The sequence below is a fragment of the Schistocerca americana genome, chromosome 8 (genome assembly GCF_021461395.2).
Source record: "Schistocerca americana isolate TAMUIC-IGC-003095 chromosome 8, iqSchAmer2.1, whole genome shotgun sequence".
Taxonomy (NCBI): domain Eukaryota; kingdom Metazoa; phylum Arthropoda; class Insecta; order Orthoptera; family Acrididae; genus Schistocerca; species Schistocerca americana.
The window spans coordinates 362,310,890-362,599,247 of NC_060126.1; positions in this window are offsets into that span (position 1 = coordinate 362,310,890).

The following is a 288,358-nucleotide window of genomic DNA, read 5'->3' on the forward strand; positions in this document are numbered from 1 at the left end:
CCTAACTAACCTAAGGACTTCACACACATCCATGCCCGGGGCAGGATTCGAACCTGCGACCGTAGCAGTCGCGCGGTTCCGGACTGCAGGGCCTATAACCACTCGTCCACCACGGCCGGCCAAATATTCAATGAACGCAACATTCCCAAGACTGGCGATCTTTTACAGAAGCTCAAAATTTAGCGCGGACTTCAATGCGAAGTGCTTATAACCGCTCCCCCGACGGAACGTTGTCTCGACTCCTGGCAGGAAAACCAAGGAGATTCTGGTCGTACGTAAAGTATGCTAGCGCCAAGGCAGAATCAATGTCTTCTCTGTGCGATAGCAATGGAAATACTGTTGATGACAGTGCTGCTAAAGCTGAGTTACTACACACAGCCTTCCGAAATTTCTTCACCCAAGACGACCTAGTACATATTACAGAATGCGAATTACGAACACCTGCCAACATGAGTAACTTCGAAGTAGAAATCCTCGGACTAGTGGAGCAACTTACATCGCTTAATAAAAGCAAGTCTTCCGGTCCAGACTATATGCCAGTTACGTTCCTTTCAGAGTATGCTGATGCAATAGCATCATACTTAGCAATCACGTGCAACCGCTCGATCCGTACTCAAAGACTGTAGATTGTGTTTGAATTACCTGGAGCCGGCCGCTGTGGCCGAACGGTTCTAGGGGCTTCAATCCGGAACCGCGCTACCGCTATGGTCGCAGGTTCGAATCCTGCCTCGGGCATGGATGTGTGTGATGTCCTTACGTTAGTTAGGTTTAAGTAGTTCTAAGTCTACGGGACTGCTGACCTCAGATGTTAAGTCCCATAGTGCTCAGATCCATTTGAATTACCTGGAAGGGAACGGCCTGTTGACACACAATCGACACGGATTTAGAATACATCGTTCTTGTGAAACACTACCAGCTCTCTACTTACATGTAGTGCTGAGTGCTATCGATAAGGGATTTCAAATTGGTTCCGTATGTCTAGATTTCTAGAAGGCTTTTAACACAGTACCTCACAAGCAGCTTGCAATCAAATTGCGTGGTTATGGTTATCGTCTCAGTTATCTACTGCATTTGTGATTTCTTGCCAAGGAGGAACAGTTCGTAGTAATCCAAGAAAGTGTTATAGACCCTCTGCTGCTCCTTTTCTATGTAAACGATTTAGAAGACAATCTTAGCAGCTGTCTTAGGTTGTTTGCAGATGATACTTTCGTCATTAGAAGATGAAAACAAACTGCAAAACGACTTAGAAAATGTATCTATATGGTGCGACAATTGGAAACTGACGCTAAGTAATGAAATGTGTGAGGCCATCTACATGAGTGCCGAAAGGAATTCGTTGAACCACGGTGCCGCGCGGTTAGAGCAGCCACTTCACGAACTACGCGACCCCTCCCGCCAGAGGTTCGAGTCTTCCCCCTGGAATGTGTGTGTGTGTTGTTCTTAGTGTAAGTTAGTTTAAGTAGTGTGTAAGTCAAGGGACCGATGACCTCAGCAGTTTGGTCCCTTACGAATTCACATATATTTGAGCATTTTAAACTTCGGTTACACGATGAATAAATCAGATCTAAACGCCGTAAATTCAACTAAATACCTAGCAATTACAGTTGCGAACGACTTAAATTGAAAAGAATACACAGAAAATGTTGTGGGGAAGGCGAACTAAAGACTGTGTTTTATTGGCGGAATACTTGAAGGTGCAATAGATCTGCTAGTTTGCCTACACGACGCTTGTCCGTCCTCTTTAGTGGTACTGTTGAGGAGTGTGGGATCCTTACCAGACAGGATTAAGAGAGTACATAAAGAAAGTGGAAAAAATGTAGCTTGTTTCATATTTTAGAGAAATAAGAGTGAGGCTGTCACGGACAAGATACATGATTTGGGGTGTACGTCATTAAAACAAAGGTGTTTCTCGTTGCGGCGTAAGCTCACGATATTTCAGTACCAATTTTATCCTCCAAATACGGAAATATCTTTTTGACGCCGACCTACGTAGGGATAAAAGATCAGCATAATAAACTAAGGGAAATCATTGCTCGCACGGAAAGATATAGGTGTTCCTTTCTTCCGCGTGATGTTTGGGAGTGAAATAATAGAGAATTATTGTAAAGGTGGTTCGATGAACCCACTGTCAGGCACTTAAGTGTGATTTGCAGAGTATCCATATAGATGCAGATTTAAACAGGCTGAAAACCACACCACAAACTTTTTTACTTTCTTTTGTTGCAAGTCATCAGCCTTCTGATTGGTTTGATGCGGCCCGCCACGAGTTCGTCTCCTGTGCCAACATTTTCATCTCAGAGAAGAATTTGCAACCTTCGACCTCAATTATGTGCTTAATGTATTCCAGTCTCTGTCTTCCTCTATAGTTTTTACCCTCTACAGCTGCCTCTACTACAGAGGAGATTATTCCCTGATCTCTTTTCAGATGTCCTGTATCCTGTCCCCTCTTTTTTTCAATGTTTTCCATGTATTCCCTTTTTCAACGATTCTGCGGAGAACATCATCATTCCATTCTTTATAAGTCCACCCAATTTTCAACTCTCTTTTGTAGCACCCACATTTCAAATGGTTGGTTCCTCTTCTGTTCAGGTTCTTCCACAGGTCACGTTTCAGTACCATATCATGCTGCGCTCCAGAAGGAGCACCCTTACAAGTTTCTTCCTCAAACAAAGGACTAATCTCGATACTAGTAGACTTCTCTTGGCTAGGAAAGCCCTTTTTACTAGTGCTAGTATACTTTCTATATTCTCCTTGCTCCGTCCATCATGTGTTCTTTTGTAGCCTGGGTATCAGACTCCTTAACATTGTCTACTTCGTTATCCCCAAATCTGATGTTAAGTTTCTTGCTGTTCTTATTTCTGCAACTTCTCACTACATCCCTATTTTGTACTCATTAGACTGCTCATTCCATTTAACAGCTCCTGCAGTTCTTCTTCACTTTTATCCATGACATAAATGTAACCAGCGAATCATATCGTTGATATCATTTCACCTTGAATTTTAATCTGCTTAATTTGTGTCTTTTCAATATGATCTCCTCCACTTACACAGTTTTGGTCCATATGTTGACAAGGACTTGCATTCCATTGTGGTACAGCGCACGGCCCTGCTTCCGAAGACCATTGACGTAAGGGTGTTTCCACCGCCTCCTCATCTCCAAAGTGATTCCTGTGATGAGTTTCTTTTGGCGATTCAAACGGATGGATGTATGATTTGACCAGGTCAGGGTTGGATGATGCGTGAGGCATAAATTCCATCCAGTTTTCACCATCTCTTCAGTGGTGTGACAGCTGTCTGGTCATGCATTGTTTTCCAAACAGGTACATCCATCATAGCTTTTGTTGGGCAGACTCGCTAAAGATGTGCTTTAAGCTGTTTGAGGGTTCTGCCTTACTGACAGAATTTATTGTGTATCTTTGCTCCAAAAAGTCGACCATAATCACATCCTCTGAATTCTAGGTTACTGTACCCATACTTTCCCCTCGTATCACAGAGTTATGAACTTTTTCGTCTTCGGTGAGTTTCAAAGTTTGTTATGCTTAATCTCGTTCTCATATGTGTTAAGTTGGTCTCTGAAAAATGTTAAGATAGCTTTTGACGTCGAAACATGTAAATCTCAGTGCAGGGCAACAGAACTATAAGTAAAAGCATAACTTTGAACGGAAATACGTGCAGCTAACGCTACACGATGCAAAATCCAGACTAGCCGGTACAACAAAAAATTCGTCTGTGAGAAAGTAATCCAGTTTCAATGAAATTTACATATACCACTTGACAGCAAAGAAGATGACTCAGATTAAAACTGTTGCCCCTGAATATTGTTAATCTTTATCTTTAGTCTTGCAAACAATCACTGTACTAGAACTGTTACTGCAATTGCCACACCCAGTGAACGTAAAAATGAACACAATTTGTAAGTAGGCTGTTTAGGTTTTTTTATTGGTAACGCCACGTAGCGCTCTGTATGAGAATCACTGGCTGTGCTATGTGCAGTCTGTGGCTGGTATGCATTGTTGTTTGCTATTGTAGTGTTGGGCAGCTGGATGTTAACAATACTTAGAGTTGCGCAGTTGGAGGTGAGATGGTGGAGTTTTGAGAGCGGATGATCTGGACACAGAGAGTAAATTTGTAAGACTGGATGTCATGAACTGATATATATATATATATATATATATTAAGATTTTTGAACACTATTAAGGTAATTACATTGTTTGTTCTATATCAAAATCTTTCATTTGCTAACTATGCCTATCAGATCAGTAGTTAGTGGCTTCAGTAGTTAGAATCTTTTATTTAGCTAGCAGTATTGGCACTCGCTGTATAGCAGTAGTTCAAGTAACTAAGATTTTTTTTGAGGTAAGAATTCATGAAAGGTATAGGTTATTGTTAGTCAGCGCCATTCTTTTGTAGGGATTACTGAAAGTCAGATTGCGTTGCGCTAAAAATATTGTGTGTCACTATAGTGAATATCTGAGTACGTTCAGTTTTGCTCAGCTGATTGAAAATCAAATAACGCAGGGGTTTATCAGCACAATCATTCATTAATTTTTGTAAGGGGACGTTACATACGGCGACCCTGATAGGATACGTTACTGGAATCTTCTGATTTTTTTTTTTTTTTGTAGTTTGTGTAATTAATGTAGCTATTGTTTATTGTTAGCGCTTAATTGTAGAGAGAATCTTCTTTGTAGTTGTAGTTTTTCATTGTTGTACAGTAAAACAGTTGTGGCATGCATGTAGATTTGCACCAAGTACTTTGCAGCTGCGCTTGCAACTAACTAGATAATATTTTCAGTGCTATATTAATGTGTTTTTCTGTGTTATCATGTGAAACATTGTGACAATTATTTGTGAAAAACGTAATACTAGGCTCCAAAGTAAACTGAGGATTGACAGTGAAGACGATAACAGTGTATCAGCAGCACCGTGTAATGAATTAACTAATGTTCAACATAGTAAATTGGTAATTGTGCATAAGGAAATGGAGCGGGTGACAAATAATGGCGTAGACAGTGAAACAATTCGTGAACAGGGAAGCATTATCGATCGATCGGTCGGCAACAGCTCGCCTCAGGAATCCGAAATGACAGGACACAATTTCGCAAATACTGTAGATTCAGGTTTTGCGTCCTCACCGTTTCTCAAATAAGTCAAGACACATTTTCTGCTCGTCAAAATGTGAATGTTGCCAGTGCAAATACACTGCCGAAAAGCGTAGAGGAACAGATTCCAAACACTAATACATTATTATTGCAATTAATGCAACAAATGAAACAAAATCAGAGACAAAGACAGCAACAGTTAGACACAATGGAACAACACCAGAGACAAACACAGCAACAGTTAGACGCAATGGAACAAAATCAAAAATAGTCACAGCAACAGCTTCAAAAGTTAGACACCATGCTTGAACAAACACGTGAAGGTTTAACTGCTGAGTTACTTAAAATCGAATCTAAATGTCAAAAAGTCTGTAATGACGTAAAAACACAAATTTGTGAGCATTTTCAACCTATTTTTTCGCGTCATGAAAATGCATTACAGAATCACGAAGCAGCCATAAAGGAACTGCAAACTATTGTTTATGAAAATCACGACACCTTGCAAGCTAAAATTGACTCAGTTGCATCTACCGATTCGGTTACGCAACTTGCAAAAACTCAGGAAAACTTAAAGAACACAGTAGATACGATTTCAACACAAATGGACACTCTGAAACTTGGTTCATAAAAACACACTGAGGAAATAAGTTCTCTGTCGGAGAAAGTAGCTGAACTTTCTGATCAGTTCACCAACTTATCCACAAAGGTAGATGATGAAATGAATGACATAAGACTGAGACAGAAGAGTATGAACTAATTAGAATATTCAAACAAAATCAAAATCAAATCAATACACAGTACAAAAGAGAAATCTGGGAAGTACAAGATCAGTTGACACAGGTAATACAAGAACTACATATTTTAGAGGAGACTCACGCTCCAACATGGGAAGAGGGACTTAGAAATACGGAACAACCACAAAATAATAACGCAGGGCATTTCGGAAATTATGAATGAAACTGGCAAGGAGCACTGAATTTTGAGATTGAACCGCCGAAACAACGTAACAATAACTGATATGCGTCTCGCCGACATTATGATTTTGACTATAAGTTGTTCATTACTACACGTAAATTCAAAACATTTAAGAATTCTGGCAACGACATTCATCCACAAGCATGGCTCCATCAATTCTCTCATTATTTTCCTCCCAACTGATCATTGGAGCAAAGGTTAGAATTTATGTGTGGCTGCTTAGAGAATGAACCAGCTGTAAGAATGTGATCGGTCATTCACGATTGTCACAGTGAAGGAGAATTTTATCATGCCTTCCTCTCAACAGATTGGTCTCAAGCTACACAAGACCGAGTAAAACATAGTATCATAATGATGAAACACTTCAAACAATCTGAATTTTCTAGTCTTGTCAAATATTTTGTAGACATGTTACATAAGAATCAGTATCTTTCAAACCCATACAGCCCCTCAGAACTCATCCGCATTTGATTAATCAAATCGCCAGAATATTTACGACATATTATTTTGGCAGGACGTTGCAAAGACGACATTGAAGCTTTTCAGGGACTCTTACAAGAACTGTAAATTGACACTGACAATCACGGGACGCGAAAACAGGAACACAACAATTACAGGTCACATCCGTCACAATTCTGTGATGAAAGAAATAATTACTGGACACGACAAGGCTATTCATTCAACGCTAATTGTAAACAAAACAGACAACACCCATATGACAACTACTGGCAGAGTAATAGTTACAGAGAAAGATCGCAATTCCATAGTAATGAATATGACAGAGACAATCATAGAAACAGACAATATGGCAACCAGAACTAATATTATCATGGGAGACAGAATAACTTCAGACCCAACGGTCCACCGTGCAGTGATAATTCAGGGAGAACTTCTCCACCACTTAACCGACAAGAAAGACAGCTGCATGATTATATCACGACGCTACTAATGTGTGACACACTTTACATTGTTGCTTTTGTGCTGTATCTGTTTTATATCTGCACAGTTTTTGTGAATTCTTCTGGAAAGTAAAACATGTTTTAGTAGTAACTTTTGTGGTATAGCTACAATGAGACAGCCTTTTTCGTAGCATAACAATACGTTACAGTGTAGTACTTTCTTGATCACAGTACTGTACGTAAGAACTACGATATCCATACCCATAGCATTTCACTTTTGTTTATTACGAGGTAAGTACATTGACTTCCACAGAACTTTGCTTAGGGACGACGATAATTAAGACACTAGGCACATTTTTTGCCCTTAAGTAATGACAGAGATTATGCTAAAACAAGATGCACAATTTAGCGTGGCAGTACACGTATTTGAGTGATTAATTTTGTACTTAAAACACTTATTTTTAAAGACTTTTGAATTACAAGGACACAAAGGTATTCCGTAATACATTATTACGAGGTAAGTACATTGACTTCCACAGAACTTTGCTTAGGGACGACGATAATTAAGACACTAGGCACATTTTTTGCCCTTAAGTAATGACAGAGATTATGCTAAAACAAGATGCACAATTTAGCGTGGCAGTACACGTATTTGAGTGATTAATTTTGTACTTAAAACACTTATTTTTAAAGACTTTTGAATTACAAGGACACAAAGGTATTCCGTGATACATTCACTCCATTGCTGTAATCTGTAACACCTGAGGGTATAATTACATTAATCCTAAAGGGGGTACATGCCTACTTTGTGTACCATGTGTTTGGCAAGCACAGGGAGCCCTAGCTAATATGGTATTTGCTTATACAACTTTACACATCGGTACCATATTTCTCTAACACATAAATTACACAGCTATCTGATCATTTAACTGAGAGAGACAAACAATTTTTTCACTACGTCAGTGACACATGTTTACATAATTACACAGTTGGATAATTTTACACTTATGAAATTGTATTTTGTCTGTACTTTGTGAACTGTTCATACTTTTTTCAGAACCATTGTGATACTATGAGAGCTTTGAATTATGTATTTGGTATGGGATCATGATTTTTAATGTACATTTGAGGTAGATGACACTATTGAAATAAGCAGAGATTTTTTTTTTGTTTTGACATTATTGCAGAAAGCTACGATGTTTTTGAGATTTGACTGAGGTGTTATGATGTTATTATTACGACGACGATGTGTATTATGCTGTTGAGGTATGTTTATGAGGAATCTGATTATGCTATGTATTTATTATGATGAAATATTGAAGAAGTGTCGACGAATATGTTTATGTGTAATAAGGTAAGGAATAACGAGTAGTGGTTAGGGACTCTGATTTATGAAGAGGATGTTGGAAACCATGAACTGTACTTTAAGAGTTATGAAATGTGTCTACATACGTGAATGTTAGTTACCACAATGCTGACAAAACTTTTTGTACACAGTTATATATGAGATTTTGTTTCTACACACTTCTAATGTAAATTTCTAGCCTTTGAATTTTTTTATTTTATATGAGACTGTCACTATAGTGGAAACTGCTGCCATAAATATTTCAGTAAAGAAGGTATATGACCTTGACGTAATGTGCTGTGGAGGCCCATCTGAGAGACAGTCACCTGGAAAAAAAGCCATTAGTGTGTGCCTTTCAGAGGTGCAGGTGGAGAAAAAAAGGCGGCCATTATCCTCGCTATTGACATTTCTTTGTAGAAAGCATCACAAGTACGACACTTTCTGATATTTACTGAAATGACTAATGAAACGATGAGATACATTTTACATCTATTGTCTTTCTAGTTGAGAGATTGCTCATTTTGTTTAATATCTAGTTTCTAGGTGCACTGCAGCATTGGTTAAAATAAAATTTAATAGATGTACTAATATAGTTGTTTTATGCCTACAGATCCAGTAAATAATAATTTTATGATCTACTTCCAAGAAAACGAGGGAAGATAAATAGACATTTCCCTTCACAGGAATTGGATAAGTAACTTTTTTACGATTTGATAACTTGTTTGTTAGAGTAAGTTCTCGTGATGCATCACTCTAGTGTTAAGATGTGACATAGGTATTAAACATGGCCAATTTTACTGTAATATTGTTTCTGCTTGAGCTTCGTCATGTTTAGGTATAATTTATAGCATTTGCTGCTGTTGTTTGCCAGGTATAGTTCTACTGAATTTTACTTCGTATTAAGGCAGTTTTACTACTGATTCGTTTTTCTTTTTGCTGCACATTGGCTTTATATTAGTGATAATGCTGCATTTGCTTTGCTAATTTATATTTATTGCTGCTTGCTTTGCCAATTTGCATTTTTTGTCATTGCTGCTTGTGTTAATTGTTTTGTGCTGCTGCATTGCCTCGTCCCTTAGTATATATATCTGAGCTCAGTAGATTTAAGTTATTTTAAGAGGGGGTGGGCTATATAAGAGAATGGGTTGTGATGAATTGGAAGTAATGCATTGACAAGGTATAAAAAAACAGTAAAATAAGATGAAACATCTATGAAATGAAGTTTTGGGTTGGACTGCAGTACCAAATGTCACACTGAAAACAAACCCTGACCTGTCCTTTGTGTTATTTCACTATGTGTCTGAGTACCTTGTGTATTTGTGTTCTTCCTCTCTTCATGTGTTTATCTGATAAGACTTATGTTGTAGAATTTTTCTAATACTTAGCTACATTCACCATGATGGGGAATACTGTTATCCTCAAACATAGTTTGGATCTATAATATGTTATTTACTGTGTAAAGATGTTTAGACATTATTTATTCTGTTTTGTTTTAATGCTCACGTGCAAAGTTGATGTTTCGAAAGTTATTCAGACCTTTTATGTATTTACTTAAGTCATAATTCTTGTAACGCTGATGTATATGTTTATTTCTATTCTTTTGTAAAGCCCCTATTACTACAAATGTTATCTGTATTGTTATGTTCTTTAATGATGTATTTTGTGCCTTTGTAATTGTATTCTTATGTTGTAAATTTATAATTGTATAGACACCAGTTCTTCAAATTAAGTTACATTTCACTGCACACGTTTCTGTTGGTCATAGTATATGCACAATAGATGAGAAGTTGGGGCTGTTAGTGTTTGCATGTGTGTTGATTATTCAGCAAGGGAATGGTTAACAGCATTGCTGGTTCTAAGGACAATTCCAAAAACTTTGTGAGTGCACAAGTGGTGGTTTATGGACTTGCTATATTATCCGCAAGACGCTTCGATAGTGATTGTGCACCTGCACAGTCGCAACAGATGGCTGCTGGCCGTCTCTACAAGGACTGCAGTGGGTCTGCACCTTTGATGGCCGCCAATACCATTATCTCTACAAGGACTGCAGTGGGTCTGCACCTCTGGTGGCCCACCAATGCCATACTCTCTACCAGGAATACAGTGGGTCTGCTCTGGGATGACCTACCTACTAATATGCTTCAAAACTTCGACTGACTCTGCTGTGGGTTTGCTCTGTTGTGGCTCATTATCTGTCTGCATGTGAAGAGTCAGCACTGTCTTTCCGTTGGAAGGATGACACTACTTCTTCATGACTGCATGGAAATCCACTACTTCCGTGTGCATTTTCTTTTACTGCTCAGACTTTGAAAAAAAAAAAACTGCAATTTTACTGGGATGAATGATCAGGACTGTCTTTATGGACTGTGAGAAAATTTTAGCTATTGACCAACATTGTATCAGTAACTGTGTGCATTTGATACCTTTGTTATTGTAATTATGAAAAATTTTATCAAATCATTATTAGCCACTGCACAACACAATTTGTAAAATTTGTTGTGGGGAGCATGGGGGCTATGTAAGTAGGCTGTTTAGGTTTTTATATTGGTAACGCCACGTAGCGCTCTGTATGAAAATCACTGGCTGTACTTTGTGCAGTCTGTTGCTGGTTTGCAATGTTGTTGGCTATTGTAGTGTTGGCCAGTAGGCTGTTAACAGCCCGTAGCGTTGCGCAGTTGGAGGTGAGCCGCCAGCAGTGGTGGATGTGGGGAGTGAGATGGCGGAGTTTTGAGGGCGGATGATCTGGACAGAGACAGTAAATTTGTAAGACTGCATGCCATGAACTGATATATATATTATGACTTTTGAACACTATTAAGGTAAATACATTGTTTGTTCTCTATTAAAATCTTTCATTTGCTAACTATGCCTATCAGTAGTTAGTGCCTTCAGTACTTAGAATCTTTTATTTAGCTGGCAGTATTGGCGCTCGCTGTATTGCAGTAGTTCGAGTAACGAAGATTTTTTAAGGTAAGAATTCATGAAAGGTATAGGTTATTGTTAGTCAGGGCCATTCTTTTGTAGGGATTTCTGAAAGTCAGATTGCGTTGCGCTTAAAATATTGTGTGTCAGTTTAGTGAATGTCTGAGTACGTTCAGTTTGCTGAGCTGTTTGAAAATCAAATAACGTAGGGGTTTATCACCACAATCATTCATTATTTTTTCTAAGGGGACGATACATAAATTATCTTCTTTATAAAACTGCTTGAAAATTCACAGGATCCCAATTTACTGAAATATTTTACTTGTATTAAGCCCCGAACTGATACTGACACCTTCTCAGAAACACTCTGACAATCACTGTGCCTTACAATGGACACGAACTTTGATGGTAATTAAATTTATTGGCATAACTGTGTGCACAGAACGTTTGTCTTCCATGCAACCTGTAACTCTCAGGAATAATGATGCAATTGTCAGTTTCATTTGCCATACTTGCGACGTGCAATGCAAAACCGTATCTAGCCAATTTTCATAAAATGCTCCTCAGTGCACAACTCTCGATATGCAATGCGAGTGTGCAAGGAGAGCTATGAAAGTAAAGATTGAAAGTGGGGAACTAAACTTAACGACTCCAAGTATATCAATGCCTCATTAAGCCATGGCAACAATACACTTTTTCATAAAGTTCTCACACTTGGACAAGTTGGCGAAACTTGTGTACAGTTGCCTTGCTCGACACTTGTTTCAATTACCACACAAGTTCATGTGCTTTACTATAAAATTTCTACAGCAAACTTTAAGTAGACACACTTTTGTAACAATAAGAAACTGCAGTTACAAAAATATAAAATAAGTGTATTACCTTAAAAATTGGCTCTTATCAATCTTCTGTTAACATAATCTCATCAATTTCTTTCCTCAAAACACATTACAAAATGGTACCTTTTTAAACAATTCTGTCTCCGCTACGTGACAGGCCAGCTTCCATTCCTTTCAAACTAGGCACACTGCCAGATTGTCCAACAAACACTACTACTTTTACTCTCTGACTTACTTTGTCCAACATCTCCGGTCTCAGAGACAGACTTACAAAGAATATGATTATATCGATATTACAGAGGTTGTGTTTATTATCAAATTCGCAACTTCATTCACATCTATGCAGAAAAATTCCTGAAAATCATCATGGCAGATAGGACAGCCTCCTTTCAAGGCCCTTTGATTCTGATTAAAAAAATGAATCCATGTTTCGTTTCCAGTCACTTTTTTCCCCATTTCTCCTCTCTCTCCAAGTTATGAGGCAATTGTTTTTCTCCTCTCTTTATTCTGGTCTATAACATACTTCGTAACTAAGTCGCGCAAACCATCTCTTGAATAATCGTCATCACGCTGCCTTACCTGAGGGAGGTAATGCGAGACAAATCATCTACACCGCGAACGATGTCATGGACTCGCTAAAATGAGGTGTGGATTCATTGCAGTAACCCACCTGCCGCTCCACTTTTCGTCAGACAAAGATGTTTGCCCTTCAGCTTCGATACAGCGACGAGCCCATAGTCTGACTGTGTCAGTATCCACTGTTGCATCACCCAACACATTTTGCAGTCTTTCATGAATACGGATAGGTGTTTCAACTTCTGCATTCAGGAATGTTACCACAGGATGCTGCCTGATATTAACATCAGTGTCTGCCATTTTGCAACTGACTGCAGTACTGTCATCTGTAGACACAGAAAGTTGCTACTGCAGCGGATTGGAGAAGGAGCTTTGTGGAATAGCGCCGAGTTCAAATTTTTCGTATAATAAACTTTATTTAAGGAGAAAAGAAATCGGAGACATCACCCGCCAGGATAGCTAATAGCGGTAACGCGCTGCTTCCTGGACTCGGGTAGGCGCGCCGGCCACGGATCGAATCCGCCCAGTGGATTAACGACGTGGGCCGGTATGCTGGCCAGCCTGGATATTGTTTTAGGCGGTTTTTCACATCGCGCTAGGTGAATACCGGGCTAGTCCCCGCGTTCCACCTCAGTTCCATGGCTCGCAGACATCTGAACACATTCTCATTATTCCATGGATTGCACTAGATGCAGACAGTTGGGATACACTACTTCCTTTCTGGGGAGTACGGGGTAGCGGCAGGAGGGGCATCCAGCCACCCCTTAACGTTATCATGCCCAATCCGATTAACCATGGCCGACCCTGCATACCTGCGGAACAAGGCTCAAGCGATAGTAGTAGTAGTAGAAAGAGAAATAGGAGACATCAATTTTTGACTGGACCGCGGGTTTATATGTCATGCAATATTGTACAAGGCCTGACCAAATAATTAGAAATAATGCATGAGAGTAAACAATGAATATTCTGTAGTATTCCTAGTTTATATTGATAAGTAGCCGTCGTGATATAGCGGGTAAAGCACTAGACTCTTGCCCTAGAGATTTTCGGTTCAATCCCACTTAGATACAAGGACTTTACCTTGTTCCAATCGCTCTAGAAAAGCCCCAGTCACTCAGCCTGCCATTAGATCAGTAGCAGGGATATTCGCTGGGGGGGATAAAAGGTGGCGGGGGCGTTTGGCTTGCGATTCTCCCCCTCCTAGCGCCACGGCGGGTAAAGGCCTAGCTGTCACTGCAGGCAGACCCGAAGTCTGATCACGGCCTTGCGCAATAAACTTTTTTGTGTTGACAAGAATCGGAACTAGAATTACATGTTACAGATCTTCCCAAACGCTTAATGGCAGCAACTTTTGCGTTACAAATGATATATGTTTTTTGAGATAAAACATAAAAAACTCGAATTACTTTTCCTATTTTCAAACGCCTATCTCGTATCGCATCATATTCTAGAGTAACACTACATTAAGCAGATAATGTTCGTTTAAAAGAAGCTTATAATAATGTGAGACATACGCTGCAGTGCCTCTTGCAGACAGCTCTTTAAACAGCTGGTAATTCTCACAACGTCCTCGTTTACTCCCTTATGAAGTTTACTGTTAACAGTCAATCATAGCTTGGAAAAACAGAATCATTCAAAAGCATAATACCAGAAGGGCAAATGATGTAGGCTACACAGTCCATTACTGAACCTTAGGGTGGCACAGAAAGGAGTGTGCTAGTTAGATAGAAAAGTCTTTGACCACGTACACAGTGATATAAAGAATTTAATGGATAACAAAACTAATTTCGAACGGAGACAGATCATATCTGCGTTACAACTCCTTTTACTCCATAAATTAATTTCTGTATGTGTAGTAGTGAGAAAACATACTATAATTGTAAAACTGACACGTTACATGTCGTAGCGCGAGGTCACAATTGTGATCCTATGGAAATGCAACTAACTAACAAACTAGAATGAAGATTGCTAAGAGTGTCATTGGCTAGTACAATCCTATATTTTGGTCCACCTCCCGCAATTACTCACATCCTATAAATAAAATTTATTCATTTGTTCCGGTTACAGTGTTTAACTATTCATGCTGTTTATATCGGGAGCTAAGGGCTTGATGGCGCAAGCCTAACGGAACATCAGTAGTTAAATTACCACTAAAAACAAATTTTAGGTGAAACGTCATGAAATGATGAAGATTAGTAAGTGTTTGTCATATCTGGCTCAAGATCGTCTGCTGCTATATGAGAGCTTCGGTAAGAGTCATATTACAGTGACTGTTATCTCTGCAGCAAAATCGGTATATCTTAATCTCAGTCATAGTAGGCAGTGCGCTGCAGTGCTTCACGGTCTAATGGAGCAAGGAGAAAAGCCTACTGATGTTGGTTGCAAGAGCTCCCCGCGTTGAAGTGCTTGATAGCACGCAGGAAAACTGCTTGTTCAAAAACTCAAATAGGGCAGGACAAGCAAGAATAATTTAAAAAGTATAAGAGATACGTATTGGGAGGCAACGTGACAGCAAAGAAAGCGGTCGATGAAGAGTATTAGTAAAGTTGATGAGACATGAAAAGAAAATAGTAGACGCAGAAAGTTAATGACAGCAAAAGATGGAAAAGAATGCTGCAGACGACGAGTGTTAATGGGAGAGCGGATGATGGGCAGCAAGTGTTTTGAGAAGATTATTGATGGAAGGGAGGTTATGGGGGACAAAATGTTAGCGAGAGAGATGATTGCAGGAGAAGGGCTACATGGGAGGTGGTGGGAAATGAGGAAAGAGGTGGAAAAGTGTGAGGAAGAGAATATAGAGGAATAGTGAAAGTGAAATGGAGGAGGTTGGGCTGAAGCGCCTGCAGAACGGGGATGCAGATTATTGGCACGAGTATTTGGTTTGTAACTAGAATAATGAATGATACAAGCGATAGGAAAATTTTTAATACGAAAACTAACGCTAAAGGACAAGGTAATAACGTTAAAACTTGCACAAAAGAAACGATGTTCTAAATAATTATGAATAGAAAACAGGGCATTAACAGTCATCGACAGAATATTATAGATTGTAAGTAGCCTGTTTATATGTTTTTACATTGGCAGCGCTATAGACTGCATTAATATCACTGACAGTGCTGTGCGCCCTCTGTAAGAGACTCTGTGGCTGGAAGATCTCGCAGTTAGAAGCTAGTAGTTACCAGTGATGGAGGTGAGAAGGGTTAGCGTGAGCGGACGGTTTGGATGTGTGCCCGTCATGGAGATTTAGTGTTGGTTGGAAATGGATTGTAAAATGATGATTGATGTATTTGCTAATGGAAATGGAATTATTAACGATTACATAATTATTGGAACTGGATGTCACATGATTCAGGTAAAATCTGCAAGAAAATCTTTTCTTTGCCAACCTCATGCCTATTAGTAGTTAGAGCCTATAGTAGTTAGAATCGTTTTATTTAGCTGTCTGTAGTTGCTGCTAGCAGTATTTGCTGCAGTTCGTGTCGTGAAGATTTTCTGTGAGGTAAGTGACTTACCAAATGTATGGTTTATTGTTATGATTTCTTCTAATTCAGGGCCATTCTTTTGTGTTAATTATTTGCAGTCACATTGTGTTACGTTTGTATATTGTTGGTCATAAATGAATAGGATAAGTTTGAGTTGTATTTGTCAGGGAAATATCTATAGATCAGTGTTGAAATGATAAAATAACAAAGAGACCGGTCATAACATATAAATACACTCAGCAAAGCATCGTCACGTTGAACTAAAATATGGTGTAAAATAGGCCACATCGTACGCACATTCATTCTGCAACTGACGTTACTGTACAGAACATACTGAAGTTACAACATGTTTTAGTTCTACGTGACGATGCTCTGCTGAGTGTGTTTATACGTTTTGACGACGCTATTATGGCTTTAGCACATTAAGACATGGTGTACAACAGATCTGAAGATGGTCATTACTGACTGAAACCGGTCTCGCGGTTCTAGGCGCGCAGTCCGGAACCGTGCGACTGCTACGGTCGCAGGTTCGAATCCTGCCTCGGGCATGGATGTGTGTGATGTCCTTAGGTTAGTTAGGTTTAAGTAGTTCTAAGTTCTAGGGGACTGATGACCACAGCAGTTGAGTCCCATAGTGCTCAGAGCCATTTTTTTGACTCTACATTGTGATCAAAGACTGGCATAAAAACAATTTGATTAATTTTATGCCATTAAAGCATTACACTGTAAAATCACATTAATCTGGCCAGCCGCCAAAAGCCTGAAAACCACCTTTTGTAGCGGGATCATGCCGAGCCATGCAGGATGAGAGTCAATGAGGTTTTGGATGGTGCCGACAAGGAACGTGGAACCATTCCGACCCCTGCTGCACTAGGTTTCCGGTTGAGGACACACGGCGCGAAGAACCCGATCGAGGTGGTTCCAGAGATTATCGTCGAGGTTAGATCCGGGGAGTTTGGTGGCCGCGGGAGATCGGTAGAGTCATCGTAGTGCTCTTCAAACCACGAACGTACACTGCGAGCTGTACGTCCTGTAGGTAGATGCCATCCTGGCGAGGAAACACAAGCCGCATTTAGGGATGTATACAGTCCTCAAGGATAGATGCATACCTGTGTTGATCCGTTGTGGCTTCGAGAATGACGAGATCAGCCAGGTAATGTCACGTAAACATTTCCCTGACCATAGGCCTGCCTCCTCCGGCCTGGACCCCTATGAATATTGTTGCAGCATGTTTTATTTCTGTCCGATGGAGCATAACACGTGATTCATGTGACTAGGTTTCATGTCGCCACTCCGAGGACGTCCAACTGCGATACTGCCGTGCAAATTCCAGCCTTCGTCGCCGATGAACAACAGTTAGCGTGGGTATGGAGCGAGGCGCCTGCTCTGGAGCCCCATACCCAGTAAGGTTCGCTGAACATTCATTGAGGAGACACTGATGGTAGCCCCTTCACTCGTCTGGGGGTCAGTTACTCAGTAGTTGCTCGTCAATTCGCCCTATACATCTCCGCAGCCATCGTTCACCCCTCTCACCTATCGCCATTGCTGCACCACCGTTGCCTCGGCTCCGGTTTTGAATAGCGCCATTTTGCTATGCGCGGTATAATTTAAACACGGCGGTACGTGAACAAACTTAGCCGTTTCGGAAATGCTTCCACCCTTGGGCAGATAGCCAACAATCGTGTCCTTTTGAATGTCAAATCAATCACTCTGTTTCCGCATTACGACAACTACTACACTGTTCCCCGTGCCCCCCCCCCCCCCCCCCGACACGCTTTATATACCCACCACTGCTAGTGCTGCCACCAGCCATCTGTGAGTGGTTATTGCACGTCGACGTCGAACATAGGCGGTGGTCACATTAATGAGGCTAGACCGTGTATTTTTAATAATCTACGATTCTTCCATCCCCTGCACTGCGGAATCTAAATGGTTCAAATGGATCTGAGCACTCAAATGGTTCAAATGGTTCTGAGCGCTATGGGACTCACCTTCTCAGGTCATTAGTCCCCTAGAACTTAGAGCTACTTAAACCCAACTAACCTAAGGACATCACACACATCCACGCCCGAGGCAGGATTCGAACCAGCGACCGCAGCGGTCTCGCGGTTCCAGACTGCAGCGCCTAGAACCGCACGCCCACTTCGGCCGGCTCTGAGCACTATTGGACATAACATCTAAGGACATCAGTCGTCTAGAACTTACAGCTACTTAAATCTAACTAACCTAAGGACATTACGTACATCCATGCTCGAGGGAGGATTCGAACCTGCGACCGTAACCATCGCGCGGTTCCGGATAAAAGCGCCTAGAACGGTTCGGCCACAGCGGCCGGCTCGCGGGATCTATTAACCCTAGAGAATAAACACGAAGAGTTCTTTTTTGTAGGAAATTTAATGTAGTTTCATTTTGTGCCAAAAAAAAAAAATCCATTGGAAGACTCGTGTTATTCAAGAGAAACATAAGGTGATCTTCAAAAGGCTCTCCCACCCCCACGCTCACAGCTCACCACCTAGGATTTTTAGTATATTGCTCGTTCCAGTCCCTCACTCCACTGTACAAAGAAAGGCGACTAGGTGAGTTTTTCCCCTATTCGACCTTATTTGGTCTCCGTTTCTAATGCAGTGACTTCGTCAAGTACACTGCAAGACCACAGCTTCTGTCCAGACTAGTTCTCACCACAAAGGAAGAAAGATAAATAAAATTATTACAATAATTCTAGTCGCATATTACGAGTAAACTGATACCTAACTCCGACCAGTCGAATAATTAATTAACAATTCGTCAAAAAACTTGATCATTGAGGCGCCTTGTCACGGTCCGCGCGGCTCCCCCCGTCGGAGGTTCGAGTCCTCCCTAGGGCATGGGTGTGTGTATTGTCCTTAGTGGAAGTTAGTTTAAGTTAAATTAAGTAGTGCGTAAACTTAGGGACCGATGACCTCAACAGTTTGGCCTCGTAAGACCTTACGACAAATTTTCAAATTTGATCATTGAATTAATACCACTAAATTAAGTTTCATAAGTCCTCAGGCACTAACCGTTGTGATTTCAACATTGAGGACCATCGGTTAGAGGGGGCAGGATAAGTTTACTAAACCCCGTTTAACTGATACAGAAAACGCCCAAGATGGTGAAAAAATTTAGCTTGCTGTTCTGGCCGTTATTTGAAATCGTCGTTGGACCCACCCGGTGGCGGAGGCACGGTTCTCCAGCCTTCTGAAAATTCTCGCCAGTTCAGGGCACCCAACGTGAGGTGCGGAACTCTACTACTTCAGGCGACCATACCAGCAGGAACGGTTCCACCTCTCACTCCTTTTAGGTTGGCTACGGGGACCTTTCCGCGTACCGCGGAGGTGCACTGTAGCTCATTGACCGAGTATGTAAACTACCTGGAGAGCAGATCTCCAGCCCCATTCCATTGCTGTTTCTAGGGTAGTCAACATCGCGAAGTTCAGTGTGCGGCAGTTATCGCAATTTAATGGCTAATGCTTCCCATTGCCCTGGGAATTGCATTGGTTTAAGCATCCGGGAAGAGCTCGTGATGTTTCTGAAGCACTCCGCAATTACGATGGTAACCACTGCGTTAGTGCTACGTCTGTACCGCAAAATACTAGCGCTGCAGGGCGGCATGTAGCTTAGTAAGCTGTTTTGCCGACCCCTGTTGCTGTTAGCGCGACCCATGTTTAGTTTCTCTGGTTATAGTGATACCCGCTATTTCATTTCTGCGAAGGTTCTAAAACACTAAATCGAATCAATATGAAACTGTAACGCTCTGTGTAGCTGTTTATTATAACACTTCATAGCAAATATCACTATCTGAAGATGTGAAATTTCTTCTTTCGCTGCAGCAGCGCGGGGTAGCCGCCCGGTCTTGGTTGCCTTACCACCGTCCGCGCGGTTACCCCCCCCCCTCCCCCACCCGTCGGAGGTTCGAGTCCTCGTTAGATTAAGTAGTGAGTAAGTTTACGGACCGATGACTTTAACAGTTTGGTCCCATAGGATCTTACCACAAATTGCCAAAATTTCGCTGCATCATGTGTGACTGGTTCGAAGTTACCGAGACGTTGCAACTGATGCAGGTGACTATTCCATTTTAAATCAGCTCTCAATCTTCACTGATACCTTAAGTTCGGAAACACATTAACTCAACTAATCAGTACATCAAATTAAGTCAAACAACAGATGTAACCATACACGCAGAAGGTATGAGGGGAAGAACCGTCACAGAATATCTAAGTCAAGTTGTTATCTCTTGTTTATTCCATTAAATACAATTTTAATTTTAATTTAAAATACATCCACAACCTATTATGTTTCTTGTGAGACCTTCTCCCGGCTAATTGAATGTTCAAATAACTTACGGGTTTGCTACCGGGTGACGTCGTCGACCACCGCCGATATTTCGACAGGAGCACACCCTGCCATTCTCAAGGCACAACTGCAAGGAGGAAGCAATGTGCAAGGGAATTTAACACCTCGGTTCACAGAGGAGAAACAAGGAAGATACCACACATAGGACAAGTAACCGCAGAGTCAACACACAACCAAAGATAACCAACATCAGAAATATCGAGAGTGACTATTAATCAACAGGTGAGGTAGCACTAATTCTGTCCCTCTGTTTTTGATGAGAGACAGAGCCGGATTCCAAGCAGCATTTAAACAAAATCCACCATCTCTGTTTATAAGGTTGCTTGATAGTTTGATTTCAACAGCTTCCTTAATAACACTCTCCCAATAGCTGGACGTGCAAGCCAGAATCTCCGTGTTGTTGTATTCCATAGGATGAGCACTCTCAAGGCAAGGTACAGTAATAGCGGATTTGCTCGGCTGTTGTAAGCGTGTGTGACGCTTATGTTCAATACTCCGGCCTTCCAGAGTCCTGATTGTTTCACCAATATGACATGCCCCAACTGCAAGGAATACGATAGACACCAGCCTTACGCAAATCAAGATCATCTTTTACGGACGCCACCACAGAAGGTGGTCGAAGACGTCACCTGTAAGGTATTTGAACATTCAGTTCGCCGGGAAAAGTTAAGCTCTCACATTGTTTACCTCTACGGGGAGGAAATGTATCGTTGCTTGCGGAAGTTGGAGAAACTTCGCAGCAGTATAGTAACGTTCGAATGTGCATTATCGTTTTTATTGATGTGTCGAAATCATAGTGTGGTTCCAACGTTTGCTAAGGTTGTGGATCATATTAATTCTCCTGCCGCCAGTAGCATCAAGCAACGTGCTGGTTTAGCTCTTGTTCGTGAAAGGATCCACATTACTCGCCGTCAATTATATTTTATTTCTAAGGAATTACTTAAACTTCATTTAATGACGGCGTCTAATGTTTCTGAATTTTTTTGGGATTGGGTGGACGGTGCCCCTTGGTCGCAGTCTGACTGGGAATTTCAATCTGTAACTGCTCGTCATTCGGCGAAGTTTGAACGTTTCCTTGGCTCAGTGTCTAATTCTAATTTTAATTTTCGACGTTCTGTGATCTATCTCACGGAGAGAACGTTTGACGACGCAGGTTTGTCTGTGCTGGGGAAAGGTTTGAATTTCGCACCGACGCCTAAGAGTTTGCCAATCGTTGATTATATTAGTTATATTGAACAGGCTGTTTATAAACTACCTTCCGAGGCTGCGGAAGAGGTTAGGAGCGAAGCTTGTCGTGTGTTGACTGGGGCCCGTCCACCCAAGTGTAACATTACAGCAGCTCAGGCGGCTGCTTTACGTTCACTCAGAATGGATACTGATATTGTTATTTTACCTGCGGACAAGGGAAATGCCACGACCTTGTTGAACAAGCACGATTACATTTAAAAGATGCAGTGTCTACTTTCTGATTCGGTGTATCGCAAAATCGGTGCTGACCCTACTAAGAGTGTTGAGAGAAAGACTAATAACCTCCTGAAGAAAATTTCTTAGTCACAGGAGACTACCAAGAGTCTTAATTCTTAATGTGCTGTACCACCTAGATTATATGGCCTCCCTAAGGTCCATAAAGAGGCTGTCCCGTTGAGGCCTATTGTTTCTAATATTGGTGCTCCGACATATCGTGTAGCTAAACATCTTGCTAGTTTGTTGAGTCCACTAGTAGGTAGGTGTGAACATCACATTAAGAACTCTGCAGGATTCTTAGGTCGATTGCAGGGATTGCGTTTGAATGACTGATATTTTAGTCAGTTTTGATGTGGTTTCTCTTTTAACTCGCGTTCCTCTCTCTGATTCGTTGCAGCTAATTGAGGTTAAGTTCGGCGTCGAGTTGGCAACGGCCTTGCCGCAGCGGATACATCGGCTCCCGTGAGATCACCGAAGTTAAGCGCTGTTGGGCGTGGCCGGCACTTGGATGGGTGACCGTCCAGCCGCCTTGCGCTGTTGCCATTTTTAGGGGTGCACTGAGCCTCTGATGCCAACTGAGGAGCTACTCGACCGACTAGTAGCGGCTTCGGTCAAGAATACCATCATAACGACGGGGAGAGCGGTGTGCTGACCACACGCCCCTCCTATCCTCATCCTCTTCTGAGGATGACACGGCGGTCGGATGGTCCCGGTAGGCCACTCGTGGCCTGAAGACGGAGTCGGTGTCGAGTTAAGACATTTGTTTCGACGTGTGCTGACTTCCACTTACTTTTTATTCAATGGTCAGTACTACGAACAGACGGATGGAGTTGCAATGGGAAGCACGTTGTCACCTATTGTGGCCAATTTGTTTATGGAGGACTTTGAGGAACCTGCATTGGAGTCAGCCACCATGAAACCTGCGTGTTTTTTCAGATATATTAGACGATACTTTTGTTGTTGGGTCTCATGGTAGTAAGAATTTAAACCGGTTTTTGGAACACCTGAATTCAATAAACTCGAATACTTAGTTCACTATGGATGTGGGAAAGAATGGATTCATTCCCTTCCTTGATGTGTTGGTCAGAAGGAAGACTGATGGTACGTTGGGACATTCTGTTTATAGGAAGCCTAGTCACAGTGACTTGTATCTGCGAACTGATAGTTGTCACCATCCAGCTCAGCGTGAAGGAGTACTTCGCACCTTGGTTCACAGGGCCCACGTTATCTCAGACCCTGAAAGTTTGGCAGCTGAGCTATCACATCTCGAAGTCACCTTGCGTCAGAATGGCTATACTGAGAGGCAGATCAAACGTGCTTTGCGCTATCAGCCTTCTATGCAGCGGGTGAGTGACGATAGCAACGAAGTGGCACGTAAGTCTACGGCCTTTTTGCCTTACACGGGAAGCATTCCCTACAGGATTGGCCGTATTTTGCGGAAATATGATGTGACATGTCTTTTTCGACCACCTTCTAAGATTAAGGCCCTGTTGGCGTCCGTAAAAGATTATCTTAGTTTGCGTAAGGCTGGTGTCTATCGTATTCCTTGCAGTTGTGGCATGTCGTATATTGGTGAAACAATCAGGGCTCTGGAAGACTGGAGTATTGAACATAAGCGTCACACACGCTTACAACAGCCGAGCAAATCCGCTATTACAGAACCTTGCCTTGACACTACTCATCCTATGGAATACAACAACACGGAGATTCTGGCTTGCACGTCCAGCTATTGGGATAGTGTTATTAAGGAAGCTGTTGAAATCAAACTATCGAGCAATCTTATAAACAGAGATGGTGGATTTTGTTTAAATGCTGCTTGGTATCCGGCTCTGTCTCTCATCAAAAAACAGAGGGACAGAATTAGTGCTACCTCACCTGTTGATGAATAGTCACTCTCGATATTTCTGATGTTGGTTATCTTTGGTTGTGTGTTGACTCTGCGGTTACTTGTCCTGTGTGTGGTATCTTCCTTGTTTCTCCCCTGTGAACCGAGGTGTTAAATTCCCTTGCACATTGCTTCCTCCTTGCAGCTGTGCCTTGAGAATGGCAGGGCGCGCTCCTGTCGAAATATCGGCGGTGGTCGACGACGTCACCCGGCAGCAAACCCGTAAGTTATTTGAATATTATGTTTCTTATTTGTTATCATTAGCTAAGTCAGCAACAAGTTTGAACAAAATTGCGTATACACAATTGTACTTGTTATATATATATATATATATATATATATATATATATATATATATATATATATAATTTATCTTTTTGTAAAATTTTCAACAAAAAAGTAGCAGTAATAAAACTGAATTTGTATAAGACGACATGTAGAATCACAGAATGTACAACCCGCTATATAAGGATCTTTCCTTGGGAAATAAATAAATATTTCATTTCTGTCATTTCTGTGCCCTCTCTCTCTGAGGACTGGTCTTCACTCTGAAGACTGGTCTGTGAGTGATCTTGTGTTATTGGACTTGTCATACAGGAAGAATGCTGTAACAATTTACGAATACTTATGACAGGCCAACCTCTGAGTTTATGTGTTCATTTCTGAATAGTACTCGGACTTTCATTGTCTGTGGCTTCCCTTTTGTCCGTTTTGTAAACCAATTTCTTAATAGGCTACGAAACACCTGCAGAAGAGACAAAGTCCGACGCCTGTGACAGAAGATCCCCAGGTGAGTGATTTTCTAGGGAACATTGTCAGTCGTAGCTCCATTGCTAATCTGCTACAGTTGCTTCCACCAAAATACCAAATGCTACACGTCGAGTGGGTGGAGGGCAAGTACTCAGCAGCTAGGGAAACGTTTGCGGTCGCAACCCTGCCAGGAGGTCTTCCTGCGGGCACGCGGAACAATCGCCCTTCTCCACCCACCGGGCTACGGGGTGTCAGGGCGAGTGTGTTGCGTGGGATTTCCGGCCGGCGCCCCTGTCACTATTTGTGTCGGACACGGCGACCCCGCCGCCCCGACGCGGCCCGTCTGACCGGCCGGCCGTCTTACGGGAAGCGGGGCCATCTCGGGTCACACCTCCACTCTGGGGGAGAGCCGCGCCACGCTGATCCCATCTGCTCGCCCGGCCTCCACTGCTCCCCGACACGCCCCCACTTTTAGCGCCCCTGGCCGGGAGGCTCGAGGCTCCTGGAACTGCGTGGAAAAGCTGCTACTCCCGACACACTGCCCAAATTACCTACCGTATCTCTTTCGGAATAACTTTCGCGGTATTACAAATAGGTTGCTTGCCTATGGCACGAGAATTCCAGTAGTAAACCATATCCCATGCTTCGTGTTGCGATTTCATTGGCTCCGTTTGCTACAAAATACGATGGAACAGGAAATGGCTACAAGACACAGTCAATGTCCCATTTATCTTCATCGCCACTCCAAATACGAAGGTTGCTCGGAAAGTAATGCACCGCGTTTTTTCCTCGGCTGAAAACAGTGCTAAGAATGCGAAACGTACCTATTATTTGCAGCGTCCTGAAATAGCGCGCAAAGTTTCCGCCACTTCCGACAGATAGCGTAGGTGCAGAACAGTTTCGAAATGTCGTGTGTAGGTGATGTACGTTACAAGCAACGTGCCGTCATTGATTTTCTCACTGCAGAGAGAAATCTGCGGGGAATATTGACAAACGCTTGTGCAACGTCTAGGGACTGTCTGCTGTCGACAGAATTTCAGTTAGTTCCGGGGCACGGAGGGCGAGGTCATCAGAAGGCAGTTCGGCGTAGAGAACCTGTATAGGGAGAAAGTGGCCATAGGTGAAGTTGCCCGTGATTGGTTGATTATCATTGGCAGAAAAATGGCGCCAAACGTCTCTCGCGCTTCCTACGTTCTCTGTGCTTTTCAGTTGAAGTTCAGAGGACTTTCGGAAACGATTAAAAGGTATTTGAATTATTGAGAGACATGTTATGCGTTGTGCATGCATGTTCGGTTTAGTTGTGCATCGTTTTTAGTACGTAATTAGCGTTTGCGATCTTAAATACGAGTTGAAATAATGAAGCGTTTTGTAATGAAGTCGGTAGGCCTACATGTTTGAAGTAAAGTACTCTTATCTATGCGAAGGAAGTCGTTTTTGCTTTTTACTACAAATAAAAAAACTTGCAATATACATGGTTAAATTTGAAAACAGACCTGTAAATTGGCTGTGGGAAAATTATTATAAAGCATTATTCTTATAAACATAGAATTAAAATGGGATTGTGTATCTAATGTGTAAGAATTTTGCTAAGCTGCAGACGTCATAATTACGTCCTGCAGTGTCATAAGGTTATTTTTTTAACAGTACTGTATTGAAAATTTCCATGCCACTGTTAGTAATTCCAGGTAATCTGATTGTAGTCTTATAACTATTTCATTAATGCTGTTAGGGCAGGAAGTTTCCCAGATTTCTGTCTTAATTTTGTCGTGGTTGCTGAAACATTATCCGTAGTAAATAATTGTAGGTACTCTTGAAGACAGTTTTTAATAGGCCTACTTACTGTGGGGTAGAAGGGATACAGTAGTTTTCTTGTTATATTTGGTCGTTTTTACAGTAGCCTACATTTAACATTACCTGATTTTTGTAATCTTTTTCGTTTGATATCTACGAGAGGTAGTCATAAGCAGTTGTTTACTTGTGACATGCAAAAAGTTTGAAGACGTTACACGAAGTACTAATACGTCTCACACTTATTGCATGTCAAAAGTAAACAACTGCTTACGACTTTCATTCATCTGACGTAATACAGGTACCTTAAATCGTTAGCGTTATGCGCTTCCGATACTAAACAAATGCTATACACTATTTTTTTTTATTTACCTTACTTTCATTGCAATATGTCTAGTAAACGAACTTTAAAGGAGATAAATGCAAGTAACGAATAATTTTTACATCCACTGTATCAAATTTTCCGATGCTGTACGTAGTAGGCTACTATGAGTATATTATAGCTGTAAAGAAAGGCATTTAACGAATTATTTCGCTATATTTGATTCGGTGAGTGTGCACTCCACTACTTCACTACTGGCCATTGAAAAGTCCCGCCTGCAGTGTGACAGAAAAATGGCCGCCGTATCGTCCGGTTGGCCACTCTCTCCCTATACAGGCTCTCTAGTTCGGCGGAGCTCCACGATTTGGAGCGGTCGTGGAGGCCATTCACGACTGTCCAATTGACATGTTGCTGCGAGACGATGTTGTCATTTGCGAGGACAGACGCATTCGTGGAAGACATTTTGAGGACGATGAGCAGGTGATTCACACAGTGAAGCATGTCTCCGCCACCACGACAAACAAGCTAGAGACATAATTTGCAGGACATACGCTTCCTTCAAGCGGAGAGCACGCGCATGCGCGTAACGCAGCTGTCGCTTGGAATCATCTACAAAGCCATTCCTGTCCGTGCCTCGATATGCGCGAACCGACATCGTTCGACGAGTCGGGTTACAGTCGATAGTGACCGACAAAGAAGCGCAGAAAGCGCGAAATTACGACACCTAAACAACAGTCCACCAACAAGAAAGCGACTTTCACTCTAGACGGCTCGTATCAGAAGCATTGTAAGAAAAGTGAGTACGCTATGGAAGGAATGAAAAGAAAAGAAAAAGAAATTCGGTACCCATTAACTATTTTCTCATTGGAAAAGCAATAGAGTGCTATTGTAACTGATCGGGTTATTACGACTGGCTCGGACAACATTAGAGAATTTCACTGCATAGTTTGCGGTGTTACTACTTTACGATGAATAATGTATTGTGCGACAGCGCTCACTTTTAGAAATGCGATAAACTACTCATTGTAGATTTGGACACCATCGTCTTTTCATTAGACGGTAGGAAGAATACCATTCATATCTAACTTGACAGACTGTTTTTTTTTTTTTTTTCTTTTTACATATGAGGGCCCCTCCCACAAAAACACACCCTAATGCGCGAGGGTCTCAACACTCGCTACCTCTTGATACATGGCTAATCAAGTAGTGGATAGGGCAGCGTATCGGGCAGGATTGGACTACCTGGTAAATTTATACAGGGTGTCCGGAAAGTCTTTCCCTGATTACATAAATTGATAACTCAGGCTAGAAGTAAGATACAAATATGAAACTGGTGTCTAATTGTCTACAAACTATCAAAGTTTTTTCACACTTCAGTAAACTTCCACATGAGCACCCTTGGTAGCACATAGCACATCTAGGCGATATTCAGTTTCCGTCCACACATTAGCCAACATTACTGGAGGGTCGATTCAACGACTGTGGTTATCAGTTGCCGCAGGGTTTCATGATCTGGTACAAGTGTTCGGTAGACCTCGTCCTTGACATAACCCCATAAAAAGAAGTCTAATGGGGTTATGTTAGGAGAGTGTGGAGGCCAAACCGGTGGCCGATCACGACCAATCCATCGCCCAGGAAAGGTCTTATCGAGACAGGCACGGACGTCCAAACCCCAGTGAGGTGGTGCACCGTCTTGCTGAAACAAGACATCTGGGTGATACTGAAGCAGCTGAGGAACAGCATACAGTTGCAACATGTCCAGATACACGGCAGATGTGATGGTAGCCTCAGCGAAGAAGAATGGCCCGATAATTCGATCGTGCAATAGCGCGCACCAAACATTCACCTTTGGACTGCCTCTGGTGCACTCCATGACGTCGCTAGGGGATTGTGAACCCCAAATACGCACATTATGGCGATTCACTACTCCACTGACAAAAAAATTCACTTCGTCGGAAAAGGCAATTCGTCTGAGATAACCATCATCGTCCTCAATACGTGATAGTATTTCGACCGCAAAATCATAGCGACGTATACTGTCATTGGGCAACAAGGCCTGAACGATTTGCACTTTGTATGCACGAAACAATAAACGTTTGTGTAAAATATCATAGAGAGAGCTTTTTGGCATCTGTAAGTCACGTGGGGTCCTGCGCACCGATTTCTTCGGACTTCGCAGAAGAGACTGCCTTACAGCTTCCACCCTGTCTGCTGAGGTTCTTGGTCGGCCAGACCTCGGAAGGTCAGCAACCGATCCTGTGTTCTTGAACCTCTCATAAAAGGCTTTAATGCTCTTGACATCAGGTGGATTTCTTCCAAATGTTTTCTGGAAGTGTCTCTGCACCGTCGTTGGTGATCGTGTCTCATGGTACCACAGGACACACAGTGCCTTCTCCTGATTGGTTAACATGACTTTTTGGGCACTGCACCTCATCCACTACTTACGTACTGCAACCTAAAACAGAAAAAAAAACTTTGATAGTTGTAAACAATTCGACACAAGTTTCATATTTGTATCTTACTTCTAGCTTTATGTAATCAGGGAAAGACTTTTCGGACACCCTGTACATACCTTGCTTGAGGTCAGTACATCGGACTGTTTCAACGGGTGGCCGCTAGGGGCGCTGCACGAGTGGTCCGCGGCTGGGGCTGCGGCGATAACCATCGGCGGCATTGTGTGACAGGCAGGTAGGAAGGAGGCGGGCGAGCAGAGGAGGTGTCACGCGGGTCGCCCATTGTCGCAGGCGCCAACAATAACCGGACGCACAAAGCTGGCGCCCGCCCTCGCCCTCGCGGGCGAAAAAAAAATAAAAATAACAGTAGCGCCGGAAAAGGGTAAGGTCTCCAGCGGCACCTGGGCCGCAGGCCACGGGGTACAAGGTGCGACACGTAAGCTTCCTGTCGCTTCTAGGAGCGCATCCGGACACTGCGCGGACGAGACGTTGACAGCTGCGACCACGCATTCGAAAAGGAACAAGTGCACAGTAGAATCCAAATTATGACGGTACTCGGTATGCTCCACGTGAAAAAAAGGTTAACTACTACAAGAACCGTTGCAAAAGCATGATTTATCGAGTGTTGAAGCCAACGAGGAATAGTACGAGATTTGGTACTTTGCAACGCCCAGTTCTTGTTACGTTCGTTGTATCGAAGCACGCTGAGCAAAAGGTTGATGACTTTCTCTTCCATCTCAGCGGTATCTACAACAGCATATTGTTTCCAGTGGAAGCCTAGAAAGACTTTTATGACAGTTAACTCAGAAGAGAAGCTTCAAAAAGCCAAAATCGCTAGTAAAGCATTTACTCCGATAACCGGTTTCGGTTACCAACTTCGAATCTGTAATAGGCAGCGCCAGCCGGTGTGGTCGAGCAGTTCTAGTCGCTTCAGTCTGGAAACGCGCGACCGCTACGGTCGCAGGTTCGAATCCTACCCTGGGCATGGATGTGTGTGATGTCCTTAGGTTAGTTGGGTTTAACTAGTTCAAAGTCTAGTGGACTGATGACCTCATATGTTAAGTCCCATAGTGCTTATAGATATTTGAACCATTTTGGACTTGGCAAATTAGTGCACCACATGTTCTAATAATGGAATGGAGTCTTTTAAAAATTCCCTGAAACTTTTTATAAAAATTTGTTGTTTTCAAATCACTGTGGTTTCTAACTTGGATTATGCTTTGTATATAAAGTTTTTTTTAAAGCTCTTTTTGTCAGTTAACATATCAACAGTTACTTGTTATTGAATATTAATGCTTTTGCTTTACACAAAAAGATTTCAAATTGTACTACCAAAGTACTACCAGGTGGGCTTATGAATAGTTCTTGTGTTTATTCTGCATCTCAGTCTGTAGTCAGCTGTTGTTTGAGCATGAGCACTTGTATTCGAAGTACTATCCTATCTTGACTTCGACATTCCGGTAGCCAGTGATTTTCACATGCATGTTCTTGATGTGACGCGATGCACAGCATATATGGAGAAGATTATGTGAATTTGTAGAGCGTAAGGTAAGTTATTTTTCCAAGAACGCGGACAATTAATTTTGTGCAGCTCTCTTGTAATACATTCGTGCAGTCCTCTCCAGAGGTGGCAAGGAATAACTTAACTGGAATAAATAACCGTTTGCTGAGTAGCCACAGTTAGCGATATAACTGGTTATCAGTATCAGGCAGTTATATCAGTAACAGACAATACCGCGCTTTATCTGTTGGCAAATGTGCCTACTATTTCCCCGTAGGTCTCACTCTGTCTTAGGAAGAATAACGAATCGACTGATTGTGTGATGTTCGTACTATCATGGAAATAGTTTTTGAGTAACTGCCAATACTGCGCGCCATATGTTCATCGATAAACGTATTTCTAATTCGGTCTCGCTCTATCTGGTCACGGATAAATCACAGTGACCTTGCGATGAGTACTTCCACGGAAATGATTGGTGGAATAACCATGGAGGTAAAAAAAGAAGGGCGATTAATTACACCACAAACTTGAAGCCAAATCCACCGTCTTAACCAGTCCAAAACATTGGGTTCACCGCATTCATACTTCCATGGTTCATCGCTGTGTACTTCCCCGTGACGTCAGTCTGACGTGCCCGTGCCCAGTTTGATTGTTGTTTTATCAAAACTACCAGCCTGCTTTGTTTACGGTTGTACTAATCTATCCGATCGTAATCTAAAGTTTACAAAGGAATCGCATTTCATTCGTAAGTGGATCAATTCAAGCAATATTTTCTTTTGTATACACGAATTATTGTTGCACTGTTTACTTTTATTGTAACGGTTTTATTTCTGTCATTTGACTTGAGATTTGCTTTGCTTTACTCAGCGTCCGTTCTTTCTCTCCTTTCCTGTGTTCTTCATTGCCTTCCAAGTCGCAAACGCTCCGACATCTGCGTCACACTGTATAAACGGCTTCGTCCCCGAACAACACACTGCTACATAACCGCGCCTATTGTTGGGGCAGCATCTGATGTCCTAAATTCCTCTCACCAATAATTATTATTCATTGTTCACATTTCCTCCCCCTTTAAAAATGATTTAGGTTAGAATAAACATAGACAGCGGTTATATGTGCGTGAGTTTCGTGTATATGTCTGTATGAATCTGTATGTGTGCTGTGTTTCCTTTATGAAGAAGGCTTTGGCTGAAAATTTATGTGAATACTCTTTTCGTTGTGCCAGCCACGTGATAGGCGTGTCGACAGCCACCTATCCGTTACACAGTATAGTTATTCCCTCGTGAAGTTTGTTGTAAGTAATCCCATGCACTTCAAAAGGAACGGTGACGTATATACCGGTAATTACAATAAAAGGAGAAAAAAATGACACTGATTACGCCACACTGAAGTTGTTTGTACCACAAACAGGAATTCACAGTGCTGCAACTAGAAGTTTTGATCAATTACCCATAGATAAAAAATGTCTGACACACATCAAAGTAAAATTCGAAACCAAACTGAAAACGTTTCTCTTTGATAACTCTTCCTATTCTGCAGAAGATTGTCTATTACTGTAATTTGTAATGGCGATGGATAGAAATTACTGACTAACATGTGTCTGTCTTTAATTAAAAATATTAAAACTGATAAATTGTCAGCATGGACGCTTATTTACAAAAAACTTGATGTCAATATATTATGACCCGTTCCATCTTGTTCCGGCGTAACGACAAGCGCCGGCACACCGGTCAAGAACGTTAGAGCAGAGAGGGCTGTGAGACGACGTGACGTCAGCCAATAGAACTCTGACCGATCCCTCTCTAGGACGACAACTAGAGAGCCTGTATAGGGAGAGAGTGGCCAACCGGACGATACGGCGGCCATTTTTATGCCAAACTGCGGGCGGGACTTTTGAATGGCCAGTAGTGGAGCAGTGGAGTACACACTCACCGAATCAAAAACACAAGACAACATGGCGAAATCATTCGTTAAATGCCTTTCTTTACAGATATAATATATTCATAGTAGCCTACTACGTACAGCACCGGAAAATTTGATACAGCGGCTGTAAAAATTATTCGTTACTTGCATTTATCTCCTTTAAAGTTCGTTTAGTAGACATATTGCAATGAAAGTAACGTAAATAAAAAAATATAATGTATAACATTTGTTTTGTATCGGAAGTGCATAACGCTAAAGATTTAACGTACCTGTATTACGTCAGATGAATGAAAGTCGTAAGCAGTTGTTTACTTGTGACATGCAAAAAGTGTGAGGCAAATTAGTACTTCTTGTCACATCTTCAAACTTTTTGCATGTCACAAGTATACAACTGCTTACGACTTTCTTTCATATATACTGAATACCTCTCGTTGATAACAAACGAAAAAGATTACAAAAATCAGGTAATGTTAAATGTAGGCAACTGTAATAACGAGCAAATATAACAAGAAAACTACCATATCCCCTGTACCCCACAGTAAGTAGGCCTATTAAAAACTGTCTTCAGGAGTACCTACAATTATTTACTACGAATAATGTTTCAGCAATAATGTGTTATAATAATTTTCACACAGCCAATTTACAGGTCTGTTTTCAAATTTAACTATGTACATTGCAAGTTGTTTTATATGTAGTAAAAAGCAAAAACGACTTACTTCGCATAATTAAGAGTACTTCGTTGGTTTCCACAAGGCTCCTGTTTGATTTATGTCAGCCCTGTTGACTTCGACTGCCAACTGCTTTCGTCTTTCTTCATTGCGTGGAAATGCTAACATGCGAAATCCACCTTCGCCTCTATTGGAACAACCAAATGTACCACAACCAGGCATCGTTCACGAACGTCGGCAGAACGAATTACAGATGTCAAAAACAATACTTTACAATTACTAACGTGTGTACTTCAAACATGTAGGGCTACCGACTTCATCACAAAACGCTTCATTATTTCAAGTCGTATTTAAGATCTCAAACGCTAATTACGCACTAAAAACGATATACAACCAAATCGAACATGCAAGCACAACGCATAACAAGTCTCTCAATAATTCAAATACCTTTTAATCGTTTTCAAAAGTCCTCTGAACTTCAATTCAGATCAAAAGCACGGTGAACATAGGAAACGCGAGAGACGTTTGGCAGAAAAATGGCGCCAAAGCTAATCAACAAATCACGGGCAACTTAACCTATGGCCACTCTCTCCCTATACAGGCTCTCTAACGACAACGAAACGGTCGCGCCATCTACACGACGATGACAAGCGCCGCGCCGCGTTGCCGCGGCCGAGTTAAAGTCTAGCCGTTCCATGAATGCTAGAGCGGCGACTTAGCAAATGTATTGTTTCACTTGTATTACGAACTGTATATGCTGAAGAAGCTTCTTATTTGTCTGTCGCCTTTTTCTTGTGACACTTCTGTATTTCAAAGTTATTGTCATTTATCTCACTGTAATAAAAATTCATCAATACGATTTGCTTGAATTGTTGTCTAGCGACCCGAGAAAGCAGGTTTCATAGGCACCCTATGTTACACGAGTGGGCAGGACACAACACATATTATTACGAATGATACATGGAACAAGACAGACACAACGAAAAGAGCGTTCACAATAATTTTCAGCCAAAGCCTTCTTCAGAAAGGAGACACAGCACACATACACATTCATAGAATTATATACACAAAACTCACGCACACATGACCGCTGTGTCCGGTTGTTCTATCCAAAATCTAGGTAACTAAGTACTGGAATATCAAAAAACATGTTATAAACTTTGAAAATCACAAAATGAAATTCAAAAATAAAATCAAGCAGATGATCAAAGTAGACGCGCCTTCTAATTGGGCTATGTTTGGTTATCCATGAGAAACTGATAGAGTGGCTGGTGAGAAGTATTCCGAATAAAGAAACAAATAGGCTGCTGTTGGAAAGGTAGGCCTACATCTTACAATGTTAGGCTAACATTATTAAAAAGTTACTCACATAAATGTTAAAGCATAATATCCATTTTAAGGGGTCTTCAGCGTTTGTGACTGTTCCGTTAAACACATTATAGCATTCCACAGTGCAGAAAGATGTTTAAAACATTATATCGCTTTTTTGCCCTGTAAGTTACAATTATTGACCACACACTGAATGGCGCATCATAGCCAATATATCGAACTGAGAAGATGGGTAAACTATAGTGAGACTAATGCACTGACAATGAAACAAAACAAGAGCTCTGTTGTGCGTGGAGTTCTATTTCTTTGGCATGTCAATAATCGTTCACTTTGCTGACATGCACAAGATACTATAGCATGCTTTGCTTCTTTTCCCACTGCACTTGTTTATAGGACAACAAAGAACACGCACGTAAGTTTTTTGCAAACAAGAACACTAAAAATGCTATTCATAAGAGTTGAAAGCAGAAAACGTAGCGAAAAAGAAGCAGTACCGATACCAGCAACCAAACAAACATTGGTCTCGGATTTCCAGTTCATACAAGTAAAGTAAAAGCGGAAGTAAATGGTTTACAAAAGCATGCATTTCGCATAACTGCCTTCCGTTTCCGGTTATGAACGTTAACGTGTTACAAAGCCGGCCGCTGTGGCCGAGCGGTTCTAGGCGCTTCTGTCTGGGACCTCGAGGCTGCTAAGGTCGCAGGTTCGAATCCTGCCTCGGGCATGGATGTGTGTCATGTCCTTAGGTTTGTTAGGTGTAAGTAGTTGTAAGCCGAGGGGACTGATGACCTCAGATGTTAAGTCCCATAGTGCTTAGAGCCATTTGAACGTGCTACTAGAGCAAATACGCATTCAAGAAAGTAGAAAGCTTGGATCATGCACTCCTGCCGACAGCTGTTCTTCACTGACGAACGTTGGAGTTTGCACGCCAGTACCACCACTGGTCATCCACTGAATGGCGACAGGTGTCTTTCTCAGATGACAGACGGCCATTGCCGTGTACGGCTTGAAACTTCTGAAAGCAGTCTTCCTGCAACAGTCGTTCAGGCCGATGGGTGGAGAGTTATGGTATGGGTAATCTCTTCGTGGTATTCCCTGGGGAATCTCGTCATTCTGGAAAGCACAGTGGATCCACACAACTATGGATCAATCCTTGGGGACCATGTCCACCCCTACATGAAGTTCGGTTTCCCTCGGCATGGCGGCTTCTGTCAAGATGTCACACCGTATGTCAGTTTGCTTCTCTTCGGCACGACGACATCTATCAGCAGGACAGTGCATCGTGACACACATCCCGCTATATACATGCATAGTTTGAAGAGCACCAGGATGCATTTACCGTACTCGCCTGGTCAACAAGCTCTTCAGATTTAAACCCAATCGAAAATACGTGGGACTAACTCGATCAGTCTTTACGCGCTATGGACCCTCAGTCGAGAAACATAGCACACCTGGTCATGACATTGGAGTCAGCATCGCTCTACATCACTTTTTATCCCTTCCAGAACCTCAGTGATTCTCTTCCTTCAAGCGTCTTTGTGATCGACGCTGCAAAAGGAGGTTATTTGGGCTTTTGACTGGTGGTGACATTAATGTAACTGGGGAGAACAGAACGGCGGTTATCTACCACATAAATAGATTTAAATACAAGGAAGTAATCATATCACATCTACAAGACTTGCATCTTCAAACCCAAAGTGATTTCTTGGTGACAACGGATTTAGGATGATTACTCCAGGCGCCAAATCTGACGGATGAAAACAAGAAAGAAATAAGGGTTAAGATTTAGTTGCGAGAAGTAAATGAGCTCTCCTACCACTCTTCTTCCTACGATACGATTTCCTTCGGCATGCGTCCGTAAACAAACGCTGTTGTCACAGCGCCATTTTTGCCAAGTCATTTCGTCCTAGTAGCTTCATAAAGAAACCCCCACTACCGAACAGACGTCTGTTGCTAACAAGGTTTGTGTGGAAACAGTGCGCTTGGTTCACACAGCAGTCACCTACTCAGGTCCTTGTATTCATCATCTCAGTTCTTGCTGCTACTGCGCTACGGTATTGAACGATCTCAAAGGTCCATATGAGGGTGCTGAATCTAACGAGCTGTCCGATCGAAGGTTTGCAGTTTCAGCCTACTGAGACCCGAAGTGAGATGCGACAGTGGAAAACAGAAGCATAAAAGATGGAGGGAGTATGTAATTCTGGCAATCCCGCCGGTACTTCTGCTGATCCCAAATATCGGTCGGTGCGATGTGCTGTGTACATGAAAAAGCAATTACGCTGGTGAATATTAATACGGGAGGGATTGTCGTTTGCCTATATACGACTGCCGTTCCTGTTAACAAACATATGCCCCATTGTTGGTCATCGGCTGCATTGGTATCATATGACAACTGAAAGTAGGCCTTATTTTCGTGTCATTGCCAAGTCACATCAATGTGACCACCTGTCAAAAGCCTGAACAACCATTTCTTGCAGTGCGAATCACTGTGAGAAGTGCAGGAAGAGACTTAATGAGGATCTGGAAAACATCGACATGTATGTGGAGTCATGTGGACTCCAGTGCTGTGCCTAGCGGTGCTAGGTTGCTCGGTTGAGGATCCACGGCGCAAGAACACCGATCGAGGTGGTCCCACAGATTCTTGACTGGGTTCTAAATCCGGGGACTCCGGTGGCCAAGGGAGCACGGTTAAGTCTTCAAATGGATCAAATGGCTCTGAGCACTATGGGACTTAACTTCTGAGGTCATCAGTCCCCTAGAACTTAGAACTACTTAAACCTAACTAACCTAAGGACAACACATACACCGAAGACCGAGACAGGATTCGAACCTGCGACCCTAGCGCCTAGAATCGCTCGACCACCCCGGTCGGTGTTAAGTGTTCCTGGTGCTCTTCAAACCACGCACGAACACAGCGAGATGTCTGACACGTTGCATTGTCCTACTGATAGATGTCATGGTGCCAAAGAAATACAAACTGTGTGTAGGTTTAGAGATGGGCCCCAAGGATAGATGCATACTTTTGCTCCATTGTGTCTTCCAGATGGCGAGATTACTAAAGGAATACCACGAAAACGTTCCCCAGACCATAACATCTCTGGCTTGCACCGTTGCAGGAACTGTTGCACGGTGTTTGCTTTCGAAAGTTTCTCGCCGTACTCGCCAACAGCCAACCGTCATCTGAATGTGACTTTCGCCAATAAGTGGGTCTCCATTTGCGGTATCGGCGTGCAAATTAACATAACAGTGAGAGCATCGGACACCCGATACTAAACTTAGCGAAATTATGAATGAGCCTGTAACAATATTCATGTATAAACAGTGACCAGCGCGTTAAATGCAGATGAAATAACTTGATGATCACAGCTAACTTTGAGGTTCCTCCCCCAGATGTAACAATTACACCTTTTGGATGCCCGTACTGTTGCTAGTATTTAGAGTTCTGTGGCTGAGTATGTACGTTCGCATTCTGATAGGTTCGACTGCCGAAACTAATAACACAAACATTCTGACTTCCGTCTTCAATACTCATTTGAAACAGGCAAGCTCCGAGACTAGAAAATGATGCGTCAGTGGACAGACTAAAGTTATTGTTCACGTCAGGGTGGTGCAGTACGTTTCAGTTACCCAAGACATCTTTCATGACACCAGAACCTCTCTTACACGCATCGGTCCACGCCCATAGCACATTTTTCTTCAACAGGTTCAAAAGAACAGTACTATTTAAATGCTGATTTGATATAGTCTAAATGTTAAAAAACACGAACAAAAAACACCTTACGTTGTCTTTTAATGCTGGGTAGGTTCAAATGGCTCTGAGCACTATGGGACTCAACTGCTGTGGTCATAAGTCCCCTAGAACTTAGAACTACTTAAACCTAACTAACCTAAGGACATCACACACATCCATGCCCGAGGCAGGATTCGAACCTGCGACCGTAGCGTGCTGGGTAGGGAAACTGTTCTATAGCACTGATTTTGTCTGAGTCAGCTATGATACCTTCAGAAGATACTATTTGTCCAAGAAACTTTATTTCATTCATCACAAAATTTGATTTCCTTAAGTTTGCAGTTACTCCTGCTTCAAAGAATTTTTCAGGTGTCTTTCTTTGTTGTCTACGTTTTCTTCCCAGACGTGACTGGCTATCACTATATCGTTAACATATAATATAACCCTTTCAAGTAGTTCCGGCCCAAGTGCTGCGTTTACTGCAGTAATGAATATGCCTGAAATTACATTGAGACCAAACGATAGCACAAAGAAACTGCAACTCCTTTCATGGAAGATAAAGGCTGTATCTATCCTAAATTTAAATGGAAGATTCGCATACCAGCAGGAAATTGGTAAATCAATGCTCGTAAGATATCTCATCCCATGAAATTTCTGCACTTGCTCATCCAAGTTTTCTGGTTGTGTTCTCACAGGTACAATGATTTTGTTAATTGTACTTGCATCCAGAACCAAGTGAACCCTTGCAAAACTGGTATCAAGGAACTGCATTAGAATAATAAAGTGGATTCAGTGATACTCCTGTCTAGCATTTTTTTTTTTTTTAATTTCTGCAGTCGTGGCTGGCCTCTTGGTCCAAGGAATAGCTTGTGTTTTGCAACATTAAATTTCTAGGGCTGGACTACCGTATTATAGTAGTGTGTTTTAATAATGCCAGTTTTACTTATAAATGCATAGACATAGCTTAGCAACAAATCTCTCAGTTCTGCTTGTATCAATAATGGTTCCTTCAGCAAACTTACCTTTCACTAAACATTCTATATCTTCAACTTGACCACAGCGAATAGGTCAGTCTCTGTTACACTGTGTTTTTGTCCTAAGTAACTTTATACTCTCAAATCATATGCTTCAACTTGATTTTTATCAAATCCACTGTGATTTTCAGGCCATGAATGCTCAAGATTCGTGTCCCCCTATATATATCGAGAATAGCATCGTTCTCATGTAAAAAAAAAAAAAAAAAAAAAAAAAAAAAAAAAAAAAACATGTGACCAAACTGTAATTTAGTCGTGATTATGAAGAGGCATTTTATCACTCCATTTTCTAACTTCACATCCACTTCCGCCTGCACGTGATATTTCGTGTCTTCACTCCAATACCGCATTAATCTTACAGTTTTGTACAGGGTACGTTGCTAATTGACTAATCTTACGTATTTTTTAAACAAATTCGAGGATAAGACACTCGCTATAGCATCCGTGTCCAAAATGACTGAATTCAGTATTCCACACACTACTGCGCGCACCTTCAAAGCTTTTCTTAAGATTATGGTTTTTTGCAAGATCTGTGGTTAATTTTCTCAGACGTCCATATCATCACTGTAGCATAACAAACTTACTTTATGTTTCTGGTTTCCCCATTCTATCCATCGGCTTAATATTTGTGGTCACACATAAGGCTGCGTGGGGTGGTTACTACGCCAGTTCATCTTAAAAATTAGCATGTCACACAAAGTTCTATACAGTTGTTGGTTATTTATATGTTGGTTTGTATTTGTCATGATCAGAGTACAGTCCGAATCTGTTTCTGTGAGATCTTATAATATTAACACCTGGCAGACGTCAGTCGGAGTGTCCCGTATAAAACAGCAGTAATGTAATCGATTGTATCACTGGAAGGAAGACCTGTGGAGTGGTCGAGTTCTGTGTAGAGATTCGCAGGTTGACTCTCAACGAAACAAATAGAAGGCAATATGCAAACACTGGTAGAAAGGCCCATTATTGTATTATGGCACGACTGCAGTACAGTCACTGGAAGTAGTTATTCCCACAGAATAACTGGGAGCAATATTAAGTGGAACTACCACATACAGCTAATCGATGTTAAATCAGACGACACACTAAGATTCACTGGGAGAATTCTCAGCACTTCAGTATTGCTGGTCAGTTTGTCAGTTTGGGATCCATACCAGAGAGAACCGATAGAGGAGATAGGCAAAATCCAAAGAAGAGCAGCTTGGTTCGTTACAGATTCATTTAGAAAGGGCGAAAGCATCACAGAGATGCTCAGCCAACTCCTGTGGGAGACGTTGCAAGTGAAGGGTTCTGCATCACTGTGTGGTTTATTGTTGAAGATCAGAGAGCGTACGTCAACCAATATATTGCTTCTCCTACATACCGGGTGTTATAATTAAACTTTCCCTATTTAGCACGTTGTAACACCATCGTACGAGTACCAAAATTGGTAACATTAATGTGCAGAGTGTAGGGGGCTTGATTTCCATACGTCACAGCACCACCGTCCAATTTCAACAATGGCCACCAGGTGATCGTGATTCGTAGTCTCATACACGTGACTAGTCGCAGTGCACTTGTTGACGTGACAACATGAGCTAGGACAAAAGGAGCAGGGCATTCGTTAGTGGTGAAGCTCTATTATGAAAACAACAGTAATGTTGCAGTTCCACTTCAGGAATATCGCTGGCTGAAATTATTACGGAAGGGTCCTCTTTCTCCATCTGCTATGCGGAACATGATTCAGAAGTTCGAATCAACTTGAGAACTGGGCGTAGCTCCGGGAAGACGCCGACGACCGGTTGCACCACAGGTGGTTGATGAAGTAGCTGTTGCTATGGCGGACAACGCTGGGCGCAATTCCCGATCGTCAGGTAGTGCGCGTGCTTTGTCACAACAGTTAAACATCCCGTAGTCCACTCTGCAGAAGGTGCTTCGAACGATTCTCAAATGGTATCCGTACAATATCCATATCGCACAGCAGCTTGCACCACAGAATGCACAACGATTTGTTGATTTCCCTGTCCACTTTCTCGCGAGGATCGAAGTTGACGAGAGCTGGCACTGGACCATCCTATGGACAGACGAAGCTCCTTTTTCTCTGACGGGAGAGGTGGACGCAGAGAATTACCGAGTGGGGGGATCTACACCTCCACTCACTGTGCATGACGTTCCTGTTATAGTGAATGTGTCACCGTATGGTGTGGCTTCACGTCTATGTTCCTCATAGGCCCATTCTTTTTTGAACAGGTTGGCGCTAAAGGACCAAAAACGTGTAGTGTGACTGGCCAGCGTTATTGCGATATGCTTCGCCAGCACGCCATACACGACGTGCAGGAGAGAGACGCACTGAGCTCAACAGTTTCCATAACTCGTTAAGTTCCCTGCTTCTCCGAAACACATTTGGAAACGATCGGATTGTGAGCCGATCGTTTCCAAATGTTTGGCCGGCACGATCACCTGAGCTCACTCCCTGTGATTTCTGGTTGTGGGGATATCTGAAGGACAGGGCTTACCAGGGGAACATTCACACTTGTGGTGATCTGAAGAGCAGCATATCAAGAGAGGCAGCCAGCATACCTACTGACATGCTTCGTTCTGCTGTGCAGAATGCAATCCTGAGCTTCAGGCTCTTCTGGACACTGATAGATGCCATATTAAGCCCATTATGTAGCAGTAATTGTATCAGTATGTAATGGTATAATGTACCGTAGCAGCACATTAAGAGTTGTTTCAATTGAAATGATTCTGCATTATTTCTCTTCCCCACGTCCTTGACATTAATGCTACAAAGGTTGCTCCTCGTACGTTAATTAGTTTTCGTGTTATAGCGTGTTAAATACGGAAAGTTTAATTATAACCACCCGGTATATCTCGCGAAAAGATCGTGAAAGTAAAATTAGAGTCATTCGAGCTCACACAGAGGATTACCAGCCATCGTTCTTCCCACGAATCATTCGCTATAAGAAAAGGCAAAGGGAATAATGACAGTGATTCATAAAGTACTCTTAGTCACAAGCCGTTATGAGGCTTTCCAAGTATAGATGTAGATGTAGATACAGATAGTGATGCAGTTTGTAGCAACACAGTGTAAGCTAAGCCTCATTAAACTGGCTATTATCTCCGTGTCCCACCGTTACTTTGACGTAAATGCGAAACACAGGCGAATGTCTATTTTATATTTTGCCTTCTCTGTGAGATCATTCGGTAGCCTACGTCCGACGAAAAGGTAGAGCACTTCACTTCCCATCCATCTTCACATTGCCCCCTTCCCCTGGATGAGGCACCAATTTACAGTGCGCATATATATACATCAAAAAAGTTTTGCATCACCTGGAACCTGTACAGAAAATTGGAATAGCGATCAACATAAACATAATTTCCGCCCTTTTTATTTCTCATGAAAACCACACATTGCGTATTGTACCACCAAACAGCGAGACCTACAGAGGTGGTTGGTCCAGATTGCTGTATACACCGGTACCTCTAATACCCAGTAGTACGCCCTCTTGCATTCATGAATGCCTGTATTCACAAGCTCATCAAGGCACAGTTGGTCCATATTGTCCCACCCCTCAACGATGATTCGGTGTAAATCCCTCAGAGAGGTTGGTGGGTCACATCGTCCATAAACAGCCCATCACAATCTATCCCAGGCATGTTCGATAGGCTTCATGTCTGGAGAACATGCTGGTCACTCTACTCGAGCGATGTCGTTATCCTGAAGGAAGTCTTTCACAAGATGTGCAAGATGGGGGCGCAAATTGTCATCCACGAAGACGAATGCCACGCCAATATGCTGCCGATATGGTTGCACTAAGAGCCGTTACGTCGCCTTCCATGACCACCAGCGGCGTGCTTCGGGCCCACTTAATGCCACCCAAAAACAGCAGGGAACCTAGACCTTGCTGCTCTCGCTGGGCAGTGTGTCCTAGAAGTTCAGCCTGACCGGGTTGCATCCAAAAACGTCTCCGACGATATTCTGGTTGAAGGCATATGCGACACTCATAGGTGAGGAGAACGTGATGCCAATCCTGAGCGGTCCATTCGGCATGTTGTTGGGCCCATCTTTACCGCGCTGCATGGTGTCGTGGGTGCAAAGATGGACCTCGCCATGGACGTCGGAAGTGGAGTTGCTTATCATGCAGCCTATTGCGCACAGTTTGAGTCGTAACACGACGTCCTGTGGGTGCACGAAATGCGTTATTCAATTCTGAGGCGATGCTGTCAGTGTTTCTTCGAGACATAATCCGTAGGTAGCGGTCTTCCACTGCAGTAGTGGCCTTTGGGTGGCATTAGCGAGGCATGTCATCGACAGTTCCTGTCTCTCTGTGTCTCCTCCATGTCCGAACAACATCGGTTTGGTTTACTTCGAGACGGATGGACACTTCCCTGTTGAGAGCCCTTCCTGGCACAAAGTAACAATGAGGACGCGATCGAACCGCGGTATTGACCGTCTAGGCATCATTGAACTACAGACAACACCAGCCGAGTTTCTTCTTTCTGGTGGGATGACTGAAACTGATCGGCTGTCGGACCCCCTCCGCCTAATAGGCGTTGCTCATGCATGGTTGTTAAAATCTTTGGGTGTGTTTAGTGACATCTCTGAACAGTCAAAGAGACTGCGACTGTGATACAATATCCACAGTCTACGTCTATCTTCAGGAGTTCTGGGAACTGGGTTGATACAAATCTTTTTTTTAATTTGTGATTACCGTTAAGGCTTATTAAATAAAGCAAATGTTATTAACATGCTACATATTTATTCTTCATGTCTTCATATTTGCTTCTTAACATAGTTTCCATGGCGACGAACACATTTCTTCCATAGAGAGGTCAGTTTGTTAATATTATCACTGTAGGATGTCTGACTTTGTTGACGGAGTTGCTGTCTCACCTCTGCTTGTACAGCTTCATGACTATCAAAGCAAAGGCCCCGGAGGTGCTCTTTAAGTTTTGGAAAGAGACGAAACAGGATGGGACCAAGTTGGGACTGTATAGACGATTATGGATGACAGTGAAACCAAGGCACTGGATTGTCACAGATATCACAGTGCTCGTGTGTTGTCTGCCACCGTCATGCTTAAAGAGAACGTGCTCCACGTACGGACAGACTTTTCGAATTCGAAACTCAATCACATCAAGCTGTTTCTTACACACCGACATAATTATGTTACACAGCGCCACGCTACGCACTATAGTTCAGAGCCTTCTATAGTCCGATCCACGAACGATGGCAGTTCGCACTTGTCGAGGCACAGATGGCGATTGCATTGTTGACGATTTCAAACGCAGTTGCGGTAAGCGCATGTGCGTGCTTTCTGCTTGAAGAAAGCGTATATCCTACAAATTATGTCTCTCGCATGCTTCTACAGAATTTATCATTTACCATTACCATCAGCGATGACAATTCGCAACAAATGGATAGAAATTCACTAAACAATTCGCGACGATCACATTTAATGCTCGCATTATCAACAGCAGAGCGCTCAGAATAGTACTGAATGCTCATTGGCTTTCGGAGAACGCGTGACATAGGTGTGCAGAACAAGGGAACTATAGTGGCAGGCGGCTTCAAGTATGTAGAAATGAAGAATAAAGATGCAGAATGTTAATGAGGTGTCTTTTATTTAAAAAGCCGGACGAGTTTCCAGGTAAAAAATTCTGGGGCACTAGTTTTCGGCACGCCCTTTTATTCGGCTGTGAAAATACACCTGGACGCCTATAACGTTTCTAGAGTGCTGGGAAGTGATAAATGATAAATATTTTCTTAAATATCTCTTGTTATCAAATTATGAATGAAACCATAATACAAACAATGTATAGATAAACTACTAAGGAAACGGAAAGTGAAGGTACTACAATATGCTACGTATTGAAACTTATTTTACTTCGCACAGTTTAATATTGAGTGACACCGACGTAATGGATGCTGATTCCAAAAACGAAAAAGATCAACCATGGGCTTATCAAACGGCTTATTACGGCTTTCGTTCTAAATTAGTTACAGAAACAACGTCAACTCAGAATTAATCCACCATGTGTTCGGTTCATAATGCCACTTAATTCGGTTTATCCATGTTTTGGTCGTATGTAAAATCAGTAAGTTGGTCAAAATCATCTAATCATTCTCTCAGCGACCACACCGGCACCGAAACGGAAGATAACAGAGAGAAGGCCGAAATATAGAATTCGGCCTTCCGAAGTTGTTTCACCGCGGAAGATCGTAACACTGTCCCTCCTTTGAATCGTCGTGCGAACGTCGAAATGGCAGATATTGGGATAACCGATCGCGGAACTGAAAAGCAGCTGCAATCGCTTAGTAGTGGAAACGCTTCAGGACCAGATGAGAAGACGAGATACCTATAAGATTCTATAAAAGTTATGTGACTGAACTTGCTCCCATTCTGGCAGTAATTTACCGTAAAGCGCTTGAGCAATGAAAGGTACCTAACGACTGGAAAAAAGAGCAGGTCATTCTGGAAACATCCCCCAGGCTGTGGCTAAGCCATGTCTCCGCAATATCCTTTCTTTCAGGAGTGCTAGTTCTGCAAGGTTCGCAGGAGAGCTTCTGTAAAGTTTGGAAGGTAGGAGACGAGGTACTGGCAGAAGTAAAGCTGTGGATACCGGGCGTGAGTCGTGCTTCGGTAGCTCAGTTGGTAGAGCACTTGCCCGCGAAAGGCAAAGGTCCCGAGTTCGAGTCTCGGTCGGGCACCCAGTTTTAATCTGCCAGGAAGTTTCAGGTCATTAACGTTTAGAAGAAAGGCCGTACGACAGATCCACACAATTATAGACCTATATCATTCACGTCAATCTGTTGTAGAATTATGGAACATGTTTTATGCTCAAGAATAATGACTTTCTATAAAAATGGTATGGTATGGGCATGTTAAGAGGATGCATGGGCAGAGACTCCCCAAAATTATGGAAGAACTAAAGATGGATCGGAAAAGACCTAGAGGGCGCCCAAGAACACGGTGGAAAATGGGAGTGAGAATATCTGTTGAAAGGAGAGGTGTGACCTGGCAGCAAGTGGAGGAAGAAAAGTGGTGGGAGGATCGAGCCAAATGGAGAGGACTCGTCAGCACCCAGACCCGGCAGTAGCTGGAGAGGGATTCGGATATAGAGATAAAAATCAACATGGATTCCGCAGAGATCCTGCGAAATTCAGTTCGCTCTGTTCCTCCATGAGATCCTCAGCGCAGTGGACAAAGGCGCTCAGATTGTTGCCTTGTTCCTTGATTTCATTAAGGCATTTAACATCGTCCCGCATTGCTGTTTAATGAAAAAAATACGAGCTTACGGAGTATCGGAGCAGACCTGCGATTGGATTCAAGACTTTCTTGCAGATAGAGCTCAACACGTCGCTCTTAACGGAGCTAAATCGACAGATGTAAAGATAATATCCGAAGTACCACAGGCATGTGTGATAGGACCGTTGCTGTTTACAATATATATAAATGATCTAGTAGAAAGCGTCGGATGCTCTTTAAGGGTATGATGCAGTTGTCTATACCAAAGTAGCAACGGCAGATGGTTATAAGAATTTGCAAAACGACCTGCAGAGAACTGATGAATGGTGCAGACTCTGGCAGTTGACACTGAACATAAATAAATGTAACATATTGCTCATACTTAGGAAAAGAAATACTCCTCTTGTGAGGTAACGAGCATTGCTCTCTCATTTAAATATATCGCCGAAAGAGTCAGCCTACAGGAATTGTGAAACGAACCCTGTCGTTCAGGACCGCGTGTCAGAAAGGGTGCAGATTCACCACGAGGTGGGGAAACTCACAGGCGTCTATTGTCTATTGAGGCCTAAGTGTCGTAGTGTGCGAATGACACAGACGAGAACCTACGTCATAGGAAAACCCAGTAGAAGCTGTTTGTGGCCAAGGAGACGTCGCAGTGTTAAATATGGCGGACGTAAGGTCGGCCATAAATGGAACCATTTATGAAAACTCTTTAATTCTGTAGTAATACAAGGAATGAAGCCACAGTAGTTTTAATCTTCCAAGCTCCGTAAATTTTTATGGTGATCCAAATAAAACTTGAATATTGTTCATATCATTAATCGTTTAGGATTTACTGATACAGTGAAATTCAAAAGTTTTGTAACAAAGACCTGAATGCTAAAATCTGAACGCTTTGGTCGATCTTAACGATCGACATTTCATATAGAAACGCATCATTAAAATGACAAAATGGTTCAAATGGCTCTGAGCACTATGGGACTTATCATCTGAGGTCATCAGTCCCCTAGAAATTATAACTACTTAAACCTAACTCACCTAAGGACATCACACACACCCATGCCCGACGCCGGATTCGAACCCGCGACCGTAGCAGTCGCTCGGTTCCGGACTGAAGCGCCTAGAACCGCTCGGCCACCGCGTCCGGCATTAAAATGACAAATGTTTTAAATATCAACTCTGTTACTTTGTTTTTTTAAAAGATGTAGTAAATTTAAATTATCAATATTTTCAGTTAATCATCAGATCATCATTTCCTACACACAAAACACATTGAACGATGGCAGTATGACACCTTACTGAATCATTAGGTAATAGAATATTTGTTGTAAAGTTTAGTGCATAATAGTTTCTTTTGCTCTTTATTTATTTATCAGGAAGCACATTGGTGCAAGGCTACTGGCCGTGACGTTCAAAGTTAAGAAGGGAATTGTATTGGTTTTATGGAAAAGAATTTAACGTTTATTATGTAATGGATATTATTATTACTTTATTTAGAAAGTGAAAGCGTCAAACTTTGATTACTTATATATGTTAAAATGTAAAATAATGTCGATTAAAGAATAAGCTCTAGCCAATCAGGTGGACTTCTTCAGGAAAGGGAACTGCCCTAGTCTGCTGAGCAAGAACATTCGGCGCGCGGTAAACGCGGTCGGGGACGGACAGATGACTGTGCTGGTGGAGGCGAGAAAGTGGACAGTTGTAATATTAGTATCTGCACTCCTGGAAATGGAAAAAAGAAGACACTGACACCGGTGTGTCAGACCCACCATACTTGCTCCGGACACTGCGAGAGGGCTGTACAAGCAATGATCACACGCACGGCACAGCGGACACACCAGGAACCGCGGTGTTGGCCGTCGAATGGCGCTAGCTGCGCAGCATTTGTGCACCGCCGCCGTCAGTGTCAGCCAGTTTGCCGTGGCATACGGAGCTCCATCGCAGTCTTTAACACTGGTAGCATGCCGCGACAGCGTGGACGTGAACCGTATGTGCAGTTGACGGACTTTGAGCGAGGGCGTATAGTGGGCATGCGGGAGGCCGGGTGGACGTACCACCGAATTGCCCAACACGTGGGGCGTGAGGTCTACACAGTACATCGATGTTGTCCCCAGTGGTCGGCGGAAGGTGCACGTGCCCGTCGACCTGGGACCGGACCGCAGCGACGCACGGATGCACGCCAAGACCGTAGGATCCTACGCAGTGCCGTAGGGGACCGCACCGCCACTTCCCAGCAAATTAGGGACACTGTTGCTCCTGGGGTATCGGCGAGGACCATTCGCAACCGTCTCCATGAAGCTGGGCTACGGTCCCGCACACCGTTAGGCCGTCTTCCGCTCACGCCCCAACATCGTGCAGCCCGCCTCCAGTTATGTCGCGACAGCCGTGAATGGAGCGACGAATGGAGACGTGTCGTCTTCAGCGATGAGAGTCGCTTCTGCCTTGGTGCCAATGATGGTCGTATGCGTGTTTGGCGCCGTGCAGGTGAGCGCCACAATCAGGACTGCATACGACCGAGGCACACAGGGCCAACACCCGGCATCATGGTGTGGGGAGCGATCTCCTACACTGGCCGTACACCACTGGTGATCGTCGAGGGGACACTGAATAGTGCACGGTACATCCAAACCGTCATCGAACCCATCGTTCTACCATTCCTAGACCGGCAAGTGAACTTGCTGTTCCAACAGGACAATGCACGTCCGCATGTATCCCGTGCCACCCAACGTGCTCTAGAAGGTGTAAGTCAACTACCCTGGCCAGCAAGATCTCCGGATCTGTCCCCCATTGAGCATGTTTGGGACTAGATGAAGCGTCGTCTCACGTGGTCTGCACGTCCAGCACGAACGCTGGTCCAACTGAGGCGCCAGGTGGAAATGGCATGGCAAGCCGTTCCACAGGACTACATCCAGCATCTCTACGATCGTCTCCATGGGAGAATAGCAGCCTGCATTGCTGCGAAAGGTGGATATACACTGTACTAGTGCCGACATTGTGCATGCTCTGTTGCCTGTGTCTATGTGCCTGTGGTTCTGTCAGTGTGATCATGTGATGTATCTGACCCCAGGAATGTGTCAATAAAGTTTCCCCTTCCTGGGACAATGAATTCACGGTGTTCTTATTTCAATTTCCAGGAGTGTATTTCGATAGCTTAATTAAACTTACATTCGATAATCTAACCATGCAGGTTCAAAAACCCATCTGTGTTAAAATTTCTTAGATCGTCGCTGAGTAGCGACCACCTGATATTTCAAAGAGTACCTTACGCGCCACAGCGCAAAATACGAATTGTTCATATATTGTATCGATAGAGATATTTTGTGTTTCTTATTTTTTACAGCTGAAGAATTGTAATCCTCTTCTGTTATCACAGCCGTGATATTTTTTAAAGACGGCGGACGCGTATATTGCGTGGGCCGCAATCACTAATTAGTTATTATAAAATATTACTATTGTTCAGTGCTATGTAAGAATTTATGTGTGCATCTAAGATGAAATATCGAAGATGTTAAGGTACTTTATTTAAAGAAACAGCCAGAAAGATAGAAAATTGAAACTGTACGGAGCCTATTGTTAGCAATACTGACTAAGGTAATTAAATAAGTTATTGTGCTCTCAAATGCAGTAGTGCCTGCTTATTACTTAAAGTATTTCTGTGCTATCCATCTCCTATTAATAGGAACATAAACAACAGTGTTTTTATAGTTTCCATACAGCTACCAGAGACCGACTGCATGTCGGCAAACGTCGTAGTTAAGACAGGAGGCGCATTGCTATTTACCTCGCTTGTGATTTAAATCCAACTTCTTTTAATGTGAGGTGTAGTATAGCGAAGAAACTTTCCAGCTCTGTCCGGTCCCTTGGGTTGCTCTGTTCGTAGTTGCTATGTCTCATATCTGGTTGTGATCGAACATGACCACGACATAAATAAATTAAGTGGCAATGCGAACTCTGTTCTTGATCTTGAGAACGCCACGCCTTCTGCAAGCGATTTCAGGTGACATATAAAATATGACACACAGTACTTAAGTTTTTTGAAAAGTCTTTGCTCTTCCTGCCAAGAAGTGGTGCAAAACTCACAACAGATTTCTGAATCTTCACAACAGATTAATAATCTAACCAAAATATAATTAAGAAAAAACACCACACAGTTCTGGCCTAGACACCACAGGTGACAGTTCGGATTGAGACGCGAAAGCAGACATTTGGTCGCCGGCCGCTGTGGTCGAGCGGTTCTAGGCGCTTCAGTCGGAACCGCGCTGCTGCTACGCTCGCAGGTTCGAATCCTGCCTCGTGCATGGATGTGTGTGATGCCCTTAGGTTAGTTAGGTTTAAGTCCTCTGGTTTGGAGCCGAGTAGAAGGCTTAAACCAGAGGCTCAGACGATTCTGCGGAGATCTGGGGTGCAAATTTCTCGACCTCCGCTATCGGGCGGAGAAATGTTGGGTCCCCCTGAATAGGTCAGGCGTGCACTACACGCATGAAGCGGCTACAAGGGTAGCGGAGTACGTGTGGAGTGCACATGTGGGTTTTTTAGGTTAGAGAACTCCCTCCCTAGGCTCGACAAGACGCCTCCTGAGACGCGGCAAGGTAGGAGTAGGCAAAATGCAACAGGGAATAGCAATATTAATGTGCTAATAGTAAACTGCAGGAGCGTCTATAGAAAGGTCCCAGAACTGCTCTCATTAATAAACGGTCACACTGCCCATATAGTACTAGGGACAGAAAGTTGGCTGAAACCAGACGTAAATAGTAATGAAATCCTAAACTAAGATTGGAATGTATACCGCAGAGACAGGCTGCACAGTGAAGGGGGATGCGTGTTTATGGCGATAAGAAGTGCAATAGTATCGAAGGAAATTGACGGAGATCCGAAATGTGAAATAATTTGGGTGAAGGTCACGGTTAAAGCAGGCTCAGACATGGTAACTGGATGTCTCCGTAGGGCCCCTGGCTCAGCAGCTGCTGTGGCTGAGCACCTGAAGGATAATTTGGAAAATATTTCGAGTAGATTTCCCCACCATGTTATAGTTCTGGGTGGAGATTTTAATTTGCCGGATATAGACTGGGAGACTCAAACGTTCATAACGGGTTGCAGGGACAAAGAACCCAGTGAAATTTTTTTAAGTGCTTTATCTGAAAACTATCTTGAGCAGTTAAACAGAGAACCGACTCGTGGCGATAACATATTAGACCTCCTGGTGACAAACAGACCCGAACTATTTGAAACAGTTAACGCAGAACAGGGAACATAAAGCGGTTACTGCATCGATGATTTCAGCGGTAAATAGAGATATTAAAAAAGGTAGGAAGATTTTTTCTGTTTAGCAAAAGTGACAAAAAGCAGATTACAGAGTACCTGATGGCTCAACACAAAAGTTTTGTCTCAAGTACAGATAGTGTTGAGGATCAGTGGAAAAGGTTCAAAACCATCGTACAATATGCGTTAGATGAGTATGTGCCAAGCAAGATCGTAAGAGATGGAAAAGAGCCACCGTGGTACAACAACCGAGTTAGAAAATTGCTGCGGAAGCAAAGGGAACTTCACAGCAAACATAAACATAGCCAAAGCCTTGCAGACAAACAAAAATTACGCGAAGTGAAATGTAGTGTGAGGAGGGCTATGCGAGAGGCGTTCAATGAATTCGAAAGTAAAGTTCTATGTACAGACTTGGCAGAAAATCCTAAGAAATTTTGGTCTTATGTCAAAGCAGTAGGTGGATCAAAACAAAATGTCCAGACACTCTGTGACCAAAATGTTACTGAAACAGCGGATGACAGACTAAAGGGCAAAGTACTAAATGTCTTTTTCCAAAGCTGTTTCAAAGAGGAAGACTGCACTGTAGTTCCTTCTCTAGATTGTCGCACAGATGACAAAACGGTAGATATCGAAATAGACGACAGAGGGATAGAGAAAATCGCTCAAAAGAGGAAAGGCCGCTGGACCTGAGGGGATACCAGTTCGATTTTACACAGAGTACGCGAAGGAACTTGCCCCCCTTATTGCAGCAGTGTACCGTAGGTCTCTAGAAGAGCGTACCGTTCCAAAGGATTGGAAAAGGGCACAGGTCATACCCGTTTTCAAGAAGGGACGTCCAACAGATGTGCAGAACTATAGACCTATATCTCTAACGTCGATCAGTTCTAGAATTTTGGAACACGTATTATGTTCGAGTATAATGACTTTTCTGGAGACTAGAAATCTACCCTGTAGGAATCAGCATGGGTTTCGAAAAAGACGGTCGTGTGAAATCCAGCTCTCGCTATTCGTCCACGAGGCTCAGAGAGCCATAGACACAGGTTCTCAGGTAGATGCCGTGTTTCTTGACTTCCGCAACGCGTTCGATACAGTTCCCAACAGTCGTTTAATGAACAAAGGAAGAGCATATGGACTAACAGACCAATTGTGAGATTGGATTGAAGAGTTCATAGATAACAGAACGCAGCATGTCATTCTCAATGGAGAGAAGTCTTCCGAAGTAAGAGTGATTTCAGGTGTGCCGCAGGGGAGTATCGTAGGACCGTTGCTATTCACAATATACATAAATGACCTTGTAGATGACATCGGAAGTTCACTGAGGCTTTTTGCGGATGATGCTGTGGTATATCGAGAGGTTTTAACAATGGAAAATTGTACTGAAATGCAGGAGGATCTGCAGCGAATTGACGCATGGTGCAGGGAATGAGCCGGCCGGAGTGGCCGAGCGGTTAAAGGCGCTACAGTCTGGAACCGTACGACCGCTACGGTCGCAGGTTCGAATCCTGCCTCGGGCATGGATGTGTGTGATGTCCTTAGGTTAGTTAGGTTTAAGTATTTCTAAGTTCTAGGGGACTTATGACCACAGCAGTTGAGTCCCATAGTGCTCAGAGCCATTTGAACCTTTTTTTTTTTTTTTTTGCAGGGAATGGCAATTGAATCTCAATGTAGACAAGTGTAATGTGCTGCGACTACATAGAAAGATAGATCCCTTATCACTTAGCTCCAAAATTGCATGCCAGCAACTGGAAGCAGTTAATTCCATAAATTATCTGGGAGTACGCATTAGGAGTGATTTAAAATAGAATGATCATATAAAGTTAATCGTCGGTAAAGCAGATGCCAGACTGAGATTCATTGGAAGAATCCTAAGGAAATGCAAACCGAAAACAAAGGAAGTAGGTTACAGTACACTTGTTCGCCCACTGCTTGAATACTGCTCAGCAGTGTGGGATCCGTACCACATAGGGTTGATAGAAGAGATAGAGAAGATCCAACGGAGAGCACCGCGCTTCATTACAGGATCATTTAGTAATCGCGAAAGCGCTACGGAGATGATAGATAAACTCCAGTGGAAGACTCTGCAGGAGAGACGCTCAGTAGCTCGGTACGGGCTTTTGTTGAAGTTTCGAGAAGATACCTTCACCGAAGAGTCAAGCAGTATATTGCTCCCTCCTACGTATACCCCGCGAAGAGACCATGAGGATAAAACCAGAGAGATTAGAGCCCACACAGAAGCATACCGACAATCCTTCTTTCCAATAACAATACAAGACTGGAATAGAAGGGAGAACCGATAGAGGTACTCAAGGTACCCTCCGACACACACCGTCAGGTGGCTTGCGGAGTATGGATGTAGATGTAGATGTAGATGTAGTTCTAAGTCTAGGGGACTGATGACCTCAGATGTTAAGTCCCATAGTGCTTAGAGACATTTGACCCCAGACATTTGGCCTTTAGACAGCTAGAAAGTGAAACGACTTAGAAAATTTCGCTTTGTGCGGTATCACAGGACTTGGTCTCTGAGCGGTGAGCAGCCACGCGCCTGGCGTGAACTCTAACTTTTCGCGTAGGTAACTTGTATTGCGCGACGAGATTGTGAATGATCGAACTATGTCAAATGGATATGCGCTCGAGTGTAATAGTAATTCTAAATACGACCACTTTCACTATTATTTTGCTTTCGGAATAAACATTATTCTAACCAAATCACAACTGTGTGGCCTACATCATTTAATGGGTGGTTAATTTAGTTCCCGATAGTACTATTACCGTTATTATATGTTATGTTAACTTTGTATTTCGCAAACTTGCCATCAGCCAGACAATTTAACCAAAGGGTCACAAGTGTCTAATTTAGGGCGTGTAATTCGACAGGTGCGGTTCAACCCCTAGACGAGTTTGACGTTTCGACTAAGAGGAACCGCATGTGAGCCCGAAGATCTTTCGGGTGTCAAGTCGCATACTGTACTGCTACACTATTGACGAGAAACAGCTTGAGCCGTAAGATATATAGGCGTAACCATGCAGAGCGACCTTAATTGGAATGACCATACAAAACATATAGTGGAAACAGCAGACACCAGACTCAGATTCATCGGAAGAATCTTAACGAAATGTAACTTATCCACGAAGGAAGTGGCTTATAAGGTTCTTGTTCGCCCGATTCTTGAGTATTGTTTATCTGCGATCCCTATCAGATAGGACTGATAGCGGAAGTAGATAAGATCCAACGAAGAGCAGCGCGTTTCGTCACGGGATCGCTTAACTGGTGAAAGAGCGTTACGGAGATGCTGAACAAACTCCACTGGCAGACGTTACAAGAGAGACGTTTTGCATCACGGAGAGATTTGCTTTTGAAATTTCGGGACAGCACTTACAGGAGGAGTCAGACAGCATATTACTTCCCTCCACATACATCTCGCGTAATGATCACGTGGAGAAAATTCGAGAAATTAGAGCCAATACATAGGCTTACCGACAATCATTCTTCCCACGCACTATTCGCGAGTGTAACAGGGTTGGAAGGATCAGGTAGTGGTACCGAAAGTACCCTCTGCCATACACCATTAGGTGGCTTGCGGTGTATGATGTAGATGTTTATAAAATAATTATCAAATGAACTCACTAACAACTGGCTTGGAAATTAGATTCTTAGGTAATGCAGTATATGTGAATTACAAATTGAAGTTCCTCCAACTGTGATTGTATGAATACTTACTTAGGTGTAGCGTACCGGTACGCGTAAAACCGTCTGCGACTGCATTTTCATTGGTTACTGCAGCCCGTCTAACATTAATTCCATCACGAATTCGTCATTTTAGTCTTGTTACTTCCTCATTTATTTTTGGTCATTAAGGAGCCCTAGGCGTGTGTTTGCACTTTGTCATGTAAGCTGGGTGCACTCCCGGCTTGGTAAGAGGAAGCTATTGTGTGGTTTTGTAGCCACGGCGGTTTGTTACTTGAAATTCTGAACAGGACCCGACTGTTGGCGGCTCGCCGATGCTTTCGAGAAAAATGTAACGGCTTACTCATCCTAATGAACAGATGCAGCGAACAACTGATTGTGGGCAGCTACCTTATACGGCAGTTTCTGATACATTCTAGAAATAGTCAAACACAAGTATCTTGCAGCGATGTGTCATTGTTATTTAGAATAGTTAACTGACGTCTAGGTACATGAGGAGCAGAGGAATTATAACCGTCTACTTTTCTTCTGTACTACTGATGGAATTAACCTCAATCTGTTAATCTTGACTTTTGGCATAAAATTCAAAACATCCTTATGTATAGAGTGATCACCAAGTCCAATTACCGCCTATCGCGTGTCTACATACCGTATTTCACGAAGTATAAGACGCACCTTTTTCTTCGAAAAATTGCCTCCTAAATTCAGGTGCGTCTTAACTCGAAATTCATATAAAAATGTCCAATATTTTATTTAAAACTCCCCCCAGTCTTAAAAATGGCCGTATATTTCATGCCGTGGGAAACCTGTCTCCATCTGGCAACAATGGATTTAACTGCCAGCCGCAGTGCACCGATGCGACGAACGTGAGTTGCGGGGAGCCAGTGTACTTGAACTGAAAATGATATGTGTTACCGATAACAGTACAATCTTTCTCTTAGTAGCTAGTTTCGTACTGGAAAAAATAAATAAATGATGTTCATATACTGTGAGCTATAAATTGAAAGTGATAGCATATGCAGAACATGGAAACAGAACAGCTGAGCGGCATTTCAGCCCTCCACTAAGAGAAAAAAACCATAGCGCTTGGCTGGCTAGCAAAGAACTGAAAAAAAATGAGGAAAACTAAATGTGCAAATAGAGGACTGAATGCAAAATGGCCAAAACTAGAAACAGACTTATTGAAATGGATTGAAGGACACCTCCAAAATAGCACAAATGATTCAAATACACGCTCTTAAGCTATCGCTGCAGTGGAACTTAACAGAGTGTAAGGGTGAAATTGGTTGGTGCTACAGGTTTATGAAGAGTAATGCGTTTAGCGCGCGGACCAATACCAAAATACCAAAGAAAATGCTAGAATAGTATGAAGAGAAAATATTATGTTTTCATCGCTATATTATTCAACGTCGAAAGGGAACCAGTGTGGAAGTAAGCCAAATAGCGAATATGGTCGAAATCGCTCTGACATTTGGTGTGCCGAGTCTCAGAACTGTTGCCATGAAAGGTGCTAAAATTGTAAGTATAAAAACAAATGGATTTGAGAAAATACACTACACTGTGCTAAACTTAATCTAATGATCACTTTCATGAGTAAAACAAAACCATTACGAAATACCGCCAGGTGTAGCTGTTCACATGCGTGTCAAGGGTTCGGTTAGACGAGGCTGGTATGAAAGTATGTATTGAGTGTGGGAGAGGAGGACAGACGCTTTACTGAAGAAGAGTTCTTGTGGTGGATCAATTTAGCAGTCATTTGAAAAATTCTGTGAAATGAAACTGAGACAGGGAAATACGGATCTTGCTGTTATTCCGGGAGGACTTAACTTCACAATTGGAATCTCTTGATGACTCGATAAATAAACCATTTAAAGTGTATATGAGAGAGGAATGGAACAAATAGATGATGGATGAAACCTAACTTGAATTCACGGCTTGTAGTCAAACAGTATGCCAATAGACAAAACAATCGTGATCTGGAACGAGGGAAGGCATTATTGTTAGATCTTTCAAGAGGTGCGGCATAAGTAACGCTCTCGACGGCAGTGAAGACCATCTTATATATGAAAAGGACAATGACGACGACGAAGAGGAAGAAGAACAAGAAGAAGAAAAAAATTCAGATTACCTTTTGCAGGGGTTTTAAAGATCAGTTCGGTTTTATAAACTAAAAATTTTTTTAATCTGGCTTTGTAATTTAATAATAGAAATGGTAAAAACGTTATTTAAAAAAACGCTTAAAAATTGAGGTGCGTCTTATAGCTCGTAAAATACAGTGCTCATAGATGGTCGCATTGTATAAATGTGGGATCATGCCAGAAGAAAACTTTGAGTTAATGTAGCTATTCTTCGTTATTAATTCCAGAGTGTTTGCGTGCATACCATAGTTTTCATAACATAGTATGATTCTCCTTCATGTACGATGTGAAATTGTCCTCAACACTGCTAGCGTGATGGTAGTAATTGTACGTCGACCAGCTTCCTTAAGCTCGTGAACTATCTCGTAACTTGTAGCAGCAACCTTCTGCAGAATGAAACCACATCATACATTGTCGCAAGATGAGAGATCAGGACTTCGGGGTGTTCACTCCAGAGGTGCAGGCAAGTAGACAAAACCACGTCCAGTCCACTGATCAAGAAATACCTGATCGGGATACACTCTGACGGCAATAGCATAATGGACTGGTGCTCACTCTTGCTGGAACCAAACACGATCGTGCAGTCCCCGATCTTCCAGTGTGGAATAAGCAAATCACTTATCGTGGTGAGATATGCCATGTGATTCATAGCACCCTCAAAGAAATATTAACGTTCTAAGTGGGTTGCAGGCCAGACCGTGACAAGTTCTTCGTACATATGTGGGTTTTCATTGTTCCGGAAATACATGTTTCTTGCTTTTGCACGCCGATATATTGCACACTCGCTCGACTTGAACACTTTCCACCTCGGAGGAAGAGTTGTAAGGACATCGAGCAAGTCTCATGTCGTTTTCGTATGCCACTGTAACTCACATCGAATACAAACGGAATTTAAATCCCTTTAATTTCTAGTCGTTCTTCAGCTGTTTTTTATGGCTAGTACGGAAGTCCCAATTACTGTCTCCTATTTTCTGGCGAACGTTCGACAGGCGCTGCAGCCTCCACACACGTTTCCACTCATTTGCTGGTCGTCCTGATTGGGACTTCCATGCAACAAGTTGCAAAGACTTTTTCTCTTATTTCAAAACTGTTGGTTTTGATGTAAAGGTTCCTGAAGCCTTACAGTGAAATCATGCCAAATACTCTCATTTGTTTTCCTGTATGGAGTCTTTCGTGAGCCTACATGCTGATTACAATCCGTTTCTCCATGCTGTAAATGGACTTGAACCTGCAACAGTAAGAAAGAATTCATTGACATCTATGTTATAGGTACAGGATAATGGGTCTTCGTGACCAGTCCAAGACACAACGTCAATATATTAGAGTTTCTTGAAATTTTGTACAGCTTTTGCTAGGTTAATTGTTATGTTTCAAGTCGCCAACGAGTTTACTGCGGGCTACTAAAATGTAATCACTGATAATTTCACGAACAAGAAATTAGAATTTCGCACAGCCTTAGCTAATACAGTTGTTATACTTTGAAGCGACAAATAAATTTGCAGCAAGTTCCTAGAACTTAGTGATTGATACTCCACCACCTACAAGTATACAATCAAGCTGTGTTCTCTTCCTTACGATATCGCAATAAAACTAACGGTGACTTTTTTTAACCACGTAATATATCAATTATTTAATCATTTCGCCTGCGAGAATTGTTCAAGAATGATTTGTTCTGTTAAATATGTTAGGGAAACCAATGTGTGCATTGATTGTAAAGATTGATGTGTGTTACTTTCTGAAAGCATATGTGACTCACTTCTTTTATGGTTTGCTTTTACTGTTTTCTCTTGTCAAAGTCATATGCAAGTAAGCTGCTCCTACCATGTGACTTCTGAGGATCGTCGCAATAACTCGTTCCACTGATTCTCCTGTATCCAAACTGGCAACTCCTCTTTCTCGAATATCATAAAATTTTCTGTTAAGATTATATATGACGGTAACGGAATGATAATTTCTGTAATCTGGTGGTTTCAAGAAATTAAATCTATGTAGTACGTAGTTGTTGTTAATGATTAGTTGGGCTGGCACAGACACCAGTTCCATTGGTAAAAATCGCTCACTCAGCTTTTATTTGAACAAATGAGCTAGCCAATAATGATTACGAATCGCATTTAACTCCACAGTTTAACCACACTCACATGTTTCTTCTTCCAGAACGCAGTTACTTGTATCAAAGGTGTCCATACTTGAGGGCAAGCGGGGGCGCGCCTCCCCGTCTCCCTAGCTCTCAGTAATCATATATTCAAGGCAATGATTTAAAAGGCTCAGGTTTTTTAACAGGGTCAGAATTGGAACTTTTTCCTGGCTGCTTACAAATCTGTTTCCAAAATATTAAAAATACTTCCCTGACCCCGTCGGGTTTGCCAACTCTCCGCCCTGAAAACTATCGTATGGACGCTCTTGTGTATAAGTGCGCTTTCTAAATGACGTACTCGCTTTTTTAAACGTAGCGTACCGGGTACAGCGAATACTCCACACTTTAGTAGTTCTTGTTATTCGAATAACAACATTATAGACTCAATTTAAACCATGTCACACACAAATAATTATTATGGTCTTTACTATCACATTTTGCGCCTCTCATGCGAATAAAACAAATAATCAGTCGGACAAACACTATCACATGTTTGTCCACATACCTACAGTCCATCAAATGTCTCCACATTACTTTATCCCAGATTCCTCATTGATAGTTATTCTTAATGTACTTGCAATGTTTTGTAGCACTCACGCATTGCGCTAGGAACCAATTTATTCTGGAGAAGTGGTGGATATAGTTTTGGTACAATGACAGAGATATTTAGGAAGCTTTCGACTTGGTTTCAACGAAATTCGTTTATTTTCCTTGTCACTTTGAAAGTGAACTGTGTAGAATTTTATCGTTTTCGTTTGTGTTTTGGCAGCAGTATCCACTGGAGCAAAATTTGGAATAGCAGTTGGCTGCAAAAAAATTTCTGTTTCAAACCGCATAATTTTTGAGCTAACTCGAGTTTTCGAAAAATGCACATCATTAGTGAGCCAGGTAACTGCATTCTAAGGGAAACAGGTCGGCTTTAGCAGTCAATCAGCTTTTCAAAACCCTGAGTTGCGACGCAGTCACGACGTGTCAATATCACAGGAAATGTTCTGTACGTCGATTCCTGTGCAGAAATCTCCTAACACATATCAATAGTTTCATTATTATGTACGACTTATTACGGTGTGGCACTAAACGTAACACTCACCGTATATGTGGTATCGATAGTTCCGATGCCACAGCGTAGGTTCACGCTCTTGGGTTGGCGCTACGAGAGCGGACGAACTACGCCGACCACAGCGCCCTCTAGCCGACGCTGTGGAGCTCAACGAGCGCCGCTCTGCTTTCTGCCCCAGTTGATCAAGAGCAAAAGACCAAGCAACTTAGCTTCTACTTCGTAGGGGGCTAGCCATTACAGACTTTGCCATTGTTACTTCGATGATAGTTTGTCCAACTTCTAGTAACTGTTAGCTTTGATACATGAACAGCTTCGCACCTAGGTGCTCATCAAGCCTAAGTTAAGTAGATGTAAATGTGCTTTTACCTTACATGCAGTACCGAAGTGCTTTACCTCACCTGCTCCTACTCGCTTCCTTCATTCGGCCTATTTTGCATATCACAGGAGCAGTCCCACGCGCTGCCTTCCAGGCGGGATACAAAAATATGATCAAAAGTTTCCGGACAAATAACACACTACACACACTGTGTGGCTGGATTGAAGAGTTTTTAGCAAACAGAACACAGCATGTTGTTATCAATGGAGAGACGTCTACAGACGTTAAAGTAACCTCTGGCGTGCCACAGGGGAGTGTTATGGGACCATTGCTTTTCACAATATATATAAATGACCTAGTAGATAGTGTCGGAAGTTCCATGCGGCTTTTCGCGGACGATGCTGTAGTATACAGAAAAGTTGCAGCATTAGAAAATTGTAGCGAAATGCAGGAAGATCTGCAGCGGATAGGCACTTGGTGCAGGGAGTGGCAACTGACCCTTAACATAGGCAAATGTAATGTATTGCGAATACATAGAAAGAAGGATCCTTTATTGTATGATTATATGATAGCGGAACAAACGCTGCTAGCAGTTACTTCTGTAAAATATCTGGGAGTATGCGCGCGGAACGATTTGAAGTGGAATGATCATATAAAATTAATTGTTGGTAAGACGGGTACCAGGTTGAGATTCATTGGGAGAGTCCTTAGAAAATGTAGTCCATCAACGAAGGAGGTGGCTTACAAAACACTCGTTCGACCTATACTTGAGTATTGCTCATCAGTGTGGATCCGTACCAGATCGGGTTGACGGAGGAAATAGAGAAGATCCAAAGAAGAGCGGCGCGTTTCGTCACAGGGTTATTTGGTAACCGTGGTAGAGTTACGGAGATGTTTAATAAACTCAAGTGGCAGACTCTGCAAGAGAGGCGCTCTGCATCGCGGTGTAGCTTGCTGTCCAGGTTTAGAGAGGGTGCGTTTCTGGACGAGGTATCGAATATATTGCTTCCCCCTACTTATACTTCCCGAGGAGATCACGAATGTAAAATTAGAGAGATTCGAGCGCGCACGGAGGCTTTCAGATAGTCGTTCTTCCCGCGAACCATACGCGACTGGAACAGCAAAGGGAGGTAATGACAGTGGCACGTAAAGTGCCCTCCGCCACACACCGTTGGGTGGCTTGCGAAGTATAAATGTAGATGTAGAATCAGTGTTCTACGTGGACCGCTGGCATTACTCTGGAACTCACGAGTGAGTCCTTCCGCTAATTCATGCGACCTTATACAACCACCCTCCGCAATGCTCGAGGGTCCCTGTCCTTGAGTTACGCGGTTTACCTGGTCTTGATTCAGCTGCGGTTGTTTCTTCGTGTCTTCAATTAACGGTCACGTGGCCGACATCTGACTTTGGCAGCTTTACGGGAGTAGAAATGTCCGTGATGGATTTGTTACTGAGGAGACATGCAATGACGAATGCTCTTTCGAAGTGAATCAGCTCATTCTCCTGTAACTGCTTCTTTACTGACAACAGAATTCTTGCTTCCTCTATACCGAGCGAGGTGGCGCAGTGCTTATCACACTGTACTCGCGTTCAGGAGGATGACGGTTCAGCTCAGCGTCCGGCCGTCCCGATTTAAGTTTACCGTAATTTCGCTAGATCACTTCAGGCAAATGCTGGGATGGTTCCTCTGAAAGGGCACGGCCTTATCTCCTTCCCCATGCTTCCCTAATCCGACCTTCTGCTCTGTCTCTATTGGACTCGTTGTTGGGCCGTTAATCTCCTCCTCCTCTCCTCCTTTATAATGCCGGGCTGCCTCTCGTGTTATATGGTGGCGAATTCTACAATACGTGGGGGTGTCTGGGTACTTCTGATCACTTAGTGTACATGCGGGTTGTGTATTGTACGGCAGTTATGTGATGCAGTACTAAAGGAATGCCGGCCGATGTGGCCAAGCGGTTAAAGGCGCTACAGTCTGGAACCGCGCGACCGCTACGGTCGCAGGTTCGAATCCTGCCTCGAGCATGGATGTGTGTGATGTCCTTAGGTTAGTTATGTTTAAGTATTTCTAAGTTCTAGGGGACTGATGACCTGAGAAGTTAAGTCCCATAGTGCTCAGAGCCATTTGAACCATTTGAACTAAAGGAAACAAGCGAATTTATTTATGTGACATAGGCAGAATAAAAAATATAATGGACACAAAGAAGAAAAAATTAAAATTCGGAACCAGCTTGTGATGGAACTTAAACAGACAGAGACGGCCGGCCGCAGTGGCCTAGCGGCTCTAGGCGCTTCAGTCTGGAACCGCGTGACCGCTACGGTCGCAGGTTCGAATCCTGCGTCGGGCATGGCAGTGTGTGACGTCCTTAGGTTAGTTTGGTTTAAGTAGCTCTAAGCTCTAGGGGACTGATGATCTCAGCTGTTAAGTACCATAGTGCTCAGAGCTAGTTGAAACAGAGACGAGGAGTAGTTGGAATAACAAGGAAGCACTAAGCGCTAAAATTGAGCTGTCAGGCGTTTTGGCATAGACATCATCCATCCCGCGGAACACTACTGACGTACAGTTTTAAGAACCAAAAAATAATCGAGGAACATACTTCAACCCTCTCTGTATCTTTCCTGTGCGGCCCACGAAGATAAGATTAGACTAACTACGGTGCATACAGGGAATTTTTATAATCGTTCTTCCCCGGGGGAAAAAACCGTAACGTGTGTTCATATCGAAAGCGCCCTGTTCCAATCATAACATTATGACCATCGACCCACTGTCGATATAAAACCGTCCAACCGATAGCAACATCACCTGACGAGGAATGACTACCAGCCAGACACACGCACAGTGCATGTAGTATCAGTAACGGTGCTGTCAGTGTGTATGATGTGTTGGTAAATGTGCCAACACCTTGTAGATAGAGGAGGCCGAAATCTAACGCAGACGGGCGTGAATTCTGGAACAGGATAAGTAGTGAATTCTCACAAGAAAAGTATGCAGCTCCTCGAATACTTATCTTTTATTTATCCTTGTTGTTTACAGCATTCTGGATGAGACATTTCATACGATAACTATCAAACTATGTAAGGCTAATGACGCCTTGCTAGGTCGTAGCCATGGACTTAGCTGAAGGCTATTCTAACTGTCTCTCGGCAAATGAGAGAAAGGCTTCATCAGTGTAGTCGCTAGCAAAGTCGTCGTACAACTGGGGCGAGTGCTATATCGTATGTCGAGACCTGCCTTGTGATGGCGCTCGGTCTGCGATCTCACAGTGGCGACACGCGGGTCCGACATGTACTAAATGGACCGCGGCCGATTTAAGCTACCACCTAGCAAGCGTGGTGTCTGGCGGTGACACCACATTCCTCCCCCGCAAATCGGCGAACGGTCGTGTTATAATGCTTCCGCCCGCCGTGGGGAGGGCCCCATGTTGACGTATGCGATGAGGTGGGGAGCCTAACAACAGGCGAGGCTGTGCCACCCGCACCCGGCCATTCGGTCCGAGGGGATCTAGGAAACGCCTGAAAACCTAGTCCAGGGTGCACGTCAACATGCGGTGTATGCGCCCGTAAAGAGACAGGAGGGGCCGAAGGGTCGACCTCCATTGCGTCGGGGTACCCGACGCGCGAAGACGTCATGCGGTCCGGAGTGGGCGAGAGTTCCATGGCGGAGGACAGCTGGTCACGGGAAGCGATCGGCGGCGCGTGACCCAGGGAGGCGCCTGGCGGCTGCAGCGAAGCGTCGAATGCGGGCGGCGCCGGCGGGAGAACAGGCGGCGGCGGCGGCTGCTGCGGCGGCGCGTCGCCATGGGGCAAAATGGAAGGCAGCGTCGGTAACACCTGGGGCTGAGGCGAGCCAGTAGATGGGTCCCCAGGGCGCTGACCGGACGGCACCGCCGCTGAAAGCAGACGGGGAGCGGCAGAACCCGTGCGACGACAGAGGCGCAGCTGATTGAGATGCCGACGCACGTCACCAGAGGCCCCCAAAACCAAATACATCGCGCGGCCGAGGCAGCAAAGAATGCGCCCTGCGAGCCAATGCCGTGAACCTCGATAGTTACGATAAAATACAACGTTGCCTGGAGCAAAAGCAGAAGTCTCCCGCTGTACAGGAACCTGATGCGGCGGGTGCAGCAAAGACATCAAGGTTCGATGAGGACGACCGTGGAGCAACTCAGCCGGCGAGCGACCATCTCGGGGCTGAGAGCGATACGATGACAAAAAGAGCAACAACACGTCCTCCCGAGAATGCGATTCTTTCAACTCCAACATCTGTGACTTGAAAGTCCGGACCAATCGTTCCGCGGCACCGTTTGACTGAGGTGAAAACGGCGCGGATGTCAGATGTTGAATACCATTGGCCTGGCAGAATGACTGAAATTCTGCGGACATGAATTGTGGGCCATTGTCGGAAACAATAGTCTGCGGAAGACCTTCAATGCAAAAGATAGCAGACAACGCTTGGATGGTGGCAGAGGACGTCGTGGAAGACATCCGGACAACAATAGGAAAATTACTGAAGGCATCTACCAGAACCAACCGTCGAGCATTCCAGAATGGACCAGCAAAATCGATGTGCAAGCGTTGCCAAGGGGAAGTGGCTTTTGGCCATGCAAAGACTTTCCGCGGCGGTGCGGATTGTTGTTCGGCACACGCCATGCAAGAAGAACACGTATTCGTAATCGCAGCATCGATTCCGAACCAAGTACAGTGCTGACGAGCAAGTTGTTTCGTTCGCACTATACCCCAATGTCCTTGGTGAAGAAGCCGTAAGACAGAGGACTGTAACGAACGGGGGACCACGACTCTGGACTGATCATTATCAGAACGCAACAACAAAACACCACGTCGAACAAAAAGTCTCTCCTTGTGAGCAAAAAATCGGCGAACCAACGGATCCTCGATCCGAGACTTTGACAAAGGCCATTGCGTAGCAACAAAACGCAAAACGGTAGCAAGGACAGGGTCAGCAGCTGTGGCTGTAGCTACACGACGAAAATCAATCGGAAACGATTCGACCACTTCATCGGTTTCCGAATCAATGAACATGCAAGCAAGTTCGGAAGAATCGAATGCTTTATCCTCAGCAACAGGCAAACGGGACAACGAATCGGCGTTTCCGTGCTTAGCAGTGGACCGATACACGATATCGTAGCCGTACTGCGAGAGGAAAATAGACCAGCGAATGAATTTCTGCGCTGTACGCGGAGGTACAGGCTTGTTCAGATGAAAAGGCGATGTCAAAGGTTTGTGGTCTGTGATGATGGTAAAGTGACGACCATACAAGAAATCGTGAAATTTAGTAACACCAAACACGAGAGCCAAAGCTTCTTTCTCTATCTGTGAATAATTTCTTTGCGCAGATGAGAGCAATTTGGACGCAAAGGCAATAGGGCGATCATGCGAGCCAACTTTGTGCGCAAGCACAGCACCGATCCCGAAATCCGATGCATCTACCATCAACAAAAGGGGTTTCTGGGGATCGAATGGCGTAAGGCAAGTATTAGAAAGCAACACCGATTTCAACTGGCGAAAAGCGCGCTCGCATTCCGTCGTCCAGACGAACGGAACACCCTTACGGCGTAAGCTATGAAGCGGAGCTGAAATGGAAGAGGCATTGCGCAGAAAGCGATGATAATAGTTAATTTTACCCAACACACTCTGTAGCTGCTTCACATTTTGTGGGGAAGGCAAATCTTGTATGGCACGGAGGCGCTCTGGACTCGGATGTATGCCTTGGGCATAGATGACATGTCCCAGGTATGGTACGTCACGAGCAAAAAACACACATTTGTCCTTCCGCAAGCGAAGACCATTTTGTCGCAATACCTGAAATTATGTTCGTAAGTGTGCTAAATGCTCGTCGGCCGTCTTTCCGGAGATCACAATATCGTCCAGATAGTTCGCAGCAGTAGGGACCGACGCACAGACAGTTTGTAAATATTGCTGAAACAATGCAGGGGCGGATGCACACCCGAATGGCAGTCTTTTGAAGCGGTACAAACCAAGATGCATGTTAACCACCAAGACGCGCTGGGATTCGGCGTCCACTGGGATTTGCAAGTACGCATCTGCTAGGTCCAACTTGGAAAAGTATTTACCCGGGCACAGTTTATCAAAAAGATCTTCCGGGCGGGGTAAGGGAATAGTTGCAGTCACTAGTTGTGGATTCACTGTTGCCTTGAAGTCCACACAAAGTCTCAGTTTTCCGGAAGGTTTTGGCAAAATTACTAAGGGTGAGGCCCAGAGAGAAGCTTGCACACGTTCAATTACACCCTGTGATTCTAGATCGTTTAATGTTCTTGCGACCTCATCACGCAATGCGTGGGGAACATTGCGCGCTCGGAAAAATTTCGGTTGCGCGTTTACTTTCAGTTCCAAGTGTGCTTCATAGTTGTTAGCGCAACCTAAGCCCGGTGCAAAAATGTCTGCAAATTCTTCACATAGAGTAGAAACACTGTCTGAAGGCACAGTCTGATTCACTGATAGGACCTGATTTACTATAGACATGTTAAACAATTGAAATAAATCTAAACCAAACAAGTTCACTGCAGTAGACGAACGAAGAACGTAAAATGACACAAGTTTTGTTTGTCCCTTATATGTTGCGAGAAGAGTGCACTGTCCTAACACAGGGATATTCTGTCCTGAATATGTAGTGAGCTTAACAGTTGCGGCACACAACGGAGGTTTGCCCAGTTGTTTGTACGTGTCGTGATTGAGCAATGAAACTGCAGCTCTGGTATCGAGCTGGAATGGTATGACCTTGCCATTAAAGTCCAAATCTACAAAAAGTTTATTGTCCTGGTGACGACAAGAGCGACTGTCTCGTGCAATTTGAACTGATACGGGTACAGCATCACTTGCTAATTGACGCGATTTCCGGCGACGTCGACGCACACGTTTTGCGGGACGAACACAGTCACTGTTAGAGACAGTGGCACTGGACGAAGTGGAATTAACTACATGAATGTCCATGGGCGAAGGTCCACGAGCCTGAGTGTTCTTGGTTCGATTCCGGCGCGAAACAAAAGGCCTGGAATGATTATGATTGTCTGATCGGAGCTTTTTCTCGCAAACACTTTGAACATGCCCTTTCTTATTACAGAAAAAGCAAATAGCTTGGCATGACGGGCAATGTGCACGCGAATGTCTAGTTGCACACCGCGGGCATGATTTCACTGCATTTGTGTGCTGGCGCGGCACACCTGGTTTAGAGCGTGGCGGCAGCTGCTCGGACGTGTGAGAGGGCAGTTTACCGGGCCGCGCAGCGTGGCCGGAGGGGCCGGTTAATGTTACACACGGCTGGCGAAGGTGCAAACGATTCCTGAGCAAAGTCAAGCGTGTCTTGTCTATCTAATATGTCTATCACTTGTTGAAGGGAGGGATTAACCAGTTTCAAAATCTGTTCCCATATGCGAACATCAGAAACGTTCTGTGCAATTGCATCACGCACCATAGTATCAGAATAAGGAAGGCCACAGTCACATTCAAAAGCACAGTCCCTTGTAAGGCCTTGCAAAGATGCAACCCACTCCCTATTAGTCTGACCGGCCGTACGTTTTGTACGAAAGAACGTATACCTTTTCGCAACGACATTGACTGTTTCTTTGAAATAGGCATCTAAAGCAGACAAAATTTCTTCGTAGGACAGAGTTGCTACGTCGCGTCGGGGAAACAATTTCACTATCACACGGTACGTTTGCACCCCTACACACGCCAATAAATGAGGCTGCCGCTCGTTACCTTGAATTCTGTAGGCGGCGAGATGAAATCCAAACTGGCGGGACCACTCGGTCCACGATTCCACGTCAGGGACGTAGGGCCTAAAAGGCGGTGCAACTGCGAGTTGTGGCTGCGGTAGCGGCGAAGCGGCGGCTGCCGCATCGGTTTGAATGGCACGTTGACCCTGGACGAGCTGTCCAAGGGCATCCAATAACGCCTGCGTCTGCTGATTCTGCAAGCGATAAAATTCGGACAGTACATCTGGCGAAGCCATGACACAAATAAATCAGAGCAAGTTACTATCAAAATGACTGCAACGTGGGCGCGTCATCCCATCCTCGTCGCCAATGATGTGTTGGTAAATGTGCCAACACCTTGTAGATAGAGGAGGCCGAAATCTAACGCAGACGGGCGTGAATTCTGGAACAGGATAAGTAGTGAATTCTCATAAGAAAAGTATGCAGCTCCTCGAATACTTATCTTTTATTTATCCTTGTTGTTTACAGCATTCTGGATGAGACATTTCATACGATAACTATCAAACTATGTAAGGCTAATAGCGCCTTGCTAGGTCGTAGCCATGGACTTAGGTGAAGGCTATTCTGACTGTCTCTCGGCAAATGAGAGAAAGGCTTCGTCAGTGTGGTCGCTAGCAAAGTCGTCGTACAACTGGGGCGAGTGCTATATCGTATCTCGAGACCTGCCTTGTGGTGGCGCTCGGTCTGCGATCACACAGTGGCGACACGCGGGTCCCACATGTACTAAATGGACCGCGGCCGATTTAAGCTACCACCTAGCAAGCGTGGTGTCTGGCGGTGACACCGCAGTGTAGAATGGGGAAGGCGCGCTATCTGTCTGAATCCGACCAAGGACAGATGGAGATGGCCCGCAGGTGCGAGCATTACGGAAACTGCACGACTTGTCGGGTGTACGAGGAGTGCCGCGGTCAGTGAATTCAACACGTGGCGAAACCGAGGTGAAAGCCGTCCAGACGTCGTGGGTTTGGACAGCCACCCCTCATAACAGATATCGGACGACGTGGGCTGTGCAGAAATATAAAACAGGACAGGCGGCGAACTGTGGCGGAACCGACATCACACTTTCATGCTGGGCGGAGTACAAGCGTTTCTGAATACACAGTGCACCGAACACTCCTAACTCCTCCTCCGCAGCCGACGACCGATTCATGTGCCAATATTAACACCACGACATCGGCAGTTGCGACGGAAATGGGCACGTCACCTTCCCACTGGACGTTGGCGCAATGGCAGGTCGGTGCATGGTCTGATGAATCAATACGTCATCTACCATGTCGATGGGAATGCGCGATTCCGTCGTCTTCCAGGGAAAGGCTCCTTGACCCTTGAACTGCGGAAAGGAAACAGGGTAGCGATGGTTCACGTTCACGTGGGCATCACTGGTCTAACGGAACTCGTTCAAGGCACCATGACGGCCAAGAAGCATCGTACGTACGCTGGTGGCGTACCACATACACTTCTTCTTGACTATCATGTTTCCCGATGGCAATGGCACGTCACACAGCCAAGAGAGTGATGGCGTCGTTCGAGGGACGCAGTGGCGAGTTCTAATTGATGTGCCGGCCACCAACTCGCCAGACCTGAACCCGATCGAGCACATTTAGGATGTGATTGAACGTGGCGTCAGAGCTGATCGACCCGTCCTCGGAATTTACGGGAATTAGGTGTCTTGTGTGTGCAAATGTGGTGCCAGCCCTTCCAGCGACCTGCCATGGCCTCATTGTTTCAGTTTCACGACGCGTCGCCGCTGTTATCCGTGCCAAAGATGGACATACCGGCTATTACGTAGGTGATCACAATGTTCTGGCTGATCAGTGTAGTTGACCGTCGTTTGTAGAGCACAGCTGTTGATGTAGGACAACTTCTAATGCGAGCGGAAAAATTACTGTGTCTAAATATACATAATAGAGTTACGTGAGAGCAATGTGGCATTTCTTGCAAGGATCCCAGTTTAAATTCTCTGACAAAGGGGTCCGCGCATACTCATCTTTACCGATTCCATTCAAATTTATGCTACATGCAGGGTTTGGTCAGAAGAGCAAGTGACAGAAGTGGGAACTTGAGATGGGCAAGCGCTGAGAGAAAATAGCACTTTTGGTGCTGGTCGGGCGATAACTCAGTCATTTAAGTTAGCGGTGTTTCCAGTCAGTTGGAGCAGCGGAATAGGAACAGAACGGTAGTTCGAGGATCATGGGCCGAGTCCCCAGGTGAAAAACTTTTTATTTTAATTTTTTACGTTACTTACACACCAAATAAACCAAAATAATGCACAGTATACCGTGTTTATTAATATTTTCAAAAAAGAAGAGGCAAAGTTAAATTTGGGGCTGCAGGAAGAAATTGCAAGGCACTCACGAGAACTTCGTATGCGAAATTGAACACTACTGGCCATTAAAATTGCTACACAAAGAAGAAATGCAGATGATAAACGGGTATTCATTGGACAAATATATTATACTAGAACTGACATGTGATGTCATTTTCACGCAATTTGAGTGCATAGATCCTGAGAAATCAGCACCCAGAATAACCACCTGTGGCCGTAATAACGGGTTTGATACGCCTCGGCATTGACTCGAACAGAGCTTGGATGGCGTGTACAGGTACAGCTGCCCATGCAGCTTCAACACGATAGCACAGTTCATCAAGAGTAGTGACTGGCGTATTGTGACGAGCCAGTTGCTCGGCCACCATCATTGACCAGACGTTTTCAATTGGTGAGAGATCTGGAGAATGTGCTGGCCAGGGCAGCAGTCGAACATTTTCTGTATCCAGAAAGGGCCATACAGGACCTGCAGAATGCGGTCGTGCATTATCCTGCTGAAATTTAGGGTTTCGCCGCGATCGAATGAAGGGTAGAGCCACGGATAGTAACACATCTTAAATGTAACGTTCACCATTCAAAGTGTCGTCAATGCGAACAAGAGGTGACCGAGACGTGTAAAGAATGGCACCCCATACCATCACGCCGGGTGATACGCCAGTATGACGATGACGAATACACGCTTCCAATGTGCGTTCACCGCGATGTCGCCAAACACGGATGCGACCATCATGATGCTGTAAACAGAACCTGGATTCATCCGAAAAAATGACGTTTTGCCATTCGTGCACCCAGGTTCGTCGTTGAGTACACCATCCCAGGCGCTCCTGTCTGTGATGCAGCGTCAAGGGTAACCGCAGCCATGGTCTCCGAGCTGATAGTCCATGCTGCTGCAAACGTCGTCGAACTGTTCGTGGAGATTGTTGTTGTCTTGCAAACGTCCGCATTTGTTGACTCAGGGATCGGGACGTGGCTGCACGATCCGTTACAGCCATGCGGATAAGATGCCTGTCATCTCGACTGTTAGTGATACGAGGCAGTTGGGATCCAGCACGACGTTCCGTATTACCCTCCTGAACCCACCGATTGCATATTCTGCTAACAGTCATTGGATCTCCACCAACCCGAGCAGCAATGTCGCGGTACGATAAACCACAATCGCAATAGGCTACAATCCGACCTTTATCAAAGTCGGAAATGTGATGGTACGCATTTGTCCTCCTTACACGAGGCATCACAACAACGTTTCACCAGGCAACGCCGGCCAACTGCTGTTTGTGTATGAGAAATCGGTTAGAAACGGTCCTCATGTCAGCACGTTGTAGGTGTTGCCACCGGCGCCAACCTCTGTGTTAAGCTCTGAAAAGCTAATCATTTGCATATCACAGCATCTTCTTCCTGTCGGCTAAATTTCGCGTCTGTAGCACGTCATCTTCGGTGTGTAGCAATTTTAATGGCCAATAGTGTATATCTTTAGTATTTCCCAGTTGGTGACTTACACATGCTAAAGCAATATTCCTCGTAAAAACAGTGGAAGCCAAAATTTTCTAAGCATCTTGCTCACGTTATAAACGCCACACTTTTACAATTACTTTATTGTTTTAAACGTTCTGTAGAAAAAGAAGCTCGGTTTACATTCATAAAAAAGGTAAAAATTTAAGAACTCGTTTTCAAGAGCACCTAAATGCTGTCAGGCTCAGCCACTTCGAAAAACCAGTTAGTGCACAACATATTTTGGAATCGTATCATCAACAGTCTAGAAAATAATTTGGTAGTAATGCACTATGAAGCCAATGGTAAGGCTCTAAATCGGCTGGAACAACTGGACGTATACCACAATAAAATAAAAAAACCGGAATCTATCTTAAATGAACAGATTTCGAAAGCTACATTTATTTTAGTAATTTGAAAGACATATTCTAAAGTTACTCCAGGCTTATGTCAATTGTTGAATAATAAGATCTATGGCACTACAAATAAATTTATCTTTAATCAAACCATGTTGAACGACACCTCTCAAGTGTGTACAAACACGTGTTTACAAATATGCTTCTTGAGTGAAGGAATATGCATGAATATGATGGAGAACCCAATGTGTCATGGTGTTATAAAGTTGAAAAACGCTTTTCTTTGATTGTGTGGTAAGTTAATACTGTTCATTTTTCCTTTGTTTCGCACATATTTTCCGCACGCCACTTACGAAATTCATAACTAAACATGAAACCATTTCATGATAGGAAAATGCATTTCACCTCATTCAAAAGCAAAAATAAAGCATATATTACGCCTAATTATACCTGATGATGGACCCAATGAGTCCTAAATGCACCATGGATTTAATGAAACACGAAAATTTGTGACAGTGTGTTCAATACAGTCAAGTTTTCAGCAGTAAAATATGGATAACATTAAAAAAATAAAAAATAAATGTTCGTTCGCATCTCATAGTTTGGCAGCAAACCACACGTAATTCATCATTCCGCCACATATTGACGAAAAGAACACTTGATGGGCATTGGAATTCATTTTGATACAGTCTTGTCGCATTGTGATTTCTTTTTCTCTCTTGACGAGGTAAGAGCTCGTTTGGAACTTTTTGATCAAATTTTTTGTCTGGAGATGAAAACAGGCATCATAGGGTGGCGTTAGCGCAGTTAATTTGGGGGCAATCGCTGCAATACAGCACAATGACAACCCTTCGTCATCTTGAAAAGTCTTGTCTTATAACTGTGGATTTATTTGTCCCCCCAACGAGTCAGTTAGCAGAAGAAATTTGTTCTCCTGCACGTAGGATTTTATCACATCAGATACAGTATATTGAGCATTATCTCGGTTTATTTATGATGTAAGGAAAGCAAAAATAGAAAATTAACAAAAACAATTTCTTTAAAGGGATTTGATTCCACTACGTTCGGACTGCCTTTCTCCAGTCTTTTCGCCGTGCGAACCACTGCCTGGGAACCACGCTGACGTCATATCCCTCATGCCACGCGTGACTCGCGCAGAATATGCTGTTTTTACTAAACGCTTGGCCATGTGGGCTTCCCACTTCTGTTATTTTCATTTCTGTCCATGTCCTACATACACCACAAATTTGGATGAAGTCGATAATGACGAATAGACGCAGCCCTCTTGTGATTCATGGCAGACGGGAAAAAGGGGAGGGCGGGGGGGGGGGGGGGCAGTGGGGATAGTTTCCGTTAGTAAGAATTCATTTGGTTTATGAATACGAAACAGGGCTTGTAACAGCAGCGCCTGGAATGTTATGACATAAAATAGCTCGAAATCACTAAAATCATCTGAAAATATCGACAAGACGACTTAAAAATTATATGAAACATGTGTAAAGCGAGTTATAAAGTGAACTATAGTATTGAAAACTGTATTTGAAGTAGGAACTAAAGTTATAAAGAGGAAAAGTTATTTAAAAACTCTGTTTCTCTTTAAGAAGTCTCAGTATTTGAAGAAATACAAAAATTGTTGTGTAACCAACTTAAAGCTATTGTAGTGTATAACTGTCAATATACAGAGGTTCTCGAAAATAATGGAAAATTTATTGACTGGCAGAAAGTGCTTGCTGTTACATAATCTTTCAATATTTGCTGAAACAGCTGGAGCGTGCCATTTTCCTTTAATTTTGAAAACGAATATAAAATATCGACACGCCAATATCGAAATTTCACAAATAGACGTTACAGTCTGCGCAGAATGCCGTGGCCGGAGATAATGAAGTTTTAAATAATAACGGTGTGGCAAAATACTCTCCTCTTTTCGTGTTATCATTTGCCAGAATCTCACTTCGATATCTGAAACTGCTTATGAAATATGAGGAATGTTGTGCCTGTTTCAAGACGCGTATAGCGCGTGTGGCGCGACGCAGCGCAGCGCGCGTTTTTGTAACATCACAGGTTCAAATGAGAGCGCGCAAATTGCGACGCGACGCGACTGGGACGCGACACGCGCCTGCGCCAGGTCGCGCGGCGTTGTGGTTGAGGCACAGTTTCTCGCGCCGCGCGTCGCGCGTGCCTCGCTAGCACCGTGGGAAATGTGAGGCGTGGAGCGGAAAAGTAGCCCGGCCATATGCTCACATCGGAACGGCGCGTATCAGCAGTGGTAGTACTGCCAATACGATAAATTTTGCCTTACTGTGTACTGAATTTTATTGCCTTTGGGTAGTGTTTCGTTTTTTACCATTTAAACGCTCCAGCTTTCTTCGTTAGCACGTTATACTTTTCTGTTATTTATATCTGCATAGTTTTGTTTTGTTTTTCTTCTGTCATGAAAAATGTATACTTCAGTAACTGATGAGCCATTGGCTGCTGGAATTGCACCATATGCCTCCGCGATGTTTTCAGATCGCAAGAAGGGACAGAGGGGTTGAATAAGGAAGCAAGGAATATTATAAAATCATGTGATTAAGAATCAAGGCAGGGAAGTAAGGCAAGGTTATATTCTCGCTGCCTAGTAAGGTAGCGTACCTGTAAGATCTGTTACAAAAATTTAGAAAGGGATAATCTCCACAGGTGTGATCCCTTTGTGCTTGTGGTAAATAGCGTCCAAGATCTGAAGTATAGAAATTTCACTGTGATTACTCTGATATGGATGTAATAATGTAATACGACACACTGTACTACATGCATGTGAACAACATATTTCCACTGCAAGCTAGAAACAGTCGAAAAGCAGTCACAAATAACAATGTTTTAATTGATTCGTCTTGATGAGAAAAAGCATTTCAATTGTTGCATGGACATTATCAGCATTAATAAACTAATTATACAACAACAGGCTACACAAATGAAGAAAATAATCGGTATTACTACGAAAGTAGGAATATCCTAAAAGAGTGTTATGATTAGATATATTTAATTTGTTGAAATGTGCTGCTGACAAAGGCAGATCTACTTTCATGGCAATGTCTTTCGAACTCCATCTCACAAGGCACAGATGGCTAGCTTGTGCATTCCTGTCGCGCGCATTATACTTCGCTGCTGACAATACACTGACCATTGTGTTGTGCGACAGACCAATTGTTTATTTTTCTCAATAACAACTATTTTATTCGCGATCACGCGTCACTTTGGCAAGCCCTAGGTGAGTAAACAGTATCTGGCATGTGCCCATCATTCCGCCTGAAGGAACGCTCGTCATTATTTTAATACTGCTCAGATCAAGAGAAGGAATAAGATCCTTTGGTAAGTTTCCATTCCCGTCGCTCAGTGTTAAAAATACGATGGGTTACGGGGATTCCACCAAAATTCCAACAGAGTTGCCAATCTGTTTTTGTGTGAGTTGTTAACCTTTTCTCATTCGAAGAAGCATCACCATTTATGAGTAAAGGCCACATTTCTCTTGGTGACTGGTTTAATTGTACTTCCTTTGTCACAATGTAATTTGCCAAACTCATCTCACAGCAGGTACTGAGACAGAATTCCGAAACGTAGGGCCTCATTAAACAAGTAATTGGCAATTACAGAGCTCAACCTCATAGTATCGGTTTGCAGTAACATAAAAGAAGAAATTTCATGTTTATTTTCATACTAGGAAGCTCTTGTTTCGCTAGCTGTCGATAACTCTTAAAAAATTACAGTCACTGGAGTGAAATAAATAAAGAAGTATAAGTAGTGATATATCGCCATAGATAAGAAATTTCCGTGTGTTTAATAATTGGCAAAACACTCTCCTCCTTGTGTCATATCATTCGCCAAACTTTCGTTTCGATGTCTCGAGCGGTTTAGGAGATATGAGAGATGTTGCGAGTATTTCATTCTCGCGGGCGTGAGATCGTAAGCGAGCGCGCGCTACATGGGATCCATTTTCTCGAGATCGGAGGCAGATAGAGATCTCCTCCCAAGTCTAAACAAAAATTCAGCATGTTAGCTAAATTTCATACGCAGCAACATATGGTGTAATACGTACCAAACGCAAAATTATAGCGACCCCTAATTTTCGTTGCAAACTTTTTGAGTTTTGCGTAGTGTCTTACTAAAATGTGTACATCACAATAAGAATGGTCTTTAGCGAGGTGATGGGCACGAAGCTGACATATAACGCTACAAGTAAGGCAAAAATCATATATTTTCAGAGAATAGTTTCTGTAAAATCGTTTGAGAAAGATAATAGGTTGCGCGCGCTTCGGTTCAGTCAGCGCAGAGCGTCGCCAGTCGGCACGTGCGAAGTATGGTGTACGCGTCGCAATATGCGCTGGACCCGCGTGATCCGTGCGGCACATGCGTGTCGCGCTGTAGTGTCGTGTCACGTTACACGTGCTATACGCTTCTCAATTTGCGCCTAGCCTCACTCTGGCTTTACCGTTGTGCGCTGCGCGATCGCAAATGAATGTGCTGCGTCAGATCAGTTTTCTCGAGATTGGTGACAGATACCTCTACCCAAGTCTAAAGAAAAATTCGGTATGTTAGCTAAATTTCATATGCAGCAATATATTAAGTAATATGCACGAAAAGCAAACTCATAGTGACCCCTATTTTTCATTGCAAACTTCTCCGAATTTCGCGCAGTGTCTTACTTCCAAGTAAATATCACAGTAAGTGGCTCCGAGCACTATGGGACCTAACTTCTGAGGTCATGAGTCCCCTAGAATTTAGAACTACTGAAACCTAACTAACCTAAGGACATCACACACATCCATGCCTGAGGCAGGATTCGAACCTGTGACCGTAGCGGTCGCGCGGTTCCAGACTGTAGCGCCTAGAACCGCTCGTCCACCCCGGCCGGCTATCACAATAAGTATGACCATTAATGAAATGATGGGCAAATCATCATGAACCTGACATATGAAACTATAAGTAAAGCAAAAACGATTTTTTTTTTACTGAATAGTTCCTGTAAAATCGTTCCAGAAAGACCGAAGAGCGTGCTCTTCGATTTTCTCTTCCCTGACCGGCAGAAACGCAGCAGTCACTTGTCGGCGTTCAAGGTCTACATTGTCTACTTTTACTTTTACATCAACATCTGTGTGCATAGGCGGCAAGCCACGTATGATACGTAGTTTTCATTTCCTGTTCCACTCGCAAATAGAGCGATGGAGAAACAAAAATCTATGTCTCCGTATTAGTCCAAATTTCTATTGTCTTATCTTCGTGGTCGTTAAGCGAAATGTACGTTGGCGGCAGTAGAACCGATCTGCAGTCAGCCACAAATGCCGAGTCTCTAAACTTCCTGAATAGTGGCTCTGAGCACTATGGGACTCAACTGTTGAGGTCATTAGTCCCCTAGAACTTAGAACTAGTTAAACCTAACTAACCTAAGGACATCACAAACATCCATGCCCGAGGCAGGATTCGAACCTGCGACCGTAGCGGTCTTGCGGTTCCAGACTGCAGCGCCTTTAACCGCACGGCCACTTCGGCCGGCCCCTGAATAGTGTTTCCCTCGAGGGATTTCCATTTAAGTTCACGAAGCTTCACTGTAATGCGTGTTGATCGAAGCTACCGGTAACAAATCTACCAGCATGCCTCTTAATTTCTTGGATGTTCTTCTTTAATCCTACCTGGTAGGGATCACAGATATTCGAGCACTGTAGAAATCAACAGGAGAATAAGACGTCCACGTCGTCAATATTTCTAAATCAAATGTGTAGGAAATATTTTTTCTCCATATTGACATAAAAACCTGTTGGTGACCCTGCTCTGAGTATTTCCGTTATATTCTCGTGTGGATTTTACTAATGTTTTACGATCCTAGCATTGCAACTCTGAATTTATTCGATGTCCGCTGTCATGCCTATTAGATAAGAACTCCAAACACTAGAGCATTTTGTTAGAAACGGTCACTTTACAATCTACTGTGCAGTTTCCTTTACACATGCGTCAGACTTCCGCAGAAAGTACCCAACATACAAGTATCTAATTCTTCCATCCTTCTTTTCCACTACTGATTTTACGTGTTTGCTTCATTCCATATCATTTCCTAGTATTGGCCCTAAGTGATGCGACCGGCTGCAGAAGTTTACCTCTAATCTTGTAGACTAGTCGTTTACTTTGCACTCTTTCTCTCGTTTACTTTGGACTCTTTCCCTCTGATACACTCTTAATATTTCTCTAACTAAATTTAGAGACAACTGCCGTTCATTGCATCAACTGAAAGCGCTCTCTGAATCGCTCTGTATTTCTTACAAATGGTTCGGATTTGTCCACGAAATTGGATTGTGCAAACAAATACTATTCACAATTGACTGCAGTTTTTTTGTGGAAAAATGTGCACGACAGAAGACACACCAAGGAAATTTCGTTCGTGTATTTACTGAATAAAAATTGACGGCTGTGCATGCCAGCGGCATGGGGCTTGTTAGTTTTCCACAATGGAAGTGGGGTAAGTGTGTGCTGCTACGAAACTTCTGTGTACCGCACAAGGTTCTGGCGTGGTAACATTGCGAGCTGGAATATGGTGGCGGCAGTTCTCCGTCTGCCAAACGACTAAAAAGTCGTAACCACCACACTCGAGAGGTGCCACGTGTATCAGTAGCACAAGGAAATCTGATATTCGTTAAATAGTGACCCCTGTATGCATCACCTAATGAGTTGACTAACGTGAGATAAAATTAATTTCATTCCTTCAAAGCCACAACAAAAGAAATGACATCGTAGAGATTGAGAATGGGTGTCGCTGAAAAATTAATGACAAGGACCTATGGTATCACAAAGAGATTAAGTAATTAATATGAAGATCAAGAAAGAACCAACATATAAACTGAAAATTTCATTGTATAACATTTCACAAGCTACGACATATTTGCGAGAACAAATAGTGATCCAGGTACTGTCAAATGTTTTTTTATTCCTGTCTTATTTTTGACGATGCCATTACGGCTTTATCACATTAGGACATGGTGTAGAACAGGTACGTTTTACCTTATTTTATCTGTAAATTCCCAGTTTGTATGAGAGTATATCGTCATATGAAATACTGTATTGTCTGGAAAGACAGACTGCCCACTAGCTATATATTTTTTATATTGTAGATCTGAAGATGGTCATTACTGACTGAAACCGGTCATCGTCGAAAGACTTTATATTGTGATCAAAGACTGGAATAAAAAGCATTTGTATAACATTTCATTAACACGAACTCAGGTTGGTTGGCGATAGACTTGGGGAAAATAACTGGAATTTACTCGTAGATGAGACTGGCTGCAGTGAGTGGAAGAATACCAATCTAGGCAAGCACACTCTGGTGTATCGTTCCACCGACTCGTCTCTCGTGTCAAAATACAATTAAGCACGCAATGGGCGCTGGGAGTGACTACTGCGAGTAGAAGACTGCCACAAAAAAGATAGCCGTGAAAACGACTGATAAGCTTCGGAATTTGCCGAAGCTGCCCAACGCGACCGATATAGCCGGCGAAAGACGAGACTCCGTCGTCTGCGTGCGGGCGCTGCCGAAGCTGCAAGGTTCGGTGGCGCGTAGTGCTGCGGGAGATGGCACCACGTCCGCCGGTGATTGTCTCACGTCCGCGAAAATATTAAAAGTTTCGTCCAGGTGTCTCCGGACTAGTTTACAACTAACTGCTCTCTCCGCAGGAACTGAAGAGGCCCAGCGTCTGTACTCTGAGATGGTCGAAAAGCAAGTCCCTGCCGCTACTGTTGCTCAAAACCTTCCGAAAAACAGCCGTTCCCACCGATGTTCTTGGATAAGCCTATCATGGTCTAGCAATGGTTACTTCCAGTGTCCAAAAATCTGTCTCTATAGTCGAGTTTAATTCTAATACTGCTACTCAGGTCATGCAAGTACTGTGAGATCAATCAGAGGTTTACACTAACACTAATAGTCCATCAAATTAATATCAATCAGGGAAAACTTGTATGAGAATCACTGAAACAAAATAAAATGGAAAGTGCCTGCCCGGAAGACACCGCCATCTTTCAACATACGAGGGTGAGTCAAATGAAAACCTTAAATTAATAATAACAAATAGAAATTTCGCGCCGTCATCCTGTAAATTGGTAAGCGTGCTACAAACAGCGTGCAGAATGACCGGTAGGTGGCAGCATAGTGCAGATGCACACATTCCGTAACAATATCTGTATAAAGATGGCCGCCCCACTTGCGACTTGCACCTGGGAAGAACAGCGTTCTGTTATTCGGTTTTTGCGTAGTGAAGGTGTGAAACCTATTGAAATTCATCGACGAATGAAGGTTCAGTACGGTGATGCATGTTTGCCACAGCAGCAAGTCTACGAATGGAGTAGGAAGTTCGCAAATGGTGTGACTTCAGTGGAAGATGCTCCTCGTCCAGGCCAGGCATAACGAGTTGTGACTCCACAGAACATTGCAGCAGTTGAAACCATAGTGAAGGAAAACCGCCGGGTGACACTGAATGACATTGCAGCATGTTTACAGGTTAGTCATGTGTCAGCACACCGCATTGTGCATGATGTGCTCCAGTTTCACAAAGTGTCTGCAAGATGGGTGCCACGGCAGCTGACTCCTGAAATAATTCTGAAGAACTTCTTCAGCGCTTTGAACGAGAAGGTGGTGGCTTTCTTGCAAGAATCGTTACGGGGGACGAAAACTGGGTTCACTTCCACCAACAGGAAACGAAGAGAGCGAGCAAGGAACGGCGCCATTCTTCATCACCAAAACCAAAGATGTTTCTAACAGAACCATCAACAGGGAAGGTTATGCTGACTCTCTTTTGGGACGAAAAAGGCGTCATTTTGGAGCATTACATGCCTAGAGGGACCACTGTCACCAGTGAATCATACACAGATCTCCTAAAAAGTCATCTGCGGCCTGCAATCAAACCAAAGCGAGGTGGATTCCTGTCAGCAGTTGTCCTTTTGCAACATGACAATGCAAGGCCCCACACTGCCCGTACAACAGTTACAACAGTCACAGACTTGCATTTTGAGTGTCTTACTCATGCACCATACCTACCAGACCTTGCTCCAAGTGATTTCCATATGTTAGGACCACTCATAGACGCAATGGGAGGAAAGAAGTTCCGTTCTGATGAAGAGGTACGCCACGTGGTACATGAGTAGTTGCGCGGACTACCAAAACCATTTTTTTCTAAAGCAATTTATGCACTTTGTAAGGTTTGGAGGACTTGCATTGAGCGTGGGGGAGACTATGTTGAAAAGTGATACAGCTTTGTACCACTTCTGCACAATAAATAAAATTTAAAAAAATATTTAAGGTTCTAATTTGACTCACCCTCGTACAAAATATCACTTTAGTGGCTCAACGGCGACTTTCGCCTCATGGTAAAAATTTGTCTTCTCTTACGAATAAATAAAAAAAAGATACTTCTTAATACAGCTTACGACGGAGCTACAACCATTTATTTCAATTGTAAAACAAATTGTGAGCCTATTCTTCAATTTCAGCATTCTGCAAGTTTGTAAAATACACAAAACATCAGACATTACACCACTGTTGTTAAGCCACTAGCACTTTGTGTTTCAAAATGCCTGATACAGAATGAGAAGCAAGAAATGGAAGAAGCAGAGGAGAAACATTGGTACAGAAGAAAAATGAATGTCTGTTAATCAGGTGGAGAAGATAACAGACACTATAACCAAGAGAAGAATGAAGTTTCATTGGCTCTCTTCACATTTAGCGAATGCAGATTGACAAACCATTTCTTCACTGCGTCACGAAACTGAAAGTGACGACAAACTAGGTGGAATAAATAAGAAAAGACGTGGAGGAAATTGGGATCAATCAGAAAGAGGACTGGTATAAAGAAGTACTTGGAATAAAGGTTGACAAATTCAGTGGGTTCCAGGGAAAGCAAAGAACAATGGTTCAAATGGCTCTGAGCACTATGCCACACCGGCCAGCAAAGAACAATGACCAAGATCATATGGAGAAATTGTAAGTAGGCTGTTTATGTTATTATGTTGGTAACGCCATGTAGCGCTCTACATGAAAATCACTGACTGAGCTGTGTGCGGTCTGTGGCTGGTTTGCATTGTTGGAACCTGCTATTGTAGTGTTGGGCAGTTGGCTGTTAACAACGCGTAGCATTGCACAGTTGGAGGTTAGCCGCCAGCAGTGGTGGATGTGGGGAGAGAGATGGCGGAGTTTTGAGAGCGGATGATCTGGACGTGTGTCCATCAGAGACAGTAAATTTGTGAGACTGGATGTCATGAACTGATATATATGACTTTTGAACACTATTAAGGTAAATACATTGTTTGTTCTCTATCAAAATCTTTCATTTGCTAAGTATGCCTATCAGTAGTTAGTGCCTTCAGTAGTTAGAATCTTTTATTTAGCTGGCAGTAGTGGCGCTCGCTGTATTGCAGTATTTCGAGTTACGAAGATTTTTGTGAGGTACGTGATTAGTGAAAGGTATAGGTTAATGTTAGTCAGGGCCATTCTTTTGTAGGGATTATTGAAAGTCAGACTGCGTTGCGCTAAAAATATTGTGTGTCAGTTTAAGCACAGTCATTTAATAATTTTTCTAATGGGACGTTTCATAAAAGGAAAGGAGCGTGCCTTGTCACGGTCTTTGCGGCTTCCCCCGTCCGAGGTTCGAGTCCTCCCTCGGGCATGGATGTGTGTGTTGTCCATAGGGTAAGTTAGTTCAAGTTAGATTAAGTAGAGTGTAGGCTTAGGGACCGATGACTTAAGGAGTTTGGTCCAATAAGACCTTACCACAAATTTCCAATTTTTAAAAAGATTCCATCCGAAGGCCGTACAGCACAGAATCGCTATGCCAATCAAGCAGTACCAGTCTGGACACTGGGGCATTCATCCAAGCGACGCACCAGGTTGAATATACTCGTTTCGTAAAGCACTGTTTCCAGTTGCGTAATGAAGCCCACAAGTCGAGTGCTCAAGTGTTTCCCACTCCCGTCTCCCAGTTGACGCTGATCTCGCAGATCGACCGGCGTCTTGTGTCGAATCACTACCAACATGGAATTTGGCACAACATTCCATAACGGTGGTTTTCGACAGACATGCTGCCCCGTCATGTTTCCGCTTTTACCACATGGACTTCGGAAAGACGCGAAAGCCACACTGATCCTTTGCCTGCTATGTCGGTTCTTATACATCCGCATCTGAATCGCGTAAAGTTGCATAGACGCTGCGGCAATGCCTTCAAATGGATACTTTTCAATTGTCCCTTGTATATCGATGAAAAAGAAAAGACACAAAAAATGAAATGTAAAATTATAGTAAATAAATCACAGATTCGACGAACTTTGTAAGGAAACTGAGAGGAAAACAAAATCTACACTACTGGCCATTAAAATTGCTACACCACGAAGATGACGTGTTACAGGAGCGAAATTTAACCGACAGGAAGAAGATGCTGTGATATGCAAATGATTAGCTTTTCAGAGCATTCACACAAGGTTGGCGCCGGTGGCGACACCTACAACGTGCTGACATGAGGAAAGTTTCCAACCGATTTCTCATACACAAACAGCAGTTGACCGGCGTTGCCTGGTGAAACGTTATTGTGATGCCTCGTGTAAGGAGGAGAAATGCGTACCATCACGTTTCCGACTTTGATAAAGGTCGGATTATAGCCTGTCGCGATTGCGGTTTATCATATCGCGACATTGTTACTCGCATTGGTCGAGATCCAGTGACTGTTAGCAGAATATGGAATCGGTGGGTTCAGGAGGGTAATATCGAACGCCATGCTGGACCCCAACGGTCTCGTATCACTAGCAGTCGAGATGACAGGCATGTTATCCGCATGGCTGTAACGGGTCGTGCAGCCACGTCTCGATCCCTGAGTCAACAGACGGGGATCTTTGTAACACAACAACCATCTGCACGATCAGTTCGACAATGTTTGCTGCAACATGGACTATCAGCTCGGAGACCATGGGTGCGGTTACGCTTGACGCTGCATCACAGACAGGAGCGCCTGCGATGGTGTACCCAACGACGACCCTGGGTGCACGAATGGCAAAACGTCATTTTTTCAGATGGATCTAGGTTCTGTTTACAGCATCATGATGGTCGCATCCGTATTTGGCGATGTCGCGGTGAAGGCATATTGGAAGGGTGTATACGCCATACTGGCGTATCACCCGGCCTGTTGGTATGGGGTGCCATTGGTTACACGTCTCGGTCATCTCTTGTTCGCATTGACGGCAATTTGAACAGTGGACGGTACATTTCAGATGTTTTACGATCCGTGGCTCTACGCTTCATTCGATCTTTGCGAAACCCTACATTTCAGCAGGATAATGCACGACCGCATGTTGCAGGTCCTGTATGGCCCTTTCTGGATACAGAAAATGTTCGACTGTTGCCCTGGCCAGTACATTCTCCAGATCACTCACCAATTGAAAACGTCTGGTCAATGGTGCCCGAGCAACTGGCTCGTCACAATACGGCAGTCACTACTCTTGATCAACTGTGGTATCGTGTTGAAGCTGTATCTGTACACGCCATCCAAGCTCTGTTCGACTCAAAGCCGAGGGGTACCAAACCCGTTATTACGGCCAGAGGTGGTTGTTCTGGGTACTGATTTCTCAGGATCAATGCATCCAAATTGCATGAAAATATAATTACATGTCAGTTCTGGTGTAGTATATTTGTCCAATGAATACCCGTTTATCATCTGCATTTCTTCTTTGTGTAGCAATTTTAATGGCCAGTAGTGTATATCTTACTGTTCTTGACAGTTGCTGTATCTTTTTTTCAGAATAACGCTCCTCATAAATTAATAATAATGCGTAAACTATTAATTGGAAATAAAAGAGAAAGGTGTGTAATTGGGAACTGAGAACATGTACCATCCCAGGAATGGTATTTCTACTGTAAATGGCCAAATTTCGGTGCTACGAAAGCATGATTTCCTATAAATTACACAATGGGTTTTAATCCTAACTTTCGTAGTCAAATGAAGAGTGGGAAACGGACAAATTCAGAACGAAACTGGCCAGCGTTATGTCTAGATTTTCAATAAAGTTTAGTAGCTTGAAAGAAAGCCTGACAATTATGAAATATTTAGTGTTTTGAGGGAACTTTATAGTACGGAATCTAATCCGAATTTTCATAGCCAAATGACAAAGAGGATATCTAATAGACCTGCAAGAGGTCTAGATTTGTAACAAAAGATTTAATTGCTTGAAAGAAATCAAGAAATTAAGAAAAACTTAATAAGTTATTTGATGGAAAAATAGAACATTTATGGAGAGAACACACAAATGTAAATAAAGTCTCAAAAAGTTCTTCTCTTCAAAGCCCAATTATTGGCTCATAATAAGGTACGTTTGTGTGATATTTCTCTGTCAAAAACGCTTCATCGCATCAAGTACACAATATAGGACGTTTCGAGAACGAAAGACGCTAAAAAAGCAAACGAGGTGTATGAAAAAGGTTTGTCCCTTGCAGGTGTACAGGAATATGAATTAGTGTGATATTTGATTTTTAAAATTGATTGCTTCGAATGAACAACTATCTTCAGGAATTTTCTAAAACAGATTCCTGAAAGAAAGGTTAAATATTTTGTGAGATATTTTGTCCAAAAGTAAGAAAAAAAATGAGAGATGCACTGGATGAGCCTTTGGATGATACTGAAACCATCTGCAGCAAATGAGACGCCGATTGAGAGGGTGCATTCTCTTTCCTGATGTTTGAAAGGTTCTCTATTGAAAACTTTTTGAGATAAAAAAATTGTTGGAGTTTTTTTACACCTTCGGGCATAGATGACATGCATATGTCAAGGCCTATCACAGAACAAATATCCTCTAGTACTCTTTAGAACTGAAAGATTCTAAGTGAAACATCGAACTTCAAATTCTCAGTCTCTGCCTCGTTTGCTGTATCTGATCTAGAGCATCATTGAAAGACACGTCAAGTCCTTGGCAAGGGATTTCATATCGATTCCGTATTTCTGGATTTCCAGAAGACTTTTGACACTGTACCATACAGGCGGCTCGTATTGAAATTGCGTGCTTATGGAATATCATCTCAGTTATGTGATTGGATTTGTGATTTCCTGTAAAAAAGATGACAGTTCGCAGTAAATGACGGAAAGTGTAGTGTAAAACAAAAGTGATTTCTGGCGTTCCCCCAGGTAGGTAGGCCCTTTGCTGTTCCTTATCTATATAAACGATTTGGGAGACTATCTGAGCAGCCGTCTGTCATTTATCGACTAATAAAGTCATCAGAAGATCAAAACAAACTGCAAAACGATTTAGAAAAAAATATCTGAATGGTGCGAAAAGTGGCAGTTGATCCTGAATAACGAAAAGTGTGATGTCATCCACATTAGTGCTAAAAGGAACTCGTTAAACTTCGGTTACACGATAAATCAGTCTAATCTAAGAGCCGTAAATTCAACTAAATACCTAGGTATTACAATTACGAATAACTTAAATTGGAAGGAACATATAGAAAATGTTGTGGGGAAGGCTAACCAAAGACTGCGTTTCATTTGCAGGACACTTAGAAAATGTAACAGACCTACTAAGGAGACTGCCTACACTACGTTTGTCCGTCCTCTTTTAGAATACAGCTGCGTGGTGTGGGATCCTTAGCAGATAGGACTGACGGAGTACATCGAAAACGTTCAAAGAAAGACTGCACATTTTGTATTATCGCGAAATATGGGAGAGAGTGTCACAGAAATGGTACAAGATTTCGACTGGAAATCGTTAAACGAAAGGCGTTTTTCGTTGCTACGGATTCCTCACGAAATTCCTATCACCAACTTTCTCCTCCAAATGCGAAAATATTTTGTTGACACCAACGTACATAGGGAGGAACCATCACCACGATAAAATAAGGGAAATCAGAGCTTGTACGGAAAGATATAGGTGTTCATTCTTTCCGCGCTCTATACGAGATTGGAATAATAGAGAATTGTGAAGCTGGTTCGATAAGCCCTCTGCCAGGCGCTTAAATGTGATCTTCAGAGTATCCATGTAGATGTAGATGTAGATATGTTTCTGTAGCCTATTTCATTTCTTACTTTTACACAAATCATTTCAGAAAACATTCGATTGTTTTCTTTCTGATTTTTTACTCTGCATGTCTTTTTTGTCTTTGCTTTGAGCTAAAGAAACTCGTTGATTATGGCACTGTTATCATGTTCAGCCGTTGTGTCGTATTCTGTCACCAATGTGGTTCGTCTTCAGACAGAACAGCGCACATTTACGGTGGCAGGACGAGGAAAAGGCTTCTTTTCGCCGGTACATGGTAGTAGCACGAGGTCTAGGGCTACTGACGAACCTCTCCCACTTAATTCTTAAAGGTCTTCCTTTTGATACGTTTACCTCTCTCGTCGTACTTTGTGCGAGTCGTCCGGGGTTCAACAGTCGTTTACGTAACTTAACTGCAACACCCGTGAACTCACCGCACAAATGAGCAAACAACCGATTCTATGCTCAGATAGAATCCAGCACAATCATACGACTGTTAAATTGATAATTATTCACGCTGCTAAGTGCTAAGGCAGCTGAGGTTTCATTATCCACAAAATAAAAAATAATTCAGCTCATATAATTCAAAAGGACCAGCTAACTTTCATGATTAAAAGAAAAAAATATGTTTCTCTACATGGCACCTGTAATACATTGGAAACAACGTCGCACTGAAACTTCTATTTAGTGAGTCAGAATCCTCTAATGATATTTATTTCTAAATCGAGATGGTCGCCTCATCAGAACGTTTCGGGAACAAATGGTGGAGTGAGAAAATTTTATCTTAAAGATACTAATTTATTTACACTCAACCAATACTGTTCTCGTCGAAGATTGACTGATTTACAATTACTTTCATCAAAAAAATGTAAAAAGCAATATGCATACGATGTTAAGGTTCTTTTGACTCACCAGAGTGATAATACTCAGATTTATAAATGCTGTACCTGTGCAGAAGGCACCAAAATGTTCTCGGGAAGACTGTAAATTGACTTGCAATTCACTTTCCAACATTTGTGCCACTCACAAAAAGGGCATATACTGGATAGCATCGACTTTTGATCCCAGTGTTACAGAGAACTAACGATAAAAGTGATCACAGATTTCGAAACAGACTCGTAAGTCGTGGGCGTAGAGTGCGTAAACAACATGAACGGTGAATTCTACTAGTATCGGACATAGCCCTTAAACTCAGAAATTTCTGAGACTGTACGTTTGGAGAACAGGATCTGAGCATGGACTGTGGGGATAAAAAAAAAAAAAAATGTTCAAATGTCTCTGAGCACTATGGGACTTAACATCTGAGGTCATCAGTCCCCTAACTTAGAACTACTTAAACCTAATTAACCTAAGGACATCACACACATCCATGCCCGAGGCAGGATTCGAACCTGCGACCGTAGCAGCAGCGCGGTTCCAGACTGAAGCGCCTAGAACCGCTAGGCCACACTGGCCGGCGACTGTGGGAAAACCGGAAAAGAAGAGAATAGTAACATTTGCGATGTTGTGCAACAGAAGAAAGTAGAAAACTGGGTGGACTGAGAAGGTAGGGAGAAAGGAAATTCTCGTCGCAATCGGAGAGAAAAAGAATATATGGAAAACACTTGACAAGTAGAAGGATGATACGACATCTGTTAAGACATCAAGTAATATCTTCCATGGTAGTGGACTTCTTCTGGATTCATGGATGCCGACGTGAATGTTGCCCTGACCATAACGGAGCCGTCGCCAGCATGAATCCGTCCGGCAGTACAGGGGTCAAGGAGCTTTTCCCTTGGCAGACGACAGATTCGCGCCCTCCCATCGGCATAGTGAAGAAGGTATCGGAATTCATCAGACCATGCAACGCTCTGCCACTGCGACAACGTCCAGTGCATTTTATTTCCACTCTTGATCCTTTCACTTATTTCTTTGATTGTTTCTTCGATGTATGGACTGAATAGTAGGGGCGGGAGAGTATACGCAACTGGCAACCAAAGATCGCATTTCGTGTTCTGAGAACCTCTGTGCTTAGCATATCGACTACTGAAGACATCCGATATTGCAGTGCTTGTGTTATTCGGATTACGATGCAAAGTTCCTTTGGACATGCATGCAAGTCCTAAGCAAAAGGCACTGCAGCGACTACAGCCACTATGAAATACAGTAAATGCATTCGCAATTGCGAATAATGACAATCATCAGCTGTAGAATGGAATGAAGACAATGAAAATTTGTGCCGGCCTGAGACTCGAACCCGGAATTCCCGCTTGGTTGACGACATATAGAAGTTTGGGTCTGGCCTTCAGTCGTGCGCCGCTAGCCAAATGGTAAGGGTACCGCTCGCGATAAGGCTACGGCCTTGCCGTAGTAGATACATCATTTCCCGTGAGATCACCGAAGTTAAGCGCTGTCGGGCGTGGTCGGCACTTGGATGGGGGACAATCCATGCCGCTATGCGCTGTTGCCATTTTTCGGAGTGCACTCAGCCTCGTGATGCCAACTGAGGAGCTACTCGCCGATTAGTAGCGGCTTCGGTCAAGAATAGCATCATAACGACCGGGAGAGCGGTGTGCTGACCCCACGCCCCTCCTATCCGCATCCTCCACTGAGGGTGACACGGCGGTCGGATGGTCCCGGTAGGCAACTCGTGGCCTGAAGACGAAGTGCTTTTTTTTAGCGCTCGCGATAAGGGGGAGATCAGGGTTCGAGTCCAGTTACGCCACAAATTTTATTGTCGTCATTCCATTTTACAGCTGATAGTTGTTATTATTCGCAACTGTGTGTACCTTTACTGTATTGAAGGCTTCTGTGGGGAAAATATACAGTGCACAAATATGAAATGTGACACATCGAATGAAAAGAGACCTCGCATCACTTTCATTGAACACCAAAAGATACGCCACTAACCTTACACATTCTCGGATTTACGAACACTAGTAATCTTCGGTCCGGTTCTGGATGTAGATACAGGGGAATGGAGGATCAGATACAACCAAGAGCTTGAGTGACTATACCAGCAGCCCAACATAGCAGGAACTGTCAAAGCTAAACGAATGCAGTGGGCCAGCCATGTGGCCCGGATGGAGGATCACAGATGGCCTCGGAAGCTCCTGGATTTCACACCTACAATAAAGAGACCGCCAGGGAGACACAAGAAGCGTTGGAGGGATGGACTGCATGAGGATTTAATCCAAGTGTCAATAGATGTGAACGGATGGCGGATAGCAGCAATGGACAGAATACAGTGGAGGAGGAAGCTTGTAGATGCGTGCCGTCCACTGGGCCTGATCACGTAGTAGTAGTAGTGGTAGTAATCCAATTTTAAACACGGTAGTCACGTCACAAGCTTTTGATTAGTAAACGTGTCGCTGAAAGTGAGTTGCAGCGGGAAGAGTGAAGACAGAGCGGAAAGCAGGCGCCTGGGCTACTGGGTGTCAGGTGCAGTGCTGGGGCTCCGAGCGGCCCGTGTCTAGATTAAGGGAGCGCCGCCCCTCCGCTTATCCTGACAAGCGGACCCGGACGGCCCAGCCCGTGCGCGCGGACACACACGGCGCTTGGCACGCACGTCTAATTACGGCGCGGCTGGCACGCGAGCCGGGCCCTGTAATTTGCGCTTAATTCCCACTCTAATAATACAAATACAACCTGTTTGGCGCCGCAATTTATTAATAAAGCTGGCAGACGCTGACCCCTGGCGCCTCACCTCAGCGGCCACGTCGAGGCGCCCGTGCCGCGCTCGCGAAACGACCGGTAAAGAAAACCTACGAGAAAGGAAACGCGCAGGTGGAGGAGGAGGACGAAACCAGTCGCGGGCGCTTCACGTGGGAACCTGTTGGGCCGGCCGACGAGCTGCGTGTGTCGGTGTCGCCGGTTTGCGCTGTGCTGGGTGTTTGTGCAATAGCGGTTCTCGCTGCGAGATACCAGCTTGGAAAAGCTGCTGGCTCGAGCGCCGGCCGGGGGATTAATTGCCGAGGCGTCATCGGCGCGACTGTACGCGTGTAATGCAACGGGAACTCTCGTCCGCTCGCGGGATTAACCTACCGCTCATCGTTTTCGTGTTTGCCTCTTCCGGATTCACCACCCCTCTCGCTGGGCACGCTAGCCAACCCAGGTGTCGATCTTCTGAAGACTTCCACGATATAACCAGAACATTGTTGCCGGCCGTGGCGGCCGTGCGGTTCTAGGCGCTACAGTCTGGAACCGCGTGACCGCTACGGTCGCAGGTTCGAATCCTGCCTCGGGCATGGATGTGTGTGATGTCCTTAGGTTTGTTAGGTTTAAGTAGTTCTAAGCTCTAGGGAACTGATGACCTTAGAAGTTAAGTCCCATAGTGCTCAGAGCCATTTGGGCCAGTACATTATTGTTGTTGTTGTGGTCTTCAGTCCAGAGACTGGTTGATGCAGCTCTCCATGCTACTCTATCCTGTACAAGCGTCTTCATCTCCCAGTAACTATTGCAACCCACATCCTTCTGAATCTGCTTAGTGTATTCATCTCTTGGTCTCCCTCTATGATTTTTACCCTCCACGCTGCCCCCCCCCCCCCCCACCCGAAGCACTAAATTGGTGATCCCTTGACGCCTCAGAACATGTCCTACAAACCGATCCCGAATCCCGATACCTTCTTCATCATGCCCGGATACGGCAGCTACGACTGAAATGGTCACGTGACCGTCGACACTGGACGTTGCCCCAGTGGGAGAGCGTTGCATGGTCTGATGAATCCCGATACCTTCTTCGTCATGCCGATGGGAGGGCGCGAATCCTTCGTCTTCCAGGGGAAATGCTCTTCACCCCTGTATTGTGGGACGGATACAAGCTGGCGACGGCTCCATTAAGGTCAGGGCAACATTCACGTGGGCATCCATGAGGCCAGAGGAGCTCGTGCAAGGCAACCTGATGGACAAGGACTATCGTACACTGATTGCAGAAGAACGTACATTCCTTCGTGACGGCGTTGGCATGAGCCGTATCACAAGGTAGTTTCTGGCAGTATAATACCTTGTGATAATGTGTACGGTGAATCCAAAGTTATGCATCTACTGTACCAGTGACAACATTAAACATACCCTGTTTCTTTACGTAACGTATTTTAATTTACTATACAATTTGCAACACAATGTACAAATGGTTCAAATGGCTCTGAGCACTATGGGACTTAACTTCTGAGGTCATCAGTCCCCTAGAACTAAGAACTACTTAAACCTAACTAACCTAAGGACATCACACACATCCATGCCCGAGGCAGGATTCGAACCTGCGACAGTAGCAGTCACGCGGTTCCAGACTGAAGCGCCTATAACCACTCTGCCACTCTGGCCGGCCACAATGTACATATGTGAGTTACATAATACAATCGTTGTGCAGTTGTTTCCTGAAGGGGTTATATAAACAGACAGATGGGTAGTGTTTTTATAACTCTGAAGTCTTTATATTGTATAGCACTCTCGTTTTACAAAATACTACTTTTGTTTGAAAGCTGATTGATGTGCTGTTCTCATATAATATACACGAAAACTGAACTTAGTATAGATAAACAACACAGTATTGAGTGTATTGAGTCAAAGCTACTCCTGACATATATTGGTTATTCAATATGCCCCCTACGGCATATAAATAGACTTAGTGTGGAGCTCAAAGTCATTTACACAGCGGGATAGCTAATGTCGTACCATACTCCAGGTAGTTTGTAACTTAATGTGAACTGTGGCTTTTATTGATATATAACCTCATAGCTGTGATTGTATTATACTTGTGTTTATAGACCTACTTGCTTCCACAGGACTAATTAGCTATTAATCATATTTTAATATCATAGGTAAGTAGTATAAGTCATTTTAAATTCCCAAGAAAGTATTGAATTACATATGCCCGATATATTGTCTGTGAAACAGCGGCCAACACAGTACTGATAAAGTGTATATCTGTTTTTAAAGTCGTAATTTATTTATTTCACCCACTGCCTATTAGGATTTTTTTTATCGAGTTGAGCCTCTGTGGACTGCGTGGTAACAACCAACTTCACTCTTAGTGTCCAGGTCTTGTTCTTGTTCCAGCTTTAACTTCCTGCCAGTGTCTTCTGAGCCCACCAAGAAGTGCCTGTTTATGCTCTTCGGATAATGGTCCTTTGGACGTTGATGCCATTTTAAAACCTTGGTAGTTGTTCACGAATCTTCTAAATTTGTTACTGTCAGGAATTTCTCTTTCTGAGATACCAATCTGCCGAAGATCTTTTTCATATTCTTCGAACCATCTTGGCCTTGTTGGCCTTGTTGGATGAAACTCCAATTCTTTTTATTAGTCGATCACCATCCATCCTACCGGCCGATGTGGCCGAGCGGTTCTAGGCGCTTCAGTCTGGAACCGCGCAGCCGCTACGGTCGCAGGTTCGAATCCTGCCTTGGGCATGGATGTGTGTGACGTCCTTAGGTTAGTTTTTAAGTATTTCTAAGTTCTAGGGGACTGATTACCTCAGATGTTTAGTCCCATAGTGCTCAGAGCCATTTTGAACTATCCATCCTCATGATATAACCGTAAAATAACAATCGTCTCTTCTTAATGGATGCTGTAATAGGTTCTGCCTTGCTGTACAAGTCCTCATTTGCTCTTATTCGCCATTGTCCATCAACCCATCTATTAACTAGGATTTTCCCTAGTATCCTACGCTCTCGTTTTTCCAGGCGCTCAGCTTGACCTTGTCTATTCTTGGTCAAAGTTTCGGACGCATATAAGCCCTCAGGTTTTACAACTGTATTGCAATGTCGGAACTTGGCCCCTACACTCATAGACTTCCTCTATCTCTTGACAACTGTTTGTTCGTATTATGTGTAGGTCTGCCTACTAATAACATAAATTTTCAAAACTAGTTACAATGTAATGAGCACTTTAGCTAATTTGTGGTGGTATACATAAAAATGGCATACAGCGACGATAATGCTACACAGAAGGCGTGCACGACGCACCTTGCGTTGTATCAAAGAGACGTTGTAGACCATAGGAGAGCAACCTGCCACCGAAACAAGGGCTACAGCCACAGTGGACGGTTCATCTAGGATGTTTCAGAGAACCAAAGCAATGCCAGAAAAAATGTAATGAAAGTCCACAGATTTATTTACATGTGCGTGGAACAACATGATACACCGTGTAACTTCCCCACTACCTGTTACTTGGAAATTTTGGAAATTTGTGGTAAGATCTTATGGGGCCAAACTGCTGACGTCATCGGTCCCTAAGCTTACACACTATTTAGTCTAACTTAAATTAACGCTGACAACAACACACACACCCATGCCCGAGGGAGGACTCGAACCTCCGGTGGAGGGAGCCGCGCGGACCGTGACAAGGCGCCCTAGACGGCGCGGCTACCCCGCGCGCTAGGTGTTACTATCCTAGTGGTTGTAGAACATGTTATTGTTAGAAAAACCGCTCAAATATTGAAAAGGTACCCCTCACTGGGTAAGAAATTATTGTGTTGATTCTACGATGACGCCACTTTATGATCCTCATATAAAAGTTGTTAAACTGAACTAATACACATCGGAAATGTCTGGAAACGTCCTTGTCCACCACAGTTTTACAATACCTGTAATTAGTGCCAGAAAGAATAACACGTTAATGTAGATACATGCCAAAGGTTATTGTTTCAAACCCGTATGGTGAAACCAAAACTGCAGTTAGTTTTTAGCTATTAAACACAAATAATTGTTTGATTACCTGAGACGTACCAAGGATCTAGAACCTGGAAAAGATATTACCCAGAATAATTTAAAATAACAATGCCACTACCAAAACGAATCTTTCGCCAATGCATTTATAGTGTAGAGTATTTTGACATGTAGCTGTAGTAAACAACAGTATAATAAATACGAGTCCCGAAAAACACACATGAATACTTGTTCACAGAAGGGGCGCAACATGACGTTCATTCGTGAGAAACTACGACTCCGCCCCTCGGCGTAAAGAACCACGTTCTCTCGCCCGGTTGTTATCGTACGACTTGGGATGCACTAAAATGCTATTCTGTAGTGTCTGCACATCGTTGACTGGAGCGTGGACCAGTTCCTTCTACTGCCTCATAACCAAACGTCTACGGGGTGAGGTATAGGGAACGAGAAAGTCAAGGTATGGGCCTCCCCGACCAGCCCACTGATCCTGAAGTGATAGCGTCAGGAGTTCACACATGCTGTAATTTCCAGAAAAGTAGGCAAGGCGTTAATGCGAAATTTCTGATAATGAGCCACATTTAACCTTTGTAGTAGCTCGTATGGCCTTATTAGTCTGTTGTCAAGATCGCTTACTCACTCGTTGATTGAGAAACGTTTCTGCTGATGCATGTCTTTTTTCAGCACCTCTCACCCCCCCCCCCCCCCACCTGCCATGCTGATTATTGTAACTCACATAACACCATCTGTTGTGAATACTATTTCGTCAGTAAAAAATATATCTCAGATATTAACAGCGGATCTTCGTCGTATTTTTACAACAGCCGTTGGCAGTATTGCAATCTTCATCGGTGGTCTTGTGAACCAAGAGCTTGAACGAGATGGAGAATATGTGACTACAGAAGTTGTCGATGTAGACTCAACCAGGAGAAGAATCATACCTTCCGCTAATGCTATTCGTAGCACACTGGTTTTCGTATACCGTGTGTAGCACACGGTCCTCCGTGTCAAGTGTGTGGGTTGACCAAGGACCCCACACCCTTTCGGGCTGCTGCAGAACCTATGCCCTAAGACACTAGAAAAATAGACTGAACAGCTTGTTGGATAATGCTCTACAACATGCATCTTTTAACCATAGAAGGCACGGTATCGAAGGCTAGTTCTGCTTTCAGAAAAATGATTCCGCCAACTCCCTTATGCAGAATAGACTTGCGCATCTAACAAGTGGCACTAAAGAGGAAGGGAAATTGTGTACCACATCAATCTTACGTACCAACAGCAGTTTTACTTATATCTCTTAATTTTTAGCTAGGTTAGAAACAAGTCTCACAACATGCAACGTGATTTATCGTCGCACACGATGCTCTTCCGCTATTCTGTAGTAGTTCACGAAGTGGTAACGCTGTCACCACAATACAGGATATACCTTGTAAAGCACGTGGTAGGTTTTGCCTGTAGCAAGGTGTGCATGGTGTTGATTAACTCACATAGCTGGCGAGCATAAACAACATTTTCTAAAATTATTTGTGCACTAGGAGCAATCTTATGCAATCACAAACGTTATACAACGAACTCCACAATGCTACAGAACCATTACTAAGTCCTGTACCATCTAATGGTAGTGCTAGACGACTTGAAATCTGTACTGGGGAAATGAAAATCCCTCCTTTATGGAAGGCGAATGGTTTCAGTTGTACCTGAGAAACCATTATCACGCTAGTCCTAATATCTGTTCCTTAGGTCAAGGCTCCAGTGCTTCTCCAAACTTTCAGGGTAACCGTCGTTCTCTGCAGCTCTGGCGTCCATTTATACATTCCATTTTCCAGCCAAACGTCCTCCCTCTACCACCAGAAATAGTGACCCATTTACCTGTAATGACCTATTCCCCATCATCCCTCCATCTTTTATGCATTCCTAGCCCAAGGCATCCCTGAGTGCTTATCTCGAGGGCCAGACCCATGCCATCTGTGTTTTATAGTAAATCACCAAAATGGATACGTTACTATACCTCAGTCCAATTATTTTAATGCAGAAGACTTTGTATTTAGGGCAGCCACAATCTACATACATCATTATGAAGATAAAACGACTTTAACTGCAAGTGCTTTATTTATAAGCACAGCCGGTTACGCAGAATTTTAGCTACATCTTCAGGTACAATAAAACAAAGTCATGTTCGTATCAGAAAAGAGAATTGGATGGCCCAGCGTTCATAGTGTTGCGGACGTCAGTTATAAAATAGCATAATACAACATAGAACGCTCCCGTGTTACCAGGAGTACCGGTACTTGGTTAGCTAACGGGTCCCCGCATACAGAGAAAGTGATAAAAACCGGCTGTGTATGATCATCTATGTAAAATTAAGCATCACCGGTCCCTCGTTTACCACCGCAAGCGCTCTCACTGGATGTATACCGACAAGCGGCATATCCGCCATGTACTGGTTCTCCAGATATAATGGGAGCGCTCTATGTTGTTTTATGCTATTTTATGGTTAACGTCCACTATATACCGAAAAACTGCTGACTATGAACGCTGTGTCATCCCATTCTCTTTTCTGGTCAGAACATGACTTGATTTTATTGCACCTGAAGCTGCAGCTAAAATTTTACGAAACAGGTCGTACTTATAAATAAAGTACTTACGAAAGAACCAGTTTCATTTTCAAACGTGGCCGCCACTGGCGCCCCTACCAACCATGAAGAATTACAGCTCTGCCTAGGTAGTTCTGTGCAACACTTGGAAGAACTCTCACTGGCACACAACACAGAAATGGAAGGCGATTCCATTGCCGACCAAGAAATGATGGAAGTAGCTCTGCCACAAGATGTTTCTTCATTGCCAAAAAGCGAGGAAGAAATGGAGCAAGAAAACGAAACGCAAAATCCACATGAGGACAGGTTTGAGACGGCGCAATATAAATACCGCAATCACTGGCAGAAAACAGTGGGAGGAAAATCCGCACAAACGAAAAGTAGAGGTGGAAACGGCCAATCTAGTTACTCCGATTGATCCCTCTCCTCCCACACAAGGAGAGACACCAGCAGAGACGAGCAACGCCCGTGCACCCAACGAAGGACCTGCAAAAAAATGGTTCAAATGGATCGGAGCTCTATGGGACTTAACTTCTGAGGTCATCAGTCCCCTAGAACTTAGAACTACTTAAACCTAACTAACCTAAGGACATCACACACATCCATGCCCAAGGCAGGATTCGAACCTGCGACCGTAGCGGTCGGGCGGTTCCAGACTGTAGCGCCTAGAACCCCTCGGCCACCCCGGCCGGCGCAGGACCTGCCGAAGTGACACCATGACACTCTAAAACACCGCTAATAACCGTATATTATATGTACAATTATGTGCATTTGGATACAACTCTCAAACAATAGCTACAGGACTCGCTCAAAGCAGCGTATCAGGAGACAGGATAAAGTACCATTTGGAATCCCATGGAGATCATCAACGGACAACGAACTTCTTTAAACAATACCGACTTCCACTTTTCATCCATCAGCCCTCTGAGGCAAAGGAAGTGAAATTGGCATTTAAGCGTCTACCTGCGTCAGTTCAAGTGAGGGAAGTGACCCGGGAACTACATGAAAAAGGTTTCCCGGCCGCAAGGTTACTTCAGTAAGACGAGGAAGGATCCCAACAAGACTTGGAAACAATGCCAATTTTTGTAGTCATCCTTCCCAAATCGAAGGGAAACGGCTATAACATGGAATATCTTCTGCATGCAGTGGCGCGAACTGAATCATACCGCGACAAAGATGGACCAGAACAGTGTAAGAAGTGTCCGAGATATGAGCACACTGTTAATTATTGCTTTTAGGCAGCTCGTTGCGTATCCTGTGCAGACCTCCATGCTACGAAAGAATGCACAATTCCTTGCGCAGTAAAGGCAAAATGCACAAATTGTGAAAAGGCCCGTCTGGATTCTTGGAAAGGCTGTTAAAAATACTAAGAATTACCTCGCAAGACCAAGACTAGGAAAGCGAAGACGCCAAAGCAAGTACAGACGACGCTACCGAAGCTGGTGTTTTTTCACAGCAAGCGGCACCACCTCAGTAGACACAGGCCCCACCGCTGACGACAACACAGCCCTCAACTTCCAACACAACCGCTACAGCTGCAGAGGGCCCGCGCCGACAAGAACCTACTCTGATATATTCCACAACCGTTCGAGAACTCAGGAATCAGCACCTGCTGCTGCAAGCCACCCGACATCGCAAAGTATTATGGAGCAATTTTCACAAGCTCTGACGGACATCGCAATTCTCCTCACAACGCTTCAGCAGGAAATCACATACTTCCTCAGCTTGGTGGAAGGAATGATCAAATCCTTTGTGCCGCCTTAAATAGATCCACGAACACCAACGGGTCAACTCCGCTTTCTTAAGTGGAATGCGAATGGCGATCGCACTAAAAATGCGGAGCTAACCAACTTCATAACACGGCATCCCATCGACGTTGCCATGGTGACGGTAACCAAGATTACGGACTCAAACATCTCCCATCTCCATAATACGCAGACGTATAGGACGGATAGGATGGACCGGAGAGGAGGTGCCACAGTCATTTTCGTATGAAAATTTGTAACGGCACCATATGGAGACACCACCATCGCTGCAGACATTGGAAGGTACAGTTGTAACAGTCCACAGGATAGTTGGAAATATTACTTGGTTATCGGAATACATTGCCACAAACAGCCGCTCATTCAAGAAGACTTGCAATTTTCGACAGAAATCCAAAAGTTCTTCTAGCGGGCGATTTAAACGCCAAGCACTCAGCCTGGAACTACAGAAAGAACAACCAGAAGTGGCTCACACTTTTCGAGGTTAAAAAGGACATTAACTCTGTCGTGCAAGTACCACTACGTCCTACCAGGATCAGTCTCCTCCTGGGGCAAACAGATGATGTCCTCGACATTGCGTTGACAAAAGGAATCGATCCAAACGTACAGGTATGCACCATAAATGGCTTATCGTCGGACCACCTGCCAGTCGCATGAATCATCAGCTGCGATTGATTGGTGATCTTACCCGTCAACCAAACGGACGTGAATTGGGATGAGTTCAAGAGGTACCTCATTGACGACGTTATGCCTACAATGCCTCTGCATACGACAGCTGGTATCGACACGGCAGTAGATACTTTAACAACCAAGATCCGATAGGCAGATCGGACGGCTGCAAGCGTCACTGTGTCACCTGTCCCAAAGTTAGTCGTCTTTCCACGCCACCTGCAAGAGCTGGAGGCAGAGTGAGAAACCGTTGGATGAGATATAGAGAGACGACTGACAGACGGAGAATGACACGTCTGCAGAGGGCGGTAGAATGGAGACAACAAACATGGGAGAACACGACCAAGTTTGTTTTACAAACAAGGGACGAGTGAAAGCCCATAAAACGATTCCGCAGCCAAACACCAGCTAAGCAAGCCATTTCGGGACCGAATGGATTGATATACGATGCTATACAACAGGCCGAACTGTTAGCAGACTCGTATGTCCAGCAAATGACGTGTGCGGACATTGGACACGACCCCCAAGGACGACTAAGGGGCGTTGAAGAAGAAATATAGGCGTTCATCGCCTGATTCCAGACGGAACTGCCAAGGGATCAACCTAGTCATACCACTCCACGAGATGTAGCGCAAATCATCAGGAGGACAAACAACTCGGCACTGGGAATCGATCATGTAACCAAAATTGGACTCCGGCACCTACCCCAAAAAGCCGTCAAAAGGATTTTAAAGAGCTTCTTGATGACCGCATACTTCCCAACGGCGTGCTAAACGGGGAATATTGTACCAATAACAAAACCGTAAAAAGATCTGTAGATACACACGAACCACCGGCCTTAACATTACTACCCAAGCTGGGAAAAGTATTGGAACGTGTGCTATTAGCTAGGATGTCAAACTGCTTCCAGGAACACGGAATTATGCTCCCTGAGTAGTCTGGTTGTCAGCAGAAGATGTCGGAAAAATTGCAACTGGTACGGCTCACTGAACATATACGACATTGATGCAACATACGCCAATCCACGGTCGTCGTCGTTTTTGACATCGAAACGGCGTACGACAAAGTATGGCGTGACAGCGTCATAGCGAAACTATATTGTCAAACAGCCTTACCGGACTTTTATGTGAAGCCGGTAGATAGTTTCCCACAAGGAAGAAACTTCTACGTCACAGTGGACGGCAATCGTCCATCGAGGAAAACATCTTAAGTAAGTATCCTGCAGGGATCTGTCATCTCACCACTGCTGTTCAACGTATATATAAATGACCCGGCCAACGATTCCTCTGATGACCTGCAGTTCATTTGCAGACGGTACTGCCTTTTGCGCGTCTGGCCGCAACTTTGACCAGCTAATAAAAAGGGCTCAATCCCAAAAACATATCATGGAAGAGTGGCTGCAGTTCAACAAAATAACAATGAACCTCAAGAAAACTGCTGCAGTGCTCTTTACTAAAAAGTGGTTACCGCGTACTTTGTTACCCATTAACGGTGTTAGGGCAACCTATCCCTTGGTCATAATCGACGAAGTATCCGGGGATCATTCTGGATATGTCTCCGGCCTTCACGTTACATACAAAACAGGGATAAAAACACACCATGAAGGGGGCGCAGGCGCTGACAGCATTCTTCACCCTAACCCATCTCAGCGCCAAGACCTAGTACCAACTCTACAGGTCGAAAGTCCGGCCGAAACTCCTCTAAGGCCGTGCGTATTGGCGACTCACATGTGCTACAGATATATGTGCACTCCAACCGATACAGAACCAGTGCCTAAGATGGACTCTGGGGGCTGACAGATGGACGAGAACTAGAGAGCTACACAAAGCCCTAAAGGAGAAATAATTGCCTAAAAAAATAATGGACTACGCCACGAAGTTCTTTGCCAAAGTGTATCGCGTAAGGGACCAAATACCCCACGTACGGCTAACAGGCACCATTCAGCCCAAGTGCTTGGATAAGTACAAAGTGCTACGGGACTGAGTTCGCTGGCAACCACCTTATGTTTGTGCACCAATCTTCGAAAAGCTCCGAGTACCGTGGCTCGTGGAACGAATTAAAGAAATGTCACCTACAATACCAAATATCCATTTTGTAAAAACAAATGTTACCTTATTACAGCAACAAAGGATCCAATGAGCGGCCAGCTACCTCGCAAAGTGTTAGTCAACTGTTAAACAAAGAGAGATAAAATGTGTGTACCTATCACTCAGCAAGAATGAACTCCCAAAGGTAGTCAGTTTTGTGGTCCCTACTACCAACACACACACAAATAAACACTCACACACACACACAGACACACACGGCCGGCCGGTGTGGCCGTGCGGTTAAAGGCGCTTCAGTCTGGAACCGCGTGACCGCTACGGTCGCCGGTTCGAATCCTGCCTCGGGTATGGATGTGTGTGATGTCCTTAGGTTAGTTAGGTTTAATTAGTTCTAAGTTCTAGGCGAGTGATGACCTCAGAAGTTAAGTCGCATAGTGCTCAGAGCCATTTGAACCACACACACACACAAACACACGCACACACACACACACACACACACACACACACACACACGAGAAAAACTGTCTTTGCTGTGAGAAACATGGTCTAACACGTCTGCCTGGCATTCTGCACCTATGAAAGTCCTCTTCGATTCGGGATATGGTCGCCACTTGTATGACTGGTCCACTGTGCGCCGTTTAAATAAGTCTCTCTGTTCGATTGCAGCGCCACTGCAGCCTCTGTGGACATGAGCTTTGGCATCAAACTTAGATCATTTGCATATCAGGTCTCATTGTACTTGTTAAGTTCGTGTTTGTACCGTTTACCCCTCCAGGAGTAGTTATTTCATTGTGCCTAAGTGAACTCTCAATAAACTCTTAAATTATCTCTGAGTAACACATCTTCGGAGGCACTGAGTTTTATAGCATAATTTCTGAGAAAGTATAACGAAAAGAAACAGCTATCACACGTCTCAGGTCGACAAGTGGCTGTCATCCGTTGGCGTGATCTGGGCCTGTAAGAGTTGCGGCAGCATAAAAACGCGCGGCGCCGCTCTGCGCCGAGGTTGGAGCCCCAGCTAGATTAATTAGCGCTGCGTGGCCACGCTCCCGTTCGTCATGCGACGCCGTCGCGCCGACGTCACGCAGCGCGGACTTGTTGCTGTGGCGCGCGTTAATCTCGAGTAAACTCGACCGCCTCCCGCGCGCAGCTCTGATCGATATCTCCGGTGGTCGGCGGCAGAGTCGAAAACTACGGCTCGCTTTCCTGCCGAGTGTGGACTCGGTTTCCTCAAATTGAATATCTTAATGCGACTGTCGGCGAACTGCCCTATCAGGGGAAACGAGAGAGAGCGCCGGGGATGACGATAACAAAAAATGCGGGACTCGGCACAAATTTGGCTGTTCCGCCTTTTCACGGCTGCCGGAGCTAAACGCGCGCGCTTTATATCAATCACGCGATTAAGGCGCGGGCGGGTTTTTGTCGGCGGCGCGTGCTGTTTCTCGGATCCCAAATAAGTTATTTAATGGTGCGGTTAAGATGCACGCAGCGGCGATTAGGGCGGCCTTCGTGCCGTTCAGTAGTTGTCGGCGTCGCGCTCCGCTGAGCCTCGGTTACCGCCGGGGCGGCCGGCCGGCCGAGAACGCGCCCGACCCCGCGCGATCGCGAGAGCGCCGTGATGAATGGGCAGAGGGCACCAACCGGGCCGCCTCGCTGGCGCAGGCGCCGCGGATCTCCTGCCCGCCGCGACTCATCCAGTCTGTCGTGGCATTAAATGGCGTCATTTCCTTTAACGCCTGAAGATGATGGTCACGATAGCGGTCGAAACATCGATAATTACAATTCAACTGATGCGGGCTGCAAACTGAGAGGATTTCATTCGGTCGTATGACCGCAAAAGACTCCGAAGGTACTCTGTTATCTCTTCCGTAAAACTTCCAGTCCTAGTAAAGAGCCGCGTCATTACCAACTAATCACATTAATCTGAGACCTAAATTTTTCCAGTCGTCTCCCAACGAAATTTTATCATTTGCCTGCCATAAAATCCATCTAGGTACCTATACTTCCTTTAAGACCTCTTATTACTTCTCGTGTTGTCATTATTCTCACCTGCTGCCTACTATTCTGACCTATCCTTACTCCTATTGTAACACTACGCTACTGCGTGCGATACTTATTAAAGCCTGTACTATGGTAAGTTGACGGGCTTCACCTTATAAGAAAGGATTTTGGTATACATGTTGACCGCGTGTACCAGAATGGAGGCAAAATCAGACTTTCACCCACTCAGTAACAACAATGATACGTCAAGCAATTCTGAAGTGCAACTACACGTTAGGACGGACAAGAAACAACACGGCAGATGCTACCAAATTGTTAATAATACGGTCGCCAGCCTAATTAGGCATTAACTGAGTTTCTTCCCAGTACAAGTTGATGTACGTTCACACAAAACAACACGTAATAACGCTGCATAATATGGTAAATTTTAGAACCAGAAAATCTACTGAACTAATAATTTCACTTTCTGTACTAATATGGACGAGCCATAAATACACAACAATACACTATAATGTTTACTACAAACTTCGTACTGTCTATTGATCTGATTAAATTCGGGCATAGGTTACCCTAGCAATAGCACTTTCGAAACCCACATACAATGTCAATTTTGATAAATATAAAACACTGATAAATTTTGGTTTTATATTGACTTTAACTTTGCTGGTCAAATCAGTTCAGTACACTTCAGAATTTAAATGAATAGAAAAGAAAAAAAAAAAGGGGGGGGAGACCCTGAAACTGTTATGATCACTGTATTGAAAATATTGATTAAAGGATTCATTAAGCACTCAAGACTTCCAATAGGTGAGTTACTACTCTTTTTAGCTTATTTCCTGCTCATTTAATTACCATTTTATCTGTCTCAAATAATTAAACTTCATTACTAAACCAATTTCAACATTATCTTCCAACTTTGCAAGACCTATATTATTTGCATATATATTCATTAACAACAAAGTTCTTTAAACGTCATTCTAGCATAGATAAGTCTGCAGGTAAGTATTATTAACATAACTTTAAATCTTCATTTCGGGACACTCGGATTGCACAACATGTGGAAAGGACCCTGTCTAGGTTAGTGATGAGGATAATTAAATGATAGGACAGTTCTGGTAAAAGTTAAGTTGTTATTGAACAGTCAGGAACAAAAGTAACACTGGTACACACGAATACAGTACTAAAAGTTTCAACCTGTTCGTGTCGATGCGGCGGTTGGCGGGCGGCGAGATGGCGAGGCGCAAAGCACACATACAATCACAGCTATGGCTCTTGATGTATCGGCACTTTGCTTCTTCATAGCGTCGCAATATTTTTCCATTTAGTGCCTATGGAATTTTGCCACGCTGTATAGTCGTCGGAAACGGCACATCCGAGGCTCAATGAAACTACGTCTTCCAGGAGAGCCTCCTCGATCCAGAGCGTGTTTCTCAGACCGATGCCCAACTCCGACTACTACTGCTGAGCCCGTTGTGCCGTGCAGTGCCCGTGTGTATTTTCCCGCGCTCGCCTACCATCCACCTTTTACTGCTCCCCTACAGACAGGGTATTCACCAGAGGTTTTACATTCTACATATTCTAATACATTGCCTACATATGGACCAGACGCACAATTACAATTTTAAACATGTTACAATAGATTCAACATGGGTTACACTTCAATTCTGTTATAGCATTGCTTGAAATTTGACATAAATATTAATATTCACATCGACAGTTGTTTATAGTTTCCTCAACACAATGACATGAAAAGAAAAAGAAATGAAATCAGAACATCGATTACACTAATTTATCGAAAATTAGAAAAAAAAATTTTATCTGTACAATAGTATAGCGTTGGTGTTGTTACACTATCCTTTCTCTCTCACCCCCTCCCTCCTCTCTTCTCTCCTATCTTCCCTTCTCTCCTCACAGCTACAGTCTCCTCTCCTATTCTCTTCTGTTCTAACCTACCCTACCACAGCCTCTCGTATCTTAAACTATCCTATCCTCTCGTATCCTCTCTTACCCACTCATATCCTCCTCTGTGCCACTCTGTCGCATTGTATCGTCTCCTACGCTATTCTATTCTCTCTTCTCCTCTTCACTTCCCTTTTCACCTGTCCTCTTCTCTTCCATTTCTCCTCTCTACTCACTGCCTTCTCTTCTCTCTTCTCCTTTCCGGTCCTCCGGCCGGAATGGCCGAGCGGTTCTAGGCGCTACAGGCTGGAACCTACGTCGCTACGGTCGCAGGTTCGAATCCTGCCTTGGGCATGGATGTGTGTGATGTTCTTAGGTTAGTTATGTTTAATTAGTTCTAAGTTCTAGGGGACTGATGACCTGAGAAGTTAAGTCCCATAATGCTCAGAGCCATTTGAACCACTTGAACCTTTCTGGTCCCCTTTCTTTCAAAAGCCTTAGTACGGAATTCTCTTCCTAAGTTACATATCCTGTCCTACATTACTACAGCTTCTCGTATGCTAAAGTACACTACTCTCTCGTATTGTTTCTTTCCCTCTTCTATCCTCTCACGTCCTATCCTATTGCACTATATCCTCTCCTATGCTGTTCTGTCCTGCCTTCTCCTTGTCTCTCCTCTTCTGTTCCATTTCTGCTCTTTTTCTGTATGCACTATCTTCTCTTCTGCCTCCTCTTCTAATTTTCTGTTTTCTCCTACCCTCTCCTCTTCTTTCAAAAGTCTTACTCCAGAGTTCTCTTCCTAAGCTACGTATCCCCATCTATTCTTCAACAATCTTTCGTGGAACTTCCTTGTCTCTATACTCATTCACCAAATACACAGATCACTCTCCAAATTCGCATCATATCTGTCCTTTACGTCCAATATCTCCTCCCTCCCACTGAAAAAAAGTTCACATAAGGCCAATGGCTTCATTAACATTGACTCAGCTGTATCAATGTTTTTATAACCATATATCTGAAAGGAAAATTGTTTTATAACAATTGTACGTACTATAAAAGAACGTGGTGTAGAACCGATGCAATTTTTACCTCTGACAACCTATGCTTGTTGATTGGGGTGAGCTGGATGAAATAACAACACTTTGTATGCTTGCTAAAAATTATACCGAATCTCATTAACTTAGTAGAATAGTTTCTGCTTCAGTGGCTTATTACCAAGTGAAACTGGCAAGATGATATCCTCAACAAGATGTCATTTCAGATAGCTACCTCGGCAGCGAAAACACAGCGATTAAAAATGATATGTATTTCCTGGCTACCTTTAATGCAGCTAATAATATTTATACAACGAATGAAGGTAGTACCTTGTTGCCGAAACACACACTGTCAGTTGCAGTAAATGATGAAAAGCTATACTGCGAATTGTGTCCTTATTTCACGAATATAGAAGTCTGTAAGTGTCCTTTCTGTAGTGGAAGAAACTGATAACGCTAAATGTCCGTAAGGAGCATTACTGGTCTGTGGCATACCCATGAATGCTTTTGCAATATTGCTTAAGGTTAAAGAAATCTCCCCATACGTTGCTATTCTTGGACTTTGCCATGTTGCACTCATGTTCGTGTCAAATGCATATGATATTTATTATAAAAACTCTTACTTGGATTCACACTTTTAACATTATTTGTACGAGGTTTAAATAAAAGTTGATTTTCTTTTCTGAATACATATAAATATAGAGCTGATAATGTCGTGTCCTTAATAGCTTCCGCAATCAGGAGGATTATTTGGGCTTTGTCGGTACCGATCCAAGTAGTTATATTTCTAAATGGAAAAATGTTTTATTCTAGAAATATCAGTAACTGTTTTTTACATTAATAAACCACATCGTGTGAAATAGATAGATGGAGGGGAGGATTTAAAATTGTTGGACGCTAAGCAACATGGTCTTCAGCGCCTCTTACTCAAGTCAATTCATGCCACTGTCATATGTTAATGGTATTAGGAAAATACTGGGTGGCATTAAGATTGATGACTGATCGCGCAAATAACATGATGAGCGACCCACTCACAAACACATTAAAACCGTCGTCCAGTTAAAATGAGCAGGAGTCCTGACGCCACACAAGATGTCAACAGTTTCCTTACTACTGTCTCGTCATCGCTTAAAATTAATATTAAGCCCTTGGCACACCAAAGATTTACATTTAGTAAGCGCATGAAACACACGACGTTGAAATATAGTGCACCGTGTGTCTGATGCCGCAGACATTGCATTCCGAGGGACCTTCACGCCACAATAGATAAACAAGTGCCATCAGTTTCCAATAAAAAGGCGCGTAAGGACCACTTCCTGCCTTCTTGGAGATTAAAAGGAAGAGAGCCGTGGTCGTACAGATGGTTCCAACGACCGCAGCGTGTGGTTGGACACTTCCAGTCACTGTCTTTCCCACTCAGCCAACATTCTTTTGGCACTCACGACACGGTATCCCGAAAGTGGACGTTAAGATGAACTGTGTCGTTTTCCTGGCAGGCTGCTTCGCGTACTCTTTCAGCTTCCTCATTCCACTCGATTATCATGTTTCCGTGGATCCAGCAAAAAGCCACCTCTTTCTTGTGCCTGTGCAAGAGGTGGGTAGAGTCCTAGACCGTGTGGCATATCCTGCCCACTGAGAACATTTGCTGAATAGCTCTCCTCCACCAAGATGTCTCAGGTCTTCCGGTGCTTTCTTGACCACCCACAGCTCTGCATGGTACAAACAGAGGCCGCTTAGACGGTGTAATTTAATGATGCATTGATCGAGTGTGCCTCGATATGTGTCCTAATGTATGTCATCTGCGTCGCGTGGTTTCTATGTGTGATGACGTAGGCAACAGAACTGTGGCACACACAATTCTCTAAATACACCCAACAGGGTTCCACGAAAATAACATATATTTCTTCCTCTACATCTACATATATACTCCGCTAGCCACCAAGCAGTGGTGCCAAAGTCATATTCCCTCCTCTGTTCCACTCGCGGATCGCGCGAGGGAAAAACGCCTCAGTACGAACTCTAATTTCCCTTATCTTTGAATGGTGATCATTGAGCGATTTGAAAGTTGGTGGTAACAATATATGCTCTACATCCTCGGTGAAGATTAGATTTTGGAGTTAAGTGAACAGCCCCTTCCGTTTAGTGCGCCGTCTATCTGCAAGTGTGTCCCACTTCAAACTTTCTTTGAGATTTGCAACGCCTTTGCGATGGCTAAATGTACCAGTTGTAAATAGGCTGTTTAGGTTTTTTTTTTATTGGTAACGCCGCGTAGCGCTCTGTATGAAAATCACTGGCTGTGCTGTGTGCAGTCTGTGGCTGGTTTGCATTGTTGTTTGCTATTGTAGTGTTGGGCAGCTGGATGTTAACAGCGCGTAGCGTTGCGCAGTTGGAGGTGAGCCGCCAGCACTGGTGGATGTGGGGAGAGAGATAGCGGAGTTTTGAGAGCGGATGATCTGGACGTGTGTCCATCAGAGACAGTAAATTTGTAAGACTGGAGTCATGAACTGATATATATATATATATATATATATATATATATATATATATATATATATATATATATATATAATGACTTTTGAACACTATTAATGTAAATACATTGTTTGTTCTTTATCAAAATCATTCATTTGCTAACTATGCCTATCAGTAGGTAGTGACTTCAGTAGTTAGAATCTTGTATTTAGCTGGCAGTATTGGCGCTCGCTGTATTGCAGCAGTTCGAGTAACGAAGATTTTTGTGAGGTAAGAATTCATGAAAGGTATAGGTTATTGTTAGTCAGGGCGATTCTTTTGTAGGGATTACTGAAAGTCAGATTTCGTTGCGCTAAAAATATTGCGTGTCACTTTAGTGAATGTCTGAGTACGTTCAGTTTTGCTCTGCTGTTTGAAAATCAAATATCATAAAATGTTTATCAGCACAGTAATTCATTAATTTTTCTAAGGGGACGTTACACAGTAACGAATCTTGCCGCTCTTCTATGGACCTTCCCAATCTCTTAAATGAGACCCAACTGGTAAGGGTCCCATACAGACCAACAATACTCCAAGACTGGACGAACTGACGTGTTGTAAGCTATTTCCTTTGTTGAAGGACTTGCCTTTTATCTTTGCTGAATGCCTGTGTTGTTCTTCCGTATAGCCTGTACTGGCATCTTATGATCCTAGTGTAATATACCGATCAGCCAGGACATTAACACCACCTACCTAATAGCCAGCATGAGCGATGAGCACTGATGCGATGCCACGTTATTCAGATCTGGCGAGTTGGTGGATGGGGGGGGGGGGGGGGAGGGGGGGTCAGCACAGCAGCTGGAACTCGCCACTGTGTTTCTCGAACCACTACAACGCAATGCAGGGATGTACGTGGTCTGCAACCACTGTACGACACCCCTTGGCCGTCATGGTGTCTTGCACGAGCTCCTCTAGACCCATGGATGCCCACGTGAATGTTCTCCAGAGCATAATGGAACCGCTGCCTGTTGTCTCCGTGCCTCAGTACAAGTGTCAAGAGGATGTTCCCCTGGAAGAAGACGGACCCGCGTCCTCTGATCGGCATGATGAAGAAGGTGTCGGGATTCATCAGACCATGCAACGCTTACCCACTGTGTCAACGTCCAATGCCGATGGTCACGTGCCCATTTCAGTCGTAGATGCTGATGTTGTGGTGTTAAAACATTGCCACATGCTGGGGTCGTCGGCTTCGGAGGCCCACTGTGTGTTCAGACAGACATGTACTCTGCCCAGCATTAAAGTCCGATTTTAGTTCCGCGACAGTTCGCCGTCGTGTTTTACCAGTCTACGAATTCCGACATCTGTAACAGGGGCGTCCGCCCAACCCCACGACCTCTGGGCGTCGTTTAACATTGGTCTCGCCGTGTGTTGAAGACACGCTCTACAACACTCCTCGAACACCCGCCAAGTCTTTCGGTTAACGAAATTCTAGTGCCGAGTCTCCGGATCACCACAATCTGTCCTCGATCAAACTCAGATAGACCGTGCCTTCCCTATTCTACACATGGACAGCACGGTCACTGATACTACATGCACCGTGCGTGTGACTGACTAATAGTCTTTCCTCATCCACAATTTTTCTTTCCAGATAGTAAGTAATATGTGTACAAAGACTAGTTGAAATCGATCCAAGTGTTCAAGAGGAGTTTTTTTTACCAGAGGCTTTGTCAGCGTACACTCGTCTCACATATATTTAACGTATTTCACACACATTTGTACGCATATTTCACCTGTATCTGTAGCAAATTTCGGATACTGTATGCGAAATGTGCAGCGAATAGAGTTAGTAGCAAAGAAGTAATAAATTTAAACGTCATGCATAATGTGGCAATTTTTCACGCTGCTCATTGTTTATGACGTCATGTCTCCTGAACTATGTGTCGTAGAACGATATAATTTTGTAGGTGTATTCACTGGCATAAGTGAATAGTGTCTGCAAAATGATTTTCAAATAGCGCTAGTAGAAAAGAAGTTATAAAATGAAAGATCATGTCTGAGGCAGCAGTTTTACTACACGAACAGAGACAATGGAATAAGCGAAAACTTTTTCCTTTTCATAATTTTCTGGGCATTGTCAGCGAGAAAAAGTTTCATATAGGTATGAAATTATATGAAAAGTTTGTTGCAAGTCACCCAGTGCTCTTATTCTGAAATACGAAACTAAACTAAACTCTGCCCGAAATGACCATAAAGGCCCAAAGGTACCAAGAGGCCTTTGTACCATCCTCAGCCCACAGGCATCACTAGATGCGGATATGGACGGGCATGTGACCAGCACACCGCTCTCCCGGCCGTATGTCAGTTTACGAGACCGTAGCCGCTACTTTTCAGACAAGTAGCTCCTCGGTTTGCCTCACAAGGACTAGGTGCGCCCCACTTGCCAACAGCGTTCGGTAGACCGAATGGTTATCCATCCAAGTGCTAGCGCAGCCCGACAGCGCTTACCTTCGGTGAATGCTAAAATACTGGATAAATAAAATCTGGTATTCACACCTCTTGCGCTAATTTTTCACCCCCCCCCCCCCCCCCCCAACCCACCTATTTGATAAGTAGGCGGTTCTTGCCCCCACAGCAATTCTTTCCAGGCAGTAAGTGATATACGTACAAGGTTGGTTGAAATTGGTTCAGTGGTTTAGGAACAGATTTTTATAATATGGAGTTCAACAAATAATGCAACTCACTCTTTTTCTCGGAGAATTTCGGTTGAAAAAAATCGAAGTTTTTGTAGGACATCATGGAACACCCGCACTTCAGACCCTATTGTTTCATGAAGTTAGGAGTTCCACTTTGTGATCAAAAGTATGCGGACACCTGGCTGAAAATGACTTACAAGTTCGTGGTGCCGCCCATCGATAACGCTGGACTTCATTATGGTGCTGGCCCACCCTCAGCCGTGATGACAGCATCCACTCTCGCATGCATACGTTCAATCAGGTGCTGAAAGGTTTCTTGGGGAATTGCATCCCATTCTTCACGGAGTGCTGCACTGAAAAGAGATATGGAAGTCGGTCGTTGAGGCCTAACACGAAGTCCGCGTTTCAAAAGATCCCAAAGGTGTTCTATGGGACTCAGGTCAGGACTCTGTGCAGGCCAGTCCATTACAGGGATGTTATTGTCGTGTAACCACTCCACCACAGGCCGTGCATTATGAACAGGTGCTCGATCGTGTTGAAAGATGCAGTCGCCATCCCCGAATTGCTCTTCTACAGTGGGAAGCAAGAAGGTGCTTAAAACATCAATGTAGGTCAGTGCTGTGATAGTCTCACGCAAAACAAGGGGTGCAAGCCCCCTCCATGAAAAAAAAAAAACGACGACACCATAACACCAGTGCCTCCGAATTTTTCTGTTGGCACTACACAGGCTGGCAGATGACGTTCAGCAGGGACTCGCCATATCCACAGCCTGCCATCGGATCGCCACATTGTGTGCCGTGATTCGTCACCCCACACAACGTTTCTCCACTGTTCAATCGTCCAAAGTATACGCTCCTTACACCAATCGAGGCGTCGTTTGGCATCTACCGGCGTGATGTGTGGCTTATGAGCAGCCACTCGACCATGAAATCCATTTTCTCACCTCCCGCCTAACTGTCACAGTATCTGCAGTGGATCCTGATGCTGTTTGGAATTCCTGTTTGATGGTGTGGATGGGTACCTGCCTATTACACATTACGACCCTCTTCAACTGTCGGCAGTCTCTGTCAGTCAACAGACGAGGTCGGCTTGTTCGCTTTTGTGCTGTGCTTCTCCCTTCACGTTTCCACTTCACTATCACATCGTAAACAATGGACCTAGGGATGTTTAGGAGTGGGAAAAGCCGAGTACCGAAGTATCCCACAAGTGACACCCAATCACCTGACCACATTCGAAATCCGTGAGTTCCATTGAGCGCCCCATTCTGCTCTCTCACGATGTATAATGACTACTGAGGTCGCTGATATGGATTACCTGGCAGTAGGTGCAGCACAATGCACCTATTATGAAAAACATATGTTTTTGGGGGTGTCCGCATACTTTTGATCACATAGTGTATACGTAGCTTTCAGAAAGTGGCCTGTGGCATTCAGAATAGTACATTCCAAGCAGAGAGCTGTCACTGAGATTGTTTCGGAGGAAACCCAGAGCACTGCAGATATTCGTAAGTGAGTGCAGAAATCTACGGGGACCTGAAACGGAACAAAAGCATGGTGAGTCGATGTCCGAGGCGTCTGTCATCATCACAACAAGGTAGTAGAAATCTGTCCGGTGTCTCATATGCCGGCCGGCCACATACAGCTGTTACCCTTGCAGTGTTGAAACGTGTGGACACTCTCATTCGAGTTGATCGACGTTCTGTTGTTAGTGCTGACACACGCGGCCATCAGTTCGGGCACTCGTATGTGTATACCCGCTGGGTTCCTTGCCGCCTAACACAAGACCACAAAGAGCAGCGAAGGAACGTCCGGGCGGAATTACTTGCCCGTTACGAGCGTGATCGCGACAATTTTTGTCGAATATCGTCATAGGCTATGAAACATAGGTTCATCACTTCGAACCGGAAACAAAACTTTAATCCATGTACTAGAGCCACACCACCTCACCTCCGAAGAAAATGCTGAAAACCACGCTTTCAGACGGTAAAGTCATGACGACAGTCTTCTGCCTTCTGGAACTCTGAAGTGATTATTCTGTTTGATATACTCCCTCATGGTGCAACCACCAACTCTACAGTGCATTGTGCTACCCTCAAGAAACTGAAGAAACTACTTCAGCGTGTTCGTCGGCACAAAGATGGAAACGAATCTCTCCTTTTCAATGACAACTGAAGGCCTCACTCAAGTCTGCACACCCGAAAAGTATTCACAAAACGTCGTTGAACTGTTCTTCCACATCCACGCTACAGCCCGAATCTCGTACCTTCCGACTTCCATCTGTTTGGCCCAATGAAGGGTCCACTCCGGGGGCGCAGTACGTGTATGAAGGGCAGGCTATTAATGCAACAAGACGCTGACTCAGACGTCGACCAATAGAGTGGTACCATGCGGGAAAACAGGTCCTCCCAGTAAAGTGGCCTAAGGCGGTCGCATTGAACAGAGATAATGTTGAAAAATATGGTTTTGTAGTCAAAATAGTGGTGAATAATATAGAGGATTGGGATCCTGAATAAAACGAAAGTGTTTCATTGGTTACTGAAGGTCTCTCGTACTAATAGTTTGAAGGTACTGTGCTCCTGATTTTGTGTGGCGCTATTTCGATTATTTTTATAAGATCTTTGTTGATCCATTATGGGTTGTGGGACAACGGCTGACATGCATACCTTGATACAATAATTTACCAACAGCCGTATGTATTGTAAAAATTTATTTCATAAACTTCTTATATGCAACCAGTTTCGGCATTACATTGATGCCATCTTCAGTATGCACACGTCATAGTCGTAAAATCGCTATTCACGGAAGGAGCCATATAACTGGATCCGTGAATCAAATCGCTATGGAACAGCTCTTGGTGACCAGGCAACACAGACTTCCTTTTTATAAGAGGTCTAAATCTGGCAACAGTTTTTCAAACTCGTTAAGTGTAAGGTAATAGTTATATAAGGTAATTTAAAATAATTTTCAATAATACGTTTTCCTTCTGTTATTTAAGAGTAAAACGTAAATTCTTCAAATGCGATGAAGTAAATATTATATGCTTTAAAAATATAATTTTTCACTACTTTGTATTTCTTCAATCAAAAACAAAATAGGCGTCCAATTTTTGGGTACTTTTTGTCCACATGCCAAAACCGCGTTAAGAAATGGACGGACCTTTCACTGGCCTTCCCGTGCCCTGGATTTGTTACCTTGTAGAGAAATTTACCATGTTGCACCTATAGCCGTTATTAATTGCGGAAGTGTAAGCAGCGTAGGATTTTAAGCATGAACTGACCTCTCGACTACGTCCCATAAATGTTCGATAAGATTCATGTGGGTCGATCTGGGTGGCCAGATTATTCGCTAGAATTATCCAGAATGTTCTTCAGACCGGTTGCGACATTTGTGACCAGGTGACAGGACGCATTGTCATTCGAAAAGAATCCATCGTTGTTTGGGAACATGAAGTCCACGAATGGCCACAAATGGTCTCCAAGTAGCTGAACACAGTCATTTCCAGTCAAATATCTATTCAGTGGGACCAGAGGACCCAGTCCATTTCACGTAAACAAAGCCCAGACTATTAAGGAGCCACCAGTAGCTTGCACAGTGCTTTGTTGCCAACTTGGGCCCATGGCCTTGTGGAGTTTGCGCCACGTTCGACCCCTATCATCAGCACTTGCGAACTGAAATCGGGCCTCATCTGAAGATGAGGTTATGGTTTCCAGATGAGGTTATGGTTTCCAGACGTCTAGGGTCCAATCGATGTGGTCACGAATCCAGGAGAGGCACTGCAGGTGATGTCGGACTGTTACCAAAGGCGATCGAATCGGTCGTTTGCAGTCGCTGCTGCTCCCAGTCGTTAAGATAAGGCCGTCGGCCTCTGGTTTGCCTGTGGTGAGAGGTAATGTCTGAAATGTGGTATTCTTGGCATATTCTAGACACTGTGGTTCTCGGAATATTGAATTCCGTGATAGGGTGTCCCATGCGTCTAACTCCTACTACCATTTCCGCGTTCGAAGCATGTTAATTCCTGTCGCACGGCTATATTCACATCGAACACCTTTTCACATGTATCACTTCAGCAAAAAATGGATCAAACGACTCTAAGCACTATGGGACTTAACATATGAGGTCATCAGCCCCTAGACTTAGAACTACTTAAACTAACTAACCTCAGGATATCACACACATCCACGCCCGAGGCAGGATTCGAACCTGCGACCGTCGCAGCAGCGCAGATCCGGACAGCGCCTAGAAACGCTCGGCCGCAGCGGCCGGCAGCTTCAGCACAAATGACAGATCTCCCAAGGCTCTGCCCTTTTATACCTTGTCTACCCGATACTACATCCATTTGCATAAGTGCATATTGCCGTCCCATGGCTCTTGTCTCCCCAGTGCAGTTGTGTTTCCACCACTAGTGAGAATGGAGGAGGGCAGAAGCGTTAGCCAACACAACGAGCCAGCCTACAGCCGCGGCTCACAGCACAGGCGCCAGACTCGCGCGCCGCGGTGCAAAGCTGAATTAGACGAAACAAGCGAGGCGTCCGTGTAACCGAATAAAATCCGCAGCCGCCGGTGGCTGGCTATTCATTACCTCGCCGCGCGCTGATTAAAACGTCGCCGATACACCCCGCGCGCACAAACAGCAATATTTTCCGAAAAAACAACTCGATTACAGTAATTCACATCTCGCCGTGTCGCAGGCCGACCGAGTCAAAAGCGGCCGGGCCGGACAGAGCCTGCGATCGCGTTGCGGGAACTCCGTTACTTTCGCCAAACGATTGGAAAGTGAGTTTCACTTCTAGTGCCACCATTACAGGCATTTATTTGTTGTCGATGCGACTTCTCTGTACAAGCAATGTAATCCGTTAACCCGACCATCCCATTTTAATAAGAGCTGCCTTACCGTTTATGAATTCATAATATACTATAAATCCTTTTGACTTACAACTTAAATACGACTGTAGTTTTACTGTCTAAACTCATGCACTCAATTGTACGTTCATCTTACCGTTTATTTGCCAAGTGGATTGTACAAGATGTCCATAAACTGCCTTTATGACTTAAGACTTTTAAAACTGTGGTGTGTGTACCGTAAGACCTTCGGTACACACACCATCAGATTATTTGACTTGTCGCTCTTACGAAGTAGGCGAGTGTCAGCAATATGTCTCGTGGTCTTATCGTGGCGTGTTTATCTTCTGCCGTTAGGTCAGACGATAGAAATGCCACTTGCACACTTAGAGTAGCAGATTGACGGGTACCAACTTTAAACAGAACTTGATTAATTTTGACACACATTTATTAAAATAATAAAAATCATAGATATTACGTAACTTGATTCTGGATGCTGTTTACAGTTAACAATCTGAAGTTCCTTTGGTCTTGGTACGTTAAACTTATTCTCACATATCTCTGATACTTGACAAAGCTCTATACATCTCTCTTCATCGGTATGTACAGGAATACGATAATCTCATTAGGCGCAGACTGAAACTTGACTATAGACTAATGCAGACTGACTAATCGGAGGTCTGTACACTCGTTATAATACCTCGCGCATTCAGGTATCACTGCGCGAGTGTGATCCGCGAGGAGAAAAGGTTCTACGTTAGCAGCAATCTCATTGGCTGCATTACATATTAATACGCGGATCGGCGGAAGCAGAATTTGGTCCGTCTTTATGGCAGCGCCATCTCGTAGAGCGGAGACGGACGAGCGCTGCGCTTGCGCTGTTGTGCTTAGCGGGGCGTGCTCTAGTGGAAAAGTTGTGTACGCGCTGACTACGCGGAACTATGTGCACAACAAAAACTAAACTAGATATTGCCCGCTCGGTTGGCCGTGCGGTCCAACGCACGGCTTTCCGGCCGAGAAGGAGCGCTTGGTCCCCGGGACGAATCCGCCCGGCGGATTTGTGTCGAGATCCGTTGAACCGGCCAGGCTGTGGATGGTTTTTAGGCGGTTTTCCATCTGCCTCGGCGAATGCGGGCTGGTTCCCCTTACTCCGCCTCAGTTACACTATGTCGGCGATTGTTGCGCAAACAAGTTCTCCTCGTACGCGTACACCACCATTACTCTACCACGCAAAACATAGGGGTTACACTCGTCTGGTTTGAGACGTTCCCTGGGGGGTCCACCGGGGGCCGAACCGAACAATAACCCTGGGTTCGGTGTGGGTCGGCGGAGGGGTAGAGTACACTGCAGTAGTCGTCGTGAGGTTGTGGACCACTGCGGCTGCGGCGGGACGGAGCCTCTTCGTCGTTTCTAGGTCCCCGGTTCACATACAATGCATACTAGATATTAACAAATGGCTCGAAACATGTGACAAAATAACTCATATTTTTTTAGCTTCCAGGAGACGAAATTTTGACGCAAACTTGAACCTGAAAACCCGATAAACTGTAAACGCTACAGGAGAAAGCTCAATGTGTGGCCTAATTCATGGAGACAATGTCCGACATCCATTTACGGTATTGCAATGGGATATGGATGGAAACTACCGTCCCTACCAACTATTCTGGCTTGACATACGTCATTTGTGTAAGCAGGTTGTGTCCTCCATAAAAAAGGGGCGAATTTCCCACCTGTTACAGACGTCAACTTGGACAAGATATGACAGGTGTCTGCAATAGTACGGCGGCCAGAGAGTTGAAAATGAGATGATTAACAGCGCACAATGTCTTGCATAAGAAGTTACGACTATATTCATACTACAGCTGCTTCAGGCGTTAAATCCTACGAACAAACTGCAGTTTGCAGTGGATATGCTACGCAAAACTGACACAAACAATGACTTTTTGGAAATGATTTCTTTCTCCGATGTGTGGGAACGTTTCATTTATCCGGCAAATTGAATCGTTAGAAAATCGCGTATGGGGTTCACAGCATACTCATGCTACACGTGGAATGGAAAGAGAGAGTGCCAAGGTCATGGTTGGTGCGGACTCTACATCTACACCTATATGATTACTCTGCAGTTCACACTTAAGTGCCTGGCAGAGGGTTCATCGAACCATTTTCATACTACTTCTCTGCCATTCCACTCTCTAATGAAGCGTGGGAAAAAGGAACGCCTAAATCTTTCCGGCCGAGCTCTGATTTCTCTTATTTTATTATGATGATCATTTCTCCCTACGTAGGTGGGTGTCAACAAAATATTTTCGCATTCGGAAGAGAAAGTTGGTGATTGAAATTTCGAAAATAGATCTCGCCGCAAAGAAAATCGTCTTTGTTTCAGTGACTGCCACCCCAACTCTCGTATCATATTAGTGACACTCTCACCCCTGTTGCGCGATAACACGAAACGGGATGCCCTTCTTTGCACTTTATCGATGTCCTCTGTCAATTCTACCTGGTAAGGACCCCACACCGCGCAGCAATATTCCAGCAGACGACGGACAAGTGTAATGTAGGCTGTCTCTTTAGTGGGTTTGTCGCATCTTCTAAGTGTTCAGCCAACAAAGCGCAGTCTTTGTTTCGCATTCCCCACAATATTATCTATGTGGTCTTTCCAATTTAAGTTGCTCGTAAGTGTAACTCCTAGGTATTTAGTCGAATCGACAGCCCTTAGATTTGTGCGATCTATCGTATACCCAAAATTTATCGGATTTCTTTTAGTACCCATGAGGATGACCTCGCACTTTTCTTTGTTTAGTGCCTTCTCTCTAGATCATTTTGTAATTGGTACTGATCGTTTGATGATTTTATTAGATGGTAAATCACAGCATCATCTGCAAACAATCTGAGGGGGCTGCTCAGATTATCAGCCAGATCGTTTCTGTAAACCAGGAACAGCAGAGGCCCTATGACAATACCTTGCGGAACGCTAGAAATCACTTCTGTTCTCTCAATAACTTACCGTCTATCACTACGAACTGTAACCTCTCTGAGAGGAAATCACGAATCCAGTCACACAACTGAGACGATACTCCATATGCACGCAACTTGATTAATAGTCGCTAGTGAGGAAGGGTGTCATAAGCCTCCTGGAAATATGACGCACAATGGCATCATTGGTCCATTCTTTTCTATCGAGTCTGCAATCAATAGTGGTATTTACCTGTTCTTATTACAAGAGTTTGCTGTGCCATATTTTGAACGCCTACAACCTGACGACATATTACTACGGTACAGGGCACCACCCCACTGGTCCCTAAATGTCTGCCAACATCTAAATGAAAAGTTTACGGGTAGATGGATTGGATGATATGGTCCAGTTCGAAGGCGGGCACGATCCCCTAACGTCACACTACTAGACCTCTTCCTGAGAGACTTTGAAAAGGATATGGTGTACCGAACCAAGGCTACGCACCTACAGGGCTTGAAAGTACGCATTCGCAATGCAATTGAATTCGTCACTATGGAGATCTTGAATCGTACATGGAGAGAAATGGAATTCCGATTAGACATCATCCGCGCCTCTAACGGTGCACACACTGATGTGTATGAATGAGGAAACAAAACTTTATGGGTCATCTTATCACATGTTGAAAAGCGTTTGTTAATATCGAGAATATTAAGTTGTTAAGATAATTATTTATCGGCACCCTGCTGATTTGTTCACATGATATAACGTGACTGCAATTAAATACTAATGACAGGACCTGCGACATGCGTTATTTAATTTTCTGAAAATCGTTTCTTCGTCGTTATCTAGAAAGAGTGTTTTAATGTGACCTCTGAGCCGAGGTGCCATTGAATTAGCAGGCTGTTCTGTCTGGCGTTGCTTGCTCAGATGTAGTATCGACTATCCCTCTTGCGGCCCCAATGTTAATATCTATGAGGAAGAGTTGGCATCTGTGGGTTGTGTCCCGAGGAGATCTTTGCTTGCCGATATATATACGGGGTTCGTTGGCCCGAGATGGAGGCTTGTAGTTTGAGGATTGCCGGTAGCATCGCGACAAGAGGTGCTTACGAGGTCCCAGCGGCAGAAACCACGAGCTGCGCAAGGAGGGCCTGCGCAGAGCCAAGATACCGGAGTACTTCGCCGGGGTCAGCGGCGACTACACGCAGCAGGCCGACATCCCGTCGGTTGGTTGGCAACATTCGTGTCGGACGACCGCTCGTGGCCTGGCTGCCCTCTTCTACCTGGCTTTAATCGGCACCACTCACAAGGGAACATCCCCATCGCACCCACCTCAGATTTAGTTATAAGTTGGCACAGTGGATAGGCCTTGAAAAACTGAACACAGATCAATCGAGAAAACAGGAAGAAGTGGTGTGGAACTATGAAAAAATAAGCAAAATATACAAACTGGGTCGTCCATGCGTAACATAGGCAACCTTAAGGGCAATGGCAGGCGAGGAGCGCCGTGGTCCCGTGGTTAGCGAGAACAGCTACGAGAGGTCCTTGGTTCAAATCTACCCTCGACTGAAAATTTTAACTTTTTATTTTCAGTTAATGTGAAAAACTCTTATGTTTTCATCACTTTTTTTGGAGTGATTATTACATCCACAAGAAAACCTAAATCGGGCAAGGTAGAAGAATCTTTTCACCCATTCGCCAAGTGTACTAGTTAGGTGGGTCGACAACATATTCCTGTCATGTGACGCACATGCTGTCACCAGTGTCGTATACAAAATATCAGACGTGTTTTCCTGTGGAGGAATCGGTTGACTTATGACCTTGCGATCAAATGTATTCGGTTCCCATTGGAGAGGCACGTCCTTTCGTCAACTAATCACACGGTTTTGCGGTGCGGTCGCAAAACACAGACACTAAACTTATTACAGTGAACAGAGACGTCAATGAACGAACGGACAGATCATAACTTTGCGAAAATAAAGAATGCAAAATTCTCAGTCGAGGGCAGATTTGAACCAAGGACCTCTCTTTCTGCAGCTGTTCACGCTAACCACGGGACCACGGCACTCCTCGCCCGACATTGCCCTTAATGTTGCCTATGTTACGCATGGACGATCCAGTTTGTATATTTTGCTTCTTTTTTCATAGTTCCACACAACTTCTTCCTGTTTTCTCGATTGATCTGTGTTCAGTTTTTCAAGGCCTATCCACTGTGCCAACTTATAACTAAATCTGAGGGGGGTGCGATGGGGATGTTCCCTTGTCAGTAACCGCTGCGACGCACCGTGGCTCCGTGGAACTGCTTGCTGATAAAGCGGAGTAACATTCTGTAGTCCTCGTGGTGAATTGTTTCTTTGTCTACCTGCCCCCTTTATTATTTCCTAGTTTGTAGCCGACCCTCAGAGTTTTACTCGATCGGCTCTTTGGTCGTAAATATAGGCAGTATTATTGTACTAAGACACTAGTTCTCGTTTGAAAATTTGTCCCACTATTGTACTGCCTTTCCTTTCTGGTTTGTACCCGATCATTAATGTTCTAATTAATCAGCTCTAAATCGTAAATACAGTTGGAACAATTGTACTAAGGCACAGGTTGCCGTTAAACAGAAGAGGGACCTTGTGGTTAGATTTAGCTGTTAACCGGTTCAATTCTTTGATTGCAATTGCATTTCTCGGTCATTAGTTGTGATCTGAACAACCTGTTGTACTAAACTGTTCGTTTCCGTGTTTGAAAGACCGTGTCATTATTGACATGATAAGTAAATCAAGACACTAAGTTGTCGACAGGCGTTGATATACATCAACGGGGACAGTTGAAAATGTGTGCCCCGACCGGGACTCGAAATCGGGATCTCCTGCTTACATGGCAGACGCTCTATCCATCTGTGCCATCGAGGGCACAGAGGATAGTGCGACTGCAGGGACTTATCCCTTGCACGCTCCCCGTGAGACCCACATTCCGAACTTAATTTCCACATACTACACTCGTAGTGCCGCTGCCCTTTACACTCATTACTCGCTGCAGACAATCTTACCGAGTCCCGTGAGTGTTCAGGCAATGTGTGTGCATCCAGCACAGAAGAAGAGGGTCAATGGACGGCTAGCCTTAACATATGAAGATGGTATCTATTTTTTTCGGACATGTCCGAAAGAACAGACACCATCATCATACGGGTCGTTATTGGTGTATTTTAGCTGGATCTTGTGGTTCTGTCGAATGAGTTCTCTTGTAATAGGTGTTCACAAGTGATGTTTTAAGACGTTCCTTCAGAGCGATCTTAATAACTGACAATCAGTTTAACCTTGAATATATTAACAGCCTACTGTCACCAGAGCTTGAGTAAATTGTCAGACGGGACGGGTTGAGATCCAGTCGCACCTTGGTTGCCTATTGAAATTAAGAGGTTGGTTGCTTTGAAGTAAGCCTAATCATTGTCATATTGTTTGCTAATCTGTTTAATGTTTAATCACGGGTGCGCTTCTTAACACCGAACCTTTCGACATACAGCTTTCAATTAAAAGTTAAGTCATTTATTTTGAGTAATTGAATCACTCTTGTCACCAATGGTGCTTATATGCTTTTCATGTGTTGCAGAAGCCCATTTAACAAGAGAGACTGTGTCCAGCGCGGTAGTAAACACCGCTGTTTCACCCGATAGCGTGCGGGCTGCAGGTCCGGCCATCTTGTAAACATTGTCATATTGTTTGCTGTTTTGCAATACAGCACTTCAGATTTCTTTTGGAAAGATTAAAAGTTTATAAACTTAAGCTTTAAGGTCAAAAGAATTTTGCAAATTTGTTAATTTATTAAAGAAATCTTTATGGTTAAATGCTTCGATTATCTGTAAAACGCAGTTTTCATATTGTTAAGTAACATGTTGTGTAAAAAGAAAATTATATTGGTGGGTCCTCCCTTCCACGTTTTCCATAATTCCAGTAAGTACCACGTATCAACATCTACATTTGAAGAACTATTCTCCCACACATGCGTATAAAATTCTCTTCGTTGTCTTCAAGACGTTGGTGAGCTCTGGTTGAATGCGTCGATCTTTTCTTTACGATCATTGATAGGAAAGTTATTAAGTGAATGAAGACACCTATGATCATTCTCTTTTCACTTATGGATTATTCTGTTCACTTTGTTTCACGGCTGGCACAAACTGTTGACATACAAAACTAGCACCGATTATACTATATTGTTTCGCGGTGTTCAACACTTTGTCAGGTAAGATCTTTCAGTCAATTTTCGTTTGAAGAAGGAAGGAAGATTTGGTTTAATGTTCCGTTGACATCGTTAGAGACGGAGCACAAGCTCGGGTTCTGTCAAGACTGGGGAAGGAAATCGGCCCTCCTCTTTCAGAGGAACCATCCCAGCATTTGCCTGGAGCGATTTATGGAAATCACGGAGAACCTAAATTTCGATAGCCAGACGTGGGTCGAAACCTTCGTCCTTTCGAGTGCGAGTCCAGTATGCTAATCACTGCAGCACTATGATCGGTATTTTTCATTTACAATAGTCAATACTATCTTGCGCCCTCAGTATTTTGTCTCAAAATTGTTGATTTTCTCAGTGTTTTTACACGTACTGTCAAGTCATTTGTTGTTGTTCACGCTACCTTCCGACACTCTCGGCTTCCTAGCTCTCTCTATATTTCTATTGGGTTGCGATGTACCCCTGACCTCCATCGAGCAGTCTACCATCCATGCATCGCGCGTTATGCTTGCGTAAACCTTCCAAGGGGATGTCATCCACAATAAGCACACATGTCTTTCAAGTGATCTCCCGATGTGTGTAATATTTCGCTAACAATCTGTTCTTCTTCACGTCAAACTGCTACATGAAATTGTGGCTGAGTTCGGGATCAATTTAATTATTAATTTACATACATTAAATTTTAAGCATTAATCAGTTAATCAAAATACTGTAAGGTCACTTCTGGGACAATCTGAGAGATCCTGAACTGAGTACCTATTGCTCATCTCTGATATCGTATAGACGCGTCACACACACTTGAACTTATACCTCCTCTTTCCACAAGGCGTCTGTAGTATGGAAGTTAAAGTGCAAGCTATCTACCTAAGAAGTAAGTGCCAACAACTTATAAGTACAGGCGGTACAGTGTGAACAGCTTGATTAAATAATCTGATTTATTCATTACCAGTACATTTTCAAACCGTGATGGAAAAAAATGTTATTAATTACACCTGGTTGCCAGTCATCAAATAGTGCTTTGGTCGGATCATGTCAAGTTCGTATTTCATAAACTTACTCTGGATTTCCTAGCAAGCAGAGATTTTGTAACACCGTATAAAGTCACAGACCAGCACTTAATACACTGGGTCAGTCAGCTGCCCCTACTGCTGGGTTTTATGCATACCACATGCAAGATTCATATTCTCTCTCTCGCACGCTACGTGCAAACTATTATTCCTACATAAAAAATGAACAGGACCTTTTAGTTGGATCATATGTAAAGTTAAATTTCGTACAGGGGTATGTTTTCAGTAGTGGCCATGGTTTTCGAATTATTCAAGAAAAAAGTGCGAAAGTGACCTTCAAACGAGTTTTTCTCGAATAACTCGGAAACCGCGCCCTCCAGCAAATTTTCTTCAAAAACATCATAATCATTTTTTGGAAGTAATCATAATATGCAGATATCGAGCGAGAGAATATGAAAATCTTGCATGTGTTATTTGCTGGCATTGTGGGTCAGTAAAACCCGGCAATAGGGGCAGCTGAACCAACCACATGCGTAGTACTGTGCAGATTCATCCACATCATTCTTCCTGTAATTCAGACCTGTTTTCCCGTACTGCAGCGAACGACCGTCGCAGATAGCAAGAGGAGAACCGCACCGGAAATGACCGCGGAGAAGCCCTCGGACGTTGGCGCGCCAGGTACATATAGTCTGCGGCCGCGAGCTCGGCTCCAGTTCACCACCGGCAATGGAGGGTGAAGCTTTGACAATGCCAGCCACTCGTGCTGGCGAAACGTCAGAGAAATCATTAGATGAACGTCGGCCGAAGAACCCGAGACAGAAGCCAATAGGCAGTTTGTCAACAAGTGGCCACGAAAGCCTTAACAATTTTGTAGACCTGTTTTACTTGACTCCGCCTCACACTACCTCATGCTCCTTCGCCAGCGTTAAAGACTTGGTTTTAGTTTACCTGCTGACATCGGCCGTCAAGTCGCATTATTATGCGTCAATTTAAAGTGAAGGTATCTTCAGATGTCACCTCACATTTTTATTAAGGTGCAATTTTATTTATTTTAGTACATAAATTAATACATTAAGTGGCCCCTTTGCTCAGTGCCTCTTCGATTTCGTTCTTCGTCTATGTAAGTGCCTCGAGAAAAGGAATCGTTCCGAACAGTATTGTACTCGATACATTGTTGCGTGAGAAATACATGTTGCTACCGTAATCTCTTGCGTGGTGTTCACGTGATCAGAGCGTGACATGGAGGTGGAGACATCGTGCTAGAGGGACGCTCGCCTGGTAGTTCCGAAGGTCGTAGTCTGGAGGAATGGGAAAGTGGCGACGGACATAGAGGGACGGAAGAGAGAATGGCTTGTACTCACGTTCGGGAGAGTGCGCGCGGAATTGACAATATGTAACGAAGGTAAAATTCATGCTCAAATGACAAGAAGGCGCGAGCATCACGAGAAAAATAAGAGGCAAACTTCTGTGTTCATTTCACTGGCCGCAAAAGCGTCTAGCGTGATTGACGAATAGGGTTTAAATGGTACAAGTTCTGTGTATTAACAGTTGATATGGCGTAACCAAGTGACTAATAATAATAATTAGCTCAAAAATGATTTAAAATGTGGTTATTTATTCAGTATAATCACCTTCTCACAAATACTACTTCAAAGGTTTGCAGCGATATCAACATACTGCTAGTGACGCACTCAACCAGGGTTTGCTACCTGATTCAACTAAAACAGAGAACGTTATTGCCATGTTCCAGGGACCATCACTTTAGGCAGGTGGAACAGGAAAACACCCTTTCAATGTGAAGACAATGGTACTCCTTATTTAAGAACAGACACTCCATGTCGTAGACTCTCTTACTAATATGATGTAGCTAGATTACAGAAAAATAAAGCTGTTGCCCAGAAGAGGGTTAACGACAATTGCTTAGCTATAAAGTGCAAAAGGGGCAGTTTTGTGCTACAGACCTAACACTCAACAGTACTGCAGATAGTTTTTTGATGAGTTTCGAAGCCAGAATGAAACTAACAATTTAATTTCCTACCATTAAATATGGCTTACTTCGCCCAGCTTCCTAATCCAGTAAAACTGTGGTGTTATAAGATACGATGAACTAGTTTCAGTCAGAGACCATCGATCACTGTCCCAAGGAATGAGGACACACCTAAAGGCTTTGTAACTGTTTATTTATGTATGTTTGTTATTTCTCGATGTATACTGTGCACAGAAAATTGTGTGTTGTATTTAGTTTTCGAGAGACTGCACAAATTGACCAAAGAAACAAACTGTAAGTACAAGTTTTTCCAAATTTCACCACCAACTGTATACAAAGATTGATGACCAACTAAAAATTGTACGTTTTTATACAATCCACTAAAGACAACACAACAATGCAGAACCCCACACATCAAAAACATTAGAAAAAAATGGTTTAGTACACAGAGACAAACGCAGTTTAAAATGTGACTAATTTACCGAAATGCGCCGCGCAAAAGTAAGTAAAACAAAATTGTGGCTGGTAGCAGAAAAGTTACTTATAAACAAACCCCTTGTTTCCACAGTTGCAGGCTTTCACAAACCATTTTAATGTATCAAATGAAATTTGCTTTCGCTAAAGCGATCAAACTCTTTAAGTTTGTCCTGTGTATGTGGTGAACCATAACTACGCTAACAAACTCTCAGAGGGTATTGTATAGATCAAAACAAGATAACAAATTTATACTAAACATGGGTTCTAAAATGCATACCTTAAGAGCTATGACTACTTCGTCATCGACACCGTGGAACATACCTCTTCTATTGCAAATTCTTTGATATCAATATTTTGGGAGTAGGAAGTGTGGACCAAAACAAGAACAATATGGGGTAGAAACGGGTCTTGTCGTACAGCAGTGATATATTTTAAATCACTGAAGAAGAAGAAATGCACGTAGCTCTTAAGGAATTCACTTTAATGCCTTCGTTTAACAGACAGTATGTTCATTTTCCGGTCCATAACATCACCTCAGAAAGTTTGTCGGTGGAGTTGTGGTTCGTTAGAATGTGTGTGTGTGTGTGTGTGTGTGTGTGTGTGTGTGTGTGTGTGTCTGCACGCTTGCATGTCTGTGCGTGCGTGCGTGTGTAGGTGCACGTGCGGAATTTGAGCGTTCAGAAGTGGCATTATTAGCTTTGTAGATTTGTAGTTAATGTAACTATTCCTGTCTGCCAAAATAATGTAATACTTCACTGTCACCTCAAGATGTGCTGCTAAGAAACTGAATTCTGATTCGTGACGAAATAAATATAATTTTGCAGAACATTAGGAAGAGTCTTCCATTTAATATTATCGACATGTCCTATATATACATCTACGTACATACTCCGTAAGCCACCGTGTGGTGCGTGGCGGAGGGTAACCTGTACTGGTCATTTCCTTTTCTGTTCCACTCGCAAATAGAGCAAGGGAAATAGACTGCCTGTATGCCTCCGTATGTGCGTTAATCTATTTAATCTTATCTTCATGGTCTTTATGAGAAATGTGCGTTGGTGACAGTTGCGTGTTGTTCGAACCTACCGGTAGCAAATGTAGCAGGTCGCCTGTGAATTGCTTCGTTTTCTTCCTTGAATCCTGACCTGGTGCGGATGCCAAACAGTCGAGCATTAGGTTACTCGACAGTCCCACTAGTGTCCTATATGTGCCTCCTTTACAAATAAACCAAAATTTCCTAAAATTCTGCCACTAAATCGGAGTCGACCATGCGCGTTTCCTGCTACAGTCCTTATATGCTCATTCAGTTTCATATTACTTCGCAACGTTACGCCTAGATATTTAATCGAGATGACTGTCAAGCGGCACGCAACTAATGCTATATTCGGACATTATGGGTTTGTTTTTCCTAATCATTTGTATTAACTTACATTTTTCTATAATTAGAGGTAGTTGCCATTCTACATCTACATCTACGTGATTATTCTGCGGTTCACAATTATGTGTCTGGCAGAGGGTTCAATGAACCACCTTCAAGCTGTCTCTACCTTTCCACTCTCGAACGGCGCGCAGGAAAAACGAGCACTTAACAATTTTTGTGTGGCAGCCCTGATTTCTCTTATTTTATCGTGACGATCATTTCTTCCTGTGTAGGTGGGTGCCAAGAGAATGTTTACGCAATCGGAGGAGAAAACTGGTGATTGAAATTTTATGAGAAGATCCCGTCGCAACGAAAAACGCCTTTTTTGTTTTAATGATTGCCACTCCAATTCACGTACCATGTCTGTGGCAAAATCTTCCTATTTCGCGATAATTCAAAACGAGCCGCCCTTCTTTGAACTTTTTCGATGTCATCCGTCAGTCCCACCTGATGGGGATCCCACACCGCACAGAAGTACTCCAGAATGGGGCGGACGAGTGTGGTGTAAGCAGTCTCTTTAGTAGATCTGTGTTCTGCCAATGAATCGCAGTCTTTGATTTGCTCTACCCAAAAAATTATCTATGTGATCGTTCCAATTTACGTTACTTGTAACTGTAATCCCTAAGTATGTTGTCGAATTTACAGCCTTCTGATTTGTGTGACTAATCGCGTAATCGAAACTAAGCGGATTTCTTTTAGTACTCACGTGAATAACTTCACATTTTTCTTTATTCAGGGTCAATTGTCACTTTTCGCGCCACATAGATATCTTATCTAAATCATTTTATAATTCGTTTTGTTCATCTGATACCGTTGCAAGACGATAAATGAAAGCATCATCTGCAAATAATCTAAGAGGGCTACTCAGATTGTCTCCTATGTCGTTAATATAGATCAGTGACAATAGAGGTCCTGTAACACTTCCTTGGGGAACACTGGATATTACTTTTGTTTTAATCTATGACTTTCCGTGCATTACTACGAACTGTGACTTTTCTTACAGGAAATCACGAATCCAGTCGCTCATTTGAGGCAATATTTCATAGGCACCCAGTTTGGTTTGAAGACGCTTGTGAGGAATGGTGTCGAAAGCCTTCTGGAAATCTAAAAATATGCTATCAGTTTGACATCCCCTGTCGATAGCACTCATTACTTCATGAGTATAAAGAGCTAGTTGTGTTTCACAAGAATGATGTTTCCTGAATGCCTGCTGACTGTGTGTCAATAAATCGTTTTCTTCGAGGTAATTCATATTTTTCGACTATAGTATATGTTCAAAAAGCGTATTTCAAATAGACGTTAGTGATATGGGCCTGTAATTCAGCGGATTTCTACTCTTTCCCTTTTTGGGTATTGGTGTGACCTGAGGAACTTTCCAGTTTTTAGGTACGGAACTTCCTGCGAGCGAGCGGTTGTATATAATTGCTAAATATGGAACTATCGCATCAGCATACTCTGAAAGGAACCTGTCTGGTATACAGTCTGTACCGGAGCCTTGCCTTTATTAAGTGATTTAAGCCGCTTTGTTACACCGAGGATATCACCTTCTATATTTCTCATCTTCGCAGTTATTCTTGATTGGAATTCAGTAATATTTACTTCGTCTTCTTTGCTGAAGGCGTTTCGGAAAACGGTGTTTAATAACTCAGCTTTAGTGGCACTGTCATCAGTGACTTCACCGTTGTTATCGCGCAGTGAAGGTATTGATTGCGTCTTGCAACTGGTGTGCATTACGTATGACCAGAATCTCTATGGATTTTCTGACAGATTCCGAGACAGAGTTTCATTGTGGAAATTATTAAAAGCATCTCGCATTGAAGTACGCGCTATATTTCGAACTTCTGCAAAACTTTGTCAATCTTGGGGATTTTACGGTGTTTTAAATTTGGCATGCTTTTTTCGTTGCTTCTGTAACAGTGATCTGACCCGTTTTGTGTACCATGGGAGATCAGTACCATCACTTATTAATTTATGTGGTAAGTATCAATTGCGGCCAATACTATCTCTTTGAAATCATTCCACATCTTTTCTACACTTATGTGATCGGATCGGAAGGAGTGGAGACTGTCTCTTAAAAAGGCTTTTTTAAATAGATATACTTTGCGTTTCTTTTTGATAGTTGTGGGTGTTAAGGTATTCAGCCTAGCAGCAACTGCCTTTCGGTCGCTAATCCCTGTATTCGTTATGATACTCCCTATTTGTCCAGGATTATTTGTTGCTAAGAGATCAAGTATGCTTTTGCAACCATTTACGCTTCGAGTGAGCTCATGAACTAATTGTTCAAAATTATTTTCTGAGAAAGCATTCAGTACAATTTCGGATGACGTTTTATGCCTGCCGCCGGCTTTAAACGTATAATTTTTCCAGCATATCGAGGGTAGATTGAATCGCCACCATTATAATTGTATGAGTGGGGTACGTTTTTGAAATGAGAGTCAGGTTTTCTTTGAACTGTTCAGAAACTATATCTTCCTAGGCGGGGGTCGGTAAAACGATCCAATTAATAGTTTAGTCCGATTGTCAAGTGTTACCTCTATCCATACTATTTCGCAGGAACTATCTAATTCAATCTCACTACAAGGTAAACTACTTCTGACAGCAGTAAATACTCCACCACCAACTGTATTTAACCTATCCTTTCTGAACACTGTTAGGCCGCTTGAAAAAAATTCAGATGAACTTATTTCCGGCTTTAGCCAGCTTTCCGTACCTATAACTATTTGAGCTTCAGTGCTTTCTATTAGAGCTTGGAGGTCTGGTTCTTCCACAACACAGCTACGACACTTTACAACTACAATACCGATCGTTTCTACAGCTACCTTACTATGTTTTAACTGCCCCCCTTTTAGACGGACGCGCTTACTGTGATTTCCTGAGACCCTCTAACCTAAAAAATCGCCCAGTGCCTTCCATACAGCCACCGCTACTCGTGTAGTCACTTCCTGTGTGTAATTGATTCCTGATCTATTAATCAGAACCCGGAAACCCATCACCCGATGACGCAAGTCAAGGAATCTGCAGCCTACACAGTCACAGAACCGCCTGAGCCTCTGATTCAGACCCTCCACTCGGCTCTGCACCAAAGGACCACAGCCGGTTCTGTCGACGATGCTGCAGATGGTGAGCTCCGCCTTAATCTCGCAAGCAAGACTGGCATTCTTTACCATTTCCGCTAGCCGCCCGAAACCAGAGAGAGTCTCCTCCGATCCAAAGCGACACACGTCATTGGTACCGACATGACCTGTAGTTGGCTACACCCCGTACTCTTCATAGCATCCGGAAGTACCCTTTCCACATCCGGAATTGGCTGCCTCTGAGCGCTATGGGACTTAACAGCTGTGGTCATCAGTCCCCTAGAACTTAGAACTACTTAAACCTAACTAACCTAAGGACATCTCACACATCCATGCCCGAGGCAGGATTCGAACCTGCGACCGTAGCAGTCACACGGTTCCAGACTGCGCGCCTAGAACCGCGAGACCACCGCGGCCGGCATCCGGAATTACTTCCCCCATATGTATGCATACAGAGTGCACACTGGCTTCGTTCCTCTCCTTGGCAACCATGCTCCTTAAGGGGCCCTAATTAGTTGGAGCTCCCAACTACCAGCAAACCCACCCTCTGTGAATGCCCAGGCCTTGAGGGCCGAGAAGCTTCCTCTGGAACAGGGTGCACGACTGCGTCCGGCTTAGAGACCTCGTCAGCCAAGATAACGCCCGAAACCGGTTCGTCAAACCGGGGAGGCCCTACGATCGGCCCCGCGGAAAGTCTTTCGCTGCCTGCCAGACCTTGGAATGATCTACCACTCGACCACGGGTGAGGGGTCAACCTCAGTGCAGGCAGTACCTGGGGCGGCCATAGGAGTGGACCGATCGGGGGACACGTGGGTCTTGCTCGAAGTCCCTCGCATCCCCACGTCCGACCCTCCACAGTGATGTCCCTTGGCAGCAGCCTCAAGCTGTGTGACGGAAGCTAACACTGCCTGGAGCTGTGATCGAAGGATCACCAACTCGGTCGCATCTGTACACAGCAATCACAGTTCCTGTCCATTACTGCAGTCGCTCCTGTTTGAAGCTCGTAGAAATATGTAATAAACGAACGATGTAGTTGCCTTAATAGCAGCAGTGACACGCATTGTTCTCTCACTGATGGTCTAACCGACGCTTAGCTGTTCGAGACCAAACAAACAAAAGCCTGTACGATAAAGGTCGATACACGGGTCGATAGCAATGGCGGTACTGTACGCTACACTGTTTTGGAAATAAAAAGTCGTTCCTAGTAAGCACTCGAACACGCAAGAAATTACAAATATATACTAATAACTAGACAGGTAACTGAAAATAAGTCACTTCTGTTTGAAGGTCATAAAACTATGTAATAAACGAACGGTGAGCTCGCCTTATTAGCAGCAGGAACACACAGTGTTCTCACACTGACGGTCTAGCTGAAATTCATCACAACAACTAGAAATTTTGTCTGTGATTTTGGACCACTGCGGAAAATTCGTTTAAAACTACTGAATTGTTGACAAGAATAACAGTAATGCAACTTCCAGCAACTGTGTCGAACATCCATTCAGAACTCTGATTTATTCTTAATATAAAAGGTTACTTATTTCTTGCCGTGAATTGTGTAAGTCGGCTGTTTAGGATTTTATGTTGGTAACACCACGTAGCGCTCTATATGAAAATCACTGACTGTGCTGCGTGAAGTCTGTGGCTGGTTTGCATTGTTGGAATATTTGCTATTGTAGTGTTGGGCAGCTGGATTTGAACAGCGCGTAGCATTGCGCAGTTGGAGGTGAGCCGCCAGCAATGGTGGATGTGGGGAGAGAGATGGCAGAATTTTAAGAGCGGACGATCTGGACGTGTGTCCACCAGAAAGAGTAAATTTGTAAGAATGGATGTTATGAACTGATATATATATATATATATAATGACTTTTGAACACTATTAAGGTAAATACATTGTTTGTTCTCTATCAAAATCTTTCATTTGCTGATTGTGCCTATCAGTAGTTAGTGTGCCGGCCGGAGTGGCCGAGCGGTTCTAGGCGTTACTGTCTGGAACTGCGTGACCGCTACGGTCGCAGGTTCGAATCCTGCCTCGGGCATGGATGTGTGTGATGTCCTTAGGTTAGTTAGGTTTAAGTAGTTCTAAGTTCCAGGGGACTGATGACCTCAGCGGTTTAGTCCCATAGTGCTCAGAGCCATTTGAACCATTTTGAACCAAGTAGTTAGTGCCTTCAGTAGTTAGAATCTTTTATTCAGCTGGCAGTATTGGCGCACGCTGTATTGCAGTAGTTTGAGTAACGAAGGTTTTTGTGAGGTAAATGATTCATGAAGGGCATAGGTTAATGTCAGTCAGAGCCATTCTTTTGTAGGGATTATTGAAAGTCAGATTGCGTTGTGCTAAAAAAATATTGTGTGTCATTTTAGTGATTATCAGAATAAGTAAAGAGAGAAATGTCTGAGTACGTTCAGTTTTGCTCAGCTGTTTGAAAGTCAAATAACGTAAGAGGTTTATCAGCACAGTAATTCATTAATTTTGCAAAGGGGATGTTTCACTTGGATAAACCACATGTGCCTTGGCTGCCACTTCATACAATGCCCTGTTGCTGCCAGTGGGGCTGTCTGGATGATGAGCAAGAGAGACCCTCTGTAGCTCTCCGCAAATATCAGTAAGTGGGATGAACTCCCATTACTCTGATCTACTGTGCGTGGAGCATGCTACATCATTTACTGTGAGTCTTAGGGCCGTTTTTAGCCCCAGGTTTGGCAGCTCAGAGTCCAAAATTATCGAATGTCTTTGGATAGAAACAGAGCGCCGTGTAAGAGTAGGATGATTTCGCACTAAATTCTGAACAAAAGGCATTAATCATGCTGTGGGAAGAATAGAAACAAAGTTGGCCTTCACTGAGAGATAATTTCGTGTACTACATACCAAGATATTAAACATTGTAATAGTAGGAAAAGAAGCCTGTTGCACAGATGACGTGTTTACAACGAACAGCAATACACATCCAGTACTTAAGTGGTAGATGGTCTTTTGCTCTTTGACGACTTTGGAACGATTTGATTTCCATCTAGGTCGCTAGATTTTTCTCCAAGGCCGCTAACGACAGTAATATTCCCGTTATGCAAATGTGTGCCGGGCGACAGTAATACACTTAGCAACTAGGCAGGCGTATAGTGCGGTCTGTGTCCGAACCCGGGTCTGTGGACAGGCCACCCCCCTCTGGTTGTGCCTGCGGCCACCAATCAATAAGCCGATACAGCTGGGTGGCAGGGCGGAGCGGAGCGGGGGCGGCCGCATGCGGGGGCGGCACTGGCGGCGGCTGACCACGGCCCCACCAACGCCGCCACCGCCACCGGCCAGCCACGCCGCGATTTATGGGGCGCTATGGTGCAGGGAGGCGAGGCCGCGCTGTCCAGCCGACAGCCTATCTGGGCGACCCACCAACACATGCGCCACTTCTGTTAGGCACAGGGTGTACCAAAAGATACACTACAAATCTAATGTGTTGTGCACGGACGGAAGAAGTATCGCAACACCAACAAATAGTTAATGTAAGACAATGAAATGTCGGGAATACTTTTGTCTAGGTGCCATGTTTAAGTGATTAAAATTGCAAGATCACAGGTTAATGCAAGCTATGGATAGCTCACTGCAAATTTGAAAGGCTGCTACATCAATAATAGGGGTAACCACCATAATGTTGTCTGCAAGCATAGAAACGAACACGTATTTTGTTCTACAGGTAGAGGATGTCAGTTTGTGGGATGGAGTTGCATGCCTGTGGCACTTCGTCCGTTAGCACATGGACGGTTAATGCTGTTAGTGGATGACGCTGAAGATGTCACACAGTGATACCTCATATGTGCTCGACTGGAGACAGATCTGGTAATAGAGCAGGCCGAGGCAACATAAAGACACTCTGCAGAGCATGCTGGGTTACAACAGCGGTATACGGGCGAGCCCCCTGCAGTCCTGTTCGTGAAGGCAGGAAAACACAGCCAAGCGCTAGACTGACGTAGAGATTCGCAGTCATGGTGAATGGAATAACCACCAGAGTGCTCGTGCTCTCATACGAAACCGCACCCCAGACCAAACCACGGCCATCACCAGCTCTCATCAGAAAACACAACATACCCCTACCCTGCCCTCCAATGAGCTCTCGCTTGCCACAACTGGCGGTCGTTTGGGGCCACTGACATGAGAACTACAGGCCGTCTGGCTCTGAGCTGTCCTTGAAGTAACCGATTTGTAACCGTTAGTTGTTGTTACTGTGGTGCCAACTGCTGCTCGAAGTGCTGCTGCAGACGCAGTACGATACGGCAGAGCCATGTGCCAAACACAATCTTCCCTCTAGGTAGTGCCACATGGCAATACGGGGCCGGTCGTCTTGCGACTGTACATTCTCGTGACCACCGCTGCCAGCAGTCATATACAGTGGCTACATTCCTGTCAAGTCTTGGTGCAATATCGCAGATGGAGCTTCCAGCTTTCGTATACTTGTTACACGGCCTAGTTCAAGCTCAATCGGATGTTGATAATAGCGTCTTTGCCTCCCTAAAGGCATTCTAAGCTAACATCAACGCACCACGTCCAATCTCAAAGGTAACTGACGCACACGACCGTTACTGTGCATATTTGAAGCAAACCTGATTTGCATCCTCATAGTGGCGCAGCTGGCGCCAGTCTTATGCGACTGGCACGAAATTTTATTAGACATCATTTTTCAGATATAGGAACACGCGTACCAACTGTCTTTTATGTCGCACATCTCCTTCTTAGGGTTGTGATTTTTTTCCGTCAGTTATCACCCAAACTCATTAAGATATTCGCATCACAACTGGCTTATGAGGTACACTGTCTCGCGAAGTGTTTATGCCTATTAATCAGTTTCAGCATGAGCAGCTTTGGTGGAAAGCACAGCATCCAATCTGTATTGAGCTCTATCCACACTCGGGGCAATATATCCGCATCAACTGTGGCAATGATAGCAACTATTCGGTTCTTTAAATCATCATTGTGGTTGACAGGCGTTTGGTAGACTGTGTCCTTAAGAAACCACTCACAAAGAAACCCATCGCTGTAATATCATGCGACCCAAGATGGCCGGGAACTGAACCACCACTGACAATCCAGCCCTCTTCTCGTTCACAACAGCTGTTTTTATTTCCACTAATAATCTGGTAAAAAATCCCGAAATATCAATTGGTCACAGTAGCAGTGCTAACTTTTTTCTTTTTTGAATAAATCTTTTTTAAGGAACGAGTAGTTTGTATTTATAAAATTTGCATTTCTTTGAAATACAGATTTATTATAGAAAATGGGAAAAATGAACAATGCTATTTTAATAACAATGGCGACAGATAGGAGTTACAAGCTCGTGGCACAAGAATTGGCACAGCACTGCTGAGACAATAGTGTGCGTTACCATGTGGTGTGGCCTATTACATGGTATATGTGTACATGCAGTGTCAAGCTTCAAAAAATGGTTCAAATGGCTCTGAGCACTATGGGACTTGACATCTATGGTCATCAGTCCCCTAGAACTTAGAACTACTTAAACCTAACTAACCTAAGGACAGCACACAACACCCAGCCATCACGAGGCAGAGAAAATCCCTGACCCCGCCGGGAATCGAACCCGGGAACGCGGGCGTGGGAAGCGAGAACGCTACCGCACGACCACGAGATGCGGGCCAGTGTCAAGGACTTGCCCCATCTGGTCTGCATGGTGTTTCTCACTCTCGTCGTGGGCCATCATTTGCATTACACAACAGCACCATTCTAGTGAGGAAGTAAATTTACGAAGCACAGTATCAATAAAGTACAATGTTTTTTATAGTATGCATCCCCTACCACTTTTCGAAAGCAGTAGCGAACAATGGAAGGCTAAGTTTCCTTTTATTTGCCTATTTAATTTAATATTTTGATTCCAAGTATCTTGAAACTGAGGGAGTCAAATTTTTTCAGTCTTGGTTCGATTTCTACGTATATAACAGGAAGGAACAGGGCCAAAAAAGCCGAAAATCGGTTTTTCAGAAACTGATAATATGGAACCGTCCGGTTAAACTGCCGCTGAAGAAAGCGATAAAACCAAAACCCAGTTTGTCTCAGTGGTAACGATCAACTTTAACCTGCGGCCCGCGGGCCGCATGCGTTCCGAATCCAGTATTCGTGCTGCTCAAGGTTCTCAGCCGCATTGTACTGTACAATAATACGCAACTCGCAGCCGAATTGAAAAACGTCAACTAACGTTAACTACACTGAAGCGCCAGAGAAACTGGAATAGGCATGCGTATTGAAATACAGAGATATGAAAACAGGCAGTATACAGCGCTGCTGTCGGTAAGTTATATTTAAGACAAGTGTCTGGCGCAGTTGTTAGATCGGTTACTGTTGCTACAATGACAGGTTTTTAAGATTTATGTGAGTCTGAACGTGGTGTTACAGTCGGCGCACCAGCGATGGGACACAGTATCTCCGAGGTAGCGCTGAAGTGCGGATTTTTCTGTACGACAATTTCACGAGTATACCGTAAATATCAGGAATGCGGTAAAACATCAAATCTCCGACATCGCTGCGGCAGGAAAAAGATCCTGCTAGGACGGGACCAACGACGACTGAAGAGAATCGTGACAGAAGTGTAATCCTTCCGCAAATCCCTGCAGATTTCAATGCTGGGCCATCAACAAGTGTCAGCATATGAACCACTGAACGAAACATCATCGATATGGGCTTTCGGAGCCGAAGGCCCATTCGTATCCCTTGATGACTGCACGACACAAGGCGTTACGCCTCGCCTGGGCCCGTCAACCCTGACATTGGACTGTTGATGGCTGGAAACATGTTGCCTGATGGAGCGAGTGTCGTTTTCAATTGTATCGAGCGCATGGGCGTGTACGGGTGTGGGGACAACCTCATGAATTCATGGACCCTACATGTCAGCAGGGGACTGGTCAAGCTGGTGGAGGCTCTGTAATAGTGTGGGGCGTGTGAGGTTGAAGTGACATGGGACCCCTGATACGTCTCCATACGACTCTGAACACTGGCACTTAAGTACGCATCCTGTCTAACCACCTGGATCCCTTCATGTCCATTGTGCAATCCGATCGAACTCAGGAAATTCCAGCGGGACAATGCGACACCCCCCACGTTCAGAATCGCTACAGAGTGGCTCCAGGAACACTTCCGCTGCGCACTAGACTCTCCAGACATCAACATTATTGAGCATATCTGTGATGCCTTACAATATCTTCAAAGAGATTTCCACCCCCTCGTAGTCTTACGGATTTATGGCAGCCCAGCAGGATCCATGGTGTCAATTTCCTCCAGCACTACTTTAGACATTAGTCGAGTTCATGCTACGTCGTGTTGTGGCACTTCTGCGTGGTCGCGGGGGGCGTACACGATATTAGGCAGAAGCACAAGTTTCCTTGGCTCTTCCGTTTATTTTGAAATTAGTAGTTTTTGTGCGCAGTAACAAACCAAAATACTTCCAGAGTCAGTAATATTTTAAAATGTGCTTGATTGTAATTGACGGTGGTGAATTTGGCCGAAGGGTAAGTAACGTTGGTCGCTTATCTCTGGGGCAGAGCGAGAAGAAGTGAGGCCACTGGAGGTTGGAGGACGTGGGAGGGGAAATGTTTTATAGTTTGTCTTAGAGTGCTGATAACAAAGTGGCAGATTCTGTGCTATAAATTTAAAACGGAAATAACATGGATTCGTGAATGTGCATAGTAGAGATGTCCGTCTTCAAATGTGGTACGTATCTGTAGCAAGGAACATGAAATTGAATTGAGGTTGTTGTAATACAACGCAATGACTGGAAGAAGAAGTCAGTGAAAACATCAAGTAAACATTTGAGATCGTATCTCATATTGCACGATGGACATAATTATAAATACTGTAATTATTACTGTTGGTTCAAATGGCTCTGAGCACTATGGGACTTAACATCTGTGATCGTCAGGCCCCTAGAACTTAGAACTACTTAAACCTAACTAACCTAAGGACATCACACACATCCGTGCCCGAGACAGGATTCGAACCTGCGACCGTAGCACTCGCGCGGTTCCGGACTGAAGCGCCTAGAACCGTTTGGCCACCACGGCCGGCTATTACTGTTGTTAATCATTCTCTCATACAGACTGCACAACAACACTTCGTCATGCAATTGCAGTCTCACAATTTTGGGGCCGCCGAAGGTAGCAACAGTCTGAAACAGAGTGCGGTCGTCACGAAGTGTTCACATGGTGCCGACTTTCAATGAACAGCACTTGTCGGCCGGCGGCCAGCTTACGGTGCCCTTACTATACCTACTCTATTGTGGGCTCATAACATATTAATTTACAAGGGTTACCAGTTAATAATAAGTTCGGTACGTTTGTACACCGCGGTGCCGCCCCGCAATGTCAGCATTGACTCTTGCGCAAAAAAGGTTGATGACCACTGGTCTGAGCCCAATGGGGTAGTGCACCATCTTGTTAGCAGACAACTGCAGAAACAGAATATCGTTCGCTAGTCGAACCATGCACTATCTTTTTCGTAGATGACTGTATCTTGGCGGTCACCTAGTATGTTAACGCAGACAGCTCCAGCACATTTTGGTAACTTTTAGAATTATCTGTTTTTTTCTAAAAAGAACAGTGGTTCTACAATGGTATCAACCATCAAACAACACCACACGTTCTCTTTCCGTCACGTACCTCTTTTGCCATAGTATGCGTATTGGTCGTGTACTAGATGCGAACGTTGTCGTTCTTTTGCCATACCAGACACATAAAATGTTGCTTCGTCAGAAAACGACAGTTTGATTAGCAAATTTACATTCTCTTCTAAACAGTGAAGAAAGTCCATAGAGAATGGCATATGTTGTGGTTTATCTGGTTTCAATGACTGTCACAGTTGTAGTCGCCCTGGATGCATCTGCAAACGTTTCTGAAGGATCCGCTGCACGCTAGAGCTAGGGATCTGCATCTTCTGACACGCCCTCCGAACACACCCCTGTGGTGAACACTGAAAGAGAAACCGTATGCGCTCTGTGTTGCCTTCACATGTTCCCGGTCATCCAGTATGATGCTTCACACCAACCTCCTGTTTGCATAAAATTCCGTACCATCGGTATATCGACGTCCGTGGGGCTGTCTGCTTCTTACACCTTGACTGGAAGTTCTTTTGAACCTGATGTCCGATTTCGTCTGAATTAACCATCCCACACACAGAGCGTTTTCTTGAACTGTTGTCATTACGTTTCACTCACGACAACCTGCATTATACTTAAACAAATCTTCGTTAGTTTACAGAGATCAGTTCCATATTCCCTTTCTCACTCATATTATTATCATCATATACATGAAACAACAACATTATTCTGTACTTACGAGTGGCAGTTTAAAGTTTCAACTATTGAAACGTGACGGTAATATCTACTTCATCAAGGATATACCGTTTATAGGGCGCCGAGAAACTGCTCAACACGTATGTTTCTCGTAAAAGGACGTGGTACCCCATTTTAGTAAAATAACATTTTTTTACTTGCCTTAGCATTCAAGGTGTTTGAACTCAACATCGAAGAAAGGACCCGACAAATTATCAGATTGATGTGGATCCGTGAAGTGCTGTGATCCGCTTCCCGTACGTTGACGGACATCGGTTCTCTAAAGTATGATACCAACTTTGAGGCAGACCGGAGTGTTGCCAAGAATGGTGTCAATTGTGTAAGGCTCAGAAAGGAAAATTTTCCCTGCTGCAACTTAAGATACCCGACCAATCTTGCCACAGTCAATTGTCTTGCGGCTCGTATAGCTGACATACGAGCACCATCGAAGCTTTCAGTGCGTCTTCCAACATAAGAACCGTTCCCTCCACTAGTCTTTAAGTCTCAGACATTGGAATGTTTAATCTGATTTATAGTTTGTTACATTTTCATTTCAGAGTTAGTTAGCTAGTTAGTTGGTTTCATGTTTCACGGATCATTTCGACGATAAATCGTAATGATGTAGAACGAGTCATTTTACATTCTCGTCCCAACTTAACTTGTAAATATAGCTACATGCTGAAGATTTATAAGTTAATTTGATTCTATTTTATTTTTAATATAAAGATGTCACTTAGGGATTCCTACCCACAACCTTTGACACATAACTATAATAGAAATTATTCTGCGGAATTGAAGGTATTATCAAGGAGAAACTTCTTCAATTTCTTTTCAAATTTCACTTTGCCGTTTGACACGCATCTTATCTCACTAGATAAACGATCAAAAATTTTAATTGCAACATTGTACACCCCTTTTTGTGATAAAGACAACCTTAACGTGGAGTAATGCCTGCCACTTTTTAATTCTGGTACTGTATTTATGTACATCATTCTTCCTTTTGAACTGCAGTGGATTATTTATAACAAACTTCATGAGGGAATAAATATACCGTGAAAAAGTAGTCAGAATACTAACTCCTTAAACAGATGTGTACAACAAGATGATCGTGAATGAGCACCACAATATTATTCTCACAGTACGTTTTCGAGTTATAAAGTCTTTCTTCCTTAAAAATAAGTTACCCCAGAACGTTGTTCCATATGACATTATTGAATGAAAATATGCAAAACAAATCAGCTTACTAGCTTGTCTCTCCCCAAGATTTTCAACGGTTATAAGCGCAAATGTGAATAAAATAAGTTGTTTCAGGCGTTCCACAATGTGCTTTTTCCAGTTTAAATTCTCATCAGTAAGGAGACGTAAGAATTTGTAAGTTTCCACCCTATTTATTATTTCCTCACATTGTATTACATTGGAGAAGTACCCCTAGGTGTGCAGAATTGAATATGTTGGATGAGGACATTCGCACAAAAGAATTTAATGACAATTTTAACAAGATTGTTTAGCGTCTCTTTTGTATCTGTATGTGTACTTCGATTGATTACAGCACTAGCCCTAGCTGCAAAAAGAATTTATTCTGCTTGGTGTATGTTAGCCGGAATATCGTTTACGTATATGAGGAACAGTAGTGGATCCTTGGGAAGCCCTATAGCTGATTTTTCCCCAGTCAGAATTACGTCTTCGGACTGTATTGATTGATTTATGAAGTACAACTTTCTGTATTTCTTCGGCTGGATATGACATTAGACGTTCGTTGGTTATGCCATTAATCCTATGACCTTCAATTTATCTAGGAGAATACTGTGAGTCGCACAGTCAGATAACTTAAACAGGTCGCAGAAAATATCAGCCCGCACGATTTTATTATTTAATGCTTGTAAAATTTGGTGCGTGAATACGTAAACGGCATTCACAGTAGCGCAACTCTTCTGAAACAAAAGCCGTGATATGCTGGGGATGTCATTGTTGCTAAGGTGAGGTACTGCTCTAGAATACATCACTTTCTCTCAGATTTTGGAATATGATGTAAGCAATGAAGTAGGTCAGTAGTTAATTGATATCTCTCTTATCACCATTCTTAAAGAGGTGTTTAACAACGGCATGTTTCAGTCTCTCCGGAAAAATGCACTGAGTTAATGATACATTACGTGTATTTCATGTAAGACTAGCCTTATTATATGGGAACAAGCCTTTACTTCTCTATTGGAAATATCATTGAAACTACATGCACTTCTATTTTTGAAAGAATACATCTCTACTTCGTTTTTTAGGTCCTTTTCCAGAACTGTGCGTTCATATTTCGACACTAACAGGCCTATTTAGTTAGAATCTGTGTTCTCTCGGTTAGTAATGATTTGTGTTGCACCCTGTGTTAGCAGTTTTCCCATTGATAGAGAGGAGTGTAGCATGAATTTCGTTATCTGTGACTGACGGGGAAGGACGTAAAACAGTCCACACAGAAGCGGTGGAAGTGAATCTCAACAATGCACCATAATGAGGCTAACCGAGTGAGGTGGCTTAGTTGTTAGCACACTGGACTCACATTGAAGAGGACGACTGTTCAAATTCGCGCCCAGCCATCCGGATTTATATTTCCCGCCATTTCTCTAAACCGCTCATAGCAACTGCCAGGATGGTCCTTCAGAAACGGCCGATTTCCTTCCCCATCGTTGAAATATTCCGAGTTTGTCCTCCGTCTCTAATGACCTCGATTTTGACGGTCCTTATACCCTAGTCTTCCTTCCTTCCTGCGAAAAGAGGCTTCAATAGCATCCTTGTAGCCGTGTGAGGCCGAACCAAATGACTTCTTTAGCTACCTAATCACCTTGGACGAGTGCTGGAGGTATTATTATGACCAGGGGACAAAGAAGGAAAGGATGGCGTAGAAACAAGTGTATTCATCACCTCCAGAAAAAGGGAAGATCCAACTAATAATCTGAGTGCGTGTTGAGTGAGTTTTAGCACTGCCCTGGCGTGGTCCTAAGGGATTACTTTTGTAAAGAGCAAACCCGTACAGGAGCATACTATTTCGTCATGAGGTTGCAGGAGCTTGCAAAGACGAAGTGTCACGGTAAGCTGTCCGAGGGAGAGTTTTTGCTCTGCAACTACGTCATTCTGGAAAGTACATGGACAAACACACACACATTACTATTTTGGGCAAGCAAACGTGGCCTCATTTCCACATTGACCTACACATCGTGTGAAATTAAGCTACAGCTGGTGGCAGCAGATAGAGCTTGTTGTAGCCTAACAAATGTACTTTCTTCCAGGACCTTATTCCGCACCATTAAACACGCACGAGACCTGGCCACTAACGGTAAGGGATACCAACATGAAACGTAATGACAGATATATTCTAAAGAATTTTCCGTCAACCATTATATACAACCTACACACGTCACGGCATTGCAGCCTTGGTGAGATAATTCTGTTTATTGAGATTGTCTGAAGGACATTGATGAGATGTTCGCATTTCACGGCTAAATTTTCCGCTAGTAAATTCTTGTTGCTGAATTTGCTATGAATTCCAGGACTGAACTGCGTGGTGTTGCAATAGGTTTGCGTCTTGGTGTAGCCAGTAGACCCGATTTTGGTTACAGAATAAAACTTCTGACATGTAATGTGAAACATTTATACAATCAATGCAGTCCCTCTTTCCTTCAGTCTTTGCCCAATTACTTGATTTCTGTCGTATAAGAAATTTAGCTCTAGGGATGCTGTTATGTCTGACATGTGTTCACATGTATTTATGATGCCATGGGGTCATGTGATACTATGTTAATTCGGTTTTGAGTCAGTTATATAGTCTAAATTCAAATATTAACTCCAATTTCACTTACTAACTATGTAAGTCATTTCGTGATTGCGTGTTGTCTCAGACTTGATGAATGTGGGTTTTGACGATGGACGCTCTTTCGAGAGCCGCTATGGCTTATCCTACAAAAGTGCACTTATTCATGTTCTACAAGCCATTTCATAAAGAGTATTATCTCTAGGTGTCTAGCATGACATGTGGAATCACGCATATTCAAAGCTTTCGAAGTTCACTATCGTTCAGCTGACTTTAATACATACTGCTAGTGGTTATTCACAGTTCGTACTTGATTGTAACTTGCTAACTGTAACCTTTTAGGTATTGTCAGGATCTCATGACTGATTTTTCATGTTCACTACTGTTGAATTTCTGGTACTCTGACTGTTACTGTTACGTCCCTTGATATTGTAAAGGCGTGCCGCTCAGTTAATTTCAGTTGCTTCGTTAGTCAGATTGCGTTTATTAATGCGCCAGTTCTGTCATTACAGGGGTTATTACAAGACAAAGATTTCTTATCAGGGCAAGCTAGGTTTACTTTGCATTAGCAAACCATATCTAAAAAGAGCACTTGCAACTGGCCAGATTTCTGATGTAGTGTCTTGTTCACGAAATGTGAGGAACTTCAAAGCATGTTTGAAAAAATACAGAACTATAATTAGTATTTTACAACTTAAATACTTTATAGTCAAAAGGAATATTTCTATTCATAACAGAATATTGAAACTGTTTAGAGAATACAGTATTTCATTAAGTGCAGTTTGTTTAACTTTGTTTACTATGCTATTCGTGTGTGGTTTTGTAAACGTTGCTAATCTTTGTTACTGCCCTATTACTGTTTGACAACGAGAATAATGTTAGAAAGTACATCATTAAAATACCAACGAAACTCAGTATTACACGTTAGATGAGGACGTGTTTTCATTTGCAGATTTCTTTACTATTCAAAATAGCGTACGAAAGTTTCTCACTGAAAAAAAACCAAATGTTCTGCAACAGTTTTCATTTACAGTCATTTGAAACAGAGTTTTAAAATAGTATTGTGGAAGTTGGCACCTATGTACCAAATCTTTGGTTAATAGAAGTGCGTGTCCAAATTGGTTAGGCAACCATTCATTAAAACTTCCACAATTTATGTGAGTGACATTATATTATCTGAATTTGAGCATTCTCCAACAATCGTAACAGTATTCTACACTAAATCGCTTTTACAATATTGTGACAATGGAGGGTGTCATTTCTTTCATCCTCAACTAAACAAAGTCGGGTAACTTATCCTAAATCTATGTAACATTTCCACTCTCGAAACCACTCCAACGTCAATGAAACTGACAGACACAATTTGAAGTAAACGTAGCACGATTAGTTTTACAATAGCATCTCTCACGACTGAACGCTCCAATAGCAAGTATTCAAGTAGAAGTATTATAAATTAACGACTGGCTCAACTCAAAGGACGGTCAAAACACGACACGAACTACGTACTCCCGCTTATATCTGGCTCCCCAATGAAAAGTAGGCCTTAGAAAAGGAAATTACAGCTGGTAATTTTGCTCATTTGCGCAAAAACTTTTCTTCAGTTAACGTCTGCAGTTAACCAAAAGAATACTAACACTAACGTCAAATGATACACGTTCTTTCCAGATAAATCCTCTGTGAAATATCTTGGCATACTAGTCTAGGTCTACATAACAGTTGTCTATGGGGCAGCGTTGTACAACACACGACGACCCGAAGTAGATTAGAAAATTTACGGTTTCATACAAGAATGATGCTTTCGCCGTATTTCTGTTCTTCCGATACCATCGTCTACTCTCTACAAATGTCTTGTCTGGCTTGTGAGGTATTATCATCAATTTTTCTTGATTTATTCCGGTCATTCAACGTGTTAGGTGCTAAACCCATTTTATGTATAAGTATATCTCAACATAGGTTTTATGGTACCGGGGAAGGGAAACAAGTTTAGCTCACTGCGGATGGACTTGACACGTAGCTCATACCAAGACGGAGAAAATTTCCTCAGGCTCGAGGATGCGCGATGCTGAGGTTCGCAGAACAAGGATGTATGGAGCACATCCATCGCAGGGCGGATTTAAGCCGAGAGAATCAATTTCGTGGGCGGTCGTACTTTATAACTCGTGGAAATACGCCTCCGGACAGCTCGCCGCGGCGAATAAGGAAGTATAGATTGCGCGGTATGGCCGACGCGCCTCGAATGAGTCCATTAACGTCGCTATAACTTATATGCCACCAGCAGCACCTAAATCCTGAGGTACCCACCGCCGATGTCCTCGCGACTTTAGCGAAAAAGGCCGAAAAAGTCATTTGCCACTGTCTTCTTTTTTCTTCCTTATTCTTTCCAAAGTCGGATCCCTGCATCACTATTACGATGCCCGTCCTACATAACGCAGCGCCAGGCACTTGCTGCAAGCGGGTGGAGCAAGCCGAAGTAAAGTATACGATACGATCGTGGTAAACTGTCCCCGACACTGGTTCTTCTTCAACCTAACGTATGATTTCCTGTCCTGCGATAGCAGTTACGTGAGCACTATTCAGTAACTTTGCAAGAGATGAATCTTTGTTCGGCGGAAGTAAAACGGCATTTGACGTTCATCGCTTAAAAGAAACTATAGGATATGTCCGGTACTTGCACTTTTTCTTAAAAAGCAGAAACCTCATGTACGTCGTAAAATATAGGGTAAACGAAGACTCCACAGACAAAATATCGGAGATTTTTCAGTGATATTTTCTGAGTATTTTGGCATAAGGCACACGTGGGCTCCAGAGTGAAGTCTAATTATGAGTTATTCGGATTGTTACCTCAGTTACGTTTGTTACTGTGAAAATGCCTTCGCAACAGTAAATGAGCCAGTAATACGTAATCACCAAAACGCACATCACAAAACACACAGTAACACAACCACCGTCACACGATACTCGTTCTCTTTTATCACGGAATTTTTAATCTGTTCTGCCACTATACAGTAAAATACGTAAAAACTACAGAACTGTATCCTTATAGATGTTGTCCAAAATGCCTGCGGCGGAGTGTAAATCGACACCCTATTGTCTGTCTTTCACGCTCAAGATTGTCTAGAATTTGGGGTACTATTGCTATAGAAGTCGCCATGGCCAGATCCACGTGAGTATTTCTCAGCGGGACTCATCAACAGAAGCAGCGTTCTCCTGAAGATGGCGAACAGTTAGATAGCCGAAATATTGAATCGACTTGATTTTAGGATCCGGCAGCAAACCCGAAGAGACTTTCAAGACCTACGAAGTCACGATGGACCTAGCCGTTGGTGGGGAAGCCTGCACGACTCAGAGGTACAAATAGCTGCACCGTAGGTGCAACCACAACTGACGGCTATCTGCAAACGTGTGGTCCCTAAAGGGGGCAGCAGTCTTTTCAGTACTTGCAAGGCTGACATTCTAGATGGTTGACTGATCTGGCCTTGTAACATCAATCGAAACAGCCTTGCTGTGCTGGTGCAGCGAACGGCTGAAAGCAGGGGGAAACTACAGTTGTAATTTTCCCGAGGGCATGCAGCCTTTCTGTAATGTTAAATGATGGTTGTATCCTCATGGATACAATGTTCCGGAGCTAAATGGTCGCCCATTCGGATGTCCGGGCGGGGACTACCCAGAAGGATGTCGTTATCAAGGGAAACAATACTGGCGTTCTACGAATCGGACTGTGGAATGTCACATCACTTAATCGGGCAGGTAGATTACAAAATTTAGAAAGGGAAATGGATAGGTTGGAGTTATAGAGGGAGTTAGCGAAGTTCAGTGGGAGGTGGAACGGTACTTCTGGTCGCATGAATACAGGGTTATAAACACAAAATCAAGAAGGAGTAATGCAGGAGTAGATTTAACAAATAAATAAATAAATAAAACCAGATAGGAACACGGATAAGCTACTATGAACAGCATAGTCAACATATTGCTGTATCTTATATAGACAAGAAGCTAACATGCACAACAGCAACACAAGTTTATGTGCCAGATAGTTTCACGAATGATGAGACAAAAAAAAAAAAAATTAACTCAAGTAGGTAAGGGAAAAGAAAATTTAATAGTCGTGGAGGACTGGAACTCGGTAGTAGGAAAAGGAAGAGATGGGAAAACAGTAGATGCTTAAGGACTGGGGGAAACAAATGAAAGAGGAAGCGGCCTGGTAGAGTTTTGCAGAGAGCATAATCTAATCACAGCTAACACTTGGTTTGAGAGTCATGAAAGAAGACTGTATACATGAAAGAACGCTGTGTAGAAAAGATGATCACCTGTATGAAAATCAAGAGCTCAGATGGCAAACCACCTTTATTCAAAGAAGGGAAAGCCGAAAGGTGGAAGGAGTATAAAGAGAACGACTTGTATGAATATCGAGACCTCGAATTCAAAACTATTTCTAAGAAAAGAACGGAAAGCATAAAGGTGGAAGGACTATATAGAGGGTCTCTACAAACGAGATGTACCTGAGGGCAATATTATGGAAATGGAAGAAGACAGAGATAAATATGAGATGGGAGATGTGATACTGCGTGAAGAATTTGACAGAGCAGCTAAGTCGAAACAGGGTCCCGGGAGTAGACAACATTCCGTTAGAACTTCTGATAGCCTTGGGAGAGCAAACTATGACAAAACTCTTCTACCTGGTGAGCAAGATGTATGAGACAAGTGGAATACCCTCAGACTTCAAGAAGAATATAGTAATTCCAATTCCAATGAAAGCAGGTGCTGACAAAATACTAATACGAATTGTCTACAGAAGAATGGAAAAATTGGTACAAGCTGACCTCAGGGGCGAACAGGGTGAATCCCGGAGAAGTACACGCACACGCGAGGCAGTAATGAACCTACGACTTCTCATAGAAGATAGGTCAAGGTTCAGAATGGTTCAAATGGCTCTAACCACTATGGGACTTTACATCTGAGGTCATCACTCCCCTAGACTTAGAACTACTTAAACCTAACTACTCTAAGGACATCACACACATCCATGCGCGAGGCAGGAATCGAACCTGCGACCGTAGCAGCAGCACGGTTCGGGACTGAAGCGCCTACAACCGCTCGGTCACAGCGGTCGGCTATACGTCAAGGAAAGGCAAACGAACGTTTATAGCATTTGTACACTTAGAGGAAGCTTTTGATAATGTTGACTGGAATACTCTCTTTCAAATTGTAAAGGCGTCAGGGGTAAAATGCCGTGAGCCAAAGCTATTCACAATTTGTAGAGAAAGCAGATGGCAGTTATAAAGAGTCGAGGGACATGAAAGGGAAGCTGCGCTTGAGAAATTGGGGTAGGAATTAAAGTCCATGGGAAAGAAATAATAGCTTTGAGGTTTGCCGATGACATTTTAATTCTGTCAGAGACAGGAAACAACTTGGAAGGGCAGTTGAACGAAATGGACAGTGTGTTGAGAGAAGGATGTAAGCTGGACATCAAGAAAAGCAAAACGAGGATAATGGAATGTAGTCGAATTAAATCAGGTGATGCTGAGGGAATTAGATTAGGAAATGAGACACTTAAAGTAGATGAGTTTTGCTATTTCGGTAGCAGAATAACTGATGATGATGGGCCCGCATCTCGTGGTCGTGCGGTAGCGTTCTCACTTCCCACGCCCGGGTTCCCGGGTTCGATTCCCGGCGGGGTCAGGGATTTTCTCTGCCTCGTGATGGCTGGGTGTTGTGTGGTGTCCTTAGGTTAGTTAGGTTTAAGTAGTTCTAAGTTCTAGGGGACTGATGACCATAGATGTTAAGTCCCATAGTGCTCAGAGCCATTTTTTTTGATGATGATGGAAGTAGAGTGGATATAAAATACAGACTGGCAATGGCAAGAAAAGCGTTAAGGAAGAAGAGAAGTTTGTTAACATCGAGTATAGATTTTAGTGTCAGTACGTCTAAAAATGGCTCTAAGCACTGTGGGACTTAAAATCTGAGGTCATCAGTCCCCTAGACTGAGAACTGCTTGAACCTAACTAACCTATGAGCTTTTCAAATGTGGTGCTACAGAAGAATGAGAACCAATCTGATTTCTTGACATCCTCGATATCTGTGTCCTGTATACAACGGAAGTCGACGATCAGAAACAATACCAAAATTGAAGAAACTACAAAAATGTTCAAATCCATTGCGTGATAACACCACAGGTTCAGTTTACGCTGAGGAAGTCCGCGGTACAGAAGTCGCTGTTGTGTTCCAGAAAACGTAACAGTGCGGGCAGCACCTGGTGTGCAGCGGTGGTTCCCCGTGGCTGTCCGTACACCCTCTGGCGCTGCGCTCGCCCCACTGCGCTCATATCTGGGGAGGGAAACAGAATCATTCAGAAAAATAGCGCCTCCACAAAAGCAAGGGAACGAAATTACATGTTTTCTCCATTTGCGAAAACGTGCGGCGCTGTTGCAGGCCGTAGCGGGCAACCGCAGAAAGGCAACCCCTGTCGCAATATCCCAGGGCCATTAATATCATATTTCGTATGGCACCAATTGTTTCTCACCATGCAGTGGCGTACAGGACCGCTGGATTTCGCTACTTCCATATACGGTAGGTTTATAAGGAAAGTAGCGGCCAAACCAAGCATAGTGCTTACCACACATAGTCTAGCTGGAGATGCTACGCCTTGCTATTCTCTAGCATTATGTAACAGCTCTCTATTCATGTATCAGGGAATAGCTGGGAGGTTTATACTTTAGCGTGAAATTCTAATTGGGTAGAGAAGGACGTGCTACTAATCTTAAAACACGATCACTAATTTTACGCCACCACTACCACATAAGTACACTACTGGCGAAAAAAATGCTACACCACGAAGATGACGTGCTACAGACGTGAAATTCAACCGACAGAAAGAAGATGCTGTGATATGCAAATGATTATCTTTTCAGAGCATTCACACAAGGTTGGCGTCGGTGGCGACACCTACAACGTGCTAACGTGAGGAAAGTTCCCAACCGATTTGTGGCAGAGCGGTTCCAGGCGCTTCAGTCCGGAACCACGCGACTGCTACGGTCGCAGGTTCGAATCCTGCCTTGGACATAGATATGTGTGATGTCCTTAGGTTAGTTAGGTTTAAGTATTTCTGAGTTCTAGGGGACTGATGACCTCAGAAGTTAAGCCCCATAGTGCTCAGAGCCATTTGAACCATCCAACCGATTTCTCATACGCAAACAGTAGTTGACCTGCGTTGCCTGATGAAACGTTGTTGTGATTCCTCGTGTAAGGAGGAGAAATGTGTACCATCACGTTTACGACTTTGATAAAGGTCGGATTGTAGCCTATCGCGATTGCGGTTTATCATGTCGCGACATTGCTGCTCGCGTTGGGCGAGATCCAATGACTGTTAGCAGAATATGGAATCGGTTGGTTCAGGAGGGTAATACGGAACGCCGTGCTGGCTCCCAATTGTCTCTTATCACTAGCAGTCGACGTGACAGGCATCTTATTCGCATGGCTTTATCGGATCTTGCAGCCACTTCTCGATCCCTGAGTCAACAGATGGGGACGTTTGCAAGACAACAACCATCTGCACGAACAGTTCGACGACATTTGCAGTAGAATGGACTATCAGCTCGGAGACCATGGCTCCGGTTACCCTTGACGCTGCATCACAGACTGAGCGCCTGCGATGGTGTACTCAACGACGAACCAGGGTGCACGAATGGCAAAACGTCATTTTTTCGGATGAATCTAGGTTCTGTTTACAGCATCCTGATGGCGTGTTTGGCGACATCGCGATGAACGCACATTGGAAGCGTGTATTCGTCATCGCCATACTCGCGTATCACCCGGCGTGATGGTATGGGGTGCCATTGGTTACACGTCTCGGTCACCTCTTGTTTGCATTGACGGCACTTTGAACAGTGGACGTTACATTTCAGATGTGCTACGACCCGTGGCTCTACCCTTCATTCGATCCCTGCGAAACCCAACATTTCAGCAGGATAATGCACGACAGCATGTTGCAGGTCCTGTACGGGCCTTTCTGGATGCAGAAAATGTTTGACTGCTGCCGTGGCCAGCACACTCTCCACATCTCTCACCAATTTAAAACGTCTGGTCAATGGTGGCCGAGCAACTGGCTCGTCACAATACACCAGTCACTACTCTTGATGAACTGTGGTATCGTATTCAAGCGGCATGGGCAACTGTACCAGTACACGCCATCCAAGCTCTGTTCGACTTAATGCCCAGGCGTATCAAGGCCGAAATTACGGCCAGAGGTGGTTGTTCTGGGTACTGATCTCTCTGGATCTAGGCACCAAAATTGCGTGAAAATGTAAACAGATGTCAGTTCTAGTATAATATATTTGTCCAATGAATACCCGTTTATCATCTGCATTTCTTCTTAGTTTAGCAATTTTAATGGCCAGTAGTGTAGTAAACTCTGAAGAAAAGAAAAAGCAGGAATAAGTACCTGTACATCTCAATACCAAAAACAACAGCCGTCCTATACGGTCCTAATTGTCCTAATTGATTACCTGTAAGTGTAATCTGTAAAATCACTGCTACTTTTGCATGGGACACTAACGCCTTACATTCAAACATTTACGTGAAGTCGATGAGTATGGAGTTTGTCTGTTTATTTGGTGTTTTAGTGAGACGTTATCTGCATATCCTGTATTCCCTGAGTAAACAATACTACACATAACAAGCACTTATTACAGCTGATCGTATGACATCAGGACCTTGCTATGGGACACTGAACGCAGCGGTTGCACTTACATACTAAAATCTTTGGCTCGCCTTCCTTTTATACAGTTCTTTCAGCGACTGCTCGCGTACAAGTCGTTGGCAATGGACGTGACATCACCCAGTTATGTCCCAGAGCTACGTAACACGTAAACAAAGACTAGTTTTATGGAGGGCGTGCTGTTGAAGTAAGATTTCTTGTACAACCTAGCGGATGACGAACCTTTTGTCACAGACTGATAACTTACTGAAAAACAGCAACGGCATTTCTGCGATATGATGACGGTTATTCGCATTCCATCCATACAAGAAGTGCACACAAACTCTTACTGATAATTTTGGAGTTTCTGTTACTAAACATGGAAGTTCTTAGGCAAACGACTGTATAGAAGCTAGGGGTTAGCGATCGTGATATCATTATAGTACTTATGATTATGGAAGTTAATAAATCATTCAAAGAGGCTTGGGTGGTGTTTCTGCTAGAAAGAACAGGTAAGCATTGTTAGCATCTCACTTACACAGTGAATTAACATCACTCAGTTCCAGCGAGTTTAAGCAGTTTGTAAATCGTATTCCGGAAAATTATGTGCCTACTGTGTGAATTAAGGAAGGCAAAGAGTCATCATGGTTTAATAGTGAGGTTTGGAAAATTATGAGGAAGCAGAAGCTGTTGCATTCTCGGTTCAAAAGAGAACGCGCAAACGATGACAAACAAAGGTTAGCAACGATTCGTGCGTTTGTGAAAAGATCCATGCGTGAAGTGTACAACCACCACCGTTGCACGATCAGGCAGAGAATCCGAATAAATCCTGGTCTTATGTAAAATAGGTAAATGGGTCTAAGGCTTCCACCCAGTCACTTGTTGACCAGTCTGGCGTGGCACTTAAAAATAAACAAAACGAAAATCGAAGTTTTAAATTTCAAAGTTTAAGAAGTCTACCACGAAGGAGAATCGTACAAATATATCATCATTTGGACATCGAACAGACTCCCGTAAGGACGAAATACGAGGATTGCCCGGGAAGTACTGCACCACCTTTTTTCTCAGCCGAAAACAAATCTATGAATGCGAAACGTTACGTATGTGTTATTTGAAGTCTCCTGAGTGAGCTCGCCAAGTTTCTGTCACTTCCGACAGATAGCGTAGCTGCAGGACAGTTTCAAAATGGCGTCTGCAGGTGATGTATGTTACTAGCAATGTGCCGTCATTGAATTGTGGGGAAAACTCACAAACGCTTGTGCAAAGTCTATGGAGTATCTTCTGAAGTACAGTCAGTCGCTGGGCTCGGAGGGTGAGGTCATCAGAAGGCGGTTCGGCGCAGCTCCACGATTTGCAGCGGTCGGGGAGGCCATCCACGGCTGTCACACCTGACACGTTGCATCGAGCTGATGTTGTCATCCGCGAGGACAGACCCATTACCACTCGGCAGTTGGCGCTGCATCTGTCAATCAGCGAAGGAAGTGTGGATGCTCCGCCTCCAGGACAAAGATTGGTACTGACCGGGCATACACGCCCTTGTTTCGCTTTGGAGGAAAGCCATAGAACAGGGTGGAGAGTACGTGAAAAAATAGGGTGTGTTTATAAATACCATTCTTTCGTGTGTGTAATTCTGATTATGTTCAGTCCGCAGATCGTGGTCAAGTGGCGAGCGTTGCTGCCTCTGTATCACTGGGCCCCGTGTGCGATACCCGGCCGGGTTGGGGATTTTTTTCTGCCTGAGGACTGCGTGTTTGTGTTGTCTTCATCATTTCATCATCATCATCATCATTCGTGACAGTGGCTAGATTGTATTGGGTAAAAAGATTGGACTGTGTAAAAATTGGGACTTCATATGGGCGCTGATGACCGCGCATTTGAGCGCCCCACAAACCAAACATCATCATCATCATTACGTTCAATAAAGAATGACTGATGCTATGCATTACTTTCTAGGCAACCCTCGTTGTAGTAAGCATCCTTGGCTTAGAGAAACAACTGAAAGAGTTGAAAACAAATAAAACATCAGGTCCGGAGGGAATCCCAATTCGGTTTTTCAGAGAGATCTCTACAGCATTGGCTCTTTACCTAGCTGTCAGTTACCCTGAATTTCTCGCCCAGCGCAAAGACTCAAGCGACTGAAGAAAATCGAAGCTGACTCTTGTGTATAAGAAAGGCAAGAGGCCGAACTCGCAAAATTACAGACCAATAACCCTAAGAATCGTACGTCCACGAATTAGACGGTTTTAGAAACCAACGCTCAAGCGAAACTCAACTTGCCATTTTCTCACATAATGTAACGCGAACTATGGATGAAGGACAACATATGTATAGATTTCCGGAAAACGTCTGACACTGTGCATGTCAGGCTGTTAAAGAAGGTACGAGCATATGGAATAGGTTCACAGATATCTGAGAATCGAGTATGTTCTCGTCGACGGCGTGTTCATCATGGTCAAGGATATAGTCAGGTATGCCCCATGGAAGTGTGATAGGACCGCTACTATTTCCTATATACCTTAATGATTTGGCGGACAGGGTGGGCAAGAATGTACGGTTGATTGCTGACGTTGCTGTGGTGTACGGTAAAATATCGAAGGTGAGTGACTGTAGCAGGAAACAAGATGACTTGAACAAAATTTCTAGTTTAGTGATGAATGGCAGCTAGCTCTAAGTGTAGAAAAGTGTAATTTAATGCGGATGAGTAGGGAAAACAAATCCGTAATTTTCGGATACAGCTTTAGTAGTGTCCTGCTTGACACACTCATATCGTTTAAATACCTGGCAGTAATGTTGCAAAGCGATGTGAAATAGAACGGCAATGTGAGGTTTGTGATAGGGAAGGCTACTGATCGACATCGATTTATTGGGAGAATTGTACGAAAGTGTGGTTCATCCATAAAGGAGACAGCATATAGGACGCTAGTGCCACCTATTCCTAAGTACTGCTCGAGTGTTTGGGATCCGTACCAGGTCGGATTAAAGGAAGACATCGACGCAATTCGGATGTGAGCTACTGCCCTTGTTACTGGTAGGTTCGAACAACACGCAAGTGTTACGGACATGCTTCAGGAACTCACATCAGAAACCCTGGAAGGAAGGCGACGTTCTTTTCGGGAGAACACTTAGAGAATAGGCTTCTGAAGCTGACTGCAGAACGATTGTGGTGCCTCCAACATATACTGCGCGTAAGGACCACTCATATATGATATGATAAGTTAGGTCTCATACGGAGGCATATAGATAGTCGTTTTTTCCTGGCTCTATTTGCGAGTGGTATAGGAAAGAAAATGACTAGAAGTGATACGGGGTACCTCCCGCTAGGCATCATGTAGAGGATTGCCGAGCACCAACGCAAATATCGATGTAGATCATTTGAATTGCTTCATTATCCTGTAGCAAGCAACAAAACGCGGCGACAGAAGAGAAGCAAGTTATTTCTTAAAAGCTACATAAAATAGAACAGATTACTGAACAAGCGCAGCGGATTTTCGTTTACTGAACGATTTTAGATAAATTACATTTCGGCACTCCGTTATCTCTATATCTGTGACCTCAGGATCCATGTTACGATCTGCAGAAAGAACCGCTGACTATACAGCGTGTTCTGAAATTCCTGCTACAAACTTCTGCCATTTGTAGAGGGGAGTCATTATATAATATCTTAAATAGGAACCCACGTCGAAGAACGTACCGTTTCCGTTCTAAGACGGTTTCACTTCAGACGTGTAACGCGTGCACGTCTGCTGAGAGAAAGAGAAATGTCTCAGAGTTGTTTATCCTGGTATGCAGTAGAGGAGACAGGATGACGTGTACTACGCGAGACGGTCACCTGATGTCACCCAACGTCTGCCTCTGTGCGAGAAATATTCAGTGCCCGTTCATCTCCGATACAGTAAACATCGTTCGGTATGCAGTTTCAGGATACACAGACATGCTCCTTGTGTATGGCGAAGCTCGACGTAACGGAAAAGCTGCTAGTCGGTTGTACCACGAACGTTTTTCGCAACGTAGCCACCAATGCAGAAACTTTTTGCCCACGTTATGCAGTGTCTCCGAGAAATAGGTACCTTCACCATGAGGAGGCAAAACTGTGGTGCTCCAGGGCAACGCCGCACGGCTGAATGTGAAGATGATGTATTGCAGCACGTTGAAAAGAGCCCGTCGGTAGCTATCCAGGGAGGGTTCAAGCCAAGATAACGGTCTTATCACATGCGGTATAATGTTACGCTTTCTATTTCAGGTTACCTATTTGGGCTCTTGGCCCTCCCCCCCCCCCCCCCCCCCGCCCACTCCCTCTCCTCTGAGGAACTTCTAAAGTTAATCAAGGTCACCCAGTGGAATCACCCAGGAAATTGTGCTAGTTATATTCATATAGGTGAGAAAAGGCACCGCTACGCTTTCAGTTGCCTAGTTTCGGCTACTTTTCAAGGTCACACAAAAACATACTCCCCTCCCCTCCCCAATCCTAAATATGTACACGTAAATCATTGTAAATAGGAAATGTCTTAGGATTTTTGGTAGGTTGGCGTATAAGACAAGCAAATATTCTCGTGCAAAATCTTTATTAATTTCTGCATACGCATTTACACATAGAAAACAATTCTTTTTATGTTTGTTGCGCGTAGTTTTAATAACTCCTACCTCAACTTTAACTTATAACTTAAATCAACATCTGAATCAGAAATTTCTTCTCCAGCCAGTAAACTGACATATCTAATATTCTTCCTGTAAAATATCCGCTTTAAGGCTTTAACAGTTAGCTCTGTTCCTTCTTGCAGTTCTTCTAGATGAGAGCACTTGGGAATTTTAATTTTACCACTTATTTCCTCCTTGACACTATTGTTAAAGCATGCAACATCTTCCTGTGTGTTCGCAAATTTCCTACACATTCTACACATGCTAGAGAGATTTCTGTATAGAACTTAAAGTTTAAAACTTTTGCAAACAAGTGTCCATTAAATGTAGATATTTTATCAGTTTCCATCTCTTCAAATGGCTATTCTGTTGCTAGGTACACAACATCCAGTTCGCTACATTGAGATAGAATATAACCATTTTTAGACCAGACTAGACGGGAATGGAGGTTTGTAAAAAGATTTTTCGTGTATTCTCTAATATAGTAAACATTCTCGATTCCATTGATTTTGGCCAGCACTCCAACGTGTGATTACTGTAAATGCAGATATTTTATATTCCCCAGTCGTAGCCAGATTTCTCCATATACTATGTTTAAAGCCATATGTAAACCTTGCTTGCACATTTGAAATAGCTACTTCTCTTTCCAATTGCCGTTTATATTCTTCCTTTCTGGCAGTTGTCTTCACCATGTACTCCAGGTTTCGTTTCTTGACTTCGATGTCCTTCATTCCCAGTTTTCATTTTCATGCACATTACACATTAACTGTACTTAGGAGAGTGAGGCAGTCACATACACTTCTTCTTCGGAGCATTAAATTGTTCCTCCCCCTTTGATCCCCCTCCACCCGTATTCTCTTGACGCTGCACCCAGTGACTTCTTCGTCTGTGCCCCGGTGAAGATACGTAGCAGTCGTTTACACGAAGAGGTGATTTAAGAATTGGAAGAAAATTTAGACCTGTACGACCAAGATCTCCAACAGGTTACAGGTCGTTGCGAGAAGTATGTCACATTGGAGGGTTAATAAACTGTGGGAATAAAATTGGAACACCTTCAAGGACATGGTCATTTCATTGATCGGAGATGCGACAGGTAGTTCATAGTTGTAGGAGTATATGATAACAGATTCAGATCGAATGAAACGCACATTTCATATTAGTAGTAGTAGTAGTAGTAGTAGCAGTATGGTATTCTGTCTTACGGCAGGTCTTGTCATGGGTTAAGCCTCTTCCACTTTTGTCTCTCCGTAAACAGTTTTTTCATTTCTGAATATTTGTCTCCTTTTATATTGTCCAACATTTGATATCTCATTTTCCTTCTTCCCCTTTTTCCCTCCACCATTCCTTCTATTCCTTCCTTCAATAAACAGCCCCTCCACAAACAATGTCCAATCCAGTTCCGTTTTCTCTTTCCGTTAACTTTCAGCATGTTTCTTTCTTTTCCAACTCTTCTTAAAACTTTTTCATTCCTTACTCGGTCTTCCCATTTCACTTTTTCCAATCTTCTCCATATCCATATCTCTAGTGCCTCCAGTCTTCTTTCATCTTCCTTCCTCAATGTCCAGGTCTCCGCACAATATAGTGCCACGCTCCAGATGTAACATTTGGTAAGTCTTTTCCTCAGATCTTTGTTTAGTGGTCCACAAAGTAATTTCTGTTTCCTCTTGAATCCTTCTTTTGCCATTGCAATTCTTTTACTAATATTGTTGAGCAGTACATATCTTTCATTATTACACTACCCAAGTAATAATTCATGGATTGTCATAGTAAAGGATGCGCAAATAGTTGCATCAGTACACAGTGTACCTCCCTCTGACGGCAACGCACGTGCCTGTTATTGCATGTAAACGATCATAAATGTGCCGAACGGCATCCTACGACATAAACTGGCCCAGAAATCTTGCACCTCTGTTGCAATTCAGCAATGGTTCTTGCAGTCTCTGGAGAATGAATAATTCCCGCTTCATCGTGTCACATACGTGTTCAGTTAACGACAGACATGGTGATCATACTGGCCAGGGCAGATGGTATTCTCGACGAAGACCACGTTGCGTCGCGGAGTATGTGGTAGTGCATTGTCCTGTTGGAAAAGCACACCAACCTTTACCAATGGCAATAGCAAGGGGATAACAGTCTGTTGATTGTAGCGGACACCAGTTACTTTACGCTGCAAACGCACCAGATGTGACGTAACTTGTGACTGATGACCCCCCCATACCGTGACGCCTGGGGTGGGACCTTTGTGTTATGGGCGTATGCACTCCAGAATATGCCGCTCACCATGTCTACTCTGCACCACGTGCACGTTCATCACTCAGGCAGAACCCAGTCTCATTACTGAATAGAACAAGCGCCATTCTGCACTCCAGCTGACGCTTCCACAGTGCCAGGGTAGCCGTGCATGGTGGTGTTGTGTAATTAATGGTAGCCTGACCAGAGGGACTTGTGGTATTAGTCCTGGCGCAAACATTCGATTCCCAGTGGTTCTTGCTGACACAGTAGGTGCCCAGAGTTCTTCCCAGGATGACACTCGGCCGGCCACTGCAGCTGACACAGTGCCGATCTTGACTTGACCATATACCGTGCGGACACCCAGAACCCTGATCTAGCGTTGGGGAAATGTTCCACAGACCACTGCTCAAAAGAGCGACGCACCACCGACACTTTCTGCCCAATATGTGATTCCAGCAGGCCCACAATCGTCTACATTCAAATGGTTGCAATTTTACAGCAGGAGTATTTACTCGACGATGGGGGAAGGGTGTACCCTAGAACGAATGTAGGAAGTACTGTTCATCTCTAAACTCACCACAGTTACTGCCTGCAGACTCAAAACAAAAATTCCTCCTAAGCGTCATCTGATTGCAGATGGCCACGACAAAAAAATCATTAACACTGCAATCCTTCACTACGCACATATTATACCCTGGCGCCACGGGACACAGTATTTGAGTGCGAAGTAGCAGTGCCTTTGTTATTATTTAGTACTATACAATACTTACTATGTAAATGAAATCGCCTTATCTTGCTGCAACTAAATTTATTTTTCCCAGACGTTTCAACAGGAAAGGGTGGTTTTATTTGGTTCAAATGGCTCTGAGCAGAACAAGTGAAAGCTTTGACTTTAATAAAGGTGTGAAGCAAGGGGATAGTCTCTCCACTGTCCTATTCAACATTGCCCTGCCTAGTGCAGTAAATAAAATCAACAAAAGAGGCACCATATTTATGAAAACTAGCCAGATATGTGCATACGCTGATGACATTGCTATAGTAGGAAGAAATACCAATACACTCCTAGAAACATACCGGGCAATGGAAACAGAAGCCTTAAAAATTGGCCTCATAGTAAATGTAAACAAAACAAAATATATGGTAATGTCACAATCTGAGGCCAGAAGAACCCCTAAAAACCTAAACATCAATGGGAAATGCTTCAATGGAGTGTCCTCTTTTAACTACTTGGGAGCCCTAATAACAAATGATAACAGTATTGGAAAGGCTATAAGGGAAAGAATACAAGCAGAAAACAGAGCTTACTTTGCAAATATGCAGCTTTTCAAAAGTAGCCTTGTTACAAGAAAAACTAAATTGCAAATATATAATTCCCTAGTCCGCCCAGTTATCACATACGGCTCAGAGGTTTGGACGTTGACAGAACACGATAAAAATGCTCTCAGAAGCATTGAGCCGAAAATACTACGCAAAATCTATGGGCCAATAAGGGAGGAAGAAGGCTGGAGAATACGCTACAATGCTGAATTACAGGAGTTAATAGAAGGCAGGGACATAGTAAAATTTGTTAAATCACAGCGAATACGATGGCTAGGACACTTGGAGAGAATGGCAGAGGATAGAATTCCAAAGAAAATGATGAAAGGTATGATCCATTCAGTTAGGCGAAAAGGGAGACCTAGAAGAAGATGGATCGATGAGGTAATAATGGATATCAGCAATATGGGAGTCCGGGGGTGGAAAAGAGCAGCAAATAACCGAGAAGTGTGGAGGAAGATTGTTGAAGAAGCCAAGGCTCACCAAGGGCTGTAGAGCTACTGAAGAAGAAGAAGAAGAAGTATGGGACTTCACATCTGAGATAAGAACTACTTAAACCTAACCAATCTAAGGACATCACACATATCCATGCCCGAGGCAGGATTCGAACCTGCCACCGTAGCGGTCCCGCGGTTCCAGACTGAAGCGCCTAGAACCGCTAGGCCACATCGGCCGACGCGGTTTATTTACAAAAGAAGTATTTCGGTGCTTGCTGCGGATGATGGCCACGCAAATAAACTTGCTAAACAACGTTCCTTCAGACATGCCCGTCCTGAAGGAACTGTACCTATTTCAGCTGTCTAGAAACACTGGAAATGTAGTCACAGTTGTGAATATGAACCACCTTTGCTTCTGCGTGTAACAAGGCGAAAATCCCCATTAATGTAAGAGTACAAAATAAATGCCCAGTCTTTGGAAGCGGTAACATCCGTGAAGTATCAGAGTGTGACTATTCGAAATGATCTCAAATGGAATGATCAGATTACACAAGTAACGGGTAAGACGAACTCTAGATTGCGGCTTATTGGTAGAATCCTGAAGCGATTCAGTCCTTCAACAAAAGAAATAGCTTACAATACGTTAGTTCATCCAGTCTTAGAGCATTGTTCGTCTGTATGGGACCCTTACCAGTTTGGTCTGATTAAAGAGATTGAGAAGGTCCAAAGAAGAGCGGCAAGATTCATGACTGGTACTTTTAGCCATCGCGAGAGCGTTACAAATCTCATAGAAAGTTTTGAAGTGGGACACACTTGCAGATATACGGTGCGCTAAACAGGAGGGACTGCTCACAAAATTACGAAATCCGATCTTCGCTGAGGATGTAGTGCATATATTATTACCACCAACCTACAAATCGCGCAACGATCACCATTCAAAGATAAGGGAAATTGGAGCTCGTACTGAGGCATTCGAACAGTCGTTTTTTCCTCGTGCCATCCGCGAGTGGGACAGAGGGGGGAGGGGTGAGGGAGGGGGGATAAATATGACTCTGGTGCGAATTGTGCCCTCCACCACACACTGCTTGGTGGCTAGCTGACAGCTGAGTATATATGTAGACGTAGATGTATAGTCGAATGACATTTGTGAGCGACTGGGACTCGAACTTGGGTTTCCCGCTTTAAGTGAGCGGTCGTCTTAACCACTTCAGCTCTTCGTGTACGAGTCACGGCCAAACCCAAACTTCCACATGTCGTCATCCATGTGACACAACCTTTACTCTTACGTTATGTATATTCCCGTCCAGGAAGAACATAATTACATAGAGTCGAGGGTCTAGTACTGGTGAATAAACAAGAACCATGCAATGTCATGCATGTCCGAAGGAACATTGCATAGTGCTTCGTAATAACATATGCACTGCTATTTCACATTTATTCGCCAGTACCAGGCCCTTCGACTCTGAATATTTATGTGCTTCCTTGGCGGAAATATACGTAACGTACAAACACACATAGTGCCACGACGAAATATGGAAGTTTGGGTCTGGTCGTGATTCGTGCGCGGTTGGTCGAAGTGAGGAGATAATTCAAACTATGTGACTATCGCTCATGCCAGATAAATTAATGCTATCTAAGAAGCCGTAGAATTAATTCCACAAACCATCTGAGACTTCTGACCGTGACGGATTATATGGTACCGACTGGAAGCCGTGTCATCCTCTGTGAAATTCGATATTTGGCTGGGTCATGCAGAGGTATGGCCTCAGCTGACTACCCTCCCACGCGCTATCAGCTTTCCATGGCTTTTAGCGATACCTGTTACACAATTATTTTTTCAGTTGTAATCGCGAGGCTGTTTACACCGTTCCAGTCCTCGTACCAATGCAAAATTCCTGATAGCACCGATAACTGAACACGGGTCCTCCAAATGGAAGTCAGATACGATGACCACTCAGGTACTGGGAAGGACTGTGATTTCAGCAAGTAGTGAGCTGCTGGTGCTGCTACTGTCACGGCATGTACAGCTCCCGTGCTGCTAACGTTCCTTCGGCGCTGGGATGGTCGTACGGTGATCAGACTTTTTGTGAATAATGCACGCAATTCCGGGAGAAGGCGCTCCCTTCGCCCTAGAGACGCGCTATAAAAAGAACGGAAGAAGTTACCTCTCGAAAGCGTCTCGCAGAAAAATTAATTATCCCGAAAGATCCGGGGCGGTGCTCCCCGACATAACAGTAAATTCGCCGCGTCCCCGGCGGCTGCGGGCACATCTCCCGATCCATTAAGGGCGGCACTGTTCGCCTCCGCCCTAAACACGGCGGCCCGCGGGGAGCGGCCGAGCACGGCAGCCCTTTTAAAAACTTGTTAAGGGCAATGACACGCGACCGGAAATGAAGCGGGGACCCTGCCGCCGACACGCGCCATGGAGCCGGCGAGTCTTGCGTCCCTCCCCTGGACCATCCTCCGGTGCGCCTGGTGATGCAGTCTGCAGTACCGCCAGACGCTCATGAGAATGGTATGCGAACAGGCCTATTACGTTCGGCTCTCCTAACGCAATAGAAATTTATAGAAGAAAATCGTTATTTATTAGCAATGTTACCAGTCAGTACACGAGAGAGAGTCGCAGTACGAGAGTGTATGTCGGAGGTTGTTCGCTCTTTGTAACAGGTCAAAGTGTTTAGGTGCGTTACTTGTGTAAAATGTTTGTGTAGACGAAAAACAAGACTCCCTAGAAATTGCGCAATGGATTTTTGTCCCAATTTTCGTAACCAGTCGAGGATTGAGTAATGGACAAGTGGGGTACAAACTGACCAGCGTGAGATCCAGTATTTTTTCCAAAAAGGAACTGCTTGAAAGTAATCAACTTAATTAATAAAAGCTTACTTTGTGATTTGAGGGAAATTACACAATGAATTTTTGTCTGAATTTTCGTAGATACTCGAAGAGTGGGAAATAGATAAATGGGGTGCAAACTTGATCACAATGAGGTTTAGTTTTGCAAAGAGAGTTTGAACTGTCTGGAACTAATCTGGGTAGTTAAGAAAAATTTAATTAGTGATTTGAGAGCACATTTAAATACGCGTTTCACGAGCAGTTCTGTTAACGGTGTCAACATCTTCATCCCTTCGAGGCCTACCTATAATGCGCACAAAAAGTTACATTGGTGTAGAAATTGTGGAAATATTTCGTTTGTATTGAAAAAATAAAATGAATATTAAATTGTAGAATAACTCAAACTTCTTTCTTTCCTGTTGATCCATATACCAATAATAATAATAGAATACCGATCAGTAATTAAGCGTACTCTCTGGTATTCTATTCTCTTCTGTTCCAGTTTCTCACAGTCCATGATTCACTACCACACTAAGCTGTGCTCGAAATGTACATTATTAAAAATTTCTTACTCAGATTACGGTCGATGTTAAATACTAGCAGGCTTTTCAGCGTAATCTATATGGTTCATGTTTTCCAGCCCAAACATGAAAATAAAAAAGAATTTGGAAAAAAATAAAAATAAAATGGTCTAATGATTCGCAAAACGATTTGTCTGAAACTAAGAACTAGATTAGAGAAGAACATATTACGTACCTCATTTGCTGCAATGACCTGGAGCCCATCAAATATTTCTCTGATCTACTTTGTTTCTTACTTTTACACAAATCATTTCATAAAATATTTGACGGTTGTTTTTCTGTCACCATTTTTTCTGAAGGGTCGATGCGTGCCACTACGAATTCCTCAGTATAGCATCTGCACCATACGTTCTCAATTATTTGTCGGATGTATTGGCAATTCATGTCTTCCCGCCCAGCCTTTGCTGTACAACTCTCTTGTATCTTGAAAGCTATTCCCTAATGTTTCACCACATATCGTACCATCCTGTCCCTTCTACTTCTCAATGTTTTCCATATGTTCCATTTTTGGCGATTCTTCCGAAAACCTCCTCATTCCTTATCTTATTACTCCACCTAATTTTCAACAACTTTCTATAAAACCCATCTCATATGCTTCGATTCTCTTGTGTTCCAGTTCCCCACAGTCCATGATTCTCTACCATATAAAGCGGTGCTCCTAACGTACATTCTCGAATCTTTCTTACTCGGATTAAGGTCGATGTTAAATACTAGCAGGCTTTTTAGCACAACCTACGCTGGAACATTCTTACAAGCTTTTCATACATTCTGACCGCCGAGTACAAGTAACTACAGATTTTTTGGTGTGAAATAATGTAATTACTTTAAAGGCCATCGATATCTGATGAAATGAGAGTTGGTGTGGATTTTCAACAAGAAGAAAGTAGTTATGAGTTTCCTGCATACACTGTTCTGCTGCGATGCGGATAGCAGGCACTTCACAGTGTGTGATTAACATGGAGTGGCAACTGGAAACGTACTCTAAATTTGAATTACGCAGGACAGTGCGATTTTTGTGGACGAAACCTCTAAATCGAACACAGATTCACCGTGAAGTCCAGCATCTTGTGGGAGCAGGTACTATGTCGTACCCAGATGTAGTGAAATGATGCTAACAATTTGGCCAATGTTGCCCAGACATGGGTGATGGTGATCGGGAAGTCGAGATCTTGCACCACAAAGTTTACATCGTTTTGGTAAAATGAAACACAACTGGGAGAAAGAGATTTTCCAACGAGGACGTCAACACAGTCATTCTCGAACGGCTCCTTGACGAAGCAGCGCTGCTCTCTCGCTGATTGATTGAACGACTGGTAGAAAATTACTACTGCTCTTTACAGGGGCTTGGTGATTATGTTGAAAAACAGTGTCGTGTACCACTGACATTTTGAGTGTTGTGCAGCATTCAGTGAGAGTTAATTGGTCTGCCATAATAACGTGTAACTTCGTCTGTGCAGGGTTTTTTCAAGTCTTTTTGACAAACATCTGGGGGTGACAGACTACGTCATAGGGAACAACTTTTGTTAGAAAGGGTCTGTTCGCTGACACTAGCCAATGCCACTAGGCATCCTTACGTACTGGTTATGTCCCTGAGTGGCGATAGAGCGTAGGCAATTGTTGCATTCGTACACGAGGTTTGTTGCCCATCATCCAGTCATCTACTTCACGTGAAAGGCGGTAGTCCTGGCAAAATTTAAATAAATGATTTCCTTCTGAAACACCTTTATCCGCCTAGACACATCAATTCCTACAATTTTCTTATTGAAAATCACCCCATTAGGTAGTATGCTGTACACCCTGCTAGTAAACCCAGCTAGTTTAGTGTCCATGTCCAGCGGATACCAGAGGACACCTAGCATCGCTGGTAAGCATCAGAGAACGTTTTGTCTGTAACAAACGTTGTTTCCCATGAAGTGATCTATCACTTCCTAGACATTTGCCGCAAAGACTGTCTAGTATATGAGAAAAAATACCACAACAGCTGTATACTGAGAATGTCTCATCTATAACAAGACTAGTTTCAGCGGCACATTACCGCCATCCTCTGGCCCCACCACTGCCAAGTCCGCCCCGATAGCTGAGTAGTACCGGCACGGTAGCTCAGCGTTTTCGGTCACAGAGCTGGTTGGCCTCTGTAATAGAAAACTGAGTGAAAGGATCAACAACGAACTTGAACGGATGTTATGTGACGTCCGCAACGACCAAACACAACGATCAACAACGAACAAAATAAAAAAAGGAAAGAAAAAAGTGGTCAGCGTGACGGATTGTCGTCCTACGGGCCCGAATTCGGTTCCCGGCTGGGTCGGGGATTTTATCCGCTTAAGGACTGGGTGCTGTGCTGTCTTCATCATCATTTCATCCCCATCCGGCGCGCAGGCCGCCAATGTGGCGTCGAATGTAATAAGACCTGCACCAAGGCGGCCGGACCTGCCCCGCAAGCGGCGTCCCGGCCTATGACGCCAAACACTCATTTCCATTTTACCACTGCCAAAAGGGCATTTTAGTTGCATGGCACATTTTCTGTGGGATCTCTGTTACTAACACACGTGGGCTAGGTTTCATCAGGAGTCTATACACGACACCGTGTGGTATGAGACAACAAACAGTCGTATATAGACTCCCGACAAAAGCTAGCCCACGTGTGCTATTAACAGATATCGCAAAGAAAATGTGCCAAGGAACTCAAATGCCCTTTTGCCAGTGGTGGGGCCTGAGGATGACGGTAATGTGCCGCTGAAACTAGTCGCGTTGTAGAGTAAATACATTCTCAAGATACAGCTGTGGTGGTACTTTTTCTCATATATATGATCAGCTGAAGTGCCCCACCCATACAATATGTTACGATTTGTAACATATGTTACGTATGTTTGTTACAACTTCTACAGTACCTGTTGTGGCCGTTTGCTACTTGTTACGACTTCTGCAGTACTTGTTAGCAGCAGACACAGTGGCTGCGCCAAAGACAGACGGCGTGGAGTTTTACAGCTATTTGTTGAGCGTTCTTTACAATTTCTCCCTCGTCGTCGCTGCCCAGCCTTGCGGATCCTTCCGCCTGGCTGCTGCTGTGTAGATTCTCCGACAATGCGCGCGACAAGCGCCACCAGTGCTCCGCTGAAGTCAGGATGTTCTGTGGTTGAGATGAACTCGTCACCGCTCGGCAGCCCAGTATGGCACCCCGAAGGAGCCGCGTCGACGTGAGGTCAGCTGCTGCCGCCTGCTGCACCAGCGGCTGGGAAGCCGTCAGTCGCGATGTCCGCGAGCTCCCGTCTTGGACCACGCGCCGTGGCGTCGGGTTGCCGTGGAGTCCGGGCGTCAGTCCCCAGCGGTGCCTGTGCCCAAGACCGCGCTGCGGCCGGTCCTGCTGGAAGTTCTCGCTGTAGTTAGTCAGCCATGGTGCCGACCGGACTCGGGCCGACCCCCAGAGCTGAAGTAGACATTTGGCGGCGAACGGATGTCTCCTGCAAGCTGGAACAGACTTGCGGAATCGTCACCTACGAAGATTGAACATTCGGACATGGACCACGTCCGTCCTCAGATCCGAAGTGCTTCCTAATGACTTCTGTCCGTTGCTGCCGGCGATCCGCTATTTATATCCGGCAGGAGGACTTTTTTACCCTCGGTGGCAGCTTTTTGTTATTACTCCCGCAGTAAATTACAGCGTAACTTAGCGTGCTGGCCTCACTTCCCCTTACACAGCACACTCCAGACTTCGCTCGGCGCTCGGTCTGCGTGCGTCCTTGCGTCAGCTGGTTGGTAGACTGAAACTGTCAGCAAGGCTATATGTGACACACCTACTTCGCAATGCCGCGATCGCTGGCTGCCTCTGTTTTGCCATTCTCCACTGCGTGAAGCAACGCTTACTACATGTGACCGTAACAAATACGATATACACGCATAAATTGACTCTGAATCATCCTGAGTGTTTATTTTAACTTGAGACAAGTAATTATATCGAAAATGATTCATCGAAAAATAGAAAAAATGATCTGGGAGAAAAGTTCATGTCAGTAAAAGGGACATATGTCTGTGTTAAAACTGGCCACCTCCAAACGGCCACTCCTGTGTGGACGGAGTCAGCTTTGTAGTTTCAAATTGGAACATACATTTTATTGCATATTCGGATTTTACGCCTACAAATACACAATCAGCCCTGTAAGGCACAGAAACCTTAATTACCATACAAGTACCTTATTTTCCAGAAAATTTCAATATCTGACCATATAATTTATACTGTACAGTCACATTTGCAACACTCGAGTTACCTTCGAAAATCATTATCAATCGTTAGAACACAACGGTTTACAGTTATATCGTAAATGATATGTAGAATCAAATTCACCCGTTCAATGCGGAAACTGGCACACTAGATGTTTGTCAGTTACAGTGTCATTTATTATTACGAATGGGAAACAATGGTTTGAGTAAACCGTACTTATCTTTTTGGCGCAGAGTCCGAATAGGCAATAAAAATGGGAGGTTCCCACTGGATAATACAACGTTGACCCCACCCACGCAGGAGGGGTTGATAGGGGTGGACAGTTGAAGCGTAGACAGACGTTCCATTTACTAATATTTTCACCTAGAACAATTTTTTCGTACGATGTGTCGTTTTCGAGATATTTAGCTGTCTCAAATTAGAACAAACACCCTGTGTATGACATGCCATTGTTCAGCACACAGTTAAAATTCTGCTTAAAATAAATAAATGAGAAATAAATTGTCGAATTAGGTAGCTTTTGCTTAGTACTGATGGTCTATTTCTCAATCCATCCGGGACTCCAGACATCTTTCTCAGTATTCCGCTAAGTTGCATATGATAAACAGAAACATTAGATGGCATTTCCTTCACTTTGCGACATTTCTTTAAATATCTGAATTAACTCTGGATGTCAAGTCAATCTACACAACTGGCCGTTAAAATTGCTGCACCGCGAAGATGACATGCTACAGACGCGAAATTTAACGGACAGAAAGAAGATGTTGTGATATGCAAATGATTAGCTTCTCAGAGCATTCACACAAGGTTGGCGCCGGTGGGGACACCTACAACGTGCTGACATGAGGAAAGTTTCCAACCGATTTCTCATACACAAACAACAGTTGACCGGTGTTGCCTGGTGAAACGTTGTTGTGATGCCTCGTGTAGGGAGGAGGAATGCATACCATCACGTTTCCGACTTTGATAAAGGTCGGATTGTAGCCTATCGCGATTGCGGTTTATCGTATCGCGACACTGCTGTCGCGTTGGTCGAGATGCAATGACTGTTAGCAGAATATGGAATCCGTGGGTTCAGGAGGGTAATACGGAACGCCGTGCTGGATCCCAACGGCCTCGTATCACTAGCAGCTGAGGTGACAGGCATCTTATCCACAGGACTGTAACGGATCGTGGCGCCACGTCTCGATCCCTGAGTCAACAGATGACGTTTGCAAGACAACAACCATCTGCACGAACAGTTCGACTACGTTTGCAGCAGCATGGACTATCAGCTCGGAGACCGTGACTGCGGTTACCATTGACGCAGCATCACAGACAGGAGCGCCTGCGATGGTGTACTCAACGACGAACCTGGATGCACGAATGGCGAAACGTCATTTTTTTGGATGACTCCAGGTTCTGTGTACAGCATCATTATGGTCGCATCCATGTTTGGCGACATCGTGGTGAACGCAGATTGGAAGCGTGTATTCGTCATCGCCATACTGGCGTATCACCCGGCGTGATGGTATGGGGTGCCATTGGTTACACGTCTCGGTCCCCTCTTGTTTCCACTGACGGCACTTTGAACAGTGGACGTTACATTTCAGATGTGTTACGACCCGTGGCTCTACCCTTCATTCGATCTCTGCGAAACCCTACATTTCAGCAGGTTAATGCACGACCGCATGTTGCAGGTCCTGTGGGGGCCTTTCTGGATACAGAAAATGTTCGACTTCTGCCCTGGCCAGCACATTCTCCAGATCTCTCACTAATTGAAAACGTCTGGTCAATGGTGGCCGAGCAACTGGCTCGTCACAATACGCCAGTGAGTACTCTTGATGAACTGTGGTATCGTGTTGAAGCTGCATTAGCAGCTGTACCTGTAGACGCCATCCAAGCTCTGTTTGCCTCAATGCCCAGGTGTATCAAGGCCGTTATTACGGCCAGAGGTGGTTGTTCTGGGTACTGATTTCTCAGGATCTATGCACCGAAACTGAGTGAAAATGTAATAACACGTCAGTTCTAGTATATTTGTCAAATGAATACCCGTTTATCATCTGCATTTCTTCTTGGTGTGGCAATTTTAATGGGCAGTAGTGTATCACGTGTTTCCCAGGCTGTGGACTGAAGCGAATTCACGAGTGGTGATGTACGCTCAGCCGAGTGAGGGCGTACCAGAGCCGTCGGCTGGTCGGTCTACAGCCCTCGTTACGACCTGCGCGATCGTTTAGCGGCTGCTGGGGCCATCGGCCCAGACAGACGGGGAGCCGGCGGCCGGTGACGCGACGCGAGGGCAGGTCGCGGCCGGCCGCCGGTCGTTACGCGTCCATCCGTCAAAGACGGCTCGCGCCCCCGCCGCAGATAGGCGATATCCGCCGGCCGCGCATTGATTTATCGGGTTAGTTAGCGGCGCCGGTGCCGGCTCCGGGCGCCGGCCATCCCTCGTTACGGGGACACGGGCCGCGCTGCCCGCCTGCACCGTCTTGGGCGCGGCCGGCTAATGGTCAAGCAGCCGGGGAGGCCACCCTAACAACCTCATTACGGCAGCCGCCACCGCCCGCCTCGCCTCGCCTCGCGCTCATGTTTATTTACTGGCTCGGGGGAGTCCCAAAACACTGCCGTCCCTGCCACCCCCACTGTCGTCTTCCCCGAGCCTTTAGGAAAGTCGCTGCGTCCATTGGCAGCCGGACGTTGTAATGATGTTACGTAGCGGGAGACTCGCTTGATAACATCCTCCTCTGTCGGACGGGGACTCCCCGTGGGGCCACGTAAGCGCCCTACTAGTGACCAGCATAACAGCGAGGAGGCAAGATGTCGTCTTAATTAGATATTTGCATTCATAGATAACAAGCTCCAGCTGAAAAACTAAACAATGTGCACGTGAGAAAGAATCAGGATAAACGGTAGCCGCCATTAAGTACACGTCAATGGAAACGTGTTACATTGAAGCACTTACCACACTTTGTGAAAATATTTATCACATAATGGATTTTGAACGATCTAAAGTTCATTCCATTCTCAACTTAAGTTCATGGTCATTTTATTCTATTCTATCGCTAGCGCCTTGTCCCGTGGCTACGCAGGGTCGGCCATGGTTAATCGGATTTGGCATGTTAAGTTTAAGGGGTGGCCGGATGCCCTTCCTGCCATCACTCCATACCCCCCAGGACGGAGTTAGTGTACCCCAACTGTCTGCGTCTAGTGGAATCCATGAAATAGTGTGAATGTGTACAGATGTCTGCGAGGTGTGTAACTGAGGCAGAACGTGGGGACCAGCCCGGTATTCACCTAGTGGGATGTGGAAAACCGCCTAAAAACCACATCCAGGCTGTGCAGCACACCAGAGCTCGTCCTCAAGCCGCCAGGCGGATTCGATCTGGGGCCGGCGCGCCCACCCGAGTCCAGGAAGCAACGCGTTAGCGCTCTCGTCTACCCTGGCGGGTTATCATCATCATCTCAATATTCTCATCATAACCATCGTCATCTTCAGTGATAGCTGTAGTCCTGTTTGGTACAAATACACACGTCTATATGTCGTCACATGAGTACGAACCGCTTCCATATCTAATCTTGGGGATTATACGCTGAGGTCACAAAATTCATGGGAGAGCGAGATAGACATACACAGGCGGCGGTAGTATCGCGTGCACGAGGTATAAAAGGGCAGTGAATTGGCGGAGCTGTCATTTGCACTCGGGGGATTCATCTGAAAAAGTTTCGTGGCCGCACGACATACTTTGGATGAGGAATGGTAGTTGGAGCAACATGCAAGGGACATTCCTCATCGGAAATCGTTAAGGAAATCAATGTTCCGGAATCCACAGTGTCAAGAGTGTACCGAGAATACCATATTTTAGGTGTCATCTCTCACCACGGGAAACGCAGGGGCCGATGGCCTTTACTTAGCGACCGAGAACAGCAACGTTTGTGTAGAGATGTCGGTGATAACAGACAAGCAGTAATGCATGAAATAACTGCAAAGATCAATGTCGGACGTACGATGGACGTATCAGTTAGGACAATGAGGTGAAATGTAGCATTAATGAGCTACGGTAGCAGACGACCGACGCGAGTACCTTTGCTAACACCTTTCAGGGGGACTCCTGGGGTCATGACCATATCTGTTCGACTATAGACGACTGGAAAACAGTGGCCTGGTCAAATGAGTTCCGATTTCAGTAGGTAGGAGCTGTTCGAGTTCGGCGCAGATCCTAGGAAACCATGCACCATGAGTCGTGCATGGCTCGTGTTCACGCCATTTATTGTTTGTCATCTTCGATTACGGTACTGCCGCCCCGTATTCTTATTCCATTTACTGGCGTCACTAACTTCCTGCCTTACTTGCCCGTGAGTGGCAGCAGCAGCGCTTATCGATAGTGCACTGTCATACCATCGCTGGAGCGACCGATAGTATTTCCGGGTCTTCGTGTGTCGGGAAGTCAGTTGGAGAGGGACAAGCAGTGCAGTCGGGCACGGAGCAGCAGTCGGGGACGAAGGAGCGTCGGGCACGGAGCGCCAGTGAGGTGCGAACAGCCTGTATTTGCCGACCGCTGGCGACGCACTTGTACTCTCCGAGTGAAGAAGACTGGAGCGGTTACGACCGTTGGTTGGTCGGTCGGTCGGTCACCTCATCGCCGACGTGTGTTTGATCTTTTGCCCGTTTCCGGGTATTGGGGAGTCGGTCGGTTGGGGCAGAGCAGCGAGGAACTCTCCGTGGCGCTTAGTCAGGCTGGAGCTGCTGGTGGCGTGCATGCGGGGTTGGAGTTGTAGGCGATTCTTGCGAGGGTTACGAAGTTCGTTGCCCACCCATCCTGGACACTAAGGTTGAGTGCTCACTTAACCTACTATCAAGCCTCAACTGTTATCACATCTCGTCGTTTGGCCCTGGTTGTCGCTTTCTGGGTGATTCCTGCGAGCAATAACGTGTGTGCATTGAAGTCGCCTAGAAGTGCAGCCGTCTTCTTGTATGGTGTTTAACTTAATTTAATTCATTCCTTCATTAATATGAAGTTCACCAGCGGTATCTTCTGACTTGTGGCCGTTGACTTTCCGGTGACCTGCCCTGGTCATTGACTCAATTTGTGGCAGTGTATTTTCCTTGTCATGTTGTTGCTGTCCAGCACGGCGTGTACTTCTACAGCTGAGGTTGGTAGTTTCGGGCGTTTATTCTGACTGGGCTGGATTGGGCACCAGTATCCAGAGGGTTGTGCTGTTGACATCTTGTTGTCGTTTTGCGGGTCGGGTGGAGCAGAACTGATCCTGTTGGTTAGTTCGTCGGCTGGTTTTCGGTTGAGTTGCCTTCCGATTAAGAGGTTGTCGGTCAGGCTGCCTGTCTCACCTAAACGTGTGTTAGTATTAATTCCCAGGCTGACCCTTGGAACCTTCTGAGTGCCGCTCCTTGTGTTTTACATAGTGATTTCCTTTTTAGTCTTAATTACTCTTTGTGGCCTTCAGCCGAGTTTTAGCTTATTAAAATTGCAAAGCTTTTCTTCTTAGGCCTTAAGCCGTAAAAAAAAAAAATTGTCTTGTTTGGTAAGTGACCTTCAGCAGAGTTTCAGCCTTTCAAATTAAAATTGAAAATTCCTTGTGCCAAGGCCTTAAGCCGTAAATTTGTTTCAAGTTGGTATGTGGCCTTCAGCCGAGTTTTAATCTCTTTTAAATTAAAAATTCAAAATCCTTGTCTTTCCCTTAAGTCATTAGATTGTTATTCTTTAGTAAGATGACTACAGCTGAGTTTTACACGAAATAGTTTAGGATAAGGCCTTCAGCCTTTTCAAATTGAAAGCTCTTCTTCCTAGGCATTAAGCCGTTAAATTGTTTTGTTGATATGTGGCCTTCAGCCGAAATTTCACCCTATATAGATTAAACGTTGAAAATCTTTGTCTCGGCCTTAAGTCGTAACACTGTTCTTGATTAATGTATGGCATTCAGCCGAGTTCTGTGTAAAAAAATTTAAGCTAAGGCTTTCAGCCTATTTATATTGAAGATGAAAAAATTTTTTTTTAGTAAGTGAAACCTCCAGAAAAACTCCTGTACCTCAATTCCTTGCTTAGGATTTGGATTTTCGATGTGGCCTTCAGCGGATTTAAAGTAAATCATAGGAGGTCTTTCGTTAAAACCTTGAGAGTTTTTGATTCTTGTTTGTGTGATTGTGTGTTTTAACAAATAAAATTTATATGTTGAGTGCAACTGACAGTAACTTATCTTCGCCACTTTCCACAAATGTAACCTCATCCGCTCTGCCCTGGTAGCTCAGCCGGCCGCTGGTGGCCGTGCGGTTCTAGGCGCTTCAGTTTGGAACCGCGTGATCGCTACGGTCGCAGGTTCGAATCCTGCCTCGGGCATGGATATGTGTGATGTCCTTAGGTTAGTTAGGTTTAAGTAGTTCTAAGTTCTAGGCGACTGATGACCTCAGAAGTTAAGTCCCATAGTGCTCAGAGCCATTTGAACCTGCTAGCTCAGGTATTTCAGTCCAGGTTGTCAATAAGGTAATGTGCAAGCTAGTGGTGTCTCTGCAATTGATGTGGGCTGTGTTTTCGTGGAATGGACTGGGTCCTCCGGTCGAACTGAACCGATCAATGATTCGACATGTTTACGTTCGGCTATTTGCTCCCATTCGTGGACTTCATGTTCACAAACTTATCACTGGACCACAACTGTTCGCAATGGGTTTTGAGGATCATTCTGGGCAATTCGAGAGACTGATTTGGCCACCCAGCTTTCCGACATGAATCCCGTCGAACATTTATGAGACATAATCGAGAGGTCAGTTCGCGCACAAAATCGTACCAGGGCAACACTTTCGCTGTTATGAACGGATAGAGAGGCATCATGGCTTACAAGGGAACCTCCCCATCGCACCCCCCTCAGATTTAGTTATAAGTTGGCACAGTGGATAGGCCTTGAAAAACTGAACACAGATCAATCGAGAAAACGGGAAGAAGTTGTGTGGAACTATGAAAAAATAAGCAAAATATACAAACTGGGTCGTCCATGCGTAAGATAGGCAACATTAAGGGCAATGTGAGGTGAGGAGCGCCGTGCTCCCGTGGTTAGCGTGAACAGGTGCTGAATGGGAGGTCCTTGTTTCAAATCTGCCCTCGACTGAAAATTTTAACTTTTTATTTTCAGTTAATGTGAAAAACTCTTATGTTTCCATCACTTTTTTTGGAGTGATTATCACATCCACAAGAAAACCTAAATCGGGCAAGGTAGAAGAATCTTTTCACCCATTCGCCAAGTGTACTAGTTAGGTGGGTCGACAAAATATTCCTGTCATGTGACGCACATGCTGTCACCAGTGTCGTATACAAAATATCAGACGTGTTTTCCTGTGGAGGAATCGGTTGACCTATGACCTTGCGATCAAATGTTTACGGTTCCCATTGGAGAGGCACGTCCTTTCGTCAACTAATCACACGGTTTTGCGGTGCGGTCGCAAAACACAGACACTAAACTTATTACAGTGAACAGAGACCTCAATGAACGAACGGACAGATCATAACTTTGCGAAAATAAAGAAAGCAAAATCTTCAGCCGAGGGCAGATTTGAACCAAGGACCTCTCGTTCCGCAGCTGTTCACACTAACCACGGGACCACGGCACTCCTCGCTTCACATTGCCCTTAATGTTGCCTATCTTACGCATGGACGACCCAGTTTGTATATTTTGCTTATTTTTTCATAGTTCCACACAACTTCTTCCTGTTTTCTCGATTGATCTGTGTTCAGTTTTTCAAGGCTTATCCACTGTGCCAACTTATAACTAAATCTGAGGGGGGTGCGATGGGGATGTTCCCTTGTTAGTATATCTTCAGAGGACCTCCAACGACTTTTTGAGCCCATGCTACGTCGAAATTCTGCACGACGCCGTGCAACAGGAGGCCTGACACGGTGTGTTCTAAAGCATTCATTTATTTCTTTAACCAGTTTTCGGCTTACATTGTCATCATAAGATTTGTTTCATTTCCATCGTATTGGATGATTTGCAGTTATAAATAAATTAACATGTGGCTGCAAAGGAGGTGTTGTATGTCTTAATTGCATAATCGATTTCGGGGCTACTAGACCAATCTTCATACGCATGTTGTAAAAGACGAGATAAGTAGATGTCAAACGGTTGACTGTGTACGTAGTCTGCTGCGGACTGCTGAGGTGTCGCTTTCTGTGTTTTGCTATGAACGCGGGGCTTGCAAGCGCTGCTTATCGGTAACGGCAGCCAGCTGTGATTCCGAAAAACTAATACAATTAGGTCAATACGAAAATGGAGCTGGTAGTTACGAAGTAGATTATCCAATAAACAATTCAAAAACCATATTTGTTTATATTCTCAAGCCATTATCCAACTTTAATTATTGATTTTGGACTCGAGTACGACATACACGACATCGTGTCTTTCATTTATACTTATGAAGCTGTTCTACTAAGAAGTGACGGAACAATCGGTTAACACAATCATGAGTAATTTCTAATATTAACTGAAGCACCTGCTGTCCCGTATCATGAAGACAGCTTGCTAGAGACTGGTATCGATGTACATGTCTTACCTTCACATGTCACAAAAGATATGTGAGTGGCACAAGAGATAGCTGGCCAGGAAGTTCATGAATTCGTAAATTCCTCAAGGTATCTGTAGTGTGAAATACAGTGTGGGGTCATGCGTTATCCTGCTGGAATATGTCATTTGTTACTCTATCTGGTAATGAAGAGCATCACAATAGAGTTTACTAATCTTGCCTCATTCTTGAGAGCATTCAGTCTCTTATCGTCTATTACTGTATCTGTCCTATTATTATATCAAATAGCTCCCCTCACTTAGATTTCACATGCACACCATTATAGGCCTATAACGTTGATGTCAATCTGTAGTAGAATTATGGAACATATTTTATATTCAAGAATTACGAGGTTTTTGAAAAATGTAACTCTCCTGTGTAAAAATCAACATGGATTCAGCAAACGGAGAGCCTAGGAAACTCAGCTCGGTCTCTTTCCCATGTGAAACATACCGCTGAAGACGATGGCGCTCAGGTCTAAAGTGTTCCTTGATTTCAGGAAGGCATTTCACACCGACCCGCACTGCTTGTTACTGAAAAAAATACGTGCTTATCGAGTATCGAACCAGATTTACGACTGAATTGAAGACTTTCTTACAGATGGAACTCAACATGTCGCTTTTAACTGAACAAAATCGATATGTGTGAATGTAATTTCCTGGTTACTCCAAAGATGTGTGATGGGACCCATACTGTTTACAATGTATATAAATTATCTAGTGGAAACCGTCGTATGTTCTTTGACTTTTCACAGACGCTGCAGATGTTTACAAGAAAGTAACAAGTCAGTATCGATTTGCAAATGACCTTCTGGGGATTGGTGCTGGCTCTGGCAGTTGAACATGAATGTAAATAAATGTATCATACTGTGCATACAGAATGCGTACAGAGTGTTCGTGCACAAGTCTCGTTGCAGTTAACACGTCCCTCTTTCTTCTTTTCTTTTCACTGTCATTGGTCGCGTATTCCTTGGCAGTTGTCAGTTGTTTCGTAGCAACTGGCATTTGTTCCTTAGCAAGTGCCAGCTATTCTTTAGCAATTATAAAAATAGTACTAGGTCCGAGAAAATATCATTTCAACTCACGATCCGGCTTAGCGCCAAATCTATGAGCCCTAATGTAAAATGAAGCAATAAATAACAAGCCAAAGCCTAATACAACATCTCAAAAGCGTGTATCCGTTATGCAGCTATACCGTTCCAAAATTAAAAACGTTATTTTTGTTCAGATTCTGTCCCATTAGACACCACCTTAACGCAGCACTGTCCTTAATAGCGGAAGAGTTCGTGTGTTCCTGTGAAGCTGAGAGTTATGGCGTAGCTTCTGGCAACTCTAACCTCGAAGGACAGGACTCAGCAGAGGATTCAGATAAAATGTGTCTTACAGCGATCCATCTTCCTTTAAGCTCCGCTCTCTCCCTGTCTCTTTCCATCTCCTGATTTCTTCCACCAGAAGAACAAAGGATAATGGAATTTATGACGAATAACCCAGCCCATCCTTTTACGATACCAAATGAACAGGTCACGTATTCCATATGACAGAGACCAGGATTCCCAAGCAAGCCTTCATCGTCAACATTACAGCAGAAAGGCCCCTAGGTCGTCGAAGAAACTTATAGGAATATGACGTCAAAAAAGATGCGGAGGATTTCAATGTAGTCAGCTGGAAGGAAAAGATAAAGGGCAGAATGCAGTGGAGACTAACTGTTGACAAAGCACTCGGTCTACAGACCTTCGAACGCTGGGTAAATGAGTATTTGCGTGCAGAATGAATCTTTTACTGTACCATAATGACAAATTATGGCAAATGAACACTACGTGCTACACTGAGGCTCGATCTTGGACTTTGTCTTTTCCGAACAACACTTTCACAAAATGAGCTATTTGGAGTGCATTCCTCCCGCCCCACCCAACTCTCTTCTCGCCACCCCCGACTCCACCCCAAATCCGTCGCTACGTCATTCACAAATTTCAAAATCTACGTTAACAGATATAGCTTTTTCTTCCAGAAGTGTTAGTCCAGCAAAGTGTACATGTGAGTCTGTGTGGCACTGAGGTCTGGATAGCTATGATGGTTAAGTTGTTAACAAAATTGCCCATAAATTGCGTGGGATCTGGTTTGTATACGAGTCTCGAATACAATCTAAAGAGTCTGGAGGTTTCATTTAGTGTACTGCTTAATACGATTATAACTATCACTATTGTCTGCATTATCATTAGCTACTTTTCATCATTGCTTGTAACGTTACCGTACGGTCTTTGTTCCAATAAAGCTCCTGGATATCGATCTTCTTTAATGTTCCTACTATGATTACCTGATGTGGAAAGCAATAATTAAATAAATGTACACAACATAATTCTGATTTTCCTTTCTCTTCTAGTTTACTGATACAAAACTCGGTTTCGATTATCAGCTTTCTTGTAATAGATTAACATCAATTTAGTAACACAAATCGGTAAGTTATATTCTACATCTACGTCCAGATCTTTGTGACCACTCTACAATTCACTCTTGAGTTAATGATTGCCACCCCAATTCGCGTATCATATCCCTGGCACACACTCCTGTTTCCTGATAACAGAAAACAAGCTTTCCCCCTTTGAATTTTTGCATATTCTGAGCGTTCTACCAATAAAACTCAGTGTTTGGGTCGCCTTCCTCACAACATCATCTATGTGACAGTTCCAGTTCAAGTTGCTCGTTACTGTTGTTTCTAGGGATTAGCTGAATTGCGTAACCAAAATTTAATGGAATCCTTTGAGTAGTGATGTGTATGACTTCACTCTCTTCGCTACTTAGGGTGAATCGACACTTTCCACACCATACACGCATATTTCTAAATTATTTTGCAATTTCCATCTTCTACCGGCTTAAATAGACGGTAAGTGACAGCACCACTTGCAAACAGTCTAAGATGGCTGCTCAGATTAGAAACTTTGAAACAGCAGATAACTTATAACACTTTCTTGGGGAACCACACGTATCACATCTATTCTGTCCGCTCCGATAGCTGAATGGTCAGCGTGACGGACTGCCGTCCTAAGTGGCCCGGGTTCAATTCCCGGCTGGGTTGGGGATATTCTCCGCCCAGGAACTGGGTGTTGTGTTGTCTTCATCACCATCCGGTGCACAGGTCGTCCAATGTGGCGTCGACTGTAATAAGACCTGCACCAAGGCGGCCGGACCTGCCCCGTAAGGGGCCCCCCGGCCAATGATGCCAAACGCTCATTTAAATTTCCACTTCTATTCTACTACGTGTCTTTCCGACAGTTACTACAAAATGTAATCTTTCTGACAAGGAATCATGAATCCAATCCCACAGCTCAGACGTAATCTACAGCTATGGAATTTGGTTAGAAGCCATTTCTGACGAGCGGTATCGAAAGCGTTTTGGAAATTTAGAAACATGGAATCAATTGGAGATCTTCTGTCGGTAGCATTCATTACATCAGGAGAATAAAGAACTGGTTATGTTGCACCCTATGAAAAGTTTCACAAAATTGACAAGTGGCAAAATTTCGTATAATGGGTGTCCTGACTAACTATACGCGTATGAATTTCGACTACCGGATGCTGACTGGCTGGCTAACACTGGATATAGCAGAGCTTACCCATACAAGTTGGGATTGTGTTGGCCTGATGTGCCTCATAACTAACAAAATTTCAAGCGTCGTTGCTCTGTAAGCTCCAGAGTGTCTCATTCCCGAACATACCAGCATAATTTAAAAAAATAAAAAAAAACTGCTGCTCCCTCGTTTCTCCGCCTACAGTGCACGTCATATGTGACGAAGGATGAGCGCTTGTCCGAGGCCCCCGGCTGGATATTGAAGCCAGCGAGCCGAGCTGTCATCTTCCGCAGCCGGCCGTGACGTGTGGGATCACCTCGTGGCAGGGCGGCCTGTATTGCCGCTCATGCAAAATGCAGGCCCGCCGCGAAATCCTGCGCCGTTACTGCGGCGCGTGTGTATAAAAGTTGCGGGAATCACGTGAAATATGGCCGCAGCTGGAGGGGACTCGGGGGTTCCCCTGGGACAGGGCTGCCACCCTCACGACGCTCCTTCAGGCATCGGTCGGTTTCCGTCTGCAGGTGCGACGCCCCCGTTACTGTACCGATCTCCTTCCGACATTTCTGAATACTACTGGCGCTTCCCCTGGCTTGGTGCAGGCCGTGGGTAAACCGTCAGAAGCGTTCGTCAGACTGCGCGCGAAATCAGCTGTGGCACTCATCTGTTGCCAGGATTCAGATGTGCGAAATCCCCGATTCACCGTAGCAGACTACATCTACATAGAGTTTCTTGAAAAAACGGTTGGATAAAGCATTGGTATAGGGGCCAAAACAAAAGTCCAACTCGTAAATTAACATTGAAAAACGTAGAGATAAAAAAAAGCAATCTGTCACCAAATTTTAAAATATTTTTTTTTTTCCTTACGACGCTTTTCGCAGGTTTTGTACCATCATTACGTAGCAATTCAGGTTTTTAGCTCAGGTGCATTGCTCATGGGAAACCAAAAATGTTGGAGTACGTAGAAGGTAAGTTCATCACTTTGATTGCAGAACTAGATATTTCGACATAAGTTGTGCCGTAGGAGCGATATACCTCAGCTAAATACTGGAACTGCCATCTGATGTCGGAACAAAGATTCTGAAACGCCTCTTCAATAAAATTCTTAGAAAATATTGACTATTTACATTTTTTGTTATGTATCTTTTAAATAGAATGTCACGGAAATAGCTTACCAACATTTGTAGGCGTCAATTTAATTTTAAATTCTGAAATGACCAAGTTTGAGATTTTCGTAATATTCAAAGTATCTCGTCCTTTCCTCGAGATCTAACGTTTTGGATTAGTGCATTCAGGTCCAAACAGGACGTGCAGTAGTTCATTTATGAGCTGGAAGAGTGCTGTCTGCTTTCTGCATGCCAAATAAAATCGATTGCTGAAGAATGCGATTCTTCTAATGAAGTCTAAGTGATCGTGGAATTTGGGTGGCAAACCAGACAATTTTCTGGCCTTTCAGCTGTAACAGCACTAAACTTCCGCATGAGTACAAGATCAGTTATCTTTCAAAACGCTTGAGAACGCTAAATCAGGAACAAAAAGACAGTTTAATTTTCACTCACAAATTTGTCTCGTGATAAGTGGCAAATCTGGCGCTCCCCCCCCCCCGATATACTTAATTTCAATAAAAGTAACACTGCATTGCTATGATATGAGCAATTGTAGTCTACTATCTTTCCAGCTGGCAAACATGTGTCTCAAAATGATCCTACAATGAATATGAGTAGAAAGCTGAGGAAGGACGGATGGTAACCAGAGCAAAGTCAACATCAACAGTTCCAATCACACTATTTTCATGAGTCGGAATTACAGATTAACAACTGCTATTGAGCTGAGAAAAGGGATGTAATACGGTCGCATGTTTGGTGTTCGACATGTTTACATGCCCAGTTGTCCAAAAGTATGTGAGGCAGATTATTTGCATCTTTCACGTGTAGAGATGTTGGTGATTACTAAATGCAGAAATTGTTTCCAAATGGCGTCAGTGATGAAAAGTTAATGAAAAGTAACTTGACTGTCTTGCTGAACATCCAAAGGATTACGTCCTACGCCCTTCAGCGATCCATTCTGTACACAAACAGTGCACTGCCGAAACACTTCGTCGCATAGGAGCAGCAGTCTCCCGGATGGATGCATCACATTCTCTCATGCCAATAACCCGCCCTCTTTCAAACTCACTGATTTGACGGTACGGTTCGCGCAATCATCTGCGAGGCATCCTGCACCTCTGCTGAGGTCACATTGATCCATTACCTTCGGTTTATAGCGACAACGAGAGCAGTGGGCACTTTTTGCCGGTCGTAATGTTGCACCATGACATCGATGTTGATCATGAACCTGCTGGCCGACATCGTCCAAATGCTAATCATTTTTGCACAGTATACTGATGTAAATGTCCTGTGCATATGAACATCGTATCTGCAGACGTTCAGGGTGTTGTGTTTTTTCTGATCATGAGAGTATTTTCATAAAGTCTTTCATGAAGCTAGAAAAGATTATGAAGTACTGAGATTATGAATTCTGTGAGAAGAACAACACAAATCAAGAGTTCTCACTGAACCTCATGGCTGAGAAAGCTTTAGCACACGCTTGGGATTTAAACCTTGCAGTCCCAGTTTGTAGGCAAGTACCAGCGTCTTCTGTATATGTTGAGCCGCGCGGTATTAGCCGAGCGGTCTCAGGCGCTGCAGTCATGGACTGTGCGGCTGGTCCCGGCGGAGGTTCGAGTCGTCCCTCGGGCAGGGTGTGTGTGTTTGTCCTTAGGATGAATTAGATTAAGTAGTGTGTAAGCATATGGACTGATGACCTTAGCAGTTAAGTCCCATAAGATTTCACACACATTTGAACATTTTTTGTTTGTTTATGTTGATACTCGAATGTTCGAACCATGTCTTCAGGTATACCTGTATTCAGCAGCCTCACAGTGATATGGAAACTCGACATCCACACAGAGCTGTCAGCCTCTAAGCAGGACCAAGAGTGATGACGTTTCACTGCTGTTTGAATACTAATCTTGCATTCTGGACTCAAGATTAGTCCAAGGTGAGCACATCTGGCTCTACACATTTTAGACACGCTCATTTGAATTGACTTTATGTAACCTGACATGCCACCTAGTGCTTGTTTTGTATCTATTATTAAATAGAGACTTGCTAGGCTCCGGATCCTAAGAGCGTCAGCAAACAAAAATGATACTTATAAAACACTACTTTAGTTCCTCTAGTTGGTTTGTTCTACCATCTTCCACAAAAGAGAGGCGCTTCACTCTCTCTCTGTCTCTCTCTGTAACCATTGAGGTTGTTTTCCTCTTCAGTGTTGCGTTTCTCTCTCCAACCTGTAGTTTATTTATGTTAGCCAGCACTGGCGATTCTTACATCGTGTAATTATTTGTTTTTTGCGGAGTGGACACATTCAGCGGCATCTCACATTTTCAAAGGCCTTACACTGTGAGACAGCAATACACCTTCGAGATGTTTATCTCTGTGTTTCGTAAGTTTTGGGGAAACAGTAAACGTTCTGCATTCCAGCACAATAGAACCTTCTGCTAAAAAGTGAACCTTCTCACTCTACTCCCAGGCTGTAGAATGCTATCACGAGAAGATTGTTCCTCACGAGATCCTATCTGTGTTCGTTCAGAACAAAGCTGGATGCCCTAGCAGGGCGCAGCAAAAGTATGGCTGATGGTTAGTGGGCTATTGACCCTCGTCTGTCCCTCGGCAAGCCTTCTGCGAATTGATTCCAGGGGAGGCGGCTGACTTCACTGTTCTTAGCACTCCATATGCTTTTCCATCGTTCAGAATACTTTCAATGTTCTCCGACTTCTACAAGACATGCAAAATCGGATAAAGACTAAAAAAAGATGAGTAAGGTTGCATTAGTCATTTAGCAACAATCATTAGTACGTTTTTTGTCATATTCCTTCGCATCAGTTAAATATTCTGATCAAATGGGTATTTCGTTGTGAGTGTGCATACGCTATGTGACTGTTTGTGGAAAAACGGTCGTACAGAAAGATCAAAAATTACGTAAAAGAATAACTGAGAAAGCGTATGAGCATCTGACTGTGATGATTGTATGTCCACAGGTTTGTCTGCAAGGTCAAAGAAAAGTTGAAGCGTTGATAAACTTTTCACTGCCTTCACAGGCCTCAGTTGAGTTTCATTTGTAGTAGACTTGGTCTCAGTTCGCTGAGCTCACCTTAACAAAGCCGAAAATTACAAAAAGGCTAAACATAGCATTGATGCTGTGGGAGGTGTAAGAAAGAGAACTGCGCGATAAAATTAAGCTCTTCGAATACCCAGAACCTGGCACATGATCGAGATAGCCTCTAGTAACGTATACCAAGGGAATGCTACTGTGATTCCAAGAAAAACCACTTACATGATCGAAATTAGTTTGCGAACATCTCTTTATTTAACCAAGAAGGGAGAAATTGGGGCACTGATCGTGCTCTCGTCAATCAGAAAAGTAAAACAACAACTACAGACGAATCCGCTGACCAAAATATACTCTTTTAAAAAATTCAGTCTCTCACAGAGAAATGAAAAGAAAAAGGAAGTGATAAGGAAATGCTTCTATTAATACTTCTGAACAAACACGTGAGGTGTTAAAAGAAGGGAAACAAAGACACTTATTTTCCAAGCACATCTAATAAAATAATTTCGGAGAATATCACGAGGAAAAATGTACATACTTTAGTCTATAAGCGAGACTTGACTCACATTTCCATTTGAGAGAATTTGTTCAGGTGTAGACACCAGACTATGGAAGACCTTTGGGCCACATTTCATTCCATGTACTTATCCCCTAATTAGGAATCCCTCCACCACTTGCCTGTGTGATGCCCAGATCCGGAAGACGGAGTGTAAGCTAACTTGGTTCTGAAATTAATTTTATTCTCCGACTGTTACCTGTCAAGGCGTAGCGTGATTTTTCAAAGCAAGCTGTATATTCCATACGTCAGGAGTCCAATGACCATGTTTCTGAGGTTTCGCTTAACACTCTGCCGTGTCACGTGTGACGTTTAGAGGATCAAGAGAAGGGTTGCGACTTCCGTTCTCAATGAAAGATGTAGTTCCAGCTGGTGTTGCCCAACACTGAATTGATGAGTGATTTTATAGCGCATCTCGTCCGTGCTGCCCCCTATTGACAATAAAATATCTAACGACGCCCCAAACACGTGACACCCCGAACGATTTTATTCGCCGTGGTGAAAAGAGCTAGCTCTCACAAACTACGGAAACCTCTTATTCAGTTGCTTATGAGTGCAGTGTTACTGTAGTATTATCATTATTATTATTACGTGTGACAATTGTTGACGACTTACATGGCGTTGCTGCGTGAAGAGGAAAGTGTCCACAGATAGGTTTCTCATACACTTTATATTTCACGCATGGTAATCTCTAGGATTAATATAACAATTTCACAAACAGATGCACGTGTCACCAGAGAGAACAAAGAAACTTGTGTAGTTGTGGCTTCAAAGCGGCTTCTTCACTTCAAAGTGAGTCTCTAAGGCAGTGAAATCTTTATGGAGTGTCACCAGCAAAGTGCGAAACATTTCTTTTTATTTCCCTGAAACCGATACGACAGAGGAGGCAGACGATCGGCTGTGTTTATATCTCTCCTTCAGTTTGAGTCTATTTTCACTCATACCCAGCACTGCGAAAAACAAGTCTTACGGAAAAGAAGTTGATAATAAAGACACATACAACCCCAGGGAAGAGATTAAGGATCAAGTTAGCAAAATACACTACTGGCTATTAAAATTGCTACACTAAGAAGAAATGCAGGTGATGAACAGGTATTCATTGGACAAATATATTATGCTAGAACTGATATGTGATTACATTTTCACGCAATTTGGGTACATAGATACTGAGAAGTCAGTACCCAGAACAACCACCTCTGGCCGCAATATCGGCCTTGATACGCCTGGGCATTGAGGCAAACAGAGCTTGTATGGCGTGTACAGGTACAGCTGCCCATGCAGCTTCAACACGATACCACACTTCATCAAGAGTAGTGACGGCGTATTGTGACGAGCCAGTTGCTCGGCCACCATTGACCAGACGTTTACAATTGGTGAGAGATCTAGAGATATGCTGGCCAGGGCAGCAGTCGAACATTTTCTGTATCCAGGAAGGCCCTGCAACATGCGGCCATGCATTATCCTGCTGAAATGTTGGGTTTCGCAGGGATCGAATGAAGGGTAGAGCCACGGGTCGTAACACATCTGAAATGTAACGTCCACTGTTCAAAGTGCCGTCAATGCGAACAAGAGGTGACCGAAACGTGTAACCAATGGCACCCCATACCATCACGCCGGGTAACACGCCAGTATGGCGATGACGAATACACGCTTCCAATGTGTGTTGTCGCCAAACACGGATGCGACCATAATGATGCTGTAAACAGAACCTGGATTCATCCAAAAAAATGAAGTTTTGCCATTCGTGCACCCAGGTTCGTCGTTGAGTACACCATCGCAGGCGCTCCTGTCTGTGATGCTGCGTCAAAGGTAACCGCAGCCACGGTCTCCGAGCTGATAGTCCATACTGCTTCAAACGTCGTCGAACTGTTCGTGCAGATGGTTGTTGTCTTGCAAACGTTCCCATCTGTTGACTCAGCGATCGAGACGTGGCTGCACGAACCGTTACAGCCATGCGGATAAGATGCCTGTCATCTTGACTGCTAGTGATACGAGGCCGTTGGGATCCAGCACGGCGTTCCGTATTACCCTCCTGAAGCCACCGATTCCATATTCTGCTAGCAGTAATTGGATCTCGACCATCACGACCAGCAATGTCGCGATACATGAAACCGCAATCGCGATAGGCTGCAATCCGACCTTTATCAAAGTCTGAAACGTGATGGTACGCATTTCTCCTCCTTACACGAGGCATCACAACAACGTTTCACCAGGCAACGCCGGTCAACTGTTGTTTGTGTATGAGAAATCGGTTGGAAACTTTCCTCATGTCAGCACGTTGTAGGTGTCGCCACCGGCGCCAACCTTGTGTGAATGCTCTGAAAAGCTAATCATTTGCATATCACAGCATCTTTTTCCAGTCGGTTAAATTTCGCGTCTGTAGCACGTCATATTCGTGGTGTAGCAATTTTAATGGCCAGTTGTGTAATTCCAAGGAGTAGGCACAGATAGATTACCATGTAAGTTTGATGAACTGCTTTCACATTGTCAATGGTTGGAAAACTAGAACTGCCACAGTAAGCCATAAATACCTGACGTCTGATTCGCATGACTCATCGTTATGTCCCCTCGGTACGAAAGAGTGACTCCGGAAATAGGATGCCAGCTGGAAAACTTACACTGATCGGTCAGAACATTATGGCCACTTACCTAATAGACGGTATGTCCACCTTAAAGCGGTTCAAATGGCTCTGAGCAGTATGGGACTTAACTTCTGAGGTCATCAGGCCCCTAGAACTTAGAACTACTTAAACCTAACTAACCTAAGGACATCACACACATCCATGCCCGAGGCAGATTAGAACCTGCGGCCGTAGCGGTCGCTCTGTTCCGGACTTTAGCGCCTAGAACCGCTCGGCCACTCCGGCCGGCGACCCAAAATCCCATGTTGTTTTTGTTTATATGGAAACCATAGCCTATGGAAGAGCTTCAAGACTGAAAAGATAATAATCAACCATAACTTGTTGGCAAGTGTAGAAGCTAATCCTGAGTCACATTTACGGAACCTACTTGTGTTCTCTGTTATGCGTTTTGCCGCGCGATATTAGCCGAGCGGACTCAGGCGCTACAGTCATAGACTGTGCGGCTGGTCCCGGCGGAGGTTCGAGGCCTCCCTCGGGCATGGGTGTGTGTGTTTGCCCTTAGGATAACTTAGGTTAAGTAGTGTGTAAGCTTAGGGACTGATGACCTCAGCAGTTAAGTCCCATAAGATTTTACACACATTTGAACATTTTGTGAAGCGTTTTGATACACTTTGCATTGACGCAGTTCAGTGTAGATATACTGTGTCGTTGCTCCGGTGTGTGAAACATTTTGCTAAGCGACACTGACGACACGAGTAAGTACCGCAAGGGCAGCGACAAAGCCGTAAGACGCCTCGTTGTCGCGGTGAGGTGCGCCGACTGTACCGGCTGCTTGTCATTCAGAACGCGGTCGCGGCGCCTCCCTGGGGACGGCCGCTATCCCGCGTCCCGCGTCGCGACGCCTTCACCCCTCCCCGCCCCTCCCCCTCCCCCCTCGCCTGCCTCCCCCACTATGCCAGCTCGGGCGGCCAAGACGCGGCCGCACCCCGCCACGCGCCGTTTTATGAACGCCGATGATTTAGCGGCATTGACAGCGACACAACAGCGGGGGCCGCCGCTCGGCGATATCGATCTCTCGACCGGAGCCCGCTGCGAGCTATCGCCGGCGCATCGCGGAGCGCGTCGCGTCACGGGGGTCCCCGCGTCGATTCGATACACGCGCGCGCGTAATCCAGGGCGTGACGCCCCCAGGGAGCCACGGCCCACGACACGACGCTCTCCCTTCGCCGGCGATCGGAAGCCTGTACAACGGCTCCGGCCGCGTAGCCATCCATCTCTGGTCCACATCGTGCCAAGTATCGCTCAATCACGATGCGAGTTTAGTTCCTTCATCGCCTGTACATCTACTTAAACACTATGATGAGTAGCGGATCTGACAAGGAGATGCCACATCCCGCTACTCACCTATTTCGACGAAATTTAACATACTAATCGGGGCACACTCGAAAATAACGGCTTTGAAATGCTTCTGATCACCGTAGTACCGTTTCTGATGCACTAGATTTCAAAGCCAATGACGTACGATCCGTTTAAGACCCGAAGGAATCATTAGAACACTCCAAAATAATTTTACGAGAGTGAGTCAAATGAAAACCTTAAATATTTTTTTAAATATTATTTATTGTGCAGAAGTGATACAAAGCTGTATCACTTTTCAACATAAACTCCCCCACGCTCAATGCAAGTCCTCCAGCGCTTACAAAGTGCATAAATTCCATTAGAAAAAATTCTTTTGGTAGTCTGCGCAACCACTCATGCACCGCGAGGCGTACCTCTCCATCAGAACGGAACTTCTTTCCTCCCATTGCGTCTTTGAGTGGTCCAAACATATGTAAATCACTTGAGGCAAGGTCTGGTGAGTATGGTGGATGAGGAAGACACTCAGAATGCAGGTCTGTGATTGTTGCAACTGTTGTACGTGCATTGTGGGGCCTTGCATTGTCATGTTGCGAGAGGACACCTGCTGACAGCAATACACGTCGCTTTGATTTGATTGCAGGCCGCAGATGATGTTTTAGGAGATCTGACAGTGGTCCCTCTAGGCATGTAATGCTCCAAAAAGACGCCTTTTCGTCCCAAACGAGAGTCAGCATGACCTTCCCTGTTGATGGTTCTGTTGGAAACTTCTTTCGTTTTGGTGATGAGGAATGGCACCATTCCTTCCTCGCTCCCTTCGTTTCCGGTTGGTGAAAGTGAACCCAGTTTTAGTCCCCAGTAACGATTCTTGCAAGGAAGCCCTCACCTTCTCCATCAAAGGGCCGAAGAAGTTCTTCACAAGCATCAACACGTCGTTCTCTCATTTCAGAAGTGAGTTGCCGTGTCACCCATCTTGCAGACACTTTGTTAAACTGTAGCGCATCATGCACAGTGTGGTGTGCTGAGCCATGACTAATCTGTAAACAAGCTGCAGTGCCATTCAGTGTCACTCGGCGGATTTCCTTCACTATGGCTTCAACTGCTGCAATGTTCTGTGGAGTCAACTCGTTGTGCCTCACCTGGACGAGGAGCATCTTACACTGAAGTCACACCATTTGCAAACTTCCTACTCTATTCGCAGACCTGCTGCTGTGACAAACATGCATCACCGTACTGAACCTTCATTCGTCGATGAATTTCAATATGATTCACACCTTCACTACGCAAAAACCGAATAACAGAACGCTGTTCTTCCCTGGTGCAAGTCGCATGTGGGGAGGCCATCTTTATAGTGATAATGCGGCGGTATGTGTGCATCTGCACTATGCTGCCACCTAAAGGCCATTCTGCACGCAGTTTGTAGCACGCTTACCAACTTATAGGATAACGGCGAGAAATTTTGATTTGTTATTACAAATTTAAGGTTTTCATTTGACTCACCCTCATATGTACACATTAACTGATCAAAAGCACCTCGACACCCCCATGTAATGCGGAATTGAGCACTGTATGTGATAAGATCCAGGCCCTCCAGTATGAAAGGATCCGGGAACTATTACATCGTCAATAGACATGCATCAACGCAAAGGTGGATAGTTCAGGAGAGCTTAGCGACTTCTAACGCGAACGATTGAATGTCAGCTGAGTAAGAATTCCACCAGGGACATTTCGGGGCTTTTACAGCGTTCCAAGTCGGCCGTTGGCGATGAGATTGTGGAGCAGAAAAGCAAAGGAGCAATCACAGGTAAACCAAGATCAAGTAGACCTTTGTTGTAAAAAATCGAATAAAATCAGTGGAAGAAATCACATTTAAGTCCTTTAGCGCTACCAGCAGTCCACGTAACATAATGACTGTCCGTAGGGAATTAAAAGAATGGGATACAACGGGCGAGCAGCTGCTCGTAAGCTACAAATCTCCGTAGGCCAACTCTCACCACCTCCGTAGGCCATCTTTACACCACTTCAATCGATACTTGAGATGATGTATAGAGTGACGTCAGTTGACTGTGGATGGATTGGAAACGAACGATTTGGAGTGATGAATCATGTGATACCTTATATTAATCCAATGGGATCTGGCGACTGCCTCAAAACTTTACCTGCAATCATGTACAGGCCGTCAGTGAAGTACGGGGGAGAAAATGCTATATGTGGAAAGATATGACTACGCTTTATAGCATTGTGTACCGCGTATGGTAACGGAACAATTCGGAGACGATGATGGTCACCTTAAAAAAATGGTTCAAATGGCTCCAAGCACTATGGGACTTAACATCTGAGATCATCAGTCCACTGGACTTAGAACTGCTTAAACCTAACCAACCTAAGGACAGAACACATCCATACCCGAGGCAGGATTCGAACCTGCGACCGTAGCAGCAGCGTGGTTCCGGACTGAAGCGCCTAGAAACGCTCGGCTACAGCGGCCGGCCCGTCACCTTCCCAGACGTGTTAATGTGACTACACACGGTCGCATAAAGACGGTAGGAAACGTTAGTAACTTAGCAAAACGCAAATACGTTGGCGTGATTATATTTTGTTCCAGGACTGGATCTATTACATGTAATCCAGTGACCACGTAGTATGTTCGTGCCCTCTGCAGGTGTCAAATAATCCATAGGTTTGAGAGTAAGACGGTACGGCGATTGCAAAAATGTGGCAGGGAGAGAGAGAGAGGGTGAGATACACGTGCGTTTGAGAAACCCCTTCCCTCGAAAACTTCTCTCCTTTATACTTCCTCTGTGTTACCAGGGATGACGTGCCACTGATCTCATCTGTATTAAGATTGCAGTGCACGCGAGGTGCCTATTGCTTCCACAGCACTGAGTGTAATACATAAGTTCTAATAAACGTTCACAAACCTGCAATCTTCTATAGTTGCGAACCCCTGCTCAGGAAACAGTACGTATGTCGTGAATCCATTATTTTATGGCTGCAATCAACTCTTAGCGAAGAGCAAATATTTCAGAAATAATTAAATTTCTAATTACTTTGCTTATGCGGGATACAACTCGCTTTTTACTATCAGAACACGAGAAACCGCATAGTTACATTCGACTTTAGAGTCAGAAATAATTTCCATTGTCTAACAAGACTATGAACTGCGTATTTACGTAATTACTATCATACAGTTCTCAACTACATCTCCAAATAACGAGAAATTGCTAATAAAGCCTTAACTGGCACCGACCACGGCAAAAAACATGTCCGTCCCTCGTGACTGCCAAACCAGCTCTCACATTTACGAACTAGACATTGCAAGTTAAATCTTAACTGATACCACGGCAGACAACGTGTCTGTCCTGCGACAATGCTGAACCAGCTCCGATCTTACAGCCGAACCGCTTCGCGCAACATCCAACATAGGCGCGATCCGAAGATCACCGAAGTGCTTCGTCTGCCTTTTCGGTTAGATGTTGTTTATTATTATGCTGGTTACTGATACTTGCAAAATAATGGATTGATAGTACGCTCTTGAGAGATGTTTTAATTTGAAATTCAGGTATACGCTGTTTAGTTTGACTAATATTAATAACAGAAGATAATCATTTTGGCTCACAACTGCCGAACGCAGGAATCAATCGTGGTGGAGGGCCACAATTTAGCCGCTCTTTCTCGCGAATCGAACAAACCATCTGTCATCGGTACTACACACCGTATTACGTCATCTTCCCACCGCCGCCTTCTCAACTGCTCTAAGAAGATCTTCTTGCACATGAATATGATGGCTGCAAAGCCAGAAATATTACGACGATGTCTGGCACCATGAAACTGACAAAATGCGTCTAGGATACATCAGATTGGTGGAATCTTATGGAGACATTGGTTACCGGACGAACTACAATGGGGAACAGAAAGGGGAGCTGGAGGGGGGGTTGGTTCAACTGATAGCAGATGGGCTGCTGTCAAACTCAAATATAGCCTACACTACTGGCCATTAAAATTGCTACACCACGAAGATGACGTGCTACAGACGCGAAATTTAACCGACAGGAGGAAAGATGCTGTGATATGCTAATGGTTAGCTTTTCACAGCATTCACACAAGATTGGCGCCGGTGGCGACACCTACAACGTGCTGACATGAGGAAAGTTTCCAACCGATATCTCATACACAAACAATAGTTGACCGGCGTTGCCTGGTGAAACGTTGTTGTGATGCCTCGTGTAAGGAGGAGAAATGCGTACCATCACGTTTCCGACTTTGATGTAGGTTGGATTGTAGCCTATCGCGATTGCAGTTTATCGTATCGCGACATTGCTGGTCGTGTTGGTCGAGATCCAATGACTGTTAGCAGAATATGGAATCGGTGGGTTCAACGAGGGTAATACGGACCGCCGTGCTGGATCCCAACGGCCTCGTATCACTAGCGGTCGATATGACAGGCATCTTATCCGCTTGGCTGTAACGGATTGTGCAGCCACGTCTCGATTCCTGAGTCAACAGACGGGGACGTTTGCAAGACAACCACCATCTGCATGAACAGTTCGACGACGTTTGCAGCAGCATGGACTATCAGCTCGGAGACGATGGTTGCAGTTACCCTTGACGCTGCATCGCGGACAGAGCGCCTGCGATTGTGTACTCAACGACGAACCTGGGTGCACGAATGGCAAAACGTCATTTTTTCAGATGAATCCAGGTCCTGTTTACAGCATCATGATGGTCGCATCAGTGTTTGGCGACATCACGGTGAACGCACATAGGAAGCGTGTATTCGTCATCGGCATACTGGCGTATCACCCTGCGTTATGGAATGGGGTGCCATTGGTTACACGTCTCGGCCACCTCTTGTTCGCATTGACGGCACTTTGAACAATGGACGTTACATTTCAGATGTGTTACGACCCGTGGCTGTACCCTTCAAATGGTTCAAATGGCTGTGAGCACTATGGGACTTAACATCTGAGGTCATCAGTCCCCTAGCACTTGGAACTACTTAAACCTAACTTACGCACGTCACACACATCCATGCCCGAGGCAGGATTCGAACCTGCGACCGTAGTAGTCACGCGGTTCCGGACTGAAGCGCCTAGAACCGCACGGCCACCGCGGCCGGCGCTGTACCCTTCATTCGATCCGTGCGAAGCCCTACTTTTCGGCAGGATAATGCACGACCGCATGTTGCAGGTCCTGTACGGGCCTTTCTGGATACAAAACATGTTCGACTGCTGCCCTGGCCAGTATATTCTCCAGATCTCTCACCAACTGAAAACGTCTGGTCAATGGTGGCCGAGTAACTGGCTCGTCACAATACGCCAGTCACTACCCTTGATGAACTGTGGTATCGTGTTGAAGCTGCATGGACAGCTGTACCTGTACACGCCATCCAAGCTCTGTTTGAAATGGCTCTGATCACTATGCGACTTAACTTCTGAGGTCACCAGTCGCCTAGAACTTAGAACTAATTAAACATAACTAATCTAAGGACATCAAACACATCCATGCCTGAGGCAGGATTCGAACCTGCGACCTTAGCGGTCGCTATGTTGCAGTCTGTAGCGCCTAGAACCGCACGGCCACTCCGGCCGGCCAAGATCTGTTTCACTCAATGGCCAGGCGTATCAAGACTGTTATTACGGCTACAGGTGGTTGATCTGGATACTGATTTCTCAGGATCTGTGCACCCAAATTGCGTGAAAATGTTATCACATGTCAGTTCTGGTGCAATATATTTGTCCAATGAATTTCAGTTTATCATCTACATTTCTTCTAGGTGTAGCAATTTTAAAGGCCAGTTGTGTATGTTTATCTGATGCTGCTAGGCACCAACTAGTAGTCCAACAATAGATTTAGCATTCATAAAGTGCATCGAAGAAGTACCATGTTCTATGAAGTCTGTCGTGGGTTGATATTTTGTATACGTTTTTGGAGCACCTGAACCACACCCCCATCCCGACTACTCTCTACCATTGTTGTAGCGTGCGGAAATATCCAGTGGCCGAGTATAATGGATGCGTCCAGACAGCGACATGAAAGTGACCGGCTCTGTTTCTACTTGTTACTGTGCTCCGCAGTATCTTTGTATTCCGAATACCGGTAATAGTTCACTTGTGCAACACGAGATCTGATATGTTCAGAGTCTTAACTGTACCAACACATAGCTCTAAAACTTTCCCCAGCCACTTCTATGATTCAGCTATATTCTAACAGATAAAAACGCAGTAAACTGTGCCTCATGTAAAATCACGCTGCCGTTTACAATTGTCATCATTGGCGTAGTTTCCGCCTCGGCACAGTTCGGCTATGCTATTACCGTTCGACGACAGATCAATGGCATTGTCTCACTGTCAACTTGATTCTTATCCCTTTCTTCCAACTTCACAGCGTTATTTCTCTTCCTTCTGTACTACCACTTTATTTTACTTATTTGTTTATGTAACATGATCTGATTAAGGCCTTTCTTACATCGTACCAGTGTTTCACACATACAGTACCTTGTTTACACCGTAGTTACCTATGGAATAACAGTTTTAATATGACAACTAGTATTAAAATGATGTGAGTGTCGGAAGTTGCATTATGAACATATTATTCTGACCATGAACTAATGAAGTTAATACTATAAGTACTTGTGCCACTGCAGCTGCTGTCACGAATAGTGATAACAGTGATAATAATAATAAAATGACAAAAAACCAAAGCACCATTGCTGTAATCAAGAATGTGAAACCGCACTGGAAGAAAAAAAAAGTGCATTTCAACCTCCCAACTGCAATAAATCAGAAGAAACACAGAAGCGATTCCTGGAACTTCGCAAACAAACGTCGAAGATTACAGCGCAAGATAAACGAAAATATGTCATTGACCAACTGTAGTAAGTTGAAGACGACTTCAAAAATTACAACACGCAAGATACCTACAAGACATTCGAGAAGCAAATCAAAGGGATTTCTCCACTGAACCTCAGCTTTCTAAAGCAAGATGGTAAATTAGCTTTTAAAAATGAAGAAAATCGCCATGAACTATCCATAAATTTTTCACAACTTTTGAATTGTCCGGAACTCAAAGAGAGATTCCCGAAAATACGACCAGGAATCACAACAGATAGTTCGTCACCATCAACACAAGAAGGAGTTTATTCACACATCATGAAACTTAAAAACAACAAAGCATCAGGGGAAGACGGAATTGTTGGTGAACTTTTGAAAAATTTAGGCACCTATGTCACACCAAGAAATTACACAAATAATATGAAACATCTGGCAAACCGATGGGTCTAATCTATCTACTAGACAAAAGAGGCAACAAATTAGATGTAAACGACTATAGAGCGTTCTCCCTCTTACTCGTCACCTACAAAATAGCACACAAAAGCACCTAAAATCTAAATTAGTATAATATCAAGCAGCATTGAGGCTGAACAGGACATGCCCAGAATAAATTTTCTTACCTCAAAACCATACTCAAAATACGAGCACTCAGAGAAATACCACTAGTGAGCTGATTAGCAGATTTGAAAAAGCCGTACGAATCGGTAGGCTGGCCCTAATTGTTCCAAATTTTAAAAGAGAGGTATTAGATCCCTCAAACGAGAACGCATAAAACAGAACTAACTGGCACGAAATCTGAAATAAAATTTATTGGGGAAACCTCAGAAACCTCTGACATTCAGATAGGTCCGAGACAAGGAGATGGAATCTCTTCTATCCTGTTGAACGTCGTCCTTGACAAGATTACGGAAGAATGGGAGAAAGAACTCAAGAAAAGTAAGTTTTGGATGCCAATCCTACTGATCTTTCCCAAAAACTCCTCTACATACCATACATCGCATTTGCCGACGGGCTGCCGATACTGGCAGAAGACGAGGAGACTGCCGTCAAACAACTCGAGACACTTAAAGAATTTGCAGAACAAGTAGGGTTAGAAATGTCGTTTGAGAAAACTGAATTCTAATGTTCACAGACGAAAACCACGAGCCTGATAACAAAATACGCTAAAATCAGTAGTGTATCGCAATTAAAATACCTCAGAGAATTCTTCGAACTGACAGACCTCCTAAAAGCCTCACTGCAAAATCACCTCGAGAAATTCAAAAAAAGCATTAGGCTTGTGCAAAAATTCTACAATAAAAAAACGGCACTACAACGCTCATAAAATTAACTCTTCTCTGCGCAAGCGATACACTGACGCTTAACAGAAAACACGAACTTGAAAAGATAAAAAAGAAGAGAGAATGTACATTAGGAAAACTGTGAGAACAAGACATACCTAAGACAGTTACAGGCTGTAATCAACAAAAAAAAGAGAAAAATCTTCAATTATCGAAACTGACATTAAGGAAAGGCGAAAGAAGTTCTTTGATCACCTCAACAGACTAGCAGAAAGCGATTGACAAAACGGATGATAGACTACGTAACACCTTCATTCAACGATATTAGAAAGGACTTCAACAACATAAACGTAAGGCCAACCAACGTTTTAGGAAGAGACACCTTGAGACGCAAAGTGGACAAATGGGAAGTTTCATCAGAGCAACCAAAACAAAGACAGTAGTTACCAAATTGGTCAGAAGAAAGTAAATAAGCGTTCTCGGAAAGAATGTAAGGCTACTGGAACAACAAGAAGAACCCAAAGGAAAGATGATTGAGTTATTTGCTTAACATCATTCACTTATTGGGAGAATTCGTTAAAAATAATGATAGTAGTAATGACAGTAATACAAGGTGCATTGAAGTTCTAAGGCCTCCGATTTTTTTTGTCCAGGTTGGAAAGAGATAGAAACATGCGCATTGTTTTAAAATGAGGCCGCGTTCATTGTCAATACGTCCCAGAGATGGCAGCACCATACGGCAGATGGAATTTTACCGCCAGCGGCGAGAATGAGAACTGTTTTAAATACTTAAAATGGCGACATTTTCCTTACTTGAACAGCGTGCAATCATTCGTTTTCTGAATTTGGGTGGTGTGAAACCGACTGAAATTCATCGACAGTTGAAGGAGACATGTGGTGATGGAGTTCTGGATGTGTCGAAAGTGTGTTCGTGGGTGCGACAGTTTAATGAAGGTAGAACATCGTGGGACAACAAACCGAAACGACCTCGGGCTCGCACAAGCCGGTCTGACGACAAGATCGAGAAAGTGGAGAGAATTGTTTTGGGGGATCGCCGAATGACTATTGAACAGATCGCCTCCAGAGTTGGCATTTCTATGGGCTCTGTGCACACAATCCTGCATGACGACCAGAAAATGCGAAAAGTGTCTTCCAGGTGAGTGCCACGAATGCTGACAGACGACCACATGGCTGCCCGTGTGGCTTGTTGCCAAGCAATGTTGACGCGCAATGACAGCATGAATGGGACTTTCTTTTCGTCGGTTGTGACAATGGATGAGACGTGGATGCCATTTTTCAATCCAGAAACAAAGCGCCAGTCAGCTCAATGGAAGCACACAGATTCACCGCCACCAAAAAAATTTCGGGTAACTGCCAGTGCTGAAAAAATGATGGTGTCCATGTTCCGGGGGGCAGCGAGGGCATAATCCTTACAAAAATGGTTCAAATGGCTCTGATCACTATGGGACTTAACTGCTAAGGTCATCAGTCCCATAGAACTTAGAACTACTTAAACCTAACTAACCTAAGGACATCACACACATCCATGCCCGAGGCAGGATTCGAACCTGCGAATGTAGCGGCCACGCGGTTCCAGACTGTAGCGCCTTTAACCGCTTGGCCACCACGGCCGGCGGTGTAATCCTTACCCATTGCGTTCCAAAGGGCACTACGGTAACAGGTGCATCCTACGAAAATGTTTTGAAGAACAAATTCCTTCCTGCACTGCAACAAAAACGTCCGGGAAGGGCTGCATGTGTGCTGTTTCACCAAGACAACGCACCCGCACATCGAGCTAACGTTACGCAACAGTTTCTTCGTGATAACAACTTTGAAGTGATTCCTCATGCTCCCTACTCACCTGACCTGGCTCCTAGTGACTTTTGGCTTTTTCCAACAATGAAAGACACTCTCCGTGGCCGCACATTCACCAGCCATGCTGCTATTGCCTCAGCGATTTTCCAGTGGTCAAAACAGACTCCTGAAGAAGCCTTCGCCGCTGCCATGGAATCATGGCGTCAGCGTTGTGAAAAATGTGTGCGTCTGCAGGGCGAAAACGTCGAGAAGTAACGCCAGTTTCATCGATTTCGGGTGAGTAGTTAATTAGAAAAAAAATCGGAGGCCTTAGAACTTGAATGCACCTCGTAGTGCAAGAACAACAACAATGGTGCTGGCAGACATAAGAACTTATACGTGCACAAAATTGGTGTATCCTAAAAGAACTTCTAGGTGTTCAAAAGTGATGTTTCCTAACGTAAAGTGTTCTGAGAAAAGGAAATTTAGGGAAACTGCATCGGTTAAGAATATTGGGAAATGAGGAAGATCAGGATGGAAAGAGGGATGTACAAGGATAAAGAGTGTGTGCAGGTAGAATGAGAATCCGTATTGTTGGTTTAGTAGAAGTGTCATTAACTGTCTTCTGAAGCTGGAGACATTATTCATTTCTCTATTATAGTGCTGGTTGTTATTACAGAGACGATGCTCAGAATGACTTGTTGCAAGTGGCTGAATGATGGAGAGCGAAATAAAGGATTTTGTTCTGAGGGGATCGGATGTTTCTGCTATGTTGTTCAGACAACAGCGTTAAGGTCGAGGAGACAGATAAAGGACAACGTTCAGTGGTAAGACATTGCCAAAGACAGAGGGTACAACAGTCTGTGCGCTCATCTCAGCACGCCAGGATAGCTGTGCATGTAATGGTGAAATGTGATCAAAAGTCGAACATCACTGATATAACCAACACATGCATTAATAACCAGTTCCAGGCACCGCGAGCTTTCCTGACAAAAAGCCAAGAAGGATAACACTGCTTTAATCAGTAACTGAAAGTATAAGAGTTTGTAAAAGTTCCTTTTTCAGGTTGAGAGGGAAGGGCTTTTAATATTTTTGTAGAGCTTGGGGAGATGCTGATGCCTTCTAGCACATTACAATTACGTGCTCAGTCCACTTTAGCTTTTCGTTTACTATTACTCCTAGACTCTTTGCTGAAGCAGAGAAGTTGATATTTGTCCCATCTAGGTTTGAACATGATAGGGATTTCCGATATTTTGATGTAATAACGCTAGAATGACCAACCAGTATCTCTTGGGTTTTGGAAGGGTTGAGTTTTATCCATATGTACTGAGCCAAGTTTGATAATGAACACATGTCGATACTGAGATTCTCGATAGCTGTCTTTTGGTTTATTGGTTTAGCACTTTGATACAACTGGAGTTCATCAACTGACATGTGGTGTTCGCGGTAGAATAAAACTGATGACACACCATTAAGGTACAATATAAAGATTATAGGACCTAATACCGATCCCTGGGGGACGTCTGATATTTCCGGCCTCCATTGTGACTTTAAGGTGCCGTACCTGACGCATTGCTGGCGGGACGTCAGGTATGAGTGACGCCACTGCATTGCACATGGTGAGCAATTCAGACTGCTAAAGTTGACAGTGGTAAAGGTTTTTCTGAAGTCTAGGAGCACATAATACTTGCCTCTTGTGTATCCATGGCAAGCTTCGGGTCGTCTGTTGCCTTTATTAAGGTAGATGTTGTGTTGCGATGCTTCCGAAAACCTGATTGGCATTCGTCTCGTCAGTTGTTTGTAGTTGGGTAGTTTGTTGGCTGGTCGTGGACTATAAATTCTATGGCTTAGGACAGCGTACGAAAACTGCAAATTGTTCGGTAATGAGAGAGTGCTGTGGCAACGTCTTTTTTAGGTAATGGATTATCTAGTCCCCGTTTCCAGGCCCGAGGGAAACACTGGCGGTTAAGAAGTGGTTGAAGATATCTGCTATAGTGGGCAGTAGTGTGTCAATAATAAGCTTCGTCATTTGCACTGTTATGCTACAGTGTGCAGTGGATCCTGATCTGATACACGTCATGGCTTTTTTGACGATGTTTGAACAAACATAGTTTCGGTGTTACTTTTCGTGGTTCCAAATCATTTACCCCCATTTAGTAAAAAATTACTCTCTGTTTCCTTTGTGGTTCAATTACGGTTGTAGGTAGTAGGAAGTACAGGTCCGGTTCATCGTCTGGGACAATGGGATGAGCTGCGGCCTTTACTTTGCCAATGCCAAGATCACACAATCTTTTCTGTAGGACAGCTGTTCTATTTTTGCTGTTTGTTAATGTATAGGCAAGTATGAGTTTAGAATTTCTGACATATGGACTGACTGCTCCGCTTCTGCTTGTGTATAATATGATTTTTAGGCACAAAGTGTAGTTTGTATGTTCGATGTGGAGCGTCTGTGAGATTCATGAAGTGTTTGAATTCGTCAGTTATCCGAAGTGCAGATTTCCTTCTTTTTTTACGGTCTTTAAGGGGTCCAGTGCGCCATTCCTCTCACCTAATAAACGTACACTGCAGATCTGCTCTTGGCGTTCCGCTATTAGGCACTCTCTACCACTTTATCATTACTCCCACTGTCCAGGAATGCTCTACCTCTCCCTGACTGTGAAACACATATGGGTTAGTACGTGTGTGTTTGTGTTCCTGCATAGCTTTGAATCGTCTTGAGTAATTTCAAACAAATTTGTCGCACCTATGACCAACTAACAGAACACAACCACAGAGGCCATAAGAGATCTGTGTTGTTGTTTTCTTGAGTCCGAAGACTGGTTACTGGGAACATCTCTCGCTATCCATTCTGTCTTCTGACCATCAACTTTTACCTACATCCAATTCAACATGTTTACTGTAATCAAGTATTGCCCTTCCTCTACAGTTTTGCCTCCCACAGTTTCCTCCAGCAACACATTAATTACGTCTCGTGGCCTTTATATCTCTCCTATCAAAGCGTCCCTTATGTAGGTCAAGCTGTGCCATTAACTCCTTTACTCGTCGCTTAGATTACATCTTCATTAGTTACCGAATTTACTCATCTAATCTTCAGCATTCTTCTGTAGCATGTTTATTAAAAACTTGTGTTCTCTTCATTTTGTGCTGTTTATCGCCCATGTTTCAATGACATTAAACACTACACGCTAGATAAATATCTTCTGAAAGAAAATTTCATCTTACTGATGTTAGATTCGATGTTGACATATTTCTGGTTTCAGAAAAGATTTTATTGCTTTAGTGCCAATATTTGTGGGATTGTGAAGGCGTTATCATGGGATCAAATTCCAATGATACAATACGCCGCCTGACATTTTTTTGAGCACCCTTTCTCTTAACAGTAAACTAGCGTGTGACACATAACGCCTGTCTTGTAGCATCTACCTGTGAAGTCTGGTGAGTAACAAAGTTCTGCTCTCGTGCTTACTAAACAAGCGTGTTATAAAAAGCGTCACTCTTTTTTTGGCGTGTTCTAATTCTACATCTTCATTTACATCTACATAGATACTCGGCAAGCCACCCTACGGTGCATGGCAGAGGGTAACCGGTACCAGTACTAGTCATTTCCTTTCCTGTTCCACTCGCAAACAGAGTGAGGGAAAACAACTGCCTATATGCCTCCGTGTGAGCCCTAATTTCTGGCATCTATCTTCATGGTCTTTACGTGCAGAGTATGTTGGCGGCAGTAGAATCGTTCAGCAGTCGGCTTCAAATGCCGGTTCTCTAAATTTCCTCGATAGTGTTTCTCTAAAAGAGCGTCGCCTTCCCTCCAGGGATTTCCATTTGAGTTCCTGAAGCGTCTCCGTAACACTTACGTGTTGTTCTAATCTAGTGGTAACAAGTATAGCAGACCACCTCTAAATTGCTTCGATGTATTCCTTTATTTAGACCCGGCACTCCTTCATTTAGACCTGGCACGGATTCCAAACACTCGAGCAATACTCAACAACACATTTCACCAGCGTTCTATATGCACTCTCCTTTACAGGAGAACCACTCTTTTCCAAAATTCTCCCAACAAACCAAAGTCGACCATTCGCCATAAAACCATACTGATTCGTGGGCATAAGCTTCTCAGTCTCAAGAAAGTTTATTGCATTCGAACTGAGAATATGTTCAAGGATTCTGCAGCAAACAGAAGTTAGCGATATTGGTCTGTAATTTTGCGGGTTCTTTCTTTTAGCCTTCTTATATTACTGGAGTCACTTGCTCTAGGTAAGGCGCCAATGCTATAGAGTACTCTTTGTAAAATCGAATAGGGATTCGACCTGGAGCTGGTGATTTATTTGCTTTCAAATCTTTCAGTTGTTTCCCTTCGCCAAGGGAGTCCGTCCGATGGTCAAATGACGCTATGTTTGTATGATTCTCCTGTGTGAACGATTTTTGAACGTGAAATTTAAAACTTCAGCTTTCGTTTTCCTATCTTCAACTGATACACCAAATTGGTCAATAAGGGACTGAACAGAAGCCTTAGGCCCGCTTGGCGATTTTACGTAAGACCCGAATTTTCTTAGGTTCTCTGCCAGATCTTTAGCTAAGTGTGGCGGTGGTAATTGTTGTTTGCTTCAGGCGAAGATTTTTTTACAAACGCATGAATCTCTACTAACAATCTCTTGTCGTCATTTGTGCGTTCCCTTTTGAACCGAGAGTGCAACAGCCTCTGCTACATCAGCATCGTCCGAATATCGTTTTTAAACCACGATGGTTTTTTTCCATCCTTTATCCACTTACTAGGCACATAACTCTCCAAACCACGATTTACAGTCTGCTTAAACTTTACCCATAATTCCTCTACATTCATCTTTTTGGAACTAAGTGATGCCAGTTCAGGGTCTAAGTGAAATGCTAATAACTGCTTATCTGCTGTATCTAGCAGAAACACTGTCCTAGCCTTCTTGACTGATTTATTAACTTTCGTAATCATAGCTGCTATTAATGGTGGATGCTACATACGTGAATTGTGAGTAGCATTGTCGGTGTTACAGATTTGTACTAGTCCGTGAATATTCTGTCATTTGCGGAATCCAGCTAATCTAGACCTGCTTAAAAAGCTCTACTTTCACCTCTGTGCCCTGTGGCGCAATGGATACACCCAACACTCTGCATGCAGCAGATAGAATGACATCAGCAAGATGTCCACCTGGTTTCGTCCTGGTATGAAGTACGTTAATTCAAGAAAAAACTGGATTTTACTAAATAACATTAACAACACAGTACTTATTTGCTTTTAGGAAGTAGATGTTAAATTCTGCGTTCATTGTTTGCGTACAACTGGTTATGCGACGAACTGATGCTGTAGAGGAAGATCCAACGCGAATTAACAAAGTAACTGATTACAACATTTCACCAATGATGTGCATCATTATTCTGACCTATGACGACGAAGTCTGACGCTTCCGTTGCTAATGAGTGCCCAGGAACCAGTGTCGTTTTTTGGGTAGTATCATCTCCACAGTGCCTCGAATTACGAGTGTTTGTAACAGAGTAACAGAAACTGGACCTCCCTTCACGCTAATTTTATAACACTCGCAACTCTGAAAAGTAGTTAATGTACTCAGATGATCCGGTGGGAACAGATCCTCTTTACTCGCATGTCTTGAATATTTTGTTATTTAAAATAAACAGGGTAGATACAATTCAAATGCAGGGCTGTCATTCGTTGATTTCACTTCCTGGCGGATATTCAGCATTTTAGGCACCAAGGCAGCCCGGAATATTGCCGACGGCACCACGCAAGTCCCATCCCAGCTCATCAGAGGAAGTTCCCCATGCCACATCACCATTTTTCCAATGGATATTCTTTTGTGGATAAAACCGTCCAGATTTCTATTAAAATTTTCCTTACCATTACGCTGTTTCAGCTGCTATCATCATCAGGTATCAGAAATGTTAGAAGACTGAAACTTGTTCCGTAATTTCAAAGCATTTTGAAATCTGATTACAGCAGTAGCGGAAACGTCGCAATAAAGAAATAAAATTTTAACAGCGATCTAGACGATTTTATTCACAAAATTATCACAGTGATCGTGAAGTCATACAGGGAATTCATTTCCTTTGTTAATAAGAGACTGTTGTGCCGCTCACCGTTAGAAAGCCTGGCGAACCACTTTCCCTCTGTCTCCGGTCGCACGCCAGTTTCCAGCGGTCACACGGCACCTGACATTAAACCAGCTGTCTCGTTCCTAGAGCTGTGCTCTACCAAAACTATGGTTCAGTAGCTTTGGTACACTACATAAATGACATAGCAAATGACAGGATTACCTGTAATATTGGGAGCGTTGGTAGGGAAAGAAACATAAATGAGTATGTAAGACAGAAACTGAGTTTGCACATAATTACAGCCGGCCGGAGTGGCCGAGCGGTTCTAGGCGCTACAGTCTGGAGCCGCGCGACCGCTACGGTCGCAGGTTCGAATCCTGCCTCGGGCATGGATGTGTGTGATGTCCTTAGATTAGTTAGGTTTAAGTAGTTCTAAGTTCTAGGGGACTGATGACCTTAGAAGTTAAGCCCCCATAGCGCTCAGAGCCATTCTGAACATAATTGCTACTGGACATCATTTAGTGTTAGTCCTGTGTGCATCTTATATCCCTAAAAAGTATAAAATGCATTTTATGAGTAATAAAAATCAGTTAATAGCGTAATTTATGATGTTTTATGTTACCAAAGCATTTGCTTTTGATGGAGGGACAGTTTACAAAAAAATGGTTCAAATGGCTCTGAGCACTATGGGACTTAACATCTACGGTCATCAGTCCCCTAGAGCTTAGAACTACTTAAACCTAACTAACCTAAGGACATCACACAACACCGAGTCATCACGAGGCAGAGAAAATCCCTGATCCCGCCGGGAATCGAACCCGGGAACGCGGGTGCGGTTCTCGCACGACCACGAGCTGCGGACAACAGTTTACACGCACAAACATTATACAGGGTGTTTCCGTAAGGGCTAGAAAAAATGTAACATGACGTAGAGAATGCTCCACTGAACAATTTGAGGTAGGGGGTCTGGGGTCGGGAAAGTCAGCTTAAGGAGATATGGATTTTAACTTGTCTACTGCTATGTCTAGCATTACTGTTTTTCAGCTTATTTACAACTGACATGCGTACTGTGCTGTTTATTTACAGGTACATTCTTTATTTCCTGCAAGTAAACAAGTAGGACGAGCCCGATTACTAGGAAGTCATGATGTAACTTTTGTTTACTTTAGCTGCCCATAAGGTGGCTCTGTTGTATCGTATGTACATCGTCCCATGACAGAACGTACTATCAATCAACGGCGGACCCGTTCATTGCTCAGTGTTATTCAGAGACGTACAGTACAATACGATACGAGGGAACAGTACCGGTACAGTTTCGCAGTACTCACTCTCATGCACCTTGTGTATGAGGAAGACGGTCGCAACGCTCTCGCTGCTCAAAGGCTGCACAGGGAGCGATTTCCTAACAGGCATCATCCGTCACGACGAGTGTTTATTTCTGCGGGAGACTGATTCATTGGAAAGAAGAAACGACGGACCTAGCAACATGAGAATCACTAGCACAACCCCGTCCTATGTTGCCGAGCGGTTCTAGGCGCTTCAGTCCGGAACCACGCTACTGCTACGGTTAGTTAGGTTTAAGTAGTTCTAAGTCTAGGGGACTGATGACCTCAGATGTTAAGTCCCATAGTACTCAGAGCAATTTGAACCATTTTTTGTAAACACTTTTTGCTTTTAATTAACAGACAGGAGGATAAAACTGTGCATAATAAAAATGTTCCGTGTGTTACCCAGCACTTTGTATTTCATCACTGAGTTTCTAGACGGTTCAGTGCTTCCTGTTTTTGCAGGAATCTAGTAAGACACTGATTACACACATACAGAAAGCAATTTTCCTGAGCTAACGCCTGACAGGCATGCAATATACCTAACGTACAGGTAACCTTAACTGAACAAAGCAAGTAGGAACACTGCCGTCAACTAAGCTCAATTGTAATATTTTACATTAGCTTATATAGTATTACAGCTCTACTCCTTATTTTCTCCGTTTTTTGAGAATGGCTGTTCGTTGATCCAGTAAGAAGAAAGGAAGGGAGACTGTAGTTCAATGTCCTGTCGATAGCTCGGTCGTTAGGGACAGCGCACACGTCTGGATTGTTGCAAGGATGGGAAAGAAAATCGGTCGTGCCTCTTTCGGAGGAAGAATCCCAGCATTTATCTGGAGCCATTTAGGGAAACCAAGGAGAATCTAAACCTGGATGGGTGGAGGAGGATTCGAACCGCCGTCCTCTCCTATTCGAGTACAAGGTGCTAACCACTGTGCCACCTCGGTCGGTTTTTGTCCACTAATAGTACAAGAGTGACTAGCAAAACTAAGTTACCGCTATCGCTCAGAATTGAGTTTTGTAAGCTTTCTCTTCCTTGGAATTAAGTTAACAAGGAGAACAGTTATATCTTACATTCTTGTCAACATATTGAACTTGTTACCGTATCAACTGATAGACCCATTGTGGGTCTTATGCATTTAATGCAGAATTGGCACTGAGTGAATCGCCGCCAGACTTACAATCCATTACCGGCACTGGAGCAGTAATCCCAGAGTGGCAGCAGAAAATTATGATAATGCCGGTGGGTGGACAGTGCCCGATAGCCCGGTAGTACACGGCAGCGCCGGCGAATTGCGTGGGAGTAGTAGGCAGCGGCGGGGGCGTAGCTGCAGCGGCGAGTGGCGTTTCCGGCGCGCCGGTAGCCGGGGACGGGCCGTCGATGTCGGCGGCGGTGATGACGGCGGCGGCGCGAGGATTACGGTTATTAAGCGGCCGCCGGGGGACCTTACCGCCAGCAGATTACAGCGCGGGCCGTGTTGCATGCGAGGCGTGGCCCGTAGCGTGGCGTGGCGTGCTGCGCGCCCCGGGGCAGGGTGGCCGGCGGCTACACGAGGCGGCGGATCGACGCCCAGGTAAAGGCCGCCGCGCCCGTCTCAGCGCGCCGTTCGGACACCGGACACCTGCGGCTGGGCCAGGGTTACACGGGTAAACGCAGCACAACACCATGTTTCAGTGTTCCTCTTCAGTGTCATATTCAGAAACAGACGAAGTGTTATGCAGTGAGCCTCTGGCTCTTCTGCTTTCAGGTTAAAGTATAGGAGGAGGTTAGACAGGTCTACATCGATATCAAGGTCTACATCCATCCTCTGCGAAACCAGTTTCTGGTGAGAGGCGGAGGGTACTTTCTATACCACTATCGCCCCCCCCCCCCCCCGCCTCTCTCCACCCGCCTCCTTCCTGTTCCAGTAGCGAATAGCACATGGTAAGAACCACTGTTAGTAACCCTCCGTGTCTCAGATTTTTCCCTCATGATACACTCCTGGAAATGGAAAAAAGAACACATTGACACCGGTGTGTCAGACCCACCATACTTGCTCCGGACACTGCGAGAGGGCTGTAGAAGCAATGATCACACGCACGGCACAGCGGACACACCAGGAACCGCGGTGTTGGCCGTCGAATGGCGCTAGCTGCGCAGCATTTGTGCACCGCCGCCGTCAGTGTCAGCCAGTTTGCCGTGGCATACGGAGCTCCATCGCAGTCTTTAACACTGGTAGCATGCCGCGACAGCGTGGACGTGAACCGTATGTGCAGTTGACGGACTTTGAGCGAGGGCGTATAGTGGGCATGCGGGAGGCCGGGTGGACGTACCGCCGAATTGGTCAACACGTGGGGCGTGAGGTCTCCACAGTACATCGATGTTGTCGCCAGTGGTCGGCGGAAGGTGCACGTGCCCGTCGACCTGAGACCGGACCGCAGCGATGCACGGATGCACACCAAGACCGTAGGATCCTACGCAGTGCCGTAGGGGACCGCACCGCCACTTCCCAGCAAATTAGGGACACTGTTGCTCCTGGGGTATCGGCGAGGACCATTCGCAACCGTCTCCATGAAGCTGGGCTACGGTCCCGCACACCGTTAGGCCGTCTTCCGCTCACGCCCCAACATCGTGCAGCCCGCCTCCGGTGGTCTCGCGACAGGCGTGAATGGAGGGACGAAGGAGACGTGTCGTCTTCAGCGATGAGAGTCGCTTCTGCCTTGGTGCCAATGATGGTCGTATGCGTGTTTGGCGCCGTGCAGGTGAGCGCCACAATCAGGACTGCATACGACCGAGGCACACGGGGCCAACACCCGGCATCATGGTGTGGGGAGCGATCTCCTACACTGGCCGTACACCACTGGTGATCGTCAAGGGGACACTGAATAGTGCACGGTACATCCAAACCGTCATCGAACCCATCGTTCTACCATTCCTAGACCGGCAAGGGAACTTGCTGTTCCAACAGGACAATGCACGTCCGCATGTATCCCGTGCCACCCAACGTGCTCTAGAAGGTGTAAGTCAACTACCCTGGCCAGCAAGATCTCCGGATCTGTCCCCCATTGAGCATGTTTGGGACTGGATGATGCGTCGACTCACGCGGTCTGCACGTCCAGCACGAACGCTGGTCCAACTGAGGCGCCAGGTGGAAATGGCATGGCAAGCCGTTCCACAGGACTACATCCAGCATCTCTACGATCGTCTCCATGGGAGAATAGCAGTCTGCATTGCTGCGAAAGGTGGATATACACTGTACTAGTGCCGACATTGTGCATGCTCTGTTGCCTGTGTCTATGTGCCTGTGGTTCTGTCAGTGTGATAATGTGATGTATCTGACCCCAGGAATGTGTCAATAAAGTTTCCTCTTCCTGGGACAATGAATTCACGGTGTTCTTATTTCAATTTCCAGGAGTGTATTTTCGTCGGACGCAGCAACATATTGCGATGGCTGTACTACGAAGATACACTCTCGGAATTTTAAGAATAAACCACTCCGTGATGCGCAAAGCCTCTCTTATAGCTGCAGCCAGTGCACTTGGATAATCCTCTCCGTGACGATTCTGCGCCTGTTAAAACAATCCATAGCGAAACGCACTGCTCTTCTTTGTATTTCTACACTACGAGGTGCATTCAAGTTCTAAGGCCTCCGATTTTTTTTCTAATTAACTACTCACCCGAAATCGATGAAACTAGCGTTACTTCTCGACGTAATCGCTCTGCAGACGTACACTTTTTTCACAACGCTGACGCCATGATTCCATGGCAGCGGCGAAGGCTTTTTTAGGAGTCTGTTTTGACCACTGGAAAATCGCTGAGGCAATAGCAGCATGGCTGGTGAAAGTGCGGCCACGGAGAGTGTCTTTCATTGTTGGAAAAAGCCAAAAGTCACTAGGAGCCAGGTCAGGTGACTAGCTGGCATGAGGAATCACTTCAAAGTTGTTATCACGAAGAAACTGTTGCGTAACGTTAGCTCGATGTGTGGGTGCGTTGTCTTGGTGAAACAGCGCACGCGCAGCCCATCCCGGACGTTTTTGTTGTAGTGCAGGAAGAAATTTGTTCTTCAAAACACTTTCGTAGGATGCACCTGTTACTGTAGTGCCCTTTGGAACGCAATGGGTAAGGATTACGCCCTCGCTGTCCCATAACATGGACACCATCACTTTTTCAGCACTGGCGGTTACCCGAAATTTTTTTGGTGGCGGTGAATCTGTGTGCTTCCATTGATCTGACTGGCGCTTTGTTTCTGGATTGAAAAATGGCATCCACGTCTCATCCATTGTCACAACCGATGAAAAGAAAGTCCCATTCATGCTGTCGTTGAGCGTCAACATTGCTTGGCAACATGCCACACTGGCAGCCATGTGGTCGTCCGTCAGCATTCGTGGCACCCACCTGGATGACACTTTTCGCATTTTCAGGTCGTCATGCAGGATTGTGTGCACAGAACTGACAGAAATGCCAACTCTGGAGGCGATCTGTTCAACAGTCATTCGGCGATCCCCCAAAACAATTCTCTCCACTTTCTCGATCATGTCGTCAGACCGGCTTGTGCGAGCCCGAGGTTGTTTCGGTTTGTTGTCACACGATGTTCTGCCTTCATTAAACTGTCGCACCCACGAACGCACTTTAGACACATCCATAACTCCATCACCACATGTCTCCTTCAACTGTCGATGAATTTCAATTGGTTTCACACCACGCAAATTCAGAAAACGAATGATTGCACGCTGTTCAAGTAAGGAAAACGTCGCCATTTCAAGTATTTAAAACAGTTCTCATACTCGCCGCTGGCGGTAAAATTCCATCTGCCGTACGGTGCTGCCACCTCTGGGACCTATTGACAATGAACGCGGCCTCATTTTAAAACAATGCGCATGTTTCTATCTCTTTCCAGTCCGGAGAAAATAATCGGTGGCCTTAGATATTGAATGCTCCTCGTACTGGCCATTAAAAGTTCAAATGGTTCAAATGGCTCTGAGCACTATGGGACTTAACATCTGTGGTCATCAGTCCCATAGAAACTAGAACTACTTAAACCTAACTAACCTAAGGACATCACACACATCCATGCCCGAGACAGGATTCGAACCAGCGACCGCAGCAGTCGTGCGGCATTAAAAGTCTTACACCACGAAGAAGACGTGCTACAGACGCGAAATTTAACCCACAGGAAGAAGATGATGTGATATGCAAATGATTAGCTTTTCAGAGGATTCACACAAGCTTGGCGTCGGTGGCGACACCTACAACGTGCTGACATGAGGAGAGTTTCCAACCGATTTCTCATACACAAACAGCAGTTGACCGGCGTTGCCTGGTGAAACGTTGTTGTGTTGCCTCGTGGAAGGAGGAGAAATGCGTACCACCACGTTTCCGACTTTGATAAAGGTCGGATTGAAGCCTATCGCGATTGCGGTTTATCGTATCATGACATTGCTGCTCGCGTTGGTCGAGATCCAATGACTGTTACCAGAATATGGACTCGGTAGGTTCAGCAGGGTAACACGGAACGCCGTGCTGGATCCCAACGGCCTCGTATCACTAGTAGTCGAGATCACAAGCATCTTATCCGCTCGGCTGTAACGGATCGTGCAGCCACGTCTCGATGAGTCAACAGATGGGGACGTTTGCAAGACAACAACCATCTGCACGAATATTTCGATGACGTTTGCAGCAGCATGGACTATCAGCTCGGAGACGATGGCTGCGGTTACCCTTGACGCTGCATTACAGAATGTAGTGCCGGCGATGGTGTACTCAACGAGGAACCTGGGTGCACGAATGTCAAAACGTCATTTTTTCGGATGAATCCAGGTTCTGTTTACAACATCATGATGGTCACATCCATGTTTGGCGACATCGCGATGAACGGACATTGGAAGCGTGTATTCGTCATCGCGGTACTGGCGTATCAACCCGCGTGATGGTATGGAGTGCGATTGGTTACACGTCTCGGCCACCTCTTGTTAGCACTGACGGCACTTTGAACACTGGACGTTACATTTCAGACGCGTTACGACCCGTGGCTCTAACCTTCATTCGATCCCTTCGAAACCCTACATTTCAGCAGGATAATGCATGACCGCATGTTGCAGGTGCGGGCCTTTCTGGATACAGAAAATGTTCGACTGCTGTCATGGCCAGCACATTCTCCAGATCTCTCACCAATTGAAAACGCCTCGTCAATGGTGGGCGTGCAACTGGTTTGTCACAATACGCCAGTTAGTACTCTTGAAGAACTGTGGTATCGTGTTGAAGCTGCATGGGCAGCTGTACCTGTACACGCCATCCAAGCTCTGTTTGACTCCATGCCCAGGCGTATCATGGCCGATATTACGGCCGGAGGTGGTTGTTCTGGGTACTGATTTCTCAGGATCTATGCACCCAAATTGAGTGAAAATGCAATCACATGTCAGTTCTAGTATAATATATTTGTCGAATGAATACCCGTTTATCATCTCCATTTGTTCTTGGTGTAGCAGTTTTAATGGCTAGTAGTGTACTCTGCCCTCTCCCACGGATCCCAGATTGTCGTGCAATATTCAACTATTAGTCGTAAGATGGTTTTGTAAGCTACGTCCTTCACTGACGGACAATAGTTCGTGTTGATACATCCAATGTGTGCCAATGTGGCTGTTGTGTTAGCTACGATTGCTTTTATGTGGTCATTCCAGTCTAGATCTCTTCGTTCTCATACTCCTAGATACTTAACGTATGCTGTTTTATACAGTGAATTTTCTGCAATCTCGTAATCATACAATAATTTGTCTTTTCCATCTGTATATATGCAGTACGTTAGGTTAGTTTGTCTCCCTGCACCAAGTGTTGATCTTCTGCAGGTCTTCCCGCGTTTCACTACAAGTTTCTAACGTTGCGACTTCTCTTTATAGAACAACACCGTCCACAATAAAAGCCTCATGGAATGTCCGACGTTATCCACTAGGTCATTTATGTATACTGTGAAAATCAACGGTTCTATGAGACTCTCTTGTAGTACGTTCGAACTTACTTTTAGTCTCAAGATTTTTCTTCGTTAAAAATGGCCCTCTGTGTTCTGCTTTCTAGGCTCTCTTCAACTCAGGTAACTGATATTACGTTTTCTCCTATTTCATTTATTAGACAGCAGCGCGGAACTGTCTCTAACGCCTTATGCAAATCAAGGAATCCGTTGTCAACCTGGGTGTCGGTATACACTGATGAGCCAAAACAATATGATCACCTGCTTAACAGCTTCTCTGTCTGTCTTTGGAAAGCCGCGCGAGATTAGCCGAGCGGTCTGGGGCGCTGCAGTCATGGACTGTGCGGCTGGTCCCGGCGGAGGTTCGAGTCCTCCCTAGGGCATGGGTGTGTGTGTTTGTCCTTAGAATAATTTAGGTTAAGTAGTGTGTAAGCTTCAAGACTGATGACCTTAGCAGTTAAGTCCCATAAGATTTCACACACATTTGAACGTTTGTCTTTGGAAATATATACACCACTGATTCTTCGTACCAGGAACCCGACAGTTTGGTTCAAATGGTTCTAAGCACTATGGGACTAAACATCTGAGGTCATCAGTCCCCTAGACATAGAACTACTTAAACCTAACTAACCTAAGAACATCACGCACATCAATGCCCGAGGCAGGATTCGTACATGCGAGCGTAGCAGGCTCGCGGTTTCGGACTGTAACGCCTAGAACCGCTCGGCTATCGATTACAGTCTCATGTGCTGCACATGCAAGTGCAGGGGGAATGTCTCCAATAGCATAATACTGCTCTCTCCAGCCTGTGGTGGTGGCGCGCTGTACGCTTCGAGCCACCGTTCACTTCGATGACGGCGTTTTTGGAGATGACCAACAACCTAGTGTAGCAAATCTTGATTCACCCGAAGAGCCGATACGTTTCCGTTGACCGACGTTCGAATCCCGATGGTCCCGTGCCCACTGCAATCGTAACTGACGGTGTGGTTGGGTCAACATGTTAACACGTTGCTGCAAAGCTCCATGTTCAACAATGTACGATGAACTGTGGTGCACCGAAACACTTATGCGTGCATCAGCATTGTGCTCTTTCGGCATAGATGCCACAGATCATTATCCACTCTGCTTTACGGAGCACACAAGCCTCAGAACACCACGTTCTCTGAAGAGTCGTGGACGTCCAACAATTTACCGCCTAGTGGTAGTTTCATTACCCTTCTGCCACTTTACGTAGATGTTCACGACAGTTGGACGTGAATATTCGACCACCTTCACTGTTTTCGAGATAGTCGTACACAGGGTCGGTGTAATAATAATCTGTCCTTTGTTAAAGTCACTTATTTCAACGGATTTCCCCATTTGCAGCCCAAATCTTAGCTAGGGTGGTCCGTCGTCCCTGTCTGCTCCGCTTACATACTTCTGTCACCGCGTCACGTGACCGCAACACCACGGCATCGAACGTCACGGTGGGAGTGGTCGTAATGTTTTGGCTTATCAGTTAGATGTTCCACAATGGGGTTCGTGGAAAATAGGACGAGCTAGGTTTCACACACTCGTTGTTTTCTGAACCATGTTTATTCCTACGGAGGAAATTTTCGGCTGCAGAAATGTCACAATATGCGGGCATAGAACCTATTACAAAATTCTAAGACGAATTGACGTCAGGGGTACAGTACACAGGTCTGTGAGTCTGTTCGATGAGCCTTCTTGAAAACGGGAATGACGTGTGCTTTTTTTCCCATTCATTAGAAACTCTTCGCTCCTACAGGGACGTACGGTATGTTGCTCCTAGAATGGGGACGAGTTCTTTCGCATACTCTATGTATAACCATTTTATACACCGCCAGGTCCAATTGTCTTCCCTCTGTTGAGCGAACTGAATGACTTTTCTATCCTATAGTCTCTAATTTCGACATCTGTCTACAAATATACGCTTCCGAGTCCCTTTCCAAAGTCAAGTAGGACTTTGTAATATCTTTCAGGTAAAAAAGTAACTTACATTCACTAAACTGCAAAATGTATGCCATGTACACATTCATCGAGCGCTACCATATTTATACCACATTATTTCAATGCCTGAGGGATGTCTCGATTAACATTTGATCCTTACATGAGCGTATTTTCCTCCATTTTAGTAGTGAAGGATAATATTCGTGCGGATGAAGAGTGCTGGTGGTATATGGTAGCTATGGGGTGTATCTAATGTGACAGGAGCTTTTAAGGTGAGGATTGCAACACGACACACCCAGAGTACCGGCATGTCCAGTTTATCGCCATCTTTCGGACACTGACAAAGGTCGAACGATTAGCATCAGGGACATATCGTACGGTCGTATCTCCGTAGTGTGATGACGGCAGAACGAGTGGTAACGAGATGGATTCACACAATCGTGTGGCCACAAGCGTAGGCACGAATCCTTCCAAGATAAATCATCGTAGGAATATGATAATGAAGAGACGGATCTGTACTGAAATCCAAGCAGAGCTCACTGGCAGAATGTCGCAATGAACTATCGGGGACAGATTATTGGAAGCTGGGCTGAGCTCTGGAGGTGCAACGCGTAGTTTACCGCAGATAGCATGCCACAGAAAACACTGACTTGCATGGTGCAGAGCAAGAGCCATCTTGGACGATCAGCGTCAATCTTTGCAACTCGGCGATGAGTCTCATTTCAGTTTGTAGTGATCAGCAGATCATTCTTAGTCAGAAATGCCCTCTTTTCCTGTGCTAGTCTGCTTTTTAAGCCCTACTTGCTTCTACCGTCGTGGGTTATTTTGCTTCCAATGTAGAATAGTTCCCTATTTTCACGTACTTCGTGACCACCAATTTTGATATTGAGTTTCTCCCTATTCTCATTTATGCTGTTTCTAATTAATTTGCCTTTTCCCACCTTACTCTCAATCCACATCCTGTCCTCACTTTTAATCCTACTCTTGAACCTTTCTTTTATTTCTGTACTGATTCTTCGACGTACATGTTGAACAGCAGGGGCGAAAATACTTTATCCCTATCTTAGACCCATTTAACCCGAGCACTTCGTTCTTGGTGATCCAGTCTTATTGTTCCCTCTTGACTCCTCCACATATTCTTCACCACCCGTCTTTCATTGTTACTTACTCCTTTTTTTTACGGGATTTCGAACATCTTTTCCATGTCACACGGTCGAACGCTGTTTCTTAGATGAAATACACTACGAGCGTACCTCGATTTTCCTTCATTCTTGCTTCCATTATCAAGCGCAAAGTCAAAACTGCCTCCCTGGCGCCTTTACCTTTCCTAAAGCCAAATTGATCGTCATATGAAAGATCCTCAATTTTCTTTTCCAGTCTTCTGTATATTATTCTTGTACGTAGCTTTGATGCGTGAGATGTTAAGTTGATTGTGCGATAAGTTTCGCAGTTACCTATCCTTGCTAGTTTCGGAATTGCTTGGATGATATTTTTCGTAAAGTCTCGTGGTACGGGGCAATTCTCATACATTTTACACACCAGCCTGAACAATCGTCTGATTGCCGTTTCCCCCAGTGATTTTAGAAATTCGGATGATACGTTATTTATCGCTTCTGCTTTATTTGATATCAAGTCTTCCAGAGATCTTTTTAGTTCTGACTCTAATACTGGACGCTCTACGTCTTCCTTATCGTCTCCACTTCCTTACCTTTTCCTTACTCTATCAACTGATCAGACTAGTCCTCCTCACAGACGCCTTCAATGTACTCTTTCCACCTATTCAATCTCTCCTCTGCGTTAAACAGTAGTATTGCCATTAAATTATTAATTTTACAACCTATTTCACTGAATATCATTTTGGCTCTTCGATATGCTGAGTCAATTCTTCCAACCATCATTTCCTTTAAGATTTCTTCACATTCTTCCTGCAGTCATTTCGCCTTGTCTATCCTGAGCTTGCTATTTAATTGATTGTTGAGAGTTTTATATTACTGCATTTCTGTCTTTCCCTGAACACGTTTGTACGTCTTTCTTTCGTCAACCAATTGAAGTACTTCTTGTGTTATCCAGGGTTTCTTCGGAATTCTCTTTCCTGTAACAATGTCTAACTGTCCAACGTCCGTGACTACCATCATTAGAGATGTTTAATTCGCTTAAACTAAACTGCGTACTGTGGTATTCCTTCTCGCACTATCCACATCCTTAAACTGTATCTCTATTTCTCATTACTTCAGTATCCCACTTCCTTCGACACTGATTCTTCCGCAGGATTCTCTTACACTTCTATCTACTCGTCATCACTAGTAAATTGTGATCTCAGTCTATCTGCTCCTAGGAACGCCGTACAATCAAATATCTGATTTAGAAATCTCTGCCTAACCATGATGTAATCCAGCTGGAATCTCCCGGTGTCTCCTTGTTTTTTCCAAGTATACATTCTTCTCTTGTGTTTCACGAACAGAATATTCACTATTACCATCTGAAATTTATTGCAGAACTCAATTAGTCTTTCTTCTCTCTCATTCCCACTGCCTAGCCCGTGTTCTTCCGTAACCATTTCTTCTATTCTTTCGCCTACAACTGTATTGAAATCCCCCAGGATTATCAAATTTTCATCTCCGTTTACACACAGACTTAGTCGTTCAATATCCTCATCTACTGTCGCTATTTCTTTATCTTGTGCTTGCGACGTCGATATGCGTACTTAGACCAGCGTTGTCGGCGTTGGTTTGCTTTCTAATCTGATGAAAACAAACCTATCACTGAACTATTCACAGTAACTCTCTCTCTGCCCTACTTTCCTTTTCATACCGAATCCTGTTACTGGTGTACCGTTTTCTACTGTTGTTGGTAATGCCCTTTATTCGTGTGACCATAAATCCCTAATTTATTTCTATTTCACTTCAGTGACCCCCACTGTATCTAAACTGGTCATTTGCATTATCCTTTTTTTATTAGATATTCTAGCTTTCCTTTCCCCTAAGTATAAACTTCGAGACTCCATGTTTCGATACGAAGAATGTTAATCCATCGTTGTTTAGGCCTATTCCACATTTTTTCATGATCACCTCCCTTTTGGTAGTCCCCTCCCAGAAATCGGAAAGGATGTGCTAATCCGGAATTTATTCAGATTAGAGGAATCATTATACCACTTTTTCAATTACAGGCCACATGCCCATGAGTCAAATTGTGTGTCGTTAATGCAATGGTTTCCACTGCCTTCTGTATGCTTATGCCGTTGATCATGGATGATTTTTACGCGTTTCTGTGGTAGTTTCGCACCGCAAGGGCAACAGAGTGCCCTGAACATGTGTCCACTCCTCCGTCCCCCTCTATGACGAGGTCCCTAGGAAGGACGACTGTAACTTCTTATGCCGGAGGACTTCGACCGCCATTTCCCGTATGTCCGCCCTGATAGCAGAGTGGTCTTTGGTCAGAGGCTGCGTGCTCTCCGTAAAACGGAGTAAAGAATCAACGATGAACTTGCACGGATGTCTTGTGACGTTTGCCCAGACCAAACACAACAAACTATATCGAACAAAATGAAGAAGGAAAAAAAAAGTGGCGGATTGCCCTCCTATGGGCACGGGTTCGATTCCCGGCTGGGTTGGGGATTTTCTCAGCGCAGGGCTGAGTGTTGTGTTGTCTTCATCATAATTTCATCCTCATCCGGCGCGCAGATCGCCCAATGTGTCGTCGAATGTAATAGGGCCTGCACCAAGGCGGCCGGACCTGCCCCGCAAGGGGCCTTGCGGCCAATGAAGCCAAACGCTCATTTCATTTCCATTGCTCGTATGTGTGTGGTAAGAATGATAAAGGCTCTTGTGTATACTTCACAACCAGGGCAATAAACTATTCGTTCTCGCTGGATAATGCAAGACCACACTCTGGGGTTCACATCATAAACGTTTTGGGCAGTGTATGAATCCTTGACTGGTCTGTCCACGTGGTATATCTCACATAGCTTATGCCTGGGATGCAGTGTGAAGACGTACACTTCCATACCAGCCTCTAGGCAGCACTATACATGCAGTAACACAGCATTTGTTTTAGATATGGCAAGAAATTCCTGAATGTGGCATTCAAAGGCTATTTGCATCCATGCCAGAGCGACAACAAGAGTGTATTCAGGCCCAAGAGGTAGCTGAGCTTGATGATGAACATCGCTCCGGAATGGAATGATGTTGGATGAGTTAATACCCGTTACGCGACGCACATCTTCATAATGTTTTACTTTTTATTTTTTTTAAATAAAGAACTGGTGCTTCATGCTGAAATACTTTACATTCCTGTCACTGTATTTTTCGTGTAGTTCTCTTGTTGGTCAGTCATCATTTTCCAGTGAGTGGCATCCGTCTCTGAAACGTGATCGTGGCAGCTTGCAAAACACGTATCTAATCTTTCCACAACCTCTTCATTGACCGAAACTGTGTTCCAGCCAAAATTCACTTTAGATGTGGGAATACGTAGATGTCAGAGGGTACCACGACTTTTAAATAGAATGAATGTACCAACAATTCGTACTTCTGATCACTCAGTTTTCCCATTTACCAGAAACTTTATAGTGTGACGTAATTTGTCCAGATGACCGAGTTTTTCTATTTTTTTATCTGTATCAGAATGTGGATATACACTCCGCAAACCACAGTGCAGTACGTGCCCTACCAATATAATCTGAACAGCCGCTTCTCACGATTTTTTAAATCGTGTGGTCCTGGAGATTTCTGGAATATTCACCACTTTCGTCATGACGCTGGCAAGATAATCAATGCGGTGATTTTCTTGCATATTGCAGAAAATTCTGACCATAGTATATCGAGCAGATGTAGTAATTTTTTAACGCAAAGCCTGTAGCTTCTATCTATTACATTAATTTCTGGAACTGCCAGAAGCTGGTGTGATAATAGTTATTCACAGGCAACTAGTTTCAGTCAAGTGATCATCTTCAAATCACACGTTACCAGTATATCAAGTTTAAAGAAGATCCTTGGCGTGAAATAGATAATTATTTTTAGTTTCAGAATCTGTCATATACGAGTACACATATAAAATCTACACTTTTTAAATAGCAAAAACCGACAGTCCGTCGTGCTGTTAACCATACTGTCTGGCAGAAGTCGCACCACATGCTATAAGATAATAGACAACGTGCATGCGACAGATACTGCTACTAAAACAGTATTATGTATCTCAGGCCAAGGAACGTTACTTAAACTTAACGTAGTACTAAACCGTGAAGGTGTTCGCTTGACCGAAAATTTTTGTCCGTTAGTAAACGTTATTACTGCAGCTTTTAGTGGTTTGGTGATATCGTCCTTTGCATTTATTGAAGTATTCAGGATATCAAGGACCAATTACAACAGTTCTGGAGCACCTTACCTAATGTGTTAAAAAAAAAAAAATTCAAATGTATGTGAAATCTTATGGGACTTAACTGCTAAGGTCATCAGTCCCTAAGCTTACACACTACTTAACCTAAAACAAACACCCATGCCCGAGGGAGGACTCGGACCTCCGCCAGGACCAGCCGCACAGATCATGACTGCAGCGCCCGAGACCGCTCGGCTAATTCCGCACGGCTACCTAATGTGAGGATAAGACAGTTTTATGACACCCTTTCCATTTAAAAGATGGTACACACACACCGAAGCCAGGCACTGGTAAGTGGGCTCATAGAGCCAAGTTATTCGTGAATTTGACTCGATGTTGGAATCCCTGAAATAACATTAAATACCCTCTCAAGCCGTAAAGTTTCATTTCACTTCGTCCCTCTTCCTCTGCCATTCCCCACCCCATCCTTTCTGACCACTTCACTTTTTTTCTCGGGCTTTGCAACATTTAATTTTTAAACTTATAGTGAACACATAAGAAACTTTAGTGACTCAGATACTACCGAAAGTCAGATCTGGCACCTGGCAATGAAAGCTGGGCGTGATAACGGTACGCCACTGGCTCTGATGCTTGAAGATATTTCTGCAAACAATAGTCTCACTGCGCAGTCGCTGGCCCCCCCTGACACCAGACCACGATCCGCCACTCGAGATTGCAAAATGTGCAAAAATGCCGACGTCCTTTCACTCCCCCCCCCCCCCCCCCCCCCTTCCGACAGTTTCGCGCCGAGCGCCTGCTTTCTTTTCTCTCCTCGGGAAATTTCAGAGAACGGCGAAGGTTAGGGAAGCGGCCGAGAGAAAACTTCACGACGCCCGCTGAGCGAGGCGACCGCGCACGAAATTCCGTGACCGTGGCGAGGGGGGAGGAGGAGGCGTGGAGGTGGGGCTTTTGTGTTACCCTGGAATGCTCCGCGGCGTAATTCGGTGCTTCGACGTCGAGACTCGGAGAACGATAGCCAGGTTGGCGGCGGCGACGGGATCGGTGAAGGGGAGAGAGAGAGAGAGAGAGAGAGAGAGAGAGAGAGAGAATGAGAGAGACTGGGGGGAGGGGGGGAGGAAGAAGACAGAGCAGCACGCCTCAGAAAATTCGTGGGAAATTGTTTTCGTACGGCGGAGGGAAGGGGCAACCTTGTCATTTGAGAGGCGGTGGCCGGCGCCCGTCTGAGCACTGCGGTCTGTCCCAGCGGCCAGTCTGGTCACGGGTGGCAGAGAGGTAGCGCGTCGTCTAATTGATCGAGCCGACCCAGTACGAGCGAGGACCGCCCCCGGGCCCGGCACGGCGGTATCTCGGCAGCGGCGCGCGCTTGTCGTGGGAGTGCGGTGAACGCCGTCATTACGGCAAACCGCCACTTACGGCCGCGCATTCCCACGAGTCGTCCAGCCCACCGAAGAACCCTCACACCCACGCAACCCCGGATTCTGAGCAAACGAGTTCCATCTCGAGCCGAGTAGGTCGCGCTAAGGAAATCTGGAGAGCGCGTACACTGAAATTCGGGCACGAAATGCAGGGAGCGAAAGATTATTTACAATATATATGAAGACAGTAACTGTTCCAGAAAGAACAGATACTGTAGATGACCGTGCAGCTTTTCCTTGGAACAAATGATGACTAACTGAAACCCTCAGCTGCCGACAGGTGTTGTTGATATACCTCGATGTGGACAGCTGAAAATGCGTACCCCGACCGGGACCCGAACCCGGGATCTCCTGCTTACATGGCAGACGCTCTATCCATCTGAGCCACCGAGGACACAGATGAATAGCGTGACTGCAGGGACTTATCCCTTGCAGGCTCCCCGTGAGACTCACATATCAACAACACCTGTCGGCAGTTGAGGGTTTCAGTTAGTCATCATTTGTTCCAGGGAAAAGCTGCACGGTCATCTACAGTATCCGTTCTTTCTAGAACAGTTACTGTCTTCATATATATAGTTAAAAGGCTACCCAGACATTGACCTTCGTCTGTGCGAATGCGCACAGGTTGCCCAAGCTCTTACGGGAATCGCCAAAGCGTGCGCGAGTAATGAGTGAATGGGCAAATGTATATAAGGTACATTACATAGATAGAATTGTGGACAGTTGCGAATGTGAGTCTCACGGGGAGCGTGCAAGGGATAAGTCCCTGCAGTCGCGCTATTCATCTGTGTCTTCGGTGGCTCAGATGGATAGAGCGTCTGCCATGTAAGCAGGAGATCCCGGGTTCGTGTCCCGGTCGGGGCACGCATTTTCAGCTGTCCACATCGAGGTATATCAACAACACCTGTCGGCAGTTGAGGGTTTCAGTTAGTCACCATTTGATTATTTACAAGTTTACAGAAAACGAACTGCTATTATACACTGAGCCGACAAAGAAACTGATATAGGCATACGTATTCAAATACAGACATGCGTAAAACAACAAGTGTCTAGAGCCGTTGTTAGGCCTGTTACTGCTGCCACAATGGCAGGTTATCAAGATTTAAGTGAGCTTGAACGTGGTGTTACAGTGGGCGCACGAGCGATGGGACACAGCATCTCCGAGGTAGCGATGAAGTCGGGATTTTCCCGTACGACCATTTCGCGTGACTATAAGGAATCCGGTAAAACATCAAATCTCCGACGTCGCGAAGGCCGGGAAAAGATCCTGCAGGAACGGGACGAACGACGACTGAAGAAAATCGTTCAACGCGACAGGAGTGCAACGCTTCCTCAATTTTCTGCAGATTTCAATCCTGGGACATCAACAAGTAGCCGCGCGGGATTAGCCGAGTGGTCTGGGACGCTGCAGTCATGAACCGTGCAGCTGGTCCCGGCGGAGGTTCGAGTCCTCTCTCGGGCATGGGTGTGTGTGAGTGTGTGTGTGTTGGTCCTTAGGATAATTTAGGTTAAGTAGTGTGTAAGCTTAGGGAATGATGACCTTCGCTGTTAAGTTCCATAAGATTTCACACACATTTGAACATTATTTTTAACATCAACAAGTGTCAGCATGAGAACCATTCAACGAAACATCATCGATATAGGCTTTCGGAGCCGAAGGACCACTCGTTTACTCTTGATGACTGCAAGACACAACGCTTTACGCCTCACCTGGGTCCGGCAACACTGACATTGGACTGTTGATGACTGGAAACATGTTGCCTGGTCGAACGCGTCTCGTTTCAGATTGCAGAAGGACGTGTACGGGTATGGAGACAACCTCATGAATCCATGGACCGTGCATGGCAGCAGCGGACTGTTCCAGCTCGTGGAAGCTTTGTAATGGTGTGGGGCGTGTGTAGTTGGAGTTATAAGGCATCTGTGATACGTCTAGATACGACTCTGACAGGTGACACGTACGTAAGCATCCTGTATGATCACCTGCATCCATTCATGTCCGTTGTGCATTCCGACTGAGTTCGGAAATCCCAGTAGGACAATGCAACACCCCAAATGTGCAGAATTCCTACAGAGTGACTCCAGTAACACTCTTCTGAGTTTAAACACTCCCGCTGACCACAAAACTCCCCAGACACGAAAATTATTGAACATATCTGGGATGTCTAGCAAAGTGCTGCTCAGAAGAAATCTCCACCCCTCTTACGCTTACAGATTTATTGACAGCGCTGCAGGATTCGTGGTGTAAGTTCCCTCCATCACTACTTCAGACATTAGTCGAGTCCACGCCACGTCGTGTTGCGCCACTTCTGCGTGCTCGCGGGGGCCCTACATGATATTAGGCAGGCGTACCAGTTTCTTTGGCTCTTCAGTGTAAGAGTGAAGGATGAAGCAGAAGTTGAGAACGGAGTGAGATAAGGTTGTAGACTATCCCCGATGTCAGTCGATTTGTACAATGATCAAGCAGTGGATGAAAGAAGGAAAATTTTGAAGAGGGAATTATGACTCAGGGAGGTTTTCCGACATCACTATAACTTTGTAGGAGACGGCAAAGGCCTCAGAAGAGATAGTGTCTTGAAAAAAATGTAATTTGTCTTTAATGTTCTAATTCTTATGAAGAATGTTTTTTTTTCTGTAGCTACCACTGTTTCCTCTGTTCCATAGATATAACGAAACATTGGACTTATGTTCACTGTAAGACCACTTATAAGATGCTTGTCACAATGAATGTAATGCAAAACATGTAGAATGTCTGCTTAGATGTATTAGTGAGCCCGATAGCCGTATCTTGACAAGGCAAATACAGCTATAAACTCAAATACGATAGGCAAAACTATGTTTATAGCACTTGTAAATTCAAAGAAAGCTTTTCACAATGTAGAGTGGAACACATTTTATTGAGATTCTGGAGGCAGCATGGGGTAAAATACAGGGAGTGGTAGGGTATCCACAGCTTCTTCAGAAACCAGAGAAGGGAGTGAGAGAGGGTTGTCATCTATCCTGGTGGTGCACAGTCTGTGCATTCAGCATGCGGTAAAGGAAACCAATGAGAAATTTGGGAAGGGAGTTAAAGTTCAGCGAAAATGAATAAACAATTTAGATTTGTTTACGACATCGTAATTTTGTCGGAGACAGCCAAGGAGTTAAAAGAACTGTAGAATGGAATGAATAGTAACTTCAAATTGGATTTTAAGATGAATGTTAACAAAAATAAAGCAAGGGTAATGGAATGCTGTGGAAATAAATTTGGTGATACTAAGCAAATTAGATTACGAAATGAGACACTAAAAGTAGTGAAGGACTTTAGCAGTTTGGGCAGCTAAAGCACAGACGATGGTCAGAGTAGGCAAGAGAGAAAATACAGACCGGCAGCAGCAAGAATAGATTATTTGAGAAAAGATGAATTTTTTACATTGAATATAGATTTAAATGTTAGGAAGTCTTTGCTGAAAGCATCTGACTGGGGTCTACCCTTGTGTGAAAGTGACGCGCGGACTGTAAGTAGTTCACACAAGACGAAAATAGAAGCTTCTGAAAAATGGAGCTACAGACGAATGCTGGGAATAAGATGGATAGATTGAATAACTAACGAAGACTTACTGATTGGAACTGGAGGACAAAGAAATTTATGTCACTTCTTGTCTAAAGGAAAGAATCGATTGATGAGGCACATCTCGAGGCATCAAGGATCGTGAATTTGGTAATGGAAGGATGTTAGAAGGAAGATTAGGGTTTAACATCCCTATGATATCGAGGTCGTTAGAGAAAGGGAAGGAAATGTGGTCGCTAGAAAGTGTGTACGGAGACCAGAGCTTGAATACAGTAAGCAGATTGAGGTGAATGTATTTTGAAGTAACTATTCGGAGATGAAGAGGCTTACACAAAATATAGTAACATGGAAGATGCATATAACCAATCTCCGAACCGAAGACAACAAGGACAATACCAGCAAAAGGATGATAAACAGAAGCGATATATATTTTTATAACTTGTTTGATGAATCTTCATCATCAGTCCCTCTTCGTGACCGTCAAACATCACCCTGGAACGAAAATTTTTTACGTCTTTTCGACCACGCTTGCTTATTTCGTAATTACATCGACTCGCGACTAGTCCTGCCAGCTTCACGTCTACCAGTACCTACTTCATACATTCATAACTCTGATGACAGGGCTGCATCGTTTAGGTGGTAAGACCATTGCCCGTGAAAGCCACTGTTCCGACTTCGAGTCCCGGTTCAGCATATATCTGTAACCTGCCTGGAAGTTTCAAAAGGGAGTATACTTCGCTGCAGAGTGAAGGATTTATTCTCGAAACAAATTTGTGTAAGCAAATACAAGGCACCTATTAGCGCATAACACAACTTAACAAACGTCACGACAATAAAAGACTTGTATAAATGTTTTAGATTATTTAGGAAAAAAGTAAAGGGTGACACAGTTGCACTAATTTGTTCTGAAGTGGTACTGTGGTAGTGGTGAAGGCTCTGTGGACGTATATGGGAGGACCATGATTCAGTTCTTTCCTATTACGATTCAGATTTATATTTTACACCTCGCTAGTTCGTCCTGATGGAGCAGTGATATGGAGAAAATAGATTAAAAATGGATTCATTAAATACTACGTACTTGAAGCATAAGGACGGTCTTCATGTAAGCAGGAATGTTGCTGTTAAAAGTCGTGTTTATAAGAAAGACTCTTTCACTGTCAATTTGCATGGTACATCAACAAAGAGGCATATTGTTGGCGGTACCTATATTGGCATCCTTCTTCTGCTTCTTCAGCTACATCTGTAGTCTTCAAGTCACCGTTTGGTGTGTGGCGGAGAGTAGATCGTGCACCAAAGTAATTTGTCCGTCTTCATATTGCTTTTGTGGATGATATAACAAGAAAAACTGTCGTCACCCCTGCGCATGACTCTGAATTTATCTATTTTTACCACCGTGATTATTACGCTAGATGCATTAAGATAAGAGGATTACGAAATAAAACTGGATTTTGTCTAGGCGAAGTATTACATGAGTTATCGAAGGAAGGAAGGAGGAAGATTAGTGTTCAACGTTCTACCAACACTGACGTCATTACAGAAGGAGCACAAGCTCACAATTTTTAAAGGCTGGGGAAGGGAAGAGGCCATGTCCTTCCAAAGGAACCATCCAGGCATCTACTTGCAGCGAATTATGGAAAACGCGGAACATCTATATTGCCGGACGCAAATTTGACAGTCGTTCTCGAGAATTCGATATTGCACCACCTCCCGGTAGAATTATCGATGTACCCTAATCAAAGTTGCAATTAATTACGAGAAATTAAAACATCATCTTTTACGTAAAACTAATTTTTAAAATCAAAGTATTTTTACCTCGAACTTGGCTTGAAATACCTCAATTTCACAAAAAGCTTTTCTTAATATATGTCAAAATTAAGATAAACTCTGCTCCTGTCACAGGCTCTACAGCGTCAATTCATGAAGGCGATCCCGCCACAAAATCTGTTACGTCGCTGCAAGTAAGAGGAAGTTTTGATTCCAAATGCATCTTTGGTAGGAGGGATAATTTCTGAAAGAATAACCGAGTACGAAAACTTGAGCCACACGAAGAGAGCTGGTAATAATTAAAAGTAAAATGCGTCTCGTTGTGAAGCAATCTATTAGATGTAGATCGAGAGACAATCGAACCCGAATTTATGAAAACGTCGGCGAGTTCTATAAAATTCTATTACAAATGTATAAAATTGAAGATAGTATTACGTCTGGTACACGGTAGGTTGTTATTATACAAATTATCTCACAAGTTTAAAACAGACAACATAAGGTTAAGAGCATCTACTCAATATGAAATTGAAAATACATCACATGTTAGTGACATGTAATTTCTAAGAATATGACAACTTACGTGTGGAAGAACATTAGCAATGAAATAGAAAGCAATAAATTTGACCACTGAAGATAGTTTGAAATTAAACGAAACGCGTCTGGTGTAAACAAGATAGTACTGTCCAAAAGACCCTATATAACCTATCAGAGGAAAAATGCTCCAATCGGAGCACGAAAAGGCCAATATGCTTCTGTTTAAAAGACTGACTGACAAATGCGGTACCGGTTGCCTCATTCTACCCTTCTCAGCATCTTTAAAACTTTTATCAAAAATTTTGGCTTGCAAACATATTCGCGCTCTTTTTAATACGCAACTCACATTTCACTACCACAAGCTCCCGTAACTGTAACATGGCTCACACTCACTGGCTCATCGCAGTCTCTTCTCACTGCCAATACTGCCGGTGCTGCCACTGCCAATACATCTCTCTTCGTCGTTGTCATTTTCATAGACTTTCTCTCTCATTCTCACTGTGTCTCATCCACTTCCGCTTTCTGGCTCTCTTTATTCTTCTCCCACTGGCACTCTCTCCTTCACCACTTACTCTTTCCCAGTAATGTTCTGTCCCTGTCGATTATGTCCCACTGCCACTGTGTCCCTTTCTTTTCCTCACACTGCCTTTGTTTCCTTCACTACTCCCATACTACAACTGTCTACTGTCTTCCACATCTCTTTCCCACTACACTGTCTCCTTCTCTCTCAGCACAAAAAGCGCGATATGTCCACACGGAAAATGCCTGAGAAAAATTTTAAAGGTGCTGAGGAAGGGAAAATGAGGCAGTTGGTACCCTACATTTTCGGCTGGTTCTCATGTTTTCACTGCTGCAGAAAGTATGTCACTGATATGAATATGAAAAGAACTTTGTGGGTGAGTAAAATTTTGTAGTTCACTCTTGTGAAATTAAAATAACGCAAAAAGAATTTTTACCTCAGAACCGAATTCACGTGCACAAAAACTTTGCATGTACTTTAGTGCTACAACAGGAGGTTCCCAGAGCCCTTCTGATGATTGCGGAGACACTTTACAGCATATTTCTCCGTACTACGTCATTTTATAAACAATGTTTTCTCCTCACAGCAGATATTACGTGTGTATCTTACGCGTACACGTAGCGTAACTCTAAACCTATGTATCTACGAAACGGATAGAGATGTCATGAAAATTTTCTAAGTTGTTCGAGATCGGGATCTTAGGAATATAGCGTACAAATTTCAGCCATTTTCTGTGCGTCTTTCTGTTGGTATCCGCGATTAGATTTCGGTACACAAAAACCATGTTTTCCAGGTTTTCTCAGGAACCACCCATGAATTAATTGGTGCCTAAATCAGATCCTTACGACGCGCTATAGACTACATACCATGCAAAAAGTACCATTCGATTTGCTCCATTTGCCTAAGGTGGAGGGAAGAGTGTAATATTCAAACGTCCATCCTGTGCTGTAGGATACTTACAGTAAGACGATCCTTCTGGTGGGTATACAAAAAGTCCCAAATCGAAGAGCTATCCAAAACACTTGACCGTAACTTTCTATCAGCAATAGAACCCAATGTATAAGCCCGGAAAAATCCAACTTTCATACATGACGCTTTTTAACATACCAGGTTGGATATTCTAACGTCACTTCATACAGCTGACCTAATACCTTTTTAGGCATAACCAGATTCTAATACTCGTCTTCTACCCTACGGTATTTAAATTTGGACAAAGTGAAGAAGGTGTAGGTGAATTAGTTTGTACTTAGCTTTTTCATGTTGTTGAAGTTTTCGGCGACGTCTTCCAGGCTGCTTATTGTGCAGGTTTATTAAAGTGGGTTCCGGTAAGAGGTTTGACGTTTCTCTTTCAATAAAATGTCTTGGCCGTGATGTCATTTCCCACCAGGTCGATTACATCCAAATTTTGATAACACTTCCGCATACTGGTTTCAACATTTACATATATTAAATGTGGTGTCACCGCCAGACACCACACTTGCTATGTGGTAGCCTTTAAATCGGCCGCGGTCCGTTAGTATACGTCGGACCCGCGTGTCGCCACTGTCAGTGATTGCAGACCGAGCGCCGCCACACGGCAGGTCTAGAGAGACTTCCTAGCACTCGCCCAGTTGTACAACCGACTTTGCTAGCGACGCTACACTGACAAATTACGGTCTCATTTGCCGAGACGATAGTTAGCATAGCCTTCAGCTACGTCATTTGCTACGAACTAGCAAGGCGCCATAGCATTTGATATTTATCTTGTGAAGCATGTACAGTCAAGAGAGATGTTCTCCAATTATGGATTAAAGTTAAGTATTCTACCAGTTACCTCCTGTTTTGCTAGTCTTATTTCTCTGACCTGTTCCACACCTCACGCCAGCCTGCGTGAGCTTAAACGCGTACCTTTCTGCTTCCTCCAAATCCCGTGAATTGGCTCCTGCCAATTCACAACATTAATGACGACAACAGTTTTTAGAACGACCCTCAAAACACGCCAACTTCCTACCGTCCCTCACAACCAAGAACGTCGTCTGCCTCGAGACGTTAAAAACCTCGTAAAACTTCCAGATCAGACTTCAGTTGTTATTCTGTATTTTGTTTGTAACCTTTCGACACAAGTTAATACTGTTACAAAAACTAGAAAGTTTGAAACTTGCAGGTTGGGAATAATGCTTACAATAACTACTGGTAATTATTTACGAGAATATGGTTCAAATAGCTCTGAGCACTATGGGACTTAACTTTTAAGGTCATCAGTCCCCTAGAAGTTAGAACTACTTAAACCTAACTAACCTAGGGAAATCATATACATTCATGCCCGAGGCAGGATTCGAACCTGCGACCGTAGCAGCAGCGCGGTTCCGGACTGAAGCGCCCAGAACTGATCGGCCACAGCGGCCGGTGGTGTTTTGCAGTTTTGTGTTTGTTTACAAATAGGTTACATCTGTTTTAAGTTCCATATCAGGATTTACAAGCAATAAAAGTAAATTAGGTGTAAACGGTTTTGTGAATCAGTGATGCTTTTTAATTCAAAATTACGACACAATTTTCATATTTCAGATTTAGCTAGTTAATATTTGGAACAGAACTGACAAAAACTAGAAAGCATATCATTGTCTCTGTCTCCTAATTTTTCGGATGAGTAATTTAACAATATTGCACAGTTGGTAATTTTCGTATTTTGGTTCACCATCGAAATTAACATGGCTATTTGTATGATGCCAGTGCTCAGAGATTTGTTTATATGTAATATGCATTTTGTCTGTTCCAAAAATTTAGGTTTCTTGATAATTGTGTAGTTGCAAATTTTGTTGTAACTCTACATTGAAGATAAGATTCTACAAACTTTAAAATCCATCCTATATTTCTTGTCTATAAAACTTTTAGTGTGACTGAAACTGTTACCTGTCGAAATATTGCGTGAACAGTATGAATAGACTGTTTGCAGGCAAACAAAAATTACGCGAAGCGAAATGTAGTGTGAGGAGGGCTACGCGAGAGGCGTTCAATGAATTCGAAAGTAAAGTTCTATGTACTGACTTTACAGAAAATCCTAAGAAATTTTGGTCCTTTGTCAAAGCGGTAGGTGGATCAAAACAAAATGTCCAGACACTCTGTGACCAAAATGGTACTGAAACAGAGGATGGCAGACAAAAAGCTGAAATACTAAATGTCTTTTTCGAAAGCTGTTCCACAGAGGAAGACTGCACTTTAGTTCCTTCTCTAGATTGTCGCACAGATGACAAAATGGTAGATATCGAAACAGACGAGAAACAATTAAAATCGCTCAAAAGGGGAAAGGCCGCTGGAACTGATGGGATACCAGTTCGATTTTACACAGAGTACGCGAAGGAACTTGCCCCCCTTCTTGCAGCGATGTACCGTAGGTCTCTAGAAGAGCGTAGCGTTCCAAAGAATTGGAAAACGGCACAGGTCATCCCCGTTTTCAAGAAGGGACGTCGAACAGATGTGCAGAACTATAGACCTATATCTCTAACGTCGATCAGTTGTAGAATTTTGGAACACGTATTATGTTCGAGTATAATGACTTTTCTGGAGACTAGAAATTTACTCTGTAGGAATCAGCATGGGTTCCGAAAAAGAGGAGCGTGTGAAACCCAGCTCTCCTAGGTAACAGAACGCAGCATATCATTCTCAATGGAGAGAAGTCTTCCGAAGTAAGAGTGATTTCAGGTGTGCCGCAGGGGAGTGTCGTAGTACTATTGCTATTCACAATACACGTAAATGACCTTGTGGATAACATCGGAAGTTCACTGAGGCTTTTTGCGGTTGATGCTGTAGTGTATCGCGAGGTTGTAACAATGGAAAATTGTACTGAAATGCAGGAGTATCTGCAGCGAATTGACGCATGGTGCAGGGAATGGCAACTGAATCTCAATGTAGACAAGTGTAATGTGCTGCGAATACATAGAAAGATAGGTCCCTTATCATTTAGCTACGAAATAGCAGGTCAGCAACTGGAAGCAGTTAATTCCACAAATTATCTGGGAGTACGCATTAGGAGTGATTTAAAATGGAATGATCATATACAGTTGATCGTCGGTAAAGCAGATGCCAGACTGAGATTCATTGGAAGAATCCTAAGGAAATGAAATTCGAAAGCAAAGGAAGTAGGTTACAGTACACTTGTTCGCCCACTGCTTGAATATTGCTCTGCAGTGTGGGATCCGTATCAGATAGGGTTGATAGAAGAGATAGAGAAGATCCAACGGAGAGCAGCGCGCTTCGTTACAGGATCATTTAGTAATCGCGAAAGCGTTACGGAGATGATAGATAAACTCCAGTGGAAGACTCTGCAGGAGAGACGCTCAGTAGCGCGGTACAGGCTTTTGTTGAAGTTTCGAGAACATACCTTCACCTGGAAGTCAAGCAGTACATTGCTCCGTCCTACGTATATCTCGCGAAAAGACCATGAGGAAATCTTTCTATCCACGAACAATACGAGACTGGAATAGAAGGGAGAACCGATAGGGGTACTCAAAGTACCCTCCGCCACACACCGTCAGCTGGCTTACGGAGTATGGATGTAGATGTAGATGTGGAACAGATTGTGAAGACGAACTAGAAAGTTTTACTGAATCTACCGATAACACCTCCATAATGTTACAACATGCTGACCCACGCGTACCGTTATTTTACTAACGTAATTGCAACTGCGAAAACAAGGAGGCCTAAAACCAAAAGAATGAGAATATGTATAAAATTAATCTGTGGATGTAGTAGCGATATCGGCATACGAATGTGACGCCATCGGAACCGCCTACCGACCCGGAACGACCCTAGCCTACCACGCGAGGCGGCCGCGAGCACTCGACCTGGGCGCAGACTGTGCCACGTGGCCCAGACAACTCGGTGCACTTTTCCCGGGCAGTGCCGCCCTGGCGTCGCGGCGCGGCTGCAGAGGGTCCGCTGCCGCCGCCGTGCCGTTCCAACTTCCGCACGATTCGCATTTCCCAGACGTCAAATTTGAAGCCGGCGGCCGCCGCGGCACGCCTCGTTTTAATTCTTGTCGGTCTGACCCTCGCCCGCACCTTCATCAGCATTTCCGCTGCTCCCGGTCCCTCGCCGCGTCTTCCGCTCCTCTCTTCGGCTCATCTTCCTATCAGGCGCAGGCGCACCCCCCTCCGTGTTCCCGGTGGCGTCGTTAATTGAATCGTTGCTTTATTTTTTCGTAACCCTCCCTCCGTCCCTGCCGTCTTCGTCCCGGTGGCTTTGTTTCTTTTTTCCGCTCCCCTCCCTGTATCGGCAATACGTGGTGCGCCTCTTCAGAATTACTCGGCTAACAAGTTGATTTCTGGTAGTCCGCGGGGCCGCGCATAAACTCGATTGCCGCTACCGTGCGTGGGACGCGGCGGGTGTCCCGCCGATAATGGCTCTCGTTAGTCACGACTGCCGCTTTCTCCGATTCTTCTCGGCAATTTGCGTCTGAAATTGAGCTGCGTGTCCCGCCCCCGAAGCATACTTCCAAGGGCGGGTCGCGTCCGATTGCTGTTATCGATCATTTACTGCGACCGAAGCACATCGCAGCTCCACGTCTGAGCGGCTAGACAAGCCTTCGAAAATCGTTTGCTCTCGATACCTCAACTTCACAGCGATGAGTCACGGATGATGGCTGGATTTCACAAGCGTCCATAGCTCGTGGTCTAGCTACTAGCACTGCTGCCTCTGGATGACGGGGTGCCGGGTTCGATTCCCGGCCGGATTGGGGATTTTCTACGCTAGTGGACTGGGTGCGTGTATTATCCAAAAACATTTCATCATCATTCATGACAGTTGAGAGATCGGACTGGGTAAAGATTGGGAATTTGTACGGCCGCTGACAACCGCGCGGCTGAGCGCCTCACAAACCAAACATCATCATCATCGAAACTCCACGAGAAATCTGGTGTTGACAACAAACCGCGAAGATGAAGGGGCCGTACTAAATTATGGGATTGCCCACCGAATATGGCCTAGAGCAGTGGTACGCAACATTTCTGAGACATTACTCAAGAATGCAGTCAGATATTAGCCGAAACCGTCCCCCCTTCTAACCAATCGCCATCAACATTGGTGCCTAATTAAATTTTAGAATGAAAAACTACTTCCTTTAAACACTGTCATTGTTAAGATGACGAAATACACACGGTCCAGTCAGATTAATGTGATCATCTTTTAAGTATGCGGTTTAGGTGTTTATGTTGGTAACGCCACGTAGTGCTCTGTTTGAAAAGTGTAGCCAGTCCTCCTGATTCAGGTAGTAGTAACAGAACGCATGCTGCTTCGCAGAATGTGTTTCTCATAATTAAAAGAAAAGATGGGAGTTTTGAAAAAGTTTCGCCATTTTATATACAGAAGGGCTTAGAAGGTATTGCTGGCACGTTAAAGTCTGTAAAGCACTTGCGAAATGGCACCTTGCTGGTTGAAACATCTAGCTTCCAGCAAGTCCAGAACCTTCAGAAGGCACAATTTCTTGGGGAGTTTGCGATAGAGACTGAATTTCACAACACCTTGAACTATAGCAAGGGTGTTGTGACTTGCAGAGATCTCGTTGACATTCCCCAAGACGAACTGAAGTCTGAATTGTCCCGGGAAGGAATTGTTGACGTGCAACACGTTATGAAACGGGTGGATGGTGCTCTCATGAAATCTGACTCATTTATCCTTACGTTTAACAGCACCAAATTGCCAGAGCATGTGAAGGCAGGTTTCCTACGTCTCAGTGTACGGCCTTATTACCCCAACCCCATGCGGTGTTTTAAATGCCAACACTTTGGACACACTACTCTCGGCTGTAAAGGGGAAGCCACTTGCGGGAAATGTGGTAAAGCCGCCCATGAGGGAGTTGGTTGCTCCTCTCCTCCCAAGTGTGTCAACTGCTCTGGGGATCACCCTGTGTGGAGTAGGGAATGCAGAGTTTTCCTTGAGGAACGGAAGATCCAGGAACTTAAAACCACTAAACGCATCCCGTATGGTGAGGCAAAGAAAATCTACAAGTCCATGCAGCCACCCACGTTCGCTACCTCCTTTTCTTCCGTTCTGAGACAGCCAGTCTTGAAAACCGATGCCGCTACACAAACGGAGGTTGCTGCTATCAGCACTAGCACCTGCGTTTGTCAATGTACATGTGCTGCTGCCGTTCCTGTGAAGCCTGCTGCTCCCCCCCCCCCCCCCACCCTCTGACCAGGCCGTGGTAGCTGACATCATGGAACTTCCTGTCCCTTCCCAGGTCCAGTTTTGTGCACTGCCCAGCGCTGCTACACCCCCTACTGCTTCTGAGGTTTTGGCTCCAATGCCACCTCAGGCCAGAAAATCTAAACCAAAGTCATAGGTAAAGACTAGCCCACTGAAGGAGACTGAAGTTATACAGTCTGCTGATGTTGATGTCATTCTCTCTGACGTCTCTCTCGACTCCTCTTCAGAGGCGATGGAGGTTGATATCAGATTGGGGCAATCATCTCGCCCCAAAACTGAGCCTCCACCTGTTGTGGGCTCTCCTCCCCGACAGAAAGTGAGAATGAAGGTACTCCCACCCTGATAGATGGCTCCCATTATACAGTGGAACATGAATGGATTTTGGGCACATGTGGAGGAACTTCACCTCCTAGCATGGCAACGTCCCCTGTGCTTGTGTTTACAGGAAACGCATTTCAAACCTTCTCATACTCCTGTACTAAGGGGCTATACGTTATATCGCGAAGATGACCTGACTGGAGAAAGGGCCAAAGGTGGAGTCGCCGTGTTTGTCAATAATGACCACCACTCCTCTGCTCTCCCCCTGGATACTGACCTGCAAGCAGTTGCAGTTGAAATTCATTCACGTCGGAGGCTTACCATTTGCTCCCTTTATTTACCCCCTCTGGATGCAGTGAACTTAGAGGCTCTCACAGATCTTATCGACCCACTTCCCCGCCCATTTCTCCTCCTGGGAGACTTCAATGCCCATCATGTCCTGTGGGGCTCCCCTTTGCACTCGAGGTCGGATTTTGGAGAGCCTCCTAACATCTCAAGTGTAGTGCATCCTCAACACAGGTACTCCGACTCATTTCTCTACTGCTACTGGGTAATTCTCAGCCATTGACCTATCTTTCTGCTCTCCAACCCTCACCGACTCTGTTCACTGGGCGGTCATTGACGACCTTCATTCCAGCGATCACTTCCCCATCCACATTCACCTCCCGGATGGTGTATTGCTGGAGCAGAGGCCGCCATCGTGGATGATTGGCAGAGCAAACTGGCCACTGTTCACTCGGTTGGCTGTCTTTGAACGCCACAACAGCGTACAGGAATGGGTGGATCACATCACACGTGTGATACATCATGCTGCTGACCTGTCCATACCACGGTCTCCTGGTCCTCTTAAGTGGCGCCTTGTGCCTTGGTGGACAGAAGAGTGCCGTTCAGCCATCCGGGACAGGCGTGCGGCTCTTCGACGATTTAAATGCCGCCCAACAGCGGCCAGTCTTACCGCCTTTCGAATCGCGAGAGCCAGGGCACGCCGTGTCATTAAAGAGAGCAAGAAAAGGTCATGGCAGGAGTTCCTGGACTCCATCAACCGTTCCACTTGTTCCACAAAAGTATGGGAAGCCATACGGAGGATAGCTGCAGTCCTGAACCAGGGATACTTCCAAACGACACCCAGAGCCATTGCTCAGACGCCCGGCAGAGCATTTTGCTCCAAATACTGCTACTGCAACCCAGGATCCAGCGTTTCGTCGCTACCGTGCGACTGTCGAAAGAGCGAACTTGGACTTTCGGTCGAACAGTTCTGAGGCCTACAACTCCCCTTTCTCCATGTGGGAACTTGAATCGGCACTTAATGAGACTTCTGACACTGCACCAGGTTACGACCGCATCCGGTACTCCATGCTGCGACATCTGCCAGCGGCGTCAAAGGAAATCCTCCTTGAATGTTTTAATCGCATATGGCAGACAGGAGTGTTCCCTACCTCGTGGAGGGAGGCAATCCTCATCCCTCTCCTCAAACCAGGAAAGGACCGCACATGTCCCAGTAGTCATCGTAGTATCGCCTTGACAAGCTGTGTCGGAAAGACCCTGGAACGCATGGTTAACTGTCGTCTGGTCTGGCTGTTAGAGACCAGACAGCTCCTTAGCCGCTTTCAGTGTGGATTCCGAAAATTTCGGTCCACGGTCGACAACCTGACCCTCCTGGAGGCGGCTATTCAGCAGGCTTTCCTCTGTCAGCATCACTGTATCGGTATCTTCTTTGATATCAGTAAGACATATGATACTACTTGGAGACACTGTATTCTTGCACAACTGCATCAGTGGGGCTTTCGTGGCCGCCTCCCCATTTTCATTCGGTCTTTCCTGTCTCACAGGTTTTTTCGGACCCGCGTTGGTAACACACTGTCTGATCGCTTTGAGCAAGAGAACGGTGTCCCCCAGGGCAGTGTTTTAAGCGTTACCCTCTTTGCCATAGCCATCAAAAGTATAACGTCTACAGTGAGGAGTCCAGTACAGTGCTCCCTGTTTGTGGACGACTTTGCTGTTTTCTGTTCCTCCTCCAGTGTTGCAACCGTGAGCCGTCAGTTGCAGCTAACAGTGCGGCGGTTAAAGGAGTGGGCTGCAAAGACGGGTTTTCGGTTTTCTGCCGGTAAGTGTGTTTGTGTTCATTTTAATCGTTCTCCTCGTCTTTTTACTTTGCCTGCCTTGCATATGGGGGATACTGTCCTACATTTTAGAGACACAGTGCGTTCTCTGAGGCTAATTTTTGACTCCAGGTTGTCATGGCTGCCACACCTACATGACTAGAAAGCCAGAACTCTGAAGGCACTGAACATCCTCAAGTGCCTCAGCCACAGGTTTTGGGGAGCGGACAGGGCGCGTCTCCTTCAGTTTTATCGCGCTTTTGTGCGTTTACGGCTGGACTATGGGTGCACAGTATATGGGTCAGCAAGGCCGTCTTATTTGCAGATCCTTGACGCTGTTCACCATGCTGGGATTCGACTGGCCACGGGTGCTTATCGGACCAGTCCCGTACCCAGCCTCTGCGCTGAGGCTGGCGAACCGCCACTTACCATCCGGCGGCAGCTCCTGCTGGTGCGCCAGGCATGTAAGTTTCTTGCAGCTCCCAGCTCGCCTGCTCACCATCTTGTTGCCCATACACCTCTGGACCGCCTTTTTTCCCGCCGTCCCCGGGCTACGTTGCCGTTTGGGATCCGTGTGCAACGTGTGCTAGAGTCCCTCGGTGTGGAGTCTGTACAACCCCAAATCCTGGGTTTTAACCGCCTGCCACCCTGGTTACTGAAGAGGCCCGGAGTGATTTTAGATTTATTGCAGTACAAGAGAGATTGCACCCCTGCCACCGTTTTTAATGCAGCATTTTCTGCCATTTTATCTGAGCACCACGACTATGTAGCTGTTTTTACGGATGGATCGAAACAAGGGGATTCCGTTGGTTGCTCAGATGCTTTTCCGGATCGTGTCCTCAAGATCCGACTGCCTCAGACTGTTACTGTCTTTGATGCAGAATTGTCTGCGATCTTGCGGGTACTGGAGCAGATGAGGCTTCCTTCCTCTCCTAAATTTCTTGTCTGTTCCGATTCACTCAGTGCCCTTCACTCATTGCAACGTTTGTATCCGGCAGACAAAATAGTCCAGAGCGTTCAGGATGCCCTCCTCCGACTACAGCGACTGGCGAAGGTTGTAGCTTTCTGCTGGGTTCCGGGGCATGTCGGCATTGCTGGGAATGAAAGGGCAGATCTCGCAGCCAAGGAGGCGTGTCTCGCCCCACAAGTATCTCAGTGTGCTATCCCCTTGCACGCACTCACCTCGCTGTTGAGCTCACTAGTCATGCGTCGGTGGGAGGATGAGTGGCTGGAAGTGACTGACAATAAGCTCCGTATAGTCAAGCCCACAACGCGTGTGTGGTGTACTTCCTTTCAGCCCCATCGACGGGACGAGATTCTCCTCACGCGGCTTCGAATAGGCCACAGCCCTATGACGCATGGCTTCCTGCTCCGGCGAGAGGACCCTCCAATGTGTGGTGCTTGCGGCGTCCAGGTCACTGTGCGCCACGTTTTATTGGATTGCGTTTTATTTTCTGACCAGCGGGCCGCGGCTGACATGCCGGCGGACCTGCCATCTCTTTTAGGTAACACTCGGACCAATGTGGTTAAAGTTTTAAAGTTCTGTGCCATGTCAAATGTTTTTACAAAGATTTTAGGGAGAGGATTTTAACTTGTTCACTGTGTGACAAGCTCGCCCAAATTTTATGCAATTGGCCAGCCAATGAAAATTTCCTGTGGCATTCTTGTTGCTATGTTTTCCCTTTCCTTAGGTTTTAGTTTCTTGTGAAGCATTTTCCTTCTTTTCCTGATTTCTTTGAGTGAGTGCTTCAGTTTTATTAGGTCTGTCCATATTCGTTCCTTTTAATGTGTGTCAGGGCGCTGATGACCTCGATGTTGAGCGCCCATAAGCCCCAACACACCTTGAAGCTGCTTTCAGATTTTCATTCTCATGCAGTGAGTTACAAAGATATTTGGGACTGCGGCTAGTATTTTAGCAACTTGGCGAAATACCTACTTCCAGCATTTTCAGGTCATTAATATGATTTTACTTGTGTTCAAACTTAACGTTCGTTTCTGAGTATGTTAGTTTTCGATGCATGTGGAACATAATCACATAATAGGGTTTTCATCAATCCATCAAAATATACACATACTGAATACAGCACACTATCAGTTATTTAAATGATTCCAGGATTTTATAATGTATTTAGAATCTTCCGTGTTCAGTTCCTTCTTAGGTAGTGGCCTTGTGTGCCATGTGCTGCACTTATGGTCAATTAAACTTTTCCTGTATCCATGGTAATGGTTCGTAATAAATATACATTGAACTCAAGCTTTTATGGTTTATTTACATTCCCTTATCAAGTTTAAAGACAAAATGGTTCAAATGGCTCGGAGAACTATGGGACTTAACATCTGAGGTCATCAGTCCCCTAGAACTTAGAACTACTTAAACCTAACTAACCTAAGGACATCACACACATCCATGCCCGAGGCAGGATTCAAACCTGCGACCGTAGCGGTCGCGCGGTTCCAGACTGAAGCGCCTAGAACCGCTCGGCCACTCCCGCCGGCAGTTTAAAGACACTGCTATTTACGTGGCACTATATGCATTTTGAACTTTGCATTTAAGTTCAAGTACGAAAACTCATCCATTTTTTGACTTTAGCAGGACTGATAGTATTAGGTACAACTGTAACAAGTGCACATTTTTTTCAGAACTGCAATCAGCAGAAGCCTATGGCTATTCTTTGCATGCATCCCTGGTTAGAAGGTAAATTATGGTGTGGAGGTTCGGAGACGTGACTGCTCTCGATCTCTATATTTCAGGTTTCTTCCAGAATGTTGTTAAGTTAACCAAGCTCATTGGAAATGCTTTACATGCAAGCTATATCATCTATACGTTCTTCGAATCAGATTATGAAGCAGAGCTCATAAAATTTACTCAAATATTGTTTTACGGCCACAAATCTTTCTGGTGCTCAGAATACGCTATTGAATATGCCCTTAAAATATGGTCACCTTACTTTACAAGTCACTTCATGGGTAAAAACTTCATGTAAAAAGCGGCACTTACTTAGGGTAAAAACTTCATGTACAAAGCGGCACTTACTTATGGCGCATTTCTGAAGTTTACAGCACAAGAAAGTGGTTGGATTACAAGGTATCCAACAAAGGACTCGCTGAATTCAAGAAAGCAATAAACGATAAATTTATTCCGAAATAAGTTTATGCAGAAGTTTCTAAATGGAATTTACAAAAGCTGCTAAGAGATTGCGCTGCAATCGTACAACGTAGTGCCTATAAATAGTACTGCGAAGCCAACAGCGATACATTTAACCGCTTCATTGTGAAAGGAAGTTAGCATCGCGTAGGAGCAGGTGAAAACCATGCATGCCACTAAACCGTGTGTGTTTCTGGTATAGGAATATTACAAGTTAGAACGAAGTGTTAAAACGATGAGGCGCATTTTTCAATCAAGATTTGATGTTCCAAAAGGGCCGTATGAAGAAATAACTCCTAAGGTCTTCACCAGATTCGAAAGGACAACTCCAGCGTCATCCACAAACAGCATTTTACTGACCAAGTGTAACATGCATCGAACACAGCACACTGACATCCGACAACTGTACTACATAGTGCAGGCACTTTTACATGCTCGCATTCAGCATTTTGGCTGTTGCACCGGTTGTTAATGTACCAGCATTTCACTGTTGCGATGGCTTATTTCGCGCTTATATTAACCTGTGATCTATCGATGTTCATCTCTTAAATATGTTACTTAGACAAATGTACTCACGAAATATCATTGCTCTGCATTAATTATTTTTTGATATTGCGTTTTGTCTCCGTCAGTGTATGTTTGGAGCGAGTGTTTGGGATCTACTCTTTTACCCTCTTAAGAACTATGCGGCAGGAGACGGGCTAGTAGCTTCGAAATGCATCGTGTTAGCATAAATTTGACGATCATTTAATTTCAGTCGATGACAATTCCGTTTTTTTCTCTCAAATAGCCGTTTCGTCGATAACTAAGGTAAAACTTACAGTTTTGATTCGGCGTGCGACGCTCATTCGGTCCTCGCGCTTGTCAGTTGCACGACTGGAGTGAGGTACGTGGGAAGCCATTGTCGATGCGTGGAACAGGCCGGTGCTTCCCTGGTTTCCGAGGCAGAGCACGGGGGCCTCATCCGTCAGCGCCGGCGTGAGTCCACGCAACATTCTCCGCGTCTCCCAAATGGCCCGTCAACCTACCCATATCGTGCGACCCAAGTAGTACCGGACCACCTACTCCTGCGGTTCATTCGCACGAAAACCTTACGACAATGCGATCGCACGTAGTTGTGCACAGACCAGGGAATCACCAGATTTGTTTGTCAGGTGCTACGGTTTATCATGATCAATACACTATTATCACTAGATATACAGTAAGGCCATAGATACGAAAAGCACAAAAACAACTTAAAGAGATCAGAAGGATCACTGAAACTGACAAATTGTGTTACACTAGTTGAAAGAAGTCTACTGGGGCACATTTGTATGTGGCACCCGAATACGATTTTATAAACGATGCATGTCTTTGATTGGCTTTATATGGCTGACTGTGTAAGACTGCAAACCCAGAGATACTGCTTCTGGTCTGAGACTATTATAATGCTGCAGTAAGAGAGCGCTTGGCGCACATATGTAGGTAGCTGTCTGTGAGCAAAAGACGATGGAGTAGGCAGTGCTGTGTGAAGCCAGCAAGTGTCAGATTAATGTAGGTATGTCAATATTGTTAAACTTGGAAGCAGAAGTCTTCATACCACCAAGGTAAAGATCTTAAACAATTATGTTTCTGTTTTTGCGAACGCATTAGTATAGATGAGTTGGCCGATAATTTCTAATTGTTGAGTAACCCCAGAATGTACGTGAACTGTTTTGATAAAAAGGCTAGTTAGATATTTACTTCTGTAATGCTTCTAAGATTTGTTGACACAGCTGTGTGTAATTTCATGATTTGCGTTTATGTTGGATAAGTGAAGTTAGATAATACTTGCTGTTTAAATCTCGTTGTTTGTGAATAAATTGTGAGTAATGTAACTTCAACTGCCTGATGTTTTTGAAAAAACAAACATAACTTGCAATATAGTTTTGCTAAAAAAAACTCTGTGTTTGTAATTCACCGTAATCAGTACCGCCTCCCTCTCCAGGTCATATTTTTTATAGAAGATGGGTTTTCGTAAATGTTCTCGTTTATCAGCCAAAAGAATTTCGTGTGCGTTTCAAGTATTATGGCCAGCACAGTACACTACTGAGGCTGTAGCTAACATATTTTTGTTTTTCTTAAGAGACCAGAAAATATCGCGTTTCACCGTTGCTGTTTTAAAGGTAAGATAATTTAATTAATTTGTTATGTGTACAGGGACCAAAGTTATCAGTTCTGAACAGGCCCAGATGATTCAGTGCCTAAGGGGCCGAGTGTATTTTGCAGTCACTGTATTTCTTTAATGGTACTGGGTGTTGCATTGCCCAATCAATTCGTGCAAAGTTTTGCTAACAATAACACAGAGCAAGCACACCACTTGCAGTTATAACAAGCTACACAATAATTCGAGTGTAGTATCCATTTCACGGTTCACACATTCATTCAACACAATCGTAAAGTTAAAAAAAAAATGGCTCTGAGCACTATGGGACTCAACATCTTAGGTCATAAGTCCCCTAGAACTTAGAACTATTTAAACCTCACTAATCTAAGGACATCACACACACCCATGCCCGAGGCAGGATTTGAACCTGCGACCGTAGCAGCCTCGCGGTTCCGGACTGCAGCGCCAGAACCGCAGGGCCACCGCGGCCGGCGTAAAGTTTAAAGATTAAAGTTATTTTTTATAAAAGAACGTTACATAATAAAAAAACCGATTTTCTAAAGAAAATGCATCCGCTTAAAAATTCTGATTACTTTACAAATCAGTTAATGTTTTAAATAATTGACGTTAAGCTTGTATGCTAGAAAATGTTTGTTGGAAGTAGCTAAGTGCTCTCATTATCAAACGCTGGATGTGTATATTGTGGGTAACGCTCCGTTTAAACAAGGGCTAGGTTTCCACGCATATTACAGGTTTATTCAGTGGTAAATGTGTTGCGAAAAGAATCAGTAGTAAAGTAATAATAAATCAAAACGTCATGCCTAGTGTGGTACTTTTACTACGTGAAAATGAAAATGTAGTAAGCAATGAACTTCTTTTCTTTCAACATTTTGTGGGGGAGGGGTGTCAGTGAGAAAAAGTGACTTAAGTATATGAAATTATGTACACAGTTTGTTGCATGTCACTAAGTGCTCTCACCCTCAAGTCCATGGATAAATATAGTCTGGATATTTGTACGTTCTGAATTAGGCTGCCTCAAGATATGCAGGGTGTTAAGGGTACACGTACAGATATTGTGATGATCAATACTTTAATATTTATCCGCCGGCCGCGGTGGCCGTGCGGTTCTAGGCGCTACAGTCCGGAACCGCGGGACTGCTACGGTCGCAGGTTCGAATCCTGCCTCGGGCATGGATGTGTGTGATGTCCTTAGGTTATTAGGTTGAAGCAGTTTTAAGTTCTAGGGGACTGATGACCTAAGATGTTAAGTCCCATAGTGCTCAGAGCCATTTGAACCAACCAATATTTATCCACTTTAGTGAGTTAGTCGTTTTTTTCTGTGTCTAACAGTCGTCGCGCAAACAGGTCACATAATTTTCTATCATATGTTTTCTCCATGGTTGTAACTGTGCCATAAAGCTGACTATGCATATCACCATAGGCTATCCGTTTGCGTCCACGTGTCCACACTTCAATAAGAGACGTGCTGCTCAGGGATAAATACACATGAATGGCTTGCTTGTGTCAAGTGTACTTGAGTGCACTAAACAAGCTTAAAACATACTCTCGTAATAGCTAGTATTATTTGTCTACAAATTAATCAAATACTGATGTAACGTTGTTCAATACACTGTTCTCAGTCACCGACAGAAATACACCTAACATCCTCCATACGCAGTTTCTAGCTGTAATACTTGTCTTGTTGCATTAAACCATTAATGTAAGTTTATGTCTGTTAATGAGTACATATACGTTATGACAGCATTTGGAATCTTTAAATTTGGACAATAGTAATGCAAAATATTTAAAAAATCGATTCGGAAGGCTATCTTCAACTATGAAGCACGAACAATGAAGTGGGTTAGCTTTTAAGTAATATTGTTAATGTGAAGATCGTCAGCTCTTCTCCATTATAAACTCCACAACACGTGTCGGCTAGGGAAGGTGGTTATCACTGAAACAACCGGTTTTCGGTTATATCGTTTTTTTCCACACCACTTTAACATCACTGTTAAAACCGCTGAAAATAACCGGTTTCTGAAATAAAGTATTTTTAATTTTTGATTCCTATTATTTCCTGTAGTAAACGTAGAAATTGAACAAAGATTAAAACATTTTGACTCTCAGTTTCAAGGGACATAGAATCAAAATATTAACTTAAATAGGCAAATAAAAGAAAACCTAGTCCGTCCACTGCTCGCTGCTTTTCTCAAAAGTCGATAGGTACTGCAAAAAATTGGCTGTGTTCGCGTATTGATTCTAATTTTTTGAAACTCAACTCAAAAATGAAGTTGTAATCGAGGTATCATAGCACTGTTTGTTCATTATGAATAGTCAGTGCTAAAGGTTGAAAACTAAGGCTGAGAAATTCTGTTTCTCGTGTTAATTTGACTGTTTCCAAGGACCGCAGGTAGATGAAGACATATTATTTAGACACAGGCAGCAGGTTAGCTACTTTAGATTTTTATCGTATGCCGTGAATGAACTGTTATTAAAGTGCAGTTTATTACTGTTGTTACAATTTCCTTTCTTTTTTGTTGTTTCATAGAAATGGCAGACAAATGTTTAATTTTTTAGAGCAACTGAAGCATTTTACTTCATTGCTATATCACTTCGTAAAAGTATTTCGATACTATGGTTGATGCTGTTTTGCAATACGACGGATGTTCGGTGACAACGCTGAGACACCGAGAAAATCTTGCACACTGCATGTACACGCGAATCTTAAGTCACAAGACACGGCAACAGCGATATTATTGTCTCAGCATTACTATAAATGTTATTTTGCCATTTGGTTGTTGTTCGTTTCTGTCGGCATTGTCATTTTGTCATTACAAAAGAAGTGGTTGCTTTTCCGATTTTTTATAATAATGGAATGTTTAAAACCAGTGTAAATTTTGCAAATAAAAATTACTCTTTTCTTAATTTTTCTTTAAGCGAAAAATTTTAGCACTGCTGCTATGGCCATTGATATGTAGTTTCTCTTACTTGGTTATTAGCAAAAATAAAAATAACACCCGTTATGTCGAACAGCAAACAAATACCGAAAAGTACCGATTATTTATAACTAAAATACTGGTATCGGTTTTAAGCGGTTGGTTTTTCCCATCCCTAACGTCGACACGACTACATGTCTTAGGCAGCCGTCTGAAGACACGGCCCGGCCCGGCTGCTGCGTGTTAATGTTTGAGCTTGTTTAAGGTTGAAACTCTTATCGGAGTCGTTATAGTCTCTGATAATGTCTCGATTACTAGGGCAGTGATTAACACTCTAGATTCGCATTACGGAGGAAGACGGATCAAATTCGCATCCCCCAATCCAGATTTAGGTTTTCGATGATTTTATTAAATTTCTCCAGGCTTCCTTCGAGTATTAGGTGCAAAAATTGAGACACATAAATCGGTCTTGGACCAAGGCGTAATGCCCATAAATAAAGTTTACCAAGAAAGTGGAAGTGCAAATGGAAGTTGCATATACTGGGTGATCAAAAAGTCTGTATAAGTTTGAAAACTGAGTAAACCACGAAATAATGTAGATAGTGAAGTACAAATTGACACACATGCTTGGAATGACATGGGGTTTTGTTAGAACCAAAAAGAAAAAAAAAATACAAACGTTCAACAAATGTCCGACGGATGGCGCTTCATCTGATCAGAATAGCAATAATTAGCATAACAAAGTAAGACAAAGCAAAGACGATGTTCTTTACAGGAAATCGTCACTATGTCCACCATCATTCCTCAACAATAGCTGTAGCCGAGGAATAATGTTGTGAACAGTACTGTAAAGCATGTCCGGAGTTATGGTAAGGCATTGGCGTTGGATGTTGTGTTTCAGCATCCCTAGAAATTTCGGTCGATCACGATACACTTGCGACTTCAGGTAACCCCAAAGCCAAGAATCGCACGGACTGAGGTCTGGGGACCTGGGAGGCCAAGCATGACGAAAGCGGCGGCTGAGCACACGATCGTCACCAAACGGCGTGCGCAAGAGATCTTTCACGCGCCTAGCAATACTTTGTCTTTCTTTGGTTGTAATAAAACACCTTGTCATTCCAAGCATGTGTGTGAATTTTTACCTCTCTATCTACATTATTTCGTGGTTTATTAAGTTTTCAAATTTATACTGACTTTTTGATCACCCGGTACGTTAGGCAAAAGTGGAACCGACACTCATCCTTGAGGTAGTCATTTTTCATTTACTTCAGCATATGGCTAAAACAATATCTGAGCGTTGTCTTCCTGATATTCTTTTCGCAAGCTGGTCAAATGTCGTTGAAGTCCGTTCTGTCTGTACAGAGACTGGAAGAGGCAGGCCCTCGTCGAGGCCACCCAGCCGGCAGCCGGGGGTCTGGCGACTGTGTCGGCAACCGCGCACTGCAGCCTCCAGACTGCACAGTGGATCGCACCCCCTCGCGCCGTGGGCCTGCGAGTAATGATCGCCCGTGAGTTACCGCGATCTCAAGCGGCGGCGCCGCGAGCGCGCCCGGACGCTCCTTCGGTATGCAAATGCGCCCTCGCCCGCTCGTTCCAGCTGGCTCCGGCTCCAGGCTGCAGCTCTCTCCAGCCACTGTCCAATTACCTTTATGGCGGCGCGCCTCCGCTCCCTGCCACCGGCACCCACCCCCTCACGCGCTCCTTTTCCTTCCTCCGTTTGCCGGCTACGGTTTATTCTACTGATTGTGTTTAATTCTGACCAACAGAGAAGCAGACACGCGCAATTTTTTTTTCTTTTCTTTTTTTCCCCCTTCCCGCCCTTCTGCAGCAGGTCGGTGCAGCGTCTGCGGCAGCAGTGCGGCCGCCCTGGGAACGCGTTCTGGCTGAACCCCAGTGTGTACACAAGAGAGGAGCAGCGCCCCGCCGATAGCGGCAAAGAGCTCGCGTTTCGCTGGTCTGCAGTTTTGGAGAGAGTAAGGGGTTCACTCAGCTCAACTGCAGTCCTTAGTAAACGCTGATTTAGCTCATGGACACTGAGGTGACCAAAGTGATGGGTAACGATATGCGCATGTACAGCTGATGCTAGTATCGAGTACACAAGGTATAAAGAGCAGGGCACTGGTGGAGCTGTAACTTGTACTCACATGATTCATGTGAAAAGGTTTCCGAAGTGATCGTGGTCGTCTAGACTTTGAACGCAGAATGTTAGTTGGAGCTAGATGCATAGGAAATCGTTAAGGAATTCGATATTCCACTATCCAGTGTCAAGAGAGTGCCGAGCATACCACATTTCAGGCATTACCTTTCCACATGGATAATGCAGTAGCCGAAGGCCTTCACTTAACGACCAAGAGCTAAAAAAAAAAAAAAAAATGGTTCAAATGGCTTTAAGCACTATGGGACTTAACATCTGAGGTCATAAGTCCCCTTGACTTAGAACTGCTTAAACCTAACTAAACTAAGGACATCACACACATCCATGCCCGAGGCAGGATTCGAACCTGCGACCGTAGCAGCAGCGCGGTTAAGGACTGAAGCGCCTAGAACCACTCGGCCACAGCGGCCGGCCAACCGAGAGCAGCTGCATTTACTTAGAGTTGTCTATGCTAACAGACAGGCAAAGCTGCATGAAATAACCGCAGAAGTCAACGTGGGACGTACGACGAGCGTATCCGTTAGGACAGTGCCCCGAAATATGGCGTTGATGGGCAATGCAGCACGACATTGCCTGCAGCGCATCTCCTGAACCAGTGGCCGTGTCAGTTGGACCCTAGACGACTGGAAAACCGTGGCGTGGTCAGATGAGTTCCAATTTCAGTTGGTAAGAGCTGATTGTAGGGTTCGAGTATATCACAGAACCCACGAAGCCATGGACCCAAGTTACCTAAAAGGCACTGTGCAAACTGGTGCTGGCTTCATAACGGTGTGGGCTGTGTTTATGTCGAACACACTGGGCCCTCTGGTTATCATTGCCTGGGAATAGTTTGGCTACGTGCAGACCATTTGCAGACGTTCATAGACTTCATGTTCCCAAAGAATGATATGTTATTGGACCGCCGTTCTTCGCGAAATCGAGAGGTCGGTTTATGCACAAAATCCTGCACCGACAGCACCTTGGGAATTATGGAGGACTATAGAAGCAGCATGTCTCAATATTTCTTCCAATGACTTGTTGAGCAAATGCTACGTCGAGTTGCTGCACTACGCAGGGCAAAAGGAGATCTGACAATATTAGATGGGTTCACGACTTTTGTCAACTCACTGTGTCCACAGTCGTTTGGAAAGGAAAAGAATTTTCGTGAGGTAGTGATCACTACTATACGGGGTGATTAGAAGTGACTAGGACAATATACTGAGCAAAATTTCGTCAGTATTTACTTAATTTGGATACTAATATTACAACCATTAGGTGTAGTAAGTTTTTGGTTGGTGAGTATCTCCAAGTACATGGTCAGGTGTTGAACTGAGGATATGTGGACGCAAAACGGCCAGTCTACAATGACACGTGTCGTGGCGCGGTTAAGACTGAGTCAAGTGTTTGCTGGAAAACTGTTAGACGCAGACTAAAACAGCCAACACACTGAAGTCAGTACATATTGAGCTACCATCTCACAGTATCTGTATCTATACACGTAGCACTTTGTATTTGTTTACTGACTGAATCTTTCTAGATCACAGACTCAGGAACTCATTCAGCACTTAATGATAAACTAAAATGCTAGAAATAAACAAATACAGCAATATAAAATAATTGAGAAAAGAATCTTGAGGAAAATTTTGGGTCTGGTAAGAAGTAAAAACGGTTTTGAAATTAAGAAAAAATATAGGTGAGCTCAATAGAACTTCACATACTCAAAAATCCATACAAACGAAGCTGTAAACCTACTCGCTTCACACCTTACCTCTTAATAGTCTAACACTTCCGTATGGGTGCAGGTCTATTGTTGGAGGCTGTCGCCGCCAGAAAGCGTTGGTGTAGAAGTGTAGAAAATGGCAGTTACACCACAACAGAAGAGCTGGTGTGACAATCGGTTAGCGAATAGGGAGTATGTAACAGACACTTTCACCAGAGTCACTCTGCATCTTCTCCATTTATGCGTCACACAAACAGTATGAAGAGGCGGTCTGTGTTTGTAAAGGCAAAACTCCGGTCGGTCTCCTGTACCGGAGTAAAGTTTCGTTACGTTCGAGCAGCATTATAGCGAAGCTCACAGAAATCAGCTAATGGTGCAAGTCGTAAGCTTGAGACCTCACAACAGCCTTTTCCAAAATCACGCATAAATGTTTGCGCATGGGATTTTAGTGGTCCAGGTACTCATCCCAGGAGACAATGGTGCACGATGTGTCTTCTGCACAGAGGTATAAGCAACACTGAACAATGACAACGACACGTCGAAGAGGTTATTTTTTATTGACGAAGTAACTTTTCACGCTAATGGTAAAGTGAAAGGCATAATGTTCGTTTTTCAGCTACAAAAAAAATCTCCATTTCTCCATCGAACATGAGCAGCATTCGCCAAAGGTTAATGTGTTTTGCACAGTGTCGCAAGAGAAGATTTATGGCTCCCTCATTTTCATGAAGGAAACCGTCAGAGGCGTTTGCTACCTCGGCAGGTTCTCTTTGTGGCTTCTGCCTTGACTGCAAGGAGGCTGGAACAACTTCGTCTTGCAAAAGGAGGGCCCACTTCCTCATTTCCACTTGGCTGTTTGTAGACACCTAAGCACACATCTGTCTCGACGATGGCTCAGTCGCGTTGGTGATGGTGCAGATGGCCACCGCGGTCACCAGACTTAACCCCTTCTAATCTGTTCTATAGATTTATGTGGAAGAAAAAGTACTTGTGTTGCACCTGCCACAATCTTTGGCATACAGTAGCTATCATAGCGACCTGCAGCTGCTGTAGACTCCATCACCACCGATATGGTACTCAAGGTTTGAAAAGTGTATGCACATCGTCTCGTCTTTTCCTGTATACCGAATCCCTATAGCAAGTAAAAAAAAGTTCTTCCATATACATTCTGCTAGCTTAGCGCTTGCTGCTGCTATCGCGTAAACTGTAGAGTCTGAATAGGCTTTTTTTTTTTTAATCGAATTCGTATGGCTCAGACAACAAACCAAAACAATAAAAATAATCCTGGGCGAACCAAATAACCTACTCTCTATAAAGGATTTAGCGAATCTTTACATGGCTGCCAGTCGTTTATAATTAAAGTGTTCCAGCAGGCTTAATTTAATTTCCTATAAAAGCATTCCGTCTTCAGGCCACAAGTGGCCCACCGGGACCAGCCGACCGCCGTTTCATCCTCAGATGAGGATGCGGATAGGAGGGGCGTGTGGTCAGCACACCGCTCTCCCGGTCGTTGTGATGGTTTTCTTTGACCAGAGCCGCTACTATTCGGTCGAGTAGCTCCTGAATTGACATCACGAGGCTGAGTGCACCCCGAAAAATGGCAACAGCGCATGGCGGCTGGATGGTCACCCATCCAAGTGCCGACCACGCCCGACAGCGCCTAACTTCGGTAATCTCACGGGAACCGGTGTATCCACTGCTGCACGGCCGTTGCCAATTTCATATAGGAAGTTAAAAAAAAAAAAAAAACTGTCAGCAAGTAGTTCCATAGTTATTAGCTCCACTTCTACAGCTGATGCCGAATATCCTCATCTCAAACGGATACATAGAATCGCGTTTAAACGTGGTAACTATTTTGTCATCACTAATGACTAGTTTGCGTATTAGTTACTACGAAAAGAGTGATATAAACATATATCAGACCTACTGAAAAATGTGTATGTTAAAGATCCGTTTCTTTCTTTATGAAATTCTGACAAAGCCAGTTTTCGTCGTGACTGTTAAAAGCTTTCTTTGATTTAGTTCACAAGTTGTAATACCTTCCTGAATATTCGAGCCAATTATGGCCGTAGAAGCATGGCCTTTCCCGAACGAACGTCTAACCGAAAAGCGAGTCTGGTAGCTGGTGTCGGAAGTTTTTGTTAATCTTGATTTTTGAGTTATTACGGTTTTGAGTTCTAATGATTTTCTTAGAAACTTTCATCCCCATCAATATATTTCATCACTACAAAGATTTAGCTTTAAAATGCTGTAGTATTTACTGTATAGGTTTGTACTAGACCTTGTACGCTGTCGCATTCCTCGTAACTGACAGCTCACCCATCGAAGCAGAATTCAGACGGCCGGGTACCGAACTTATTTTCATGGGCACAAATTATTCCCAGAATGGAAATAACAGTTTACCTCGAACCCACACACCGAAAAATCATTCCTCTGCTATAATACCACTTTCTCCGTACTTCACTATTTTCGCTACACGTGATGGGCCGGCCGAGGTGGCCGAGCGGTTTTAGGCGCTTCAGTCTGGAACTGAGCGACCGCTACGGTCGCAGGTTCGAATCCTGCCTCGGGCATGGATGTTTGTGATGTCAGTAGGTTAGTTAGGTTTAAGTAGTTCTAAGTTCTAGGGGACTGATGACCTCGGAAGTTAAGTCCCATAGTGCTCAGAGTCATTTGAACCATTTACACATGATGGCAGGTAACATTCTCCATACACGCCTTCGATCGGACAGCAACTGGCCATAGCGTGATTCATCACCGCAAATCACTTTTTCGTAGTCGTCCATTGACCAGTGTCGTCGATCTTTACACCACATCAAGCTTTGCTTAGTACTGGCTTAAGAAATTTGTGGCTTATGAGGTGCCGCTCGAACCATTATTCTCCGTTCTTTTTAACTCCCTACGTAGAGACCTTGTGCTGGTTGGACTACTGGGTGCACTACGAAATGAACGAGTGAGTTATTTCGCTGATTTCATACGATTTCTTACAGCCACCCTCCGTAATGATAAACGGTCCCTCTCCATCGGCACATGAGATCTACTGATCTTGATGTAGTTGTGATTATCCCTTCGCGTTTTCACTTCACAGCCACATCACCAACGGTCGACATGGGCAATTTTAGAAGAGTTGGAAGGTCCCTAACGAGTTAGTTACTCAAGTGACGTCCAGTGACTAGTCCTCGTTCAAAGTCACTGAGCTCTCCTCGTCATTCAGTTTTGCTGTATCTACTTCTCTGCTGGCATGAAAACAATACCGGCCCCTTTTCCATGGTTGGGTCAGCCTCTCATGACATGTAGATGTTACATAGGGGTGTCCGGTTAGTTTTGATCAGATAGTATATACATCGGTATCAAGTGTTTCTGTATCCTTCTGTTCTTTGTAGACACTTGGGTACAGAAGTAGGAGCGCCAATTTTCATAAGAAAGCATCGAATGTTAAGAGTTTTAGTACCGAAATATAATCAACATACGTAGTAGACAAGTTCGAGGTGAGTGGATTTGAAGCACAAAGTCCGAAGCGTTAAGTGGCAGATTGCAAATCCAAAGGTCTCATTTTAGATATTCAGTCCATCCTTCGACATTTTTCTGTCACTTATCACTTTCTGTCTTATCTGCTCCCATGAACAATGTCAACTTGTACCGTGGTGTCCAATCTATGTTAAACTGTAGGTCCCCTATAATTCGTAGGCTATGTTTGTTCGAGGGCTGGATGAAGGTAAGACTGCAACAGGACCATGCCTGAAAAAGAACTGCAATGTTCAACTCAATCTTCGAGTTGAGGACAGCTTGTAACTATTTTGCGTTGTTTTGTATCCAGGTCATAAGTCTGCTATTCTTAATTTTCGTGTGTGTGTATATTGTAATATGAACGTTCTATCAAAAGAGCAACGCAAGTGGTACGTTTTCGCAAACGATCTCCGATGAAATGAGTCGTCAAATCCGTCTGATATTATGTAACTGTATTTCTATTAAAATTTGCTAAAAATAATTATGAAACCTAAAACTGTATGCTACAGAAGCTATGATGTGTAACTCTATGCCATGCAGTACAGTGAGCACTAACGATTACAGCTACCTTTACAAAATTCACTTCCTATAAAAAAATACACCGAAGAAAAAAAAAAAAAGAAAGAAAGGTTTTTTATAGCATTTATTCGTCACAACGCCATTCGAAGGTAGTGACAATAATGAAGAATTAAATTCCAGAGAAATATTTTCTTTTCTTGCGATACAAGCTTTTTGTGCTCCAATAGGAGCATTTTCCCGCTAGTTCCCTTCTTTCATCTGCCAAATCAGGTTTTGTCACTCACATGAAAACAACTTCAGGAATCGGTTAAACTTTGATAGTTTACTCATGCGAAATTGAAATAACGTAAAACTTATGTTAGACTTACACCAGATTTTACATGCACAAGATTTTTACATGTGCTTCAGTACTACAACATGGGATCCCCAGAACTCTTTCGTTGATAATGGAGTCACTTTACAGCTTGTTTTTCCATGCTTTGTCAGTTTAAAATCTACGTTTTCCCATCACACCTGATTTTATGTGCGTATTTTAAGTGTACATGTGGGGTAAAATTGAACCCCCGGGAAAAGGTAAAGATATAAAAAAAATTTCAAAGTTGTTCGAGGCCGGGTAATGAGAGATGCATCGGCAAAAATACACACACATGCAGTGCATAGCCGTCTTGGCATCTGTGACTCTGTCTTGGCACCTAAAACTCTCCGTATCTCGAAAACAGATGAAGATATAAATAAAATTTTCAGGGTTGTTTGACAACGGGATTTTAGGAATATAGCGTAAAAATTTTAGCCATTTGCTACGTATAGCGGGATTGGCCACCAAGACTCGGTTTTGGTACGAAAAACTGGTAAAAAATCTTTTTACAAGGTTTCCTGAGGAGCCGTCCATGAATTGATGGTGCTCCATAAGCCCCTTAATACCCACCGTAGACAACATCACAGTGAAAAAGAACAAACCGACTTGCTCCCAAGCCCAAGAGCTGTCCAAATCACTGGACGCTAGATTTCTATTACCAATAGAAAACATGATAGGAGCACCGGAAGAGTTCACTTATAATGAGCGGCGTTTTGGAACACAGTAGGTAGCACATGCTGTCCCTTGCGTACCGACGAGAAGTGTGCCACCACTGAAGGCGCGAACTTGCGACCTCGCAGGCAACGGTAAGTAGTAATTCTTCGAATGTTGGAGGCACGTTTTCCGCATGTACATATCACCGTCTATAAAGTGACAAACCGGAGCTTCGTCCTTCATGAACATCCGTAGTTACAATGTAGAACAGCAAACAAAGTTCTCTCAAAAGAGAGCACACGTGCAGGCAGCTGAATCCGCTCGGTATGCGGCTACGCAGCCTCTGACGATATGCCGGTGAACCGTTTGCTAAGATACGAAGTATAGAGAAGTTTAATGAGCGGCAGGTTTCGATGCTGCCACCTGCACGGCTTATTCAGCTATGAAGCAAACAAAGGCTGTACTGCTTACATAGGTTACTCGTAATACATCTAAATGTTTCCTGCTTCTACACCCACATTTACAATCTACAAGCCACTCGAGATGGATGGTAGACGGTTCTTCCCACGGTATCAAATATAGGACTTCTTCCGGATCCACTCGTGTGTGACGTGCTGTGAAATGTTGCTTCAACTCCTTTGTGCGTGCTGTAATTAGTCTAATCCTACAGAAGCGATGTTCATGTTCCTAAATTCCTAAATACTTTCTGTTGAGACTTCGTAAGTGGGATTTCGTAGATTAGTTGACGTCAGTCTTCTAGTGTCTGTTATGGTTTTCCAGCTTCTCCATGACACTCTTCGAAGAGCGAATCAAACTTATGGCAATTCGCATTATCTTTCTTTATATACGTTTAATAAGCATTGTTACTCTTATTTGGTACGGGTCTCACAAACTGAGCAATTTTCCGGTGTGTTTTGTAAGCGACGTAGCATTCTCGTAGTATTCTGACAAAGAATCGAAGAGGTTGCAACTTGATTTGTTTGCGTCAGAGTCCAAGTGATAGTTCCATTTAATATACCTGCAGACTGAAATTTCTTGCCGTCTGTTGTATGTAGCAGCAGGAGGAAGAAATCCCAATTAAGCTATGTCAGTAGTAGTAAAATACCTGCTGACATTGTAGCTTATAACTTTTGATGCCTGAAAGATAATCTAACGATGATAGAAATAATGTATCTAGTATAACAACTTCATATTATTCATATAAAAAAATCTCATAAAGGTGTTTACCATTACCACCTTTCGGCCTGTTACACAGACGTATCTGCCACTAATAATAATAGTACCTAAAACAGCTTTGTGATGGAACTGAAATTGTTGTACAAAGCCGTGCTCGGTCAGCGTTCCACTGAAAAATCAGAAAGCAACAATAAAAGGTAAGAGGTGAAGTGGGCACACAGGTAAACGGGAAAGCGAGTCGCACTTTTGGTTCATACGTAACAATTATTTACAAATCCATTTCTAGCTGCTGTTAAATCGCAGGTAGGTTAATTTGTGAGACACGTGAAGTCACACTTGGAGCTAAAGTTTTGAGACAAAATGGATACCATCTAAGGCGTGATTCATGAGCGGTCCATATATCACAAAAGAGAACAATGAGCTTGGATGTATGGAGTGGTATTTCATTGTGACACACTGCAGGGAATCCATAGCTCGTACGTTGTTTTCATTCGGAGCGCAATGAACAGTGAATTTATTTATATACCTAAAATTCTCACTTATTCTTGTGTATTCCGTCTCTGTCTCGCCGTGGTAATTTTTAAGTACGTTCTGTGGTAGTGATGCAGACAGAGAGGGGGACGGACAGAGAGAGAGAGAGGAGAGAAGAGGGATGGGGGGGAATGGAGTTCGTTTGTTTTGGAGGTATGGAGGTACCAGATTATTACTGTAGGCGTACTTGATCCCTCGCGTACATGTGTATCTCAAATAAACTGGAAACATGAGGAGTGGCAAAATAATTCCCACATTTTGCGTGTATCATGGACATTGTTGTTAGGTGAACTGCACTCTGTGGCGATTATGTATCTATAATTACATGCGCGCAGGGGGGATGAGCCGTTGTGTAAACACGCGGCAGCAAGAGTAGAATTAGTGAAATACGAGCGGCTGAATTATATGTTTATTGCTTCACTTGTAAACATACGAATAGAAGTACACTGAGCGTACACAGGCGCACACACACACACACACACACACACACACACACACACACACACACACACACACACACACAGGGTTGGGCGGTCAGCGGTAACTTGTTTGGGCATCTTATACACAGGAGGGGCAAATAAAAATGGTCCGGAGATTTTGAAATCGTTTGCGGCTGCATTAACGAAGAAAGAAAAGACCTACAGTTACTTGCAACAGGAGGGAGCAACCGCTCATACAGCCAACGAACCTTGGAGCACATTCACACAGCCGGCCGTTGTGACCGAGCGGTTCTAGGCGCTTCAGTCCGGAACTGCGCTGCTGCTACGGTCGCTGGTTCGAATCCTGCCTCGGGCATGGATGTGTGTGGTGTCCTTAGGTTAGTTAGGTTTAAGTAGTGCTAAGTCTAGGGGACTGATGACCTCAGATGATAAGTCCCATAGTGCTCAGAGCCATTTGAACCATTTGAACCACATTTAGACAAAGTTCACGCCTGACAGAGTTGTTAGCAGGGGTCAGTCTGGTCGGGCCCTAGCTGGCTGTTCACGTCGCCTAATCTGTCAGTGTGCGATTTCTTTGTGTGGGGGGGTGGGGGGTGGGGGCCAAGTGTAAGGTGCATCGCAACAACCTTCACAGGCCTCAAGAACAGCGACAGAACATTTCGGATGAGACTGCAACAATTCCACGACTCCAACTGTAACACGCCCTGGTGTACAAAAGGGTGGGGTTGCTTAAAGTGGATGTCGTTCCTTGACCGTGCGCCCTATCCCACACCACGTACCTGGCAATCCCGCGGCTGTCGCACTGTTCTGCTCCACACGGCTGCTGGCTTGCCTAAAATTATCTATCTAAATGTGCAAGCGGGTTTAGGGGAGCCACTCAACGTTAAGCACAACACTGTTCTACATTGGTATGAACATCTATATTCTGAGGCGATATGGAAATCGCCGGTTGCACTGTTTGCAGTCTAAGTCGTAAATGTTTATCCTAATTGGCAGTCTTGATGATTACCTGTCCACAATATCACTTGGACGAGCGTACGCGTACCGAATACGGCGCGGGTGATTGTTGATGATGCGAAAGCCGAATAATCGGACGAAAGTTCTTACGCTCACCACGCATACACAGATTTCTTTTGGTACGAGTCCTCCTTGACACTAGTAATAAATTTTAACACTGTTCACAAAGTTAAATTTACAGTTCACAGTTCTCAGTTGTACGAGCGTGAGCGTAACCGTGGTGGCGCGGTTGATTGCTGATGACGCGGAACGCGGTGATCGAACGCACGTCGCCGGCCGGAGTGGCCGAGCGGTTCTAGGCGCTACAGTCCGGAAACGCGCGACCGCTACGGTCGCAGGTTCGAATTCTGCCTCGTGCATGGATGTGTGTGATGTCCTTAGGTTAGTTAGGTTTAAGTAGTGCTAAGTTCTAGGGAACTGATGACCTCAGATGTTAAGTCCCATAGTGCTCAGAGCCATTTGAACCATCGAACGCACGTCCTCACGCTCGCTACAAGACTCTGTAACTTAAATGCTCTCTTTTGTGGTAAATAGTATTACTGATTCACATTAGTTCCATTCTGAGAGACCGAATACGTCGCGGATGATTGACACTGTACGGTACGACACGCAACGAGAGGATACACAATATGTTATCGGCGGCACTGCTCATTTTTAATTACTTCTTGACGCAATTTCCTCTGAATCATTTACTTATTTTATCACTTTACTGTTTACTGTAATAGCACTTGTAGCAACACTTCAACTTCCATACTAACAATGCCTCTCACATGCAGAGCTACACACTACGCTACGTAACAGTTTCGTGTCCCGCGCTCGACTCGACAGACCCGGCTGCCCGCAAAGATACTCCGCTATCAAGCCAGCGATATGACAGTACGCTTACACAACTTCGGTCCGCCTTCAGCAACGTGCCGACTAGGATCCAAAAGGGTCAAGAGATGAATGGTGGCCATTTTCAACATTTGCTACAGCCACGCTAGTACTGTATTTCTTTTGCTCCGCTGTGTTTCATTGTACCCTGCGACTCTGTTCTCCGGACCACTTTCATTTGTCCCATCCTGTACATGTTTCTTGCAATGTGACATGTTATTTTCTTTTAGAATCTTTGTGTTAAAATTCCGAATGAAGAAGGAATGTTGACTAGTATTAGAGCAGGTACTGCAACGGTGCAAAATGCGTAGAAAAGATAATAAGGTCACTAACACAGCATTCTTAAATTTTATGTCAAGATCACTTACAAGAAACCTCAACCTTCTGGTACTGGTCATATCATTTTGTTAAGAGAACGGATTAAAAATTTATTACTGATGCCAGATAATTCCAATAAATTGTATGAAATATGTTTGCGATAGCTTCACCTATAGATTCGAGTTGACGACAAGTTCTAAAGAAAACAGATTTAATCTGTTCACTTTAGAAAGTTTGTCAGGGACTGTAGTTATAACACATGCTTGTAAATGCTTGCAGTTCTTACCCGAATAATTTACCAATTTTTTATGACAAATATGTGGAAGTTTTGTAAAAATAATCATTGATCGAATCAGCAAAGTTTTATTACGACGTATTATTGATGCCGCGTCGAAACCAACAATAAATGCGAGAGAATATTTACATTCCACTGGGGACCTGTGCTCCCAACGGCTGGACTCTATCGAATCCCTTGCACGTATAGTCGTATATCAGCAATACCTTAACATGCGTTGCGACCATATGACCACCAAGGTATTACATTAAAGGGCTGTCGAGATCTACAATACACCAGAGTGTACCGAGGGTTCACACAAATAAACATAAAAAATATATGAGAAACTTCAACAGAAAAGGAGGGGGGCTCATTATAATGAAATAAACGATGTTGATAAAACCATTTAATCGCAACTCAGCAATCTTCGATCATGTTCGATTGGCGAGGTGATGCTAGGACCTTTGCGCAGTCACGACTAAACAGCTTGGCTGTATCTGCATGTCTATCAGTAAAATGTTCCAAATTTATAATCGTGGGGGCAGTAGGCCTCGGAGAGTGCAACAAACTATCTTCAGACACTGACCGGCTATTTTCGCAGTGGGCGACGAATCTTTAGGGAGGAAAGTATGACTTCGGGCTTTAATTGAAAGTGTCAGTAAGCAAGGAAACGCCAGTCGTGAAAACCTTCACTGTGTATAATCCCTTTCCTTTTGATCAATTAAATGAGAGAGTTCTGCAAAAAAGGTTATTTTGTTAGTGTGTTGCAACCAGGCCAGAAAACGTGATGAATAGTGGGACTATTTAGTGCAGATCGACCTTGCGGACGGCACGAAAAGTACTTCAAAAGCACAACGGCTACAAAGTAAATTAGTCGCAGCCAGGAAAACATCTCGCGGTGGTATACAGAGTCAGCGAGAGTTGGGGTTGCAATGATTAAATGATTCAAAGAAAGGCGTTTCTCAATGTAAGACAAGAAGTGTCTGGCGCAGATGTTAGATCGGTTACTGCTGCTACAGTGGTGAGTTATCAAGATTTAAGTGAGTTTGAACTTCGTGTAATAGACGGCGCACGAGCGATGGGACACAGCATCTCCAAGGTAGCGACGAAGTGCAAATTTTCCTGTACGACCATATCACGACTTTACCTTGAATAACAGCAGCCCGGTAAAATATCAAATCTCCGACATCGCTGGGGCCCAAAAAAGATCTTGCGACTTGCAAGAATGGGATCAACGACGAGTGAAGAGAATCGTTCAACGTGACAGAAGTGCAACTCATCCACAAATTACTGCAGATGTCAATTGTGGGCTATCTGCAAGTGTCGGCGTGCAAGCCATTCAACGAAACATCCTCGATATGGGGTTTCGGAGGCAAAGACACTCTTATGTACCATTGATGACTGCACGACACAAAACTTTACGCCTCGCCTGGGCCCGTCAACACCGACATTGGACTGTCTATGACATGAAACATGTTGCCTGGTCGGACGAGTCTCGTTCAAATTGTATCGATCGGATGGACGTGCACGGGTATGGAGACAACCTCATGGATCCATGGACACTACATGTCACCAGGGGACTGTTCGTGCTGGTGGATGCTCTGTAGTGGTGTGGGTCGTGTGCATTTGGAGTGCTATGGGACCCTTGATACGCCTAGATACGACTCTGATAGGTGACGCGTACGTAAGCATCCTGTCTGATCACCTGCATCCATTTATGTCCATTGTGCTTTCCGACGGACTTGGGCAATTCCAGCAGGACAATGCGACACCCCACACGTCCAGAATTGCTACAGGGTGGCTCCAGGAACACTCTTCTGAGTTTAAACACTTCCGCTGGCCACCAGACTACCCAGATATGAACATTATTGAACATATCATGCATACTTTGCAACCTGCTGTTCAGAAACAGGTACTCTTACGGATTTATTGACAACCTTGCAGGATTCGTGGTGTCGATTCCTTCTAGCACTACTGCAGACATTAGTCCAGTCCATGCCACGTCGTGTTGCGGCATTTCTGCGAGTTCGCGGGAGCCCTACACGATATTAGGCAGTTGTAACAGTTTCTTTGGGTCTTCAGTGTATATGCAAAGGAGCGGCATTATCCGTGGGAAAGCATGCTGATTGTAGAGGATTTTCTTTAAATCGTTTTAATTGTAAAATGCATGTTGAATTCCTTCTTCTGATAGGTAACAGCGAGTGGAATCATTAACCTGAGCAATTCCGTTCGCCTCAGACTGGCCTCAGGGGGTAAGAGGAGTTACCGGGCACACCAGACAGGAGGTAAACAGAGGCTGCCATAGATTTTGGGAGCCCACCCTCTGTCCCACTCACTGCGGCAGAAGCCGCGATGCGTCTTTGACAGCATTAGCAGTGCCTGCAGAAGAAAGCGGTTGCGTGCTGGATTCAAAGAACTCCCCCAGCCCTCGCGGCTAGTGGCCAATATCTATATGGAGTTTTCTCCAAAGAAACCAGACCACCCACGCAAACGTTGTGACCTATAAAGTCTCACTGCCGTGAAGTAGCCTCGGGGCATCTCAACAGGAAAGTCTTTGGTCTCGTGCTACTGGGCTGCCAGCGACCGCAGTGCAAACATTGAGAAATGAAAGTTACAGAAAGTTTGGGAGGATAGCGTCTGTTTGGTCAGCGCCCGCACCTTTGGGAGCAGCGATCTCCAAAGAGCAATAGTAGCAGCTTCCTGGGATCAGGAGATGTGACGTGCTGGGACTTACAGTCTTCCAAAAAGCGTAGGTAAACGTACCTGGAAAAAGCAAAGAACTGATAGATATTTTCTGATTGGAGAAATAAAATACGTGAGCTCAAACTCACCACATGGAAGTTTTGGCGCGCTCACAAAGCGAAGGAGCAGGAGCGCACGTTTCCTCTTTTCTTGACGCTAGGACCTTGAAAGAGTGAGGACTCGGTGTTAGGAGCTCGAGTGAGGCAGTCAGTGCCTCAGCTGATACAGAGTCGATGTATGGACTTCGATAGGAGCAGTCGATTTGCGAGCAGATGGGCCGTGCCATGTCAGCGGCCGTTCCTGCCATCGATTTCGCAACTCCTAGGCCCACACAATTAATGTAAATTGCACAGGGAAACAGTATAAAAAGACCCACAGGATATGGTGTCCGCTCTGGCATGACTCAATGGCTATCACACAGGACCCGCATTCCGGAGCACGATGGTTGAAACCCGCGTCCGGCCATCCAGAAGTATGTTATCCGTGATTTCCCTAAGTCACTCGAGGCAAAACCCGGGATGGTTCCATTGAAAGGGTACGGTCAATTTCCTTCCCCATCCCTGACACAATCCGAGCTTGTGCTCCGCCTCTAATGATCAAAGTGTCGACGGGACATCAAACTCAATATTCCTTCGGGCACGATTTTACTCTTTCAGGTTCTCTTTCCTTCTACTCGCTAATCTTCCTATGCAGTCATCACCACGAATGTAATTTCCCGAAGAGCAGTCAGTTAAAACGAGTTCTTGTCCGTGGTATGAGAACTTTTTTGGTCTTTTTCTTCCCGAACATCCATGATTATCACACGTTCGTACATGTATATGCACTCATTCTCCCCTGACCGGTACTTGATCCTCAAACTCTGACATGAACAGTGCAGTTCGAACTATGTGCATCTACAACCGTTTTCAAAATTTGAACTTACTGAGCCGTAGCTGGCTCATGCTAAGCGCTGGATTAAACCTTCGTTGGGATTCTGTGTTTAGTCTCCCGCGGTCATCGCGATTATGCTGTTATCCTCTCCTGCCGCGGGTGGCAGCAGCGATGTGTATCGATATTCGCACCTTGGATTATCTTTGACCTGGCAGTTATAGTTACAGGCTGGGCGGTGTGCAACCAGTCGGTCGGTTCGCGTGGAGCAGCGAGGAATTCTCTGCGGGTTGTAGGTTGGCTGGGGTCGCTGGCAGTCTCTATGCAGTGTCGGCGTGTGTGGGGCTGTTCCCATAGCTACGTGCTCCGTGGCTCACCGACCCTGGACACGAGAGTTGAGTTTTGATTTAATCTGCCAGCAAGTCAAGGCTGTTCACATTGTGTCGTTTGGAATTCGTTGTCGACTGTTGGGCTATTCCTGCGAGCAACAACGTGGTTTTCAAGTTGGAAAATTCTAGCCACACTCCGGTGGAGTTTCACTGTATTTTGTTATTTAAATTGAAGTGCACCAGCTGAATCTACTGCCTTGTGGCCGTTAACGTTCCGGTTACCTGCCATGGCCGTTGACGTAAATTTCAGGCAGTGTAGTTTCCTCTTCGTGTTGTTACTGTCCAGGATGGTGTGTAGTTTGACAGCTCCATGTATGATTGGTTGTGGGCGCCAATATCTTCTACGTTGTTCCGTTGAACTCCCTGTGTACCCTGGTCGGGTGAAGTGGAAGTTATCTTGTCGGTGGGTCCGTTGATTGTCGGTCTGTGGGGTTGTTGTCGGATCGTGAATGGTTGGCCCGATTGACTGTATCACCCAAGCGACAGTTACTGTTTGAATTCCAGGCCGACCCTCGAACACCTGAGCGCCTTTGGGTGTACTTCCATTTTTTTGTTCTTGTTGTTTGTACTTGTATGTTTTCTAGCCATTTTTTTAAAATTAAGGCTGTTTTGCCCTTAAGGCGTAAGATTCTTTAGGCCTTCAGCCTAATTTAAGGAACGCTTTCACGTAAGACCTTTGACATTTTAAACGTTTTAATGTTGTTGAATTTTAAGTGTTGGGCTTTCAGCCATTTTTGAGTTTGAGTTGTTTTGATCTTAAGGCCTTCAGCTTAAATTAAAGAACTGTTCACGTAAGGCCTTCGGTATTTAAAAAAAAAAATGTTATCGAGTTTTAAGTCTTAGGCCTTCAGCCGATTTAAATTTAACTTGTTTGCTCTTGAAGTGTCTGATTCTTTGGGCGTCCAGCCTAACTAAAGAGCTGTTTTAAGATAAGACTTTGCCTTTTAAATTTCTGTTTTGGTTGAGGTTTGCCTGGTTAAGATCTGCTTTAGTTAAGGCCTTTGTTTTCTTCAAATAAATTAATGTTGTTTAGCCTTAAATGTTGGGCTTTCAGCCGATTTTGAATTCAAATTGTTTGTTTTGAAAATCTCAGATTCTTGGGGCCGTCAGCCTATATAAAGAACTGTTGTAAGATAAGGCTTGCCTTTTAAATTTCTGATTATGCTTGCGTTTTAAGTTATTGACCTTCAGCCGTTTATAAATTAAAGTGACTTTCAGCAGGTAATTAAGTCCCAAAGATTAAAGCTGTATGTCTAAAAAAATTTTTTTTTTGGCTCTTGTAATGCTCCATCAAATAATAAAGTTGTATGTTCGAGTGTAACTGACAGCCCCTTATTTTGATCCCTTTCCACAATATAAACTACCTGTCCTGTCCTGCGGGCTAAGCTGGGCGTCTCACATTTATTGTATTGAAGATGGCCGTACAGTGACGGAAATCTAGATACGCATGAAACAGCAGTGCGACTAATTGCTATACGCTTTCCTGCTTGAAAACAATACAGTCGCTGGGTACAATTGTTTCCCTACGGAATCAAACCTAAAAGTTGGTTATATGATGGTTGTTTTCCCCCTTTTAAACCAGTCATGTTTCCATTTGGTACAGTTTATTTCGTAAAAACATTATTTGTGGTGTAGTATTCGGTTTCGTAGCTCGGTTTCTAAAGAACGATGGCGGGGACAAACATTTCGTAGGTATAGAAAACGTTTTAGAAACGTAGATGTTTAGCTATCAGATGTTCACAAAGTCTCCAGACTGTGACTAGGTGCTTCGTTAGGTGGGGGGAATGGATGTTCAACCACCTTTCCCGCTCTGGCACAAGTAGGCAAGCTGGCCGGCAAGTGCGTGAGGCGGCGCGTGCGCCGACCCCGGTCCGGGCGCATCCTGGAGATTGCGGTATTTATGGACGGTGTGCCGCGGAGGGCGGCGGCCCGTATTAAATATTGAGTTCCGCGGGGACCCGGCCCGGCTTCTGAGGGAGCGGCGCGGCGCGGCGTGGTGCGAGGCGCAGGTCTCGCGCTATCTGCCGCCGTAATCAAATTAAGCCCGGCGTGCGGCGCCAAGCGCGCTCCAATTAGCGGCCCTCTCATTACCTCGCGGGCTCGTCTCCAGCTACCGAACCTGCCGACAGTCTCCGAATCAGCTTCCGATTTATCACACTGTAAGCTGTTTTCTTTCCTACGTTTATTTATTTATTTCTGTGCCACAAGCGTATCCACTCCGTCTCAACCCGTCCTCCGTTCTTCTCTCTTCACTACTCTCTCTCTCTCTCTCTCTCTCTCTCTCTCTCTCCCTCTCTCGGTGTTAAATTCACGTTTCATATTAGAAAGGGGTACGGTCAGACCTCTGTTCGGCCATCCTGACGTTAGTTCTCCATTGATAACATGTTCCTTGACTTTCAGAAGTTGTTGATTAAGTTTGCAGCTGAAACTTCCTGGCAGATTAAATCTGTGTGCCGGACCAAGACTCGAACTCGGGTCCTTTGCCTTTCGCGGGCAAGTGCTCTACCTTTCTTCCAGGAGTGCTAGTTCTGCAAGTTTCGCAGGAGAGCTTCTGTGAAGTGTGGAAAGTAGGAAACCAGGTACTGGCGGAAGTAGAGCTGTGAGGACGGGGCGTGAGTCGTGCTTGGGTAACTCAGATGGTAGAGCACTTGCCCGCGAAAGGCAAAGGTCCCGAGTTCCAGTCTTGGTCCGCCACACAGATTTAATCTGCCAGGAAGTTTCATATCAGCGCACACTACGCTACAGAGTGAAAATCTCAAACTGGAAGTTGGGAGCTGTCATCTAACGAACAGAGTATCTTTGTCAATGCACTGAAGAGTTTGTAGCAAACAGTACACATCCTGTCATACTTAACGGAATGAAGCCATCGGACGTAGCAGTAACTCCGAGCATATCAAAAGGAACTACTAAGGCAAGATTCTTTTTCACAATGTGTATAAAACCACCCCAATTATTTAACGACAAATTTTTGGTTTTATTTACGTCATCGTATTCTATGAAAGGTGGAGAATATTTTAACTAGGGCTCCCAGAAGGATCAGTGTTGGATCCATTATTCTTCTCACTATACAGTGAGGGGAAAGAAAACGCAACGTCAAAACATAATTAATGTAGAGTAATGAACTTTCGCGAATACATTTGTCTACGTGACCCACTTAACTGATTAACATTGCAAGATCACAAGTTAACGTAAGTACGAGGTAAGTTAAAGCAAATGTGAAATTCTGGTACATTAATAACCGGTGTAACCGCTAGCATGTTGGATGATACCATGAAAACGTGCATACGTTGTGTTGTATAGGTGCCGGATGTGAGTTCGTGAGCACTTGGTCGGGCATTACAGGGGCGGTTACTGCTGGTTGTCGATGACGCTGGACTTGTCGTTCGATGATATCCCATGTGTTTTCAATTGTTCAAATGTGTGTGAAATCTTATGGGACTTAACTGCTAAGGTCATCAGTCCCTAAGCTTACACACTACTTGACCTAAATTATCCTGAGGACAAACACACACACCCGTGCCCGCGGGAGGACTCGAACCTCCGCCGGGACCAGCCACACAGTCAATGACTGCAGCACCTCAGACCGCTCGGCTAATCCCGTGCGGCTGTGTGTTCAATTGCAGACAGATCTGGTTAAGGAGCATGCCAACCCGTCATGTCGACACCCTGTACAGCCTTTGGGTTACAATGGCGGTGTCAGGGCGAGGGTTATGCTGTTGGAAAATACTACCTGCAATGCTGTTCTTGAATCGTAGAACGACAGTTGAATCACCAAACTGACGTACAGATTTGCAGTCATGGTGCGTGGGATATCCCCAGACCATAACAGCACCGGTAGGTCCAGTGTGTCTAACATGCATAGACGTTGGTTGCAGGCCCTCAACTCTCCGTCTCCTAACCCATTGCCATCACTAGCCCCGAAGGAGAACCAGCTTTCACCAGAAAACACAACATACCTGCAACCTGCCCTCCAACGAGTTCTCGCTTTGCACAACTGAAGTCACAACCAACGTTGCTTTGAGGTCAGCGGAAAGCACTTGACATACGTTTGGTTCGGAGCTGTTCTTGAAGTGACTGGTTTGTAACAGTTCGTTGTGTCACTGTAGTGTCAACTGCTGCTCAAACTGCTGCTGCTGTCACAGCACGATGCGCCACAGCCATAAGCCAAACACGATGGCCTTCCCTCTCGACAATGTTACGTGGCCGACCGTACATTCTCATGAGCACCGCTGATAGCAATCAGTTACAGTGGCTACATTCCTGCGAAAAGGAACATCCAGCTTCTCGTAGCCGTATTACACGACATCGTTCCAACTCAGTGGGGTGTTGATAATGGCATCTTTGTCGCCCTTAAATGGATTTTTGACTAATGTCAACTCACCACGTCCAATCTCACAGGTAACTACCGCTCACGATCGTTGAAGCGTTTATCTAAAGCATCTTCATAGTGGCGCTACGAGCGCCACTGTTATGCAGCTGAAGCTAAATTGAACCAACATCAGCTTTTAGATGTAGAAACATGCCTACCAATTCCGTTTAGGTTGTACAACTGCTTCTTGGTGCTGCGTCTTTTTTTTGGTCAATGTATCTCCATCCCACAAATGTATCCACACTGACTCATCCCCCTCCCCCCTTTTTTTCCACTCTTATATTCGGGACGGACAGGGGTTAAACCTTCGTCCGGTCATCTTGATTTAACTTTTTTGTCGACTGATGCGGTGTTCCTTGACTTCTGTAAGTGATTCAGTTCGGTATTGCGCTTTCACCTAATGAACAAAGTACACTATGTGATTAAAAGTAGCCAGACACCTGGCAGACCTGATTGAATTAGAGGTCCCACAAGGATCAGTATTTGGTCCATTACTCTTCTCATTGTATGTCAAAGATGTGTCATCACCTATACGCTGACGACCTCCACTCATGTAAGTGCAAGTCTAAAAAAAACTGTGCACAGCCGTCCAGCATGCAAATGATGATTTACTTGCCCTATCAGAGTAGGCACAGAGCATACGTTTGAAACTTAACCAATTTATGAAAAAGAGAGATCGCAATAACCAACATGTTTTCGAACGCAGGGTGAACCCGAACTCCACTGAAAAACGTCTGGAGGTCGTTCAAAGACATCTTCTGCATATATACGAGAACCGTGATCTCTATGGCTCGTTACAGAGGAGTAATGTAATTATGATTTATTCGGTTCGTTACTCCAGTAATGTATGTTTCTGTGAATTTATCTTCAAAGTAGAGAGAAAGCCTGTAATATGCAGAAATACTTACATGCCAAGGTACTGTAATGTGGTTGCCGTAGCTGCGGAAACAGCTTGACATAGCGCCATCGTGATGTTCTCTCACTGCGTGAAGCGTCCACAAGGAGCACGCCACCCAACCGTTAATCGGTAAACTTACCCATATTCCAATATTCTTGTGAATCACTGCTAACATAAAACAAACAGTGCTAGAAAAACCAACACGAGACAGAACTTAGCAGTTCTGAATGCAAGTTGGCGAAAAATGAAGCGCAAATATTTTCAGTGCAGATGCATGTGAAAAGAAAAATTGGAGAAAGAAATAAAACAAAATCCATGTACCCTGTAATAACCGTTGGAGACCGCGGATCTCCTATACTACAATATGCAGGAAACATCCCCAAAGTACCTATAATATTTTATCGATGGTGTTACTGTTTACGCTGCAGTCCTCCAAGTCGTACGGGATCACTATACTGTTACGCCAAACGACCCTAGCTGTACAAACAGGCAGTTATGTTTATTTTACGAACATAGGAACATTAGAACGCTGCAGAATCACTACCGCGTACTGTACTTCATCATCCACATACATAATTCGATTGAAATACGTAAAGAACGAGAATGAAGTCTTCCCGATGGCACTGTTGTATAAAACATTCTCGGACTGGCACACAGAGCAAAACCTGTATACCGAAATGAATCATCTGAAGTATGTGTTCCGAAAGAATGGCTATGGGTCACGTGATATGAAGTCAGCGTTCGATAAGAAAAGAAAACGTGAAAATGTTGAACATTCACGTGATGGGCCACCGATTGCATTTCTTCCTATCTGCGACCCTAAATGTCGTAAAGTAGAGAGGTCCTAGGAAGACGAGCTATAAGATCTATTTTACTACCTCTTAAGAAGGTAAGGGAAATGATACGCCTTGTTAAGCATATTTCAGCTACAATCCCTGGGATTTACAACATCCATTGTGAGTGCAGAAGCGGTTTTATCGGTAGCTTATCCGCACCGTTTCCAACCCCTGTGCAGAACACAACATACGTTTTAAAAATGTAGAACTAGAGAAATGTGAGGTACTGAGCACAGCTTTACAAACAAACACAAAATTCTGTTTGACAAATCAGAAGTTTTGTCCCTGAAACCTATATAATGAGATTCTGTAATTATAGAAACTGTAGAAACTAGAATGTGTGAGATTTTCAGTCGTGACAGTAGATGTAATCTTAGCGGTGCATGGAATAGAGCGCTTGATGCAGAGAAGAGACAGAGAGATTCGTCACAATATTTACGCTGAGACGGAAGCGGTGGTGCCACCAGCAAAGGGCGTGACGTCTGCGACAGCATTACGTAGTTACCGACCAATCAGAAGCCGCCTGTGGTCTGCATAAGGTCAGTATGGCTACAGCTTTGACAGTCAGTTGCTCTTGATGAAGACGATGCGGATAATCGTCAAAAACTATAGGTTTTACTTTGAACTGATGCGGCAAGAAGTCCAACGTAAACAAAGATTTAAAAGGAATCATAATGCACATGTTTGCAGTTAGACTGGAGTTCTCATTAGTGCTCGAAATAATATTAGCGTTAACGACACTTTAATGAAAAGGCCGTTAGAGGCGTCTTTCAAATTGAAGTTGATACATACAGCGGCTAATTCAGTGACGTATAACAGGTATCAATCATAAGTAAAGGAAGTAAAAATAGCCAAACAGCGTGTCGAGCCAGTGACTGTCGAACTTCTGGAGATTGCGCCCTGGTGATAGGGAAGCGTCGGTGAGCCCAGCGGCTTGTTGCGGCCATAAGGCCCGTCGAGGGGAGGCTGCGGCGTGATGTACTGGCGACCGGCGCTCTAATCCAATCTCACATGTAATAACTCTGAAAAATGAATCGCTACTGCCGCCGAACGGCAGCTGCGGTCGGGGCGCGGTTGCTGGGGGAGAGCATGACCGCGGAAACTGGGGGCGGGGGAGGGGGTGGGCCGCAGCTGGCGCGCCGGTCCATCTGCGGATATGGCGACCCTGCCAGGACGCCTGACGGCTTCCTTTACAGCAGGCGCCGCGCTGGTGCGCTGCTCAGAGGCACTTTCATCTCAGGAATCCAATGACCTCAAAGTCCTTGGTGTAGTTCATGTCTTCAACAAAATAAGTAGAGAAAAATTTTATTGCCCTACATATTACTATTCGTCCTGCTCCATTTCTGGAACAAGGAAGAAATGACTGATAAACTGTATCTTAATCTGTTATTGCCTCAACTGCATCAGCATAGTCACTTCAGGAGAACACACAGGTAACTAAAGAATATCTGTAGACTCCATTCTGAAACCTGGGTGTAGGACATTTCCAATTGGATTTCAGCCACACAGTTCTTCCGTCAATCTTTCGTGAGCTGAACTAGGGTTAGGTAGTTTCCGCTGCTAAAAGTATGATTAGGTAAATACTTTGACTATGTGTCGCCAACTTATAACTTCTACATCCGCATCACTATTCTGTAACTCACAATCAAGAACTTTGCAGGGAGTTCATAGAATCATTCTCTGATTTAATTTACTGCAATGACCGTATCTCGCTATGGAGGTGGAAGTCAATAAAATATTTTTGCACTCGAAGAAAGTTGGTGAGTTAAATTTAGTGAAAAATACGTATCTCACTGCAAGAAGGAACATCTGTATTTTAATGACTGCTCCAGAACTCGCGAATCGTATCCGTTTCACTCCCTCCCATATTTCGCGATAATACAAAACGAACTGTTGTTCTTCTTCGGATTTTTTCGGTGTCCTCCATCAGCCCATTATGTTATGAATCCCATACGACGTACCAGTACTCTCGAACATGGCTGACAAGTGCAGTGTAGACAGTCTCTTTACCTAGTAGATGTGTGGTATCTTCTAAGTAATTTGCCATTAGTTTCATCTTCTCCACAAAATTTTCTATGATATGATTTCAATTTAAGTTGTACGTGTAGTTATTTAGTTGAGTAGATAGCCTTTCCATTTGTGTGGTTTATTGTGTAACAGAATTTTTTTTTTAGTATTCATGGGGGGGGGGGGGGGCGCTCACTTTTTAATTGTGTAGCGAAAACTGCCACTTTTCGCACCACATAGACATCGCAATCATTAGAAGAAAGAAACATATCCAATAGCAGTTATAGTAAACACAATAACCAACACACAGTGGTTAGCACTACGACTCAGTTTACTCAATGGTACAACAGAGTCGCACACACCACCATCGACTATTTCGCTACTCTGGTGTAACGTGGTTGTATCTGCCTTGCAGAGAGTCCAGTCGAATTCTACAGGTGAAACGAATTTTCTAAACAAGAAAGTGAACAAGTGCGGAAGTGATGTGTGTATTTATTTTAAAGTACTGTGCCTCAAAATGATATATCGTACGACACTGTTGAAAACAGTTACTCTGATGCAGTCTTTAAGCTCAACGGTCGAATTTTTGCCTGGACGAAATGTAAAACGTCTGAATATCAGCGAACGATACGCGATGCGGAAAGAGAAAGAGGTTTCTCAGAGCAGCAGTGTTTGAAAGTGAAACACCAATATGAGAACAGAAACGGTAACAAGAAAATATAGAAATTTTAAATTTTGAGCTAGAGGAAGACATTGGAAGGCAGTTGTTTTATAAAGCATAAAATGAAGAAAAACTGGGCAAATGACGAAAGATGTCAGCAAAAAACACTTATGAACAGAATTGATAACTTGGTGGGACATCTACAAATGTGTTCAAGAACAGTTAATTTGACACTAGTAGGGACGTTTATGAATATAAATCGTAGGCAGTAAGAGATTACAATGAGTACAACAAATTATCGTGACTGTTGGAGGAAGAATGTATGCAGTGAGGAAAAGGTTAGCACAAGAGGACAGAGATGGACTACCTGCAAAATAATTTCTTAAGCGGGCGTTGATTTTACGTTTTACATTTAGTCAATTCTGCACTCGTTCAAATAAATGCGACACAGTATCAAGCTACACAAGCAGTCGTTATGCCCACATAGCATGGATCAATGACTGAGATTTTTGTATAGACCTGGGGCGAGGACCGAGAAAGTTGTCCCGGTGTTAACGACACTTGGGTCACATTCAGGAATACTGGATTTAAAATTCCGTTCTGACTATCCAGGTCTAGGTTTTCCTAGGATTTCCTAAATCGATTGGAACGAGTTTTAGGATGATGCCTGTAAAGAGCATGGCTGATCTTCTATTTTCTTATTAAATCCGAGTTTGTACTCAGTCTCTACTTTTCACTTTGTCGACGGGACGTTAAACCTCACATTATATTCTTTTCTCCTCTTTATTTCTACTAACTTCGTTGTCGACATCACGTTAAATACTAATATTGTTATCAAGTTTTGCTGGTATCAAAAGGGATTGATCAGGAGCCGCTTTAGGAAGATGATAACATTCATTACGGAAAATTTATCACATTTCAATGACCAAAAGCGGGATTACATTACACCCATACTGATGCCAGTATGGTTTGCGTATCATGTACTGCAGACAGTTTTTTTTTTCGTTCCAAGAGTCTACACGCGCTACTTTATCGTTTCTTACTTACTCTTTTAGACTATTTCTGACATTCATTTTTTTGACGGTAGGGGAGAGTTTTCTACCCTAGTTCACTATTCAGACTTTCGCCTCTAGACAGACCCGTAATGCAAGTTTAATGTATTTTCATGTTCCATCTTTAAATGAAGGCATTCATGTTTTAACTGCTGTAGTCTCTTTCTGAAGTTACGAAAAATACCCCGGAAATTAAGATTTTGCCAGCTGTAACAGCACGTTCCAAGATACAAGATGGGAACGAACTAGGAACAAATATTCTACTGAAATCGTGTATAATCGTCTCTACGCCACATTGTTATCCTGCTACGCACCAGTAATCAATATGTGAAATAAAATTAAGTAGAAGTATTGTAAAAAAACCGGTTACGGGCTGAATACGTTTTGAAATTTAAGCTAACAGGGAAGATTTAAGTGTTCGACTAGCTCACGTACTTTTCTATGTCCACATCTACATCAATACTCCGCAAGCCACCTAACGCTGTGAGGCGGAGGGTGCTTCTGTTACCACTAATTGAACCCCGCTTCCCTGTTCCACTCGCGAGTGGCGCGAGGGAAGAATGATTGCTGGTAAGGCTTTGTATTGATCTCATTCCTCGAATTCTTTCGTCGTGCTCATTTCGAGAGATGTATGTGAGAGGAAGTAACACGTTGTCCAGCTGTTCCAGGAAAATACTCACTCGAAATTTGAATACTAGTACTCTCTCGAGATTTGAATAGTAGAGATTTGAATAATCCGTGGTGTACAGCTCCTCTCTTGTAGTGTTTGCCACTGGAGTTTGTTAAGCGTCTTGTAAAGCTCTCGCGTCAACTAAAAGATCCCGAGCCGAAACGCGCTGCTCTTCTATGAGTCCTACCTGGTAAGGGTCTCAGATCGATGAACAGTACTCAAGAATCGGCCGTACAACCGCATTGTAAGCCACCTCTCTCGTGAGTGGGTTACATTTAATTGAGACTGTTCCTATGAATCTCAATCTGGCGTCTACTTTTCCCATCATTTGTTTTATGTGGTCATTCCACTTAAGACCGCTCTACATATTTTACTTTAGATCTCGTTTCCAGCAATCATTCATCAATAACGCAGTGGCACACTAGTGGAGTTCTTTTCTCATGTGTGCGCAATATGTCGCACTCATTTACATTCAGGGTCAATCGACATTCCCTGAACTATTCACTATGCCTCTGCAGGGCCATCTGCAAATCATTATAGTTTCTGGAACTGCTACTTTCTTGTAGATAACCGCATCCCCTGCGAACAGCCTTAAAGAGCTTCCAAGGATTTCTGCTATATTATATACACTGAAACTGGTACCGGTATGCGTATTCAAAAACAAAGATATGTAAACAGGCGGTTGCCTGCGTCTGTATAAGACAACATGTGTCTGGCGCAGTTGTTAGATCGGTTACTGCTGCTACAATGGCAGGTTGAACGTGGTGTTAATAGTCGGCGCACGAGCGATGGGACACAGCATCTCCGAGGTAGCGATGAAGTCGGGATTTTCCCGTACGACCATTTCACGAATGTTCCGTGACTATCAGGAATCCGATAAAATATCAAATCTCCGACGTCGCTGAGAAAAGATCCTGCAAGAACGAAACCGACGCCGACTGGAGAGAATTGTTCAACGTGACAGAAGTGCAAGCCTTCTGCAAAAGTCTGCAGATTTCAGTACTGGGCCATCAACAAGTGTCAGCGTGCGAACCATTCAATGAAATATCGTCACCGATATGGGCTTTCGGAGCCGAAGTCCCACTCGTGTACCCTTGATGACGGCACGACGCAAAGCCTGGACCCGTCAGCACCGACATTGGACTGTTGATGACTGGAAACATGTTGCCTGATCGGATGAGTCTCGTTTCAGATCGTTTGGAGTGGATGGACGTATACGGGTATGGAGACAACCTCATGAATCCATGGAGCCTGCATGTCAGCAGGGGACAGTTGAACCTTGTGGAGGCTCTATGATGGTGTGTGTCACGTGCAGTTGGAGTGATATGGAATCCCTGAGACGTCTAGATACGAGTCTGACACGCGACACGTACGTAAGCATCCTGTTTGATCACCTGCGTCCATTCATGTCCATTGTGGATTCCGACGGACTTGGACAATTCCAGCAGGACAATGCGACACCTCACACGTCCAGAATTGCTACAGGGTGGCTCCAGGAACACTCTTCTGAGTTTAAACACTTCCGCTGCCCACCAAACTCCCCAGACACGAACATTATTGAGCATGTCTCGGACGCATTACAACGTGCTGTTCGGAAGAGATCTCCGCTCTCTCGTAATCTTACGGACTGATGGACAGCCTGCAGGATTCATGGTGTCAGTTCCCTCCAGCACTACTTCAGACATTCGAGTACATGCCATGTCTAGCTGCGGCACTTCCGCGTGCTTCCGGGGCCCCTACTCGATATTAGGCAGGTGTACCAGTTTCTTTGGCTCTTAATTGTATAAACAGTAACGGTTCTGTCTCCTAAAGAGGTGGTTTTCGTTCTCCAAAAACGCCATAACTTCTGAGCATAAAACATGCTCCATTATTCTTCAACAGACTGACTTCGATGATATGTGCATCTATCCTACGGCCTGTCCCGTTGCTCCAGCGCGCTACGACAGGCTGCTGTTAGAAGGAGAGTAAATTCTATCGCATAATCTTTGCAGAATTTTACAAGCATCTCATCTAGTCCTGATGCCTTTCCACTGCTAAGTAGAAAGGTATTCCGCGATCCTTTATCTCAGTCCTGCCATGTAGACGTTCGTACGACGATTGAAAGGAGGGGCCCTATTATGATTTCCACGGTGAAAAAATTTCGGAAGACATGTTATCTTCCGCCTCGGTGCCATTATCGTCACTGAGTGACTGAATAGATAATTTCGACCCACTTACTGATTTTGGTATGGCCGAAAACCTCTTAGGGTTTTTAGTCAGATCGGTGGACAAAATTTTACTTTCATTGTTACTGAACGTTTTTCTCATTGTCCTCCTTACGCTTATTTTTGCTTCGTCTGCTGGGTTTTCAATTCTATTGGATTTGTAATGGAGCTCTCTTTGTTTATGTAGCTGTTTTCTAAAATAGCTATTAAACCACGCGTGGGTCTTTTCCTTCCCTTAAGATCCTACTTGGAACATACGAGCACTTCTCTAAGGCATACTGAACTATGCTTTTGAGTTTTCACAATTTGTGCTTTGTTCGTCCTCAGCAGTAAATTTCGTTGTTGGCTGTTCAGGTACTCTGCAATTTCAGTCCTGTCACAGTGCTAAGCAAAAATATTTCCTTCCCCTTCCGACCATTCCTTGTAATACCCGTAGCAACAGTTGCTATCAGAGACCTATGATCACTGGTACCTTCATTCACGTCAACTGATTCTGTAAGTTAATGTTTGTAGCTAGGAGGTCTCAGACGTTTTCTTCTCGAGCTGGTTCTCTGTATATCGACTCGAAGAAATTTTTTTTACAATACATTCAGAATAATTTCACACGAATTCCTATCTCTATCACCAGTTTTGATAACATGACTCTCCCAATTTATATCTGGCAAATTGAAGTCGCCCCCTATTTCAACGTCACGATCAAGAGAGTTACTAAGAATATTCTGAAGATTTTCTCTAAGCTCTCTAGCACTCCAATTGCTGATCCATGCGGAACTCACGTTGTACTCAGAAACCAAGAGGCAGGCGTCATTCGTGCCGCCACGTGCCGCTGTTTGTAGCCTAGCCGGTTGCACCAAGTGCTCTCTATAGCCGCCTGCACATCCTCTTACACGTCTCGGGCGAGACTTCCCTTCGACAGACGATCCGAGTGCACAATGGCATTCTTTCCCGCCCTGCCTGCTATTTTGCTGAGGGCTCCATTATATTACCTGCCTAATGTTGGAGTGCCCAATGACGGGCATACCCACACTCTATACTTGACGAGACTGGTCCGCGATATCGGCCACTAGCCCAACAGGAAAGGCCTCCCTTGCTGGGTCAGAAGTATAATCAACACTGAGTAGCAGTTCACCCCTGCTTCTACGGCCTAAAGAGTAAAGCATACCACCCGGTCTCTCTTTGAAATTGCAACTAAATCAATACCATTAGCTGCTGACAGGTGTTGATATACATCAACGTGGACAGTTAAAAATGTGTGCCCTGACCGGAACTCGAACCCTGGATCTCCTGCTTACATGGAAAGCGGCTCTATTTTTTTTTTTTCTTTTCGTTGTTGATTGTTGTGTTTGGTCGTTGCGGACGTCACATGACACCCGTTCAAGTTCGTTTGTTGATCCTTTCACTCATTTTTTTAACACAGAGGCCAACCAGCTCTCTGACCGAACACGCTGAGCTGCCGTTTCGGCATCCATCTGAGCCATCGAGGGCACAGAGGATAATGCGACTGCAGGGACTTATCGCCGGCACGCTCCCCCGTGAGACCCACATTCTCAACTTATAGTCCACACACTACATTCGTAGCGCTCCTGTCATTATACCCATTACTCGTGGCCATATCGTCCTCTCTTATGCCTTTCGGACGAACCGACCACTGTCCGCCACTCGGTACGGAGTGGAGAAGGACCAGTCAGATGTTCTGTATCGGAAGACCCAGAAACAACAAGTTCACTAGGTGATTATAACGGCACCCGTGATGTAGCAGGTCTCGTCACAAGAGCCCCCACGCCGCTGCGGCTTTGAGCGGTTGTCAGAAGCCTGTCAACCGTGGCCAACATACAGGGTGTTTCAAAAATGACCGGTATATTTGAAACGGCAATAAAAACTAAACGAGCAGCGATAGAAATACACCGTTTGTTGCAATATGCTTGGGACAACAGTACATTTTCAGGCAGACAAACTTTCGAAATTACAGTAGTTACAATTTTCAACAACAGATGGCGCTGCGGTCTGGGAAACTCTATAGTACGATATTTTTCACATATCCACCATGCGTAGCAATAATACGGCGTAGTCTCTGAATAAAATTACCCGAAACTTTTGACAACGTGTCTGGCGGAATGGCTTCACATGCAGATGAGATGTACTGCTTCAGCTGTTCAGTTGCTTCTGGATTCTGGCGGTACACCTGGTCTTTCACGTGTCCCAAAAAAAATGGTTCAAATGGCTCTGAGCACTATGGGACGCAACTGCTGAGGTCATTAGTCCCCTAGAACTTAGAACTAGTTAAACCTAACTAACCTAAGGACATCACAAACATCCATGCCCGAGGCAGGATTCGAACCTGCGACCGTAGCGGTCTTGCGGTTTCAGACTGTAGCGCCTTTAACCGCACGGCCACTTCGGCCGGCTCACGTGTCCCCACAGAAAGAAGTCACAGGGGTTCATGTCTGGCGAATAGGGAGGCCAATCCACGCCGCCTCCTGTATGTTTCGGATAGCCCAAAGCAATCACACGATCATCGAAATATTCATTCAGGAAATTAAAGACGTCGGCCGTGCGATGTGGCCGGGCACCATCTTGCATAAACCACGAGGTGTTCGCAGTGTCGTCTAAGGCAGTTTGTACCGCCACAAATTCACGAAGAATGTCCAGATAGCGTGATGCAGTAATCGTTTCGGATCTGAAAAATGGGCCAATGATTCCTTTGGAAGAAATGGCGGCCCAGACCAGTACTTTTTGAGGATGCAGGGACGATGGGACTGCAACATGGGGCTTTTCGGTTCCCCATATGCGCCAGTTCTGTTTATTGACGAAGCCGTCCAGGTAAAAATGAGCTTCGTCAGTAAACCAAATGCTGCCCACATGCATATCGCCGTCATCAATCCTGTGCACTATATCGTTAGCGAATGTCTCTCGTGCAGCAATGGTAGCGGCGCTGAGGGGTTGCCGCGTTTGAATTTTGTATGGATAGAGGTGTAAACTCCGGCGCATGAGACGATACGTGAACGTTGGCGTCATTTGGACCGCAGCTGCAACACGGCGAACGGAAACCCGAGGCCGCTGTTGGATCACCTGCTGCACTAGCTGCACGTTGCCCTCTGTGGTTGCCGTACGCAACGCCTTTCCAGCACGTTCATCCGTCACGTCCCCAGTCCGTTGAAATTTTTCAAACAGATCCTTTATTGTATCGCTTTTCGGTCCTTTGGTTACATTAAACCTCCGTTGAAAACTTCGTCTTGTTGCAACAACACTGTGTTCTAGGCGGTGGAATTCCAACACCAGAAAAATCCTCTGTTCTAAGGAATAAACCATGTTGTCTACAGCACACTTGCACGTTGTGAACAGCACACGCTTACAGCAGAAAGACGACGTACAGAATGGCGCACTCACAGACTGCGTTGTCTTCTATATCTTTCACATCACTTGCAGCGCCATCTGTTGTTGAAAATTGTAACTACTGTAATTTCGAAAGTTTGTCCGCCTGAAAATGTACTGTTGTCCGAAGCATATTGCAACAAACGGTGTATTTCTATCGCTGTTCGTTTAGTTTTTATTGCCGTTTCAAATATACCGGTCATTTTTGAAACACCCTGTATCTTCCAGTTGTTTATATGGACAACATCCAATTCTGCTTGTGTCCACTCTCAACAAGCACAGTCCCTACCCATATCGTCTTGTACAAGAAAACTAAATAAGCTCACAAAAATACATACAAACGAGACAATGTATACAAACTGTGTACTACACTATAAACTCAGTCAACTAAAACGATCGAAAAACTCGTTAACTCTTGCACCAAGAATAAATAGTACTACTACAAACAGCGAAATAATGAGCTATTGTTCACTACTACTCACAAGTAAGTTAGGGTACCACTTAGCTAAACGATGTATACCAAGTGTGTGCAACCGATAAGCTAATCGAGAGCGGAACAGTAGAGAAGTAGCTTGAAGGTGATTCGATGAATCCTTTGCCAGGTGTTTAATTGTGAATTGGAGAGTAGTCATGCAGATTTTGAACCTAAATTTCCAGTTTCAAGGGAGTTGAAATTGATATGGCATTAAGAAACTCAGTCCATTTGCGAGTATCACTTGTTCCATGGCAAAAGACCTTCTGTTTCATGGTAGAACATGGTGCATGACCAACGAAGTCTGATTTAACTGCCAACATATGATGTAGATAGTTCGAAAGACGTCTAGTATTTTAATTTTTATAAAATTCTGTTCCTGGAAAATTAATAATATACGCAAAGTGACTTTAATATACTACTCAGCACTTAGTTGTATAGCACGCGAAATATTTACAAATACTGCAGACAACGGCGTCTCAAGTCAAACAACAACAAAGTGTAGAACATAGCCGCAACTGCTTAAGGCTGTAACAGTGCCCATTCCTTTATGTGAGTCTACAATTAGTCAGTGAAATACCGATCAAAAAACACGATGTGTTCCTTCGTACGCTATCCTCTACCTACAACTCTCTCCTCAGTCTTCCTCAAGAGCCGAACCAGAGGAGGTAGTGATGGTGATCGCAGAGGTCTGGATCGAAGATGCGATGCAACGTTATCCCAAAAGCGCTCCACTGGGTTCAGATCAGGTCTCTGGGGCGGTTACCCCATTTCAGGAATGTTACTCTGCACAAACTATTGCTTCACAGATGTTGTTTCAAGACAGGGAGCATCGTAATGCTGATACAACCATTACCTCCGAACTGTTCGCCAAATGTACACAATACACAGTGCTGTAAAATGTGTTCATATCATATCTTCTTAAGCGCAGTAATTTGAAAACTGTAGGAAATTAAGATGAGTCTGAATAAGTTTAAAGAACCATAAGATGTTGAGAGTTCCGGAGGAAGCATTAGGCGACAAATGACTAGAACAGGGGAAAGGAATACCGTAGAAAAGGAATGGGTACCTTTAAGAGATAAAATAGCGAGGTCAACAGAGGATCAAGTAGGTAAAAAGACAAGGCCTGGTAGAAATAGTTGGATAAGAAAAGAGATACTGAGTTTAACTGATGAAAGGAGAGAATTTAAAAATGCAGCAAATGAAGCAGACGAAATGGAGTACAAACGTTTAAAAATTTAGATTCACAAGAAGTACAAATTGGTTAGCAGGAATAGCCCGAGGACACATTAAGAATTTACAGGTATATTCACTAGGGGAAAGATATGTACAGCCTAAAGGAAAATTAAAGAGGTCTTTTGGGGAGACAAGAAACAGCTGTATGAATATCAAGATCTCACTTGGAAAACCAGTCTTAAGCAAAGCAAGGCAAGCTGAAATGTGGAAGGAGAATGTAGAGAGTCGATACAAACAAGATGAACTTCAAGGCCATATCGCAGAAAGAGAAATGGACGTAGGTGAAGATGACATTGGAGATATGATACTGCGAGAAGAATTTGACAGAACTCTGAAGATTGTAAGTCGAAACAAGGCCTTGCGGGTAGATGACATTCCATGAAAATTACTGATAGGTTTGGTGGGGGCCAACCACGACAAAACTATTCCATCTGGTCCGCAAGACATGTAAGACAGGCGAAATATCCTTAGACTTGAATAAAGTAATTCTAATTCCAAATGAAGCCGTTGCTGACAGGTGTGAAAGTTAATAAACTGTCAGTTTCGTAAGTCATGGTTGCAAAATACGAACACGAATTATTTGTAGAATAGTGGAGAAACTCCCACAAGCTGACCTCGGGAAAGATCAGTTTGGATTCTTGAGAAATGTAGGAACACATGAGGCAATACTGACACTGCGACTTATCTTAGAAGTTATGTTATGGAAAGACAAATTTACATTCATTGCATTTTTAGACTTAGAGAAAGCTTTTGACAATGTAGACTGGAGTACTCTCTTTGAAATTCTCAAGGTAGCAGGAGTAAAATACAGGGAGCAAAGGGCTATTTACAGCTTGTACAGAAACCAGAAGACAGTTATAAGAGTCAACGGGCATCGAAGGGAAGCGATGGTTGAGAAAGGAGTGAGTGAGTCAGGATTGTAGCCTATCCTCGATGTTATTCGATCTGTACTTTGGTAAAACAGTAAAAGGAAGCAAAGAAAAATTTGGAATGGAAAATAAAGTTCAGAGAGATGAAATAAAAGCTTTGAGGTTTGCCGATGACACTGTAATTCTGTCATAGACAGCAAAGGACTTGAAGGAGCAGCTGAACGGAATGGACAGTGTCTTGAAAGGAGAATATAAGATGAACATCAACAAATGCAAAATTAGGATAATAGAATGTAATCATTTAAATCAGGTGATGCTAAGGGTATTAGATTAGGAAACGAGACACTTGAAGTGGTTGGTTAGTTTTACTATTTGGGCAGCAAAATAACTGACGATGGCCGAAGTAACGAGAACATAAAATGTAGACTGGCAGTAGTAGGAAAAGCATTTCTAAAGAAGAGACATTTGTTAACATCGAATATAGATTTAACCGTTACGAAGTCTTTTCTGAAGGTATTTGTATGGAATGTAGCCACGTAAGGAAGTGAAACGTGGACGATAAACAGTTTAGACAAAAAGAGAGTAGAAGATTTCCAAATGTGGTGTTACAGAAGAGTGTTGATGACCTCGTAACTAATGAAGAAGTACTGAGAGAATTGGGGAAACAAGAAATTTGTGGCACAACTTGACCAAAAGAAGGGATTAGTTGATAGGACACATTCTAAGACATCAAGGGATCACTAGTCTTTACGTGAGGGAAGTGCGGGGGTAAAAATCGTAGAGGGAGACCAAGATATGAATACAGTAAGCAGATTGAGAAGGATGTAGGGTGCAGTAGTTATTCGTATATGAAAAGGCTCGCACAGGATACAGTATCATGGAGAACTGCATCAAACTTTTTTTCGGACTGAGGACTACAACAACAACAATAAGGGACCACACACCAAGCACGTAAATCAACCTCACTCCATAGCACAACCTCCTCCGCAGTCGCACTTGTCGAGGCATTCGCCGTTCACCAAACCCTAACACTTCCATCGGACTTTCACAGGTTGTTGTCTGATTCATCACTCCAAATCACTCCATTACAGTCATACACAATGCAGTGGCGTCGCTCTTTACTCATCCTCAGGCATCGCTTAGCAGTGACTAAAGAAATGCATGGCTTATGAAGAGCTGCTAGACTATTACATGCCATTCCTTTTAACTCCCTACGTACAGTCATTGTGCCAGCTGGAAAGCTGGTAGTACTTTTTGAAATTATGAGCCATACCTTCCGCTCATCTGATGCGACTTTTTGCTATGCTCAATATCGATGGCCCCCGTACTTCAGTATATGAAGTATGCCTGGTCTTGATTCATCTGCGGTTATTGCACCGCGTTTCTATTTCACAGTCACATCACTAACAGTCGATATTGGCAGCTTTAGAATGGTTGAAATGTCACTGATGGATTTGCTACTCAGGTGACATCCGAGGAATAGCCTACGTTCGAATCACTGAGGTCGTATCCGAACCATTCTGCTGTTGCTGCTTCTGTACTGACAGGACAATACGCCCCACCTCCCCTTATTTAGGCTGACCCTGCTTTCGAGACCTCGACTGATCAGTTTGACATTACAAAGGGGTGTCCAAATACTTTTGTTTATAAAATGTACTTACAAAGTACCGGAAATTAGTATTAAACTGTTCGCGACTGATACGAAAGTGTGACCCGTGAAATGAGGTAAGGCTGTCGTGATCGTGTATAAACACAAACAATGCAAATTGGAATGTTAATGTCCAACGCAGGATCAAAATGCAAATAGTAGGTGGGCGAGATTTAACTGAGCTCATGAGTCGTACTATTAGTAGACTTTGGTCGTTGCTACTCTCCTAGAACCGGGGCCCACGGGAAATAAGGTGGCAGTAACGAACAGTGTGACGTCACACTAGTTGCCTTGCCCATCGCTCGGCTGCTGCTGCGACCTGAGGGGAAATCAGTATGTCAATGAAAAGGGTACTAGCTAAAGTCCTCAACTTTGTTATGTCATCGAGTTATTGAGTATATTTTGACTGACAGCGAGGAAGTATTAAACTGGTCTGAAATAGTATTCCGCTTCCCTCTGCAGACGGGCACTCGGACTCGTAAGACCTGTAGTGTCACGTGCCCGTGAGAAATACAGTCCACGTAACGAACTTGTGACGTCACGCTTCCCGGCCTTGTCTGCCACACTTTGTGAAAGCTTTGTGAAAGCTCGCCTGCTTGCAGGGCCCACGGGAAATCAATATGTAATTGAAAAAGCACCCACTAAACGTCTTAACTTTGTCGTGTGCTGTCGGTAGCTTGCATTCATTTAAACGGGCAGTCAAGAATTATTACACTCGTTTGAAATATTGAAAGGGTACAGTACTGCCCGACATTGAAAATAGGTACAACATACTTCATTATTCTTGTCTGAACAACATATTTTTTCTAATAATAACTCAATGTCAATTAATACAGCGAAGCCGGATTCCAGTGTGGGAAAGAATGACAATTTGTTTATTTAATTGATCACATGTGCACTCCCTCAAAATAAATCCCTACATCCAGTTTGGTGAGATCTGTGAAATGAATGAATGTATAGTCGTCTGCTAACCGCAGATAGTGAATGTGAATATATGATCATCTTTGAGACGATCCTTTGGCCACCTTTGGTGGGACCAAAGAGATGAAATTTACCTGAGCTTTGAGCGCCTGAAATGTGGCTGACCAATACGGTAGCAAGATGCTCCCCCACTTCGACAGAGGTGCGAGAGGACCTGAAGAACGGCCATGTTTCAGGACTCTGCCGCTGGATCTTGTGTTGTTAAGACCTGTTTTAGGTGTACTCCGTAAAGACAAAAGAGTGGAGACATGGTATGCATGTGGAATATTTAAGAGTAGTTTGAAATAATAATTTCTCTATTTCAGGAAGTTTTGTGGGGAGAATTAAATGTCAGGCAGGTAATATTAATGGGATCGTAGTGCCTCTCAATATTTACTCCCTCCGCGATGGAGACGGATGCTGGCACTGGTAAGATCAGCAGTGTGGCGTTCTGTGACGTACGTCGTGTTTCTTGCCTGTCTCTTTTGCCACGGAAGGACGGTATATTTCATTGGTTCCGCCAAGAACCTAGCTGCTAGCGCTTGAGACGGCGCCTCAGGTGGCGCTTGACTGAGTCTAAGTGTACTGCCCGCTCTCCGCTATCAGTTACGTCCGTGACAGTGATTATTGTATATGCCACTCTCGAAGCACCACGAAGGCAAGATTAGACTAATTACAGCACACACGCACGCATTTAAACAGACATTCTTCCCCGAACCTAGTACATGAAGCGAATGAGAAAAAAACGCTAGCATATTGTACGGTCTGAATTATCTTCTGCAGCCGGCCGCGGTGGTCTTGCGGTTCTA